The sequence below is a fragment of the Salmo trutta genome, chromosome 21, assembly GCF_901001165.1.
Source record: "Salmo trutta chromosome 21, fSalTru1.1, whole genome shotgun sequence".
NCBI classification, from domain to species: Eukaryota; Metazoa; Chordata; class Actinopteri; order Salmoniformes; family Salmonidae; genus Salmo; species Salmo trutta.
This window is the reverse complement of record NC_042977.1, coordinates 23,681,212-23,969,569: the sequence shown is the minus strand read 5'-3', so window position 1 is coordinate 23,969,569 and position 288,358 is coordinate 23,681,212. Positions and strand designations below refer to the sequence as shown.

The following is a 288,358-nucleotide window of genomic DNA, read 5'->3' as shown; positions in this document are numbered from 1 at the left end:
CTAAATTATGAGGGGGAAAGGGACCAAATTATTAGGGTGAGGCACATAGGCTACTAACAGCTTACTATTTTTTATTTTTTTATTTAACCTTTATTTAACTAGGCAAGTCAGTTAAGAACAAATTCTTATTTACAATGACGGCCTACTAAAAGGCAAAAGGCCTCCTGTGGGGACGGGGGACTGGGATTAAAAATGTAAAATAAATACAATATAAATATAGGACAAAACACACATCATAACAAGAGAGACAACACAACACTACGTAAAGAGAGACCTAAGACAACAACATAGCAAGGCAGAAACGCATGACAACATAGCATGGTAGCAACACACTCATAACAACAACATGGTAGCAACACACTATGGTAGCAGCATAAAACATGGTACAAACATTATTGGGTACAGACAACAGCACAAAGGGCAAGAAGGTAGAGACAACAAGACATCACGCAAAGCAGCCACAACTGTCAGTAAGAGTGTCCATGATTGAGTCTTTGAATTAAGAGATTGATATAAAACTGTCCAGTTTGAGCATTTGTTGCAGCTCATTCCAGTTGCTAGCTAGAGCGAACTGAAAGAGGAGCGACCCAGGGATGTGGGTGCTTTGGGGACCTTTAACAGAATGTGACTGGCAGAACGGGTGTTATATGTGGAGGATGAGGGCTGCAGTAGATATCTCAGATAGGGGGGAGTGAGGCCTAAGAGGGTTTTATTAATAAACATCAACCAGTGGGTCTTGCGACGGGTATACATAGATGACCAGTTTACAGAGGAGTATAGAGTGCAGTGATTGTCATGGAAATATTGAATCAAATATTTCTCAGATACCGGAGCTTGTGAATTCAAATAGACCTTATTACAAAAAGTAACAAAGCCGTGAAATTCCATGGAACAACTACATTCTCTTGCCACAGACCTCAGGCTATCGGTTTCCACCTTCAGATAACACACATGGTCACTCCCCTCTATGTAGATGATTAACACCCCTTGGCCTCTCGCCACCATTATCTTTCTGCCTCAATTCTTACTTGTTTACAGATTCTATTGGTGGCATATCCATCGCAATGATACAAAAAATAACACACACACATAATTCAGGTGTCTGTCCAATGATACTCATAGGACTACACAATGGCTCTCCCCAAGCCTGTAATGGCACAGACATACACATACAATACAACTACATGCACTAAAGCCAGTCACAGGACCAGGTAATGACTTCCCTCAGGCCTTCAGCAGCACAAGCATACATACATAATGCAATTGCATTTCTCAATGCTAGTCACAGGACCAGGTAATGACTTCCCTCAGGCCTATAACAGCACAGGCATACATTTTCTGCTTACGTTCTGTTTTTACATGTCTAGTGATTAACTCCATGTTGACCCAGCTCTGTTCATTCTCAGCCTTTATTCTGCTTGCACCTGTCTATTATTAACCTTATATTGATTCTGCTTACTACGTCTGGGAGAACAGTCTAGATACTGGATGTTATGAATGTTCTCCTACATGATATGTCCTATAAGGAGCATAGTGGGAAATCTGATGGCCGAATGATAAAGAACATCTAGCCACCCGAGAGCACCCTTACCTGCCAATCTATAAACTATGTCTCCGTAATCTAGCATGGATAGGATGGTCATCTGAATCAGGGTTAGTTTGGCAGCTGGGGTGAAAGAGGAGCGATTACGATAGAGGAAACCAAGTCTAGATTTAACTTTAGCCTGCAGCTTTGATATGTGCTGAGAGAAGGACAGTGTACCATCTAGCCATACTCCCAAGTACTTGTATGAGGTGACTACCTCAAGCTCTAAACCCTCAGAGGTAGTAATCACAACTTTGGGAGGAGGGGCATTCTTCTTACCAAACCACATGACCTTTGTTTTGGAGGTGTTCAGAACAAGGTTAAGGGTAGAGAAAGCTTGTTGAACACCAAGAAAGCTTTGTTGTCGAGCATTTAACACAAAATCCGGGGAGGGGCCAGCTGATTATAAAACTGAATCATCTGCATATAAATGGATGAGAGAGCTTCCTACTGCCTGAGCTATGTTGTTGATGTAAATTGAGAAGAGCATGGGGTCTATAAAGTCAATCAAAATAGCAGCATAATATTGCTTAGAATCAAGGGCAATGGTGACATCATTGAGGACCTTTAAGCTTGCAGTGACACAATCATAACCTGAGCGGAAACCAGATTGCATACCCAAGAGAATATTCTAGACATCAAGAAAGCCAGTCAGTTGATTATGTTTTTCCAACACTTTTGATAAACAGAGCAAAATAGAAATAGGCATATAACAGTTAGGATCAGCTTTATCTCCCCCTTTAAATAAAGGATGAACCGTGGCTGCCTTTCAAACAATGGGAACTTTCCCAGAAAGGAGAGACAGGTTGAAAAGGTTGGAGATAGGCTTGGCGATGATAGGGGCAGCAACCTTAAAGAAAAAGGGTCTAAACCATCTGACCCAGATGTTTTTTTGGGGTCAAGTTTAAGGAGCTCCTTTAGCAACTCGGACTCAGTGACTGCCTGCAGGGAGAAACTTTGTAGCGGGGCAGGGGAAAAAGAAGGAGAAGCATCGGGGATAGTCGCATTAGAAGGGGTGGGAGATTATGGAATGTTGGACGGGCAAGGAGGTATGGATCAAATAGTCAAATAGGAATCCTGACTTAATGAAGTGGTGATTAAAGAGCTCAGCCATGTGCTTCTTGCCAGTAACAACCATATCATCAACTTTAAGGGACATGGGCAGCTGTGAGGAGGAGGGTTTATTCTCCAGGTCTTAGCCCATTTTCCAGAACTTCTTGGGGTTAGACCCACAGAGAGAGAGCTGCTCCTTAAAGTAACTAACTTTGGCCTTCCGGATAGCATGACTGTACTTATTTGTCATTTGCCTGAACGAGAGACAGTTAGCCTGAGTATGCGTGTGCCGGGCCTTTCGCCAAATGCAGTTCTTCAGGTGCAGCATTACTACACAACATACACTTAGTATTACTTTCTTAGCTACAGTATACATATCTCCCTGGCATATTACATCATTTATGTAATACAAGACATTTTTGGACTCACCTTGTTGTGCTGTGCTCACTGGAACAGGAAGGTGGCGCGGCGGTTGTTCTTGTGGACAAATTTTGTCATCAGACTCTGTCATCATTCTCTGGATTTATGGTGCTTTCAAGACAACTGGGAACTCTGACAAAAACAAGGTTGAATCACGACGTCAGTGATTTTCACGTCGAAGCTCTAGAAAGAGGTCAGAGTTCCCGACTTGGAATTCCGAGTTGGACGAGCATTCAAAAAGTATTTTCCCAGTCATAACTCTTTTTTTTTAGAGTTACAAGTTGTCTTGAACTCACTGAAGTCTGAGATTTATCAGTTTCCAGTTGTTTTGAATGCGGCAGAAGTCATGCTGTATTGACAGCATGGCCAATGTATTCAACCTTTTCTGGTGTTGATGTATCCTTTTTAAGCTTGGAAAAGAGACCCTTAAACCCAGACTTGGACCACACACCCACTCCACTGAATAGCAGGCTAGTGATTGCTTTGCAACTATTGCAGTTAGTCCCTGATTCCTTCCAAACCACTCATTGTTGAATTTGCGATTTCCAACTTGTAGTGTAATGTTTATGTCCAATGGTCGATGAGCACAGATATGTTTTATCTATAATTTCTCTTCATATGACAAGGATTGAAAAGGATTTGCCAGTAGATTGTCGAGTTGATTCATGATCATGTCTGCTTGTCTAGCTTGCTAGCTAAGATTTTGAAAGTATGATGTTGACATGATCAGTCCAATCAAAGCTACTGTAGATATATCCTGATTTGACATAATTTTATCTGTGGCCAATGACCTGGAGCCTTCTTGGATGGGCACTTCTAAAGTACAGTGCATTCGGGAAGTTTTCAGATCCCTTGACTTTTTCCACATTTTGTTACGTTTAGCCTTATTCTAAAATGGATTTAAAAAAATCTCATCAATCTACACACAATACACAATACTGACAAAGCAAAAACAGGTTTTTAGAATTTTTTGGACAAATTCATACAAAAATAAAAATGGAAACTGAAAGCCTTGAGTCTTCTTGGGTATGACGCTACAAGCTTGGCACACCTGTATTTGGGGAGTTCCTCCCATTCTTCTCTGCAGATACTCTCAAGCTCTGTCAGGTTGGATGGGGAGCGTCGCTGCACAGCTTTTTTCAGGTCTCTTCAGAGTTGTTTGATCTGGCTCTGGCTGGGCCACTCAAGGACATTTAGACTTGTCCTGAAGGCACTCCTGCGTTGTCTTGGCTGTGTGCTTAGGGCCGTTGTCCCCTTGGAAGATGAACCTTCGCCCCCGTCTGAGGTCCTGAGCTCTCAGGAGCAGGTTTTCATCAAGGATCTCTCTGTACTTTGCTCCGTTCATCTTTCCCTCGATCCTGACTCGTCTCCCAGTCCCTGCCACTGAAAAACATCCCCACAGCATGATGCTGCCACCACCATGCTTCACCGTAGGAATGGTGCCTGGTTTCCTCAAGATGTGACGCTTGGCATTAAGGCCAAAGAGTTCAATCTTGGTTTCATCAGACCAGAGAATCTTGTTTCTTATGGTTTGAGAGTCCTTTAGGTGCCTTTTGGCAAACTCCAAGTGGGCTGTCATGTGCCTTTTACTGAGGAGTGGCTTCCGTCTGGCCACTCTAACATAAAGGCCTGATTGGAGGAGTGCTGTAGAGATGGTTGTCCCTCTGAAAGGTTCTCCCATCTCCACAGAGGAACTCTGGAGCTCTGTCAGAGTGACCATCGGGTTCTTGGTCACCTCCCTGACCAAGGCCCTTCTCCCCCGATTGCTCAGTTTGGCTAGTCAGATAGCTCTAGGAAGACAGCTCTAGGTGACTGGAGTCTTTGACAATTTTTAGAGCCTTCCTCTGACATCGCCTGGTATAAAGGTCCTGGATGGCAGGAAGCTTGGCCCCAGTGATGTACTGGGCTGTTCGCACTACCCTGTGTAGTGCCTTGCGGTTGGAGGCTGAGCAGTTGCCATTGCAGGCAGTGATGCAACCAGCCAGGATGCTCTCGATGGTGCAGCTGTAGATTTGTGCATGAACAGTTGTGACCAGTCATTCATGTTATTTTGTCATTAATATGTGTCACATATCAGCTTGCAAACAATGTAAAAAATAAAAATCATTGAGTTAATAAAGCCGCATGCAAACATTGTCTCTTTTTGAGTAAGGCAGCTCCAAATCAATCAATCAATAAATCAATCAAATGTATTTATAAAGCCCTTTTTACATCAGCCGATGTCACAAAGTGCTATACAGAAACCCAGCCTAAAACCCCAAACAGCAAGCAATGCAGATGTAGAAGCACAGTGGCTTGGAAAAACTACCTAGAAAAGCAGGAACCTAGGAAGAAACCTAGAGAGGAATCAGACTCTGAGGGGTGGCCAGTCCTCTTCTGGCTGTGCCAGGTTGAGATTATAACAGTACATAGCCAAGATGTTAAAACGCTCATAGATGACCAGCAGGGTCAAATAATAACAAACACAGTGGTTGTAGAGGGAGCAGGTGTTTCAGCCTAGCTCAGTGCTTTCTGTGGTGGTGGGGAAGCCAGCGGAAAATACAGAGCGTAGGGTTTGGTAATGTTCTCTAATTGCGCCGTGATTGGCTTAGTGTTCTGTCACTCATGGGGAGACTACGTCAACGCAAAATCTACGGGGAGAGCTCGAAAATTCAAGCCCCTTGGGTGCTGCCATAGAGTTACAGTGCATTCGGGAAAGTATTCCAACCCCTTCCCTTTTCCAAAAAAGTTTTACGTTATAGCATTTTCTAAAATGTATTAAATAAAAAATGTTCCTCATCAATCTACAGACAGTACCCCATAATGACAAAGCAAAAACTGGTTTTTATAGAGATTTTTGCAAATGTACTACAAATAAAAACAGAAATACCTTATTTACATAAGTATTCAGACCCCTTGCTATGAGACTCGAAATTGAGCTCAGGTGCATCCTGTTTCCATTGATCATCCTTGAGATGTTTCTAAAACTTGATTGGAGTCCACCTGTAGTACATTCAATTGATTGGGCATGGTTTGGAAAGGCACACACCTGTCTATATAAGGTCCTGCAGTTGACAGTGCATGTCAGAGCAAAAACCAAGCCATGAGGTCGAAGGAATCGTCCGTAGAGCTCCGAGACATTCTGCAGCAGGTCCCCAAGAACACAGTGGCCTCCATTATTCTTAAATGGAAGAAGTTTGGGACCACCCTAGTCATAGACTATTCTCTCTGCTACCACATGGCAAGCGGTACCGGAGCACCAAGTCTAGGTCCAAGAGGCTTCTAAACAGCTTCTACCCCCAAGCCATAAGACTCCTGAACACCTAATCAAATGGCTACCCAGACTATTTACATTGCCCCCCTTTTACACCGCTGTTACTCTCTGCTGTTATCATCTAGACATAGTCACTTTAATAACACTAGGTACATATACATATTACTTCAACTAACTGGTGCCCCCGTACATTGACTCTATTCCGGTACCCCCCTGTATATAGTCTCGCTATTGTATTTTACTGCTGTTCTTTAAGTACTTGTTACTTTTATTTCTTATTCTTATCCATATTTTTTTTTTTTTTACTGCATTGTTGGTTAGGGACTTGTAAGTAAGCATTTCACTGTAAGGTCTACACATGTTGTATTTAGCACATATGACTAATACAATTTGATTTGATTTGATTAAAATTCTAACCTCGGAATTAATACCTAGAATAAGATTTCTGGTAATTGTGTTAATAAACCTGTAAAACATACATATATTGACAGCTGCCTTTCATATTGTTGCAGGAAACCACGTGGTGCAATTATGTGTTATATAACCACTGACTAGTCTTTTGGCCTGAGCCACATGTTCAGCCTAGTAGGTATAAAAAAAGATGACATGCTGTGAATGTTCAACACCACTAGATGGCAGTAAGGAGTTCATCAAAAAAATCTCGTTTTGATCCAAGGTGATGCATCACTTCTCATCCACCAGAGGTCAGTGTTTCCCTGTATATCAGCCCTAACAGTCCATAGTTGACAGTAGCATATTTGTTTTTAGGGAAAACAGCTACCTTCCTGCATTTCAACACATTATGTGTTGAAAAAAATTGCAGTTTTATAATGCAATTCTACACATTTTGTCATGAGGCTAAGAGAAATTGTTGAAGTTTTAAAGCTAATTTCCTGCAATTCTACACTTTCAAATCAAATCAAATAAAATGCTATTTGTCACATGCACCAAATAGAACAGGTGTAGTAGACCTTACAGTGAAATGCTTACTTACAAACCCTTAACCAACAATGCAGTTTTAAGAAAATACCTAAAAAAAAGTAAGAGATAAGAATAACAAATAATTAAAGAGCAGCAATAAATAACAATAGCGGGGTTATATACAGGGGGTACCAGTACAGAGTCAATCTGTCAATGTGCGGGGGCACCAGTGTCGAGGTAATAGAGGTAATTATGTACATGTAGGTAGAGTTATTAAAGTGGCTATGCATAGATAATAACAGAGAGTAGCAGCAGCGTGGGGGGGGGGGGGGGGCAATCCTATGAGTCAGAGAGAAACAATTGCTGGTTTATACCTCATCTCATTCTATCGTTCACATTTTGCCATGAGGCTGAGCGAAAAGTCTTAAAGCAAATTTCCTGCAATTCTACACATTTTGCTATGATATAAATACATCAATGAGAAAGTAAGGTTAATAAAGCCACATGATTCTGAAGGAGAAGTGGTAAGGGGGGAGTTGTGATGCTTTTTCTTGTTGTTGTTGGGATGATTTCTAATGAACAAGTCACCATGACTCGCCAAGGAATCCCCATCAGCTGACACATGGTTAAAAAAAACGTAGAAACAATGAAAAATCCCCTAGGATACAAGATGAGGTCTAAATATTCTGACTGCAATCATATCAGTGAAAATGTGTAGAGAGAAACAATTGCTGGTTTATACCTCATCTCATTCTATCGTTCACATTTTGCCATGAGGCTGAGCGAAAAGCCTTAAAGCAAATTTCCTGCAATTCTACACATTTTGCTATGATATAAATACATCAATGAGAAAGTAAGGTTAATAAAGCCACATGATTCTGAAGGAGAAGTGGTAAGGGGGGAGTTGTGATGCTTTTTCTTGTTGTTGTTGGGATGATTTCTAATGAACAAGTCACCATGACTCGCCAAGGAATCCCCATCAGCTGACACATGGTTAAAAAAAACGTAGAAACAATGAAAAATCCCCTAGGATACAAGATGAGGTCTAAATATTCTGACTGCAATCATATCAGTGAAAATAGGAATAAGAAGTCAGAGTCCAAGACAATACATATTATTCTTGGAAGTGAACCATAGTGTATTCAGCTTGAAACCAAATGTAACAGTTATCAATTAAATGCTAAAATGCGTCATGGCAATACCAGAGTGATCTATGTTTGCCAATTGCTTAGAAGTTTTCCTATTCTCCAGCAGAGGCCAGCATCATACAAACTTATAATGGAGTCCTGTTTTTGGGTCCAGCCTCAGACGGGTAGTTGTGGGAAAAAAAGAAAAAACCCAACCACAACACAGGTGGAGTTTTTTTGTTTTCTTCAAAGTGAGAGTAGATAATAGCTAACCACAATGTGTCTGCTGAGTTTTCCATTTCCTTCTGATCGCTGAGTACGTACAGCTCTCTACAAACGCAGTTTTATCAGACAGTCTGAACTACTGTTAGATCATATCTGGTTGGCTCATTCAATCCAAAATGAAAACGTAAAGGAACAAGCTCCCTAATCTTAATTACACAGGATCGTCTTCAGTACTGAACTAAAACAGTATACACAAAATGCAGTACATGGTCACTAATTCTTTAAAAGACTTGTTCTGGTAGAAGGTTGTTGGTGGCTCCGGAAGAGTTGGTCATCTGGACATGACCATTCACAAGGGGCCATTCAGCAGGCATCCAGTCTATGACAAATAAATTACAGAAGCTGTTGGCAAGTCACAAGTAAAGTAATCAGGAGTTAGGACTGTGAGAATTTGACACATTTCCAATGCTATGGCAAAGATGGCTGCCATACGGTGGTTCATTATCCATCTCTCCCTCCTTGTTTGTAAACATGCCGCTGAACTTTCCAACTGAGCTTCTAATGCATCTGTAATTGACTGCTATTTGTACCATCGGACAGAAAATATGAAAATAATTGCATTTCTGCCCCATTCATACACAGAGAAGATTCTAATGCACTGTACTATTACTAACATTGGAGAGAGATATAGGGACAGAGAGGATGGAGAGAGGGAGAGTGAGAGGGAGAGAGAGCGAGAGAGTGAGAGAGAGAGAGAGAGAGAGAGAGAGAGAGAGAGAGATAGAGAAGAGAGAAGAGGGCTTAACATCAGTTAAGACAGCTATTAACATGTTCTCCTGTTTCTACTCCCTGGTGGCCATACAGTACAGTACAGACACATCCATCACCATGGTGTGTAGTCACGTTAGTCCTCCGTCCTCCCCATCATCAACCTTTGTGGTAGTCGTTTGGCCACTACTGGCTTAAGTAGCAGCTGTGGTTATGTATTTCCCCCTCAGGGTACCCAACTCATTTAACCACTGAGTTCCAGGGTCTCTAAAGACTGTGTTCCCTCTTCTGCTCCGATGGTGCAGAACCAGGGAACAAAACAGCATCTGTGTCCTGCTCTGCTCTGGCCAGGTAAATAATGGCCCAGGAAATGTTGTTGACTACTGTAGGATTGATATGAGCAACAGTGAACAGACACAGATGAGCGGGTCACATTGTCACATTGTTCTACCACGTTATTCTCAGTGCCCCTCAGTGCACATTTGATGTGAGTTTATTAAAGTTCAGACAAAAACACAGTATATCTAGTACGATTCAGTATAAATAAAAATAAGAAAACTTCTCTGAAGATGTTTCTAAAGAAAAAAAGGATCTTAAATTCATTACATATTTTCTTGCTCCCCATCTCAAATCTACTTGGCGTTCATATCACTCTAACTTCTTGACTAATCCTGACTAATGGTTCATTAAGACAGCTCTTAGACAGCTCTTAGACAGCTCTTAGACAGCTCGGGATTAGGCCCTTTTCCGAAGAGGGAAAACCCCAATACCATATCACCCAGAATTTCTCCCATTGTTAATATGAGAGAAACCTTTTGGCCTGTTATAGCACCATAATCCCTTAATGATGTCAGAGGTTTTTTAACCAGGAGGTAGGTTCTACTGGATGGTGGCCTAGATACTCTCAATTTGGATCAAAGCTGAATCACTCAGAACTAAACATGTAACCATAGAAGGTTTGGAGGGACTCTGCCTGGTACACTGCTGGTACTTGGTGAACTATGGGACTGGTACAGCAGAGCCAACATAGAGGAATATTGCTCTGTAATGGAAACCAAAACAAAAATGTGTACAAATGTGTCCAAACTAAACAAAGAAAGCAATCAGACTAGTCATCATGACAATAAATAAAAGAGTTGCCTGAAATAAAACTTATCCCAACCAGCACATCAATGACACCGTACCATATAGTCATTATGCATCTAGCTAACGTACAGCAATAATGCACAGAGACACAATCATATGAGAAATATTCAATAAAATGGAGCCAGTCACCACTGTCTGTCCTCCTCTATTTTGGGCCCGGACATGACACAGACATGCGAGCTCAAATAGCAACACATTGGAGGAGATGATCCATGATGTCTGTTAACCTACAATACCAAAACACTGATGATTTAGTATTAGTGGGCCATATTTACTCCCGGTCACAGCACTGCCCCACAGAGTGTTGTGGGAATGTTGTCCTGGGAATGACAGTCACAGATACTCTGACAATGTTTGAAGGTCAAGGAGACATAGGGACTGTTCGAGAGCTGAGAGCAGATCATGGAGACCTTTGGCGGGGGATGTGTAATGGTTTAGCCTTGGTTGATGGAGTTTGTTTTAGATGTGCTTAAATGACAGCTGTGTACTGATGTAGCTCAGTCCCTTATGAGCCAGTGGAATAATTACATCTGAGATGACGAGTGGTCTGGCAACACAGAGATCAATCTGGCCTGTTATGTGATTAGGCAGATCCTGGGATGAGATGGGAGGTTGTGTGTGCCGTATGAAGGTGTACGTGTCACATACAACATACACACACTGTCGCATGAAACACACACACACACACACACACACACACACAGACGGGTGTATACTTATCACACACCACTCTCATACTGATGCGCCATAGTCAAATATGCAGAGAGAGTGGAGTTGCATTTGACCTCTCATAATGGCTCAAGGGCACATCCTTAGAACAGCTGAAATAATGCTACTGAACTTGATTCTGATTAACCCTACTGTTTTTTGTCATGTTTGTCTTATCGCTATTTGTTTCTTAGTCTATGACTTGTTGCATCAATGACCTACTTTTAGATATAGCGTTGTTCTATTTGTGTAGTTCAAGAGACGGGGACTTGCACAGTGTCAGTTGCAAATAGAAAGTGTCTGAGTGTAGCAGCCAGCAGCTACGCAAATGCGTCAGTACAATCTAAAAGGTACACTGTAAGACCTGTAGACCTGTACTATTTGTACTTCTTCTGACATAACCTACGTAGATGGAAATTAAAGTGGGTGGAAAAATACATTGGTCTTATCACAGATGGGCCTCTGTCTGCAGTGGGTAATGATGCCCTGGATGTGCATCAACAACCTGTATGTTATTGACTGACCACAGAGATCAACAGGATGCTGGAACATAGCTCGCAGAGACCTTTCATAATACTCATAAAGGACAAAACAACAGTGTGGGCGATAACGGTCGACAAACCGCGGGTAGTGTCCACATGACCTTCAAAGTAAACAATACTATATAACAAACAGTCAATGCCTTCAAGATGCAGTTTCTGACACAGTTTCTGAATTCTTACTGTAGGCTTTGTTTACAGATATTATAGTGACTGCACACAAAAAAAGTAATATATAATGTCAGATAATATTATTTGTCTTGTAACCATAGCAGATCCCTTTTTGGTGCTATAAAGAACCTTTTTTTGAAGGTTCTATAAGAACCATGCTCATAAGGTTCTAACTGGAATATGCATGGTGCTATAAAGAACCATTAATAAAAGGTTCTATGTAGTACCAAAAAAGGGTTCTGCTATATGGTTACAACCCTTTTTGGGACTATATACAGTAGAACCCTTTTTATGGTTCTTTATAGAACATTTATGGAAAAGTGTTCTATAAAGAACCTCCCTTAATATCAACAATGTTTTGTAGATCCTTTTGAAGAACCACACAGCGTTTTGTGATTAATCATATTATATTGTTACATTTCCATTGGTGTTATTATTGTGTTCATTGACCAGTTGAATCACGCGTTAGCTCTGGAAAAGCTGGGGAGAAAGTTGAGACAAAGCCTTATGTGAGTCTTTCACAAGACATCGTTGCGGGCCATAGTCATATTTATCATAACACGACATATTAGATCAACTGGAAGGACACGCTCACTCACGGATGCACTAAAGAGATGTGAGCAAACCACTCCACAAAATGTTCACACGAGCTGCCATCCCTTCATTTTAACTATCACTAAAAGAGAACATAACCCTTTTCTAAACTGCAAAGAACCATTGAAGGGCTCAAATAGTTATTTGAGTCATTATGGTTCCATATAGAACTATCACGCTTCCCAAAGAACCCTTGAGGAACCCTCTTTTGTTAGTGTGTGTTTAGATTGACATAAACATGCAATAGTGCATGCATTAAGGGCGAGCAACAGTGCACACAAATATCACACACCTGCTGTTGATTGGTAGCAGTCGAAACTGCTGAAGAATGGAAAAACATGTTTGTCTTCCTCTCACTGCAAATGTGGTCAAACAGCCCTGTGCGCCTCTGCATGGTTAGTGGAAGGTGGTTTCACAGTGGTTCTGTCTGATTGCAGTATTGTCCTGATGTCTCTCCCTAAAGTTGACACTGCCGCAATCCAGCTGCAGTCTGGGCAGATTGATCACTCTATTAGTTGGCTGTGTTCCAACACCCAACTGGTTTCTGCTCTCCTGTCCAATCAGCTTTTGCAGTTAAATGCGGGATGACTGGCCTGGTTGGGAAGGGTGTGTCCTCTGGATTCAATACTACTGCATAAGACATTAACCCTGAACATCAGTGTGAGGGCAGGTGGCTCATTACGGAAGATAACAGGTCCACATGACAGAGGTGAAAGTACAGGTGTACCAACCTAGCCCACATATCATGTAACAATATGCAGTAATACATTGTAGTAAGCAAGAGTAAAGGAATGTAGTTTGGTCGACTTTTATAGTTCTACGAACCTCAGTTGTTGTGAGCAGAGACTTTGGTTATGCTGCTTGTTGTAAAAGCATTAGGTAATCAAGGCAACTTGAACAGACTTACATGTAGGTATGTATGGGGCATTCCTGCCCTAATGCCCTGTCTTTGATACTTACAGCACTGGGTAGCAGAGCCAGTTACCGGCCAGTACAATGCACCGCACCCTATTCTATTTGTTTGGTTGTACTGCCAGCTCAGGCCAGAATGGCTGATGTTGTAGTTGCTTTATGTAAATTGCAACATCTAAAATCCAGGAGCTTGGACACATTAACACTCAATCCCTTGTGGGATTACTAAAAGACTGTAGGAAAGAAGAAATAGAGACCTTTGTGCTACCATGGCTACCATGGCTTCTCTCCCTACAGTGGGTTTCATAACTATTCAGGCCCTTGCACTTTTTCACATTTTGTTGAGTTACAACCTAGAAATGAAAATGGATTTAACTTGGATTGTCTTTGACACTGATACACACAAAGTACTCTAATGTCAAAAGACCCATTCTGATCTAAAGGGAGATTTTTTTGGTCTCTCTTCCTAAGTCTAGACTGATTCATTTTTCTTTTGGCTGCCAGAACCTTTCGTGCTTGTCTTCCCAGCCCTGTCATGCCCCCAGTCAGTACAGTCAACTCTTGGCTGTTAGCTCTGTCAGACTGTGTGCTGTCATCCTAATACAGCGATGCTGAATCATAAGGGATCTCTGTCAATCACAATGTTTCCTCAGTCGTCACTGTTTTGTGTACCAATCCAGACTGCAGTGAAATTGTCCATGATCAGTCAAAGAAAATCGATAAAATGAATACAGTATGCTAAATATGAAGGTCTGTTGAATATGATCGTCATGAGTGGATATTCCTGCACAATTGCACCCAGCTAGCACGAATAGATCCACTCCTGTACTGCAGGCATCTGTGAGGACACAGTGGAGTTGAGTGGAAGAGGACAGTGGAGGTGACGGATGATTGATCTGTTAGCCTGCAATAAAGATGTTTATAGATCAGCTTAGAGTGGCCAGGCGTTTTGTGCCATTTCTAATCTAGTTGTCTTTATTAAAAATAAAAAAAAAGTGAACCTTTATTTACATAGGCAAGTCAGTTAAGAATAAATTCTTATTTACAATGACGGCCTACCCCGGCCAAACCCGGACGACGCTGGGCGAATTGTGCGCCGCCTTATGGGACTCCCAATCACGGCCAGATGTGATACACGCCTCTTGCACTGAGATGCAGTGCCTTAGGCTGCTGCACCACTCGGGAGCCCTAACTTTGGCCAGTGATCTTGTTTTTCACATTCTGACCATCTACAAGCTTTCTAATTCGGTTTGAACCAACATCAACATAGTACCACACAGTTGTCGGTCTGTCTTTGAGGCCAGGAGTCGGGAGGAGAAAGACATTGACAAGACCTGCAAGCTGTGCTAGTGATTTATCTTGGGAAAAGCTGACCTGTTAGAGACTAAAAGTCACCTCAACGAGATACTGATACAGTTCACCACGGTGATATTGAAACACTTTGGAGAATGAAGTGAAATCTTACTGTAGATGCCAATTCTGTTCTATCACACATTATATGAAGGTTATTTTTGTTTTAGGACTCAACGCTAATCATTGTATTCATAAGCAAAACAATAATATGCATGACAAGCTGTGTGTGGTGAAATGACAGGATGTGTTGAAGGTCACAGCATGTGACACAGTGAGCCTCTGTTGCCGAGTGTTACTTTACAGACTCAACTCTAGACTAGAGCGATTAGAATGTGTGTGTTTGTGTGTGTACTGTATGTGTGTGTGTGTGCAGAGAGGGAGGACTATAGAGGGCTACGGAGAAATAGAGATAGAGGGTGACGCACAACACAGCTATGGAGAGAGAAAGGGCATATGGCAACTATAATCCTTGCCTGTTACTATGGAAATAGCTACCTCCACCAACCACCCACCCACATGTCTGTATGTCTGTCATGTCGACGTGGGTGGTACTGGGGTTTCCTATCTCCCTTTCCTTCTGCAATCCAATTATCAAACCGACTGATGACACCATTGCTGCGTCACCTCAACGCTGTCACTTGCCTTGCACTTCACAATCACCCACCAGTCCTTTCACTGTCCCCTCCCTCCCTCCCTCCCTCTGGGCAAGTTCCCTCGCATCTCCAAACACCTCCCACCCATTGTACAACACCAATCGATCACTTCCTGGTGCCTTTTGTGTGCTGCTGAGCTCAAAGACGTATTACTCAGACAGACAAGCATTGTTTCCTGTTTTGATGATTGCTAGACTGCAGCACATACACTGAGTATACATAACATTAAGGACACCTGCTCTTTCCATGACATAAACTAACCAGGTGAATCTAGGTGAAGGCTATGATCCCTCATTGATGTCACTTGTTAAAACTTCTTCAGGATTGGTGGGTCCCCTGCAGGACACTTGAGCTAACGTAGGCTAATGCGATTAGCAGAGGTGTGGACTCGAGTCACATGACTTGGACTCGAGTCAGACTCGAGTCACAAATATGATGACTTGCAACTCGACTTTGACTTTAACACCAATGACTCGTGACTTGACTTGGACTTCAGCCTTATGATTCGACCTGACTTGATACCCTCCCCATGCCCAAATATAAAAAATTATGCTATTAAAAAAGTGTGCAGCGCATCAACTCTTCATTTAACGGATTACAGTTTGAATCGGACAGCAGCCAATCAAATTGTGCCAGCTGAGAAAAAGTTGTGCGTGGCAGTGCATAGGAACGTCGGCGGGTGAATTCAGATGGAGCCCTTGGAAAGATGATACCCAAAATTATTATTTTTCGGATATAAAGCCAACTCTGTATCAACAAAAAAAGGATTGCAACTTGCAAAACATGCAGGAAGAAAATGACAGAAATTACAAAATGAATCATTGTAATGGATGCACCACCAATAATAGATTACTTGTGGCATTTACTTGCAATTATTTGTTGCTGAAACTCATTAGGCCTACATAACATCCTAATTGTCTCAAGTACCACCAAATACTGGATATTACATAACTGGATTGAAGCATCTGGTTTTCATTTCCAAAAAGCTCTTGGAAATTGAGATAATTCAAGAGGGCTTTAAGAGCTAATAATAAGGTGAATGACCCACACTAATCTATGTCTGAGAAACCCTTTGTTATCTGTTTGTGTAATGTTCATTTATTGGTTAGAGTTCGTCTTTGATTTTAAACCAGTTCCTGCATGTTAACGGTTTATTGGAAATACTTCCAAGTTCCATACCTTGGAAAGAGAACAAAGCATATTTATTAGATAAAATCTGAACCTGTAATTCATATCATCTTTAAAGAATGTTTAACGTATTTTATGTAGCGGAGAATGCATATGGGGGAATTTCCCAAATAAACAGAATGCCAGGGAGGAGATGATATTGGAGACAAGCACAGGAATTTATGACCTGAGAAGGCTTAGCCCATGAACTTCACGGGAGCTATGATCAAGATTCATGGAGAGACACTTTTGATGTCCCAGTAGTTCTACTTACAGAGTTAACAGATTTATACTAGTGTTGAATGAAACAATACCACAGGAGGCATGTAGGAGGCGTCCCAAATGAAACTCTATTCCCTTTATAGTGCATTCGTTTTGACCAGAGCCCTATGAGCACTGGTCAAAAGTAGAGCACTAAATAGGGAATAGGGTGCCATTTGGGACCCAAACATAGTAAGATATCGACGTCAGAATAATGAATATGCAGGTATCCCTTGTATTCTTAGCAGTTCTAAAGACAGCTGGCAAAACCATGGGGTGGGTCTAAACTAAAACAACCCATGGCTGGAGAAGTGTGCATGAGATACAGAAAGCTGCACCTCCGTCCTGCTTGAAGATTAATGAAGTGAAAAGCACTTCCGTGCCCCTGCTGGCTTTACCTGACCCCTCAGAGGCAGATGGCAGATGGGGCAAATTCTGGACAGGCCCTTGGCCTTGTGACAGCTGTCAGGGGCGGGGGATGGAAGAGGTCAAAGGTTAAAAAAACTCTGTCGGAAATAACCACCCCTCCCTCCCAACCCTTTCCCAACTACGACCACAACAAAGGCTGTTTCACCAAACTTCCTTTTCTGTCCCAAAAACAACAACCAGAACTCAGGTATATACATAACATAGTAAAGGTACATTTCTTTCCCTCCATTTAGTAAAATATGTATACATTTGTGGATGTCCATCATCCATTTCGTATGATATGTTACGAATTGCACTGGGAGGTAGGAGAACAGCCAAGTAGTGATGGACATATAAACATGTTTTGGGGTGAGCTGGATCATTTGCCTCTGTTCACCTAAAACAGCTGTTCACTTGGTTCCCAAATGTCTATTTGTTAAAAATTGTCTTAGAACCATGAAAAAAGCAATTTGTTAATGTAAAGCCTTCCCTGATTCTGTCCCAAAAAGAGGATGTGTCTGGACGTGTCCTGTCATGTACTAGGGGGAGGCAGCAGGATACCGCCAAGAGAGGAAGAAGGACTGTGCTCTCCTCAGCTGTTTTATTCATGAATCATGTCCCCCATGGGATGCTGAATCTTTTGAAGCTGACAGGTCAGGCCTGTAATTCAGGATCAGGATACGGTGTCTGGGCCAGGACTAGGGTTTTCCTTCCTTCAGTTTGGACGCTGTGTATAGAGTTATGTCACAGATCCTGTACCAACAGAGGTTATCCTCTTCTGTTTGGTCCATATGTAAAGCAAGCCATATGTTTCTACATATGTAAAGTAAAGAGAGAGGCTAAAATGAAGTAATATACATTTGATTTTTCTCACAAATGAATGCATACACAAAAGTCAGAGTTAAGCGCTGATATCTCAAGTTAGGATTCAGCCCATACACAATAGGTATATCTTAAAGTAGTTAAGGGCACCAGCTCTGGAAAGAAACGAAGTGCGCAGGTCACACTGCATTCTCTAAGCTCACTTGCATTCTTTTCATATTCATTTCAAACCCAATGCAGCTAATTTTCTGTTCCCTTGTTGTTGAAGCAAGCGTTAAGGAGGAACAGGCTGTACCTTTTTCTTCTCTGTCAGTGAGAAAGGTAATATATTCAGCCTAAGTGGGACGACAGGCTGCATTCCCTTGTCTGTCGCAAACGCTGACCATTATGACTGCCTTTCTCCTGTGTCAGCAGTGCTGCTAATAGTAAATAATATGGAGCAAAAGGGTCCCAAGACAATACCTTCCTGGAGGGATGGTTAAAAAAAGTTCAGTCTGCATCCTTGCAGAAGTTATAGATTTCCTAAAAAGTGCTTGGTATTTCACGAAAATGGTTCGCTCCTACAGACAGTGAGTCACATGGCCGTGGCTTGCTATATAAAGCAGGACGACCGGCATAGAACCATTCAGTAACTGTTCGATTGAACGTTACAATGGGCAAAACAAGTGACCTAAGCAACTTTGAGCGTGGCATGATCATCGGCGCCAGGCGCGCCAGCTTCCAGTATCTCAGAAACGGTCAGCCTCCTGGGCTTTTCATGTATGACAGTGTCTATGGTTTACCGGGAATGGTGCGACAAACAAAAAAGATCCAGTCAGTGGGAGTCCTGTGGGTGAAAACAGCTTGTTGATGAGAGGTCGAAGGAGAATGGCAAGAATTGTGCAAGCTAACAGGCGGGCCACAAACGGGCAAATAACAGCGGTGTGCAGAACGGCATTTCGGAATGCACAACTCATCAATCCTTGTCACGGATGGGTTCCATTCTTATCAGCTAAAAACAAGAAGAAGCGACTCCAGTGGGTACGAGATCACCACCAGACAATAGAGGAGTGGAAAAACATTTGGTCTTGATACCAATTGAGCAACAACCCCATGTCCCGAAGAATTCAGGCTGTTCTGGAGGCAAAGGAGCGTCCGACCCGGTATTAGATGGGTGTATCTAATAAACTGTTATATTACTGAGAAACTGTTCAACAACTGACAAAAAAACCTCACAAATTACAAGTCTTGGACCTTGAGGAATCGCAGACCGATGGATCAATAACAGTCACAATAAATCTATACAACTATACAAACATTGTTTTATGAACATATTTCATTGATTTGGGGTGTCCTTTGCACATTTCCTAATTGAAGTCAGTCTGCATTTATCTCAATAACAACATTGGGGCGGCAGGTAGCCTAGTGGTTAGAGCGTTGGGCCAGTAACTGAAAGGTTGCTGGATCGAATCCCTAATCTGAAGAGGTAAAAAAAATCTGTCGTTCTGCCCCTGAACAAGGCAGTTAACCCACTGTTCCCTGGTAGGCTGTCATTGTATATAAGAATTTGTTCTTAACTAACTTGCCTAGTTACATTTTAAAAAAGGACAGAAAATCTTTTGGTTCAAGAAAGATCACTGATAGAGATATCTACCGCCACACCTGTGTTTTCCCAACTTTGCTGAGCCATTGTTTCACTATCGCAGCCAATATTGTCATGAACAGCCTACTATAATAACATTCCTTTCCTCTAACCTTCATCGCCTTGGCCAGCCCTAGAGACAGGTGTACACATGCACATTCATAGCTGGGATAGGATTTGAATAATTGCATTCAGTGGAGTGAATAGGAGTCATTGGGGCCCAGGATCGCTTTCTATTCCCTGGCTGAAAGATGAGCAGATTGTCTTTGTGTTGGTGGGGAGCGGAGGGAGTGCAGTGGAGGGGAGTAGAGGGGCCCCTACTCACTCAGCCCATAGGTTGAGGTTTAGCAGTGGCGGCCATAGGGTCGTGTGCCCCGCTGTCACTGCAGCAGATGGAGTTTGGATACCTCTTGCCCTGCCGAGGGTCCAGGCTGGGGGGGAGGGGGGGGGCCACACAAAGCAGGCCCGTGTCATCACAATACGCCGCACTGCAGCCTGTCCAGACCCAGGAGGCTTTTCTTCACTGTGTCTTTGTCGACGAGGGCGTAAATACTGCTTAAGAGGATTTCCAAACAAATTCTAAAGGAGGTCATATGAATATTAACAATACACAGCTGCCGCTTGTTTGGCTCCGAGCTAGCTACCTCCACTCATGGTCTCTACTTCTACTGCAGCCAGCAGCAAAAGCAAGTGTTATAGTCATGAAAAATTAAGGCCTATGTTGTTTTGTCCTGTTCCATGCCAGAAGTGGTTTGGTAGAGGAGTAGTATACTCTGGGTAATCAGGAGAACATGGAAAAGTACTTGAACTGTTCAGTCAAGACTCCTCTAAACATAGAGATTCGCAAAAAGACATTTGAGGAGAAGCATCCAAAAACTTGCCAACAAAAATGTGTAGATACAGGAGGTCCGCTCCCACTCAGCCCAGTCAAAGCTCTTTTCTGTCCTGTCACCCCAATGTTAGAACAAGCATTCCCCTAAAGTGATGACAGCGGAGTCGCTGCCCGTCTTTCAAAAATGTCTGAAACCCTACCTCTTTGAAGAGTATCTTAAATAACTCTCACGGTGCACCAAAAATGTAAATACAATTTATACATTTGTCACGATTCCCACCGACGGTGGCGCCCCCTCCTGCTCGGGTGGCGCTCGGCGGTCGTCGTCACCGGCCTATTAGCTACCACTGATTCCCTTTTTTGGTTTTGTGCACCTGTGTTTAGTGGGGTTAATTAGCGGGGCTATTTATGTTAGCTGGTCCGCTTCCGTGTTGTGCGGGATTATTTCTATGTTGACGGTTCATGTTCGTGTCGGCGCTATTTTACGCCGTGTGTACTTTCTCCCCTGTGTTTGGGAATATTTTGTTTCAGTAGTGAGTGTACATTAAATACGCCACTACCCTGTGCTCGCTGCTTCCTGTGAATCATTCCTTCACCACGTCTGCCAATCCGTTACAACATTCCATGTGTTTAGGATAGGCGATGGCCTCATATGCTATTCTTCCACACATCCCTTATTAATTATGCAATTTTAGAAATCCCTACATTCAGGCAATGATATCTCGGTAACACTTTATTTAGATAGTCCATCTGTAAATAGTCTATGACGTGCAGGTCCAGATCCGGCAACGATCGCCTGTCAGGGAGATATTGATTGGATGGTTGATCTAAAGGCAAAGGATGCTCTAGAGACAGACTACAGACTATCAGGAACATTTCAACTAACTATCTACTAATCCTAACCCTACCTCTAACTCTTAATCCTTATCCTAACCCTTATTCTAAAACTAACCCAAACCCTAATCGTAACCTTAGCAAGCAGTTGCTTATCAATAGATAGTCTGTTGATAGTAAGATGACCATCTGTAGAGCATCAAAAAATGGAAAATCTGGACTATCCAAATAAAGTGTGACCGATATACCTACTCAAATGTTTGTTGGGGACAAATGATTTTGGTTGAAATAAAAACAGTACCAGTCAAAGTTTGGACACACCTACTCATTCAAGGGCTTTTTCTTTATTTTTACTATTTTATACATTGTAGAATAATAGTGAAGACATCAAAACTATGAAATAACACATATGGAATCATGTAGTAAACAAAAAAGTGTTAAACAAATCAAAATATATTTTATATTTGAGATTCTTCAATGTAGACACCATTTGCCTTGATAAAAGCTTTGCACACTCTTGGCATTCTTTAAACCAGCTTCATGAGGTACTCACCTGGAATGCATTTCAATTAACAGGTGTGCCTTGTTAAAAGCTAATTTGTGGAATTTCTTTCCTTCTTAAAGCGTTTGAACCAATCAGTTGTGTTGTGACAAGGTAGGGGTGATATACAGAAGATAGACCTATTTGGTAAAAGACCAAGTCCATATTATGTCAAGAACAGCTCAAATAAGCAAAGAGAAACAACAGTCCATCATTTCTTTAAGACCTGGACATAAGTCAATATGGAAAATGTCAAGAACTTTGAAAGTTTTTTCAAGTGCCGTCGCAAAAACCATCAAGCGCTATGATGAAACTGGTTCTCATGTGGACCGCCACAGGAAAGGAACAGACACATCTCAACATCAACTGTTCAGAAAAGACTGAGTGAATCAGGCCTTCATGGTTGAATTGCTGCAAGAAACCCCTACTAAAGGAGACCAATAATAAGAAGAGACTTGCTTGGGACAATGACCCAAAACACACCTCCGGGCTGCGTGAGGGCAATTTGATCAAGAAGGAAAGTGATTGAGTGCTGCATCAAATGACCTGGCCTCCAGAATCACCCAACCTCAACCCAATTGAGATGGTTTGGGATGAGTTGGACCGCAGAGTGAAGGAAAAGCAGCCAACAAGTGCTCAGCATATGTGGGAACTCCTTCAAGACTGTTGGAAAAGCATTCTTCATGAAGCTGGTTGAGAGAATGCCAAGAGTGTAAAAAGCTGTCATCAAGGCAAAGGTTGGCGACTTTGAAGAATCTAAAATATATTTTGATTTGTTTAACACTTTTTTGGTTACTACATGATTCCATATGTGTTATTTCATATTTTTTATGTCTTCATCTTTATTCTACAATGTATAAAATAGTAAAAATAAAGAAAAACCCTTGAATGAGTAGGTGTGTCAAAACTTTTGACTGGTACTGTATATCTGAATGTAAATTAATCATTACCTAGTGGATGAAAGGTAGTACTTTTTTGTACTTTTGCCTGTGATTAGGTATGCAGACCATGTCTGAAGGAGGTGACATCATTGTGCTTTGTCACATCACTCTGCTTGGTATGCTGCTGCTGCAGAGAGAGAGAGAGCTCCATAACTACCTCACTGTTAGGATGATAACCTGATATTTTTAAATATCAGAGAGAGAGAGAGAGAAAGAGAGAGAGAGAGAGAGAGAGAGAGAGAGAGAGAGAGAGGGAGAGATGGAGGGAGGGAGAGGGGGAGGGGAAGAAGAGAGAGAGAGTGGGGGGAGAGAGAGAGGAGAGGAGAGAGAGAGGAAAAGAGAGAGACTGTTCTGTTCCCTGCAGCTACATACACCATAGGAACTCTCCCTAGGGAAACTGCCTGGCTGGCTGACTGGAGGAAAAGAGAACCTGTCACATTGTTTCCTTAATTTTCTCTCTCTCTTCCCACTCTCCCTCCCTCTCTCTCTCTTTCTCTGTTTTTCTCCCTTTCTTTATCTGTCTCCCTCTCTCTCTGTGTCTCTCCCCCATCTCCTTTGCTACTCAGAGACAAAGGCTTCCACCACCAATCAAATGGATCTGTTATTCACAATCCCTCCTGCTGCGCTGCTTCCCTTCCCCTGACACAGTTCAAGTAGCTTTTATACAGCTCTCTGCTATTGAAAAGTCTAGTGGCTATCATGTGAAGCCTTATTGGGGACAACACAGCCTCAGTGAGACAGAGACCGTTAGTAGTATAGTCTATGGAGGTCTCCTCTGTGTGCTGTCATTTACACTTAACCCCATTGTAAACTAAGCTGTTTTTCAAATATACAAAATAAAAAGAAGGGAAAAATAATTAAAGGCCTCTGGGTAAAGGCCTCTGGGTAAATAAGCATTTGTTCTTAACTGACTTGCCTAGTTCAATAAAGGTTAAATAAAAAAAGTATAAATTAAGGCCTCTGTGTAAAGGCCTCTAATCCAATGACAATGTTCGTGATCAGTTAGAAAAGGTCTAGAGAACAAACGGTCATTGAATGATGTGCAGTGTAACTTAATTCTAGTCTAGGCTGGTAGATTCATAGTGTAAACAGGGATATGACGTGCATGTCCAGAGGAAGCATCGATCGCCTGTCAGGAGGATATTGATTGGATGGTTTGCTCTGAAGGACTATTTTCCCCTCTCATCCAGGCTTGGGGTTTTCATTTACAGTACAGTAAGGTACACAGTGGGTCTCCCGCTCTCTCTCTCTCTCTTTCTCTTTCTCTCTATGGCTAGCAGCCCGGCACATTCTTAACAAATAAGACAGAGGCTGTTTCATGGCTATCCAATTGTTGTGAACATTAGTAAGATTTCAGACACATGACAACAAGACTGTTATGGTCTTGGGTAAACATTCCTTAAATGCCACATCTATGACATTGAACACCCGTCAGGGGCTCAATATTGAGGCGATGCTTTCACACAATGCAATTGCGAGTTGTAGTATTCGGAATTTGCTTTGGATGATATTGCTTACTGCTTCCTGCTATTTTCCTGTGTAAAATGTCTGCCTCAACCTTTTAAACATGTCAACTGTTTTCATGAAAGACCCAGCTGAATTAATCCCCTTGATCATTCGCCGTAAGAGGCACAGACACTTTCAGTGGCTTCAATTATTATCTACTAAAATGTAGATGAGGTTATTTTAGAGTTCTGTAAGCATGCAAAACAAGCCGTCTATGAATGCAAAAAAAGCTGCTTTGTGACTTCATATGAAACTATTTCAGGAATTGAAGGTCAATTAACTAATCTGAGAGCATTCATACACATGAATTGAACACATGAAAAGGCAATTTATTCTGTGTGCTAAAAGCAGGGCTTTGAAGTAAGAGAAGATTAGGGAAACACACAGGAAAGTCTGCTTCTTTTCTTTGCTAGCGTTGGATACCATGTGTCCCACCTGATAGGGAAAATCTGTGTGCCACTTTGTTGCTATATGAGTATTCAAAACGTTAGTGGTATCTGGGTTATGGACAAGTCCATTAGTTCTACAGACTATGACAATGTGTCACCATACTGCGTCATACCGCAGTACTTTGCTTATACTTATTGGCAATTGCTTATGTACAGTATGGGCATGCGTCACTTGTGGACACTGGTGGTTATAGATCTATGTTGGTGTGGGATTGGAGGAACATACAGCTGGTGACCAAGCTACTGATGTCAAGGCGAACACATCAGCATTTCTTCCCTGCAAGTTTTCATGATGAAATGAAGAAATAAAGTTAAATTGGGCGTTAAGCTCACATCTGTTACCTTGTTGTCCCAAAAAGCCATTGACTTAACAATACTCACATCTCTCATTGATTACTTGCAAAACACCTGTCACGGCACATTTCGGATTTATCCAAAATCCACAAACAACGGTTTGAAAAAACTGAAAAGGAAAGAAGAGAAGTCAGACACCATAAAAAGTAAATAACAGTCATTAGTCTGTGATAGCCTACATGTGTTTGATTAAACTACTGTGTGGGTGTTTGCACTTCCAGGAGTGGAGAGGCAGTTGTGAGTCATCATACCTCGGTCATTACAAAACATTCCAACCACTGCACTTAAACTTTCTTTATCAGTACACTCTGATAATAAGAAAAAAGCATCAAGAGCTGCCGTCCACCAGCAAAGTTATTGGTAACACTTTATTTGGATAATCAGTAGATGCTCTACAAACTATCAACATACATTTGAACTAACTATCTACTAACCCTAACCCTACGGTAGCTTTAACCCTAACCTTAACCCGTATCCTAACCCTAAACTTAACCCTCACCCTAACCCTAGCTCTAACCCTGGCCCCAACCCTTATTCTAAACCTAACCCTAACCCTAGCCCTAACCCTGGCCCTAACCCTTATTCTAAACCTAACCCTAACCCTAACCGTAACCTTAGCAAGCAGTTGCTTATCAACAGATAGCTTGACCATGTGTAGAGCATCCGGACTATCCCAAAAAAGTGTGACCAAGCTATTTTCCCAACTACAGTATATCTTGTAAATCACAAAGGCAGCCTCTGTGCCGCTCAGAAGGCCAACCCCCACCTGCTCGTAACTGCCTGAGAATAGCTGTGAGATGTTCACACCACCACGAGAGAGGTCAGCAGCCATAGAGAGCCTCAGAGTGGGTTATTTCACTTGGGAAGTAACCCTGGATCTGAAGCGTGTCACACTTCCAGACTGTAAACTCAGTGGGGTGTGGTGGGGGCAGCTCCGGTGGGGCTCTGAGGAAAACATTCTCTCCCTCCCGTGGTAAACATGTCTCACCCAGGTGATTACATTCCCACACTTCTCCTTCTCTGGAACATCATGGGAAACAGGCTTGTTTGAATGTGTTTCTGTACATAACACGGACAAAAACTGTGTAGACAAATGTGTAGTGCTAGACAGACCTATCATAACATCACACAAGAGAGGAGGGGATTTTAGGTGACAAAATACATTTATGGTATGTAACACTGTACAACATAAACTGTGTTTGTGCAGAGCAAATACATGTTGTGGTGTATAGAGAAAAACAAGGGAACTATAATATCTCAATACAGTGGACTACAACATAAAGTACAAATGCCTACAGGAGCAACCAGGAGCAGAGGAAACAGTCATCCTTAGCCTAGCCTAACTCTACATGCGTCACAGCCCCCCTCCTCCCTTGATTGGCTATACAACAATGATTACAGATGTCGACATCATCCTTTTACCTCATGAAGGGGTGGGAACCTGATTGCTCATGTTGCTCATCACATACCTCACTGTAGACACATCACACAGAGCAAGCCCAGGCCATTGTCTGTGACAACTCAGAGACATGGTTGAATTGGATAGAAATATGGATTGATGCTTGGTGATGTCACTCACAAGGACAAGAACTGATTATAGGCCTGGATGTGTTTCCCATAGCAACGCATCCTGTTCAACGTACAGGCTCCTCCCATGTATGTGGGAGACTGAATAGATTGTCACACTAGGCCTTAATTGCACAGCGTGTGCAGCCAGCACAGCTACGCATATGAGTAGGTTGTAGTTTATTGTGGATTATTTGGGAAGCCTATAACAATGGTTGTAACTTCAATTAGGCTAAAGTTTGTAAAGTAAATATCTGGTGAGACTATAATTCTCTAAGAGTTCTCATAGGATTTCCCTTTGCTACATGGATATCCTTCCCAAAGACGTTCAAGTTACAGGCTCATCACTTCAGGCCACCAAGCATTTTTCTGTAAAATCTATTGATCTTATGGTGAAAGGCTTATCTGCAAGCCCAGGCATTAATCGTCATCGTCCACAACAGACATGTGACTGTCTCTCTGCTTTACATAGTAAAATAAAATCCATCATATCAAAATGTATTGGTCACATACACATATTTAGCAGATGTTTTTGCGGGTGTAGCTAAATGCTTGTGTTCCTAGCTCCAACAGTGCAGTAATATCTAACAATTCACAATACACACAAATCTAAAGTAAAATAATGGAATAATTAAATGTAGAAATATTAGGATGAGCAATGTTGGTGTACCATAGTATATATACATGTATATGTGATGGGATGTATAGACAATATGGACAGTATATGGATAGAATATGTAGTATATCTGAAGAATAGTATATGTACAGCAATAGTTAAATTGGATATGCCTTGACTAGAAAACTGTATATACATACTGTATAAATGGGTAAAACAATATGTAAACATTATTAAAGTGACAAGTGTTCCATGGTTATGTACATAGGGCAGCAGCCTCTAAACACGTCCACATGCTTCCCAGCCGAAACAGTTTGGAAGAGTTTGTGCATATATTATGAGGACATTTTGTGATTTTTTTCCCCTGTTTTGGACTTTGGTGAGAGTTTTTTCAGCTGTTCAGGCAAACAACATTTTTCCAACACGCAAGTTGAAGATTGGAAGCCGAAGTCTGTGCCCCTTCGTCAGTGATTGGTCAACTGTAGGGATTCTTCAATAAAGTCTTTGCTGTCATTCAACGATAGACTACTCGTTTTCATGCAAATGTTTTAATTGAGAAATACTGCACCAAACTTCTTAGTTAGAAGTAAAATTGCACGACTAAGATCTCTTCGGCAAAAACGTTAAAATTAATGACAGATTTCTTGAGTTATTTAAGATTAATTCAGACTATTTTGAGGAAGTATATAATGACTAAGGCATCTCAAAATGAACAAGTAGTACTATTGCCGCTTTTTTCTCATTTTTCAAGCGAAGGTCTTTTAAGTGAGTATGCAAGCACACTCTTTCGGTTCGACTAGCCAAGTTCGGCTAGCCAAGTTGCTGACTCGTTAAGATGCATGGTAGAGTAACCAGGTGATAGCCGGCTAGTGACAGTGAATAAAGTTTAGGGCATGGTACTGGGCGGAGGCCGGCTAGTGGTGACTATTTAACAGTCTGATGGCTAGAGATAAAAGCTGTTTTTCAGTCTCTCGGTTCCTGCTTTGATGCACCTGTACTGACCTCGCCTTCAGCATGGTAAGGACCCACACATTCTCACATAATATCTCAGCCCCGCTGCCCAAGTGATTGAACATGTAGTGGAATGATTCCAGCACACAGGTTAATGTTCAACAGCTTGGACTGAGTAGAGCTGGCTGAGGAGTGTGGGTGGCTCATGGCTGAAATGCCAGCTGTATGTGTAGTGAGAGTGTCTTTAGTCTGTGTCCCTAATGGCACCCTCCTTCCTATATAGTGCACTACATCTATGGGCCCTGGTCAAAAGGATTGTGCTACACAGGAAATCTTATTTGGGATACAGACATAGAGGGATCTATTTTCAGCTGGAGCTAAGGAGGCGCAGGTGTCAAACACACGTTAGATTGCAATTTCGTCATGTAAAAACATTTTCCAGCCCTAACGCCTGGTTCTGCCATTTATCCGTCTAGCATTAGCTCACTTGCGCTTTGATGTGAGGGAGGGGTGGCAATATTTGAGGTGTGTCCTTAAAAACAAGAGCAAAGTGACAATTTAATGAAGCGATAATGGGAAGTTTTAAGACCCACAAAAAAGCAGAAAGAGAAGCGATTTATGATATCATGCTTCTGACCCGATCCTATTTAGAAATATTGTTTTGTTTAACTTGATTATAAACCAAACTTATAAGAAAGATTCACCATCCACTGGTTTATGGTGATAATATACATGGCTCGAATGCAATCCAATTTTGTCTGCTATTTCTGGAGAAGTGCAAATATGATCTGTAAGAAGGTTCTATGATGTTTATGAAACATAACATTTGCGAGCACAACTCAGCTGAGTGGACGTTAGGTTAGGTTTATTAAAATAAAGCCCAGAGCGTGTGACCGGAAACTCAATGAGGATCTCTCTCCACAGGGATGACTTCCAATAACCTTGGGTGAGAGGGAGCTTTCTGACTAATCACTAGCTTGTGCTGGCACTGTGCAGTACTAAGAGGAATACAGAGAAAAGCACTCTGTGCTAAAAACAATATGCATAAGGATTAGAGGACGATCATCATACCATCACATTAGTATGTTGTAAGTATTCAGACCCCTTGACTTTTTCCACATTTTAAGTTTTTTCCCCTCATCAATCTACACACAATACCCCATAATGTTAAAGCTGGCCATGCAGCCAGCTCCACGAAGAGTCTTGGTGGTTCCAAACATCTTCCATTTAAGAACGATGGAGGCCACTGTGTCCTTGGGGACCTTCAATGCGGCAGAAATATTTTGGTACCCTTCCCCAGATCTGTGCCTCGACACAATCCTGTCTCGGAGCTCTACAGACAATTCCTTCAACCTCATGGCTTGGTTTTTGCTCTGACATGCACTGTCAATTGTGGGACCTTATATAGACAGGTGTGTGCCTTTCCAAATCATGTCCAATCAATTGAATTCACCACAGGTGGACTCCAATCAAGTTGTAGAAACATCTCAATGGAAACAGGATGCACCTGACCTACATTTTTTGTGTCTCATAGCTAAGGGTGTGAATACTTATGTAAATAAGGTATTTGTGTTTTTTACATTTGCGAAAAGTCTAAAAACCTGTTTTCACTTTGTTATTATGCGGTATTGTGTGCAGATTGCTGAAGATTTTTTTTATTTAATCCATTTTAGAACAAGGCTGTAACATAACAAAATGTGGAAAAAGTCAAGGGGTCTGAATACTTTCCGAATGCACTGTATATATCAAAATTGAGACACACTAGATTGGTACAGTACACATGCCAGAGGTGCAATAAAACCCACAGTGCAAAGTTACCAGACAATGAGACAGTAAATGCCAAACTTATCTCCACTCCCATAAAACATTGTAAACAACAGGTATCTATGTTTTATCTTACCATAGTAGTTGAAACAACCAACATGATTATGCAGGCTGATCTCTGTGGGGAACATAATGACTAGAGTTTCTATTGCCCTTCCAAAGTGCTCTCTCTATATCCTGGTTTGACGATAAGGTCTCCCTAATTGCCCATTGTCTTGTGTTTTCGGATAAGACATAATCATTTTATCCATAACAAATTACAGTAAGTGCATAAACCCACAGGTAGATTATGTCTGAACTGCCAAGAAAAGATGCTGGGGAGTTCTGGCTAGGGGAGGGGAGGTAGACCTGGGACAGCCCCAGTTAGGTGGATTGAAACACCCCTGACCGTCTCATCACTAGAGAGACTACAGAGGCCCAGTTTGTACATGAGGAGGAGGACATCGTGGGGAGAGCTACACTATGAGAAACTCTATGGGTTTTCTGCTGCGTCAATTATACCTTGTTGTCCCCTCCCACAAATCCACCTTCTCTCTGATGTGTCTGCTGTGTTTGTTATGTATGGGTTACTTGTCAATTTCCTTCTCAAATTTCCCCAGTTCATTAAGTGACTAAGAAAATGCCCGTCACTAGACCGAAACTCGCCCCCGTGGTGAATGTCCTGTTTTCTTACCTAACTACCCTGTCAAAATGTACCTTTGTTATCAACCAGGTGTTTTAAAATGTGTTGTTGTATCCTGCTCAGTGCCTGTGGGCCATCAAGTAGATCAATGCAATACGGTTGGCATATATTGCTACATTAGTTGGCACACAGGCTTGAAATAACAAGTCCAAATAGTACTGTTGGCATATGCACACAGCTTGTTATATGGCACAATAATTATAAACCTGCCCTACATACAGTATCTGATCAATAGTCTCCTTGATAAGATCGGTTTTGGAGATAATTTGACGCACCTTATCTAAGTGTCTTCGATGAATAGGTCTAGTATAAGTGATCTATTCGTATCCATTAAAGTGGTGAGCTCTCCCAGATCTCTGCATCATAACGCCATCCATCAAAATGGTGTCCTTGGACTTCTTCTTCTTCGTCTGGACCTCTATTCTTACTGGGATGCCACGCAGTAACACACTGTCACTCAAGTTTTATTTGTGTTTAGTCTATCCATCAGACATCAGTCGTTTATCATGATGATTTTTGGAAACTTCTTCTAGATCGAAAAGGCAAAAACCCCAAGACTCACAAGTCTTTGTCTGTTTCTATAAACCCTGATGTAAGGTTAAGGGGGAAATACACGGGAGGAACTTCCCGGCTGTACTTTAAATAAAATGACATTCCCTTTATCGCTTCCCAAAATATAAAAGTTAGAGACAAATAAATCTGCCTGCTTCTCCCGAGCACAAATTACAGCCAGACACATAGTTGTAACGTGAACTGTTCTGATCTGGGCTGAACTTTGTTCAGCTGGGAAAGAGGGAGGGAGGGAGTCTGTTGGAATGATCAGCAGTGCAGTGAGTGTGGGAATTCCCCCTTATCTAGCCTTCTGGAATCTCTCTCTGGCACACATCACATGGCTGTTTGGGTTTTAGAGGAAGAAAGACGGAGAAAGAAGAAAGAAAACAGCCTACTTTCACATTTAGCATCATGGTATTATTCTGAATTATACCACATTAGCCCATTTTGATGTAGAACCTGCAATTGTTCGAGTTGAGACGTCTTTTTCAGCTATTAGGTTCTTAGACAGACATGACTGAATTAGAGCCTAGTAAACGTTACAGCCTCTTGGGGATTTCCAATAAACGCAACAAGCTAAACAAAAAACAAAAGGTGGCTGTCAGATGAGAGACCCTCTACTTAACAGCCTTTCTCATAGTCAGTAACAGTCAGTCTAAGTGCTTCACCTGAAGTAGTGCTGGTGTGCATCCCAAATGGCACCCTTTGCACCCTATGGGCCCTGGTCAAAAGTAGTGCAATGTATAGGGAAAAGGGTGCCATTTGATACACAAACTAGGCCTCTGGAGACATAATATCTGATTGTACACGTATCACACTCACAGCGATACACTTACTATCCAGATGCCATAAGACTGTAGCTGCCAGAGATAAGTAAAGATTCCCATTAATAATGCAGGCTTTCTGAAAGAGACAAACCCACCTAGTGTCCCAGAATACCTATTTATAGTGCTGATTAAGTCATCAGACTATCGTGGGTGTGCAGTTGCTTGGAGATCATCAGGTTACATCCTGTTTACCAGGTACAGAGGAAGTCATGTACTGAGAGAATGCTTATGACCTGCACCCATGGAAAACAAAGCAACAGTCTGAGGGATGCATTTGGTGCTGTACTTTCTATCACATGTTGCAATACTTTCCATCAGCTCTGCAACGCCTCACTTTCACTGGCAGATGATGGTGGACGTAATAGAAATTCATAAATGCACAGACAAATAAAAGCCATTTTAGAGTTAACAATTCAACCTGATGCATTGTTTACTGTAGTTTTGAAATTGTCTAGTGTCAGACAGACAGATGACAAATATCATATAGCTAAGTCATCCTCCTATACAGTATGTATACCTTTAGTACTACAGTATATACCTTTATCAGCATATGTACAACACCATACAGTGTATCTGACAGTCTAGACCAAAATTTGTTTATCAGGAAAAACACTACTTTGAATACTTTTCTCTCGGATGACATAGACGATAAGACTTTCTGGAACAGCATGTCCACACCCTTAAATAATGTGGAGAAACCCAGTGTGAAATGCTAATCTAATCCCCTAATGTCTTTGGCAAATAGTTGCTGTTGCTGACACATCAAAATGCACAGACAAAAGAATGGAGGAGTAGAGTTTAAACCGTGCCTTGAATGCTCTACACACTATGAAGCAACTGATAGTGCAGATAGTCAGTCAATGAAGGGATTGTTAACATATGTTAATTTCCATGTAAAAGGAGCCATGAGCACCAACATGTGAAGTTCATAGGAGCATGTCAAATTGGGTGTCAAATGAAAGCTAAGTCTAGATTATTTTTTTAAAATTAAGACATACATTTTTCAACCATTTTCCATCATAGAAATTAGGAATAAGAAAAGGCTTTGATTTCTTGTCAAACATATGGAAAGCCTCTAACAGAAAAATTCTTAAAAGGTATAAAAAATACATCAAAACACGATAATGCTGAGGTAACGCCTTCTGTAAGTTTAAGAAACATTGCCTTGTGCCATGAAATTCCGTTACCATACTGGATGATCACAGAAGTAACAAGTAGAGATAGATTGTGAGGACAAATGCTGGGAGACGAGAAGCAAGTACAGGGAGTGAATATTTCATAAATAACCGACATGAAACAAAACAAGGACAGCGTCTGGACAGGGGAAACCTAACGACATTAATGCTGACACGGGGAAGAAACTGAGGAAGTGACAGATATAGCAGAGGCGATCAATAAAGTAATAGAGTCCAGGTGAGTCCCATGAAGCGCTGATGCGCCCTCGAGCACCAGACAGGGGGAGCGGGAGCAGGGGTAACATAAATTGTAGATATATCATTTAGTTGTAGTGTTCTTATGTCTGTAGTGACACCTCTAGCACTGAGATGCAGTGCCTTTGATCTTGCGCCACTCGGGAGAATCCTCACCTACTGAGCACTGGTCGACACCGGATATCCATGATTTTGATTTTATTTTATTTGGATCTCTTTTAGTCCCCATTTGGACTAATCTTCCAAGAGTCCTTAAATATTAAAATACAATTTATATACGAACACATTTTCACATATAACACACTATTACAAACATACATAATATACTAACGTAATAAACCAATAAATAATCAATCTAAAAAATATGAATTCTTCATCTACTGTAATCCCACAACATTTCTGTGTATTATATTTAAATTGTTTTAAAATAATGTTTAAATGTATATATTGAAAGGTTTCTGGTTTGCTCAGTTAATTTATTCCATTTCTTTATTGCTCTAAATCGAAATGTTCTTTTGCCTATTTCTCTTTTCTGTCTGGATAACGCATAGATGGTGGACAATCTATTCCTAGTATTTACGGAATGTCTGTCTCTTACCAACTGATTACCGTTGTGAATAGAACTTGGCCGTTTTAAATTACGTATATTATGAAATAAAATAAGCATGTTTTTTTCAATTATCTTGTCGATTGATGACCAACCAAGAACATTGCGTATGACTGCAACAGAAAAACCATATCTCCACCGTAAAACAATCCTTGCTGCTTTGTTCTGTGCAATGAAGTAGGTGAAATTTGGTCAGTCCGCCCTGGCCTTGATTGAAAGTACACAGATGTCGTTTTTCAGTCTGGTCCAGACCAGTCTTGATTTCAACATACACAGATGTCTGGACTGGCCTTCATTTGGCCCAAACATAGACGTCCATGATTGGTTCAGGTTCATATTTATGTAGAATAATACCCAAATATACAGGAGGATATTGCACATTTGTATCTTTGTGTACATATTTAGGATACATCACCATGAAGAGAATGACATTCATATCCATAATTATGCATTTCTGTGTAGTACAAATCGGGGACCCATGACAAAATTCCATTACCGCAACTCTTTTACCAGGTGTAAATCCACATCACTTACCGTAGTTCAATAACCAAAAGATTTTTTCAAAGTCAAGGTATCATGTCATGGTTTGTTAAACTTTGAAATCAATGGTTTTTGTTTGGCATACATTATAAGTAAAAAGTCTCAGCGCAATTCCGTTACTGTGGAATTGCCCATATGTAACAATAGCGTGAATGTGGTCAATTTCACCTCAACCATCTTAAATTAGGTCTTTTGGAGTGGACAGCTCACTAGACAGAGTCTACATCCCAATTGGCACCCTATTCCCTACATAGTGAAATACATTTGGGACGCACACCTACTAGAGCTGCTCTACTTCTCTGCTGACTCTTCTATGACAAATGAATGAAGTCATTCATTCCCATTTCCCTCCCTCACATGATGAGCACCATGCCTCCGGAAGATATCCACCATGTCTAAAACAAACATGGCCTCCATTAGTCTTGTACGAGGGGGAAAAAAAGCATTCCATATCTTCCACTCTGACCCTCCTCTCCGCACAATGGCTGCTTATCTGCCTGGCCCGTCCCTGCCCAGCAGCAGCACCTTTGATCAGAGGAAGCTAGTGACAGTCAGTCCTCCATCACCCACCCACCCAGTCCAGACCAATTCCCAGCCACCCACATAGACCCTGCTTTTGTAAGGAAAGCACCGAACACCATAATAGAAGGCCTGATCTGGCTGCCTTTCCCAGAGCTGCCATGTGGCTGGGAAAACACAAGTTAATAATTAGGAACATTCTCCAACCCCCAGACCCAAATGTCTGAATGCCTTTTTCCAAATGTTTTACTTCCTGGCGGGGTAGTTTTCATAGCCTCTGTGGATGCTGTCATACTAGGAAGCCATGCTAATCAGTAGACAGGGATAAATGAGGACAGGAACGGAAGTAGAATGAATAGTCAAAACAGAGGACTGATAGAATATTCTAGAACAAGTCCAGGATCAATTTGGGGAAAACTATAATTAGAGAGAAGTGAAGTTGTTGGTAAATCACTCCACTCATGTCACTTCTTGTAAGTCGCTCGGAATAAGGCGTCTGCTAAATGAATACAAAGTAGAAACATTTTAATAAGGAGGGGGAAGGGGAGCTAGGTTTTCCTCTGTTGTTCTGATGAGTAACAGAGGGAAGGATCTGAGAAAGAAAAGGCAGAGCACATCCTGCTGTGGTCTTCCAGAGTGACGTTACTCTCCCTGTGTGATTCAGTCCTCGTGGGCCGCTGGAGTAGTTAAGGGCACATCTATGACATCAGCCAGTGAATCTCAGGCCGACTCAGAATAAATTGATTGCATTCACTTGAGCTAAGCAGGGGTCACATAAGGGGTAATATGGGAGTAACTAGGATGTGATAATATGGGAGTAACTAGGATGTGGTAATATGGGAGTAACTAGGATGTGGAAGAGTGATGGGAGTAATATGGGAGTAACTAGGATGTGGAAGAGTGATGGGAGTAATATGGGAGTAACTAGGATGTGGAAGAGTGATGGGAGTAATATGGGAGTAACTAGGATGTGGAAGAGTGATGGAGTAATATGGGAGTAACTAGGATGTGGAAGAGTGATGGGAGTAATATGGGAGTAACTAGGATGTGGAAGAGTGATGGGAGTAATATGGGAGTAACTAGGATGTGGAAGAGTGATGGGAGTAATATGGGAGTAACTAGGATGTGGAAGAGTGATGGGAGTAATATGGGAGTAACTAGGATGTGGAAGAGTGATGGGAGTAATATGGGAGTAACTAGGATGTGGAAGAGTGATGGGAGTAATATGGGAGTAACTAGGATGTGGAAGAGTGATGGGAGTAATATGGGAGTAACTAGGATGTGGAAGAGTGATGGGAGTAATATGGGAGTAACTAGGATGTGGAAGAGTGATGGGAGTAATATGGGAGTAACTAGGATGTGGAAGAGTGATGGGAGTAATATGGGGTAACTAGGATGTGGAAGAGTGATGGGAGTAATATGGGAGTAACTAGGATGTGGAAGAGTGATGGGAGTAATATGGGAGTAACTAGGATGTGGAAGAGTGATGGGAGTAATATGGGAGTAACTAGGATGTGGAAGAGTGATGGGAGTAATATGGGAGTAACTAGGATGTGGAAGAGTGATGGGAGTAATATGGGAGTAACTAGGATGTGGAAGAGTGATGGGAGTAATATGGGAGTAACTAGGATGTGGAAGAGTGATGGGAGTAATATGGGAGTAACTAGGATGTGGAAGAGTGATGGGAGTAATATGGGAGTAACTAGGATGTGGAAGAGTGATGGGAGTAATATGGGAGTAACTAGGATGTGGAAGAGTGATGGGAGTAATATGGGAGTAACTAGGATGTGGAAGAGTGATGGGAGTAATATGGGAGTAACTAGGATGTGGAAGAGTGATGGGAGTAATATGGGAGTAACTAGGATGTGGAAGAGTGATGGGAGTAATATGGGAGTAACTAGGATGTGGAAGAGTGAATAAAGTTCCACCAACAAAAAACACAATTGAATCCCTGTTTAAGAGCATTTAATAAAAACAACGTTCAGTTAGCACTCAACCCAACGCAACATATAGAAATACAAGGGAGGGCACAAATTTTATGTAAAGAACAATGCATGTTCACAAATAAATCAGTTGGCATATAGACCAAAATTCTAAACAAAATCCCCACATATCAAGAAACCATGAAACCATGTGGGTTACAAATATGTCCCACAAACAGCTATGAGGTTATTTTGTTAATTCTTCCTGTCTCTAATAAACATTTACAGTCTATATTTTCTTCCCTTTTTAACCTTTATCTGACCAGGTCGGTCAGGTCTGAACTAGTTGTCAGTTGATTACATCTCTTCTGCAAAGTTATAAATACAGGGTCATATGCAAATACAATCCATTGAACTTACTTCTGCAATATTGCATTTGACATTCAAATGATCCTCCCTGAATGTACAGCAGAGCATGCCATGATTATACAAAAGCACATACTAGGACTACTGTATTGGAATGAAACAAATACATAACATCAAGCTTTGAAAGAGCTTTGAAACAGATGCTTTGTTCTCCTTAGGGGACTCAGCAAATACTTACCAGAAATAGAATCTCTCCAATAGAGGCTCTCCAAATGGGCTCCCAGGTACCTCACCAAGCAGATTGTAATGATAGGGTACTCCCATATGTACACATGTGAGAGGATGGCAACCTGGCCAAAAATAGCACAGATGAATAGCTGCTGAAATCCTTCAGCTTACTGCAGTAGGTCAAAATACAGGATGCAAACATCCAATCACTGTGGGTTGTCAACACACTTTAATGATGCCTATTGTATACTTCAGAGGTCATGTAGAAGCCATAATTAAAAGAGATAAAATATGCATCATCTTAACTCAAGATGAGTAATTCAAGGCAACATCATTCTTCAGTTTCATAATGGATAAAAACTGTTAGTAGGTTTGGCTGCTATAACAGTTGTGCTTCATAGGCCCAGTTAGTGATTTCCTTCACATTTACTTTATATCAAAAGGGTAAGTTGTGCAACATGGAGATCCGTTTATTTGTGTCAAGCTGCAACAAGGTATGTCAGTATATAGAAACCTCGTGTTCATCTGCCACAGTATTTAAAGGTACAATTCTGTGAAAAGGACCTTGTTATTAAAATGCAGAATTCATATCAATTCAAGTTACCTAAGTCTCTGGCAACAGCAATGTGCAGCTATGTTGAGTAACAGACAAAAGGTTATTGATTTGGATTCCAAAATGACCAATGTATCAATGAAAAGGTGGAAAGAACACTAATATACATCTAGTCCATTAGGACTAGATGAAGGTTTCAACCTCATTTCTGAACAATCTATGGGTCTATTGTTAGTGACACAGGGCTGGCTGGTGATTCTATGTCATTACAGGCTGCTTGTTTACGGTCCTTTGTCGAATGGGCCATTGAAACGTATCAATATGACTGAAGTGGTCGGAGCCAATACCTCTTATCTTCTAGCCTGGTTAAACCAGACCAGTACTACAAATATCAGTTTGGATTACAGGCTACTTACATCCCACTCCATCAAACAGATTGCTCTTAAACTGTAACAAAAAAATTTAAAATTTTTTAATGTCCCTCTTTTCAATCTAGGCAAAAGCAAACAAAACCCCACCTTAGAAAGTCTTCAACATCTAAAAGAAAAGTTCCCGTAACTATAAACACATTTTCCCTTCAAAGGAGAAGTCATCAACCTCTCCCATCTGTTTGTTCAACTCCAGAGTTATTGATCTCTATGAGCTTCCACCAACAGGCATGCCCAGGCTTGCCAAGGTTACAGTTATAGCTCCATAACCACCTCACTGTTAGGATGATAACCCAATATTTTTAAATATGAGAGAGAGAGAGAGAGAGAGAGAGAGAGAGAGAGAGAGAGAGAGAGAGAGAGAGAGAGAAGAAACCCTCCGTTTCCATCTGAAGATGATACTGTAAGACATCAAATCCCTGAATCATCCCTTCATCCCTTCAGGAGTCCTCAGAACTATTCTGTAGTCCTGAAAATAGGAAGGAGGTATATGCCTGCTACAGCACAGTATAGTACCTGCGACTGTGAGAAGATAGCATTGTTAATTAGGAAAATGAATTAGACGGTGCTCTGCTCATTAGTGCTTCTGCCCTTCTACTCTTTCTCTGACGTCAGAATGTTAAACACCCTAGGCACAAACAGATGGATGGCACAATCACTCTCATGCTTTGGGGATATTTTTGGTTAGAGGAAAACATTTTCTCATTTGCACTGTCGCATAATTCTGAATGCCCTGAAATTAAAAGCTAAAGCCACAATGCAATTAAGCATTTGGAATGGCACATTCAGCTTTCTCTCTCTTCATTAGTGCCAGATGCCTATTGATGACCACCCGCTAGTGCCCCAGTTTAGATGCTTGGATGTCTTTTAGGACTTGCAATCAAGAGAGAGATACTCCGGGGTTAGCTGGATTCCCAGTCCACATCATACAAACTATCTTCCATTTGTCTCTGTTAATCTGCGTGTATTGCATCGCCATTGTGCCCAACCCAAATGATCTTATATGCATACATGCTTACATCTACATTCTTACATGCACATTTTGTGTTGTGTTTTATGAGTCCAAAGCCATGGTACTATAGGGAAGGACACCTGTCAATCATGCATGGAACTCAGAATCAAATAGTCCAATGCAAATGGTGTCTCCAACACCAATGCCATTAATAATATAGCAATGAAATACCCACATGAAATGACTGATCCTTTTCACTATTGAATTTGTTGACACTGTCATATTCATCCATTCGTATTTCGATTGCTTAATCGAATGACTCCAAAGACAGCAAACACAGACAAGCCCATTGATTCAGAAGGTCACTGTTCAGGTTGAAGAAAACAATTTGCCATGACAACAGCAGAGGACGTGGCAGTAAGCCAGAGACTGCACATCTCTCCCAGGGAATGATTGCTTAGCTCTCAGCCTGTTGTAGTTGCTGACCTGCACTGGCCTTCTAGCCAATAATTTACCCACAGTGGCTTGCTGAGAACCCAAACTAGTAAAACTCCTGTTGGTGGGTTGGCCAGAGTTCGCCTGATAACTTTCCTTAGCATGCAGAGGAGTGAGTGTCTGAGTCACCAAGCTTTTACGGGAGGGTTTATCATCATACAGTAGTCTCTCCAGTGATTTTAAAAGGTAAGGTTATACTTATATTACTGTTGTTATTGGTTGTGGTCTCAGTATTTTGTTATTTTTAAAGCTACTGTTTGCAACTGGCTGCATGATTGACTAATTTGAAAAAGGGGAAGGTTGTAGGCAACATAATGGTTGTAGGCATAATGGTTGTAGGCAACATATCTAGTGTGACACATGCAACATAACTCGTTTTTTAAGTAAACATAACTTCCCCATGACATCATACTGCATGTCAAAATTATTTCCCTTTGGTTTGTTTAAAGAGCACATTTTCTAACCTACTATTGTATGCTTCAACGCTTGTCCTTTGAATAGTTGACATTAATCTCACATAGTTTTAAAGATGTTATTTAACGCTACTGATAAGCACAAGTGGAAATGGTAAATTACGGTATTTTAGCCATCAAGCTGATAGGAACTATCATGAGGGTATTATGGGTGGATGGAATTAGCAAAGGGGTTAAATTTAGGACATACAGTGACGTGAACCAAAATGCTGTGGATTATGTTCATTCAGAAAGAACTGACATGGTGTTCTTTGTGTCTTATTTACATTTAATGTAAAGGCTATTTTTATTCTCCACATGCAGAAAGGGAGATGTTTACTAATATGATAGACAAGACTTAGGGCAGCACTCTGAAAATACATAGTTCAGGACAGATTGATTCCTCTGGAAAATAACAGTGATGCAAATGAATGTGATTAAATGAATGCACGGGCAAGCAACTGCATCCTTGTACAGTACAGTGCCCTCGACTTTCAGGTTTGGCTTGAAATGACGACCCAGCAGCCCCCTCTCTCCCAGGAGATTCTGGCTCAGTGTAACCAGCAGGCCATGGAACCATGGGGCTCCCGGAAGCTTCGCCAGAGCCGCCAAGGCTCCATCTCCACCCTCCGCAGCTCCCTGTCTAGGGACCAACAGCAGCAGCAGCAGCAGCAGCATCCCCGGTATCCTCTTCTACTCCCGAGGGGCTTCCTCCCTATCGAGTCCTCATCCAGGTGTCCCAATATCAGCAACCCAAACTCCCCTTTCATACGCCGGGACTTGGTCGCCCTGACCAAGCGTTTTTCTTTTGGCGGTTGGCTTCAGGGCAGTCGGGCCAGTTTCTCTGGGTTGCCCCTCCATCAGCCTGTCCAGCTAGAGAACACCTATAAGACAGAACCAGAGAAGGGATGTCTTTTTAAAGCCAGTAAGGTCCAGAAGCTTGTGCAAGCCATGCTGGATAGTTATCTGGATGGGGCCAGCTATAACGCAGCCTCAGGCAGCCATCTTAGCCAGATTCTGTCAGACATGGTGAAGAGCAAAGTGAAAGAGATCAGTCCTCCGCGGTACAAGCTGGTGTGTCAGGTAGTGGTGGGGCAGAACAGGAACCAGGGTCTACGAGTGGCCAGTCGCTGTCTTTGGGACTCGCAACATGATGACTTTGCAGTTGCCATGTTCCAAAACCATTCTCTTTTCACGTTGGTCATAGTCCATGGAGTTTATTGTGAGTGAGTCATACGCACTGGCAGCAACCATACTGAACAAAAATATAAATGCAACATGTAAAGTGATGGTCCCATGTTTCATGAGCTGAAACAAAAGCTCCCAGAAATGTTCCATAGGCATAGAAAGTTTATTTCTCTCAATTTTTGTGCATAAATTTGTTGACATCCTTGTGAATATTTGCCAAGTTAATCCATCCACCTGATAGGTGTGGCATATCAAGAAGCAGATTAAAAAGCATGATTGTTACATAGTTTCGGGAGAGCGCAATTGGCATGCTGACTACAGGTATGTCCACTAGAACTGTTGCCAGAGAATTGTATGTTTATTTCATAAGCCTCCAGAAACATTTTAAAGAAACTTGTCTCAGGAAAGCTCATCTACGTGTTCGGCGTAGTAACCGACTTCAGTGGGCAAATGCTCACCTTTGATGGCCACTGGCACGCTGGGGAAGGGTGCTCTTCACCGATGATTACTGGTTCCAACTGTACCGGGCAGATGGCAGTGCGTATGGCTTCGTGTGAGCGAGCAGTTTGCAGATGTCAACATTGTGAACAGAGTGTACCATGGTGGCGGTGGGGTTATGTTATAGGCAGGCATAAGCTACGAACAAAATTACATTTTATCAATGGCAATTTGAATGCACAGAGATACCATGATAAGATCAAGGCCCATTGTCGTGCCATTCATCTGCCATCACTTCATGATTCAGCATGATAATGCACTGTTCCATGTCGCAAGGATCTATTCACAATTCCTGGAAGCTGAAAATGTCTATTCTTCCACAGCCTGCATAATCACCAAACATGTCACCCACTGAGCATGTTTGTGATGCTCTAGATTGACGTGTACGACGTGTTCCAGGTCCCGCCAATATCCAGCAACTTTGCACAGCCATTAAAAAGGAGCAGGACACCATTCCACAGGCCACAAACAGCCTGATTCACTCTATGCGAAGGAGATGTCGCGCTGCATGAGGCAAATGGTCACACCAGAAACTGACTGGTTTTCTGATCTGCACCCCTACTTTTATATTTTAAAGTTACAGTTGAAGTCGGAAGTTTACATACACCTTAGCCAAATACATTTAAACTCAGTTTTTCACAATTCCTGACATTTAATCAGAGTAAAAATTCCGTGTCTTAGGTCAGTTAGGATCACCGCTTTATTTTAAGAATGTGAAATGTCAGAATAATAATAGAGAGAATGATTTATTTCAGCTTTTATTTATTTCATCACATTCCCAGTGGGTCAGAAGTTTACATACACTCAATTAGTATTTGGTAGCATTGCCTTTAAATTGTTTAACTTGGGTCAAACGTTTCGGGTAGCCTTCCACAAGCTTCCCACAATAACAACTCCTGACAGAGTTGGTGCAACTGAGTCAGGTTTGTAGGCCTCCTTGCTCGCACACGCTTTTTCAGTTCTGCCCACAAATTTTCTATAGGATTGAGGTCAGGGCTTTGTGATGGCCACTCTAATACCTTGACTTTGTTGTCCTTAAACCATTTTGCCACAACTTTGGAAGTATGCTTAGGGTCATTGTTCATTTGGAAGACCCATTTGTGACCAAGCTTTTAACTTCCTGACTGATGTCTTGAGATGTTGCTTCAATATATCCACATAATTTTCCTGCCTCATGTCATCTATTTTGTGAAGTGCACCAGTCCCTCCTGCAGCAAAGCACTCCCACAACATGATGCTGCCACCCCCGTGCTTCACAGTTGGGATGGTGTTCTTTGGCTTGCAAGCCTCCCCCTTTTTCCTCCAAACATAAATGGTCATTATGGCCAAACAGTTCTATTTTTGTTTCATCAGACCAGAGGACATTTCTCCAAAAAGTACAATCTTTGTTCCGATGTGCAATTGCAAACCGTAGTCTGGCTTTTTTATGGCGGTTTTGGAGCAGTGACTTCTTCCTTGCTGAGTGGCCTTTCAGCTTATGTCGATATAGGACTCGTTTTAATGTGGATAAACTGTTGTACCTGTTTCCTCCAGCATCTTCACAAGGTCCTTTGCTGTTGTTCTGGAAATGATTTGCACTTTTCGCACCAAAGTACATTCTCTTAGGAGACAGAACGCATCTCCTTCCTGAGCGGTATGATTGCTACATGGTCCCATGGTGTTTATACTTGCGTACTATTGTTTGTACAGATGAACGTGGTACCTTCAGGCGTTTGGAAATTTCTCCCAACCAGACTTGTGGAAGTCCACAATTTTTTTTCCTGAGGTCTTGGCTGATTTCTTTTGATTTTCCCATTATGTCAAGCAGAGGCACTGAGTTTGAAGGTAGGCCTTGAAATACATTCACAGGTACACCTCCAATTGACTCAAATGTGAATTAGCCTATCAGAAGCTTCTAAAGCCATGACATCATGGCTTTAGAAGTTCTGGAATTTTCCAAACTGTTTAAAAGCACAGTGAACTTAGCGTATGTAAACTTCTGACCCACTGGAATTGTGATAGTGAATAAGTGAAATGATCTGTCTGTAAACAATTGTTGGAAAAATTCCTTGTGTCATGCAAAGTAAATGTCCTGACTTGCCAAAACTATAGTTTGTTAACAAGAAATTTGTGGAGGGGTTGAAAAACCAGTTTTAATGACTGCGATCTAGGTGTATGTGAAACTTGACTTGAACTGCATGACCAGATGCGTATCTGTATTTCCAGTCTTGTGCAAGCCGTAGATTAGGGCCTAACAAAACTCACAAGACAGATTCTTGTAACTCAGTAAAATCTTTGAAATTGTTACATTTATATTTTTGTTCAGCATAGATCCAAATTGTTGCATATAAGTAGCTAGTCCACCTAGATGAACACTGATAGTCCTAGTTCCTAGGACCAGAATATGTCAATTCTGGTGTATGGCAAAGACAGGTTTGAGAACTCATCTGTATTTCACCACCATTGCCAAATGTGCTTATTGTACAAATATTAAGCTCATGGGACAAAAGTTTAAACTTGTGTTTGATGGAAATCAGGCAATTGTCAACGACTTCAAAATGGTTAATGTGATTACCATAAACTTTATTTTCCTCCATTCGCCCAAATACAGTACATAGTGATCATATCACATGTCAAGACCATAGAATTACACATTAATAAATAAAATAAATAGACATTGGTCAAAAATAAAGGTTCGTCTGAAAAAGCAGATGCTTTCACAATGTTGTATTTTTGAAAAGACAATACCCGGAAGTTGTATAATACTTGCACTCAGGGGTCACAGTTTAAGGATACAACTCTTGGCAGAGATGGCCGGCAAGGTAAACCAAAGAGGGATGAGTACAGTATGACGAAACACAATTTTACATATTGATACAGGGTTATCATACCATTTACCAAAAGCTTATACCAGGTAGTGAGACTAGTGCTTCATTTTAAGTTACCCAATTCCATGTAAAAAAGTATTTGCCTCCATAGCCCATTTCCCATGACACCACAACCTGACATTCAAAAGGGCTGTTATTGCACAATACAGAATTCTCAAAAAGGCACTTTATCCCCTTTGCCAAACAGCAATGCAATTTAGCAAAGCCAATGTCAACTGGAGTGCACGTATTCACTCCTGAACACACAACTATATATTAGGGCGATTCCATGGCAACATAAGACAAAAAATATTTTTGATCTCAGATTCTGGCACTTCTCAGAGACCTCATTGGGCGAAAGGATGTTTCACATTTACAACTTCAGAAAATCCTGATGAAAGTGGCCATTTGTAGACCTATACACATGCCTCCTGTAAGACCTAATGATCCGTACATGATAGACATCTTGGTGTCGTTATACTCCTTAGTGTGCTCTAACATGTCTAGATTTTGAAACACATTTTTATATTCAAAATATTAGTATGAATCTCTCAAAGCACCCTTTTTGATTTTGCTAATTTTAAATACCATGTTTGGAACAAAACACCACATACAAGTACATCAAATTTCCAGAGTGTGGTCTAGTAATTCTGAAGTTATCAATTTTATGAGCACCACCAAAACAGTGAATGGTGATTTGCTGAATGTGCAATCCTAAAAGGAGGGCTGTGATTGGTATAATGACGTATGCAATTTCCAAAAGTGCAACAGCCCACTGGAAATGCGATTTGTTTGAAGAGTATTTGTTTCCAAACAATGTCTAAAAATAAGCCAAATCAAAACAGGTACTTTGAGATAATGCTAAATGTCACATATATTAAGTGATATTTTTCCAGAAACTATAGAGATATGTATTTTAGAGCACACTATAAGGAGAATAATAAAACGAAGACATTGTCTGTATCATGTACAGTTCACAGATCATAGAGTCTTACGAGAGGCATGTATAGGTCTAAAAAGACCACTTTTTGTGAAACTTTTCATACAAATGTAAAAACATGTCAAACATACTTCTGCCCAATAAAGTTGATGTGAGAATTACCAGAACATGCCAAAAATATTTTTGGGCAATGCTGACATAAGTTGCACATTAACCAGTTAAGGTTAAAATAATTACCTTTTGGTATCTATAGCTAAAAACAGAACAAAAATTCAGTAACTTGTGGTAAAGTGACTGCCAATCCAAAGAAATATAATAAGAGATTGTGCAAATACTGTCACACTCATTGCCCTCCTTATGCCATTGTGTACCAATTAGTGAAGTTCAATTATCATAAAGGCAAGTGAAGTCAAAGCATGAAAAGCAGGAGCCCCTTTTCACAGCTTTTCAACCATAATGGGGGTGGTCACTAGGCAGCTTGTGATCCCAGACTGCCATTTTCAGAATCAGGTCTGAGCATCTACTCAGAGAACAGGGTCAGGTTGTTTGTGCGCATGAAGTGAGTCAAGCCAGTAGTGTGTTACTGTTGTCAGGCTTCATTCTAAAAGAATAACTGAAAAAGATAGATGTACACCATAGTCCAAAGAGGCCAGACACTAGCCAAAGATGGGGGACTCCCTGAATTAACAGAGCCTCCTGGTTATTTACTCCCAGTGGAAGCAGAAAGCAGCGGGTTGATTGGCTGAGGCTTGTGGACAGAGCCAGGCGTTATGGCACTGGGGTGAAGTTCTCCCTCGGTACAGATCCAGGATCAGCTTCACCTCCCCCAATTCTAACCTTCACCATCATGAGGGAATTCAAAACTGACCCTAGATCAGCATTTAGGGGAAACTTCACCTTACTCTGGAGCTGTGAGGCAGGGGTCCATTATGAATCCGCGTGGTGTTCGAGCAGCTGGACCACGTAACGCATGCGGTGCTGCAGCTCAGCAGAACAGCCCATCTCTGACAGCATGCTCAGGAGGTAGGTGTTGGAGACGCGCTCTCGGCTGATGTAGGTCAGTAGGTAGGAGCCAGAGGACTTGCACAGGATGATCTTGGTGTGGTCAGTGTAGAAATTCACCTGGGAGAAAAGGATGGTAAATGCACAATAAGACAAATGAATTTTGTACAAAATAATTACAGTGAGTGGTGTATAACAGAAGTGTAGCAATAAGTCTTACCTGCAGGGTACTGTTGCTGAAGAGCATCACCAGAGCATGGTCGGTCTTCACCCACTGCAGAAGGAGTGGTGGCTGGGAGGGAGGCTGGTCTTCACAGTGGAGGTCGCCACCCTGGAAAAGAGAACACATTAAAATCCCAGTTAGATCAAAAAACTGCAAGCAGATTACTGATACTCTGATAAGATACAATGACTGTCTGAGTTTCAAATGGCAACCAACTCACCATGAAATGCACTACTTTTGACCAGGGGCTCATAGGTCTCTGATCAAAAGTAGAGTACTAATGAAACAGGGTACCATTTGGGAGGCAACCTATAACTAACTTCCTTACCTCCATCAGGTTCTGTTCCATGTAGTTGGCCATAAGCTCCACAATCTGCTTCTGGCTGCAAAGCTGCTCTGGTAAAGCACTGGCCTGGAAGGTGAAGTGTTTGTTGTTGGTCATGCAGTAGTGCACAGTCCTATGGAGAAGACAATGGAGATACATTAGACAAGGGTTTGAAACAATCAAAAGGCTACAAAATGAGCACAATTCGGTTTGTTCAAAGCATTAAAATAAGGCTAATAACCGCTTGAATATTATTCAATTAGTTGAAAAGGGCTCTTACTTGCGCTGATCACACAGACTCAAGTGTGTCCCTTCGTTGAAGAGCACACCAATGTCTTGATTTGAGAGCTGGTAGCCAAAGCCATACTTATTTGAATAATCAACCCATTTTGTGACCCAGATAAAGGATTTGGGTCTGGACGGACAAGGTGGATTTCTTGTAGCTGGAGAGGAAGAGAGACTTATTTAGAAAAGGCTAGTTAAGAGAATTTCAGTATAATCAAGCCATTTAAATTCCATTTAAGCGTACACTGAATACTAGCTTGCAGAGAGGCTGAAAGCTCACCTGCAGGCATGGCAGACAAACAGCTGTTGAGGACCTTCATGGCTGACTCAGCGATAGCAGCAGGGGTAACACCGTCTTCACACGCTGGAGAGAGATGGAGAGGGTGAGGTTAAATTTCCCTTATCACCACCAACAGTCTGACTGAACCACTTATCAGGTCCATGAGCTCAGATATGAAACAATCAGTGCATTCAAGCCAATTCAAACGTGATCAATTTGGATATACCAAAAAGACAAGTGAAAGGCTGTTTCACAGTAACTGAACTGTATAGGTATGGAAAAGGCCTTGATCTTAAAATAATCTATATTTAAAGCATTGATCATATTCAGTAAAACTGCTGATTGATGTTAAATCAAACAGCCAGAGTAGCGACTTACGTTCTGTGCTGCTGGCCACCGTGCCTTTAAAGGAGCCTGATGCTGCGGACTTCCTGGACTCTTCCTCAGCTGGAGTATCCAGCGGACCAGAGCTGACTTGCTGGCCTACTGTGGGAATGGGAGGCTGAAACAGGAAACAGCTTTCATGAGCGTCAGGAAACAAAGAAAGACTTGTAAGGAAGGAAAACCAGAGTTTTAAATCTGACCCGAAAAGCAAAGAATGACGCATGAATCAAATGCAGTTGTATTGAATCAGAGCACCACTAGGGAAACAGATGTCATTGGGCTGTGAGAACAAGGATTAGCAGTATGCATATACTGCTGCACATTCATTCTATTCCACAGGCCTGGTCATTTTTTTTTAAGACTGGGTGATGGCTTGACCATGTCACCCCATACATCTTCTGGCTAAAATGGAATTCTGCTAAGTACAATAGAAAACTATTGTGAGAGATTTACTACTATAGCAACCCCATAACAGTCCCTTGCTGAGCTCGGTCCTTAGCTAATGCATCTCAGCTAACAAGAGGAAATGCAAAATGCCTGCATACATAAAGTAATTAAACATGTCTAGCCTATGCTATCAACTATCTAGCCTATGCTATAGAAAAAAGTTGCCTGTACCATGTGTTGTCATGTGCAAAATACATACCTCATTGGCGCCAACTGTTTTATAGCTTATCTGGCGACTAATGGAGCATTTGACGATGCCAGACACAAGCTTGGAGATGCTCTCCCGCTCTTCACAATGGCTGTTATCCACTATAAAACCAAACACATGTTCAATTAAACCCTGAATGTAGGGTTAATCCTGGGTTTAGGCTGCAGCATTTTGAAGGTCAGTCATGACTTGCCACAATGCTTACCTTTGGATTTTCTCTTGCCAAAAAGACTCTTGGCCATCTTGGTGAAAAACTTCTTGGCAGGGCTGGGCAGGTTGAGCTCTGGCACTGTCACACAGCTACTGGGAGGCAGCTTGTCTGGGGTGAAAGCCTATAAGAGGGAGAGAAGAGGTTTAGGACAGGGAAAATGCAAGGTCGGCACTTCAAAAATCAAACACTTAGCACAATGAATACTGACATCCTGTCGAGATCTCTTCAGTCAGTGGCCATGTGCTATTATTCAGTGTTGCTCTTTAGAAAGTACACTTTATAGCCAAGGCTGAGGCCTCCAATTTTACCCAAATGGCATCTCAAGATCAAGAAGCGTCAACCAATTGGAAAGCCATTCAAAATACAAATCAAGGCAGATTAGACTAAAAATGTAATCCATTGAGTAAAAAAGCTTTAGGAATTGGTGCAGTAAATTCTAGCCTAATTCCAGGGCATGGGTGACATACTTTTGTGAAGAATTGGTGGTTGAGGATTTGGTCCAGTGTGAGGCGGTCGCTGGGGTTCTTCTGCAGAATGCTAGAGATGAGCTTCTGAGCAGCAGGAGACAGGGTCGAGGGCAGGTTGTATTTCACTTCCTTGATACACTTGTATGTCTCCTTCAGATCAAGGGTTTCAAAGGGAGGGTTCCCGCACATCAGCGTGTACCTGGTTAAAGACAAGACTAATCCGTGAGTCTCCCCAATGCCAACTGAGTTCAACTGTTGACATACTAGCTTAATTTGAATAACGTTATACAAGCCTAAACTAGCTTAGCAATGGCCTACCTCATTAGCCTAAAACAACTTTCTGCATATGTGAAATTCCATACATCCTTTAAATGTTCAAGCGCTAAGTATGAGCTGTAGCTCCACTGTAGATCAAAGTCAACAGCAAGTATGCACCAAGTCAAATACAACGTAGCTCAGACACCACAAAACCACTGTTTTAAGTATACTTACATTACACAACCTAGTGACCAGATGTCAGACTCTGTTCCATGGCCCTGCCTGTTCAACACCTCGGGGGCAAGGTAGTTAGGTGTTCCACATATAGTTCTGAGGAGAAACAGGTTTGCGTTAGAGGCATTCACCTCAGATTGGCTGGCTGGGAAGGAATCAAGAATATTCCGGCATAGGACATATTCCATCAGTTGACTTACTTCTTCCTCTGCTCAACTGTTTCCAACTTTGCTGCCAGCCCGAAGTCCCCTAACCGCAACTCCATGTTCTCATTCACAAAGAAATTCCCTGCAAGAGCAACATTTGTCAAGTTCCTTTTTCTTGAGGCCTCCCATGAGGAATAGGCACACACCTGAAGTGGTTTGTCATGAAACCACAACCAAAGGAAATTCTAAATATACCTTTGACATTTTCTAAATGGCTGAACTGAATGAGCTAGAGGGTGTGGTAAAATAATGATATTTGACAAATCACTCTACATACCTAATTTGAGATCCCTGTGAAGGATGCCCCTATTGTGAAGGTACTTCAGCCCAGATATGATTTGCCGGAGGTAGTACCGCACTTCTGGGTCTGTCAGCGTGTGTCTTGCTTTCCAAATGTGTGCCAGGGACTGCAAAGATAAGGTGAGAATTCTGTCAGAACCCAGTGAGCACCCTTCAGAATGCCTGCACAAGCTGTACCATAACAAAAAGCAGCAGCACAGCTCACCTTTCTACTGCAGAGTTCAAGGAAAATGTAGATGTTGTCTTGGTCTTCAAAATGATGGGAGAACTTGACCACATGCTTGTGATGAAGGGTTTTGTGAAGCTCGATTTCATTTGTTATCTGTCAGAAAAATGATGAAACTTAACCAGAATATAAGTAGTAATAGAGACCACTCTTTGGAAGGCGGTTAATCTGTAGAGCTACATTCAAATGTTTCCTTACCTTATCTCTCTGATGAGGTTTTGACACCCTGCTCTGTGGTATCACCTTTACAGCATACATTTTCTTGTTAGAAAGGTCTGTCATTTCATAGCATCGTGCAAAGCCACCCTTAGAAGAAAAACCGTAGACAAATCAGCATCAGCCTTTATTTTCTAGCCATAAAATAACATTAACGGGTTTTCACAATAATGTTGGTTTTGCTGCATTTCAACACTAGGCTGCCTGTTTGTATTGCCTATCCAATGACGTATGTTCCAACCATATACCTCGTACAGAATTGTGACGCTTTCAAATACATTCGTTTTTTTGTATTAGTACCTGTGTTAAATACATCATTTAATTTATAATTAAATGAAAATATTATATTTTGGGTAATGCCACATATCACACAAGCATTAATAACAATGATTTGTTTCTCACATGCAGCAGCACAGACTGAGGCAACGATGTTTAGACAGTGACACCGCGCTTGTGTTGATACATTTAGAATATATACATGATCAAATTACTGACCAGTGACAAGTAGCGCGTTAGAATGCATTATTGCACTGGCAAAATAATGTAGTCTATCCTCATGACGGGTGGTATTTCAACGGTGGCAGGTTTTACGATTAGCCAATGTGCCAATTTCCACCACATCAGTCACAAGAGATTATACATAAACATCGATATTTGGGCTAGAAGCCCAGATGAATGCACATGAGGGGCACATCTCGCTAGACTCGTGAGAGAGAAAGACTAAGAGGCTAGGATAAAGTTTGTCATACCCAACACCGCACGAGGTAATTCTCCCGCAACATTCACATGTGACTGTAACCCGTAGCCTTGTAGAACATGCGACCTAACCGTGAACAAATCACGTCAATGAATGAAAACTGACAAATGTAACACTGACGCGGCAATCTCCAATTTCTTTAGACTACCACCATCGGACCACATCGTCACCACAATTGGGTACAAATAATTGAATTCGGTGAGATACATAATCCATAAAGCAACTTGATATACCTTTCCCAGAAGCTTCCCTTTGCTGTAAGATTTTCCTGTCTTGGAATCTGTCACCACCTGGGCGAGTTCTGGTTTGATTTGTTCTGATTTAGTCCTGTTCGGTTTAGTAGGAGGAATAACTTCACGTTCTGGACAAGGCTTGAATATATTCGGATTCATCGTGAGACATGAACTACCCTGAGAGGTGGCGAAACATGGGGTATCCAGTCATCCAAAATAAATATTTTCCAACAATCCTCTGATTCAACAATTGAGCCTTTCAGCGGAGTCGTATCCTCAAATCCAATTCGTATCCATCTGACATGACCGCGCAGAAAAATTCCTCAACTATATAAACTATCCCTGACGTCATGGAGGGCGGGTGAATAGGTGGTGCATTACTGAAATGAACCAATCCTATTTGCTCGAAATACTTCTCAATCAAAAATGATTTAAATGATTCATGTGCTTAAATGTGCTTTTCATATGTGCGTGAAATACTGAATGAACGAATGAACAATGCATCCCGTCACGTGACTGCATTGATTTAACTGCTGTTGAATGAGGGGATTTTGTTTTAGGCATGGAGGTTTTGAACCACTCTTCAAAAATGTTTTATATATTTTTTAAATTGTATTATCAGAGAAACACATAACTCTATCAAAGCACATTACACTTATGCTATATCAACATGATATTCTATATACCAAGATGAAATATGTATTCATTTATTCTGTTATTAGTAGGATTTTGTCTTCGAAATTGTAATATGTAACCTGTATTTTGAAAATTAAATTACTGTAATAAATGTTACTTTTAAAAAATGGAAGACAACAATCAATAAACAGCATTTTATCATATTGACTTTAGTGTTATTATCACGAGGCTGAACATGAGGCTGCCAACTCATTTCACGTCTGACAGTGAAAGGAAGTGGTTCGAGATGCCACCTGGTGGAGTAAACATTGAATGGTTTCAGCATGAACTACAAGTGAAAATGGTATCCATCTGACATGCGCAGCTGCGGTTTCCTTCATATAAAGCCATTTTCTTTCAGTAGGGATAGGGATTAGGGAATCATCTCACCAGTGCCTGTTCAACAAATAGCCATTGGGTATTGGCAAATAATCAGTGGCTGGGTGACTACAGTATTTGGAAACACCTAGGATTAGATTGTCCTTTCTCAGTTTGACATGTTGAGAAGTTGTGTTCAAAACAGAATGTTTGGCAACTGGAAAGCTGATCCCTTGTTTTAGGGATAAAATACATTTTAATTCATAAAATGTTGCTCTTTTTAATAAAGATCCAGCTAGTAATTGCCCCCTCAGTAAACTCCTCTGTAAGTTGAACAACAGCAGTCCCCTTTTCATGTAAATGTCTCTGGGGTTTGCATCTTGATCACTTTGCTTGAATTTCAGAACCAGACCATGGAAGGCTACTAGAAACAATTCTTAAATTATATATTTTTAAATTTAACCATTATTTAACTAGGCAAGTGAGTTAAGAACAAATGAGTCTTTACAATGATGGCCTACTGGGGAACAGTGGGTTAACTGCCTTGTTCAGAGGCAAGATGACAGATTTTTACCTTGTCAGCTCAGGGATTTGATGCTGCAACCTTTTCGGTTACTAGTCCAATGCTCTAACCACTAGGCTACCTGCCACCCCAACCAGGGACCTTTCGTGTCTAAGGCGAACGTGATAACCACTACACTACGGAAACACATTAGAGTGGATAACTTTTACATTTTATTCTGAAATGTATATGTACATGAGTGCAACAATTTAACATTTTCACAAATATACTTTGTGATCTACCTAATAAAGTTGGACTTTTAACAGTTATTACTTTTTGGAATGATTTGAACAGGAAGAACATCTCTGCAAACTTTAATTTTCAGTCAGTTCAAGGACTTTTAAGAGGGCAATGGAATGCAAAGTCATCAATGTACGAAAATAAAAAACTAAGGAAGGACTGGAAGGCTGGTAGGTTTTTAGGGTGTGGATCAGGTTCAAAACATGTCCATGTTGCCCATGTCTCCATCTCCTTTGTCTTTCTTGTCTTGGGACTCAGACCAGGCCTTGTTGATGCTGTGCTTCATCTCCTCGTGCCCCTCAGAGTACATATTTTTCAGTATGCTCATTAGTCCATCGCTAGGATCAGCATTCTCGTCTGGCTTTACAGTGGGTTTTTAGTATTCCATGTATTACTCCATGTATTACTCTAAAAGGTGCTGTCAGTAAACATCTTGAACAGGGCTGAAGGCACGTTAAAGCTCAATATCCATTACAATTCTAATCAGTTAACATTTTGATCCAATCCTGTTCATCTTCTTCTGACACATTACCTGGACCATATCAGTTTTAACCTATAAAAAAAGCAGGATATCACGAGAGGTGTCATTTACAGACTTTGCCCAGATAAGACAATGCAGCAAAGGTATTGTGGTCCACAATCATGATGAAAATCTAAAACAATAAAACACACCTTTTTAGAGCTGTCCTGAACATCAATAGGATAAAGAAAATTGTTGATAGTCATTTGACGGTTCTTCCCATACAAATATTTTACAAGTAAAACGAAATACCTGTAATAGGAAACAATGAAGACACATTATACAAATGTAAACTTAGGCAGTGTTGATGAAGAGATGAAAGGGGATTGAAACATTTATCATTGTAACACAACAAAAGCATAGCCCTATCTCTCTGTAAAGTGACCTTGACATTTTCTGGTGCAATGTTGTGTACTCCATTGAGGGTGATGTACATTTTGATTTTTGATTGGTCCCACCCTACATCAAAGAAGAACGTACACTCCCATTGAAAAGTTTGGGGTCACTTAGAAATGGCCTTGTTTTTGAAAGAAAATCACATTTTTTGGCCATTAAAATAACATCAAATTGATCAGAAATATAGTGTAGACATTGTTAATGTTGTAAATGACTATTGTAGCTGGAAACGGCAGATTTTTTTAATGGAATATCTACATAGGCGTACAGAGGCCTATTATCAGCAACCATCACTCCTGTGTTCCAATGGCACGTTGTGTTAGCTAATCCAAGTTTATCATTTTAAAAGGCTAATTGATCATTAGAAAACCCTTTTGCAATTATGTTGGCACAGCTGTTCTGATTAAAGAAGCAATAAAACTGGCCTTTAGACTAGTTGAGTATCTGAGCATCAGCATTTGTGGGTTCAATTACAGGCTCAAAATGGCCAGAAACAAAGACCTTTCAATTCTTGTTCTGAGAAATGAAGGCTATTCCATGTGAGAAATTGCCAAGAAACTGAAGATCTCGTACAACGCTGTGTACTACTCCCTTCACAGAACAGCGCAAACTGGCTCTAAGCAGAATAGAAAGAGGAGTGGGAGGCCCCGGTGCACAACTGAGCAAGAAGACAAGTACATTAGAGTGTCTAGTTTGAGAAACAGACGCCTCACAAGTCCTCAACTGGCAGCTTCATTAAATAGTACCCACAAAACACCAGTCTCAACGTCAACAGTGAAGAGGCGACTCTGGGATTCTCTGTCCAGTGTCTGTGTTCTTTTGCCCATCTTAATCTTTTATTTTCATTGGCCAGTCTGAGATATGGCTTTTTCTTTACAACTCTGTCTAGAAGGCATGCATCCTACATTTTTTACATTAGTGTTTGCTAGCTGAGCTGCTAGCAAAGTAATTTATCGTTTTAGATATTACAAAAGCAGTACCATATTTTTTTTTTTTTACTGTGCATGCTTTTGAGGCAGAGGTTGGGTCTGCCTCCCTTTTTACCTGCTGCTCTTTATGATGTTGCTTCATTGAAATCTTCTTCTGTTCCAGTTTGAGGACATCCGAAACACACTCTTTATCAGACTTCTCCAGAAAACTGGTGACTTCCTGCAGGCCAGCTAATGCTATCTTGCTAATGAACGATAACATCACAGACAACACATTTCATTGGTAGAATTCTGAATACCTGCCCACAAGGCCTGAAATCTGGCCCCCCCAAAATTTGCGCAGTAAGAGAGGAGTTGCCACATTTATCCAATAAATCCTTTTTCCATAACGTTATCGAGCGAATTAAGAATTAATATCGACGTCATTTTTAATGACGTAGCCTAAGAAACAAAATTCAGTTTTCCATTAAAATAATAATTATTCCGAGTTTTAGAATACGTTGCAAGAGAAAAAATAAATCGCCCTTACTAAACTCTCCAGATCATTTTCCATCAATGGATGTCGATTTAACATGTTTTGACTGCTATGGTTAAGCAATAAGGCCTTAGGAGTTGTGGTATATGGCCAATATACCACGGATAAGGGCTGTTCTTAGGACATAGCCCTTAGCTGTGGTATATTGACCATATACCACAAAGAACAGACCTTAGCTGTGGTATATTGGCCATATACCACAAACCCCTGAGGTGCATTATTGCCATTATAAACTGGTTACCAACGTAATTAGAATAGTAAAAAGTATGTTTTTGTCATTCCCCTGGCACATGTCTGATATACCATGGCTTTCAACCAATCAGATAAATCTGTCAGGAGAGTTTGAGTGATGAAAGTTGGACTGAGGATCTCTCAATCTCTGTGCAAGAAACACTTGGACAAACTTCCAAATACGAATGTTAGGCTATTTTCTGGAAATTGTGCTGTTATTATGTGCCAGATGTTGACTACAAACTTTTATAAATTGCCTATTTGCGAGATTGACTTGTTATTTCGATGGGCATAGGCTAAAATAGGCATAGACTAAAATCTGGGTTTATAATTGCAATTCAACTTTTCCATGGTTTGCTGAGCTAGATGCAGGAAGCCTATAGCTATGTGAAAGGCCAACATGCCAACATCTCATTTCAGGGAAAAGTCCACAATGAAACTGATATTAAATGTAGAGAATGATACATTTGCAATAGAGCTGTGACCATGATCACAATTGATAACTTCAAATTTAATTAACTAACATGGCCATTAATAAAATGTAATTAACTAAACATGGCCATTAATAAAATGTAATTAACTAAACATGGCCATTAATAATTGCATAATAACACAAGGCAACAACAAACTTTTTTATAGAATAGTTTGATATTTATTACAACGCTCAAAATTTTGCCAAAGCATATTCTGTAGGAGGGGTTAATGTGAATTCAGATAATTTAACATGATTTATACGAATCGGGTAATGAACATATGGACTTTAAAATGAACAAGGGAGAGGTTAAACATAGGCTTAGTCTGGCAGGAACTTATTCCTACACTTTACAATAATTCTGTTGCAGTGGTGTTAGGTAGTCTCTGTATAGGCTATTCCCTCCATCGTGACACTGCTGCCCAGTTGAAGAGCTTGTGATCTCCATGCAGCACCACAGCACCATACGCCTTCGGAAAGGCGCCACTCAGCCTCAGAAGATGCCCTTTTGGAGGCATGCAGCCATAGAGTCATTATACCCTAATGTAGGTCTTGTCACGCCCTGATCTGTTTCACCTGTCCCTGTGATTGTCTCCACCCCCTCCAGGTGTCACTTATTTTCCTCAGTGTATTTTACCCCTGCGTTTCCTGTCTCTCTGTGCCAGTTCATCTTGTATGTTCCAAGTCAACCAGGTTGTTTTTCCCGTGCTCCTGCCTTTTCTATTCTCTTTTGCGCGTCCCCCCGGTTTTGACCCTTGCCTGTTTTCTGGAATCTATACCCGCCTGCCTGACCATTCTGCATGCCCTGACCTCGAGTCTGCCTGCCACACTGTACCTCCTGGACTCTGAACTGGTTTTGCCTGTCCACGACCATTCTCTTGCCTACCCCTTTTGGATTATTAATAAATATCAAAGACTCAAACCATCTGCCTCCCGTGTCTGCATCTGGGTCTCGCCTTGTGCCCTTATAGGTCTATTTGCCTACTAGCCAAGTAAAGTGCAGAGCATGCATGATGCGTGCAACTCGTCATTCAAACATATTTGAACATTTAATTCATCCTTCATTCAGTTTAGTCAGTATGTCATCCATTCAGTCTGAGTTGCAATAGAAACTAAATCAAAGAGAATAGAACAGTCATCCATTTGTTTATTGAAATCCAAATGAATTCAAAATTATCTAAATTCTCAAAAGTTCTGTAGCTTATCACTTTGATAATTAAATGTTTCATTTAGGCCTATCCAAATAAAAAATAGGCCTTCAACTTGTAGGCATTGCAATTTAGGATATCATTTTGTGTACTGGTGTTTTGCGGAATAATTTTAGAACTTAATTTGTGTTTTATAACTGTTTTTATTATAGTGCTCCCCTTAAAAAGAGATCCCAGCTCACAGGCCTCTAAATATAGCCTCTAAATAAATGTTAAACAAAATAGTTAAAGAAGCGGGGCGGCAGGGTAACCTAGTGGTTAGAGCGTTGGACTAGTAACCGAAAGGTTGCAAATTCAAATCCCCGAGCTGACAAGGTACAAATCTGTTGTTCTGCCCCTGAACTGGCAGTTAATCACTGTTCCTAGGCCATCATTGAAAATAAGATTTTTTTCTTAACTGACTTGCCTAGTTAAATAAAGGTAAAATTTAAAAAAAGCACGTGCAGTTGCTGGTAGGGTAAACATATCTGGCAATAAGAATAGGCTATATATAGTCTTGACCATTTGGAACCCCTTGGCTATTTTACTCAGGACAGGTTAGAGCCCAGACTTAATCAATATTTTGTTTTGTCTCATTTGTTGATATGGATCTAGCCTCTGTGTGATGGGGTTGGGCAATGCAAATGGCTATAGCAAGCCTACATTCCACAGAATGGAATTCCCAAATACAATAGTCAAAATGCCTAATATAAGGCCTACAGTCCGTGCTCCCAAATACTGGAAAAATACTGTGATACATTAGGTTACATGATCACCATAATAGTCCCATGCGGCTATAACAATGTATTATGCAAAAATATGGTGATTAAATAACACACAACATCATGGCCTATTTAAATATCGGAATAGGCCTAACCTTAATCATATTTACTTTCTATTTTGCAGCTCAGGTGGTTATTCTAGACAAGGCTCTTCTGTGTCTTTATTATTCTCACACAAGTCATTTGCTGAAGGCCCAAGCCTATAACTACATCATCTACTGGTATAACGTAGATGATGCCTCAGGACTACCTGGCCTGATGACTCCTGGCTGCCCCCATACAAATCAAATTCTATTTGTCATATGCGCCGAAAACAACAGGTGTAGAACTTACAGTGAAATGCTTACTAAAAGCCCTTAACCAACAATGCAGTTTTAAGAAAAATACCTAAAGAAAATAAGAAATAAAAGTAAGAAATAATTAAAGAGCAGCAGCAAAATAACAATATCAAGGCTATATACATGTCATGTCCTGACCAGTAATAGGGGTTATTTGTTATTGTAGTTTGGTCAGGACGTGGCAGAGGGTATTTGTTTTATGTGGTTCGGGGTGGTGGTTTGTTTAGTAGGGTATTTGATTTATGTATTCCGGGGGTTTTTGGGCACTGTTCTTTGTTAGTGTATTTCTATGTTCTGTCTAGTCTTTTGTATTTCTATGTTTTGTTAATTGGGGTTGAACTCTCAATTGGAGGCAGGTGTTTTCTAGTTGCCTCTGATTGAAAGTCCTATATATAGGTATGTGTTTGAGTACTTTGTGGGAGATTGTTCTGTGTATAGCCTTGTGCCTTACCAGCCTGTGATTAGTTGTTGTGTTTTCTTTGTGTACCTGTTTGTTTTGGTTCTCCTTCTTGTCCGTTTATAATAAAGAAGATGAGTGCACATTTCCCCGCTGCATTTTGGTCTAAATCCGACAATAACTATTACAATACAGGGGTACCGGTACAGAGTCAATGTGCGGGTGCACCGGTTAGTCGAGGTAATTGAGATAATGCATAGATAACCTACATGTACATATTATCTATGCATAGATAATAATAGAGAGTAGCAGCAGCATAAAAGGGGCGGGTGGGGGGGGGGGGGGGCTATGCAAATAGTTTGGGTAGCCATTTGATTAGATGTTCAGGAGTCTTATGGCTTGGGGGTAGAAGCTGTTTAGAAGCCTCTTGGACCTAGACTTGGCACTCTGGTACCGCTTGCCGTGCGGTAGCAGAGAGAACAGTCTATGACTAGGGTGGCTGGAGTCTTTTTTTGGGGGGGGGCCTTCCTCTGACACCGCCTGGTATAGAAGTCCTGGGTGGCAGGAAGCTTGGCCCCAGTGATGTACTGGGCCGTACGCACTACCCTCTGTAGTGCCTTGCGGTCAGAGGCCGAGCAGTTGTCATACCAGGCAGTGATGCAACCCATCTGGATGCTCTAGATGGTGCAGCTGTAGAACCTTTTGAGGATCTGAGGACCCATGCCAAATCTTTTCAGTCTCCTGAGGGGTAATAGATTTTGTCGTGCCCTCTTCACAACTGTTTTGGTGTGTTTGAACCATGTTAGTTTGTTGGTGATGTGGACGCCAAGGAACTTGAAGCTCTCAACCTTCTCCACTACAGCCCCGTCAATGAGAATGGGGGGCGTGCTCGGTCCTCATTTTCCTGTAGTCCACAATCATCTCCTTTGTCTTGCTCACGTTGAGGGAGAGGTTGTTGTCCTTGCACCATACGGTCAGGTCTCTGACCTCCTCCCTATAGGCTGCCTCGTCGTTGTCCGGGATCAGGCCTACCACTGTTGTGTCATCGGCAAACTTAATGATGGTGTTGGAATCATGCCTGGCCGTGCAGTCATGAGTGAACAGGGAGTACAGGAGCGGACTGAGCACGCACCCCTGAGGGGCCCCCCTGTTAGGATCAGCGTGGCGGATGTGTTGTTACCTACCCTTACCACCTGGGGGCGGCCCGTCAAGAAGTCCAGGATCCAGTTGCAGAGGGAGGTGCTTAGTGATGAGCTTTGAGGGCACTATGGTGTTGAACGCTGAGCTGTAGTCAATGAATAGCATTCTCACATAGGTGTTCCTTTTGTCCAGGTGGGAAAGGGCAGTGTGGAGTGCAATAGAAATTGCAGCATCTGTTGATCTGTTGGAAGAAACCTAGAAAGGAACCCGGCTCTGAGGGGTGGCCAGTCCACTGTGATTATTATTTGACCCTGACCATACTGGTCATCCCTAGAAAGGCAGGAATCTAGGAAGAAACCTAGAGAGGAACCAGGCTCTGAGGGGTGGTTATAAGAGTACACAGCCATTAAGGCCAGATTGTTCAAATGTTCAATGACCAAAAAAGGTTGAGAACCACTGGACTAGGCAAGTATTAGATAGTACATTATAACAATTCCAACAATAATCATCCATTAGCCAAGCAGCCCAATATATTCCTGTCCCATGCTTGTTGAAGCCCAAAGATGTGTTATCATCTGTCTCTGGAGCCATTTCAGACTACGTATGTCCAATGCGAAGCACAACTTCCTACCCATAACTGCCTTTAGATTCTCTATAACAAAATAATTGAATGAATGCAATGTAACTCCACTAGTCATGCATTATGATATAGAATTATGTGTCCTATGTATCAGATCATTTAAACATAATTCAAATTATATCTTAATTTAGAATTAACCAAACTTAGTTGTCATTGTCTTGTTTTTCTTGTAATCTTTTAGAAGAAATAGAAACACGCTGGTTTACAGAGACCTGCCCACTGACAGCACCACCTACAGCTGCAATGATATATTCTAAAATCAAACAATAGGGCCATCTTTACATAATCTGCAAACACATTTACGTAGAAAAAAACAATAACAAGTGATGGATGGCCATAATATGTATAGCAAAGCCCACAATGGGTATCTGTTCAAAGGGAATATACTGATTGTCTAAAGTAATGGGTCAAGTCACTGCCTGTACTGTACATGTCAATGTTGTTCATCTCAATGACCAAGACATTACAAATCTGCATTGAAACATTGTAGAGAGCATTGCATCTTACTTATTGTGAATTTAATGCCAAGACCTGCCTCCAAAATTAAACTAGTTGGTCTACGCCATAATTGGAGGGCTTTTCTAACTCTTACCAACCTGGCATGCCTTCTACTTCAAATTACCACTTTCTTGGCAGCCACAGCCATATACGGAATAACACATATGGAATCATGTAGTAACCAAAAAAGTGTTAAACAAATAAAAATATATATTTGAGATTCTTCAAAGTAGCCACCATTGGTGATAGTTTTGCACACTATTGGCATTCTCTCAACAGCTTCATGAGATAATCACCTGGAACGCATTTCAATTAACAGGTGTATCTTGTTAAAAGTACATTTGTGGAATTTCTGTGTTGTGACAAGGTAGGGTTGGTATAAAGAAGATAGCCCTATTTGGTAAAAGACCAAGTCCATATATTGGCAAGAACAGCTCAAATAAGCAAAGAGAAACGACAGTCCATCGTTACTTTAAGATATGAAGGTCAGTCATTCCGGAACATTTCAAGAACTGTGAAAGTTTCTTCAAGTGCAGTTGCAAAAACCATCAAGCGATATGATGAAACTGTCTCTCATGAGGACCACCACAGGAAAGGAAGACCCAGAGTTACCTCTACTGCAGAGGATAAGTTCATTAGAGTTACCAGTCTCAGAAATTGCAGCCCAAATAAATGCTTCACAGAGTTTCAAGTAACAGACATCTCAACATCAACTGTTCAGAGGAGACTGCGTGAATCAGGCCTTCAAGGTCAAATTGTTGTAAAGAAACCACTACTAAAGGACACCAATAATAAGAAGAAACTTGCTTGGGCCAAGAAACATGAGCAATGGACATTTGACTGGTGGAAATCTGTCCTTTGGTCTGATGAGTCCTGTTATATTGTGGACACTATATAAATAATTACATGGTTATTATTGGCATTGACCGTGACCTTTCCCCTTTGATGATGGCATCACTAAGAGTGAGTTCTGTGCAATGTGATTCTACCACCGGTTGAGTGGGCTATATAGTTCTGCTATATTTGTACTGTTTGTACCTGGCTGTACACCTTTTAGTTATTGGGTTGAAAATAAAGGAAAGTAATACAGAAATGCGTGTGGGCATTCCTTGTCAAGTTACTACACCTTTTTGGCGACGAGGATAAAACTTTATCAACTTGTACAGGGCGAGGTGCTAGCTAGCGGCATTAATGAGGACAGCATACAGCGCCGGTTGCTGGGGGAAGCCACACTGACTTTCAAGAGAGCATTGGAACTATCTCAAGGGATGGAGATGGCCGCTAGTAATGTGAAAAATATTCAAAAGGCCAACAGTGAAAGTTGTGCAGTGCATCAGGTGACAAAAGAGGTGGCAGGAAAAAGGGGAAAAGCAGTGGAATGTTTCAGATGTGGAGGGACACATTATGGTAACAACTGTAAGTTCATGGAGACGGTCTGTCACAATTGCAACAAAAAGGGACATTTAGCAAAAAAATTCAGGGGTCCTAGGAGCAAGCCAGAGGGTGGGCGGACTGGCTGGGCAAGTTCACAGCACCAAAGCCTCAGTCAGCAGCGCACCACCTAGAGAGCACAGAGGAGGAGGAAGAGCATTGTTCCTACAACATGTTTAATGTGAGGGAGCCGCGCGCAGAGCCTATCTATGCTACAGTGGAGGTAGATGGAAAGCTGATGAGGATGGAGGTTGACACGGGGGCCTCTGCCTCTGTCATAAGTGAGGAGACCTACAAACAAAAATGGGGCTCAAAACAGGTTTCTGCCCTCACACCGGCAGGGATCAGACTGCGTACGTACACCGGGGAGACCATACCATTGCTGGGGGCTCTAGAGGTCGACATTTCATACAACAGCCAGGAAGCGAGAGCACGGCTCCTGGTGGTGAAAGGGAATGGGCCTAGTTTACTAGGGCGTGACTGGCTAAACAAAATACAACTGAACTGGGGTGAGATAAAACACCGCCGAGTGACAGTCACGTCTACCAACAGCTCCTCCTGGATGAGGACTCAAAAGAGTATGTCACAGTGAACACGCACAAAGGCTTGTTCAGGTACAACCGCTTGGTTTTCGGAGTGGCGTCCAGCCCATTTTCCAGAGGACAATGGACAATCTGCTGCAGGGGATCCCTCATGTAGCAGTGTACCTGGATGACATCCTGGTTACAGGAGAGACGGAGGAGGAGCACCTCCACCATCTGGACCAGGTGTTAAAAGAGATTCTCTGAGGCAGGGCTGCGCCTGAAGCGTAGCAAGTGCACATTCCAAGCACAGAGTGTGACATACCTAGGTCACAAGATCACAGCGCAGGGTCTGTGTCCTGTGGAGGACAAAGTCAGGGTAATCAAGGATGCTCCAAACCCCAAGAATGGGTCAGAGCTCAGGTCGTTCCTGGGCATGGTGAACTACTATGGTAAGTTCCTCCCTGAGCTGTCAACAGTGTTGGCTCCACTTTATCAGTTGCTCCACAAAGACTGTAAATGGAAGTGGGGGCCAGCACAAGAGAAAGCTTTCAAGTTAGTGAAAGCACTACTACAATCAGCACAACTTCTGGTTCATTTTGACCAAGACAAAGAGATCATCCTGTCATGTGACGCCTCACCCTATGGCGTCGGGGCAGTACTCTCTCATCAGGTGGAGGACGGGTCAGAGAGACCCATTGGATTCACATCACGTACGCTGACGAGTGCTGAGAAGGGTTATTCACAGTTAGACAAGGAAGGTCTGGCCATAGTCTTTGCTGTGAAACGCTTCTATCAGTACCTCTACGGTCGTCATTTCACCATATGCACTGACCACAAACCACTGATGAGCCTTTTTAGTGAATCAAGATGCATTCCGCCCATGGCATCAGCAAGGTTACAGCGCTGGGCCCTAACACTGTCAGCTTACCAGTACACTATAGTGTATAGAGCGGGGAAGGACAATGCAAACGCAGACGCGCTCAGCCGCCTCCCGCTACCAGAGATGCCTGCCACAACTGTGGTGCCTCCCGAGACAATTTTCCTAATGGAGAGATTGTCAAACTCACCTGTGAATGCCAAACAGATCAAACAGTGGACAGACCGGGATCCTATCCTGTCCCAAGTGAAAAGATCCCTGATGCAGGGTTGGCCTCCTGTCATAGAGGATGATGGACTAAGACCTTATGCAAAGTGCAAAACTGAGCTGAGTGTGCAGGATGGCTGCATACTCTGGGGGTCCAGAGTGGTTGTTCCACCCCCTGGCCGTGCACAAGTCATGGATGAGGTCCATGAGGCTCACCCGGGTGCCTCCCGGATGAAAAGTTTAGCCAGATCTTACATCTGGTGGCCTAACATCGATCAGGAGGTAGAAGACAAAGTTAAATCATGTTCTGAGTGCCAGATCAACCAGAAGATGGCGACACCCGCGCCACTACATCTGTGGGAGTGGCCTGACCGCCCATGGTACAGGCTGCACATAGACTTTGCAGGCCCTTTCATGGGTCACATGTTCCTTGTCATGGTGGACGCACACTCCAAGTGGCTGGAGGCGCACATCATGAGCAACATCACAGGACCACAACCATCGAAAAGCTTCGGCAGGTGTTTGCAACCCATGGTCTGCCGGACTCTCTGGTGTCCGACAACGCAACAACGTTTACCTGTGACTTGTTCCAAGAATTCATGCGGAGAAACGGGATCCGCCATGACCGCAGCGCCCCGTTTCACCCGGCCTCAAACGGCTTAGCGGAGCGGGCTGTGCAGACACTGAAAGAGGGGCTCAAAAGGATGACTGGGGGAACCATCACAACTAAGCTCTCTCGGTTCTTGTTCCAGTACCGCATCACGCCACAAACAACAACAGGATAGGCTCCAGCGGTGATGTTAATGGGGAGAAAGCCAAAAGCTCACCTGGATCTACTGCGTCCAAACATCAGAGCACGAGTGGAATGGAAGCAGGAGAAACAAAAAGAGAGGCATGACCACCACACGAGGGAGAGACAGTTAAAACCCAATGACACTGTCTACATCCGCAACTTCACAAGCAGCCAACACTGGTTGCCAGGTATCATTCTGAGTCATAGTGGTCCCGTCTCCTTTGTGGTCAAACTGACTGATGGGCGAGTCATGCTCAGACACCAGGACCATCTCCGCCTGCGCTATGAGAAAGACAAGACCATGTTTTCAGACGGAACAGATGTGGGTGGTAGTATACAAGTTGAAACCCCACAGGAAACAGCATCTGAGGAACAGGGGCATTCAGTGGTTCCAGCAAAGGGTGATGGACATTCTCTCACAAACACCCAACCCGCTCCTGTGCCCTCAGACCCAGCTCCACTGGTACACACCTTACCTGTGTCTCGTAGCACACCAGGAGTACTGCGCAGATCACAGCGTAGTCACAAGGCTCCTGAAAGACTAACTCTGTAGTTGAGACTGAGAGACTCGTGGTGTTAGTGTTTGTTTGGAGCAGCAGACCAAGTTGAAAAGAAATAAGGACTGTCATTTTGTTGTTGTTGTTTTGTTTACATTTACGGTAACACCAGCAGAAGTTCTACAGTGTGGTGTAGTAAAGAAAAGAAAACACTGATGTGTTTTACTTGTTAACCTTATGTTTTCCTTACAGGGGGGATTTTAATTGAGGGGGAGAAGTGTTATAGTGTGGACACTATATAAATAATGACATTGTTATTATTGGCATTGACCATGACCTTTCCCCTTTGATGATGTCATCACTAAGAGTGAGTTCTGTGCAATGTGATTCTACCACCGGTTGAGTGGGCTATATAGTTCTGCTATATACCGTTTGTACCTGGCTGTACACCTTTTAGTTATTGGGTTGAAAGTAAAGGAAAGTAATATAGAAATGCGTGTGGGCATTCCTTGTCAAGTTACTACAAGTCCACATTTTTGGTTCCAACCGCTGTGTCTTTGTGAGACGGAGACTAGGTGAACGGATAATCTCTGCATGTGTGGTTCCCACCGTGAATCATGGAGGTGTGATGGTGCTTTGCTGGTGAAATGGTCTGTAATTTACTTAGAATTCTAGGCGTACTTAACCAGCATGGCTACCACAGCAGTCCACAGCGATACGCCATCCCATCTGGTTTGCACTTAGACAATAATTAGTTTTTCAACCGGACAATGACCTAACACACCTCCAGGCTGTGTAAGGGCTTTTTGACCAAGAAGGAGAGCAATGGGGTGCTGCATCAGATGACCTGGCCTCCACAATCATCCGACCTCAACCCAATTGAGACGGTTTGGGATGAGTTGGACCGCAGAGTGAAGGAAAAGCAGCCAACAAGTGCTCAGCATATGTGGGAACTCCTTCAAGACTGTTGGAAAAGCATTCTAGGTGAAGCTGGTTGAGAGAATGCCAAGAGAAAGGGTGGCTACTTTGAAGAATATAAAATCTATTTTGTTAACACTTTTTTGGTTACTACATGATTCCATATGTGTTATTTCATAGTGTTGATGTCATCACTATTATTCTACCATGTAGAAAAAAAAAAGAAAAAGCCTTTAATGAGTAGGTGTGTCCAAACTTTTGACTGGAACTGTGTTTTTATAAATCTGTCAGCCCTTGCATCCAGAACTCTGCCTGTGAATTTTAGTGGTGAAATTGTTTAAGTTTGCTTAATTTAATTGTTGAATCAGATTTTAATAGTTATGTCAAATAAAATGATATATACACTCTACCCCTGGTTGAATAAGACCCCTTGAACTGTGACTGTGAAGATTCAGTTGGCCTAGATGTCACAATAAATTAGAAGCAGTGCTGTATGTGTGTTTGAAGGCGTTATAGATTAGGCTTGGGCAGTATACCGTATACTGGGGTATTTGGAAATGGCCAATGGATGGTATTTCTAATACATTTTAATATTTGTATCTAAAGTAAATAACTGCAGTCAACTTGTGCAATACGTTACGAGATAAAGCAGGTCGCATTCTTCATTTTACCTGTCACATTATGAAGCTTACCGTAGTAGAACAGCTGAGCCAGTCACCTGTTTGTTTGTAAATGGCACAACGTGAGAAAGCTGGAGCAGGTGAAATCCAGCTGTGTAATTAAAGTCTGTGTTTTTTTGTTGCTTCAATGGTGATCAGGGACATGCAACTATAGTTTTCCTTTACAGAAAATACACTAGAGCTTCATTGTCAAGTAAATGAGCTTACGATGAAAAAATAAGTTATTTTTTTTGCAAATCTGATGTTTATCATAGTGTAACCAGCTACATTTCCTAATGTTTTGTTTGAAGATAATCTTGCATTTCCCCTGAGAAAAGTAGTCTGGCTACAGAGAAAAGTACCTGAGAAAAGTAGCTACACATCAGTCAGAGCACTGTCGTTTGATAGAATGCCCTTTATTGAATTCTCATGAGATGTGCAACTGAAGCATAAAATAAGTTTGATGCTGAGCAGATATTACAAAAAGAAGCATTTGAGATCTGCATTTATAAAATGCACAAGATATTTCTAATGCGCTTTATATTTTTTTCTTGCATGGAAAAACTAAGAAATCTGCATTAAGGCGACCCCTAAGTTCAAGTAGCTAAATTAATACATTCATATTGTGTTTGCTTTTTGCTGTGTTTGAGAAGTCAAAGCCCTTTGGATGAGTTATCTGGACAGATGCCACTGCAGCCTGATTTCCTTCCGTTTCTTTCTCCTCTCCATTCTGGTCCATCTGCTCCTCCCCTATCTTCTCTGAGCAGGCAGGCCCAGTAGCCCTAGCAACTCCAGACAGACACATGTAACAGTTTAGTGTGAATCCCTTTTAACTGCACCCAACAAAGGATTTAATGTTCTCCAGCACACAACCCCAAAACAGAAGACCAGGACAGGTAAGTATGCTCAAGGTAAGTTTTAGTTTCAATTCATGGGTTAAAATGGATTGGACCCCGTTTCCCCACCTCCCACAGCAGACTACGATTTCCCAGACTGTGTCCACAAAATAGACCATCCCCCTTACTCCCTTAGGTAAATATCAAACATGCAAAAGTGACACTGCAAATTACTCTGATATGGCACTACAAACAATATGGTGAAATGCACTACAATCTCACTCTGGTACTGCACACAATATGGGACCCACCCTTGGCCCTGCCAACCCCTCTAAAATGACTTTCTACTGCTATGGGACGAAATAGGGAGGGGGAAAGACAACAGAGGGTGGCAGAACCAGATCCCAACAAAAATTGAATAATAAACGTCTCTGTCTGGTGATACCCAGATCCGCACAACTCCCTGTCCTGCAGCGCGCATGGTCTGAGTCTCTGGCTTGGCTATATCACCGATGGCCCCATCTCCGATGCTGAACGAGAGGGAGACAGACGGCAGGGTGACAATAGTGGCTTCCAGTAGTGTGGCAAAATGGCCCAGAGAGAAAGTAGTGTAAGGTAAACACAGGAAGAATCACATCCCTTAGTTGGCTGAGCTAAAGCTCCTAGATGTGCTTTGTACCAATGCATCTCTCGGTCCTCTGATCCCCACAACCCCAGTTCGTCGTCAGCGCAGCCGCCCACTTCCTCACTTGAATTCGCCACTAAGACTTTCCATCCTGCAGACACTGGTCCAGTGTGATCACAGCAAACACCTAAGACATGGACACTTGCATAAGGGCCTGATCCCCATAGAGACATTCTCCACTCAACTCCAAGCACCACAAAACACAGGGCTTTAAAAGGGAATGACAGCCAATCAACAGCTACCTGTCTGATTAGCTAACTCCCTGCAGGTGCATCTGATCACACCAGCCCAGCCCACCCCAACACACACACTTTCTCTGTAGTCATCCCGATTATACTGAGCTAGCCAACGGAGCCCAGTACCTAAGTAGGGGCCGTCGGTTCTCTATGTTGGACCTGTACCCTTGGGGGTGCAGCGGGCTCTTCTCTGGCCTGGAGTCTGACTGGGTACCATGTGTAGTTCTGCCAGTCTGGCCTAGGTGCCTGGCTCAGCTGAACATTGTCTGGTCCCCTCCGGAGTTACATCAATCAATCAATCTTTTTTTACATCAGCCGATGTCGCAAAGTGCTATATATCTGGGCGAAGTCTGAAGGTTGGTTGGGGCAAGGCCGCACATGGATCCAATGAATTGTCTGTATTGTTCCCCCTCCCTCTGCTCGGACACGAAGGACTGGCAGTCCAGGCCGAAGGTGTCCTAGAATGACAAAAGGCTGCGGTTGCCATCGGGGGACTAATTTTCCCTGATCACGTCATCGGAGGTTTTGCAGGAGCACCCGTTCACCAGCCATCAATGGGAGGTCCTTCGCCCGCTTGTCGTACTGCGGTTTCTCTCGCTTCTGCTGATGTCGGGTCCTTGTCTCAACCTGACTGTAGGCCCATCGTAGCTGGTCATAATGGCGCCTCACTCATCCATCTAGGTCCATCCGCAGCATCAGGGCTTCTACACCTAAAATCACCTCAACAGGAAGACGGGCATGCCTGCCACACGTTACAAAGAATGGGGTAAGCACGGTGATGCTATGTTCAGTGTTGGTGTATGCCTGGAGAAGCATGGGTAACTACTGTCGTGGAAAATACCACCAAGGACTCCAAGTCAAAGATAAATTAACATATCTTTATCATCACGGCCGGAGAGGTTACAACAAACTCAACAGTCAAAGTACAAGTCTGTCGGAAGCTCTGAAGGGATGCTCTCCCTTCAGCACTCTTTATACTCATGCACAAACTAGACGTCGCTGCTCTCAGCGTGCAATAAGCTGATCATGACCTTGCACACATTGTTACTTTGGCCCAACGCCTAGAAACTGTGTTCCCTTCTTTGTGTTCTTCTATCAGTCCCCTCCCTGAGAGCAGTCACAGAACATCCTAACCCAACAACCAGAAACAACACGCATGTAGTCACAGATTTGCGGAGACAGAACACATTAAACATTTCTACTACACTCCCTCCTTGTACCACCATATGGGATAACAAAAATACATTTTACTTTTTAACATTCAGTCTATCATCAGGAGTGCATTTAGTAAATACTGATTCTTACATACAATAGGCATTACAATAGACAAAAATCCATCTTCATATTTGATCCTTTATCCATTACCCTTTACATTCTACAGTTGCTGTCATTTAACAACATAACTTAAAACCTTCAAGTACTTAATCAAACATGGATACCAATTCATTCTTGCATATTATCATCCATTATAGGGGTAAAGGGGAGTTCCTGGAGAGACAGCAAGTTATCAGTATCACCTTCTTTAGAAGCAATGAACATTCTCAGACTTGAGTTGCCAGGGAAGAACAAAATGGCCTTACAACAAGGAAGAAAAATTATCAAACACATTTAGAGGGTGAAGGGGTAAGACAAAATATTTAAGTGCCTTTGAATGGGGTATCGTAGTAGGTGTCAGGCACACCGGTTTGTGTCAAGAACTGCAATGCTGTTGGGTTTTTCATGCTCAGCAGTTTCCTGTGTCCTGTGTGTATCAAGAATGGTACACCAACCAAATGACATCCAGCCAACTTCACACAACTGTGTGGTGTGGGGGGGGGGGGGGGGGGGGTTGCAATTCAATATTAGGTATTCTAAATGTTTTGAATACTCAGTGTATAGTTTGCCCCTATATAACTTACACACACATCTCAACCACTTTCATTTTTTGAATCACTGTCCTCCTCTACATATGTGCTGACCGAGCCAACATTGTGTAGATCTGCCTGTATAAGATGCCTGTCCTTAGCTCCCTAAGGCACATTTATTATTTTTTTCTCACCGTTATTTAACCAGGTAGGCCAGTTGAGAACAAGTTCTCATTTACAACTGCAATCTGGCCAAGATAAAGCAAAGCAGTGCAACAAAAACAGAGTTACACATGGGATAAACAAACATACAGTCAATAACACAATAGAAAAATGTATACAGTGTGTGCAAATGAAGGGGTTAAGGCAATAAATAAGCCAATAGTGGTAAAGTAATTACCATTTAGCAATTTACACTGGAGTGATATATGTGCAGATGAGGATGTGCAAGTAGAAATACTGGTGTGCAAAAGAGCAGAAAAACAAAAACAAATATGGGGATGAGGTAGGTAGTTGGATGAGCTATTTACAGATGGGCTGTGTAGATATGAGGGAGATATAAGTCTCCAACGTCAGTGATTTTTGCAATTCGTTCCAGTCACTGGCAGCAGAGAACTGGAAGGAAAGGCGGCCAAAGAAGGTGTTGGCTTTGGGGATGACCAGTGAAATATACCTGCTGGAGCACGTGCTACGGGTGGGCGTTGCTATGGTGACCAGTGAGCTGAGATAAGGCGGAGCTTTACCTAGCAAAGACTTATAGATGACCTGGAGCCAGTGGGTTTGGCAACGAATATGTAGCAAGGACTAGCCAACGAGAGCATACAAGTCGCAGTGGTGGGTGGTATATGGGGCTTTGGTGACAAAACAGATGGCACTGTGATAGACTGCATCCAATTTGCTGAGTCGAGTGTTGGAGGCTATTTTGTAAATGACATCACCGAAGTCAAGGATCGGTAGGATAGTCAGTTTGGCCGCATGAGTGAAGGAGGCTTTGTTGCAAAATAGGAAGCCGATTCTAGATTTAATTTTGGATTGAGATGCTTAATTTGAGTCTGGAAGGAGAATTTACAGTCTAGCCAGACACCTAGGTATTTATAATTGTCCACATATTCTAAGTCAGAACCGTCCAGAGTAGTGATGCTAGTCAGGCGGACGGGTATGGGCATGCGATCGGTTGAAGAGCATGCATTTACTTTTACTAGCATTTAAGAGCAGTTGGAGGCCACGGAAGGAGTGTTGTATGGCATTGAAGCTTGCTTGGAGGTTTGTACCAAAGAAGGGCCAGAAGTATACAGAATGGTCTTGTTTGCGTAGGGGTGGATCAAATAATCACCCGCAGAAAGAGCAACATTGTTGATATATACAGAGAAAAGAGTCGGCCCGAGAATTTAACCCTGTGGTACCCCCATAGAGACTGCCAGAGGTCCGGACAACAGGCCCTCCGATTTGACACACTGAACTCTATCTGATAAGTAGTTAGTGAACCAGGCGAGGCAGTCATTAGAGAAACCAAGGCTGTTGAGTCCGCCAATAAGAATACGGTGATTGACAGAGTCAAAAGCCTTGGCTAGATCGATGAAGTTGGCTGCACAGTACAGTCTTTTAGCGATGGCTGTTAGGATATCGTTTAGGACCTTGTGCAGCATCACTGCATGCTGCTTGGCCCAGAGCAGTCTGTCCCCCAAATGTTTGGACACCTGGGACCAGACTGGATGGTCTTGCTGGAGAACATCCATGTATTCCAGTCTTAGGGGGAATTGAGGTGACTTGTTCCTTCCATTGTAGGAGTTGATCTGCTTTTTTATTCTCTCCGATGTCCGCCTGACTTTTCTGGAGCTGCACAGCAATAGTTTGTGCATCTGAAAAACAATTGAAAGAAATGGTCATGAAGATCTTGAAGTTTGATAAAAATCTTTCATATAGTTCAAAACACCTGTGTGAATGACAATTAGATAACAACAGCAGTGATATGCCAGGGAGTGATGCAGTGTTCAACAAGACTGAATTGGCTGCAGTACATGCATACTTTCAGACCAGGCCACAATAGAAAGAGCACTTCAGGACTAGCCTATGGATTGTGGCCAGCAGACAGTGAGTCTTCTTAGTCTGCAGACTTTCCAAAATTGCTGCTGTGTTGAGACCAGCATTCAATCCGGTCAGAAGACTTAATGTTGAATGGATTAAGCAGGAGAGGGGGGCATTCAGTCTTTGGGATATGTAGTGGAAAGGGGCAGGTGGCAGCAGGTGGTGGTGATAAGAGTATAAAGTAACAGGGAGTAGCTATGCAGATCTAGTAGATTGTGGGACCAGGATACACAGTAGGGTATACGAACGTGTCAGTCATGACTGGTAGGGCTAAACCAGACAGAAAGGGGTGTTTAGAGATGGGATAAAACCTTAGGTCAGAGATGAACAACTACTTACGCGACTCGATGTTGCTCTGCCAGAGTTTCCACGTCTCTCTCCTGCCAGGTAAGGGACAACGTCCTCTTGTCTGTGAGGGTTTCCTTTATCTTACGGGTCCAAACTTCCATGTTCGACAGTGTGCTGCCTACGACATAATCACAGGCCTAATTAAATCTATTACCGAACAAAATAAAACCACACTGCCAGTTTTGTGCTGACTTCTACATGTGCAATGCCCACAAACTAGACAAACATGTCTTATGGAAAATGTTGGGAATTTGACTAAAATATTGAATTGTCAGTGAAACCACAGCAAGGATTTAATCACCAAATTAATCAAATGTATTTTATAACGCCCTTTTTACATCAGCAGTTGTGATACAGCATCAAAGTGCTATACAGAAACCCAGCCTAAAACCCCAAAGAGCAAGCAATGCAGAGGTAGAAGCACAATACAAGCGGTTCATGGTGTGCATGCGTGTCAGACTGATGAATAATCAGAACAGGAAACATTCATAGATGACCAGCAGGGTCAGGTAAAGACCATAATGGCTATAAAGGGTGCAAACACTTCAAGACTCTAGGATCAGATGACTTTCATGTTTTAGGAAGACAAGGTTTATGGGTGGGGTGGGTTGTGAGGGCTAGTACCTTGCTGTTCACCTTCCCACAAATGGGCCAGACTACACTCAATCATAGGACTGACAGAAGTCTTCAGTCTATATTTGAAGGTTGAGACATTCTGATTCTCTCATATCGGCAAACCATTCCATAAAGAGGAGCTCTGTAGGAGAAAGCCTTGCCTCCAGCTACTGAAGCCCTGCTTCCAATTCATCTGATTCAATTAGCAGAAAAGGATCATTACATAAACAAAAATGATGAGCAAAACACATGAAATCTAACCTGGAATGCTGTCTAGCAGCCCCAACAACTCCTCCTTTGCCTCAGTTTCCTCCTTCAGGACCTTCTGCTGACAGAGTTGTATTGCCGTTGCTATAACACATGAAGGTGAACATACATTTCATGGATTGTTTCAAATAGATCAGCATGTTCTTCGCAAAATTATATTAAAAGAATCCTGAACAATGCGTCATCTCAATAATTAACTGATATCCTGTTATACATTGATACCTTGATTCTCCCGGACCCCGTAATAGAGGTCATCGGTGAGGGTGTCAACACGATGAGATGGTGTCATCTCTTCTGTGATCTTTCACATTTTCCAAGGTAGAACAACAACCTCTCCATCTGTTCTCTGTCAGCAAGCCCACTACCAGTCACATACCTGGTACCATCAGTGACCTGAAATGTAAAGTAAAATCAGAAGTCCTAATTAAAATGGGAGAAGATGATTAATTAAGGGAGTAGGACAAATGACAACTAGCTGTTTCTTAACACTGTTTGGGCAACTGTCTGCAACTACAAAGAAGTGGTGTTTAACAGAATAAATGATAAAGAAAATGTTTTATTCATTACCTGACAGTCAGCATTACGAGCATAGGCATGAAAGGCTGGCACTGCAAATGTGGTGTCCACCATCAGATCGGGACTGCTTTTCTAAATGGCAAAATATTTTAGAGTAGGAGCAGGTCTTTTGTGAATTTTTGTGTAAAACATTACTTATGATTACAAAGCAGGTATGAAGCAATCTGTTTCAAGCTATTCATAAAACCGTATCATGCAATTCATGAATCTCTTACAACCGGCTGGTGGTTAAATATTCATTACATTATCTAATGTATTGTTATAGCTGACATAGATTGACCTATCAATTTTACCTGTAAATGAGGCTTCAGCTGGAAAGCCATGTCATAGTGAAGAAACGTTGTGATGTATGGTCCCTGCATTGCTTTCAGGTTCCCAGTAGGAACACAGCATTTGCAAGCCTTAAATGACATTCAAGTTCAACACCAGTTATCGTAGCCAATGTCATACATAAATAAAATGCATCTGAAGCATCCATCCGTCCACAAACTTCTCTCCTCTCTTCAGGTTCAGGAACTTCAGCAGATGCTTGTGCCTGCACGCCATTCCAAACACACCAGTTACGTTCAGTTTCTGGATTTTGGATTGCAGCACATCCCCGGCTTGAAATCCTGGACACCCCTGTAAAATGAAGTGAACAAGCATGAGTGAACAACGTCCTCCATATTCACTAAGTAGTTCATTTGTATTTATTAGGGATCCCCTTTAGCTGCTGCTAATGCAGCAGCTACTCCGCCTGGGGTCCAGCAAAATTAAGGTTTTTATCTTCTTATGGATGGTGGCAGTATTGAGTCGCTTGGATGACTGACGTGCCCAGAGTAAACTGCCTCCTACTCACTCCCAGAAACTAAGATATGCATATTATTAGTAGATTTGGATAGAAAACACTATGAAGTTTCTAAAACTGTTTGAATGATGTCTGTGAGTATAACAGAACTCATATGGCAGGCAAAAACCTGAGAAAGAAATCCAACTAGGAAGTGATGTAGTTTTTCTATCTAATCCCTGTTCAAACTACAGTATCTGTGGGGTCATTTTGCACTTCCTAAAGCTTCCATTGGCTGTCAACAGCCTTTAGAAACTTGTTTCATCCGTCTACTGTTACTGGGCAGAGAATAGGAGTTCAGTCTATCAGTGGACTGCCTGGGACCAGTGAGTTGTTTACTGCGCGGGCACGTTTGGCGTGCCGCTCCTTTTTCTTCTGTAATGACTACGCTATTGTTTTATGTTAAAAAAGACCCTAAGGATGTGCAAGTAGAAATATCGTTTTATGTTAAAAAATACCCTAAGGATGTGCAAGTAGAAATATCGTTTTATGTTAAAAAGACCCTAAGGATTGATTGTAAACATCGTTTGACATGTTTCTACGAACGGTAATGGAACTATTTGACTTTTTGTCTCGTTTTACGCTCACGCGTCATACCTTTGGATAGTGATCTGTACGCACGAACAAAACGGAGGTATTTGGACATAAATATGGAGTATTTCGAACAAAAATAACATTTCTTGTGGAAGTAGGAGTCCTGGTAGTGCATTCCGACCAAGATCAGCAAAGGTAAGGGAAGATTTATAATACTAATTCTGAGTTTAGTTGACTCCAGAACTTTGCTGGTATCTGTATAGCTTGCTTTGATGGTTGAGCTCTGTACTCAGAATATTGAAAAATGTGTTTCGCCGAAAAGCTATTTTAAAATCTGACACAGCAGTTGCATTAACTTCTTATGGCTTGAATCCCGTTAGCGGGATCGATATGACGACAGCCAGTGAAAGTGCACGGCGGCAAATTCAAAACAACAAAAATCTCATAATTAAAATTTCTCAAACAAACAAGTATTATACACCATTTTAAAGATAAGATTCTCCTTAATCTAACCACAGTGTCCGATTTCAAAAAGGCTTTACGGCGAAAGCAAAACATTAGATTATGTTAGGACAGCACCTAAACAACAAAAACCACACAGCCATTTTCCAAGCAAGGAGAGGCGTCACAAAAACCAGAAAGTCAGCTAAAATTAATTACTAACCCTTGATGATCTTCATCAGATGACACTCCCAGGACTCAATGTTACAAAATACATGTATGTTTTGTTCGATAAAGTTCATATTTATATCCATAAACCCCATTTTACATTGGCGCGTGATGTTCAGAAAATGTATTCCCACCAAAACGCCCGGTGAATGAGCACATCAATTTACAAAAATACTCATCATAAACGTTGATAAAATTTACAACAGTTATTGAAAGAATTATAGATATACTACTCCTTATACAATTTTAAAAACATTACAATACATTCACAGATTTGACAACACTCTGCGTGCCCTCAGGCCCCTAATCCACCACGACCACATATCTACAGTAGAAAATCTGTGTGTACGTTATAGTGTATGCATGTGTCTGGGCCTATGTTTGTGTTGCTTCACAGTCCCTGCTGTTCCATAAGGTTCCATGTAGTCATGGCTTTATGTGGCACTGTGCACCTCCCATAGTCTGTTCTGGACTTGGGGACTGTGAATAGACTTCTTGTGGCATGGCTTGTGGGGTATGCATGGGTGTCCGAGCTGTGAGGCAGTAGTTCAAACAGACAGCTGGGTGCATTCAACATGTCAATACCTCTCATAAGTACAAGTAGTGATGAAGTCACTCTCCTCCACTTTGAGCCAGGAGAGATCGACATGCATATGATTAATATTAGCTTTCTGTGTACATTGAAGGGCAAGCCGTGCTGCCCTGTTCTGAGCCAATTGCAATTTTCCTAAACCCCTTTTTGTGGAACACTCGACGAGGTGCGACAAAACTAGGGCCTGTAGGATCTGCTTGGTTGATAAGTGCTGCTCTACCTTAACAACACTTTATTATGGACAGACTTCTCCCCATCTTAGCTACTGTTGTACGGGCAGTTATACAGGACAGTTCGTGGCTGTTTCGCAGGAGCCTGGTGGTGCAGTTCTCTTTTTGGAGGGAGCAAGTCATTCAGTGGATGGTCAAGAGTGTGCATGTCCTTCACCAGATACACTGCATCCTGCTCTCGCCTACTCTTGCCTACTCTGCAGTGAGAGGAGCTGTGGATGGACTGCTCAACCTCTGGAGATGATCCTCAAGACCCTCAACTGCACCCTGTCTAGTTGGGCCTGCTGCTTTTTACTGAATCCAACTACCAGCACTCCACCGTATTCCAGACAAGGCCTCACCAATGTAGTATAGACCAGATCTTCAGTGGGTAGGCCATTTCTGTCAAGAACAGTCAAAAAGTGCAGGTGTTTTGAGGGCTTCCTCACTGACTACTCCCCATGTGTCACCACTGAGGTTAGAGTCTAGATGAAAACCACGATACTTAGCTGTTACCACTGGTACTTCCTGTCCTCCTATGATCAGTGGTGCAGGTTGTGGATGGGCTCTAGAAAAACATCTGAATTTTCACAGACTTTTTCCCATTCAGGAGCATGTTGTTGGATGTGGTCCACTCTTCCAGCTGATTTGCCTCCAAGCCCATGGAAATGTCCTCTTTGATGCTGATTAATGGTATGGCTCGGGACAGCCCTACATCGTCTGAATATCCCGTGTCCAGAGTAGAGGTTGACCGATTAAATCGGCATGGCTGATTAATTAGGGCAGATTTCAAGTTTTCATAACAATCTGTATTTTTGGACGCCGATTACATTGTACTCCATGAGGAGACTGTGTGGCAGGCTGACCACCTGTTACGCAAGTGCAGCAAGGAGCCAAGGTAAGTTGCTAGCTAGCATTAAACTTATAACAAACATAATCACTAGTTAACTACACATGGTTGATGATATTACTCGTTTATCTAGCTTGTCCTGCGTTGCAAATAATCAATGCGGTGCCTGTTAATTTATCAACGAATCACAGCCTACTTCGCCAAACGGGTGATGATTTAACAAGCGCATTCGCGAAAAAAGCACTGTTGTTGCACCAATGTACCTTACCATAAACATCAATGCCTTTCTTAAAATCAATACACAAGTATATATTTTTTTAAACCTGCATATTTAGTTATGAAATTCATGTTAGCAGGCAATATTAACTAGGGAAATTGTGTCACTTCTCTTGCATTCTGTGCAAGCAGAGCCAGGGTATATGCAGCAGTTTGCCAGATTTGTACATAATTATGACATAACATTGAAGGTTGTGCAATGTAAAAGTGATATTTAGACTTATGGATGCCTCCCGTTCGATAAAATACAGAACGGTTCCGTATTTCACTGAAAGAATAAACGTTTTGTTTTCTAAATGAGTTTCCGGATTTGACCATATTAATGAACAAAGGCTCGTATTTGTGTGTTTATTATATTATAATTAAGTCTGATTTGATAGAGCAGTCTGAGCGGTGGTAGGCAGCAGCAGGCTCGTAAGCATTCATTCAAATAGCACTTTTGTGCGTTTGCCAGCAGCTCTTAGCAATGCTTGGAGCATAGCACTGTTTATGACTTCAAGCCTATCAACTCCCGAGATTAGGCAGGCAATACTATAATGCCTATAAGAACATCCAATAGTCAAAGGTATATGAAATACAAATGGTAGAGAGAGAAATAGTCCTATAATTCCCATAATAACTACAACCTAAAACTTCTTATCTGGGAATATTGAAGACTCATGTTAAAAGGAACCACCAGCTTTCATATGTTCTCATGTTCTGAGCAAGGAACTTAAACGTTAGCTTATCTTACATGGCACATATTGCACTTTTACTTTCTTCTCCAACACTGCATTATTTAAACCAAATTGAACATGTTTATTTATTTGAGACTAAATTAATTTTTATTTATGTATTATATTAAGTTAAAATAAAAGTGTTCATTCAGTATTGTTGTAAATGTCATTATTACAACAAACAAAATCGGCATCGGCTTTTTTTGGTCGTCCAATAATTAATATTGGCGTTGAAAAATCAGAAATCGGTCGACCTCTAGTCCAGAGTGTCACTGAAGACAACTTTTCGGGTGGAGAAACAAATATGGTGAAACCTCGCCCCCTTGTGGCACACCAGAGGTGACCTCAGACCAAGGGCTAAAAGTGCCATTAGCCATCACCCTCTGCCTTCTTACTGTGGTGTAGCTGTGGAGCCAGGCGAGTAACCTTGGACACAGTTCATTGTCAGACAGATGTTGCAGGAGCTTTGCGTGATCAAAGGATTTGGCCATATCAGCAAGTAACACTCACCATTGTTGTTTTTTTTAAGTCTGTAGCTGTCAGCCAGGAGTGTGTGGCTTTCACAAGGGCGGTAGTAGTGTTGGACTTTGGTAGGTAGGTATACTGATTTGTGCACTCAGTTAAAACTGTTGGCATGAGTTTATTTTGATGAAGCTCTCCTGGAGTTTTCCAAGGCATGAAGTTATAGATGGGCCTCCAGTCACTTGACACTTTAGGTATGGGACACATATTGACAATCTTCGAGGCAGCAGGAACAGTCACTGCTGTAGATGTTAACCATGTACAAAAATATTTTGAAGATAAATACACAACGCATAGGATGAGAGTTTGAGAGGATGAGAGGACTTTAAACTAAAGGATTAACGATCCAATAGGAGTTGGTTTTCAGTTCAACATCTGTGGGATGTCAGTCATGAACTCAGAGCGTCGTGGGCCACGTTTTCATTAGTCTGTACAATGAGTCTGGAGTGGGATACTTGTTATTTGGCCATTGGCCAAGTTTTGCTGCAAGGACTTCTGATTGGTCAACCCCAGGCTAGGGTGGGGGGTTATAAGTGGCATTCTGTCCTTTGTTCTGGGGGAAAAGCTGAGGACAGGGAGACTGAACATCTGACTCCCAGCATAACATCTTGATTTGTCCTCTCTGAATAAACCAATTTTTCTCCCCCTGATTTGCTTTAACAATTTATGTTCTTCTTCAATAATACAAACTCTAACAAAATGTGTGCGATGACAGAGGCTAGATCTTCTGCATGCTCTTTCAGTAGCCAGGCCCACACTCTTTACATGGGGCGAGTCTGGTCAGAGCTTGCTTTATCTGGCCAATGCTGCACAGCTCAACCTGCCTTGTAGGCATGGGCAGGGGGGAGATGGCAAGAGGTGTGGTGCTTGTCCATGCCTCAGCAAAGAAGACATTAAAAACAACTTGTATTCTCCCTACTGATGTTCTATTTCTTCCCAGTCCTTTGTTAAAGTTCCACCATTCCTTAGGGCTTTTCTTCTTTAGGTCCTGGATTTCAGTTTTGTAGTAGTTCGTCTTTGCTTCTTTGATAAGCGTTTGCACTGTGTTTCTGTATTTTTCTCCATTTCATTGTTTTACCCCATCTGTTGAAAATCTTCTGTCTTTTCCTGATGGCGGCCTTTATTCGTTCAGTCATCCAGGGCTTGTCCAGTGTTGTTTTCTTATTTCTTATTGGCATGCACACATCAAGTGCAGTTTGAATGCAGGAGTTGATCACCTTTGCATCAATGCTCTCCACCTCATATATGGCAGACCAGTCAGTCCTTTCTGTTCTGGGTTACCAGACGTCCTTTCTTCCCGCTGCACCTCGCTTCTCCCTCCTGATGTTGTCTTTGGGGAGAACAGCAGACATTTGTGATCACTGGATCTGAGAGGAGCAAGTACAGTGGGGGTGTTATAGTGATTCTTCATATTTGTAATGATCAGATCTAGGATGGAGTCCCCTCTGGTCTTGTCTTTGACCACTTGTTCCATGTCTGGATGGGAGTTTGTCAGCATCTTCTATGTTCTACTGCACTAAAGTGTGCCGTATCGTAATGTTCAAACCTGTGAAACATAGCCTAGACATCTATGAATTGTTCAGATTTGGATCTGGTCCACACCGACCAAAAGTGCTTGGGGGCAGAGCCAAACATTTTTGGTCATTCAGCAGACGCTCTTACCCAGAGTGATTTACAGTCAGTGCATTCAACTAAGTTAGATAAACAACATATCACAGTCATAGCAAGAAAAATCAAATCTATAACTGTTACTCAGTTGTGAGAAGAAAAAAAAGTAAAATATATATTTTTAAATCGATAGTTACATATCGGGATATTATTTGACAACATATACCATTTTGACAATATCGTTATATTATTTTTGTGCTTGTTGGCTGTACCTGCACCAAAACTTCAGTATTTTTCCTTCACAGCTTGTTCTGAATCTTCTTTTTAAACGTGGAGCCAATGTCTTTAGGACTTTTATTTCCATTACTGATCAAAACGTGTTTTCTTCATGGCTCTCCCTCACTTATGGTGAGCAATATGTTTGAAACATCGAATCGCAATACGCCTAAATATAGAATCGCAATACATATCGTGCCGGCACTTAAGTATCGTGATAATATAGTATCGCAAGGTCCCTGGCAATTCCCAGCCCTATTACTCAGAATGCTATTGTAGTTCAAGTTGATTCTGTATATTGAACTACTTTGAACATAATCGCTGCCAGTTTTAAAGCGTTTGAAAAATGTAACACAAGTGCATGTGATAGATATTTTGTTGCAATCTTAAGCTGGCTCATCATTCCTATTAAGAGGAATGAACAATTATGATTGTGATATATACTACCGTTCAAACGTTTGGGGTCGCTTAGAAATCCTTGTCCTTGTTTTTGAAAGAAAAGCAAATTTTGTCCATTAAAATAACATCAAATTGATCAGAAATAGTGTAGACGTTCATTTTGTAAATGACTATTGTAGATTGATTTTTAAATGGAAAATCTACATAGGCGTACAGAGACCCATTATCAGCAACCATCACTCCTGTGTTACAATGTGCCATTGTGTTAGCTGATCTAAATGTTTCATTTTAAAAAGGCTAGCATCCCAGAGTCGCCTCTTCACTGTTGACGTTGAGACTGGTGTTTTTAGGGGTACTATTTAATGAAGCTGCCAGTTGAGGACTTGTGAGGCATCTGTTTATCAAACTAGACACTAATGTACTTGTCCTCTTGCTCAGTTGTGCATCAGGGCCTCCCAATCCTCTTTCTATTCTGGTTAGAGCCAGTTTGCGCTGTTCTGTGAAGGGAGTAGTATACAGCGTTGAATGAGATCTTCAGTTCTTAGCAATTTCTCGCATGGAATAGTCTTCATTTCTCAGAATAGACTGACGAGTTTCAGAAGAAAGTTTTGTTTCTGGCCATTTTGAGCCTGTAATCGAAACCACAAATGCTGATGCTCCAGATACTCAACTACCGTAATTTCCGGACTATAAGCCGCAACTTTTTTCCCACGTTTTGAACCTTGCGGCTTAAACAATGACGCGGCTAATATATGGATTTCTCCCGCTTTCAAATGTTTTTTCCCCCCAAAAAACACATTCTGTGACGTGCTCAGTTTTTTGGGCGGCATGAAGCTTTCATTAGACCAATGAAATTGCCGAACGGGTTAAGGTCAAACAACTTTTTTGTTTACGGTTTAGATTAAATCGAGCGCTCTCAAACTTCCCATCCTTCTGATTACGGTAGTCATTTTGTCACCCTCATCATGGCAAAGACACGAAGAAATGCATATGATGCAGCTTTCAAGTTGAAGGCGATTGATCTGGCTGTTGGAAAAGGAAATAGAGCTGCTGCACGGGAGCTTGGTCTTAATGAGTCGATGATAAGACATTAGAAACAGCAGCGTGAGGAAAAGACAACTAAAGCTTACTGCTAATTTTAAATTTTTTGTTACAAGCCGTGTTTCGTTAAAGCCTATTTATTTTTGTTACAAGCCGTGTTTCGTTAAAGCCTGTGTAAAGTTCATTTGTTTCAATGTACCGGTAGGCACCTGCGGCTTATAGACATGTGCGGCTTATTTATGTTAAAAAAAAATAAAACATTTAATTCAGTGGGTGCGGCGTATATTCAGGTGCGCTCAATAGTCCGGAAATTACGGTAGTCTAAAGTAGGCCCGTTTTCAATTGATCAATTAGCCTTTTAAAATGATACTTGAATTAGCTAACACAACGTGCCATTGAAATACAGGAGTGATGGTTGCTGACAATGGGTCTCTGTATGCCTAAACCTACCATTAAAATTATAGACTGATCATTTCTTTGTCAGTGGGCAAACGTACAAAATCAGCAGGGGATCAAATACTTTTCCCCCCCTCACTGTATTCCATTAAAACAATCTGCCGTTTCCAGCTACAATAGTTATTTACAACATTAACAATGTCTACACTGTATTTTTGATGTTCTTTAAAAAAAAAGACATATCTAAGTGACCCCAAACTTTTGAACGGTAGTGTAATTGAGAATGTTCACTGAACACCTTCCTAATATTGAGTTGCACCCTTTTGCCAACAGAACAGCCTCAATTTGTAGGGGCATGAAAGCGTTCCACAAGGATGCTGGCCCATATTTACTCCAATGCTTCCCACAGTTGTGTGGTGGACCATTCTTGATACACATGGGAAACTGTTGAGTGTGTAAAACCCAGAAGAGTTGCAGTTCTTGACAGACAAACCGGTGCGCCAGGCACCTACTACCATACCCTGTTCTGCCTGCGGCTATGGAACCCTGACCTGTTCACCGGACATGCTACCGGCGACCTGCTGTTTTCGACTCTCTACCGCACGCGTCGTCTCTGACTATGAATGATTGGCTATGAAAAGCCAACTTACATTTACTCCTGAGGTGCTGACCTGTTGCACCCTCTACCACCACTGTGATTATTATTTGACCCTGCTGGTCATCTATGAACATCTTGGCCATGTTCTGTTATAATCTCCACCCGGCACAGCCAGAAGAGGACTGGCCACCCCTCAGAGCCTGATTCCTCTCTAGGTTTCTTCCTAGGTTCCTGCTTTTCTAGGGAGTTTTTCCAAGCCACCGTGCTTCTACATCTGCATTGCTTGCTGTTTGGGGTTTTAGGCTGGGTTTCTGTATAGCACTTTGTGACATCGGCGATGTAAAAAGGGCTTTATAAATACATTTGATTGATTGACACCCCATTAAAAAGGCACTTAAATATGTTGTTTTTCCAATGGCACACATACACAATCCATGTCTATTTTCTCAGGGCTTAAAAGTCCCACTTTAACCTGTTTCCTCCCCTTCATCTACACTGATTGAAGTGGATTTAACAAGTGACATCATTAAGGGATCACCTGGGTTTATCGGGTTAGTATGTCATGGAAAAAGCAAGTGTTCCTAATGTTTAGTACACTCAGTGTATAGCAGTTTACATTTGGCCATACAATCATGACCAAAAAATACATATTTTCAATGTCTGTAAATTAGGTAGTTACATATTTTAAATATCTAGAAGAGACATTTTTACCTTACATTCGTTCATTAAAATAAAACTTTTTTAAACTTCTGGAAAATACTTATGACATCTGTATAGACGTATTTTCGTCAATACATCTTCTAACCTTTCATTCAGCACCTGAAATGTACGGGATGTCAACGTCTGGAAAATACGTATTTTCATTTAGCTTACTGGGATCTTTACTTTGGTGAGTTACTAAAGTAGATTGAAGCCAGTCAGTCACTTAACACATTTGGGGGAACAAACACATTTTCTAGGAAAGGATAAATCGAAATCCGCAGAGGCAACTCGCTAACGTTAGTTGTTGTCGTGCGATGGAAGAGAGCTAGCCTTTCGTTAACATGCTAGCTAGCAACTCCCGTCCCTTGCTTCTCTTTCAGGCTATAGAGTCCATAATTGAAAGTCACAATAACACAGACATCTCACCATGGACGGAAACATTAACAATAATTCAACGACATACCTGTTTAGGTGCACAAAACAAGGAGTGAAAAACATTTACCCCCGCAAATTGCAGTCCTACAGGCCGTCGCCATCTTGAAAATGACGTATTCTTCTGTAGTGCTCGAAATTTTGATTTGCACAATTACTACCACCTTGTGACTAGGCGGGAGTTGTCTTGACAGTAATTTTCACTTGATCAGGTCAGGTTCAGTGCAAATGCAATAAATTACACATATCTTTAATAATAATACATTAAAATGTGACTTTCATGACTCAAGTATGTTTACAAGTATCTCAGTGTCTAGAGAGAGAGGGAGACTATGCAGAACCCCATTTTCACCTAAGGATGGCAGTATTTGTTCATGGTGATGAAGTCATTTTGATGTCTCAGTCTGAATAATGTTAGGATGTAATCAGAAAGCATCTTTGATGTATTTGAGCGGTTGAGAAAACACACACTCAAAGACTAGTCAAATCACTAAAGCTGAAAAACAGCTGCTTCTACACACACAAACACACACACACACCCATCCTCTGAATACAGGGGATGTTTTTGCCCCATCTTGTTAAATGATATGTTTATAGAGCATCACAAGCCAAATTATTGTTTGTAAAAACCCCAGGAAACATCTCCCTAGACCACAACCCAATGAAAACCTTTCAGGCTAATTCTTAGGAGTTTCAAACCACAGTGCTCTGTAGTGCTTTGTTTCACATCACATTGGTTAAGAGGACAGCGATCATAAAACAATAGAAGTGAATTCTTTCATAATTTCCCACAATACCATTCATCGTAAGTAACCGCTTGAAGATGCGTTCCTGGATAAATACTAACGGATGCTAAATTGCAAACGTGTTCACAATAAAGGGACACAATATGGAGCTAAGTCTCTTTTAAGGAGATACCCTCACCCACACATATTCAATATTTATTTCCTTTGTTTCATTTTGTCTTAGTCTTTTAAAAGGCCAGAAGTACAATTCACTACCATCTACTATCATTCGACATTGACCAAATGAGTGTTAGAGCTTGCTCTCTAGTTCAACACGAATACCTTCCTCACTGATATCGAACAAAGCAGAATGATTTAGGTGTAAACAAGATGCAAACATTAAACCTCCGGTCTACCTTTAGGAGCATCTCAGGATAGAAGGGTAAAATGTGGTGTTTATACCACATTGTTTAGATTTCTATGTTTTAACAATAGGGCAGTTTGACAGCTGGTGTTCAAAATCTACCCTCATGATGGTATTGCTGGATATTATCTGCAAGTATAACTTCGTACCTTTGCCTTAATAAGGATTGAGTAGAATATCATTATGATATTTAAAGTAGTCTATCAAACCAATAATCAAATAGGACCTACTCCTGTGACTGAGAATGTATCTTTAAGACACAACAATGAAATGCCCATCTACCTGGGTGGGCATTGTAAGATCTGACATCCCTGTACACAGTGGGAGACAGCACATAAACTATAATCAGCTGCAGAATACAGACCACACAGAGTCGCCCTGCAGGTAGAATGTTGCTACCACATAGTTTTTACATACTTCATTATTTATCATCATTGTCAACTTCTTGTAATAGCCACTTAGAGAATCTGTAACAGGCATACTTGAATAGAATTTCTTTTTAGAAATGACACTTTTCTTTATACCCCACAGTTAAACAAGTGACTCTTACTTTCTACAGGATGTCGTAAAGCTCGTACCAGGGATGAATGAAAAGTTCAGACCTAGCTACTATACACATTAAAGAGGACCATTAATACTATCCAAATGTCCCTGAAAGACTGCAAAATGAAATAAACAGTGCAGACCTATTTTGGGGTTTTGGTAAATCATTGACAAAGCAACCATTCATAAACAGTGAAACAAATCTAACAATTTGTCCACCTACTTTAACATCCGTGGACGGACAAACATGACACAAAATCAAACCAACCATTTAATGGCAGAACCAGTGCCTTCAGAAAGTATTCACACCCCTTGACTTATTCCACATTTTGCTGATTTACAGCCTGAATTTAAAATGGATTAAATTGAGATGTTTTGTCACTGGCCTACACAAAATACCACATAATGTCAAAGTGGAATTATGTTTTTTAAAATGTTTACAAATTCATAAAAAATGTCAGTAAGTATTCAACCTCTTTGTTTTGGCAAGCCTAAATAAGTTCAGGAGTAAAGCTGTGCTTAACAAGTCACATAATAAGTTGCATGGACTCACTCTGTGTGCAATAATAGTGTTTAACATGATTTTGAATGACTACCTTATCGCTGTACTTTACATATATAATTATCTGTAAGGTCCTTCAGTCGAGCAGTGAATTTCAAACACAGATTCAACCACAAAGACCAGGGAGGTTTTCCAATGTGTTGCGAAGAAGGGCACCTATTGGTAAATAGGTTAAAAAAAAGCAGACATTGAATATTGCTTTGAGCATGGTGAAGTTATTCATTACACTTTGGATGGTGTATCAATATACCCAGTCACTACAAAGATACAGGCGTCCTTCCTAACACCATTGCCAGGGTGGAAGGTAACAGCTCAGGGATTTCACCATGAGGCCAATGGTGACTTTAAAACAGTTACAGAGTTAATGGCTGTGATAGGAGAAAACTGAGGATGGACCATCAATATTGTACTCTACAATACTACAATACAATACTAACCTAATTGACAGAGTGAAAAGAAGGAACCAAGTACAGAATAAAAATATTCAAAAAAATGCATCCTGTTTGCAACAAGGCACTCAAGTAGTACTGCATAAAATGTGGGAAAGCAATTCACTTTTTGTCCTGAATACAAAGTACCACTCTCCATATTTACAAGCATAGTCTTGGCTGCATCATGTTATGGGTATGCTTGTAATCGTTAAGGACTGGGGAGTTTTTCAGGATAAAAAATAAACGTAATGGCACTAAGCACAGGCAAAATCCTTGAGGAAAACCTGGTTCAGTCTGCTTTCCACCAGACACTGGGAGATTAATTCACCTTTCAGCAGGACAATAACCTAAAAACAAGGCCAAATCTACACTGGAGTTGGTTACCAAGAAGAGAGTATATGTTCCTGAGTGCCCGAGTTACAATTTTAACTTAAATCTATTTAAAAATCAATGGCAAGACCTGAACATGGTTGTCTAGAAATGATCAAAAACCAATTGGACAGAGCATGAAGAATTATTTAAAGAATAATGGCCAAATGTTGCACAATCTAGGTGTGGAAAGCTCTTAGAGACTTACCCAGAAAGACTCACAGCTGTAATGTCTAAAAACATATTTTCTTTTTGTCATTTTGGTGTATTGTGTGTAGATGGGTGAGATTGTTATTAGATTTGATCCATTTTGAATTCAGGCTGTAACATAACAAAATGTGGACTAAGTCAACGGGTATGAATACTTTCTGAAGGCACTGTAAGTGTTTTTAAATTTGGGTGTTCAATAGCCATTTATACTGCATGTGTATTAAGCTTAAGGTCTGCCTTGGGGGCCGTTACCTTCTGAACATTTGGAATGTGCAGCATTGCCCTTGAGAGTCAGTGTCAATCAGGAGTCCTGAGACTTCAGATATCTCCCCCCAGTCATTACTCAGGGTTTCCAAAGAGGAGTCTCTCCCCTCTCCATTCCCTCAGTTCAATAGTCCTTATGGGCCATATGGTGTATGGTGCTCTCTTATAGATAACTATCTTATCAAACATAATCTAGTGAAATTGTTGTCAATCGTGATTGATAGGAGACATCATGACATGGGATCTGGAACTTTCTTTGGGCGAAGTAAAATGGTTTAGTTCTGTTCAGATTAAGCTGGATTTCTAAGAGGTGTTAGGTTATAGTCATGCTTTATGGAGGCTACTGGTAATACACTTTTTTGTTTCATTGACAGATTTTCAATTGAATGTTTGTCCACATTGAATTGTTTGTTTAGCACTTCACCTCTACATCTACAGCCATCAGTCAAATAATGTTTTGTCCTTCTCATACCACAACTGTTTTTGACCAATAAAGAGGATATAAAGACATTTTAGTGAGCTGCAAGCTAACAGCCAAGCATCACATTAAAACACAGGCTACTCCGTATTCCCACTGACTGTAACTGTTAATAAAAAAAGAGAACAAAGCTACTTTTATTTGGTTTGATCCTAAATGCCAAACAAAATGATAAGGGGATCATAACGTTTCTGAATAGTTTCAGAGCAGCGTCTGTTAAGTCACTTAGGGTGGGACCACCAGGAATAAAAGGAAGTGAGATCCCTAAAGCTCAAGCAAGAAACTCTAAATCCAAATATCAGGTGTATTAGGGTACTATTTTGAGGTGACTTGTATTTCTTAAAAGCTCTGTCTGTTATAACATCATAACGAAAGTCTTGAAACTAGGTTAGAGGCCACTATGCACACACTGCTTTGTGACTGCCACTAAGACCCTAGGCAATGTCACTGATCTAAAACTTTCAAATGCGACCCAAGTTAACTACCAAGACAGCTAGGGTCAGGTCCTCACAGACACGCCCATGACAAGCTTGGGCAAACCAGACGAGTGCGTTCCTCATTAACTTCTTCATCAATAGTCCATAAATTCCTCTCATTAGCTAAACATTTGCTTTGTCTATTTTAACAAATTCTGGCAGCACATTACATTTGCTCTGTAAATCTAAATGAGATTTCACCTGTCAAGGGTTGAGAGTAAAAGAAGAGTGACATTTCTCAACATAGGCCTACAGACCAAAACCACCGTTACTGATGAATTTCTATCAACATTTATAAAAGAACTTGTGATCTTGCCAAGTAAAAATATCAACTTTTAATCATGTTGTATTCCCGTGAGGAATGGAGAGGATGTGGACAATGGGAGAGGCAGATGGGAGCATGAAGACATTATCTTTGGTGTCCTCCATAGGATACAGGTAAGGAGATTCTGCATAGTTCTTATTACAGTTTCTTGATTGTTTACACACATTTTCTGAAAGCATGCATCATATTCTCAGAACTCTACACACAAATCAAAAAACACACACAATGGGCAAAACCCCTCAATTCTCCAGCAAAATGAAACTTTACATTCAAAACAATGTTATTTGTTATCAAAATGGTATTTTGTTTTCAAATGACACACACAAACCATCATATGAATAGACATTTATAAGAACCAGTTGAACACTGATGTGCTCAATGTAAAACACTATGATGAATGGAAAACACTTCTCCATTCATCATAATGACTTAGGCCTTTTTTTGGTTCAGTGTTGCCATTACTACACACAGTACATACATAAGTGTGTTGTAAAATATTTGAGAATATTGTTTTTATACTCAGAACACACAAATACACGGTAACAAATATATTTTATTTTTCCCACAAAAACAATGTACAGAGTGTACATCCCATTCCCAACCAACACAAAGTTGCACATACAGTGGTCTACATACAAAACAGAAGAATTTAATGTATACAGTTACAGTAAAATAAAAATAAATAAATACATTTAAAAAAAATTATGCTGCATCCTCTCTTCTGTTGCGGTCTGGCCACAGCACCTCATCCACATCACAAGCAATGTTTTCCCTGGCCAAGCAGCGGGGGAAATATCGCCTAGCATGGCGATTCCAGCCATGAAAAGCATCAGCTGCTATATCTCCACATGCGTCTTCCATAGCTTGGAGAAGAGGTATACGCGTTTGTGGATTTCGGTCATACACTTTCCATCTCCAGGCAGAAAAAGATTCCTCAATAGGATTGAGTAATGGAGAATATGGAGGGAGATAAACAACTAAAAAGCGTGGGTGTGCAGTGAACCAGTTACGAACCAGAGCAGACCTGTGGAAACTTACCTTGTCCCAAATGACAACGTACCTGAGCTGCTCTGGGCCATCTACCTGATCTGGTGGAATGAGTGTGTTGTGTAGGGTGTCCAGGAATGTGATCAGATGGGCGGTGTTGTAGGGGCCAAGGGTAGCATGGTGATGGATGACGCCGTGATGGGTAATCGCTGCACACATTGTGATGTTCCCTCCGCGCTGGCCAGGGACTTGAACAATGGCATGCTGGCCGATGATATTCCTTCCCCTCTTTGGTCTTTTTGTGAGGTTGAATCCAACCTCATCAATGAAGATGAACTGGTGCTCCACTGCAGCCACCTCTAGCTCAAGGACTCTCTGAAACACATGACAATATCAGAAATAGACATGGAGTGGTCACTATTGTGAATTACAATCATTATGATTACAATACTGAAATATGTATAATTTATACAGTGTTGAGAGTATGCATCAATTGTGGGATTGTATAGGACTCACTTGCACATAGTTATATCGCAATTCTTTGACTCTTTCTGAATTGCGTTCAAATGGCACCCTGTAGACCTGCTTCATCCTGAGATTATTTCTGCGCAAGACACGGTCCAGTGTTGATAAGCTTACCCTATCAATATTTTGAAATATCTCATTGTTTTCTATTATTTTTCTTTGTATTTGCCGTAATGTTATGGCGTTATTTTCTAGGACCATGTTCATGATTTCAGTTTCCTGTTCAGGAGACAGAACACATTCCCGACCACCTTGTGTTGGTAATCTTTCAGTTCTGCCAAACAAATAGTAAAATACTGTAAATACAAAGTAGGAATACATTTCCCAAATACTTGAAACATACTTTATTTGTACAGTCCTACAGAACAGTCCACAGGCAATACTGTACTACTGTACTCATTGAGTACTGTATTGATATGCAGTACTGCAATTTTCTAGTGAGAGTAGATTTCTTACCTATTCTCATTTCGGAATGTCCGGATGATGGATGCTACAGTGTACCTGCTCAAATTTGGCTGTACTCTTTGCCCAGCCTCCCTCATTGTTAGACCATGGTTGACCACATGATCAACCAAAGTGGCTCAGATCTCATCAGAGATTACGGTCCTTGGCCTTCCTCGTCCTTGTCCTTGTCCTCCCCGTCCTCCTCCTCTTACTCTCACGCCTCTGTTTCCAATGTTGGCATCCATTGCTCCAAAACAGAAGAGCTCACCTGTTGCCCTTTTATGCTAAAGCTCTGATTGCTAATTGTAGAACTGTGTGACGGGTGTTTGCCCATGTGATGAGTCAGTGTGCATATTTGAATGGCAGTGTGTTCATTGTGAAAACAAGAGATTTTCTGCATGAAAATTGTGCCAAATGCAAAGAATTGTGTGTAGTGTTTTGAAAAAAGTGTGTTTTAGAACTGCAATTTGAGTGTAAAGCAGGAATTGTGCTTGTAGTTTAGCAGAATTGGTTCAGGGGGTTGGTGCATGAGTTACATGTTGTGGTCATTGTGTCTCAAGTACCAGTATTTGTGTGTAAACAATTGAGAAAAACTGTAACTGAAGGGGCTTATGTACACTGAGTGCACAAAACATTAGGAACGCCTTCCTAATATTGAGTTCTACCCCCTTTTTCCTCTCAGAACAGCCTCAATTCGTCAGGGCATGGACTCCACAAGGTGTCGAAAGTGTTCCAGGGATGCTGGCCCATGTTGACTTCAATGCTTCCCGTAGTTGTGTCAAGTTGGATAGATGTCCTTTGGGGCCATTCTTGATGCACACGGGAAACTGTTGAGTGTGAAAAACCCAGCAGCGTTGCAGCTCTTGACACACTCAAACCGGTGCGCCTGGCACCTACTACCATACCCTGTTCAAAGGCACCTAAATATTTTGTCTTGCCCATTCACCCTCTGAATGGGATACATGCATGATCCATGTCTCAAGGCTTAAACATCCTTCTTTAACCTGTCTCCTCCCCTTCATCTACACTGATTGAAGTGAATTTAACAAGTGACATCAATAAGGGATCATAGCTTTCACCTGGAATCACCTAGTCAGTCTATGTCATGGAAAGAGCAGGTGTTCTTAATATTTTGTACAGTCATTGTATATCCTCATGGTAAATCCATGTGCCCTATGGATTCAGCCAAGCTGAATGTCCAACAAAAGGCTCTCTCAGTAAAGTAACCCAACCCCCCCCCCCCTGCCCAGTATTTACACAGCAGCCAACTCTATCTGCTGATTCCAACCACCTGAATAGCAGCTAGGGAAGACAGCAACAACAACAACGATAAAATCAATTTCACATGGGTTAAATCAAATACAGTACATGTACAGTAAGAGGAGAATGTGTAAATTGAGGGGGGGGGGTATAGAGGAAATGAAGTGAGATTCTGCCACTGAAATGAACATTCCTTTGACAAAGGCTGTGAATAACAAAAAGGGAACATGGGAATATTCTCATGAAATTCAAACCGCGACTGACTGGGACTCATCAATGTAGAAAACTGGCAGTAGAACAACCAACTAAATGGAACACAGCAGCCTTTTGTAGTGTACTCTTCTACCCCCACAAGTACATTGAAACCATACTTACATATTGACAGTTAATGAAAGTCCCTCTCCGTGGAATACATGCCTTTCCGTCATGTTACTCTTCAGGGTTATGGAGGTTATGCTTAGTGGGCCTGTTATCGGCTCTGTTCACCCACTAAAGGAGTTTAATAATGTCAGACCAGGGCTACTGCCAGTAGGAGAATGCATGGGGGGAATCATGCCATCGCAACTCATTCACACTGGTCCAATGAGCTACTATAAGGTAGTACCTAAATCCAATGGATTACTTCAACATCAGAAGTATGTAGTTGATTTTATAGGAGAGTGAAAACAGTCAAACTCAAAACAACAAACCGAACTGCAGCCCTGGCTATAATGTTACCTGAAAGAATACATCTCCCTATGCTATCAGCTCATGATTAGGGGCCAAGAGTTTGTAAACTTGTAACCCTTATCATGAATGCAATAAGATTTTTCAAAACATTCCTAAGATAGTATAGAAAAATCTAAAAGACAAATGGAGCCTGTGTGAGTGTTTTTGGATGAATGGAATGCAAGTGGAGGCTGCTGAAGGAAGAACGGCTCATAATAAATCAAATCAAATTGTATTAGTCACGTGTGCCAAATACAACAGGTGTAGACCTTACAGTGAAATGCTTACTTACGAGCCCCTAACCAACAATGCAGTTTCAAAAAATATATGAGTAAGAGTAATAAATAAACGTAACGAGTAATTAAAGAGCAGCAATAAAATAACAATAGCGAGACTATACACAGGGGGGTACCGGTACAGAGTCAATATGAGGGGGCACTGGTTAGTTGAGGTAATATGTACATGTAGGTAGAGTTATTAAAGTGACTATGCATAGATGATAACAACAGAGAGTAGCAGCGGTGTTAAAGAGAAGGAGGGGGTGTAGCAATTTAATTAGATGTTCCGGAGTCTTATGGCTTGGGAGTAGAAGCTGTTTTGAAGCCTCTTGGACCTAGACTTGGAGCTCCGGTACCGCTTGCCGTGCGGTAGTAGAGAGAACAGTCTAATACTAGGGTGGCTGGCGACTTTGACAATTTTTACTGCCTTCCTCTGACACCGCCTGGTGTAGAGGTCCTGGATGGCAGGAAGCTTGGCCCCAGTGACGTACTGGGCCGTACGCACTACCCTCTGTAGTGCCTTGCAGTTGGAGGCCGAGCAGTTGCCATACCAGGCAGTGATGCAACCAGTCAGGATGCTCTCGATGGTGCAGCTATAGAACCTTTTAAGGATCTGAGGACCCATGCCAAATCTTTTCAGTCTCCTGATGGGGAATAGGTTTTGTCGTAACCTCTTCACGACTGTCTTGGTGTGCTTGGACCATGTTAGTTTGTTGGTGATGTGGACACCAAGGAACTTGAAGCTCTCAACCTGCTCCACTACAGCCCCATCGATGATAATGGGGGCATGCTCGGTCCTCTTTTTCCTGTAGTCCACAATCCGATCTCCTTTGTCTTGATCAAGTTGAGGGAGAGGTTGTTGTCCTGGCACCACACAACCAGGTCTCTGACCTCCTCCCTATAGGCTGTCTCATCATTGTCGGTGATCAGGCCTACCACTGTTGTGTCATCAGCAAACTTAATGATGGTGTTGGAGCCATCCCTGGCCGTGCAGTCATGCGTGAACAGGGAGTACAGGAGGGGCCTGAGCACACACGCCTGAGGGGCCCCTGTGTTGAGGATCAGCATGGCGGATATGTTGTTACCTACCCATACCACCTGGGGGCGGCCCGTCAGAAAGTCCAGGATCCAGTTGCAAAGGGAGGTGGTTAGTCCCAGGGACCTTAGCTTAGCGATGAGGGCACTATAGTGTTGAACGCTGAGCTGTAGTCAATTAATAGCATTCTCACATAGGTGTTCCTTTTATCCAGGTGGGAAAGGGCAGTGTGGAGTGCATCATCTGTGGATCTGTTAGGGCGGTATGAAAATTGGAGTGGGTCTAGGGTTTATGGGCTAATGGTGTTGATGTGAGCCATGACCAGCCTTTCAAAGCACTTCATGGCTACACACGTGAGTGCTACGGGTTGGTAGTCATTTAGGCAGATTACCTTAGTATTCTTGGGCACAGGGACTATGGTGGTCTGCTTAAAACATGATGGTATTACAGACTCGGACAGGGAGAGGTTGAAAATGTCAGTGAAGACCCTTGCCAGTTGGTCAGCGCATGCTCGCAGTACACGTCCTGGTAATCCGTCTGGCCCTGCGGCCTTGTGAATGTTGACCTGTTTAAAGGTCTTACTCACATCGGCTGCGGAGACCGTGATCACACAGTATTCCGGAACAGCTGGTGCTCTCATGCATGTTTCAGTGTTATTTGCCTCAAAGCGAGCATAGAAGTAGTTTAGCTCATCTGGTAGGCTCGTGTCACTGGGCAGCTCTCGGCTGTGCTTCCCTTTGTAGTCTGTAATAGTTTGCAAGCCCTGCCACATCTGACGAGCATCAGATTCGGTGTGGTACGATTTGATCTTACTCCTGTATTTATGTTTTGCCTGTTTGATGGTTCGTCTGAGGGCATAGCGGGATTTCTTATAAGCTTCCGGGTTAGAGTCCCGCTCCTTGAAAGCGGCAGCTCTAGTTTTAGCTCAGTGCGGATGTTGCCTGTAATCCATGGCTTCTGGTTGGGGTATATACGTGGTCACTGTGGGGACGACGTCATCGATGCACTTATTAATGAAGCCAATGACTGATGTGGTGTACTCCTCAAAGCCATCAGAGGAATCCCGGAACATATTCCAGTCTGTGCTAGCAAAACAGTCCTGTAGCTTAGCATCTGCTTCATCTGACCCCTTTTTGTTCGAGTCACTGGTGCTTCCTGCTTTAATTTTTGTTTGTAAGCAGGAATCAGGAGGATAGAATTGTGGTCAGATTTTTCAAATGGAGGGCGAGAGAGAGCTTTGTATGCATCTCTGTGGTGTGGAGTAAAGGTGGTCCAGAGTTTTTTCCCCTCTGATTGCACATTTAACATTCTGACAGAAAATTGGTAAGATGGATTTAAGTTTCACAGCATTAAAGTACCCGGCTACTCGGTGTGCCTCCTCTGGATGAGAGTTTTCCTGTTTGCTTATGGTGGAATTCAGCTCATTCACTGCGGTCTTAGTGCCAGCAGCAGTCTGTAGTGGTATGTAGATAGCTCCAAAAAATACAGATGAAAACGCTCTAGGTAGATAGTGTGGTCTACAGCTTATCATGAGATACTCTTCCTCAGGTGAGCAAAACCTCGAGACTTCCTTAGATAGTGTGCACCAGCTGTTATTTACAAAATACATAGTCCGCCGCCCCTTGTCTTACCAGGCGCCGCTGTTCTGTCCTGCCGATACAGCGTATAATCAGCCAGCTGTATGTTGATTATGTCGTCGTTCAGCCACGAAGCATATGATATTACAGTTTTGAATGTCCCATTGGTATTTTAATCTTCCGCGTAGGTCATCGATTTTATTTTCCAATGATTGCACGTTTGCAATGGAAGGAAGTGGGGGTTTATTTGATTGTCTATGAATTCTCAGAAGGCAGCCCGTCCTCTGACCCTTGTTTCCCCGCCTTCTCTTCATGCCAAATGACAGGGATTTGGGCCTGTTCATGGGAAAGCAGTATGTCATTCACGTCGGACTTGTCTGACTTGTTAAAGGAGAAAAAGGACTCTGCCAGTCTGTGGTGAGTAATCACAGTACTGATGTTCAGAAGTTATTTTCGGTCATAAGAGAGGGTAGCAGCAACATTATGTACAAAATAATAATACAAAAAAAGTTACAAACAACGCAAAGAAAGAAACAAAAAAACACAATTGGTAAGGAATACGTAAAACGTCAGCCTTGTTCTCCGGTGCCATCTTCCAGCGTATCTATTGCAGATAGTGGGGGCTGCTGAGGGGAGGACGGCTCATAATAATGGTTGGAATGGAGTACATGGAATAGTATCAACCGCATGGAAACCACGTTTGATACCATTCCATTGACTCCATTCCAGCCATTACTTTGAGCCGTCCTCTCCTCAGCAGCCTCCACTATCTGCAATGGAGACGCTGGGAGTCGAGAAGCAGGTGCAGGTGGTGAGTTTAATAATATAATGAACCGATACAAAACAAGAGTAGCGTCTGGACATAAAACACAATCAATACTGCTTGGGGAATGAACCAAAGAGAGTGACAGATATAAGGGGAGGTAATCAGTGAAGTGATGAAGTCCAGGTGTCTCATTATGAGGCGCAGGTGCGCGTAACTGTCACGGTTGTCGTAGGGTAGAGTGGATAAAAATGCAGCAGGAATATGTGCACTCATCTTCTTTTATTACATGGACAAAGAAGGTAAACACGTACACCAAAAAAAACACAACGACTAATAACAGGCCGGTAAGGCACAAAGCTATACACAGCACAATTTCCCACAAAAAACCCATGAAAACAAACTCCTAATTATAGGACCTTCAATCAGAAGCAACGATAACCAGCTGCTTCCAATTGAAGGTCCAACCCCAATAAACTAAACATAGAAATAGACTATACTAGACAGAACATAGAAATACACTAACATAGAACAGTGCCCAAAAACCCCGGAATACATAAATCAAACACCCCTCTACATAGACACACACCCCGAACCACATAAACCAACCACGTTCTGACCAAACTACAATAACAAATAACCCCTATACTGGTCAGGACGTGACAGTAACGATGATGTTAGGTGTGTGTAATGATGTTTGTCAGAGCCAGTGATTAGTAAACCGGCGACGTCGAGCGCCAGAGAGGGGGAGCGGAAGTTGATGTGACACTATTATTGTCAAAACATTCTAATTTCACTGGGCATGCTGAGTCCCTCGCTGAAATTAAGACTCATTAACAAGAGTGAAGCTCTTAATTTCAGTTTATGTCATGTTAACAGTTTTGGTGCATTACTGAACAAAATAAACCCTTCCACACAACCTCCATCAGCTGATTTAAGGTTTTGTCCCAAATGACACCCTAATCCCTATGTAGTGCTGGTCAAAAGTAGAACTGGCCAAAAGTTTTGTGGTCAAAGTAGTGCGCTATAAAGGGAATAGGGTACCATTTTGGATGAATCATAAGAGTAGCAACTGCTATTTGTAGTAGTTGGTCAGTAATTAAGAGCTGAATGCACCAACACACAAAGCTGTCAGCGTTGTTTTACAGAGGAGGTGATCCAATATTAGACTATGCTATATAATGCAACGGGGTATGAAAACTTGATGAGACATTCAATGGAATGTCCCAATATTATTTCCTACCTCAGAGGAAGAGTTAATTGCCTCTAATGGCTCTCATCGTGTGCCATCCGGTTGTTCTTTGCAAAGCATGGTTCCAAAAGGGTAATTTTTATTTATTATCTGATCAAAGTCATTTCTGCATGCCAGGCTCCCGGTTGAAGTTTCCCCGGTACAGATCTAGGATCAGCTCCTCCTCCCTCAATCCTAAACTTAACCATTAGTGGGGGAAATGGCAACGAGCACTCTGCAGGCAGGCTGCCCTCCAAAGGGATGGTGCGACACAGACAGAACATGCTTTCCATCCTGCTACCTCCGTTACAAATAGACTGTGATTCTTCTTGCTCTGGACTCCAGAGAAGTGACATGACATATACCTAGTTGATATTAGCTGCTAACATGAAACACCGTTTTTTGGTAGTTGGATATAGTAATGGTAGGATACAGTATTTCTTTCAATCTGCTATTTTTACTGTTATTGTTTTGGTGACTGTACAGCATTTATTCCAGTTCAAAATAGTTTTGCAAAATACTTTATGCATTAGCTTGTGCTGCTTTCCCCTCTTCTTGTAATAACCGTTCAACTAGTCTGTGACTGCGTTTGCAGGATATTTTTTGTGGAGGTGCCCTTTTTTTTGATTGAGCACATGCCCGCCAAAAGGTCTGCACAGCCCGGCCTATGTCATAGCAATGTGATACCATATACAGTTGAAGTTGGAAGTTTACATACATCTTATCCAAATACATTTAAACTCAGTTTTTCAAATCCAAGTAAAAATTCCCAGTCTTAGGTCAGTTAGGATCACCACTTAATTTTAAGAATGTGAAATGTCAGAATAATAGTAGAGAGAATGATTTATTTCAGCTTTTATTTCTTTCATCACATTCCCAGTGGGTCAGAAGTTTACATACACTCAATTAGTACTTGGTAGCATTGCCTTTAAATTGTTTAACATGGGTCAAACGTTTCGGGTAGCCTTCCACAAGCTTCCCATAATAAGTGGGAAGCTTCATTCCTCCTGACAGAGCTGGTATAACTGAATCAGCTTTGTAGGCCTCCTTGCTCGCACATGCTTTTTCAGTTCTGCCCACAAATTTTCTATAAGATTGAGGTCTGGGCTTTTTGATGGCCACTCCAATACCTTGACTTTGTTGTCCCTAAGTCATTTTGCCACAACGTTGGAAGTATGCTTGGGGTCATTGTCCATTTGGAAGACCCATTTGCGACCAAGCTTTAACTTCCTGACTGATGTCTTGAGATGTTGGTTCAATATATCCACATAATTTTCCTGCTTCATGATGCCATCTATTTTGTGAAGTGCACCAGTCCCTCCGGCAGCAAAGCACCCCCACAACATGATGCTGCCACCCCCGCGCTTCACGGTTGGGATGGTGTTCTTCGGCTTGCAAGCCTCCCCTTTTTTCCTCCAAACATAACGATGGTCATTATGGCCAAACAGTTCTATTTTTGTTTCATCAGACCAGAGGACATTTCTCCAAAAAGTACGATCTTTGTCCCCATGTGCAGTTTCAAACCGTAGTCTGGCTTTTTTATGACCGTTTTGGAGTGGTGGCCTCTTCCTTGCTGAGCGGAATTTCAGGTTATGTCGATATAGGACTCGTTTTACTGTGGATATAGATACTTTTGTGCCTGTTTCCTTCAGCATCTTCACAAGGTCCTTTGCTGTTGTTCTGGGATTGATTTGCACTTTTTGCACCAAAGTAGGTTAATTTCTAGGAGACAGAACACATCTCCTTCCTGAGTGGTATGACGGCTGTGTGGTCCTATGGTGTTTATGCTTGCGTGCTATTGTTTGTACAGATCCACGTGGTACCTTCAGGCATTTGGAAATTGCTCCCAAGGATGAACCAGACTTGTGGAGGTCTACAATTTGTTTTCTGAGGTCTTGGCTGATTTCTTTTGATTTTCCCATGATGTCAAGCAAAGAGGCAATGAGTTTGAAGGTAGGCCTTGAAATACATCCACAGGTACACCTCCAATTGACTCAAATTATGTCAATTAGCCTATCAGAAGCTTCTAAAGCCATGACATAATTTTCTGGAATTTTACAAGCTGTTTAAAGGCACAGTCAACTTAGTGTATGTTAACTTCTGACCCACTGTAATTGTGATACAGGGAGTGCTTAGTGAAATAATCTGTCTGTAAACAATTGTTGGAAAAATGACTTGTGTTATGCACAAAGTAGATGTCCTAACCGACTTGCCAAAACTATAGTTTGTTAACAAGAAATTTGTTGAGGGGTTGAAAAATGAGTTTTAATGACTCCAACCTAAGTGTATATAAACTTCCGACTTCAACTGTATATTTAGAGACAAACAGATGCCGGTGAAAAATATGACCAACCTCGACACCTAGTCCTTGGTGATGCTGCCTGTCCATTAGGCAAGTGTGGGGGGGCTGTGGTGTTGGTGTGAATTCATGCTGTTGCATGGGTTTCTATTGTATTTGCGTCATTGTTCTTATGTAATAAACCAAAATGCTTAGCGATTCAATTCATAATAAACACAACACTTTGGTACTGTTTGATGATTTTGCTCTATCCCTACTTTAACATTGTACATGTGTTGCACAATGATGGTGGGATTTATGCTTTCATGCTGGCTTAGCAGATGAGTTTGCAAATTGTTTTCTAGAAACAAAATATCTGCGTTTGCTTCTTTTTTCGAGCAGTTAATGTGGACATTTCTCAATGGTAAGCACAGTGTTTGTGCCAAATTGAAGTGGTTTATAAAATCTGTGTTTATTTTATTTCAGACCACATAAGGATGTCCATGTGTTGTGTTGTAGTACTTTATGTAATGAGAAAATCCTACAGTACAAATCCTACTGTAACTAAAGTCTGTAATCTAGAATTAAATTCACACTTCAGATAGACTGATACATGTTGGCTAATGTGATTGGAAACTTAATTCACTGATATGACTAGACCTGTGTTTTCTTCATGAATGTCCAGATTTTTCTTGGCTTGAGCTCACCATTAAATCCAAGCTTTCTCTGATTGCCTTAGTATTACTACTGTCCTGGACTGGTAAAATGATTAATTGCATCCATCGCTGCTACTGTGACAGGAAACATATAAAAAACGTTTCTAAAACTCAAAATCAAAGGTTGGTAGTGACGGGGTGGGGGCAACATGTGTGGGGGTCATGTTGAAATATTATGATTAGTTCCAGCCTATTTTTTTTTCAAAGGAGGAATGTCTCTCATTATCTATCTCTATTCTCATTCCATTATTGAGGAGCAAGAGAAGAGACACTCCCAAACTACTGCCCATTGGCCAAAGGCATTTCGGAAGGGGATTCAACTACTTGAGGAAAAGGCTGTTGCTGCAGGAGCTACAGAGGCATTGGTTATAAGGGCCCCTTCAAACTCATGCCCTGAGCTTGTCAACAGGTGTCAGAGAGAGAAGCAATAGAGTGACAGATTCTCAGGCTTTCAGAGGAGGGAGTCACAGGGAACTGCAACGGTGAGTTAAACACTGCTTTCTGTTATTGTTTTATTCTTGAATGTTCAATTTGAGAGGCTTTGTAATATGTGCATAAACATTTTATATGGCTGCAAGTTGTTTTTTTATTAGAGATTGCATCTGATTTGATACATTTTTATTCATATTATGACCTGTTTAATATTTCACATACTGTTTCATTTTCTTTTAACAAATGCAATTACAGACAAGATTCATACTTACTATTGAAATAAGTAATTACCTTGAAAAAGCTATACTTACTACGAAATAAGTAATTTGCAACATTATTCCTGTTTGAGTCATTATATGATATATGATCAGGAAGCATATAGTTTTCATCAGAGCAAATGAGATGTTAACATATAGTAGTAGTCCTTTAAACAAAGTTTCAAAATTATTATAACAACTTCATTCCAAAGCTAAGATCTTTCAGTACAAGTTATACAGTAAAATTGAAAGAAACAAAGAAACAAAAAGCAATATGTTCGATTTCTTTTGATATTTTGCATCAACACCAAAAAAACTGCACAAGTTGTAACTTAGGCATCAAACCCAATATGTTTAGAGGTCCATTTCCTTGTTAATAAACCTGCCTTCTCTCACTCCTCACATTTTCATCACAGACTAAACTCCAGCATCTCTGGTACCAGACGGAAATGCTGGGCAGTCAAGCATCAGACTAAGCATTAACAAATTATACTTCAGTCAGTCAGACATAGAGCCAGTGGGGAAATAGCTGAAGTGTCAGCTATGTCCTTACCATGGAGTAAATAGGTTGTTAATACAATATACAGCTTCAGTATAATAATTATATTTCCTTTTCTTTTCTTGTAAACCATTTTATTGAAGGTGGATTTTTTTCTTCTTCTGAAAATAAATAGTTTCAACAAGCTTCATAGACATTATGTACGGTGCTTGCCTGTGGCTCAACTTGATGAAATGCTACTGTACTGGCTCAAAGTTATCTTGGAAGCGGTGATAAAACAGATGTAGAGCGTTGCCTGCAGCTAGCCATGAATGGGGTGGTTTCTAATATGTGATCATAAGGCCTACATAAAGCCAATGGGGTGACTATTGGGCTTTTGTAACCTTATCAAGGTTTTTTTGTGGTTTGGATGGCCGGACCAGCAGACAGAGCAGGGGGATATGAGTTTGAGCTCAGACTTACTCTAATTGCTTTCAGCTTTTTCTGCCTGCTAGTAAAGGAAAATTCGACAAACGTTGCAACCACATAAAGACCATGAGCTCTGAGCTCTTCCCCAGTGTGCAGACTGCAGAGCGCTAAACTTTTCATCCCAGGCTTGTTGGTCCAGTGCAATTCCCCTTGAAACGGAAAAGAACAGACTGCCTTTTATCTGTCTGTTGGTTAATGTGTCTCATGAGAGGATGGGGCATTGCACACAGTCTGTCCTTGCTTGCTTCCCTTCCTTTCTCTCTTCCCAGTGCAATGATTTTGCAGGGAAAATTGGGTCCCTGTGAGGATCTGATATTGATTGCATTCACAGTCTGCGTCTGAGCGTTTCTTGTTAGTGATTAAGGGGAAACGTTCTACCTCCTCTTATTCCGTAAATAGATGATGCACAACAGTGTTCCACTTGTTGGTAAAATGCAGCTTCCTCTACCCTTTGTTGAACCTTAACAATTAGAGGAGTGAGTCTAACATTTTTAGTAGCTGTTTGAAGTTTACTCCCAGCACTACTTGCCAGTCTGCAATGCATGCTGGAATTGCTTAGGTACTTTCCTGCCAATCCCGGTTGGAAGTCTGTCAAACTTCACAGCTAGTTGACAAGCCTGCAAAGAATGGAGGCTGAAAAGATGAGACAGACATCCTTGTGTCTGACTATTTGAATCCCTTGTTATGTGAAGGTAATTCCCCTGTGTGTCCATGCCAACTTTGAGTGCGGAACTGCGGATACTGTTTTCTTGAAGCCTTTGAGACGGCTTCGGCTCTTCCATGACTGCACGTCTGACACGCTTCACATAGATTGCGTCCCAAATGGAACCCTATTCCCTATAGCAGTGGTATTCAACTCTTACCCTACAAGGTCCCTAGCCTACTGGTTTTCTGTTCTACCTGATAATTCATTGCACACACCTGGTGTCCCAGGTCTAATCAGCTCCTTATTATAGGGGAACAATTAAAAAAAACAGTGGAACTGGCTTTGAGGTCCAGAGTTGAGTTTGAGGGCCCTATAAGGTGGAATAGAGCAAGGTTTCCCAAACTCAGTCCTCGGGACCTCAAAGGGTGCACGTTTTTGTTGTTGTTGCCCTAGCACTACATCGTGGATTCAAATAATCAACTAATTATCAAGGTTTGATCATTTGAATCAGCTATGTAGTGTTAGAGCAAAAAACTAAATGTGCACGCATTGGGGTCCCGAGGACCAAGTTTGGGAAATGCTGGAATAGGTTGTCATTTGGGACACAACCATGGATTGACTGACTAAGGAGAATCTTTGGTCTTACTGCTGTATCGTTCTTGACATTCCTTCCCTGCAGAGATTTAGGAGTTCGTGGTAGCTGGAAGAAGGTCACATTGGAATCTTCTCTAAGACAAATAAAAGCCTTAATATGGCAAGCATCAAATAAAACCTTGACAGTAAACTATAAATGAGCTTGTTAAGGATCTGTGTGCCCCAGCGCCTGGTGCCATTCCACAGGGCTGTATAATGTTCCTGTGATGTGGGTTATTGTAAGGCTGTCATTGACTTGCTGGTCTTTCCCCCTGGTCTGATCTATGTCCTGGTTGCTGATAAAGTGCCATCTACTGTAATTATTGCCAGAGAGTCAATGGGGATGAATGGCCATAGCTGTGATGTCATAGTCTCTACGGTCTGGCTACTCTAACCTCAAGGTTTTCACCCACTGAGTTGAATAACAGACACAGGACTCGTAGCAAACATGGTGGAAATTTTGTGTTGCACTAATACAGTTACTGTAAGTCATTAGCAACATAGCCAACACAATTTCTCCCAACACGTCGTTTACTGATACTACATTTTCACAAGTGTTGAGCCATTTTCTCTCTGTGAAGTCTACTGTTGGATGGAAGCTTAATGCCAACGGTTATTTGACTAAGAGGTCATTATTAGACTAATGCTAACCACTTTCATTCAGGTTAATCCTAGCCATTTTCTTATTTAGGCTAATGTTCGCCACTTTCATGTTAGCCATTTTCATTTATGCTAATAACAGAAGAAAGAGAAAACCCAGATGTGTCTATTGATCTACTGTACACCATTTATTGTTCCCATAGTTGCAATATACCGTATGTGAGTTAAGGTAAAAAGCCTAGTATTTGTGCAGGGTTGAGTCATTTCACTTCTCTGATAGTTCCACATTGTGTGCTCCCAATTATCTATCCCGTTAATGTTTTTGCACTACATGCATATTTCATTGACCAATCAACATTCTTTTAAAAGTACCTGCGCAATTTATTAAAGCATGTATGCTATTACAGTTGTCAAGAACCATGGCCTCTATTTTAGAGGAGAGCGGAGCAGACAGTCACTTAAGTTTGGTTTTCAGTTTCCACAGACCACACAAGTTCAGACATCGGCCATAAGTTGCTCCACTACCAAATTTCTAATGGCTGCATGCCAAGGACGCAACAGTTCAATTGAACATGCTTGAGAAACAGGTAACTTCTTATTCGCCATAGAGGTTTGAACCAAATTATTTCTGAAGAAGTCTTTTCAGATAAATATTTGGCCTATTATTTTGGTAGCATATCATTTCTCTTCCTGGGGATGTCAAAAGCTGGATGACATCACTGTCATTAGACATGACATCTTTTGAAAGACAGGGTTCCATGCTCCTTGAAGCCCTTATGGTTGGCTGAGCACTATAAATAGTTAGGAACTTGGGATAAAAATGTTTAGTTTCGAGTGATGACTGCTGACTTTCTGCTGGAGGTTACGAGATTGCTTCATGTCCCTTTTGTAAAACATAGTCTACCTTAACTAGAACGAATGTGACTTCTTTAACAATCTTGTAAAATAAAGCCATGTTCTCTCTGGAAAATCCCCCATAATAGACCAAAAAGGTGTCAAGACCAGTGCTCTTTGTGCATGTCAAAGTTGCATATCAATTTCACCAATTATTGCACTTATTTTCCCCTCTAGCCATGACCACTAGACTTCACTGGCTCACAAGAGCCCTATGCCTGATAAGCATACTGTGCACTGTCACTTCCACATATGTGACAGAAGATAATTCATCCCCCGCTGAGAAAGAAGTCACCTTCAGCCACGTCTATAAGATTGACCTGGCCAAGAGCCCTGAGTGTAAACTCGCCTTGCAGACCCTCCCTTCCCAACAGGACCAGTTTTCAGGCCTGCAAGAGCTGGAAGGGGGCGCTACTCTGGAGGGGGAAAACAACATAGTTTTCAGGCACCAAATCAACCTCAAGACCCCAAAGTGTGACTGTGATGAGTCGGAGAGCTTTACGTCTCTGCTGTACAGAGTCAACGGGCTGGAGGAGGAGGTGGAACACCTGAAGAGTCAGTGCTCCCAGGGCTGCTGTGGTGGAAAAGGTGGTGGAGCAGGAGGTAAGCCTACAGTGCAGTCCATCACCATAAGATCTGACAGAACATCTATATTCAATAGCTAAAATACATTGAGTGTACAGTTTTTGACACACTCAAACTGGTACAGCTGATAACTATACCTACCATACCCTGTTCAAAGGCACTTAAATATTTTGTCTTTCCCATTCACCCTCTGAATGGCAAACATACACAATCCATGTCTCAATTGTCTCAAGGCTTAAAAATCCTTCTTTAACCTGTCTCCTCCCCTTCAGCTACAATGATTGAAGTGGATTTAACAGGTGACATCAATAAGGGATCATAGCTTTCAGCTGGATTCCCCTGGTCAGTCTATGTCATGTAAAGAGCAGGAGTTCCTAATGTTTAGTACACTCAGTGTATATCTGAAAAAATGTGGAACTTAATCCCAGATGTTATTTAAAACTGTGAAACTGGTCTTCCGAGTGGTGCAGCAGTCTAAGGCACTGCATCGCAGTGCTAGAGGCATCACTACAGATCCGGGTTCGATCCCGGGTTGTGTTGCAGCCGGCCGCGACCGGGAGACCCATGAGGCGGCGCAAAGTTGGTCCAGCATCGCCCGGGTTAGGGGAGGGTTTGGCCGGCATGTCCTTGTCCCGTCGCGCTCTAGCGACTCCTGTGGCGTGCCGGGCGCATGCACGCTGACACGGTCGCTAGTTAGAAGGTGTTTCCTCCGACACATTGGTGCGGCTGGCTTCCGGGTTATGCGAGTAGTGTGTCAAGAAGCAGTGTGGCTAGGCAGGGTTGTGTTTTGGGGGGATGCATGGCTCTCAACCTTCGCCTCTCCCAAGTCTGTACGGGAGTTGCAGCGATGGAACAGGACTGTAATTACCAATTGGATATCACAAAATTGGGGAGAAAAAGGAGTAATAAGTACAAAAAAATATATATAACTGTGACAATGTTTGAAAAAAATTATTGATGCACGGTCACTTACATTACACTTACAGTACAGACACTTCAGATGTCACATAACGTGATTTCCTAAACTTCCACAGGTGTGGACACTAGCTGTAGTGGCCACGGGACCTACCAGCACAACACCTGCAGTTGTCAATGCAACCCTAGCTGGGAGGGTCCAGACTGCTCCATTTCCACCTGTCCTGATGAGTGCAACGACAATGGCCGCTGTGTGGATGGAAAGTGTGTCTGCCACGCTGGCTACACGGGGAGTGACTGCAGCCAGCTGATGTGCCCAGGCGACTGCAACGATAAGGGATACTGCGTGGACGGCAAGTGTGTTTGCTTCAGCCACTTCACTGGCGAGGACTGCAGCGAACAGAAATGCGATCCTGACTGCATCCACGGCACCTGCGTGAACGGAATGTGTATCTGTGACGAAGGCTTCTTTGGGGAAGACTGCTCTACAGGTAGAAGTGCTGATATAGGCTAAGGTTATAATCAGGTCATAATATCTTATTCATTATTATATAAAAGGGAAAACGGATCCAAGATCAGCACTCCTAGTTTGAAAGGGCCTAGATCTACATAGCGAACTCTACCTTTTGTTGATTCGCAGAACTGAAATGCAGAACATCTACAGCTGTAGGATCCTTAGGGTTCTGAGGTTTCATAAACACTTTAAACTTGACATTAGGTACTGAAGTTATTTGACTATTAGTTAAATAGCAGTTAAGCAGAAAATATGCGGTCAAAACATTCTGACAGATAAATTCACTGCATCCACACTTGTGAAAGTGACAGCAATTGCTGCACCCTCAAACCATGTCTGCCAATCAACTGTCTAAAGATTTCACTTTGTTAAAACCAAGTTTGTGCACAGACCCATGGTAGCTGGTCGGCTATTGCACTCAGCGATAGTAAGATTTTCAAGCTGTGCTGCAAGAGAGATTTGGAAAGATTTATAGTAATGTGCATGTAGGAACTGTTGAACTGTTGCTTACAACAACAACAGGGACGTGTCAAGGGGGAAGAAGGAGGCTATATGAGTTTATGAGTTGGATTTGGAGGATAAATATTATGAGTATAGGACAAAAGCTACAATATACTGAGACATTTTCTGTTTTGTGTGGCAAGAGTGAATTTGAGGCTACGGTATATGGTGAATAGGTATCTTTTTCACAAACATTGTCTTTTTAGAGTACAGAAAATGATCAGACCTTGAGGTGCATCATCATCACCAATGCTGTTTTCTTTTTAGTGACCATCAAAAGCAATGCTAACCATATTTCACAACTATGATCGAGACTGGGATCTGAATTTAGGCCTTTGGAGATTTGTACATTGATAAAGAACTCAGACACACATTTCAAATAAATCATCAAGAGAAAACCTAAAGGGTTTTATTCTACCCACAAAAAGCCTTGGTGGATTTCTGTGGATTTTTAAAAGCCAGATCAATGTCCTACAGATGCTGCATGTGGATTTGGTCTGCTTTCCATGTACGCCTCCTGAGTTGTCCCTTAATGCTCTTTTCACCATGGTACAGTAGACTCAGTAAAAACAGGACTTTATGTGAGTCACTGAAAAGTGGGATGTCTCACACCGACAAATAACAGTTCCATGCAGGAATGTACATTCACATTTCTGCTTCACATTTGAGAATCACGTCCATTCTCAATGGACGTGATGGTCTTGAATATTATTGGTGGTCTTGAATATTATTTGAATAACATACTGTACCCTTTAGCAATGTCCATATGCATTGACATTATGTATGGTCACTTTTTACTACATGGAAACAGTACATGTGCTTCCCCACTTGTTTTCGTATTAATTACGACAGAGAACACTGAGCAGCACAAGTTTGGCCCACTTGATAGAAATCCTACTTACAGTTGTCTCAAAAAATGTTTAACACCATAATGATGTGTCTTTGGCTGAGAACCTGCCACTGTATGGCAGCATTCGCGCAAAACTGAAAGCGCGAACCACTGATTTTAATCATGGCAAGGCGACCAGAAACATGACCGAATAAAAACAGTGTAGCTATTCCCTCCGCAAGGTAATCAAACAAGCTAAGCGTCAGTATAGAGACAAAGTAGAGTCGCAATTCAACGGCTCAGACACGAGAGGTATGTGGTAGGGTCTATAGTCAATCACGGACTACAAAAAGAAAACCAGCCCCGTCGCAGACCCCGATGTCTTGCTCCCAGACAAACTAAACAACTTCAATGCTCGCTTTGAGGACAATACAGTGCCACTGACACGGCCCGCTACCAAAACCTGTGGGCTCTCCTTCACCGCAGCCAACGTGAGTAAAACATTTAAATGTGTTAACCCTCGCAAGGCTGCCGGTCCAGACGGCATCCCTAGCCGTGTCCTCAGAGCATTTGCAGACCAGCTGGCTGGTGTGTTTACGGATATATTCAATCAATCCCTATCCCAGTCTGCTGTTCCCACATGCTTCAAGGGCCACCATTGTTCCTGTTCCCAAGAAAGCCAAGGTAACTGAGCTAAACGACTATCACCCCGTAGCACTCACTTCTGTCATCATGAAGTGCTTTGAGAGACTAGTCAAGGATTATATCACCTCCACCCTCCCTGACACCCTAGACCCACTCAAATTCGCTTACCGCCCCAATAGGTTCACAGACGACGCAATCGCAATCACACTGCACACTGCCCTAACCCATCTGGACAAGAGGAATACCTATGTAAGAATGCTGTTCATCGACTACAGCTCAGCATTTAACACCATAGTACCCTCCAAACAAGGGTGCGTTCTCAGCCCTCTTCTGTACTCCCTGTTCACCCATGACTGCGTGGCCATGCACGCCTCCAACTCAATCATCAAGTTTGCAGACGACACTACAGTGGTAGGCTTGATTACCAAAAACGACGAGACGGCCTACAGGGAGGAGGTGAGGGCCCTCGGAGTGTGGTGTCAGGAAAATAACCTCACACTCAACGTCAATAAAACAAAGGAGATGATCGTGGACTTCAGGAAACAGCAGAGGGAGCACCCCCCTATCCACATCGAGAGGACAGTAGTGGAGAAGGTGGAAGGTTTTAAGTTCCTCGGCGTACATATCACGTACAAACTGAAATGGCCCACCCACACAGACAGCGTGGTGAAGAAGGCGCAACAGCGCCTCTTCAACCTCAGGAGGCTGAAGAAATTTGGCTTGTCACCAAAAACACTCACCAACTTTTACAGATGCACAATCGAGAGCATCCTGTCGGGCTGTATCACCGCCTGGTACTGCAACTGCTCCGCCCACAACCATAAGGCTCTCCAGAGGGTAGTGAGGTCTGCACAACGCATCACCGGGGGCAAACTACCTGCCCTCCAGGACACCTACACCACCTGATGTCACAGGAAGGCCAAAAAGATCATCAAGGACAACAACCACCCGAGCCACTGCCTGTACACCCCGCTATCATCCAGAAGGCGAGGTCAGTACAGGTGCATCAAAGCTGGGACCGAGAGACTGAAAAACAGCTTCTATCTCAAGGCCATCAGACTGTTTAACAGCCATCACTAACATTGAGTGGCTGCTGCCAACATACTGACTCAAATCTCTAGCCACTTAATAATTAAAAATTGGATGTAATAAATGTATCACTAGTCACTTTAAACAATGCCACTTTATATAATGTTTACATACCCTACATTACTCATCTCATATGTATATAATGTACTCTATACCATCTACTGCATCTTGCCTATGCCGTTCGGCCATTGCTCATCCATATATTTATGTACATATTCTTATTAATTCCTTTGTTGTTGTGAAATTGTTAGATTACTTGTTAGATTTTACTGCATGGACGGAACTAGAAGCACAAGCATTTCGCTACACTCACATTAACATCTGCTAACCATGTGTATGTGACCAATAAAATGTGATTTGATTTGGTGATTTAATTTGTAGATTTATGATTCTCTTCTTTATGAAGTCCAAACATAATTTCTTAATTTTCTTCTTCAAAATATGCTTCCCTCATTATCAATCAGTGAGGACACAAATTTCCGTTCCTTTTGCTTTTTCCGAATCGTTAGCTGTTAATTTATTTGTACTTTTGGCTGTTCTGAAATACTATTTAAGGGCATAACTGTTACTGGCAGTGGCTGTAGAAAACGTTGTATTAACTGCCACTGGATGGAAAGGCTCCTGTTGAAGAGAAAGAAAACATTGAGCTTCCTGCCTTCAACATATGGAACAAGGTCCAAGCCTGCTGTGAATTCTTTCCTGGTAAATGTGGTCTCCTTAGCACCTATTTCATATTTCCCCCAATGTACACTTACACTTTTTCTGCACTTTAATTCCTCGAATTCACCACATACGGTCGGTCGTCCGTGTCCGTATTTCCCTGTATCCGCAGGAATATCTTGGCTTGGAAAGTTTACTTCGTACACTGCTGACTGGCCGTCTCCTGGGCTCACATTCATGTTATTGAAAAGTCCCACCATACTGTCTGATTCGCCCGACCCTATTTCCACCATCTTGATTGAAGGATCGTGTCTAGATACAGTATCACGCTGTAACCGCAGAAAATTTATATATTTTCCCCAATTTTCTAAATTGTGTTTTCCTTTAATCAAATACGTTATTTCTGTCAGAGTTACATTGAGTGAAGTGTGAAAAGAGTAAAAAAGAGAGAGCAATAACATAGTGAACTTAGTACACCTATTGACCTCGCCAAGAGGTCCGGAATTCTTGGCGTAACAACTGAAGTGTTGGACTGACAGGCCCCTATGTTTATCCTGGTTGGGGCTAGCCCTCGAATTCATCACAATAACATAGTGAGTAACATAAAGTTTTGAACCTTAACTAATCATACCTCTGTGTCCCCCTCAGTGTTGGGCCCTAACGGCCTGCGTCTGGTAAGGGTGACTGATAGTTCTCTGCTGGTGGAATGGGAGGCTGTGAAAGCAGCAGAGTACTACATCCTTACCTGGCACCCTGAGGGCAATGAGGCAGAGCTGGAGCGGGTCACCGTGCCCAACACAGAGACCTCCTACCTGATCGCAGGGCTCAGCCCAGGTGTCACCTACATAGTGCAGGTGTACGCTGTCATCAAGGAGATCCAGAGCGAGGGGGACAGGATAGAGGCGACCACAGGTAAGGGAGTGAAGTGAACCACAGAGGAAAGTACAGTATGTTTCTCATAACATTGATGTGCATGTTTTACTCAAAAGTCCAGGTGCTTTTGTTTGTGGTAAGTGGTTCTGAATGCCAATTTAAATGTTCTGTCGTCACATAAAACTCTCTACGTACAGATCACCCCAATAACCCTGAATACTGTTTGTACTAAATGATTCACTTAGTGATAGTTTGCTTACCATTAGGTTTAAGGTAATTACACCAGTCAGCCTAATTAAAAGGAAATGAAGCTGTAGACACATTTTATGGAAAGAGAGACACAGAGCACAGAGCCTTGGGCCCTGGGCTCTGCTGTGCGGTTAGCCATGGAAAACATCTCAGTGCATGACATTCCTGTCTGGGTATGAGAAAAGGCCTGATAATCCGGCTATGACGAAGACTTAGCGTGAGACAAACATTTCTCGGTCACACAATATGCTTAACTTCAAACGTTATCCTTTTCAAATGGTTTTAAATAATTTTTTCCGATTAGAAAGAACTGTTAAAGAACATTAGCCAGACAATTTTTCCTGGCCTGGAATGGGCTTATATGCAAAATCACATATAGGAAGAGTCTCATAGAAACCAGTAGGAAACATGCCCTGGTCCTTGGTTCTGTATGATAGCTATGACACTCTTTGGTACCCTATTAGACCTCTCTCATAACTTGTACCTAACTATAACATCCTTAGTGACAATTTATATGTCATCGCAGGTGACATTTAAATGGCTAAATGTCACTATTCTGGCATATTCTAATGAGACTGTGTTGACCCTACACAGAGGTGTCTGGTATTGATGGTATCCGGGTATTGGGCCAGACTGAGGACTCTATCCAGGTGGACTGGCAGAACCCTGCAGCACCTCTGGACCACTTCAGACTGACCTATGCTAACCCTGATGGGCAGGAAGAGGAGCAGAACGTACCAATGACTGCAGAGGCCAGGACCACCCACACCATCGTAGGTATGTCATTTAAATTGGAGAAAACCGTCTGAAATAGATTTGAATTGAATAGTGTGAGGCCCAATGCAGGAGTTGAGAAGCAGGTACAGGGAGTGAACCATTTAATATAGACGGACATGCAACGGCACAGCGTCTGGACATAAACCCGACATGACAAAATGCTACTACAGGGAACAACACAGAGGAGCAGACATATATGCAGTGGCAATCAACAAAGTGAGGGAGTCCAGGTGAGTCCAATGAGCGCAGCTGTGCGTAATGATGGTAACAGGTGTTTATGATGACGGGTAGCCTGGCGCCCTTGAGCGCCAGGGAGGGGGAGCGGGAGCTGGCATGACAAATAGTCCATAATATTTTACAACCTTTGAATAGAATAGGACTTTAAGGTTTACAACCGTTACCTGTGTAACTGTCTGTTCCCTAATGGTCTCCACCTCTCCCCACTTGAGCAGAACACTCATAACCCTTTGAGCATTCATAGATCTATGTACCCGTAACGGCTAATCATTCAATAGTGTTCAAATGTATTGTGGTACATTAAGAACCTTGAACTACTTTGAGGTTTTGCAAACCTGTATGCTTACTTCCCCTGTGTGTGTGTTATACAGGACTGCAACCTGGCACTGAGTACCTCATCACAGTGCAAGGCATCAAAGGGACCATCGAAGGGAAAGCCTCCTTTGCCACCGGGGTCACAGGTGAATGCTGCTGATACTTAACAGAGGCTTTCAGGGGGTTTCAATAAGTGAGGAGACACTATGTCTGCGTCCCAAATGACCCCCTATTCCCTATAGAGTGTACTACTTTTGACCAGTGGGCCCTGGTCAGAAGAAGTTCATAGGGAATAGGGTGCCACTTGGGACATGGATACTATATCCAACATCAGCGAGCGGTAACCACCCTCTGTGGACCACTGGACCATAGTCCAACTCAAAACTCCATGTGGGTGGGGGGGGGATCTCAATGGACATTGAAAGGACTATAACCAAATCAAAATTATGTAGAAATTATAATAGACCTTCATTTATAGTCTCTTTTCACTCTGTCCAGCTTGCTAATAGTAATCGTAATGGAAGCTAGACTGTCAGGGAGCATCGAAAATTCCAAAAGCGATAGATAAAATACTATTTTTACACATTTTGACGGCAAGGCAATATAATCCATTTTAAGTGCGGCCCCCTGGACCTCGTTGAAGACCGAATGTGGCCCGCGGAGAAAATGAGTTTGACACTTCTGCTCTAAACCATTCCCTTCCCAACTCTACTGTGGAAACAGCGGAGTAAAATAGGCACAGAATGTGTTAGAGTGCATAGCTTGATAAAGTACAGTACTGTACCCTGGTATTAGGTCTCACTATAACAGCCAATGATAGTAGAATATGAATGTGGTCAGGAAGACTAATAATTATGGGTAGTGATTATGGGTCATAAATCACAGTTTAATAATCTGGACAGGTTCTAATGATCGTGGTAAGAGTGTCTGGACCAGAGAAATAGAACACATTGTGTAACCACTCGAGATCCTTAATAATGATCCGAGCCCTAAGGCCAGTGTGGTCCATGATTTACATAAGCCACCTGGTCCTTTAAAAATATGAACATGGGAATCACTTATTTGGATCTCACAAGCATTCTCTTGAGTATTTTGCGTGAGGATGAATTTATAAAGGATGTTAACTTCTACATCTGGTCCTGCCAACCCGATACTTGCCTCTTATTTGACCGACTGACATGACTGTCTACAATTGCAGCTTGGCCTGCTCCTTTTGTTGGGTGTCTATTTCAGGAGATGTATTACAGTAGTTCAAAAGCAGAGCTGTCCCTGTGTCATTACGGCTTTTCTCAACCCTCAGGTGACATTTAATGGGTTTCATTTGGGAGTTAACCATTGTGGCGTTTCCCGTTTGATGGTTGTCAGGTGTCTTTCCATTACCTCACACATCCTTCTTCACAGAGCTAATCTTCACACAAGACAAGGTGGCCTGTCTCAACTTCCACCACGGAAACCTTCACTTGAGGAGTTGCATGAAAGGCTTATAGTGATTTTGGAAGTTGGAACTCCAGAGTTCCCTTAGATAGGCATAGAATTGGTTCCAGATGTGTGTGGGCTGGGAGTTTTTAAAAGGTCACCTATTATTGCTACTGCCCAGTTTGTTCTCCTCAGAGCGATATAGTCACACACGCGAAAGAAAAATAGGAAAATACGAACATAATAGCAATCACATAGAGGCAGTTTATTGTGACTGTCTGTGAGTATATGAGCCTCCTACTAACCGTACAGAGTATGAAACTGTATCCTGTGGGGCCACCCCTGACAGCTCACATTATGTAAGCCTCAATTAGAGGAGCTTTGTTCCTTCCTCTCAGCAAGTTATACATTACAGAACATTTTCTCACAAGTGGCCGGTCCACTTACAACAAGAGAGGGAAATAAATGGCTTTTCAATTCCTCTCTCTTTCAGGAAAGATCTGCTATTTATTTACTGTGAAAATCAGCTAGAGTGCATTGTCTTCTTTTATTGAATGGCATGATAGTATTTTGTGAAACAAATGTCTCTCTTCTCCTGTCATAAATTATACTTCCTTCTTTCATAGACAATGAAACGGTGGACTACAATGCTAGACCTTGTAACGTGTGCACGGTTCCTGCGTCAGTGTTGTTGCCAGGGCTCAGTAAGGAGAGATAAATTGTAGCAACCTGAAAGCATTAGGGACAAGCCAAAATCAACAGAATTGCTACCTGTCACAGTAACCTGCCAGAGAATTGTAAGGCTCATAAACACAACAGAGTAGTCTGCTGGTGCTACCGAATCAGATTCAATAAAATTTACGCAGGAGCGGCCATATAACTAGAAGCAGATGCATGGCTAGTTGAAAGCCAAGGAAAGTGTTTAGTCTTCATTATGGTCCCTGGACTCTAAGGCCATGTGGAGCTGTAGAGTACAGCTGGGCTGCAGTCAGTATGTGGGCGGAGGAGCACTCTGGCATCCTTCAGAGTTAGTCTGAGGCACTGAAGTTACTAATCTCTCCTGCCACCTAATTGCAGCGTGGATGGACTCACATACACACTGACACACACTGGACGAATTGCACCCTTCTGGCTCCTCGAGCACTCGACTTTCTGCTGTCATTGTCCGTTTAAATAAGGGTAGCGTGTAAATGGGAACAAACTGCTAGCAGCTTGCTCCCCAGCCTGTAAGGACGGTAAGGATGCCTACTGATGGATAAGCTGTTTTCCACATGGTAAACCACAACCGGTGTTTTGTAGTCTCCCCACTCAGCTACCGTGGCGGCAGAACCTTGAGCTATCCCAAGCCGTCATACACCACGACATGACCTCGCCAAATGTGGCCTCTTCCCATGGAAACATAACACCTACCAACGTGCTGATCTGTTTAAGCATGAGTAACCAAACATTGGAAAGGATCAGACAGCTGTGGCACGTGTGGCTGTCTGCATTTTTAACTCCTACACGGTACACATGGCTTACTCCGAGGCTACTGATGCTATGTGTAACTTATTAGCATTTTCTTGCAACTAACCTCTGTAAGCTTGTCAAGCAATGTACCCACATACAGTGGCAAAAAGACAGCAGCTCAACCTTATACGTGCCTCCCGATGCCGGCACTCTCTCTTTGGACGCATCATTAATCCGTTTTCATGATGCGGATAGCGTGGTGACATAGAGCTGACCTTGGAGGAGTCGCGGAGGAATAGCCTAAATGATGATTGCTTTTACATGTCTTCTCACTTCCTCTCTCTGTCTGGCTGCTGATGCCACTGATGCTTGCCTTCCCTGACTTTAGCGACCCCCGTAGAGCTGCAAGCCCCATTCCCCTCACTCACCCTGCTCTGCTTGGTGCTCCGCTCTGGATCCTCCCTGTCAGTCCACTCACATCCGCCATATATCTTCTCTGTCCTCTGATACCTAAAGCCCCTTGACTTCCTCGTCATAGAGAGAGCGTGCCCCAGCAAATATTGGCCCCATCTGGGTATTCGGTTGACAAGGTGGGCACAGGCTAGCCCACACCAAGCCCACTCCAGCCCAGCACGGGCTAGCCCACGGTAATCCCATATCAGCCCAACAGAGGCTATCCCAGCGTGGGCTAGCCCACACCAAGCCCACACCAGCCGAAACAGGTTAGCCCACACCAAGCCCAACACAGTCTATCCCAAACTAATCCTAGCTAGAGGTGGGGGCTCATTTGAATTTTTGGTTCCAGTTAAAGTGTTCTGTTGTGTAATGCCCACATTTTTTTGTATCTTGTGCACAGCCAATGATGAAGTCTCAAAAAATACTTAAATAACATACAGTATGAGTTAATAGTTTCTCTTGTAAAAATCTATGTATTAGAAATGGGCATTCCGAGTCTTTTCGGTGAGCTGGCTCATTTGGCTCCCAAAAGGCTCTTCGTTCATGATGCTTAAAAATCGACCTAAAACCATGAAAAAATAGCAAATCTCCAATGTAAAGCCCAAAAGGTAGGCTGCCATTATGTCAGATCATGAAATGTAAGTTCGAAATATTTTTTTATTTGGCCAAATTATTAGATGGCCTGTAATTATTATTGTTCATATTTTTTTAATGCACTGAAAAAATATGCATAGACCAGCATGACGTGCTGTTTATTGTTTCTGCAGTGAGGATTCACCTTTAGAGAATTATGTTGTAAATTAGGGGAGGATGGCTCATAATAATGTCCGGAACAGAGAGAATGGAATGGCATAAAACACCTGGAAACCATGTGTTTGATGTATTTGATACCATTCCATAAATTCCACTCCAGCCATTACCATGAGCCCGTCCTCCCCAATACAGGTGCCACCAACCTCCTGTGTTAGTAGCAGTATGCAAATCAGGGAGCCAAATGAAGACCTGTGCTGGGAAAAGATTGGCTTTTTTCAGGCAAAGTAAGGATTGCCTTCACCAGATATGAACTGCCCAGACAAATGCCTTAGGGACCAACGTGGAGCTGATGAGCAAAGGCGCATTGGCCCAATGTTGGCAACCTATATATGGTCAATATTTTTGCTCGCATTGGGCCAACATTGTGCCAATGTAGACGTATGTGCTGGGTCTGCATTCCTCTTCCAGCCTGCTCCTAGGGCCTCTGTCTGCTCCTCACAGGAGTGAAGAGTCCAACAGAAAATTATTTGACCGACTTGGATAAAATTAATGCTTGAATGGTGTTTTATAAACCACCTACCTGAGTGTCCTTATAGAAAATAGTGATTCTTCACACAACGTCTTCTTTGCCTACATCCTCATATATATCAACAGATCTTGACGATCCTACTAACCTCTTGACCAAAGAAGTGACAGAGGATACCGCTACTGTGGAATGGCAGAAGGTACAAGCAGAGATCGACGGCTACGTGGTCAGCTACAGCTCTGCTGAGGGCTCCAGTGGGGAGATCCCTGTTGGGGCAGACAGCACCTCCTACAGGCTGACTGGGTTGAGGCCTGGAGTCATCTATACAGTCTACATCTGGGCTGTCAAGGGCTCCCGGGTCAGCAGGAAGAGCTCCACAGTAGCTGAGACAGGTAAACTGTCAACCAAATGTCTGACTTGTTTTTGTTTCAGTCTGTCTTTATACTTTGATCCTGGTGGCTTGTGGATGAATGGGAGAGAACTTCTCATCCTATGCTTTATGTAGGTCCTTTGTGCAAGAGGACATTTTTTTAATGTTGGGGTCTTGTGGATAGTTCTTAGGGCTGTATTTTCACTTTTAAAGGGATGCACTTTACAAAATGACAACATGGTACAAAAAAAACAGCCAGGCAGACTTTCTCCCTCAGCACTTTTGTGAATATTTATCTTCTTTACATCTTTGCCAAGAGGGAAACTCTTGCTCAGACCTGTGCTGGGCAAGCTATTTAAAGTAATTAGGTAGACACTTCTTTTGAAATGAGTTTATCATAGCCTATAGCTGTGGAGCATGTTTGTGGAAATGTTTTAGAGACATTTAAGGAGAGCTTAAGGGAGCTAGAAATTGTTCCTTCCTCATTTAATTCTGCTCATTTGAAAGAAACACCAAACATATGCTTCTCTTGTGTGTCAATGTGATGTCATAAAAGGAGGAAGCAGTAACGGCTTGGTGGGGTTATTTCAATAACCCCTCAGTTCACCTAAATATTTGTTTAACTTCCACTTACTGGCAATCCAGTCAGCAAAATACTATCAAATATTTGAGATCAACTGTATACATAAAGGAGAGAGAGAGAGAGAGAGAGAGAGAGAGAGAGAGAGAGAGAGAGAGAGAGAGAGAGAGAAGTGCATTTTAACTGCTGTTTATGGCATTAAAACAGAAGGCTCAAGTACTATACCAGCTGACGCCCGCCGTCAGGAAATACAGGCTATAGATAAGCACTGTGTAGGAAATCTCCTCTTGGCTCTCATAGCGCAGAAATATCACACCCAGTGGTACTATACTTTTCGTATCAGTGTATACATTTCCTCCCCCACAATCCCATTGATACCAAAAGTAAACAATATGCTACATTAGGTTGTAGGTGAGGTTTGGTCGTCTGGCCTTCAGGGACTGTTGGTGTGGGACATTGGAAGCCTACTGGAAGCCGACAGCTGCATTGTCATGGACGCCTGCTTCAGTGAGAAATTGAAACAGACATAGTACACTAACCTGTCCCATAAGTCAAACAAAGGGATTTCACGTGGATACAAACATCCGAGAGGGGTGAAATCCAAGCAGGGCTCCCCATGTTTCCCATGTTTTGTCTGCTGACTGGATGGGGGTAGGTTGGGGAAGGCCAGGATTACTGGATCAGTAAACGTAAATGAACTGTGACACAGGACTAATGGAAGGTGGTACATAGAGCTTTATGCTCTTAAACAAGAGTTAACAAGAGGTAACAAACAGGGTGGTGGTAGGTTCACTCTTAGCTTGGGTAGTCATTGAGGTTAAAGTGGACACTGATAATTAATTGAAAAATGCCTTGAAAAATGTATTTTGTAAAATACATTGTTAAAGATCTTCATGTGATAACACTGCACTAGTAGAATGACATAACATATGCTTTAACATAGTTCCTAACACATCTAGCTTTTAGTGCCTGCTACTTACATAGTATGTGCTGAAACTACTGAAATTAACTCACACTCATACCTCTCCAGAACTAGATGTTCCTACTAACCTGTTGACCAGAGAAGTGACAGAAGACACAGCGACAGTAACATGGGATAAAGTCCAGGCTGAAATCGATGGCTACATGATCAGCTACAGCTCTGCTGAGGGCTCCAGTGGGGAGATCCCTGTTGGGGCAGACAGCACCTCCTACAGGCTGACTGGGCTGAGGCCTGGAGTCATCTACACAGTCTACATCTGGGCTGTCAAGGGCTCCCGGGTCAGCAGGAAGAGCTTTGTTGACGCTGAGACAGGTCACTAACTTGTCTCGTGATTCAAAGTGTTGAAAAACCGTGTAGATATGGATGTTACTTAGAATAGGAAGTGTTTGTGTTAGATAATTCATCTGGGACTACAAAGTAGTGTTACCAGTAAAAGTGGCAAAGAGATAATCAATCAAACTTGTCTCACATGTCCTTAGTCATACCACAACTGACCATCACAGAAAATAATATATTCTAATAATATGTATACTTAAAAATACATTATACTTCAAAATTGAAGTTTGTCGGATGTTTTTATAGCTTAATGTCAAGATTAGTCCACTTTCTGTACACCATTGACTGTGAACATCCAGCTATATTCCTCAACCCCCTAACAAAAAGGAAAAAAATAGCATTGCAAAGCTTGAAATGATATAGTGATAATCTTTCCCAGGTCATTTAGAATTTTGACGTATGGCTGCAGCTACAAAATGGATGGCCTGTAACGTGAACTTTTCTCAGCAGAAGACCACTTTTGAGGCCTAAATACATCCAACAAACATTGCTATTGGGTTGTAATTCCCCAATAATTCAATATTAGTTTGTTAATTATTCTATGCAAAATACTTGTGCTACTTTTTAACAAATCCTGACTTGAAAATGATCTCGCTCTTGGGAAACACAACTTTTATTCTCCCAGATGAAAAAAAATATAATGCATGGTAGACTGTAATATAGTAATAACCCATTTACTAATGGTTCTCCAGATCTGGATGCTCCTACTAACCTCTTGACCAGAGAAGTGACAGAAGACACAGCTGATGTGTCGTGGGACAGACCTTTAGCGGACATTGACGGCTACATGATCAGCTACAGCTCTGCTGAGGGCTCCAGTGGGGAGATCCCTGTGGGGGCAGACAGCACCTCCTACAGGCTGACTGGGCTGAGGCCTGGAGTCATCTACACAGTCTACATCTGGGCTGTCAAGGGCTCCCGGGTCAGCAGGAAGAGCTCCATACCAGCTGAGACAGGTTTTCTATCTGTATTTTCATGATAATCCCACGCATTCATTGTCCAATGAGGCAGATAGTCATTACTGAACAAGAGGTTATTGTGTTTTTTTGTTGTTGTTTTTTTCACCTTTATTTAACCAGGTAGGCTAGTTGAGAACACGTTCTCATTTACAACTGCGACCTGGCCAAGATAAAGCAAAGCAGTGTGACACAAACAACAACACAGAGTTACACATGGAATAAACAAACATACAGTCAATAACACAATAGAAAAAGTATATATACAGTGTATGCAAATGAGGTAAGATAAGGGAGGTAAGGCAAAAAATATGCCATAGTGGCGAAATAATAACAATTTAGCAATTAAACACTGGGGTGATAGATGTGCAGAAGATGAATGTGCAAGTAGAGATGCTGGGGTGCAAAGGAGCAACAAAATAAAAACATTAAAATAACAGTATGGGGAAGAGGTAGTCTGATGGGCTATTTACAGATGGGCTATGTACAGGTGCAGTGATCTGTGAGCTGCTCTGACAGCTGGTGCTTAAAGTCAGTGAGGGAGATATGAGTCTCCAGCTTCAGTGATTTTTGCAATTCATTCCAGTCATTGGCAGCAGAGAACTGGAAGGAAAGGCGGCCGAAGGAGGAATTGGCTTTGGGGATGACCAGTGAAATATACCTGCTGGAGCGCGTGCTGCTATGGTGACCAGTGAGCTGAAATAAGGCGGAGCTTTACCTAGCAAATACTTATAGATGACCTGGAGCCAGTGGGTTTGGCGACAAATATGAAGCGAAGGCCAGCCAACGAGAGCATACAGGTCGCAGTGGTGGGTAGTATATGGGGCTTTGGTGACAAAATGGATGGCACTGTGATAGACTGCATCCAATTTGCTGAGTAGAGTGTTGGAGGCTATTTTGTAAATGACATCGCTGAAGTCAAGGATCGGCAGGATAGTCAGTTTTACAAGGGTATGTTTGGCAGCAAGAGTGAATGATGCTTTGGTGTGAAATAGGAAGCCTATTCTAGATTTAATTTTGGATTGGAGATGCTTAATGTGAGTCTGGAAGGAGAGTTTATAGTCTAACCAGACACCTAGGTATTTGTAGTTGTCCACATATTCTAAGTCAGAACCGTCCAGAGTAGTGATGCTGGACGTGCAGGCAGGTGTGGGCAGCGATCGGTTGAAGAGCATGCATTTAGTTTTACTTGCATTTAAGAACAGTTGGAGGCCACGGAAGGAGAGTTGTATGGCATTGAAGCTCGTCTGGAGGTTAGTTAACACAGTGTCCCAAGAAGGGCCAGAATTATACAGAATGGTGTCGTCTGCGTAGAGGTGGATCAGAGAATCACCAGCAGCAAGAGCGACATCATTGATGTATACAGAGAAAAGAGTCGGCCCGGGAATTGAACCCTGTGGCACCCCCATAGAGACTGCCAGAGGTCCGGACAACAGGCCCTCCGATTTGACACAATGAACTCTGTCTGAGATGTAGTTGGTGAACCATGCAAGGCAGTCATTTAAGAAACCAAGGCTGTTGAGTCTGCCGATAAGAATGTGGTAATTGACAGAGTCGAAAGCCTTGACCAGGTCGATGAATACAGCTGCACAGTATTGTCTCTTATCGATGGCGGTTATGATATCGTTTAGGACCTTGAGCGTGGCTGAGGTGCACCCATGACCAGCTCGGAAACCAGATTGCATAGCGGAGAAGGTACGGTGGGATTCGAAATGGTCAGTGATCTGTTTGTTAACTTGGCTTTCGAAGACCTTAGAAAGGCAGGGTAGGATAGATATAGGTCTGTAGCAGTTTGGGTCTAGTGTGTCTCCCCCTTTGAAGAGGGGGATGTCCGCGGCAATCTTTAGGGATCTCAGATGATACAAAAGAGAGGTTGAACAGGCTAGTAATAGGGGTTGCAACAATTTCGATGGATCATTTTAGAAAGAGAGGGTCCAGATTGTCTAGCCCGGCTGATTTGTAGGGGTCCAGATTTTGCAGCTCTTTCAGAACATCAGCTATCTGGATTTGGGTGAAGGAGAAATGGGGAGGCTTGGGCGAGTTGCTGTGGGGGGTGCAGGGCTGTTGACCGAGGTAGGGGTAGCCAGTTGGAAAGCATGGCCAGCCGTTGAAAAATGCTTATTGAAATTCTCAATTATCGTGGATTTATTGGTGGTGACAGTGTTTCCTAGCCTCAGTGCAGTGGGCAGCTGGGAGGAGGTGCTCTTATTCTCCATGGACTTTACAGTGTCCCAGAACTTTTTGGAGTTTGTGCTACAGAATGCAAATTTCTGTTTGAAAAAGCTAGCCTTTGCTTTCCTAACTACCTGTGTATATTCGTTCCTAACTTCCCTGAAAAGTTGTATATCGCGGGGGCTATTCGATGCTAAGGGCAGTCAGGTCTGGAGTGAACCAAGGGCTATATCTGTTCCTGGTTCTAAAGTTTTATGTGGCATGCTTATTTAAGATGGTGAGGAAAGCACTTTTAAAGAATAACCAGGCATCCTCTACTGACAGAATGAGGTCAATATCCTTCCAGGATACCCGGGCCAGGTCGATTAGAAAGGCCTGCTCATTGAAGTGTTTTAGGGAGTGTTTGACAGTGATGAGGGGTGGTCGTTTGACCGCAGACCCATTACGGACACATGCAATGAGGCAGTGATCGCTGAGATCCTAGTTGAAGACAGCAGAGGTGTATTTGGAGGGCAGGTTGGTTAGGATAATATCTATTAGGGTGCCTGTGTTTACAGATTTGGGGTTGTACCTGGTAGGTTCATTGATCATTTGTATGAGATTGAGGGCATCAAGCTTAGATTATAGGATGGCCAGGGTGTTAAGCACAAGCTCTAAAGATAGATGGGGGCAATCAGTTCACATATGGTGTCCAGGGCACAGCTGGGGGCAGAAGGTGGTCTATAGCAAGCAGCAACGGTGAGAGACTTGTTTCTGGAAAGGTGGATTTTTAAAAGTAGAAGCTCAAATTGTTTGGGCACAGACCTGGATAGTAAGACAGAACTCTGCAGGCTATCTCTGCAGTAGATTATAACTCCGCCCCCTTTGGCTGTTCTATCTTGTCGGAAAATGTTATAGTTAGGGATGGAAATTTCTGTGTTTTTGGTGGCCTTCCTAAGCCAGGATTCAGACACGGCTAGGACATCCGGGTGTGGAGGCATAATCATCTTTGGGGAGCTGTCAGGTTCCTTCGCTCTTAGTGGAATTCTGGTCAAACCAAACTAACAGTTCAAGGATCTGCTCAATATGAGATACACACAGTGACATTTATTGGAGAATAGAGATGGAGGAATGTAAGATAAATAGTACTTCATCAGCTGTCATATTCTTATTCAGCCATCCAATTACTGAATCTGGACATCTTCATTCATGCATTCTATTTGACTAAATGGCTTCTGTTTTGGGATGTTCTCTCCATAGAAATTGACGCACCAAAAAACCTGAAAGCATCGGATGTTAAGCTGGATGTAGCTACCTTGACCTGGACTGCTCCCTTAGCCAGAATCGATGGCTACATTCTCAAATTGAGAGCTGAGGATGGCAGTTTGAAGGTACTAATTCTCAGTAACACACACTCTAGTTGTGGGCATGGAAATATGCAAAGATATGATATATGTATGTAGCTATAGAAACCTATTATATTAGCCAGTTGTGTTTTTTTCGTAGCTTTCGGTATTGGAGATCACAATTTCATTTCATCCTATATGAAAGGAAAGGGAAAGGGGGATACCTAGTCAGTTGTATAACTGAATGCCTTCAACTGAAATGTGTCTTCCGCATTTAACCCAACCCATCTGACTCAGAGAGGTGCGGGGAGCTGCCTTAATCGACAAAGTTACTGTTGGTGTGCATCGTGTACAAAATACAAGTATTCTCAGTGTTATACCCCTGACCTCTAGTGGCGAAACGTTTGTAAAAACCAACATCAGTGGTCTTTAGTTCTGTTTCAGTGACTCTTTCTTGTCTCAGCGAATGATTGTGTTCTGAATAGGCTGTGGAGAAGAAGCTGAGGGCAGGAGAGAGCAGCTTTGCCATGTCGGGCCTGGAGAAAGGAAAGAACTACATTGTTACCCTCCTTGCTTACAGAGGACCAAAGAGGAGCAGAGTGATAGAGATCACATTCAAAACAGGTACACTGTGCCCTCTATGAACATCATCCAGACACCAAACTAGTCTGACTCATTCATACATCAGTGTGGTGAGACGTTAGCATTTCACTACACTCTTGTGCTATAATTTCAATTTGATTAGTAATGTTTAATATCTTTCTCACCTTGCAATTAATTGGTCACTTGTGAAATATTTAGTGAAATATAACTGAAAGCCAACTTTCATGTCAATTAGCTTGTTGCTATATCAGAGTAAATTACTTGACACATCGTTACATATTTTTTTGTCCCCTGAACCCCATAATGGTTATAGTTTACTAGTATCATTGTACTTGTATCCTTCACAGTGGGTTTGTTGTACCCATTCCCCATGGACTGTACTCAGATTAAGAAGAATGGTAATGTGGCAAGTGGAATCCACACCATTTACGTCAACAGTGATCGCACCAAGCCCATGGAGGTGTACTGTGACATGGACACTGATGGAGGTGGATGGGTGGTACGCTCAAGCTAGAGTATATTATGATTGATGGTATTGATGACTGAAAGAAAAAACGGTCTGGATAGATGGACCATCGATATAAGCTGTCAATCAAACTGTCAATCAACTTTGAGTGTGAGCAGAGACTGAGATCTACAGTACATCACTCCCCAGGTGTTCCAGAGACGCAACAATGGACAGATGGACTTCATGAAGCGCTGGAGACCGTACATGGCTGGATTTGGGAACATGACTGATGAATTTTGGCTAGGTTAGTACTGTATAGACATCCTTTTCATCTCCTGTATCTCAATAGGACTGTTATGTCCCTAGGAGTTCTTCTCATGGAATTGATATTGATAATGATGATAATGATAATGATGATGCAAATGTAATAAGTCCTCAAAGTTCTCTTACTCTAACCCACAGGTCTGGACAATATCTATGAGCTGACCAATACTCCCACGCAGTACGAGCTGCGAGTGGACCTTGGTGTGGGTTCAGAGAAGGCCTATGCTGTCTATGACAACTTCAAGATAGCCCCGGCTAAGCAGAAGTTCAAGCTGACCATCGGCGAATACAGTGGAACAGCAGGTGGACCATCTCTTTGTATCTTTCTAACAATTTGTTGACGAATACAAGCATAAATATTCCACACATTTAACAAACCCAGGGCTCCAACCCACACACATAACCAATTACCACACAGCTGTGACTGTAATGAATAGAATTTTCACAATGGATGCTGTGAATCTGGTATATGATTGTTTTCCAGGCGATGCCATGAACTACCATCAAGGTCGCCCCTTCTCCACGGTTGACAATGACAATGACATTGCTCTTGGTAACTGTGCCCTGACACATCGTGGTGCATGGTGGTACAAAAACTGTCACCTTGCCAACCTCAACGGCAAATTCGGAGACAACAGACACAGCATGGTAAGACGTGTGCAGTGTAGTTTTTGGGGGGTGTAGTGCAAGATTGTACAAGCAGATGGCGCTGATAGCATAATAAAGAATCCATGGTAGCTGCACATGAGCGTCTGGTAGGGGTTTTCTATTCTTAGTGTGAAATGGCTGTCCTAGATTTATCAGCTTCCATAAAGATACACTTTTCTCAAAAAGCCTGATAAATAGCAGGTGTTTATAGCTAACTTTCATTCTCAGGGAGCCTAACAAGAACTGTTGTTGTGTCTGCATGAAGAACGTTGAGAGGAAATGGGAGGGAATTGTTTTGTCATATCAAGTTATACCATGCCTATCTTAATGAGATGCATAATACGTTTGTGTCAGTATTGATGAAGGCATCACCGGCACAGATAGATCTTGAAAGAAGTTTCCTTCTGGATCATTCTATATTTTACCTTATTTTGATAGACATGAGACAGCATGAAATCTTCTTCGGTGTGAAGCAGTTACTAGTATCATGAAACATCTGGCTGACTGTGGCTAATGTGTTGTCCTTTCTCTTTCTAACCTCTACCAGGGTGTGAACTGGGAGCCATGGAAGGGTCACCTGATGTCTCTTGATTTCACTGAGATGAAGATTCGGCCTGTGGGCACTGCCAGGAAGAGGAGGTCGCTTAGCAGCAGAACAGCTCCCAGAAAATAGTCCCTCTGATGAACTAAAGCAGTCAATGGGAACCTCATTACAAACCAGGCAAAGTAGCTAGAACCTCAAACCAGGAACATCAATCTATCTCAATATTATTGTATAACTTACTTTATGTTAACATATCATATGGCTGCAGCCATAAACGTCTTTATTTTTAATAGGATAGTTGTATTATATCGGTTATGAATATACATATTATATATATTATGAACAAGTGAACTGCAACTTTCACTGTATAGTATTTTCACATGGGTAAAGTAAAAGGATTTCGTATCTTGGCTCTGTCCTAAAGCGGCATTCCTCGCAGACGTAGATTCTTAACAAATTACCTCTGTCCTATTGTACTGTATATGATTACATTTTATAGGCTGGCTCCATGGCATAAAACTGTCACTATATTCATAACACTGTCTGCTCCTATTATGCATAATCAGTTAGATTACCCAATGATACCATGTTTTTAGAATAGTTATACTGCTCTTGTTCACATTCATAACATAGCATAGACCCTGACCCTCTGTTCTAAGCTCTGGTCTCCGGCCTACCCAGCCTACAGAGTTAGCTACATATCACATTTCAGATGTTATGCAGAAGAAGTAGAATGTATGACATGCTCCTTTGTAAGATTGTATTTTCAAGTGCGTATTGTAATTGTGTCGTTCCACGAAAAGAGTGCCTTTTGCGTGCGTCCCTTTGATATTTTAAGTGGAAATTAAAAGCCTGCTATATTAAATGAAGTGCCCTTTAATATAGACCACATGGAGAATTCAATCAATCGGATTTCTAAAATGAATAAATTCTTGCTAAAATGCCAAAATTCAGCATTTTGACATGTCCCTCCATCAACCCTGTATCACTTCTAGAAAGATTTTAACCGACTTAGTCCCAAAATGTCTCCAAGTTTCACCATAATTATAAAGCCCTACTTATTGTGTTGCTATGACAGTCATTTCTGAAGACTATTATGTATTTCATGTGATTAGTGATTCATTTACATCTGTCCCTCATTTTAAGGTCAACACTGTTATGTGAACTGAACTCCCGTTTTAATATGGTGAAACTATTCCTTTTTAAATATTTTTTGCAAAAGAAACATTGAATATCTAATAGTCAAATCATAGAGTAAAAGCAGATGAGCTGGTTCTACTATTTTTGGCCATTTTCTGGTGTTTTGTGGTGTCAAGCATAACATGTCAACCTTTTTACCCATAGATCGACAGGCTATACATGTTTCAACAAGTTCATTTTTTTGGTGAAGCTTGCATTCAATAGCCACTGCCTGTTGCACACTACATACTTCCATTCCTCCTGTCACAAGGGGATTCATGGCTGATTTCAGAAGAAATCTTCAGCCCTGTTATGGTCATCCCTGTTACTTTATTTCACATTTAATAGGCACTTACTATAGTCATTTGAGATGGGAAAACATGATTTTCATGAAGTTGAATGTTAAATAACGAAATGTTAAAGTTAGGTGAAATCCAACTTTTTTTTCTTACAAGTTACACTTCTCAAAAGGCAGCGAATTGGTGGAATGACCCAGTTGTTGTACTATATTGAAGTCCTTTTTAGCACTAGCATCTATGCCTGCAGTGACAGAGAGTGCTATTTGAATGGGACATGACTTCACACAGTGTTTATCAAAAAGATTCAGTTGATGTTAATTAACAAATTCAATTCATAGTTGAAGAGGAACGAAGTAGAACATGGTTGATTTTCACCATCTCTTTCCCAGAAACAGGGTTAGATTTGCAGAAAAGGTTAGATATACCAGAAAAACAGAATAGCAGATTTGCAGTTTCCTTTTGCTTTTTACCATTCATATCACTTTGTGACGTAACCTCACAGGTAACCTGATCTTGACAGGACATTTGAAAATGGTCCCTATTTATGTCCTTTTTGAGTTGAATGACTATGGTTTTCTCTTTGACAGACACAGTCTAAGATAACCTATACTTGAGTTGTGTATCATACCACAAGTTGAGGTTTCTCAACTTCCCCTGGTTTCTCAGCTGTCGTTTCAATTCACTGCTGAGAAATGATTTCACACATCGGACTGTGTGAATAACAATGCAAGAAAGATATTCACAAAGTTAAGCAAGAATGATAAAGAAGGAAGAAGAGGATGGGGCCTACTGTGGAATGTTCTAGCTGAACTTTTGAAATGTCTCACAGGAGCCAATTGACGCAATAGCTATTTTGAACCACATTGATTGCAAATTATTGTAAAGAAGATTGGTTCCTATAACAGCACTCTGGGGCAAATGAGCTCTTAAAGAGATTCTCTGATACTTTTTAGCCACTAGTCTGAGAGTAGCACTCACGAGCCAAAAGTGGTCCCCGACAATTGCGTACTAGTGTACGCCACATATGTGCAGATATGTGAACCACATCATTGCTCTCTCTCTCTCTCTCTCTCTCTGCTGTGTCCACTGAGCTGTTGGGCCCACCCTGCAACCTCATTAGATAATGAAGGGCAGGCCTCTTGCTAGAAATATTTAAATGCGAGTGGCTGAAACTCATTGGCTAGAACTCTAATTGCTAGAGGACTGCCCACGTGGGGGGAAATATAGGGGAAATGGTGTGGCATAGGTTCAAGAAAACAGTCGCTTTGAAACTAGGGATTGTGAATAATTGAGGTAAGACAGTATTCTGCTCTTAGATTATACATGTATGAACTACACATTGACACATCCTGCCCAAAGCGGGAGGTTTAAAAAATACTTTCTTCGTCGGCAAAGTAGCGTAGCATGTCTTTAATGCTGAGATGAATGTAATAGGGATGGAAAGGGAAGGAAATGCCTCACACACAATTCTTCACACATTTTTATCCAGTTAGACACATGTAATCTCCCATAGAAAAAATAATTAAAACAGTTTTACCCTTTATGTGCTTATTCCTGCTTCAAAGGTTACTTCAATTGTCAATTAACAAATATGCTTATTTTGTCATCCCTACACTTTTGAGTATACATGCAGCAGTGTTTTGAGTCTGTGGCTATTTACCTCACTCACAGAGAACAAGTTCAACATGAGCTCAAGTTTGGAGCTCAGATTCCAAAGTGGCATCTGACAAACAGGCTTTCATACAACAAAGTACCTACCCATGAGCATAGGCTGAATCACCATTGAAGTGTGTGTGTGGCTATGGGTAGGGTTGATGTCATTTTTCCATGAGTGGTAGTGTAGTATTCAAACAAGACTTGTTTGTTTAGAAGTGGTGTACTGCTGGGGTTGGTGGGTTGTGTCATGGCAGACAAGCTGCCATCAGCCCACATAGACTTTCCACTGCATGTCTGTGCTCTGCCTCTGAATGCCTGGGCCTGTCAGAGCTGTAGGACTCAGCTACACGGCATGTCTGACAGAGAGTAGGAAACCCCCAAATCATTATCTCGACACATAGAATTTGCTAGTCACTACTCCAGAACCAGACTATCATTACATATCAGTTTGAAATAACAACAAGCATCCAGAGTGTGTGGATGCTAATGCTTTATGTTGGTTACCAAATATCAGATTCAATTATGATACATTTGCCCAGGTTCTCTAGGGATGAAGTTAATTTATGCAACAAACAATATAACAGAAATCTTCTAAACACATGTATTGTGAACCACACATGAACCAACCGACAAAGAATCAACAAAGCTACAAAAATACTTTATTTTGTCCCTCTTTACTCCAGCTGTTTTGTAAAATCAAATGACAGGATAAATGATTCATGCAGTCGCCCGTGTGGCCTGAGCTCATAACTTGAAAATGTATCACCTCAGCGATTTCTTGTGTGATAACAAACAGACAGAATATATAGGTAACTGAAAAAATAAAGGAAACACTTGAGTAAGGCCTAGATTCAATCAGATCAAGCATTAACTGGCGATAGCCGCCACCCTCATAACTGATGTCCTGGCAGTGTCGAAGGTGTAACCGCGTTGGAGCTGTCAAATTGGAGAGCAGCTGCTCTTGATCATTGTAACCCATCACCCTTGCATTAAAAGTTCAAAACGAGAGTGTAGGCTATACAAAAATAATGATGTTCAAATCAAAAATCATTCAAATAATGAGGATTTCTATCAGCCTAATCGAGGTGTAGATTACATCTCACATTCCAGTGTTCAAACTTGTAAACAGGGCTGCATGAGATTTATCCTAATGCGACTCCGTGCAGTCAATGGCAATGTCCACTTCAGGTAGGCTATAATGCCAGGAGCCGCTTGTGGATTTGACAGCTGGAACACAGTTCCACCTCTGACATGTCAAAACAACCGCTATCTGGATGTCGGCTAAAGTGGATCTGATTGAATAAAGCCCTACATGAGTGATACCAATTATATTGAAAGCAGGTACTTTTACGCAGGTGTGGTTCCTGAGTTAATTAAGCAGTTAACATCCCATCATGCTTAGGGTCATATGTAAAATGCCCAGTTTCCCATTGTTTTGGCATGACTAGAAGAAGAGATCTCATTGACTTTGAAAGAGGGGTCTCAAAGGAGCATAGGGGGGTTTAAAGTGTGTGTGTGTGTGTGTGTATGTGTGTGTGTGTGTGTGTGTGCGTGCGTGTGTGTGTGCAAGCATGCATGTCTCAGTCACCAGATCATGCCTGAGACAGAGTTTTCCACCACCATGAACAAAACACCAAATTATGGAATTTATTGTGGGAAAACGGTATTGTGTCCTTCCAATGGAGTTCCAGACTGTAGAATCTATGCCACAGCACCTTGAAACTGTTCTTGCTGCTTGTGGTGGCCCAACATCCTATTTATGTTGGTGTTTCCTTTATTTTGGCAGTTACCTGTATGTTCTAATGCATCATTTGGCTCGATCAAAGTTTAGTGAATAACTAATACAGAAGCCCATTAGGCTCAAAATAAGGATCTTAAAACAGGGATAATAAAAAAATATAACAAATTAAACTGATTTGTCACCGGAATTGTAAATCAATTATAAACTTCTATTTGCATACATATTTTTTATTTTATTTAACTAGGCAAGTCAGCTAAGAACAAATTCTTATTTACAATGACAGCCTAACAGGGAACAGTGGGTTAACTGCCTTGTTCAGGGGCAGAACAACAGATTTTTACCTTGTCAGCTCAGGGATTCTATCTAGCAACCTTTTGGCTACTGGCCCAACGCTCTAACCTCTAGGCTACCTGCCGCCCCAAAATGTGTGCATTTTGCATACACCGCCCCATATGCACACAACTTATGTTTTATCAACACAATGGTGTAGAAAATACTGAATGATGGCGTAGTACCTCAACTATGATATGCCAGTAAATATCACTACATGTGAAATGATGGCTATTGGCACTGAGGGATAAAGATGTAAGAAGGATCCACTTAGCACCCCAAAGTCTGAGAGCCTGGAGATAATAATAATAACGCATAATTATTTTATGAACCAATAGGGACAGTGCTAGACAGTACACATGGCAATCTGAGCATAAGGTAGCGTAACACATGGAACTGTTGGGTAGAAACATTCATTTATCAACAATACTGAGCTTTAGCATACTCTACGGGAATGTAAATGAAAGATCTCAGTGCTTCACTTCGTTCTATTAAATTCAGCGATTGATAGTCAACTCATGAATGGAATTGAGATCTCCATTTAGTGGATATAGCAAATACAGCAAAAGATTTCAAAGTAGTTACATAAGTTCACATTGTTCACATTGTAAGTGCAATAACTGCAAGTGCTTTGAACTTGAAATGGTCTAACCTATAAAAAATATGATCTTTCTAACCGAATCACAATACTAGATTGCTGGCCTCCAGCATTGGAAATAGAAAGCAGTCCTCAACCTTCTGGTTGAGTGCACACTCTAACACAGGGGTATTCAACTCTTACCCTTTGAGGTCTGGAGCCTGCTGGTTTTCTGTTCTACCTGATAGGTAATTGCACACACCTTGTGTCTCAGGTCTAAATCAGTCTGTGATTAGAAGGAAACAATAAAAAAAAATGCAGTGGAACTAGCTTCAAGGTACAGAGTTGAGTTTGAGAGTAACACGTATGTGCATATGCACAGGCACACATATGCATGCAAGCACACACACAATCAATCACATATCATTGGCTCTTTTAGTCTCTTTCAAGAGTTTCTATGGAGCATATTGAACACCAGTGCCGGCTCCAGGCATAAGCGACATGTGTTCACTTAGGACCCCAGGCTGCTAGGGGGCCCCCGCCAAAAAAAAGTAAACTCCACTTACTGTTGAAAGTTAGAATAGTATAATACACAAGGTGAAAGTTTGAAATTTGGCTGTGCATCAGCAATTTTACTCTTGAGATATCAGTCACTGACAATCACTCAATTAGACATGTCAGCTAACAATGTTTAGATTGGTAGTTAGTCTACCCAGCTATCTAAACCTGTAGTAATCATGGCTGAATACCGACTGGGCACGTAGTTCACGTGCCTAGGGGCCCTGACCTCCATGGGGCCCTCATTGATTTTGTTAGTCACTCTCACTCAGATATCATTAAATAATGCCAAAATGTGTAGAATTGTAGGAAAGTTGCTTTCAAACGGTCAAAAAATGTATCTCTGCCCCATGGCAAAATGTGTAGAATGGCATGAAATGTGTTATAAAATTGCAAAAAGTTATTTCTGCACCATGGCAAAATGTGGAGAACTGCAAAAAGGTGATTTAAAACTGCAATATTTTCTGTACACCCCATGGCAAAATTTGTAGAATTGCAGGAAATTAACTTTAAAACTTAAAAACAAATATCGCTTAGGGCCTTTAAAAGGCTAAGGCCTTTTACCTTGCAGTAAAAAAGAGCTTCATATAAATACAAAAGAATGAAACCTTATCTGAACATCAGTCACGACTACTACACCATCGTCAGGGCAACCCTGTCTGGTGTCATAGGTCCTGTTTTGACCGAGATCCACAAATCTTCATTTTTGGGACACTTCTTCTTCTTCTTGTCTGATTTTGCTGTGTCTGAGCTTGGGCTGTCTCCACAGCAACCAGTGGAGTTGGCCCGGCTACAGCAGCAGCAGTGGCAGCACACCACCAGAGAAGTGAAGAGCACCACCATAGGCAGGGCTAGCAGCACCACCAGGCAAACTGTATTGTAGATCCCCTGGTCATGCTTGGTGGTGGCCACCTTCCACAAGTCACTGAAAAAAACCAAGATGTCTTCCTTCATGGTTCACTGACAGTGTCTTAGCAACTCCTTTTGAGGGTCATCTATTGAAGAAGCCAACCACAATAGCCAACAAGGATAGATGATTGAATTAGTCAGCCAAGGGTGTTGCTGTTACCAGGAAGGGGATTGTTTCTATGGTGATTTGACCCTGATCTAGTGCTGGTGAACTCTTGATAGTGAAGATGTTGCTGATATAGTAGCACATGCCAAGGGAGGATAGCAAGAGACTGGAAAAATCATTGATGCAGGGAGAATCTCTTTATCCTTCCCTCCTTCCTTAAGTGCTTTGTCTGGGGGTTTAAAGACCAAAGCATTATTTATGAAAGTTTGAAGACCAAAGATCAATTGTTTTATGAGAGATGGACGTTTTCCTTTGAAATCCTTCAGTTGCTGTAATGATTCCAATCTTTCCTTGCTGCAACGGGAAGGTCTATGGAGTCTGCCTCTCAGAGTAGTTTGTTTGTGTCCCTCTTTTGGGATTTGGGGATTCTACCTCAGGTCCTCTGAAGTCTCCTGTCTATTTTAATCCATTCTCCTCTGGCTCTGAGAGATTGTCTGCGGAGAGAAATAGAGAGAAGAAGGTGAGCAGAATGAACTCCAGTCCCCCTGGTGCCTCTACGCTCTCTCCCCCCTCTTCCCTCTTCTGCTCAAGTATCTTATTCAGCTTTACTCTCATTAAAGTTGGAGGAGAAAGTCATGGCTCTGGCTGCCTGATTGCACCATAGAGGGAAATGCACTCGTTCTGGACTAATTTAAATGTACCGACTAATGGAGCTCTGAGGGGATTGGCAATGATGGACAGAACCTAACTTTGATGGTTTTGACTTTAACATTAACTGATTGTAGCATTCCACTGCACCTTGGATGAACGGTAACCTTTATGGCTAGCCAGGAGGTTAAATGGTAGCTGTCTCTAGTTTATAGGTTTACGGTGACTAGAATTATGGATATTAAAATGTTGGCCAGGTTTTTCCTCTGTCCTCTATTGCCTGCTCCACATTCTAACCCAAATGTATCTGGCTGCAACTGAACTGCAAATAGGCTGTGCATTATGTTTTTGTCTCACAGCCCATATGTGGAATTGGTTAACCCATCATCAGTTTCACTTCCGTTCTGGCATAACTCAACAGGAAGCAGTGCGCTGCTGCTATTTTGTAGCGTTGAAGTAAGAAAGCTGTACCTACTTGCAGTTTGTCAACATTAAGGTCCGATTTCCGCTAAACTAATTTGTTCACCAAATCCATTAAATGTAAGCCTATCCATTATTTATGGATGAAGGCCTTTGCATTTGGTTTTTGATGAAGTTGAGCCTGATGTTGAGACATACAGCCCACTAAATGATCACACATAGGAAGACGTGATGACTGGAATAAATGAGTATCACTATGACTCATTAGCATTGCCTAGCAAGGTGTGAGAACGTTTTCCTCGCCAAAGTTCAAAATGGTGACAGGTCTTTTGTAGTGCACTCCACATGAATTTACAGAGGCTGTGAAGACCTTGGAGACTAGTTTTCAAACATATATTGACAATTAAAATAATTAATTCAAACTCAATGCTTTTAATGGGGAGAAAAGACGTCAACATCTTATTCTTTACCACAACATCCCAATTTCATCGAGCACGACATCTTACTATCTACGTTGTACTCTGGCCAGGCTGTAAAATTCATGTAAAATAACAACAATGTAACGTAATTACCTAACATTGTCTTGGCCTAGGATCAGCGGTAAACAGAAAGACACTTTCAGTGGCAACACAAAGCCAGGATGGGGCAGAAACTGTTATGACTGCATGCGTAAGCTTCAGCTATTTAGGAAGCTTGAGACCCTGCTCTGCCCAACCTAAAAGCCTGAATGACAGAAGGCAATACAAGGCCACACAGGAATCTTTCATGATTGGCCCAGGGCAATCATTTGTTGCAAAACCCTCCTGACTCGTCAACACAAACTTAAAATGTGTGATTTGACATTTTTATCCTCTTATTAATGTGAGACAATCAACATTCTTTTGCAGGGACAGTCAATAGTTTAGAGACACGGAAAGTCATGCGTAAGAGTGTATCCAATTCACATCTTTACTCAAAATCGCAGTGTCATGGTAAGAAACACAAGATGGAATATTTTTTATGGGAACAGTTACGACTGTGAAGAGACAAACACAGGCACAGACACATGCATGCACACACACGATAACATACGCACTATACATACACGTACACATGGATTCTGTGTTGTAGATATGTGGTACTAGAGTCGTGGCCTGAGGGCACACACTTATTGTGTTGTGAAATCTGTTGCGAATGTATTGTAATGTTTGTCAAATTGTATAACTGCCTTAATATTGCTGTACCCCAGGAAGAGTAGCTGGTGCCTAAGCAGCAGCTAATGGGGATCCATAAGAAATACAAAATACAAATGCGAACATTATCATATCGCCTCACAGTATAAGACAGTATAAGACATTGTCTTAATGCGTTACAGCTCATGCCGAAAGGTAACCTCTGAGTCAGTGTGAGTGAAATAGTGTAAGCAGTGGAGGGAGAGAGCATGACAAGATCTTATGGTGAACCTTAGGTTTGAACCATCACCAAAACTGTACAAGGCTCAACGCCCAAGACTATACTTAAGATTAGGTTTACATTACCTAAAAGAGTCATGCTGTAGAATGGCACTGAGTAGTGACTGAACAGCAACATATCATCTGGTGCGTCACAGTACCTGTTGAACTGATCAAATCTAATCCAATTTTATTTGTCACATGCTTCGTAAACAACAGGCGTAGACTAACAGTGAAATGCTTACTGATGGGCCCTTCCCAACAATGCAGAGAGAAAAAAATAGATATAGAAAAGCAATAACACGTAATAATAAATACACAATGATTAACAATAACTTGGCTATATACATGAGGTACCAGTACTGAGTCAATGTGCAGGGGTATGAAGTAATTGAGGTAGATATGTACATAATATATGTATCTATGAATAAAGACCATGGAGGGGTGATGGAAGGGACTTCCCAAAACAACAGACTTCCAGTTCACACATAGTATTATAGGTATATTCATTGACTCCTGAACCATAGGTACTCAACCAAATAAGATCAAGAGCTTTTAAGGTCTTTTGAAATGTAAACCTTACCGGCAAACACTTTAGAAGTCCTGGCCAGTAAAGCTCCTCTTCCTCCTTTCCTCTTCCTTGTATATCCTCTTCAATATCTGCTGCTGCTTTTTGTTGATATACTCTAAGCTCTCAATTTTGCCCCATACTTGGTCTGTATTGAATCGCGCTCTTTCTGCCTCTCTCTCTCTTTCTCTCTGTCTCTCTCTCTTCCCCTCTCTCTCTTCCTCTCTCTCTGTGTGTGTCACTCTCTCAGGGCAGAGTCACTTCTCCCTGCCCTGCCCACCCTGTCTGTATAAGAAAGGGCCCTCTGTCTGTGCTCACACTCCCTTGCCTGACGCGCTGTATTCTTGTGTTTACTTTATACACACAAGTTCCCAGTGATGTCAGAGAGAGAGAGAGAGAGAGAGAGAGAGAGAGAGAGAGAGAGACTCGCTGGTCATAATTCATTTAATTTGTCTGCAGTTTTTCAAAAGAGCTGCTGACTTCAGAGTGTTTGAACACTGTACCAGAACATAATTATGAAAGGCTGTCTAAAAATAACCAAAACACCTCACCCTTTTCAGCCCCACCTCACTGACTTTAATTGGAAAGAGGAAATGAAAGTGTGTATGTGCGTGTGTGTGTCCTGTATGCTCAGGGTGTGGACAGAGCAGGGAATCAGGTGAAGCAGAGAGAGAGATGCACAGATGTGTGACTGTTCTGTAGAAAGCTGTGAGAGGTCATGTGACCCTGGTTGCGAGGAGAATGGACCTCATCCATTTCCTTTCGGGATCCTGAGTGGCGCAGCGGTCTTAGGCACTGCATCCCAGTGCTAGAGGTGTCACTACAGACCTGGGTTTGATCCTGGGCTGTATCACAAACCGACTGTGATTGGGAGTCCCATAGGGCGGCACATAATTGGCCCAGCATCGTCCTGGTTTGGAGAGGGTTTGGCAGGTATAGGCCATCATTGTAAATAAGAATTTGTTCTTAACTGATTGCCTAGTTAGATAAAGGTTAAAATGTTTTATTATCCATGGCTACAGCAAACAGGAGGGACTGGTAAGAGACTGTCATATCAGAAAACATATCCACTTTGACTCTTTCTCCTGCACAGTAATTCACAGAAAGCGATGAGGAACAGGAGGGAAATAACCCACTGAAAGGTGCTCTTTGGAACCAAATAGGTGCTCTGACTGACACCAAAAAGGGTATCTCACTGGGGAAATGTATTATTTTTTCAGCCTCGTACTGATCCTTGAATATGCTGGCCATACAAGTATCTGTGTTTCATGACCATAGTAATCCAAGGGTTCTATAAGAAGGTGAGCTTTATTCTGTTTTCTCCAAGCCATGATTTTAAGTGGCATTTAATGTGATAATCTACGCCCAGTTCCCTGTCTGTCGGCTATACTGTCATACAACACATTGAGGGTGTGTTGACTGGATCGTAGGGTGTGGAGAGTAAAGAGGTGAAATAACTGTAAGCAGGCTAGACATCAGGATTTAGAGATAGTTGGATAAGCACCACCACATTCAACTCTTAAAACTATGATCCCCTTCACAGTTGAAGTCGAAAGTTTACATACACTTAGGTTGGAGTCATTAAAACTCGTTTTTCAACCCCTCCACAAATTTCTTGTTAAGTCGGTTAGGACATCTACTTTGTACATGACACAAGGAATTTTTCCAACAATTGTTTACAGACAGATTATTTCACTTATAATTCACTGTATCACAATTCCAGTGGGTCAGAAGTTTACATACACTAAGTTGACAGTGCCTTTAAACAGCTTGGAGGATTCCAGAAAATGATGTCATGGCTTTAGAAGGTTCTGATAGGCTAATAGACATCATTTGAGTCAATTGGAGGTGTACCTGTGGATGTATTTCAAGGCCCACCTTCAAACTCAGTGTCTCTTTGCTTGACATCATGTGAAAATCAAAAGAAATCAGCAAAGACCTCAGAAAGAAAATTGTAGACCTCCACAAGTCTGGTTCATCCTTGGGAGCAATTCCCAAATGCCTGAAGGTACCACGTTCATCTGTCTCAATATATTAGTCAGGAAGTTAAACATTGGTTGCAAATTCGTTTTCCAAATGGACAATGACCCCAAGCATACTTCCAAAGTTGTGGCAAAATGGCTTAAGGACAACAAAGTCAAGGTGTTGGAGTGGTCATCACAAAGCCTTGACCTCAATCCCATAGAAAATGTGTGGGCAGAACTGAAAAAGAGTGTGCGATCAAGGAGGCCTACAAACCTGACTCAGTTACACCAGCTATGTCAGGAGGAATGGGACAAATTTCCCCCAACTTATTGTGTGAAGCTTGCGGAAGGCTACCCGACACGTTTGACCCAAGTTAAACAATTTAAAGGCAGTGTTACCAAATACTCATTGAGTTTATGTAAACTTCTGACCCACTGGGAATGTGATGTAAGAAATAAAAGCTGAAATAAATCATTCTCTCTGCTATTATTCTGACATTTCACATTCTTAAAATAAAGTGGTCATCCTAACTGTCCTAAAAAAGGGCATTTTACTAGGATTAAATGTCATGAATTTTAAAAACTGAGTTTAAATGTATTTGGCTAAGGTGTATGTAAACTTCCGACCTCAACTGTATGTGCTAGTATGTCAACCTAGTATGTCTCCTAATCTTATTGGATATTTAGGGAGAGGCTAGATGTTGCACTGCATAGCGGCATTAGGGGGCCTTAGAAACGTTACGCCGCACAGTTTATGAGCTTGTGTGCTAATGAAAAGTAAGCCAGGAGGACTGTATTGGAATCTGACAGGATGCCAAAAATAGGCTAGGCCGCTCCGTTGCTAACCAGTCCCAAAAGCAAAACAGGCCATGAGTCACTCCTGTAAAATGTTTCGGCCCAGTGCTATGAAAACAGTAGGAAGGATCTGAGGAGCACACAAAGTGGAGTTGATGGGGATTATTCTATATATGGAAGTACCTCTCCCCCCTTTTCAACAATGGCATAGTAAAAAAAGTAGTTATTAGCTCTGATGTAAACAAAGGCCTTGTTTAGGTACTTTCCAATCCACTTTCTGACTGACTGGTCCAATATACAGCTGTGTTAATGCCACTGGACAAAACTTATTTGACTATGTCTGTAATATCAGATTGATGTTGAAGAGATTATTGATTTTGAAATACATCAATAAGTAGCCAATTAATTCCAGGCCAAAGGTCGAGGTACATTTGACCACATGATATATTGGATACACTGTATGAACCGGTCGGTTATTCCCAAATGACTCATGTCTTCGATCTCCTTAGTCAAGTCTTTTAAAAGGCAGAATTAAGAAGGTACCTTGTGAACCTGTCCAAACGCGGATTAAGAGACTCTACCAATGTTTTGAATTGTTATTCCCATTTGTTCACTACTAGGGTATACTGCCTGGTACATACAGTGAAGAAAATCAGACAACATCTACAGTATAAATAGAAGTGTCTGATTGGCAGTTTCAGGAGGAAAGCAACAAGACAGAGTCATGAACTTGTGTAGTCATGAGATTACTTAGAACATTGTGAATAGACTTCCTGTTTGTCTGTCTGTTGCATTTCTCAATAATTTACCCAGTATCACTATGTGGTCTGTACACAGTGAGGAAGAAATGCCACAGAAACTGATAAAGAAGTGCGTAAAATTGTTATTTTTCAACTAATAGTTAACTACATTATTGTATTCACAATGAGCTGCAATTTCAATGTATACTGAAAAAAGTATAAACGCAACATACAACAATTTCTAAGATTTTGATGAGTTACAGTTCATATAAGGAAATCAGTCAATTGAAATAAATTCAGAATAAGTTTTTCCCCACATAAGTGCTTTATTACAGACATAAATACGGTTGCGGTTGTGAGGCCGGTTGGACGTACTGCCAAATTTTCTAAAACAACGTTGGATGCAGCTTATCGTAGAGAAATTAACATTCAATTCTCCGGCAACAGCTCTGGTGGACATTCCTGCAGTCAGCATGCCAATTGCACTCTTCCTAAAAACTGGAGACATCTGTGGTATTGTGTTGTGAGACAAAACTGCACATTTTAAAGTGGCCTTTTACTGTCCCCAGCACAAGTTGCACCTGTGTAATCATGCTGTTTTATCAGCTTCTTGATATGCCACACCTGTTTGGTGGATGGATTATCTTGTCAAAGGAGAAATGTTCACTAACAGGGATATAAACACATTTGTGCACAACATTTGAGAGAAATAAGCTTTTTGTGCGTATGGAACATTTCTGGGATTTTTTATTTAATCTCATGAAACATGGGCCCAACACTTTACATGTTGTGTTTATATTTTGTTTCAGTGTAATTTCCCACACTGTCATGAAGAAGAAAACACCTTTCATGTTCATTTTCTGTCCAATAAACACAATCCAGTCTCCAGTATTTCTTCTTCATTTGAGAGGCTTGGTTAATGTCGTATCTCTTTTGTATTATGAATGCCACTGACATCCATTATCCAAGTAACTGTCATTAGTCAATCATTATATGCAACTCAAATAAGCAATCATTTAATTGCTGGTAATAATCTATACAGTTCCCATAAGGAAACCTGCCACAATATTTCTAACTAGATGTTTTCTAAATGTGTAATTCAGGCGCCTTATGACTGCAAGCACATTTCCCCCCTTGTCTAAAAGAACAGACACATTGTAGAGAGTTTCCCACCAGGCAGTGGGTTGACCTCATGTTCTTTCCTGGACTAAAATACTTCATGAGCAATGAGCTCTCTTGAAATAAGACAAACATAACAAATATGAGCTATAGCTCCGAGCTAGTCTGGAGTCTGGAGGCACATGCTACACAGCATGATTTCGATTATGATTCGATCATCAATGTAAAAATGAAGTAAAGGAGGAACCTTAAGTGGCAGGTAGCCTAGTGGTTGAAGCGTTGGGCCAGTAACTGAAAGGTTGCTGGATCAAATCCCCGAGCTGACTTAGAAAGACACTTTTGTTCTGCCCCTGAGCAAGGCAGTTCCCTGGGTGCTGAAGACATGGATGTTGATTTAAGGCAGCCCCCTGCTCCCCTCTGAGTCAGAGGGGTTGGGTTGAATGCGGAAGACACATTTCAGTTGAAGGCATTCAGTTGTACAACTGACTAGGTATCCTCCTTTCCCTAATAGAGGTGAAACATAATCAGTGCTTGACTTGGGATGTAAAAAGTGCAGGAGCAGACGTTTTCCAAGTCCGTCTATTAGACTACGTTCACCGAAATTCACAAATGACATTATGCTATAGAGACCTCTGATTATTTGCTGTTAAAACGGTTTATACACAGTTACATTTTTAATGACTTCTCCATGACTTTTAACCAAATTTCCATGACTATTATTATAGCCTTCATGACAAAGTAAGCACTATTTACACTGGAAAGCTGCTGTGTCTGATCCCATATAGACCTACCACCTCCTGCCGTTGTGCCCTTGATCAAGGCACTTAGCCCCCCCACATAGAACTGCACTGTTAGTCACATGTTGTTAACATGTGGTCAACCCTACATCTGGAGAGCTCCTGGGTGTGCAGGCTTGGCTTTTTCGACATTACATCCAAATACTTTTGCCTTTATAAAATGATTGCCTCATTCAATAAATCACAGATGTTGGGCGATTAGGCCTGGCCCGCAGTTGACGTTCCAATTCATACCAAAGGTGTTCAATGGGGTTGAGGTCAGGGCTCTGTGCAGGCCAGTCACGATCTTCCACACCAATCTCGACAAACCATTTCTGTATGGACCTCTCTTTGTGCACAGGGGCATTGTCATGCTGAAACAGGAAAGGGCCTTCCCCAAACTGTTGACACAAAGTTGGAAGCACAGAATCGTCTAGAATGTCATTGTATGCTGTAACGTTAAGATTTCGCTTCACTGGAACTAAGGGTCCTAGCTCGAACCATGAAAAACAGCCCCAGACCATTATTTCTCCTCCATCAAACTTTACAGTTGGCACAATGCATTGGGGCAGGTAGCGTTCTCCTGGCATCCGCCAAACACAGATTTGTCCGTCGGACTGCCAGATGGTGAAGTGTGATTCATCACTTCAGAGAACGCGTTTCCACTGCTCCAGAGTCCAATGGCGGCGAGCTTTAAAACCATGATGCTTGGCATTGCACATGGTGATCTTAGGCTTGTGTGCGGCTGCTCGGCTATGAAAACCTATTACATGAAGCTCCCGACAAACAGTTATTGTGCTGACGTTGCTCCCAGAGGCAGTTTAGAACTAGGTATTGAGTGTTGCAACCACGGACAGATGATTTTAACGCGTTACAGGCTTCAGCACCCGTTCTGTGAGCTTGTGTGGCCTACCACTTCACGGCTGAGCCATGGTTTCTTCTAGATGATTCCACTTCACAATAACAGCACTTACAGTTGACGGGGGCAGCTTTAGCAGGGTAGAAATGTGATGAACTGACTAGTTGGAAAGGTAGCATCCCATGACGGTGCCACGCTGAAAGTCAGTGAGCTCTTAAGTAAGGCCATTCTACTGCCAATGTTTGTCTATGCAGATTGCATGGCTGTGTGTTCGATTTTATACACCTGTCAGCAACGTGTGTGGCTGAAATAGCCGAATCCACTATTTTGAATGTTTCTCTCTGTCCACAGGTATTTCAATGATACCAATTAAGGAACAACTATAAAGTCTCAATAAGCTAAGATTCTTATTTGTCCTCATATATTATGAATTTCCACATACAGTGAGGGAAAAAAGTATTTGATCCCCTGCTGATTTTGTACGTTTGCCCACTGACAAAGAAATGATCAGTCTATAATTTTAATGGTAGGTTTATTTGAACAGTGAGAGACAGAATAACAACTAAAAATTCCAGAAAATCGCATGTCAAAAATGTTATCAATTGATTACCCCAAAGCCAATTCCTCCTTTGGCCGCCTTTCCTTCCAGTTCTCCACTGCCAAAGACTGAAACTAACTGCAAAAATCGCTGAAGCTGGAGACTCTTATCTCCCTCACTAACTTCAAGCACCAGCTGTCAGAGCAGCTCAAAGATCATTGCACCTGTACATAGCCCATCTGCAAATAGCCCATCCAACTACCCCATCCCCATACTGTGTTTATTTATTTATTTTGCTCCTTTGCACTCCAGTATCTCTACTTGCACATTCATCTTCTGCACATCTATCACTTCAGTGTTTAATTGCTATATCGTAATTACCTCACCACTCTGGCCTATTTTATTGCCTTACCTCCCTTATCTTACTGCATTTGCATACACTGTATATATACTTTTTTTCTACTATATTATTGACTGTATGTTTGTTAATTCCATGTGTTGCTATATGTGTCAAACTGCTTTGCTTTATCTTGGCCAGGTTACAGTTGTAAATGAGAACTTGTTCTCAACTAGCCTACCTGGTTAAATAAAGGTGAAATAAAATTTTAAAAATAGAAATCAATTAGGCTATTCTTAGAATATCTTTACATGGCTATGTTTAATAGAATGCCCACTCTCCATTGCTATTCAATGATGCCTCCGCCTTCATTTCGCTTTTTTGATTATCTTTTCACTTAACGTTTCCTTAACTTTGAGTCAGTTGCACAAACATTTTAAGGTAAATTTCCCCCTTAAATTAAGTGAAAAAGTTATGGGTGCCCATGAGGTCCCTTAAGTGCTTCATTCAGTATGGATATCAATGTAAAACACATTTGTGGAGATGAATGTTGCTTTCCTCTGCCCTGGTTGCAAAAGGAAAACATCAACCTTTAGTTTTACTACTTTACAACTAGTCTATGAGACCAGGCTGATCAACTAGCTAGCTAGGTGTATAGATAGCTAGCTACTTAGCTAAACATTGGAAGGTGCACAATCCATGGCTACAAAGCTAGCTGGCTAGCTAGTTACCTTGGCATGCTAGAAAGTAATAGAAACAAGTTGAGAAAAAGTTACTAAAATAACAATTTTCATTATGTTCTGAATCAATTTGTTTCTCCTGTCTTGAGTGTAAAAGTTATATTTTACGATCTTCCAAAATAAATGCGATCTCTTTGAGGAGATGTTCAGTCAGTTAATCAGGTCGTGTCCATGGTAACCTAAGATTATTTCTGCTGTACATGCCTTCAAACTACCGTAAAATCAAATCAAATACATTTGTATTCGTCACATGCTTTGTAAACAACAGGTGTAAATAACAGTAAAATACATACTTAAGGGCCCTTCCCAATAATGCAGAAAGAAAGCTCCTTAAGTATTCCCTTACCTAATGTTTGAGGGTCTCTAACGCCATTAAACAATTCCCTTAGGTAAGGGGAAATTATTCATTCAAGTAAATCCTTAAGGGAAACACTTAAAGTGTTGTATGCAACCGGGCCCAGAGCTCTGAGGCAGAACGATGAAGACTTGCTTGGACTCCCTACAGAGGGATAGAGGGAGATCATCCAATCATAAATCAGAATTAAGGTCTCCAGGACAAAACACATCTTACTTCGGAGCTGAAGAAGCAAAGCATTAACAATGCTTGCCCAGTCCACAGCCTTAAGAGGCAGTCTTGTGATTGTATACAGTGTATGCTGTGACATGTTAATAAATGGGACAGAAGGGAAGGGTTCAAATAGACCCATGGATGGAAGGAGGAAGGGATTTCTACACAGATGGTACATGTGAGCATCAATTTCTACATGGCTGGGAAGTTCACAAAAGATTGTACTTTGCAGAGTAGGTCTTTACCTTCTGGCCATGTTGTCTTATGCACAGATGCTCTCTGTCCTGTGTTATCTCTTCACTCTGCATGTAATGGGACTTAACTCAGACAAGAAAATGTACATTCCACATGCAATTATTAAGTCTTTCATGGTCCTCTTCATGGACTGTTTATCAACATATGAAGACCACATGAAGACCGTCTTATAATTAAATGCTGACATAGTTTGCCTTTGTAATCATGGCTATGGATGAGCCTACAGTCATTTGCTGGTAGAGTTGCAAAATTCTGGTAACTTTGGCAAAAATCCTCCAACTGACATTTCTGGAAAATCTGGCTATTTTGAGAAACTTGATGGAATTTTGCAACCGTGGTCAAAACACCTGTTCAGTTCATGACCAACTAGTCTACATGCTCACGGTAAGGTCACACTCCTCACTGACTACACCTTCTCCTTAAGAGGGGAATAGAAAAAACAATGTGGGCTCACTGTGGTTGCTGACCCAAGCTGCCCCACTGTATCAAGTATGTGGGTCAGCAGCCCTGACATGAACTGCCTGTTCTAAACCACCGCTAAAGCTCTAGATCTTTCCTCTCCTCTCTCCACCGTGCAGACAGCATGCAACATCCAAAAAGCACAGCTGTCAGAGTAGATGATCATCGGGACTGAGCCTTATTGGTTGAGCAACGACGCCGTCTCTAATCAAGTACTAGAGTACATTGAGATACAGAAAAGAAAAGCTATAGACTCTGACTTACATTAACTCTAATACTAGATATAGTTCCTTTTTAATGCAAAAACCCATACATATTGGCTAAGTGTAATACAGTATGTGTCCACAGCACAAGATGTTTCCTACTATATACAGTCCAATCAAAGGTTTAGGACTACAACTCCATGTGATCAGTTCAATTAATGATATCATCACCTTGCACACAAACTTACTAGATCACTAAGTAAATCACGCCCTACAAGAAGAGAAAAAGCAAGAGAGAGACAGCAATCCATGCAGCCAAATATTCTTACCTCTTATTTGTCTGCCTCCAATGGAGTTGTCACTAGTCTTCTTCATGCCCTGCAAACATTCATGTTGAGTAGCCCCACTGGCTTATTAAATGTTAGCTAAGTCAGAAGTATCAGTGCTGTGCATCAATTCATTTCCGTCCCTCAATTCTCAATTAAGCCAACGTGTTTACGGAACTATTACCCAGTCCAACTGGGAGCAGCACCTCCTCCTATTCACCTGTCAGCCCCAATTTGCTTCCAGGGCTCAGTCAGTTGTGAAGCCAATGCAAGCCGCTCAGCCAGTCTTGGGGCTGGTTTTACAGCGCCGCCTTTCATCACATTCAAACCAGTGATCTGTGAAATGACTGGAGGGCTAGAAGAGGGGTGAAGGGACCTCAGGACCCATTAATGGTTGGCATCTTTATACAGTACGTGTGAGACAATTGAACAATTAAGCAGGAGTTCACGTGTTATTAACAGCACATAAGAATACCTATTCTTGTGTTAGGTTCAAGCTCGCAACAGACAGCAGACATCTAGGCGTTAATTACATTTACCCAATGTTACTGTTTGTTATAGGGCAAAAGTTCAAGTTCATCATTTTTTATCACAGTATATTGCAATATCTTGTGACAATCTGGTTGTCACATGGCAGTCACATGTTGGTTTTGATTAAGGCAGAAATAATTCTGTTTTACAAAAGCAGCACTATCCATGGTATATAAGGACAGAATATAGCTAGCCATGGCTTGGGCCTAATATTTGATAATTCCCACAGTATTATGCTGTCCTGTTTAAATCATAACCGCTTCATTGTTCTTGTAATTGTGTTGTTCATTATTTTGTGGACCATTTCTGCATGCTAGACATTTTTATTTCATTAATGACTAATTAGGACATGCCATTATTATATGCCTACAAACGATTTATCTGTAAATATGAGCATGCTCTCAAATACAGTACTGTATAGTGTTCAACATTATACAATTCTGCAGTGGATGCTGTTTTGTGTGTTTAAGCATGATCCTATGCAAATTGTGTGGTCTTGACCTGATCATGACCTTATTCACTATGTAGAGCACTACTTTCGATCAGAGCTCTATGGGCCCTGGTCAAAAGTAGTGCACTATATGGGGAATAGGGTGCCATTTTTGAATACAGCTCGTGTCTGTGTTAGGCTCTGACTCCGTGGTTCAGTTAGCGTCTAGTTTGATGGCAGACCCTTTGCTGCAGCCACCACAGAGAACCCCATCATCATCAAAACAAACTATCCGTGTGAGTTACTGAGAAGACATTCTTTGTAAAAATAGGCCAAGAGATAAGAAGAGTTTTGAATTATTTAAAAAACTATTGGTGTGATTGAAATTATTGTTAGATTGTTGTGTTTATTTATAAAGCATGTGAAATGAAGTTGAGACAAAAAAGGACATCTGAAACAAGAACTGCACTTTTTAACAGCAAAATTGACAATTGGAATATTTTATTAATATGTAGAAAATGTATTAAAAAAAGGAACTATACAGTACATGTTTTAAGTTAAACTAGAACTAATCTCATCGGTAATATCCAGGATTATCCAACACAATCCAGATACTCATCAAAAGAACTTTTCCACAGTCCCAACCTTCCTTCACATTCTTCATGGCAAATAATACAGATAGCATAGAACTGGGATCTTAATCCAAACAGGTAAAGTACACATTTCAACAATCCTTGTGGCTATTTCTCAGCTAAATAGTAATGTTGCATCAACTGACAAATTAATTACATAGCTGTGTCTAGTAGTCATAAATACAATGAAATAAATAAAGGACAGGAAATGATTCCACTCATTAACTATGCCTGATTAAATCCCACAACAAAGGAACAGATTGTGGGTTTGAGTTGTGATCCAGTGTGAGTTGTTTCTCCAGTGCATTGTGAACCGGTGATTGGTAAAGTAATGGAGGGAAGACTGACAATTCTGAAACACTAGATTATCTTTTTCCATCTGCTATGCAAATGATTAATAGAGTGAAGTCTGTTCTCAACATTGTTGGATAAATGCAGTCTTTTGATTACACTCCCTTCCTCCCACAGAAAATTCTTCAAACCTTCTCTCAGATGTAAATACAAAGATCTGCATGCTGTGCACCAGATAAAACAGAGAGATACTTTATAGTATCTCATCTGCTCAAATAGAAGAGCAGACCACATGTTAAGTTGGCCCTCTGGTTATGGCGTTCGAAAACAGGCTGTGTCCCAAATGGCACCCTATTTCCTATTTAGTAAAATACTTTTGACCAGGACCATAGGGCTCTGCCCAACTGAGCTACTTTTGACCAGGGCCATAGGGCTCTGGACAAAAGTAGTGCACAAAATAGGGAATAGGGTGCCATATGGGATGCACCCCAAATTCACCTATTGATCTGATCCTCCTACCACAGCTCCTGGTGGAGCAACAGCAACAACATTCCCTTGGAAAGCATACTAAGAGGGTAACAGCAATATTAGTCCTACAGCATATCAATAGGTTAAATGTGTAATTCGGATTTTTTTTTAATTATGTAGGCTATTTCATGTTGGATCATTTACTTATCTATTATGAGTGGCATGTGACATATCCATGTCGAAGCACTTATTATCCTAGGCCAATGTAATCATCTTAAAGTGATGGGATAATTCACCCACAATCTGCATGATTTTTGTACAGCCATGCAATTGTCCCTTAGTTAATTTACACATGGACTGTGATGAACTGTGATTAAAGCATTAGAGTATATTCTGCAAGGTTGATTATGTGTTGAACTGCAGTCCTATTATGTCAAAATCTGTTTCTACTCATGAGGCATCAGAACCATAGAAATAGAATCACAGTGGTCTGTGTTACTCCCATTCTAGTTATTCCATTCTATAATAATCAGAACTATACATTCACCCTCCTTCAAGTGATGGCATGGAAGCAATAGTAGCAACGATAGTGGCAGGTATAAGGGGCCAGACTGTTTCCCCCAAAACGTAAGTGGTAATCACATTATTCAACATATTATTCTGCTTCAGCAATGTCTGGTGGAGGTCTGACGACGCCTGGGAGAGGTATACTTGATCTACATGACTCGGTTTTCACAGCTTATGGAGTTAGTAACAGCATCGCATATACTATTCCTGTCACATATGTGCAATGTGTTGTCTACAGTAGTCCTGAAGTGCAAAGGCACGAAAAATTACTTTATATTCAGCATATTGAGATTCTATTATCTTTCTTACTGACAATACATTTTCTTCTGTGAAGAGTTTATCTCGCTTTTATTACCCTCCTCAGTATTCCTCGATCTGTTTATATTCTTTTAGCACTCAGCATTTTCGCAGCCATCATTGATTACATGCATTTGTATTTGAGGTTCCCTCAATAGCTAGATGTCCTATTACATCACAAGCCAATGGATAACAGTGGCTTAATGCTCTAATACCTTTCATTCAAAATTCAAGCAGAATTTTTTAGATATTCTCTCTTTTGCTCCACTGAAACAACATCAAAACAGGTAAGGGGATTTAGTCACTCCAATTGAAACATAACTTTACCAGCTCAGACTTGAATTCTTGGCAGAGATTCTGGGGGTTGAAATACTGACAAGCGTAACAGGGGTGTGAAGGAAAAGGCTATGACTTACAGAAAGGAATCATAACATAAATAAGAACTACAGTATACATGTCCTGAAGTTTGGAATAGGCCTTCTGGATAATCTTGTCAGAACACCTCACCTAACCAAATGTTTTGTGGACAATAACGCTGTATAATTCTGATTGATTGACAATTATAAATTCTGAAAGACAGCGTGACTTTTTTTGGGAGGAGTCAATAAGCATTCGGGTTAGAATTTGGGCACACCAGGATTTGCCAAAAGAGACACCTCTTTTGTTACATACAGTACATTCCATCTGTTATCTACAGAGCTTCATCACTCTCATTCCTTGTACAAAATGCACTGAGACAAACAGTAGTTAGTCTACGTAGTTAATAAATAAGTACACACCCTATTCTAGTAAAAACGAAACAATGTCTTGCTCAGGGAGTTCGGATGCATTGCATTAACAGCTCTGAAACAGTTACTGGACGAGTGGAATTCTGAGGAGAAATTCAACACTTAAATACAATAATATTCTCATTACACATTTGTTATTACCATGGAGGTGTTGCTCATACTGTTAGTATGCAGTAGGCTCCTCCCTTCTCAAAACAAGTCTGTCTTAACAACTATGATTAGAACAATAGGGGAAGTAGTATCAGCGTTTCATAAAGCTCCTGATTCCTATACCGATATATTAGTACCAGCAGTCTACAGGATGGACAATTACCAATGTTTTAAGTCATCAAGTCTAAAGGACAGTGAATAACCAAAAACATATACAGTTATTATGTTACAAACACACTGTGTGGTTGGTAGAGTTTGTAGAGATTGGGTGAGAGAAAATAAAGTTAATTGGTCAATAAAAACCACAAAAAACGGAGAACAATACTAAATGAAATGGTTTGATGAAAATGATAAGTAGAAATGCAGTGTATTCATCCATCAAATGTACAGTGAGGACAAGAGGGGTTCGCTATAGCAGGCCAAATGTTACTTGCTCTGGTGGCGTAACACAGTTAGACAGTAAATACGGGTGAGACAGGAAGAATGAACTGTATATAGGACGACTATTGAACACCATAACATAATAAATGTGTATAAATGAGCTTACCAGTTTCAAATAATACTGACAAAGAACAAGTGCTCAGAATGTAACCATGACAATTGTTTCTGAGATTAAAACCAAGTATCCCCCCCAAACAATCTGCTGAAGTGAGGATGAGGTGACAAAGAAAGGGAGCTCTGTTGACAGTTTCTCTTCAGCAAATCTTTGGTTTCATGTCTGAACAATTATTAGCACCATCACTGCAAGTAACATAATGGGGAAACATTTGAGAGTGCTAATTCATATACAGTATCTTTATATCACTTTATATTTGTTTGTGGAGTTGGAATTTCCTCAAGGAGAATACCGTATGTGAATATTGGTCAATAATGTTATATATTTCAGTTATACAGGGCAGTATAAAGACCAGTATTGAATGACAGTGGTCATACTATGTATAACCTCAGTGCAAATAACTTGCTCACTGTTATTTTGTTAATAAATGGGCACTGGAGAATAAGCTTGTACATTTCAAGTTGAGCACAATCATTGTTTGGTGCTCAACGTTTCTTCCATTCCAATCAGGGTGTGGATTTTGGATTTTATTTTACATTCAAAAGTAAATTAGCCACATGGACATAAATATATAAATAACTGATGTTGAATCCACTATTACAGGCTGGTACAGTATGTCACTTGGTGATGGCTAATACTGATTAGCTCATTATGAGTGACAATGGTTCGTCTATGTCCAATGAATTGCTCCATGCAGGCATTTGTCTATAAAACCCATAGAGGGTTGCTATTTCAATAAAAATCTCAATAACAAGGTATCAAATCATATCATGTAATAAATTGACTTTTACCATATCAGTTATAAAAATAGAGATATCTTACATGTTTAAGGGCATATAGAATTTGGTTAAAATTACTATTTTTAAACGGGAGAAATAATCCTAGCTCTCATGTACTCGTATTTTATAGATAGAGAGAAGTTCATGAACTCTACTCTGAGCTCACCAGGACAGGGCAACTGGCTAAACACAAAAACCCAGTGGTTTACATCTCTTCCTATATTAGCAAATAGATACAGTAGCCTCAAAATTCAGATTGACTCACACTATGTTTCACTCATTTCACTAGTGGAGTGAAACAAACACGAAACAGAACTGAATTCAGTCTGGTTTTCCGGGCTAGCAAACGTAACCATTGTCATTCAATTGTTCTAATAAATGACATAGCTCATCCTATTGTCTTTCAGCCTTACGTAAAAGTGGGAACAGCTAGCTGGATTGGGGGTAAGAGTGTACAGGGGTAAAGGGTTTATTCTGGAGGAGTGGACCTCCTTCGCTTGCCACTGATGCTGCGGTAGTTAAATGGCCTCATCTTCATCTCCACGAATGGGATAGAGAACTCATGACCCTTCCAGTTATGCCAGTTGATACCCTGTAAGATCAAGAGAGGACATTGGTTAGAAACCTACACTGACATATTAGTTATGTAACTTTCGATTACATATTGCTTATGTGCCAAGTGAGATAGGTTTAGATATTGTTCTCAAATGGTCAGTTCACTTCTAATTTGAATGTAACATCCTCAGCTTTCTCCTTATTATCAGACCAACCTTTTTCCTTACAATGGTATTTCCTAGAGTATTGAAATGTTCAGCAACATTTTGGACATTGGAACAAAGTTTCATTATATTTGGTGGTTTGAACTCACTGTGGTCATTGTAACTCAGCATTCAATTAGTGGATAAAAGTATGCAGACAGTCTTATCTTACCTACAGTACAATGTAGCTAGTTCCTCTTGTTATGTCTTTCTGGTTTCATTTCATGTCATCATAAGGTTGAGGAGATTGGGAAACTGCTGAATTTGTGTGATGTTGCAAGCCTTTTGTAGTAGCCTCACCAAAAGCTCTTTACAAGATTTGTACTTTTTAACAAAATCACACTGGTGGAAAAGCAGCAGGAGCTTTAAAGTATAATACAAAGGAGCTGGCCTTACTGCCTTCACTTTCTTTATGTCTTTAATTGAAATGACAGGGACTGTGGTCTTTAATGTCAGTCGTCACCGCTCAGTCACAGTATGGAGAACAGGGACACTCACCTGACTGTGTCTCGACTCGCCATATTTTCCATTCAGGTTGGCCCGATGGCAGTTTTTGTACCACCAGGCTCCTTTGTAGGACAGAGCACAGTTGGTCACAGCAATGTCATTGTCTCTGTCCTTGGTGGAGAAGGGACGGCCTTGGTGATAGATCAGTGCGTCCCCTGTGACAGGGAATGGAAATAAATTAAATAGAAGGAAGCAGCACAAGACATGTGCACACTGACAGTCTGAACTGAATAATACTGCAGGGCTAGAGCCAAGTGGTGGGTGGATGGGATTAAATAAGTACTTTTCCTTCAAGACACCATAAGAGAGATGGAAGAGAATGGCTTTTATGGTTTTCTAAAGAAATGTATTTTGATCGTCAATTGCACACAAGGTCCAACCAATACTTGACTTCCTCTTTTAACTCAACCCCTCTAAATTGGAGAGGTTTGGGGGGCTGCCACATTGGGCGCCAAGGGAGCTGCTGTTGTGGGGGGGGACGGGGATGGGTTAACTGCCTCGATCAAGAGCAGAATGACAGATTCTTCACCTTGTCAGTTCGGGATTTGAGCTAACAACCTTTAACTGCTAGGCTATCGGGTTCAGTATTACGCCTCTCTTCAATGTTAAAAGTAATATACTGTACATTTAATAGGGATACCTAGTACTGAATGCATTCAACTGAAATGTGTCTTCCCCATTTAACCCAACCCCTCTGAATCAGAGAGGTGCGGGGGACATCCACATCTTCAGTGCCCAGGGAACAGTGGGTTAACTGCCTTTCTCAGGGGGAGAACAACAGATGTGTACCTTGTCAGCTCAGGGATTCGATCCAGCAACCTTTCAGTTACTGGCCCAACGCTCTAATCACTAGGCTACCTGCCGATCAGTTGCTTGATCTTAAATCAGTGGCACGTAGAGAAGAGTGTAAATAAATGCTCACCAGCTGTGCCATTATACTCTCCTATCCTGAGTTTGTATAAATTCCTGGCATCTCCGATGGCGAACTTGTCATAGTTGGCATAGACAGACTCCTGGCCATCCTTCATGTCGATCCGGAGCTCGTAGCGACCTTGAGCTGCAAGCTTCTGTATGTTGTCCAAACCTGAAGAAGAAAAAGAGATAACCAATGGCAGTTCAAATAATAAACTGCGTGGTTCGAGCCCTGAATGCCGATATGCTGACAGCCGTGGTATATCAGACCGTATACCACGGGTATGACAAAACATTTCTTTTTACTGCTCTAATTACGTTGGTAACCAGTTTATAATAGCAATAAGTCACCTCAGGGGTTTGTGATATATGGCCAATATACCACAGCTAAGCGCTGTGTCCAGGCACTTCACATTGCGTCGTGCTTAAGAACAGCCCTTAGCCGTGGTATATTGGCCATATACCACACCTCCTTGGGCCTTATTGCTTAATTAACTCACTCAAGTCTGATATTAACTTCTACCTGAACCTTGACATGGTAAGAACCGATGCACACAGGAAATGACATAGAGATAAGAGGAGGCGGACAGTGAAGTGAAATTTGTCCATATCTTCCAGTCAACGGTCTTTGGTCCATTTGGCCTTGCTGCCGCTGCTGCTGCCAGCCCAGAGCCCAGCCAGGCTGTGATAAGGACCAGGGAGATTAGACCTTGCTTTCCCAGGATAACAAATCTCCTCACTTGGCAGGGATGTTTCAAATTTAACCTCAAGCTAGAAATCATATGATGTTGTAGATGCCTCATGATAGCAGATAGCATTTTTTTTTACCCCATGAAAAAGTTGAAGCCTCTGATGATAAGCATTGGGCTGAACGAGGGAGAAACTGGGCTCGGGCTCCGACATATCAGCAAAAGATACAATCGGCATTACAAACAAAAGAAATCCCTGGTGACAGGGGAAAGGCAATTGGTGTCATAAGATTTGTTAAGCATTGAGTGAAGTCCAATTTGCCAGTGCATAATGCAGGATCATCTGCTATTAACCTGATAGCAAAGCTTTTGCGTCAGCTTGATTAGAAATAGCCAGCAGGATTAAAAATGCATTTGGAGGCTGTATTCTGTTCTCACTATATCTCATAAATTAACATCTCTTATCATTTTAGTACCCAGCTTACTCCTACACTTCCACAGAAATGAAGGGGCAAATGAAAAAGAGCGATAATGATCGCATATTGCACAACTGCGTCAGTTTCTTTATAATACGTCTTCAAATTGACAATATATTTGGCCAGGGTCGGGTTAGTGAGTCAGACTAATGGATATCACCGCAGCTGAAATGAAAATGTTCTGTTTTCAACTACTGATAGTAGCATCTGTTAATTCCTGTTTCTTCACTGTGAGGCAACCTTAATGTGAAGTGTTTCCCTGCAGAAAGAGCTGTTCTGTCCGTGCGGCACGATGTCGGATAAAAAAAAGATCAGGTGTGCTTACATCATCTGAAGCCCACTATCATGTCCTTTGAGAGCACCACTATTCTCCTCTTGAGGTCATATCTATACCATATCAGTGTCAGTCACAGGAATGGTACAGTACATGGCTACAGTGCTCCTGTCATGGCAGGAGGTGTTTTTGCAGTGTGGACAGACAGTTATCTATTAGTATGAGACTGGGCAAGGAGGAGCATTGGGTGTGCTTGTCAGAGCCAGAGGTGACCTCCTACTGTGTAGTTAATGACAGACAGGGGATATGGGATGGGCCTGGCAGTGTAGACTGGAGCTGCATCCTAAATGGCACAGTATTTCCTATACTGTATACTGCAACACTTTGGTCAAAAATAGTGCACTATATAGGGAATAGGGAGCCATTTGGAATGCAGCCTGGCTCAGCCAGAGCTGACGCCTACCGTCCCCAGCAGGAGTGAGCACAGCACTGAGTCAGCAGGAATGAAACAGGTCTTAAGGAATATCTACTGGGTGAGAAGTGCTTTTAGCTTTTACCAATCAGGAATGAGTCAGGATTCATACTGGTTTCCCAGCACATTGGATCTGTGTCATTAGTAGATGATATACTGAAGTACAGCTTGGTTAGGAACGTAGTGGCAATTGGTGACATAGAAAGAGGCATGACAAAGACTGGGGACTAATGTTCTGCAGGGTCATCGATTTTCTGCAATGTTCTAAAGCAGGGGTGTCAAACGCATTCCATGGAGGGCCTAGTGTTTGAAGGTTTTTGGTGTTTCCTTTCAATTAAGACCTAGACAACCAGGTTAAGACCTAGACAACCAGGTTAAGACCTAGACAACCAGGTTAAGACCTAGACAACCAGGTTAAGACCTAGACAACCAGGTTAAGACCAAGACAACCAGGTTAAGACCTAGACAACCAGGTTAAGACCTAGACAACCAGGTTAAGACCTAGACAACCAGGTGAGGGGAGTTCTTTACTAATTAGTCATCTTAATTCATCAGTCCAGTACAAGGGAGGAGCGAAAACCCACAGACACTCGGCCCTCCGTGGAATGAGTTTGACACGTGTTCTAATGGTTAAATCCATTAACAATCATTTTTTTGGTTATGAAAGTGTACTCTACTGTGATTCTATTTTTCTAATAAAAGTACAAAAACTAGTTCTCAAGGTTGGGATCTCTGCTATGAAATATTGATGTTCACGTCATCTTTTATCCATTTACAAAAACAACAACATGAAAACTAGCCCATGAAGAAACATTGTTCATTTCTAGCTTTTCTAATGAATATAATTATGGATGTTATAATGAATTTAATTATGGATGTTATAATGAATATCATTATGGAGGTTATAATGAATATAATTATGGATGTTATAATGAATATCATTATGGATGTTATAATGAATATAATTATGACTGTTATAATCAATATAATTATGAATGTTATAATCAATATAATTATGAATGTTATAATGAATATAATTATGGATGTTATAATGAATATCATTATGGATGTTATAATGAATATCATTATGGATGTTATAATGAATATCATTATGGATGTTATAATGAATATCATTATGGATGTTATAATGAATATAATTATGGATGTTATAATGAATTTTGCAGAAATATTCCAGAGTGCATCAAAGGAGAGCGCCCTTTTGTTTTGTATCAAAATCAAAGCATTTATGAAAAACAATTACCATGTAATCTCAGCGAGAAATGAGAGCTGAATACATCCATTAATAAATCACAGAGCTAGTATTTGTGAAGTGAAGTAATGAAAGAAAGAGAGGAGAGAGAGAGACTAGAAACAACAGACTAGGAACAACAGACTAAAAACAAATGTGTAAATTAAGTCAACTGTTAATCCTGCTGTGGGAGAGATAAGCAGAAGCAGAGACTCCAACACAAACACAAAGGCCCCCTATTCCTATATTAAATAGTGTACAAAACTACACACTCTACCCCAAGAGTGGGGGGTATCTCTCTAGAGCGCTAAGTAGCCCCGAGAGATACTTCCTAATAAGTGTTATGGGGCTGAAATGAGCTGTTGAGAAAATTTACCGAGCCAGAATTCATCCTCTAGGTTCCCAAAGCCAACCCTGTAGTCACTCCACTTCCTGGAGAAGTCGGTAAGGCCATTCTGACGACGTTGGAACACCTGGAACACAGACCAGATACAGAGTGAAGACCAGGTGGCAACACTTTGATTCCACCTACAGTTGTGGCAAAAAGTTTTGAGAATGACACAAATATTAATTTCCACAAAGTTTGCTGCTTCAGTGTCTTTAGATATTTTTGTCAGATGTTACTATGGAATACTGAAGTACACTGCTCAAAAAATAAAGGGAACACTTAAACAACACAATGTAACTCCAAGTCAATCACACTTCTGTGAAATCATACTGTCCACTTAGGAAGCAACACTGATTGACAATAAATGTCACATGCTGTTGTGCAAATGGAATAGACAACAGGTGGAAATTATAGGCAATTAGCAAGACACCCCCAATAAAGGAGTGGTTTAGCAGGTGGTGACCACAGACCACTTCTCAGTTCCAATGCTTCCTGGCTGATGTTTAGGTCACTTTTGAATGCTGGCGGTGCTTTCACTCTAGTGGTAGCATGAGACGGAGTCTACAACCCACACAAGCGGCTCAGGTAGTGCAGCTCATCCAGGATGGCACATCAATGCGAGCTGTGGCAAGAAGGTTTGCTGTGTCTGTCAGCGTAGTGTCCAGAGCATGGAGGCGCTACCAGGAGACAGGCCAGTACATCAGGAGATGTGGAGGAGGCCGTAGGAGGGCAACAATCCAGCAGCAGGACCGCTACCTCCGCCTTTGTGCAAGGAGGAGCAGGAGGAGCACTGCCAGAGCCCTGCAAAATGACCTCCGGCAGGCCACAAATGTGCATGTGTCTGCTCAAACGGTCAGCTTACAGCCCAACACCGTGCAGGACGTTTGGCATTTGCCAGAGAACACCAAGATTGGCAAATTCGCCACTGACGCCCTGTGCTCTTCACAGATGAAAGCAGGTTCACACTGAGCACATGTGACAGACGTGACAGAGTCTGGAGATGCCGTGGAGAACGTTCTGCTGCCTGCAACATCCTCCAGCATGACCGGTTTGGCGGTGGGTCAGTCATGGTGTGGGGTGGCATTTCTTTGGGGGGCCGCACAGCCCTCCATGTGCTCGCCAGAGGTAGCCTGACTGCCATTAGGTACCGAGATGAGATCCTCAGACCCCTTGTGAGACCATATACTGGTGCGGTTGGCCCTGGGTTCCTCCTAATGCAAGACAATGCTAGACCTCATGTGGCTGGAGTGTGTCAGCAGTTCCTGCAAGAGGAAGGCATTGATGCTAAGGACTGGCCCGCCTGTTCCCCAGACCTGAATCCAATTGAGCACATCTGGGACATCATGTCTCGCTCCATCCACCAACGCCACGTTGCACCACAGACTGTCCAGGAGTTGGCGGATGCTTTAGTCCAGGTCTGGGAGGAGATCCCTCAGGAGACCATCCGCCACCTCATCAGGAGCATGCTCAGGCGTTGTAGGGAGGTCATACAGGCACGTGGAAGCCACACACACCACTGAGCCTCATTTTGACTTGTTTTAAGGACATTACATCAAAGTTGGATGTGCCTGTAGTGTGGTTTCCCACTTTAATTTTGAGTGTGACTGCAAATCCAGACCTCCATGGGTTGATAAATTCGATTTCCATTGATTATTTCTGTGTGATTTTGTTGTCAGCACATTCAAATATGTAAAGAAAAAAGTAGTTAATAAGATTATTTCATTCATTCAGATCTAGGATGTGTTATTTTAGTGTTCCCTTAATTTTTTTGAGCAGTGTATATGTTCGTCACCAAACTGTTCCTGGATGTTTGGGAGAAGTTGCTCTCGGAGGATGTGTTGGTACCATTCTTTATTCATGGCTGTGTTCTTAGGCAAAAGCAACCCCACACATGAATGGTCTCAGGATGCTTTACTGTTGGCATTACACAGGACTGATGGTAGCGCTCACCTTGTCTTCTCCGGACAAGCTTTTTTTCAGATGCCCCGAACAATCGGAAAGGGGATTCATCAGAGAAAATGACTTCACCCCAGTCCTCAGCAGTCCAATCCCTGTACCTTTTGTAGAATATCAGTCTGTCCCTGATGTTTTTCCTGGAGAGAAGTGGCTTTTTTGCTGCCCTTCTTGACACCAGGCCATCCTCCAAAAGTCTTCGCCTCACTGTGCGTGCAGATGCACTCACACCTGCCTGCTGCCATTCCTGAGCAAGCTCTGTACTGGTGGTGCCCCGATCCCGCAGCTGAATCAACTTTAGGAGACGGTCCTGGCGCTTGCTGGACTTTGGCGCTTGAACCACTCTCCTTGAAGTTCTTGATGATCCGATAAATGGTTGATTTAGGTGCAATCTTACTGGCAGCAATATCCTTGCCTGTGAAGCCCTTTTTGTGCAAAGCAATGATGACGGCACGTGTTTCCTTGCAGGTAACCATGATTGACAGGGGAAGAACAATGATTCCAAGCACCACCCTCCTTTTGAAGCTTCCAGTCTGTTATTCGAACTCAATCAGCATGACAGAGTGATCTTCAGCCTTGTCCTCGTCAACACTCACACCTGTGTTAATGAGAGAATCACTGACATGATGTCAGCTGGTCCTTTTGTGGCAGGGCTGAAATGCAGTGGAAATGTTTTTTGGGGATTCAGTTCATTTGCATGGCAATGACGGACTTTGCAATTAATTGCAATTCATCTGATCACTCTTCATAACATTCTGGAATATATGCAAATTGCCATCATACAAACTGAGGCAGCAGACTTTGTGAAAATTAATATTTGTGTCATTCCCAAACCTTTTGGCCACAACTGTACATATTGACAAAGTACATGTCCCAAATGGCACCCTATGCACTATAATGTTTGGTGTTGTTGGGGTTTTGACTGCAAGGTATATCTCTTGCTATGAGACACTTACGATCCAGCCTCCTTCGTCTGTGGTCATATCACAGTAGACCTGCACTCCCTGATTGGCATCTCTGTTGATGTAGATGGTGTAGACGCCGCTCAGGGACTCCCCGTTCAGCAGATGCTGGGCACAGTTCTGAGGGGTGGCAAACAGACGGTTTCCTGGAGCGGAGAAGAACAGAACACATGACATCCACTCAACATAATGGAGAATGACGAGGACTGGGCCCTCAACTGATATAGGGTCCGTTTTTTAGATCATAATGAATAAGATTATATGGCCAGGGGGGATCTGATTCTAGATCAGCTATCATACTCTGAGATGCTTATTGAATATGGGCCTGAAATCTGGATAGAGTGTGGAGTGGGGATGAATGGTACGTGTGTGTGTGTGTGTGCGCTTGAGAGCATGTGTGTGCGCTTGTGTGTGTGCGTGCATGTGTGTTTACCTGTTGTGAAGGCCGTAGAGATGATATCGCTGGTCTCTAATCCCCTGGCAGCCTGCAACCTCACAGTGTATTCTGTGGTCTCTGCCAGGCCCTCCAGACGGATCCACGTGTCTTCTGCATCCAGGATCAGCTCCTGTAGCACCACACACACACACACCACAGAGGGGAGAACACACAGATAAGGGAGCGGTAACTGATCCTAGATCAGCACTCCTATTCTGAGGCGCTTTGTGAATGCAGGCCCTGATCTGATAATCCCTGTTGTTATGAATAGGAGTGTAAGCACAGCATATACCTAGGGTTTTTAACATCATTTATGGGCCTGTGAGTGCATACGGTACAGCAAATAGCTTTAGCTAGATCCAATCCAAACAAGTGTACAGCAGATAGTAACCCATAGGGGTGATTCTATCTGACTCCTACCAACAAACAACAAAAGCACCCAGGCACATTTACAGACATAAAACATTTATGTCAGGCCCATATAAATGTGGAATTCATTTTTCAGTGTTGTTGGCCCTTGTACAACTCTGCCCTGTGTTTTTCTAAATGATAAGAGGGAGAACTAAAAAGGAGAGGAAAAGGACCTTATCAGACACTGGTGCTATAAGGAGCTGCCAGGAAGAAGAAGAATGGCTATTTCAGTCTAAAACTCAAGACGGCTCAGTTCCCTTTCATTGTTTTTGACAAATCCACTTTTATCAAGCTTATCTTCTGTCGCAGAGTGGATGGCATACCATTTTTCTCAGAGATCTCTTTTTCTGGCAGATGAAATAAAAAATAGATTTCGGTGATGAGCTCTCTAGGAGCTGGCCGTGACAGGAGCGTTGAACTGCTGCATCTGATGAGGCTTTGAGCCATATGAAATATCTATGAAGAACTGAATGAAATATTGGAAAAAGTGACACATTTTAAGACAACATGTTGTGTGAATTATGCAGCTAAATCAGGATTGCAATGGAACTGACAATGTTTCGCTGTAGTTTTTTTGTTAAGAGTAATATTTTATCTAATCTGGAAGGTCAACATATGATTCATAATCAAACTAACACAGATTACTGTGGTGAATATGAGGATTATATTAGCAGAGAGAACAGGTTGGGAAGAATTTATGGGGACTGAAATTAACCTAAGCAGAGTAAAACAACAGAGCTTGTTAATAAAACCAAATCCTCTGTGCATGACTGACACCCACTGGACAAACACAAGCACCAAAAACACACAAGGTCAATATAGTGTTGGTGTGTGTTCGTGAGTGTGCATGCATGTGTGTTGAAAGATATATAGAGTTGAAGTCGGAAGTTTACATTCACTTAGGTTGGAGTCTTTAAAACTTGTTTTTCAACCACTCCACAAAATTCTTGTTAACAAACTATAGTTTTGGCAAGTCGGTTAGGATATCTACTTTGTGCATGACACAAGTAATTTTTCCGACAATTGTTTACAGACAGATTATTTCACTTATAATTCACTGTGTCACAATTCCAGTGGGTTAGAAGTTCACATACACTAAGTTGACTGTGCCTTCAAACAGCTTGGAAAATTCCAGAAAATTATGTCATGGCTTTAGAAGCTTCTGATAGGCTAATTGACATCATGACATCATCACCTCCACAAGTCTGGTTCATCTTTGGGAGCAATTTCCAAACGCCTGAAGGTACCACGTTCATCTGTACAAACAATAGTATGCAAGTATAAACACCATGGGACCACGCAGCCGTCATACTGCTCAGGAAGGAGACACGTTCTGTCTCCTAGAGATGAACCTACTTTGGTGCAAAAAGTGCAAATCAATCCCAGAACAACAGCAAAGGACCTTGTGAAGATGCTGGAGGAAGCAGGTACAAAAGTATCTATATCCACAGTAAAACGAGTCCTATATCGACATAACCCAGCAAGGAAGAAGCCACTACTCCAAAACCACCATAAAAAAAGCCAGACTATGGTTTGCAACTGCATATGGGGACAAAGATAGTACTTTTTGGAGAAATGTCCTCTGGTCTGATGAAACAAAAATAGAACTGTTTGGCCATAATGACCATCGTTATGTTTGGAGGAAAAAGGGGGAGGCTTGCAAGCCGTTGTACACCATCCCAACTGTGAAGCACGGGGGTGGCAGCATCATGTTGTGGGGATGCTTTGCTGCAAGAGGGACTGGTGCACTTCACAAAATAGATGACATCATGAGGCAGGAAAAGTATGTGAATATATTGAAGCAATATCTCAAGACATCAGTCAGGAAGGTAAAGCTTGGTTGCAAATGGGTCTTCCAAATGGACAATGACCCCAAGCATACTTCCAAAGTTGTGGCAAAATGGCTTAAGGACAACAAAGTCAAGGTATTGGAGTGGCCATCACAAGCCCTGACCTCAATCCCATAGAACATTTGTGGGCAGAACTGAAAAAGTGTGTGCGAGCAAGGAGGCCTACAAACCTGACTCAGTTACACCAGCTCTGTCAGGAGGAATGGGCCATAATTCACCCAACCTATTGTGGGAAGCTTGTGGAAGGCTACCCGAAACGTTTGACCCAAGTTAAACAATTTAAATGCAATGCTACCGAATACTAATTGAGTGTATGTAAACTTCTGACCCACTGGGAATGTGATGAAAGAAATAAAAGCTGAAAAAAATCATTCTCTCTACTATTATTCTGACATTTCACATTCTTAAAATAAAGTGGTGATCCTAACTGACCTAAAACAGGGAATGGTTACTAGCATTAAATGTCAGGAAATGTGAAAAACGTATTTGGCTAAGGTGTATGTAAACTTCCGACTATATATATATATATATATATATATATAGTCGGAAGTTTACATACACCTTAGCCAAATACATATATATAGCCAAATATATATATATATAGCCTTAGCCAAAAACATATATATATATATACATATATATATAGATTTTTTTTTTTAAAGATTAAAAGCTAGTTAAGATAAAGACCATGAGAACAGTCCAGTGTTGGGCACTTCGTCCCAAATAGCATCCTATTCCTGATATAGTGCACTGTTTGACCAGGGCACATAGGGCTCTGGTCATATGTAGTGCACTATATAGGGAATAGGTTGCTATTTGGGACGCATTCTTGGGCTCTGCCTGAATGATGTAATTAGTTGAGAGAGATATCTGCTGTAGAATATCAGGGGAAATTGTTCCTGGTGAGTCATTAATAGGCATATTGCAACGGAATAACCTTCCTAATCTATTTTATTAATATTACTCAGCTACATCAAAGAATGTAATTAAAATGAAAACGTTTCCAGGAGTCAAATTAAAAGATCTAAACGGCTCTATTGCCGAGTAGAGCTGTGCAATGGGTCTGTACTAAGCGGTCATTTGTCTGGGAGATATTTACACTGTTTTGGTAGCTTCAAAACACTACCGGTAACGGTCATATTACGGCTCATGTATTATCAATCATATCTCTTAGGAGGACCTTTGGCTTAATGATACAGCATCGTGTGGGAATTTGATTGGAAACTCATAGAAAAAGATAACCCTTACAAAAAAAGGTTGCCGTTTTAAAACTGCAGTAAAAGTGCAGTAACTGCATGTGACTGTGATATTTTGGACGCAGTAAATGCAGAATAACTGCGGTGTACTGCAGTTGAACTGCAGTTACACTGCACTCTGACTGCAATCTTTTTTCGTAAGGGAAGGCAGTGTTTTGGTGGCCTGATTGCTAGTCCGTGCTATGATGCCAATTCCTTGTCACTCATTGTCATGCCAATGTTTGACTTGAAAATGACAACAATGGAGAAAACAAGAGCACAGACAGATATGGGAAAGGCTAGTCTTTTGGCAGCTTGAAAACACTACACGTAACACGTATGGCTCATATTAATTTCCCATTTGGCTTGATACTACAGTATGTACAGTTCAGTGTGTGTCTGTGAATGGGAACTCCTGTTGATAAAGTTAGATACGCCCTACTGTATTCTGCCTACCTTTCTGCTGCCATCGGCTGATTTGTATGTAAGCATGTAGTTGTCGATGTCTGCGATGGGCGGTTGCCAGGAGATGAGGGCACTGCGGTGGTTCACCTCGCTGGCCGTTAGGTTCAAAGGAGCGTCCATGGCTAGAGGGGAGCAATCAGATAGCAGATAACTATATCCCTGTTCCAAGGAGTGTCCATGGCTAGAGGGGAGAAATCAGATAGCAGATAACTATATCCCTGTTCCATTGAGTCAAATCATTAGTGGCTACAGTATGTCCATTTCTAGTATCCAAATACTGTACTTAAATTGAGAAAGTTGCCCAATTATGATCTATCTCCTAATTTGATGAACACCCCTCTTGCGGACCTTAGTTGGAGTCACCCTGCTGCGAATGCATTCTAATTGTCCTTAACCCAGCATCCTTTACTGCTCAAAAATAATCAGCCTACCTGTGCTCAAGGGCTCATCGACAGATTTTTCATCTAGTTGGCGCGGAGATTTGTACCAGCGACCTTTCGGTTACTGGCCCAAAGCTCTTGACCACTAAGCTACCTGCTGCCTGCTCTTGTTCCGGTTTCACTCCTTTTCCTATCTCGCTCTCCTCCTGTTGTCCTCAGGTGTTTTCAGGGGAGATCTATGACAGTTCAGTAATTAACAGTGTTTTACCACTGATAGCCTCAGGCCTCAGGACTGAAGGACTTTCTACATGAGATGCAATGACATCTCCACACAGCAGTAGTACCCACTAGAGAAATTACAATGTGGGTGTCCACACTGCCATATCTGCCTCTTCGAGGTCTTATCTGACAGACTGCCATTCTCGTCCTCTCTCCTCAACATGACTGTAATGCCTGAGAGGGCGTTAATCTTAATTTTCCTTTCATCCCCTTTAATTTTGATAGCATCTTTTCAAGCCATCACAATGCCTACACTTCTCTCTTTTGTTCTCTCTCTCTCTCTCTCTCTCTCTCTCTCTCTCTCTCTCATTCTCTCTCTCTCATTCTCTTTAGTTATACCCCATGCGAACACTATTCTGAGAGATGGAGTTTTTGGACATATAATGTAGAGGTGTCTCAACATGCAAACAGATGGCAAGTGAAGAAAATCAGTAAATCTCCCTCCTGTTTCCATCAAGAAACAATTAATAAGTGAATCCCCACTGGTTCAGGTGGATACTAAACCAAAGTACTTATTTTGAAGACACATTATCATTTCTAAAACTTCCCTAAATAAAATCTCTCTCGCTGGTCAAGTATTTTAGAAATTGAGTCAGCAAATAACTTTATGTTCATAAGAGGCCATCAACACAGGCACATTTTTATCAGAGCATAACAGTCAGCTAAAACAAAGCGTAAGGGGAGAATAACCGCATCGAAAATTAAGTAACACCCAAATTAAAAATGAAAAGTCTCTGAAGTCTGGTGAACTTGGCTACCCCGTCCAGTGATTACGTGTCAACATCAGAGAACAAGGCTGGCCCTTGAGTAGCAAAACCAATGGCCTGTGACACTTTTAGACAAATTAATTTGTCGAAAAACAGTGTCTATAAATTAAGTTTTGCAAAGCGAACTGGTTGATTAAATAAATATACTGGAATTGCCCCTCCTCAAAAGCCCCCAAAATCTACTAGTTGGTCTTTTTTTCTGGACATTTGTTTGTGAACACTATACGGGCAGCAGCCCACTTGGTCTGAAAATGTTCATGTGGTTCCACTATAGTGCAGCCTGGGCCACGCTGCTCCCTTGGGGATATTAATGCCCTGCTGCTGACAGAATTGTTTTGTTCATGAAACACTGAAAATAAAGTTCAGGGCCCGGTTGCACAAAACATCTTAAGTACATTTTCCCCTTATCTTTTCCCTTAAAGTTTCGTAACTTTAAGTCAGTTGCACAAAACATTTTAAGGCAAATCTCCCCCTTAACCCTTAAATGAAGTGAAAAAGTTAAGGGTGCCCATGAAGTCCCTTAAGTGCTTCATTCAGTATGGATATCAATGTAAAACGCATTTGTGGAGGTGAATGTTGCTTTCCTCTACCCTGGTTTCGAAAAGAAAACATCCATCAGCAAGCTAGATAGCTAAACAATGAAAGGTGCATAATCCATGGCTACATAGCAATGTGTCTAGGTAGCTACCTACTCTGCTAACTTGACGTGCTAGAAAGTAATAGAAACAAGTTCATATTAGGACAGCCTCAGTCTTGGCAACTGAGATTTTTGTTTTTTTATGTATGAGACTGAGGTTGTCCTAATATGACACTGTATACCAGCATTAGAGACGTGGTCAGTCAGTGATCACACTGCAAGGGCCTCAATGAGAGGGGAAATTATTCATGTTGCTAATTAGACACACTTTAACTAAGAGATGTGAGAGGGCACACGTTAATTGAATCGAAGTACGTTTCAAGGAGTTTTAAGTAGCTTGCCTTGCTCTCAGTAGTCTTTGTGGGCTAGTTCTGAATGGGTAGGTGGAACAGTAAGTAGCTAAGCAAGTAAAGTACGTAACATACGTGTTGCAAAGTTGGCGATGACCGTTCCACTGGTCAGGGGTCCCTTGGTAGCATAGAGGGCTACAGAGTAGGTGGTGCTAGGCAAGAGCTTAGTGAGCTGGTGCTCCTGTTTCCCACCCTCCACCAGGAAGGTGTCGGCTGTCACTTAAGGAGAAGGAGGAACACAAAGACTTACATTAGAATAGGGGAATACATGAGATTGTAAACAAACCTGGCGTTTATGATTACATTAAACAATTTGAATATATAACAGTTGCCTAGGATATGCACAGTCACGGTCAGCGTTGGTAGATTGGGGTCCCTATGGCTGTTATTATTGGTCAGGTTTAATTGCATGTTGCTGAAATCAATTTCACTTAAATTCACAATTTCTTATTTGCTTGCGCGACTAAACTTTGTATAACCAATCTAGATAAATTGCCTGTTTAATGAATGGCTTACTATATCCTTAGAAATAGGTTCCGTGTTGATGATGAAAAATAACAGGTTAACAAACCATTTCTGCCAAGATGTTATTGCCTAGATGAGTCTGGATTAGTAAATGAGAAATTACACTTAATGAACACACTAAAGAGTCAATAGAGCACATTGGCAAGAGGTTGCTGAAGAACCATCATTTGTGGCCATATTGATGAAAGTGGCATCGACTAACAGGTTGATGTCTGAGCTGATTTCCAAGTAGCTGTCCTAGGCCACAGCCCAAATGGCAGGCTATTCCAAATATAGTGCACTACTTTTGACCAGAGCTCTATGTGTAATAGGGTGCCATTTGGGACACAGAGCTAGACTTTCTCTCAGAGTCGACCTGGCAGGAGTCCACACGCTCCACCCCTGTGGCGGAGATACATAGTTTGTGAGAAGAGAATAAGTCTGCCTACCCTGGTTGCAGGTGAGGGTGAGCACGTAGTTGTCAACGCTGGACAGAGGAGGGTTCCACTGCAATAAAGCTCCTTGTGGGGTAATGTTGAGGGCTGTCAGTTCCATTGGCATGTCCATCGCTGTATCAAAGAGAGAAAGACAGAGATGAATATAAAAAAGTGGGTCAGAGTGGTTCACAGATCCCACCCCATCACTTTACTAAATTCCATTTACTGTATGTTCCAATTACAGACCACCATGTGGACAATACTGTATACTTCTGCAGAGAAGTATATAGTCCACATGGTACCGCAAGAACCATTCTTGAGAACACAGAAGAAAACAGCTTGCATCCAAACATTAATAGTTCTAGACCACACCCTCATTACTGGGAAACAGCTAAGATCATATCTAGGAATCATAATCACACTGCCTCACATCTCGCACCGTGGATAGAATGGGTTTAATTACACTCATTACTTTAAATATTTAATTGAATCCAATGAAAGCTGACAATTTTAAATGAAATAAAATGTAATTAGATTAGATTGAATAAGCCGAAACTACTTAATCAGTCAAAGCATGTAATAATGTAATCATCAATCTCTGTGTAGTTATGATATGGCTGACTATGTGCCCCAACCAGACCAAAACCTTACTTGAAGGGTATCCAAGGACTTCAGCACACATTCAATACCCCATTTATACCACATCCATAAGCAGAAGCCTACATAAGCATTGTATAAATTAAAGTATGTACTGTAGCTTATGGGGTAAAAATGTTTTATGAAGTTCTTGGTACCCTTCAAGTAAAGTGTTACACATTGCCCTGCCTGTTTGAATGCTGGTCAGCTACAGTATCAATACAATGCAGAAACATACACCCAGAGTCTGCTGAGCCACAGTACGTCTCTGTCCCGGCCACAGCCATCAGCTGGACAGTTGACAGTGAATCGTGGACACTCATTACCTTTGGAATTGCAGCTAGCGCCTCGGTGCCTGACAACGGTCGCTACCCGGCAGGCAGGACTCTCCAGCGACTGCAGAAAACTTTCCCTTAGTGCGAAGGAGGATCTTAACAAGTTGACTGTGTTCGTGCTTCTGGCCTGAAGTGGGGCGCCAGCCCAGTTCGGGGCAGAGCTTCTCATCTGACAATCTGGATTTCGAGGCACTTTTATCAAATTCTCATCTCTCTCTCATATAGAAGGTAACCCTCTGCGCCCCATTTGTCAGAGCGAGCGCCTCTCTCCATAATATGTTTTATCTCGCTCTTGCTGAATCACACCACAGTGGAATGATATTCTTCAGGCTATGACCCTGTTTTAATGAGCCCTGCCATTTGTCCTAAAATGCTCCTTCACATCACTTTGTGAAACACGGCCTGAGATTCATCATAGCGTCTCCTCTGACAATAAGTTATTAGAAAAGTAAACTCTATAACTACGAAATAGTATTGTGTGCTTTTTTCTCGTTTTTAATTACACTGTGATACTGTACACTCATAGATTTTTTTTTGCAAAAGGATCCTGCGGCTGTCCCCACAGGACAACCCTTTTTGCTTCCCGGTAGAACTCTTTTGGCTTCAACAGAGTGTTCTACATGGAACCAAAAAGTCTTCTACCTGGAACTCAAAGAGGTTCTTCAAAGGGTTCTCGTATGGGAACAGTCAAAGAACCCTTTTGGTTCCATATAGCACCTTTTTGTAGTGAAAATTGAGTTTTTTTTGTGTATTTGGGGTGTTATGTAGCAGCAAATATGTATTTTCTAAGCATTTGTATTCTATTCAAGTGTAAAAAAAATACAATACAAATAAATTAACCTCTACAGGATCGGTGTGTCCCCCGCGGTACGGTTGAGCTAACGTAGGCTAATGTGATTAGCATGAGGTTGTAAGTAACAAGAACATTTCCCAGGACATAGACATAACTCATATGGGCAGAAAGCTTTAATGTTTGTTAATCTAACTGCACTGTGCAATTTACAGTAGCTATTACAGTGAAATAATACCATGCTATTGTTTGAAGAGGGTGCACAGTTATGAACTTGAACATGTATTAACAAACCGATTAGGAACATTTGAGCAGTCTTGATACAACATTTTGAACAGAAATACAATGGTTCATTGGATCAGTCTAAAACTTTGCACTTACACTGCTTCCATCTAGTGGCCAAAATCTAAATTGCGCCTAGATTCCTAAGTCATATATTGGCCTTTCATTTCAAAGATGATGAATAAAAAAAAATTAAAAATTCTTTGTATTATCTTTTACTAGATCTAATGTGTTATATTCGCCTACATTAATTTCACATTTACACAAACTTCAAATTGTTTCCTTTCAAATGGTATCAAGAATATGCATATCCTTGCTTCAGGTCCTGAGCTACAGGCAGTTAGATTTGGGCAGGTCATTTTAGGCTAAAATTGAAAAAAAGGGTCCGATCCTTAAATGAATTTAATGATGCCACTCTGGCATTTTATTTCTCCAGGCTATCCCCTGGAGCTATTACAGTAGCAGCACCATGGGCCCTGCTTCATTAGAAGAAGAGTTGGCAAATGCAGAGCACTTTCTTCCGCTTTAAAGGTGGAGAGCAGCACAAGCAGAGACACTTGAATTTGTGCTCTTTCTACCTCTCACTCTATCCGTCTCTCTCTCTGTCTCTCTCTCTGTCTCTCTCTCTCTCTGTCTCTCTCTCTCTCTGTCTGTCTATCTCTTCTGTCTCTCTCTTCTGTCTCTCTCTTCTGTCTCTCTCTTCTGTCTCTCTTCTCTAGTTATGAGCCTGCTGATTTTGGAGCAGAAATCTCTAACTGGCTCATCAGTATGTGGCGGTGCACTTCAGGATCAGCTGAATGATTATGCATGCAGTGGAGAGCTGGTTAAGCCCAGGTTAGTGGAGTTCACTTCACACACAGAGGAGCTGCTGCAGCCTACACACCTCTCTCTGGTGGTTCACTAGCAGTGAAATATATCTCACATCTCACATAGATCAATGCTGAGAGGTCTATCTGACTGACTGACTGATATACTGACAGAGGAAATGCTGAGACAGATAGGAGGAGAGGCTACCAATTATAAGGTCAAGGGGGTAACAGTAACTACATTCACTGCGGCAGCAATGAGAGGCAGGTAGCCAGACATTATTCTACTGTCTGTATGTCTGTGTTGGAACACAATTTCTCAGTGTGCAGCTGGCGATGTAAGCGTTCCACAGAGTTGGCACTAGGAATAAAATTCACTGAAAAGACAGAACATTCCATTTATCTTTGAAATAGGCAATGTCTGACTCCAGAACATTTTGTCCCCCCATCTCAGACCCCTAGGAGCAGACATATAATAACAACGCTAGCTATCATTTTTGTATACAAGATAAATTATTGAACAAAACAAAATTGCATTAGTTGTTCTGTAGAATTGTGCAGGATGTGGAGACAAAGATTCCATAAATACAATATGTACACAATGTGTGCATTGACTTGGAGCAAAAACATTTGACAAATTGTGCGGTCTCTTTACATAGTCACTTTCTATAGTGGCATTGTGGCTGAGATAGTAAGGGGTGAGGGGTACCAAAACATTTAGTGTAGTATATGGAATAATATGTGGAGTGGAATGTGGATACAAAAATTATATTAATAATTATACAATGTACCATGATAATACAATGTACATTTGGACCAGTAAAAATGTACAGGGGCATAGTGGCATTGTGGCTGAGATTGAAGTTTGCTCCTTATGGTGACCATACTGACCTGTGAAGACACTGGTGGTGATGGACTTGCTTTCCTGGCTTCCCCTCACGGCGTTCAGGTTGATCTCATACTCTGTTGCCGGGTGGAGGCTGGACAGGGTGTAGTTGGTCACGTCTTTGTCAATCACGATGCTGTCCACTCGCCCTGAGGAAAATGAAATAAAAAGTATTTAAATCTCATTTCGCACTGTTACTGCTGTCATGCTATCTTTCCTCCACGAGACCATGGAATAACAGTTTGGTATTTTATTTAAAGGCCCAGTGCAGTCAAATGTAACATTTTCATTTGAGGAGACTAACACTGTAAAGGGGTGGAAAAAGTGATCAGTTTTATTTCCCAATAGTTGCCGGTTGAAAATATAATCTACACAGGACCTTCTAATCAGCAGGTTTTGCACGGATGGAGTTTTGGCTTGCCTGGTGGGCGTTAGACCAATAACAAAGCAAGTTCCAAACCTTTCTGCCAATAATAGCTCGTTTTCAGGTTACATATATCTCCCATTAAGCCCGTCCGCTCTGGTGGATTGATCCATGCTGTGTTTAAAGAAACAGTCAGAGGTCACCAAGCGCAATATAGCTTCAGCGTGTAAATCAGCTAGAAAGATGTGTCGGCATCGAGTAATTGTCTCTGGCCCCCTCCCAGTTAGGGGGAGTGATGAGCTCTACAGCAGAGTCTCACAACTCAATCGCTGGATGAAAACTGTTTTCTGCCCCTCCCAAAAGATAGAATTTGTAGATAACTGGCCCTCTTTCTGGGATTCACCCACAAACAGGACCAAGCCTGGCCTGCTGAGGAGTGACGGACTCCATCCTAGCTGGAGGGGTGCTCTCATCTTATCTACGAACATAGACAGGGCTCTAACTCCTCTAGCTCCACAATGAAATAGGGTGCAGGCCAGGCAACAGGCTGTTAGCCAGCCTGCCAGCTTAGTGGAGTCTGCCACGAGCACAGTTAGCGTAGTCAGCTCAGCTTTCCCCATTGAGACCGTGTCTGTGCCTCGATCTTGGTTGGGCAAAATTAAAAATGGCGGTGTTCGCTTCAGTAATCTTACTAGTATAAAGACCTCCTCCATTCCTGCCATTATTGAAAGAGATTGTGATCCTTCACATCTCAAAATTGGGTTACTTAATGTTAGATCCCTCACTTCCAAGGCAGTTATAGTCAATGAACTAATCACTGATCATAATCTTGATGTGATTGGCCTGACTGAAACATGGCTTAAGCCTGATGAATTTACTGTGTTAAATGAGGCCTCACCCCCTGGTTACACTAGTGACCAAACCCCCCGTGCATCCGGCAAAGGCGGAGGTGTTGCTAACATTTACGATAGCAAATTTCAATTTACAAAAAAAAAAACAATGACGTTTTCGTCTTTTGAGCTTCTAGTCATGAAATCTATGCAGCCTACTCAATCACTTTTTATAGCTACTGTTTACAGGCCTCCTGGGCCATATGCAGTGTTCCTTACTGAGTTCCCTGAATTCCTATCGGATCTTGTAGTCATAGCAGATAATATTCTAATTTTTGGTGACTTTAACATTCACATGGAAAAGTCCACAGACCCACTCCAAAAGGCTTTCGGAGCCATCATCGACTCAGTGGGTTTTGTCCAACATGTCTCTGGACCTACTCACTGCCACAGTCATACTCTGGACCTAGTTTTGTCCCATGGAATAAATGTTGTGGATCTTAATGTTTTTCCTCATAATCCTGGATTATCGGACCACCATTTTATTGCGTTTACAATTGCGACAAATAATCTGCTCAGACCCCAACCAAGGAAGATTAAAAGTCGTGCTATAAATTCTCAGACAACCCAAAGATTCCTTGATGCCCTTCCAGACTCCCTCTGCCTACCCAAGGACGTCAGAGGACAAGAATCAGTTAACCACCTAACCGAGGAACTCAATTCAACCTTGCGCAATACCCTAGATGCAGTTGCACCCCTAAAAATTAAAAACATCTGTCATAAGAAACTAGCTCCCTGGTATACAGAAAATACACGAGCTCTGAAGCAAGCTTCCAGAAAATTGGAACGGAAATGGCGCCACACTAAACTGGAAGTCTTCCGACTAGCTTGGAAAGACAGTACCGTGCAGTATCGAAGAGCCCTCACTGCTGCACGATCATCCTATTTTTCCAACTTAATTGAGGAAAATAAGAACAATCCGAAATTTCTTTTTGACACTGTCGCAAAGCTAACTAAAAAGCAGCATTCGCAAATGGAGGATGGCTTTCACTTCAGCAGTAATAAATTTATGAACTTTTTTGAGGAAAAGATCATGATCATTAGAAAGCAAATTACGGACTCCTCTTTAAATCTGGGTATTCCTCCAGGGCTTCATTGTCCAGAGTCTGCACAACTCTGCCAGGACCTTGGCTCAAGGGAGATACTAAAGTGTTTTAGTACTATATCTCTTGACACAATGATGAAAATAATCATGGCCTCCAAACCCTCAAGCTGCATACTGGACCCTATTCCAACTAAACTACTGAAAGAGCTGCTTCCTGTGCTTGGCCCTCCTATGTTGAACATAATAAACGGCTCTCTATCCACCGGATGTGTACCAAGCTCACTAAAAGTGGCAGTAATAAAGCCTCTCTTGAAAAAGCCGAATCTTGACCCAGAAATTATAAAAAACTATCGGCCTATATCGAATCTTCCATTCCTCTCAAAAATTTTTGAAAAAGTTGTTGCGCAGCAACTCACTGCCTTCCTGAAGACAAACAATGTATACGAAACGCTTCAGTCTGGTTTTAGACCCCATCATAGCACTGAGACTGCACTTGTGAAGGTGGTAAATGACCTTTTAATGACGTCAGACCGAGGCTCTGCATCTGTCCTCATGCTCCTAGATCTTAGTGCCGCTTTTGATACCATCGATCACCACATTCTTTTGGAGAGATTGGAAACCCAAATTGGTCTACATGGACAAGTTCTGGCCTGGTTTAGATCTTATCTGTCGGAAAGATATCAGTTTGTCTCTGTGAATGGTTCGTCCTCTGACAAATCAATTGTAAATTTCGGTGTTCCTCAAGGTTCCGTTCTAGGACCACTATTGTTTTCACTATATATTTTACCTCTTGGGGATGTCATTCGAAAACATAATGTTAAATTTCACTGCTATGCGGACGACACACAGCTGTACATTTCAATGAAACATGGTGAAGCCCCAAAATTGCTCTCGCTAGAAGCCTGTGTTTCAGACATAAGGAAGTGGATGGCTGCAAATTTTCTACTTTTAAACTCGGACAAAACAGAGATGCTTGTCCTAGGTCCCAAGAAACAAAGAGATCTTCTGTTGAATCTGACAATTAATCTGGATGGTTGTACAGTCGTCTCAAATAAAACTGTGAAGGACCTCGGCGTTACTCTGGACCCTGATCTCTCTTTTGAAGAACATATCAAGACTGCTTCAAGGACAGCTTTTTTCCATCTACGTAACATTGCAAAAATCAGAAACTTTCTGTCCAAAAATGACGCAGAAAAATTAATCCATGCTTTTGTTACTTCTAGGCTCGACTACTGCAATGCTCTACTTTCCGGCTACCCGGATAAAGCACTAAACAAACTTCAGTTAGTGCTAAATACGGCTGCTAGAATCCTGACTAGAACCAAAAAAATTGATCATATTACTCCAGTGCTAGCTTCCCTACACTGGCTTCCTGTTAAGGCAAGGGCTGATTTCAAGGTTTTACTGCTAACCTACAAAGCATTACATGGGCTTGCTCCTACCTATCTTTCCGATTTGGTCCTGCCGTACATACCTACACGTACGCTACGGTCACAAGACGCAGGCCTCCTAATTGTCCCTAGAATTTCTAAGCAAACGGCTGGAGGTAGGGCTTTCTCCTATAGAGCTCCATTTTTATGGAATGGTCTGCCTACCCATGTGAGAGACGCAGACTCAGTCTCAACCTTTAAGTCTTTACTGAAGACTTATCTCTTCAGTAGGTCCTATGATTAAGTATAGTCTGGCCCAGGAGTGTGAAGGTGAACGGAAAGGCTGGAGCAACGAACCGCCCTTGCTGTCTCTGCCTTGTCGGTTCCCCTCTTCCCACTGGGATTCTCTGCCTCTAACCCTTTTACAGGGGCTGAGTCACTGACTTACTGGTGTTCTTCCATGCCGTCCATGGGAGGGGTGCGTCACTTGAGTAGGTTGAGCCACTGACGTGGTCTTCCTGTCTGGGTTGGCGCCCCCCCCTTGGGTTGTGCCGTGGCGGACATCTTTGTGGGCTATACTCGGCCTTGTCTTCGGACGGTAAGTTGGTGGTTGTAGATATCCCTCTAGTGGTGTGGGGGCTGTGCTTTGGCAAAGTGGGTGGGGTTATATCCTGCCTGTTTGGCCCTGTCCGGGGGTATCATCGGATGGGGCCACAGTGTCTTCTGATCCCTCCTGTCTCAGCCTCCAGTATTTATGCTGCAGTAGTTTATGTGTCGGGGGGCTAGGGTCAGTCTGTTACATCTGGAGTATTCTCTTGTCTTATCCGGTGTCCTGTGTGAATGTAAATATGCTCTCTCTAATTCTCTCTTTCTTTCTTTCTTTCTCTCGGAGGACCTGAGCCCTAGGACTACCTGGCATGATGACTCCTTGCTGTCCCCAGTCCACCTGGCCATGCTGCTGCTCCAGTTTCAACTGTTCTGCCTGCGGCTACGGAACCCTGACCTGTTCACCGGACGTGCTTGTTGCACCCTCGACAATTACTATGATTATTATTATTTGACCATGCTGGTCATTTACGAACATTTTAACATCTTGACCATGTTCTGTTATAATATCCACCCGGCACAGCCAGAAGAGGACTGGCCACCCCTCATAGCCTGGTTCCTCTCTAGGTTTCTTCCTAGGTTTTTGGCCTTTCTCAGGAGTTTTTCCTAGGGAGTTTTTCCCAGCCACCGTGCTTCTTTCACATGCATTGCTTGCTGTTTGGGGTTTTAGGCTGGGTTTCTGTACAGCACTTTGAGATTTCAGCTGATGTACGAAGGGCTATATAAATAAATTTGATTTGATTTTGATTTGATTTAAAGCACCTCTTTGGCGCCCTTCCCCTCCCCACACAGACCACTCCCAGACAGTCTTGACAAACATTTTGCTTGAGAAATGTTTTTTTTGTTGCTAAAAAAGCTATTTTTGTTTATTTTTGACCATTGAATGGAAAACTATTCCAGTAAGTTATTTAATTGTTACCCAGAATTATTTGTTATTAGGATTAAAATGGCTGCACTGGGCCTTTAAGTAACTTTTCCATTAAAACATGTCTTAGCCTACCTCTTGCTGATTGGTAGGACATCTTGTAATCGTCAAAGGGGGCAAAAGGTCTCAACCATGATATGATGACAGAGTCTTCAGTGACATATGACACAGTCATCTCTTTAGGCGGGTCCATTCCTACGACAGAGAATAATAGTACATGTTAACCCCTTACACTTGTCGAAATTGGGCCAAATTGAATAACTCTAAAAACCATAGCAATTGAGAGAACACTTTGGAGATTATGGTGAAACTATTAGACCAAAGGTGAAGACACAACAGTTCACCTGACACAAGACTGAATCCAAACATTAATGTTGATTTTACTGTATGTGCATTTTACATTTCCTGTACTTTTCACAGCATTTCTTAGTAACGAAATCTGAAAATACTCTGGATACATTCAGTAACATAATATGAAGATAATTTACATTTTGGAGAAGGTGCAAGATACAAAAAAACTATTACAAGGGTTTGAGTGAGAGGTCTAACTGGTGCCTTCAAGTAGCCACACACCTCTCCAAACTACACAGTTCCTAAGTAATTTCAATACTCTTTTATGACTAAAGTAAAGAGCTTTCAGCTATATGTTTTTTGTTTTTTTTACTTTCATAGCTTTGCCATTGAGGAACTGAAGCAAGCACACTTGAATTTTTGTTTGTTTGGAACACAGCCCTGCATCCCTACCATTACACAATTACTGTCGTTGTTTACTCAATCCAAAAACGTTCCATTAAATTGCAATCTGAGTCACGTGGACATCATTTCAAAGCTTATTCTTTTGGCACGTGGCTAGCTACATTTTAAAATACAATATTATAGTGTTAGGTTTCCGAAAGGCACTTCAAACAAAGAAATTGTAATTTTGGTGGGCGTAGAATGGAGTCATGAGTGCATTCAAGTGCGTTTTCCACGGCAAATTTTCATCACAATATGACAAACATAGGCTCATTCTGTTCAGGACAACACAGGGTATAACGCATGTTATCCTTGTAACTGTGGATCAAACATAGTTTTCATATGGAAATGTTAAGTGCATATTTGGAGTCGTGTGTGTGGTATGTATGACATCAAAGCGGTATTTATTATGATGCTCAACATCTCATCTTTCAGAACACATCGACTCCTCTCAATTTACAGCATTTCCCTCCTCAGACAACAACAAATGTGCAAAAGTAGCCCAATTAGTGGGATGGGGGCATCTTCTTGTCGCATGCTGGGCTCAAGTTTCTAACAGCTGTCAGTCAAAACCGATAAAGCGATGTGAAGCGAAGAACCTGAGCTCTGACATCGTGTATAGCATGTTACAGTAAAGCCACTGCTTTCCAATTTAGGTGCTTTTCAACCTGAATACGGGAAGACGGACTGTGAGTGGAAAGGGCTATTAAGACACACACTATACACTCATACAAGACGCTCTCGACATTTAACTTAACCTTCTTACGAAGCTGCTACCTCCGTGTGTTCAATATATTTCAGCACTTTGAAGTCTATGCTTTCCGGATATGAAAGGAAAGGGTTTCAAGGGAACACTGCCACTACCTCTCTCTCCAACCAAGGTGGCTGAATTGAGGAGAAAACTGAAGTGAAGAGGAAATTCAGCAACTTTTGGAGGGCAGTGGAAGTTAAATGAAGCGTATATACAGACACTTCTTTATTGATAAAACCAACGCGTTCCTAGACATGAACACATTTTCCTCTCATAGTGTAAGAAGCACTGTGTTTATCCTGCACATTAGGTACATTATAAAATATGTAGGTAAATAGCATGCTGTGCTGGCCAGAGCCAGGAGAACAGCGATGGATATTTGCATTGTGATCAAGTACTGTTACCCATAAGGGATTAGTTCACGATTTGTTTCTGTCCCCAGAGCCATTACTGCTGCGGCAGCGAAGGTTACCAGAGACAATGTGAGCAAACAGTTAACCTCTAAAAGTCTAAGTCGTTGGGGAATGGGGGGTACTAACCAGTTAATTGTAACTAAATGTAATTGAAAATGTAATCTACGTAATCACCAAAAGTAATTATTTATCATGAGAGGGCCATAAACAACAACTAGTCATGTTGCACACTCAAAGAAATATTAAAATATCACCTTTCTGGAAAACATTGTTATAAATTGTTGAGGTGTTGTCACTTTTGAAAACAGAAGCTCAAGTACGAAGTACAAATATGATACAAATATGAAAATATGATACATGTTACATGATGTATTTTCTATTCAATTAAACTGTATGAATAAGGCTTGAAATTACCTTTATGCTTTCTAAATAGTATAATCAAATTATAAAATGACTATAAGATTTCACCTTCCTTATCACTGTAAAATACATAGTTGTATGTTTAGTGAGAGAACATTTGCATATTTTCTAAAGGTCTCTCTTGATAAAAACGTCTGCCCCATCTCTGTGAACGTCCCACAGAGCTATAGCTTGGCTTCCCGAACTCATTAGGACCTCGCCTTGAAACTTCTATTAATCACATCCATCTATGACAAACAGAAAGTTTTTTTAAATTTTATTTAATTTTAGTTATTTTGGATTAATGGCTATAAATCGATCTCTGAATGTGCTACAGTGAATTTATTTGATAAAATATTGAATTTGGCTTTTACTACTATGGCCCATAGAAACACATTGAATAACACATTCATAAATGAAAAAAAAGACTAATAAGGAATACGTTTTTGAAGTGTATGTCCTATATCTAGGAGATATAAGAAAGCTCAGGAAATGTTTAGTTTTTTTGGACACATTTAACCCCTTATTTTTGCTGGCACAATACTACCTCCATTTGTTTGTACGGGTTACCTTCAGACGAGTCCCATGACACTTGTGGGGGTCTTAGAGCACAACAGAGAACACCATCATGTTCCTGAGAGTCTCCACCTTTCCATTTGGACGCTACAGACGTTTTAGTGAGAAGACCGATATTCGCGATTGCTCATGGTCTGACAAACACCGCTGTAGCTCGGCCAACATATGCGGATGTGGTGGATTGAGACGCAGCCCAGGCAAAAACCTGATATCTCGGATTTTGATGGGAATTTTTTTATTATGTTACTTAGATTGACGCTCCGGTGTGAACGGGTGCGTCAATAGACTCTTAATTAAAGCGACTTATAAGGTTGGCATCCATTATGGAAGGGAGGGCTAGAGGGATTGGTTCTCTCTACTGAACACAGATTGTTTTTTGTAAAACCAACACCCCCACCCTCTCATTTCCATTACAATAACGAATATTATTCACCAACATTGAGGACAATTCATAAGTTAGGCTTCAGCTTCATTTAAATTTGGCTAGTATGAAACAGCGGGGTATGCCTATTTTTGTTATTTATTTCCCAATCAGCAATTGAGGCTGCTGTAATAGCTCTGAATTTAAACAAAATATTCATGTGACATAATGTGGGCAAACTGAAGACAGAATGCAGCAATGTGATTTGCTTCTATAGTATAAGTCTAACCTGCATTCACCTATGCCTGTGTCCCAAATGGCACCCTATATAGCTCACTACTTTTGAACAGAGTTCTATGGGCCTTGGTCAAAAGTAGTGCCCTCAATAGGGAATAGGGTACCATTTTGGATGCATCCTATGTGTTGCACTACAACATATGGTACAGTAAACATGTTGTCATCCCTTGATTCAGACTTAGCATAAGAAGTGCCACTTGAAAACATAAAGAAATATGTCAACCTTCAAAGACAGCCAGGCACCACAGCATGCCCACCAACCCTGTGGTTCATTTGCATATAATAACGTGGTTTGATAACAACAAGCTGAAAATAGCAACGCAATAACAAGAGCAGTAATCAGACGGCAGTATGCAGGTGGCTCCATAGTGTTTATAGAGTTGTCCTATCCTCCTCAGACAATACATATTTCCTTTTACTTGGCAGCTGCGACTGTGAGTAACAGCCTGCTGATGCGACAGCTGAATATTCCCGACACCTCCACGTTCAAGCAGGGGTAATTAAGAGAGGATTACACACAGAAGCATTAATAAAGAAATGAAAGGTGGTTCTGTGTTTCATCAGTAGTGCAGCTGGGAGTGTAATAATCTTAATGAGCAAGAGACATAAAAGTGTCCGGATGGTGTTCTCTTCTGGAGCTAGACTACTTGCTGACAAACAGAACAAACCACAACAAACTCCAAGCACGTACATCATATACAACGGGACGTGCATCGGCTGATGTAAAAAGGGCTTTATAAATACATTTGATTGATTGATTGAGATCCTAAGTACGAGAAGTTTGTACAGGAAAGTCTAAGCATGGGAAAATGTTGTCCTTCGTTAGCAACTGTCTTGTGTCAGCAAACCGTCAGCCCAAATCAGACATCAATGCACCCTGTGGTGAGTGTGGTCAATCAATGTATACGACGTTGCAGAAGTTTTGCATTAGTCAGTAGTTTAGTGTTGTTGTTGTCCCTGAATGACCCATATTGAACCATGTGAACCTTCAGCATAGTTCTGGGTTGTATGCAATAGGGCACACCGTATCAAAACTTTTTTGTCATTGGACAAGTTTAGGTAGTCTCTCCCTGTCTCAGTCTGTTTTCGTCCATTTGGTGACTAATGAATACAACCCTGTTTCCCTTTTTTATTTTATTTTATTTCACCTTTATTTAACCAGGTAGGCTAGTTGAGAACAAGTTCTCATTTACAACTGCGACCTGGCCAAAATAAAGCAAAGCAGTTCGACACATACAACAACACAGAGTTACACATGGAATAAACAAACATACAGTCAATAATACAGTAGAAAAAAAGTATATATACAGTGTGTGCAAATGAGGTAAGATAAGGGAGGTAAGGCAATAAACAGGCCATAGTGGCGAGGTAATTACGATATAGCAATTAAACACTGGAGTGTTAGATGTGCAGAAGATGAATGTGCAAGTAGAGATACTGGGGTGCAAAGGAGCAAAATAAATAAATAAATACAGTATGGGGATGAGGTAGTTGGATGGGCTATTTACAGATGGGCTATGTACAGGTGCAATGATCTGTCAGCTGCTCTGACAGCTGGTGCTTGAAGTTAGTGAGAGAGATAAGAGTCTCCCTTGCAGAGATACAATAAGTAGCCTACCTGTAGTGAGCGTAGCTGTGACAGCTTCAGACGTCACCTCTCCCTGTATGGTGATAAGGCTGACTGTGTACTGTGTGGAGGGTAGGAGACCCTCCACAGAGGATCGGGTCTTGGATCCGTCCAGGGTGACCTTGGAGGTGTCAGTGCCGTCCTCAGAGCTGTAGCTGAGGATGTAGAGGTCTGCGGGTGGGGCCGGGGCGCTCCATGCCACCGTCACCGAGTCCCACGTGATGTCAGACAAGTAGAGCGCAATGACAGGGCTGAAGCCTGAAAGTCAAAGGTCAAAGACACCAGCTGCATGGTCATAAAGGGCTGTATTTCATTTGAATTTATTTGATTTGATCATCTACTGTCAATATGGCTGGTGGTGCTGGGGTTCTGAAGCAGGCAGGCAAAGGACAGTCAGTCAGTCAGTGGATGGCTGGTTCAGAGGCAGGCATAGCAGGGGAGAGTCAGTCAGTCAGTGGATGGATGGTTCAGAGACAGGCATAGCAGGAGAGAGTCAGTCAGTCAGTAGATGGCTGGTTCAGAGGCAGGCATGGCAAGGGAGAGTCAGTCAGTCAGTGGATGGCTGGTTCAGAGGCAGACATGGCAGGGGAGAGTCAGTCAGTTTATGGTTGGTTCAGAAGCAGGCATGGCAGGTGACAGTCAGTCAGTGGATTCTGGTTCATTGGCAGGCTTGGCAGGGAGAGAGTCAGTCAGTCAGTTGATGGTTGGTTAAGAGGCAGACATGGCAGGGGAGAGTCAGTCAGTCAGTTGACGGTTGGTTAAGAGGCAGACATGGCAGGGGAGAGTCAGTCAGTCAGTTGACGGTTGGTTAAGAGGCAGACATGGCAGGGGAGAGTCAGTCAGTCAGTTGACGGTTGGTTAAGAGGCAGACATGGCAGGGGAGCGTCAGTCAGTCAGTTGACGGTTGGTTAAGAGGCAGACATGGCAGGTGAGAGTCAGTGAGTCAGTTGACGGTTGGTTAAGAGGCAGACATGGCAGGGGAGAGTCAGTCAGTCAGTTGACGGTTGGTTAAGAGGCAGACATGGCAGGGGAGAATCAGTCAGTCAGTTGACGGTTGGTTAAGAGGCAAACATGGCAGGGGAGAGTCAGTCAGTCAGTTGACGGTTGGTTAAGAGGCAGACATGGCAGGGGAGAATCAGTCAGTCAGTTGACAGTTGGTTAAGAGGCAGACATGGCAGGGGAGAGTCAGTCAGTCAGTTGACGGTTGGTTAAGAGGCAGACATGGCAGGGGAGAGTCAGTCAGTCAGTTGACGGTTGGTTAAGAGGCAGACATGGCAGGGGAGAATCAGTCAGTCAGTTGACGGTTGGTTAAAAGGCAGACATGGCAGGGGAGAGTCAGTCAGTCAGTTGACGGTTGGTTAAGAGGCAGACATGGCAGGGGAGAGTCAGTCAGTCAGTTGACGGTTAGTTAAGAGGCAGACATGGCAGGGGAGAGTCAGTCAGTCAGTTGACGGTTGGTTAAGAGGCAGACATGGCAGGGGAGAGTCAGTCAGTCAGTTGACGGTTGGTTAAGAGACAGACATGGCAGGGGAGAATCAGTCAGTCAGTTGACAGTTGGTTAAGAGGCAGACATGGCAGGGGAGAATCAGTCAGTCAGTTGACAGTTGGTTTAGAGGCAGACATGGCAGGGGAGCGTCAGTCAGTCAGTTGACAGTTGGTTAAGAGGCAGACATGGAAGGGGAGAATCAGTCAGTCAGTTGACGGTTGGTTAAGAGGCAGACATGGCAGGGAAGAATCAGTCAGTCAGTTGACAGTTGGTTAAGAGGCAGACATGGCGGGGGAGAGTCAGTCAGTCAGTTGATGGTTGGTTAAGAGGCAGACATGGCAGGGGAGAATCAGTCAGTCAGTTGACAGTTGGTTAAGAGGCAGACATGGCAGGGGAGAGTCAGTCAGTCAGTTGATGGTTGGTTAAGAGGCAGACATGGCAGGGGAGAGTCAGTCAGTCAGTTGACGGTTGGTTAAAAGGCAGACATGGCAGGGGAGAGTCAGTGAGTCAGTTGACGGTTGGTTAAGAGGCAGACATGACAGGGGAGAGTCAGTCAGTCAGTTGACGGTTGGTTAAGAGGCAGACATGGTAGGGGAGAATCAGTCAGTCAGTTGACGGTTGGTTAAAAGGCAGACATGACAGGGGAGAGTCAGTCAGTCAGTTGATGGTTGGTTAAGAGGCAGACATGGCAGGGGAGAATCAGTCAGTCAGTTGACAGTTGGTTTAGAGGCAGACATGGCAGGGGAGCGTCAGTCAGTCAGTTGACAGTTGGTTAAGAGGCAGACATGGAAGGGGAGAATCAGTCAGTCAGTTGACGGTTGGTTAAGAGGCAGACATGGCAGGGGAGAATCAGTCAGTCAGTTGACAGTTGGTTAAGAGGCAGACATGGCAGGGGAGAGTCAGTCAGTCAGTTGATGGTTGGTTAAGAGGCAGACATGGCAGGGGAGAGTCAGTCAGTCAGTTGACAGTTGGTTTAGAGGCAGACATGGCAGGTGACAGTCAGTCAGTGGATGAAATGTCTGGTCAATAATGGACAGATCTCTCTGGAGGCTCTCTCCCTCTCTCCCTCTCAGTGAGATGTGATGTGGATGTGAAGAGCTGAAGATGACAGACACACAGAGTAGGAGACCAGTGACAATGGAATGATGATGAACACAAAGGGAAAGAAGGATGTCAATGTTTACAGTAGAGATGGGATGAAAACACGTCCGTCAACGAGGCTTGGCTGTTTTTGAAAGATTCACCAATAAAAGACGCTGAAAGGCATGTGTTGTCAAAACAAGAAGCAATGGAACGACGAAGACGACCAAGACAGATTGCTGCCTGATGTAGACAGATGTACAGGAGTGTGAAGAAAAGAGGGACAGGAAAGGTAAATGGAGTGAAGAAAAAAAAGCAATAAATAATATATTTTCTCTGCTGGATAGATGAATGGATGAAGGATGGTGATGCGATTAGCAAGCACATGTAATGAGCACGTTAGCTAACTGTGAATTATTTACATTAATTGTTGCATCAAAAGATTGACACTACTTAATAGCTTGATTTGTATTCACCTTTCCAACAGTAGTTCAACATTGCATGCAAAGCAAGCCTATTCTCTAGTGCCGCAGTCATTTCTACACTTCAGCTCATAATTGCCTGTTCGGGTATAGTGATGTGGGAGCTTCACTGAATAAGCTGACCTTTAACCAGTGTATTTGAATAGAAATAGCTATTCATAGACTACATATTTTATTAATCTAATAATACAATATATTGTCAGGTTCCTGGAACTGGTACATGTGCAGATACAGTACAGGTTGTGTCCTAAATGGAATAGCTAAATGGAATAGTGCACTACTTTTGACCAGAGACCAAAAGAATCCCTAGAAGGGAAAACTAACCTCTGACCTGTTAACTCCTGGTGTAAACACTGTTTATATGGTTAGACTACTTCTAGCTCTGCTATTAATAATAGTACAATGTGATGTCAGTTATGTCACTTACTTGGCCCTGGTACAATACAGTTACAGTACCTGTGAAGGCATCGATGGTGGCTGCAGTGCTCTGCTGCCTGCCTCTCTGGGAAGCTACAGTGATGGTGTATTCTGTGCCTGGCTCCAGGTCATTGAGAGTGGTGGTGGTCACGTCCTTGGGGACAGTAACCTCCATGGTCAGCCCAGATGAGGAGGTGTAGGTGACCATGTAGTGGTCGATAGGCCCCTGGACCACCCCCCACAGCAGGGTGATGGTGTTGTCTGTGGATGCTGTCACAGTCAGGTCCATGGGGACATCTAGACCTGAAACACACAGTAAAGAGTAGTTCAAGTATAATCAACATACCAATAAACATATTTTTATTTAAGATTAAATACAGTAAATGGTATTTTGACACTGTTTTTCATGCTTCAATGAAATTCAAACAAACAAAACACGTAGGGTACAAAAGAGAACATGGTGGTGAAATTTTGTTTACTGATACTGGTAGTTGTGATTTTCTGTGTCAGATCACTGATTTGCACAGATGAGCCAGGCGATTAACTCACTTACCAGTTCTGGCGTTCATTGTGGCAGGAGAACTCTGGTTGGTGCCAAGCATGGCTGAAATACCAATGCCATACTCTGTACCTGGCAACAAGTCTGTGGGTAGAGAGGGAGGAAGAGAGAAGGAGAGAGAGCGAGGGAGAAAGAGAGTGTGTATGAGAGTATGACAGATGGACGATGAGAGACACAAGACACTGGGCCAACTATTGATTTTAATTAGTATGTGAATAGAAAACGATTAAACATTAGCTGGTGATGTGAATGAATCTCTCCATGCAATACCCTGGCAGACTATACAGTATGATGATATTAAAGAGAAAGAATTAGCAAGCAGATGGAGCCTTACAGACCTGCCTATTAAAAACTGCATTAATAATGAAGGGCTTGCCAAATACCCTGTTCATCATTATGTTTTCTTAAGATTTGTGTTAACCTTTTTTCAACCGCATAATTAATCAGTAAAGTAAAAATCGCTATTACATCAGTGAGCTTATAAGGTTACAGAAATGGAGAGAGGAAAGCATTGATACAATGAGGGAAAAAAGTATTTGAGCCCCTGCTGATTTTGTACGTTTGCCCACTGACAAAGAAATGATCAGTCTATAATTTTAAAGGTAGGTTTATTTGAACAGTGAGAGACAGAATAACAACAAAAAAATCCAGAAAAACACATGTCAAAAATGTTATAAAATGATGTGCATTTTAATGAGGGAAATAAGTATTTGACCCCTCTGCAAAACATGACTTAGTACTTGGTGGCAAAACCCTTGTTGGCAATGACAGAGGTCAGACGTTTCTTGTAGTTAGCCAACAGGTTGCACACATCTCAGGAGGGATTTTGTACCACTCCTCTTTGCAGATCTTCTCCAAGTCATTAAGGTTTCGAGGCTGATGTTTGGCAACTCGAACCTTTAGCTCACTCCACAGATTTTCTAGCCACGACCCATTGGGTCCATCCACGACCCATTTTCAATGCCCTGGCTGAGGGAAGGAGGTTCTCACCCAAGATTTGACGGTACATGTCCCCGTACATCGTCCCTTTGATGCGGTGAAGTTGTCCTGTCCCCTTAGCAGAAAAACACCCCCAAAGCATAATGTTTCCACCTCCATGTTTGACGGTGGAGATGGTGTTCTTGGGTTCATAGGCAGCATTCCTCCTCCTCCAAACACGGCAAGTTGAGTTGATGCCAAAGAGCTCCATTTTGGTCTCATCTGACCTTAACACTTTCACCCCTTTGTCCTCTGAATCATTCAGATGTTCATTGGCAAACTTCAGACGGGCATGTATATGTGCTTTCTTGAGCAGGGGGACCTTGCGGGCGCTGCAGGATTTCAGTCCTTCACGGCGTAGTGTGTTACGAATTGTTTTCTTGGTGACTATGGTCCCAGCTGCCTTGAGATCATTGACAAGATCCTCCCGTGTAGTTCTGGGCTGATTTCTCACCGTTCTCATGATCATTGCAACTCCACAAGGTGAGATCTTGCATGGAGCCCCAGGCTGAGGGAGATTGACAGTTCTTTTGTGTTTCTTCCATTTGCGAATAGTCATACCAACTGTTGTCACCTTCTCACCAAGCTGCTTGGCGATGGTCTTGTAGCCCATTCCAGCCTTGTGCAGGTCTACAATCTTGTCCCTGACATCCTTGGAGAGCTCTTTGGTCTTGGCCATGGGGGAGAGTTTGGAATCTGATTGATTGATTGCTTCTGTGGACAGGTGTCTTTTATACAGGTAACAAACTGAGATTAGGAGCACTCCCTTTAAGAGTGTGCTCCTAATCTCAGCTCGTTACCTGTATAAAAGACACCTGGGAGCCAGAAATCTTTCTGATTGAGAGGGGGTAAAATACTTATTTCCCTCATTAAAATACAAATCAATTCATAACATTTTTGACATGCATTTTTCTGGATTTTTTTGTTGTTATTCTGTCTCTCACTATGCAAATAAACCTACCATTAAAATTATAGACTGATCATTTCTTTGTCAGTGGGCAAACGTACAAAATCAGCAGGGGATCAAATACCTTTTTCCCTCACTGTAGCTGTCATCCCACAGACAATGCGTTCCCTTATTCTGATATTCCCTTTACATAAGACATACACCTGAAGACAGACATCTGAAAACTCATGTCTGGAAACCTATCAGTACTTTGATAAAATTTCAATAAAATCCACGACATTAGAATCTCGCTCAGTTATTCAACAGACGTCCTTACACTATAGTAAGCATGAACGTTATCTTATATATATTTTTTACCCCTTTTTCGTAATATCCAATTGGTAGTTATGATCTTGTCTTATCGCTGCAACTCCCCAAAGGACTTGGGAGATGCAAAGGTTGAGAGTCATGCATCCTCCGAAACATGACCTGCCAAGCCGCGTTGCTTCTTAACACACTGCTCGCTTAATCTGGAAGCCAGCTGCACCAATGTGTCAAAGGAAACACCATCCAACTCTCAGGCGTTGTCAGCTTGCAGGCACCCAGCCTGCCACAAGGAGTCGCTAGAGCACAATGAGCCAAGGAAATAGCCCCCGGACAAACCCTCCCCTAACCCAGACAACGCTGGGCCAATTATGTGCCGCCCCATGGGGCCCCCGGTCATGACCGGCTGTGACACAGCCTGGGATCGAACCCAAGGCTGTAGTGGTGCCTCAGCATTGTGACGCAGTGCCTTAGACCACTGTGCAACTTCGGAGGCCCCACATTATATTATTTTGTCCTAAAAACAGAGGTGTAACATTAACTAAAGTTATCCCCACCTGTGAGTGTGGTTCTGCTGGTGGGACCATCGTTGCGTGGAACGATGACCTTCTCGTACCGGTCCCCTGCCAGGGTGCTGTAGACCACCTGGTACCCCTCTACTTCCGCCTCGCTGTTGTCCCACTCCAGCTCCAGGGTGGTGGAGGCCTTGGACAGCACCTGCAGGTTCTTGGGTGCGTCGATCTCTGAGAGGAACAACAGAACTGACAATGTTGGGGCCACTGAGACCAATCATCAGAAGTGGGACATGGTTTCCACATGCAGTTTCATCAGTCAGTCAGATAGTAAAACAGGATGATATGACCATAGAAATATAAAATAATTAGAGATAATAATAGAATTTAAAATAATACATTCAAAGCTACACTTATTTAGATGGCTATGATTGGTGTCGTTTCTGCCCTGAATACATCTTTAAAAAGCATTCCAGTAGGCCTACATGTTTGGCATTCTTTAATGTATTTGTAACGAAAGACATTGTGAAAATGTAAAGAGCTTAACAAATAGTACAGTATATTTGAAGGATGTAGAGTTATGTATACAGTGCTGTATGTGTTCACATGAAATACACTAAATCCATCAAACATGGCATACACAATGATCTAGAAGCAGCTGGTTGTATGGTCCAGCTGGTTTTGACGGTCCTCACCGGTACTGAATTCTGTGGAGATGGTTCCACTCTCATTGCCCTTGCGAACACCACTGATGGACACCTCGTAACGCGAGCCTGGTCTCAGCACCTGCAGGGAGTACTGGCTGAGGGTGGGCTGCAGACGGAAGGTGGTCTTAGGCCCGTCCCCCCCCACCAGGCCATAACGCAGTACTATCTGGTCGATCTTAGCCTTGGGATTGGTCCACTCCACGAAGGCCACCGTGTCCGAGACGTCGCGCACTATCAGCTGAGTCGGCCCATCAATCACTGTAAGGGATAGCATAGATAAATATGGAGACAGGGTTCATGATCTAGAGATCCATATGGGTAGTTAGCATACAGTACCCGTCAGAAGTTTGGACACCTATTCATTTCAGGGTTTTTCTTTATTGTTACTATTTTCTACATTGTATAATAATAGTGAAGACATCAACACTTTGGAATAACACATGGAATAATGTAGAAAACAAAAAAGTATTTTATATTTGAGATTCTTCAAAGTAGCCACCCTTTGCCTTGATGACAGCATTGCACACTCTTGGCATTCTCTCAACCAGCTTCATGAGGTAGTCACCTGGAAAGCATTTCAATTAACAGGTGTGCCTTGTTAAAAGTTAATTTGTGAATTCTCTTTCCTTCTTATTGTGTTTGAGCCAATCAGTTCTGTTGTGACAAGGAAGGGGTGGTATACAGAAGATAGCACTATTTGGTAAAAGACCAGGTCCATATTATGGCAACAACAGCTCCAATAAGCAAAGAGAAACGACAGTCCATCATTACTTTAAGACATGAAGGTCAGTCAATCCGGAAAATGTCAAGAACTTTGAAAGTTTCTTCAAGTGCAGTCTCAAAGACCATCAAGTGCTATGATGAAACTGTCTCTCATGAGGACCGCCACAGGAAAGGAAGACCCAGAGTTACCTCTGCTGCAGAGGATAAGTTCATTAGAGTTACCAGCATCAGAAATTGAAGCCCAAATAAATGCTTCACAGAGTTCAAGTAACAGACACATCTCAAAATCAACTGTTCAAAGAGACTGCGTGAATCAGGCCTTCATGGTCGAATTGCTGCAAAGAAATCACTACTAAAGGACACCAATAATTAGAAGGCTTGCTTGAGCCAAGAAATACGAGCAATGGACATTAGACTGGTGGAAATTTGTCCTTGGTCTAATGAGTCCAAATGTGAGATTTTTGGTTCCAACCGCCGTGTCTTTGTGAGACGCAGAGTAGGTGAACGGATGATTTCTGCATGTGTGGTTCCCACCGTGAAGCATGGAGGAGGTGTGATGGTGTGGGGGTGCTTTGCTGGTGATACTGTCTATGATTTGTTTAGAATTCAAGGCACACTTAACCAGCGTGTCTACCACAGCATCCTGCAATGATACGCCTTCCCATCTCGTTTGCACTTAGTGGGACTATCACTTGTTTTTCGACATGACAATAACCCAAAACACCTCCAGGCTGTGTAAGGGCTATTTGACAAAGAAGGAGAGTAATGGAGTGCTCCATCAGATGACCTGGCCTCCACAATCACCCAACCTCAACCCGATTGAGATGGTTTGGGATGAGTTGGACTGCAGAGCCAACAAGTGCTCAGCATATGTGGGAACTCCTTCAAGACTGTTGGAAAAGCATTCCAGGTGAAGCTGGTTGAGATGCCAAGAGTGAGCAAAGCTGTCATCATGGCAAAGGGTGGCTACTTTGAAGAATCTCAAATATGAAATATATTTTGATTTGTATAACACTTTTTGGTTTACTACATGATTCCATAAGTGTTATTTCATAGTTTTGATGTTTTCACTATTTTTCTACAAGGTAGAAAATAGTAAAAATAAAGAAAAACCCTTGAATGAGTAGGTGTGTCCAAACTTCTGATTGGTACTGTATGTTCAATTCACACTAATATGACATGAGGTAGTTATGTCTAGTTTTGTACCAAAGAGAACCAGAATTGATAAAAAACACTGATTTGCACATGTAGAAACGTAAGCTTAAAAGAAAGTGATACTAGGAAGAGCAGTGTGCAGGTTTCACTTTTCTTTGAAATGATCGCTTTGTTCCTACGCACCTGCAAGAAGTTATACCAGAAATACCATGTGAGTGCCTTTCTGAAATTTGAATCACATTTAGAAAGGTAAAATGAAGGTGTTGGCAGTGAATGCAGTTAATTAATTGCTGACCATATAAAACAAAACAATAGACTTGGGGCGTTATAGAAATAGCAACTGAAAATACACCCAATAATCAAATTGCCTCCATGTCAATTGTGTGGATCCAACAATAATTAGATTACGTCTGGGAAAAAACACATTATGCTGTTGGCTATATGAGCATTCAAAAAACCATTATTGGGGGTGGAGGAACATTTGCTGCAGTGTAAATCTACTGAACAGTAGACTTATTTTATGGCATTGTCATTCTGGGAGGGAACAATGTCAGAGTGGTAATTAGTCACATGTCTGATTAGTCACATGTCTCTCAGAGTGTGCTAATTGGCTTTCCTTATAATGAACTTGTTTTTCACTGAGGCTGCAGCAGGGAACATCTGCTGCTTCAACAGACCTTGTAACGAAGCTAAACCTCTCCCATGCTTCTGACCCAAACATTAACACCTGGAACACCTACTGTACCTGACTGCGAAACTCTTCTTACAGCAAACCTGACAGAAAAGAGCGTACAATGTTTCCTTGAAGATCGCACAAGGGGTTTCAAGATTCTTGGCCAAGAAATAATTCCCTCATTCCCTCACCAGAAGTTTGATATTGTTTTCTTTTTTTTCTTTCCTCGAAGAAGGGTGGCTAAATCTTTACGCCCAGAAATAATTGAGTAACTTCAAATGTGTCTTTATTTATCCAATAAGGTATCTGCGGGTGGATATGTTGAAGAATTTATGAATGCTCATGAATTATGAATGCCTACTTAATTACAACTGACAGTGGGCCAGGGTTGGAAAATGAATGGTGTTTTCACTGCGGACACGTAATTTGAATTGTTATGGAAACGTTCAATTGAATCTAATCCTACTGTCTGGAACTGTCACTCTGAGGAATTCCTGGGTGAGGTTTACATTAAGTGCATAATTGCTGGCAGACCAAGCCATTCGTCAAGGTGACATTTTCAATTAGTCTCAGCTGTGTGATGCATGTGGTGTGTGTGAGATTTGTATGTGTGAGTTCCCCCATCTTGAGTGCTCTTTTTCTGAGCTACACTGACTAGACTAAAGACTGTCACACGGTGAGAACAGTGTATGGGGTGGGGATACCGGAACATATCAGAGACAACATATGAGAGACAAAGAGACTCATTTTCAGTGACAGGGAGTTTAGCCTGAAAACTATGGGACTTCCTAATATTGATGCCATACAATGAGACTTCCACAGGTCTGCGACCTCAAACACCCACAAGTAAGGATATTTCTACAACCGAATGTATATGTATAGTAGTAGATGGATAGAAGTTTGCTAATGATGGCTTTGTGAGGTTTATGGGATCACCGACGAAACCATACATACATGTGGTGACGATGGCGGATACGGGCTGACTGCGGCCCTGGTCCCTGAGAGCTACCAGGTTGACGGTGTACTCCTCCCCTGGTCTCAGGCCTGTCTGGTGGAATGAAGTGATGGTGCTGGGCAGCTGGGCTGTCATCCCTCCATCATTGTCCTGTCAGAGAACACAGACAGGCAGAACCCTCTGGCTTCACTTGGGCTCCTCTTGTCATATACAGTATGGTTTCCAAATGGATCCCTATTCCCTATATAGTCCACTACTTTTGACCAGGGTCAATAAGGCTCTGGTAAAAATATGTGCACTATAAAGGGAACAGGGTGCAATTTGGGACACACTTCTGGCGTCACTTGGGCTCCTCTCCTGGGACAGACTACTGCATTTGGGGCACCAAACGTTTTAAATCAAATTTACTGCAATTCTACACATTTTGCTATCTTATGCTCTGAGAGCCCCCATTCTCCAGGGGGAGCCCCAACCTCCCCCCAAAAAGGTGCCCTGCATGCCTGTTCGGTAATCTGGCCTTGGTCCTCTCATACATACACAGGTAAACAATCCCACCTGCTGTTGATGGAGGAGTGATGCATGGTTCCATGTGAGCTACTCCCCCAGACAGATGTTTATGCAGAGGAAGGATCTGAATAAAACTCAACCCTCACTGCTCTGACGGGCACCAAGTTATGGCATCTATAAATATGATATTGTGATTGGCTTTATGATAAATTCTGCTTGCGTTGGTTGTTCTTTTGGTGATTACGCTCCAGGTCTTGTTAAGAGTTCTGTGCTAAATGACTTAGTAAAAAGGGTGATGTACATAATGTTTGATTGACAGGTTGATGATTGATAGGTGTAGTGCAATGTGTTGATTTTTCGATTACTGGCCTAACGGTCAAACAGCTAGGCTACCTTCTGACTGGCTGACTGAAGTGAACCATCCTGATAAGTACATTGGTATGAAAATATTGGGTAAAAAAACTGTGAATATATCAATTCCAGGGTCACTTTGTCTCAGATAATGGCTGTTGGTGTGGGGTGACTCAGTGGGCAAGCTCTCATCTCTTTGTGCTTTTGGCACTGTGAACTCTTGTTTGTCCCCAGCTGCCACTTTTATGCTCACATCCATTACCTTATTGTTAATCTTTTCTTTTTGATTAAATCCAGAGGGGTCGAGGCTCTGACTTCTAATACGATTTCTAAGTGACAACGTTGAGTTTGAACTCGGACCCCTTATGGAGAAGGAGCTAGCTAGCAGAGTCCACTGTAGTAGGCAGCCTCACACCCAATGATGTAGATTAAAGTGCACTGTGACCCAAATACTCCCATGTCGCTTTGTATTCATAGTCTGTCACCTCCAAAAGAGCTTTCCCGAGTTTGTTTCCATGGCATTTATGCTTTTCATCTAAAAACTCCAGCTTTAAGTCCTTGAGCCCAGCCAAACTTCTATCCTCCTAGCTAGGAACACCTAAAGGAGAAAGCCAATTATAGAGAGAGGGACTGAGGATAAGAGTACCTGGTGTTTATAGAGGGAATTAAAGGGAAAGCTCTCCTAACTTTGAACCTGTGGCTAATATGGCTATGGGTTTGAAAATGGCTCCTGCTTGCTGATCCACCTAATCGTCAATAAGCCTTGGGCAATCCATCATCTAATTTGGTAGACTTTAAGTTGAAGGGTAAAAAATCAATCCCCTCCCCAAATGTTCCACTATTTCTACCATCCAAGAGTAAAAATCTAACCATGGATGGCCATATCAAAAATAGAATATAATGTTGCAATATAATGTTGTAGTAATAAATATAGTAATATAATGTTGGTATTTCAAAAGGAACTCTCCTGAGATGTAAGCAGACTGAGTTGAAAATGACAGGTTTTATTGTACAGTGTGTTTGTTGTTGTTGTTGTTCAGCATACTGCTGTGTACAGTGCCACACTGCTCTTCCCAGAACATCGCCAAACCTGAATTCTTTCATCTCTTTGGGGAAGCTGTTCTTGAATCCTTTTTTCTTTCAGAAATACTGTAGGTAAGGTAGATGTCACGATTTGTATGGTTTTGATAATGTTTAATACAAACTTCTGTTTTGTTCAAATTCAAACCAGTTTTCCACCAATCCCTAGGCAGAAAGATTATCTGCATGGTCGGGGATTCTAGAGATAGGGTGGCAGGTAGCCAATTGCTCCTGTAAGTCACTCTGGATAAGGGCATCTGTTAAAAGTAACAAATATATGTAACAATATGTCTACACTGTAACAACATTTATTCATTCAAATGTTTAGTGATGTAGCCAGTATTGAATAAATATCTGTCCTCTCTGTTGGTGAAACCTTACCTTTGGAATGAAGCTTATTTCCCAGCCATCAAACGAGTAGTAGAATGGTTGCCACTGCACCTCCACGGACGTCTCTGTGATGGATTTGAAGACTAAACCATCTGGATTTGAGAGATCTTTGAGGCAAGGAGAGCTGTATTATAGGCCTCCATCTTCTGTATGCTCAATAAATCTCCCTTTTTACAGAGCTTTCCATGCATAGGGGCAGGGGGAAGAGGACCTCACCCTGCGGCTAAAGTTTCTTTCTTAGTGGACTACAACAGGCCAGGCAGCAGGTGCACATCCATTACTTTTGAACAAACTGTTTAATACAATAATTGTTTACATGGTCCCTATATAAAACGTTTCTTCATTAGGTCATCTTTGAGCTATAAACACATACCGGTAATGAAAACACAACATGTCCAGATACAGTACATCAGTCATATGAAACATAAAATAACTATGCAAAAAATGAACTATGCAAAGCTTAATAATTGTATTATAGGGAGAGAGAAAAAAACTTGAGCGTAATTGCATGAACATACTCCTGTCCTTATTTACTTGATCATTTCAAAATTAGTGATAATATCAGAACCAGGAGTGTTGCCTGCTGATGAGAGCTGTAATTATTTAGCAAAGGCCCAATCAGTCCGTGAGATAATTGAATGTTTACTGTATAAACATGTTCTATTCTGGGCCTGAAGGAGAGTTTTGCATATGTCTGAGAAATATTGACTGGAAACTGAGAGCCTGCAGCAATTTGCCAATCTGGCATTTATACCCAGGAGGTGGCAAGAGTCTAATCACATCCTGTTGTCAAAGATGGGCCTCCTTCCAACAGGATTTTTCTCAAAACTTGTCTGTGAAAGTATGTGTGAGTTTTTGCGTTGTTGTTGTGGAAAACCTAAGTGCCCAGATTTCAATGGTGTGGACAAGGTGCCTAGTGTATACAGTATAACAATGGTTGTTTTGTTTGTGGGTAAAATTTACGTGACATGTTTCAGTTCTGGTAAGTAGCATTTTTTTTTCCATAGCATCCTTAGTAAAATGACTTTTGTGTGTGAAAAGTTTCAAGTGTTCTGACCTTGGCGTTGGCCAATGGGGATCCTAATAAATCAACTCAAATCAAAAATCCCTCCCCGGTCTGTGACGGTACAATAAACCTTCTAAGACCACTTTCCTGTAAAAGAAGAAGTGTGATAAGTAGAAAGTGGATGTCTGTATGTTGTAGTACCAAGGTTGACACCTGAAAGGAAACCTAAGCAGAAAAAAAATTGACTTTGTGGAGGACTTAAGCAGGGTCCCAAATAAAATAGTAATAGAAAATGGCTGCTTGTTGTACTCACAGGTTGACACCTGAGCATTGGCAGGAACACTGATGACGTTGTTGAGCACAGCGTAGACGTTGATGTTGTACTCGATGCCAGGCTCCAGGTCTGGAATACTGCAGGTGGTGGTGTTCCCAGGGACCCTGATCTCCAGCTGGACCCCACCTGGGCTGGTGGCCACGTAGGTGACTAGGTAGTCTGTCATCAACACCGACCCCTCCCACTCCAGGTCAATGGTACGCTCTGTCACTCCCCGCACATGCAGGTTCAGATCCGGAGCCACTGTAGATTAAATGTTGTTTGCATAGTATGAAATCAAAACCTTGCAAACTTGAACTTCCATGCATTATATTGCACCTACTGTAGCAGGTGAAGACTGACTTACTTATATTCGCTTAGGTCACACTTAACCCACATGTACTGTATAAACAACACATTCTGATGTGCACTTGACTTCCAAATGTGTGTTGAAATCACCCAAAGTGACCCAAAATGCAGAGGAAACAAACAGTCCAAGACCTGTTCCTTTTAACTTACAATACCCCAGTGGTGCCACTACCACAACTAAGCTTGTATATGAGAGTGGATTCGGGGAAGGGATTGATATTCTTGGGGGCAACTGGGACAGAGCCATGCCATAAGCCTGAGAGGATTTGAGTGTAGAATGCAAATGAAGCCCTGCATAAACAGGAGTGTATAAGTTTACAGCTCAATCAGAGAGAGTGAGTAACAGATCTTATCCTGAAGGCAGCTAGTGGTGTGGGACTTTCCTCTGTAGATTGGGCTCAGTGGTGGTGGTGGTGGTGGAGCATTAAGCCCTCCTAGGGGAGCTGTTGAGGGACTCGAGGAAGAGTTTGAGTTACTGCCACACACACACGACAGATGGAGCCGAGCCTGCCTCCTCCTCGAGACTGACCCTGGAGTGAGGAGAAGTCCTGCGGCATCACTTAGGAAGATTTATCGCATGGACCAGATTCAGTCTTAAGTAAGACACAAAAAAGGGAACCAGTAGTAAGGTGATTGATATGGGGTATAGGGGGTGAGTACTTTAACTAAGCCATCTAAGCCATATGCTTAGATGCTTAGAGCAACGTTCCTTCTGAAGGGCTTTGAGTACATCCCAAATGTCACCCTATTGTCAATTATAACGCACTTCTTTTGACCAAGTCCCATAGAGCTCTGGTCAAAAGTAGTGCACTATAAAGGGAATAGGATGCCATTTGAGATGCAGGCTTACTATTGTATTTAACTTTTTTTTAGGGAGTAGATCAGCTTTAATATTGCCGACAGATTGTGGGTTCTATGAATGTAATTTCCAATCCTCCATATACATATATATATCTGTATATATATTTTTTCCTAACCCTACTACCCCTCCCTTAATTGGAGTAAACTAATGGACAATACTTCGGCTTCTACTTCCAGCGTATACATACTATACATATATACTACTCTTTTTTTTCTTTCTTTTTTTGTCACACCCTTCAGCTACACTCAGGCCCTTCCATCTAGTTCTGAAAACCATCCAGTGATTACTAAATGCCATATATTTTTCAACTGTGCTGTAATGTTTCACAAAAGTTCTGAACCTTTTCATTCTCATAGTTTCTACAGATTTAAATCAAATCAAATTGTATTTGTCACACCGAATACAACAGGTGTATTTGTCACACCTTACCGAGAAATGCTTACTTACAAGCCCTTAACCAACAATGCAGTTCAAGAAATAGAGTTAAGAAAATATATATAAATAAAGTTTTTTTTTAAAGTAACACAATAAATAACAATAACAAGGCTTTATACAGGAGGTAGCTGTACCGAGTCAATGTGCGGGGGTACAGGTTAGTCGAGGTAATTTGTACATGTAGGCATGGGTAAAGTGACTATGCATAGATAATAAACAGCGAGTAGCAGCAGTGTAAAAACACAGTGTCAATGTAAATAGTCTGGGGGGCCATTTGATTAATTGTTCAGAAGTCTTATGGCTTGGGGGTAGAAGCTGTTAAGGAGCCTTTTGGACCTAGACTTTGGTACCGCTTGCCGTGCGGTAGCAGAGAGAACAATCTATGACTTGACACCGCCTAGTATATAGGTCCTGGATGGCAGGAAGCTTGGCCCCAGTGATGTACTGGGCCGTACGCACTGCCGTCTGTAGTGCCTTATGGTCGGATGCCGAGCAGTTCCCATACCAGGTGGTGATACAACTGGTCAGGATGCTCTCCCAGTGCTGCCAAAGGTGCTTCAACAAACTACTGAGTAAAGGGTCTGAATACTTATGTAAATGTGATTTTTCCGTTTTTACATTTGCAAAAATGTCTAAATACCTGTTTTTGCTTTGTAATTATGAGGAATTGTGTGTAGATTTAATACATTTCATAATAAGGCTGTAACATAACAAAATGTGAAAAAAGTCAAGGGGTCTGAATACTTTCCAAATGCGCTGTATATTCTGAAGATTATTTCATATTTTTTGCTCATATAATTTAAGGCAGGGCCATAAGTAAATAGGTAAAATGGGATATGACTAAATTAATATGGGTGATTTTTCCACAAATAGACAGGTATTTACCTTTCCATGGCAACAAGTTCTAACTTTCTATTAAAATGTATTGTAGTGAGATCGTTTCTGTCTTTCGGGATATTAGTACTGAGTATGTCCACTTCACCATCAGACTATTTTATTGGTAAACTACACAATATCGATCAAATACTTAATATGGTACACTTATCATAGTTAAGTTGTTATCCAGAGAGGTTAGATCAATTATCTCTATCCTCTATGAGGCTGTGCAGGGACCCAAATTACGAATGAAAAAGAAAACATGTAGTCAGTGTACAATGACAACCTTTGTTTTTAAGCCCCGTATTTCTAACCCCTTGATATTATTGTTTGATCAAATTGGAATAGATAACATCTCGATGGCCATAATAAATAGATATGCTAACAGTGGACAACCTTGCCTCACTCCCCTTGACAGTACTGCCTGAGAAGTAGGGGGTTACTATTCTCCAAAATGAAAATGGTCCAGGCATTTTATATAAATTCTAGTCATACTTTATCAAAGGCCTTTTCAAAATCAGCTATGAATACTATGACACAGTCTTTGACACAGGCCACACCCTCCCTCCAGTACTAGGCCTACAATATATCTGCCTCTCATTAATCACAGAGAACAGCTTCTACCCCCGAAGCCATAAGACTGCTAAACAGTTAAACAAATGGCTACCCGGACAATTTGCATTGCCCCCCTTGCACTGGCTCTATGCACACTCACTGGACTCTACCCACCCACTTACACATACTACACTGATACTCCAATACACACATACACACACTACATATGCTCACACACACCAAACACACACACACACACACACCAAACACACACACACACACACACACACACACACACACACACACACACACACACACACACACATAGTAACGTCCCACATACACACTCAGGCACACACACACACAGTTTCACACTCTTTCACACTCTTCACCTACGCTGCGGCTACTCTGTTTTTTATCTATCCTGATTGCCTAGTCACTTTTACCCCTACCTACATGGATATTCTGTCACGCCCTGACCTTAGAGATCTTATTTATTCTCTATGTTTGGTTAGGTCAGGGTGTGACTCGGGTGGGAATATCTATGTTTTCTATTTCTTTGTTTTTGAGCCGAGTGTGGTTCCCAATCAGAGGCAGCTGTCTATCGTTGTCTCTGATTGGGAATCATACTTAGGCAGCCTGTTTTCCACCTGAGTTTTGTGGGAGGTTATTTTCTGTTTAGCGTATGTGCCTGACGGAACTGTACGTTTTCGTTTTTCCCTTTTGTTATTTTGGTTGAGTGTTTCTTGAAAATAAATAATCACGAGCACTTACCACACTGCGCTTTGGTCCACTTCTTCACCTTCAGACGACTGTTACATATATTGCCTCAATTACCTTAACTACCTCATACACCTGCATATTGACTAGGTATTAGAACTCCTTGTATATAGCCTCATTATTGTTATTTTATTGTGTTACTATTTCCTTTTTTATTTAGCAAAATTATCTTACTTTTTAACTCTACATTGTTGGGAAAGGGCTCGCAAGTAAGCATTTCACAGTAAAGTCTACACCTGTTGTATTCACTGCATGTGACAAATACAATTTGATTTGATTTGGATGGATCAGCAGAGGGAGGAGGGGAGTGAACCATTGTACCGCTGCACTGATCTACACTGAGGGTCAGGAGGGTCAGGACTCTGGCATGATGAGGCCAATGCCCCACAGCACAGCTGAGTACTACATCACATCACTGTTTTCTGTTTCCATCCATTTCACTTATTATTGCTCACAGCAAACAGACTCGCTGCTTGACTGATCTTCTTTTTACGGGGCAGCGAATGACTTATGAAAGCGTAATTAGAGTTTAGTGTTTTGGGACTGTTTATCAGAAATTCTAAATAGGCCAGAGGTCATTGTATTACACAACATTATGGAAGATTGTTGCATTGTTTAAACTGCTGTAATGAGGTCATCCTAAAAATGACACACAACATTGAAGTTAGCTATGCTTTTTGGAGTGAATACATTAATGACGACGCAGTGAAGACGTGTGGCTCCGGAGGAGGCTAAGCAAAGCTACTTCTACCTCTGGTGGATTGAGCTATCGATTCCAAATTCATATTCTCTTCTATCACTCAGTTCAGTTGAGCAATAATGGAAAAGGGTGATACAAAATGCAGGTGTCATGAAGACTGAGTAGAAAATCAATTGTCTATTTAATGCAGCTGAGCTACTGTATGAAAGTTGAAAGTGTAGGTTTTGTCAAAGAATGTTTGAAGTCAAAATTGTTGGTTCTATTTCTGTGGGGCATTCTGGAAAGGCAAGGTCATTTATGTGTTCTCTCTGACTGAAAATATCTGTCAGTCAGTGAACAACTCTGTTAACAAGAGGAAGTGACAGGATTGACAGGCTCACATGCAACCATCTGACTACTAGCTCCTGTACAGTATTTCTCTGGCACAAACTTCGAAACCATTTGCATTAGGTACAGCTGAAGTCGGAATTTACATACACCTTAGCCAAATACATTTAAACTCATGTTCTATAGGATTGAGGTCAGGGCTTTGTGATGGCCACTCCAATACCTTGATTTTGTTCTCCTTAAGCCATTTTGCCACAACTTTGGAAGTATGCTTGGGTTCATTGTCCAGTTGGAAGACCCATTTGCAACCAAGCTTTAACTTCCTGACTGATGTCTTGAGATGTTGCTTCAATATATCCACATAATTTTCCTGCTTCATGATGCCATCTATTTTGTGAAGTGCACCAGTCCCTCCTGCAGCAAAGCACCCCCACAACATGATGCTGCCACCCCGTGCTTCACGGTTGAGATGGTGTTCTTCGGCTTGCAAGCCTCCCCCTTTTTCCTCCAAACATAACGATGGTCATTATGGCCAAACAGTTCTATTTTTGTTTAATTAGACCAGAGGAAATTTCTCCAAAAAGTATGATCTTTGTCCCCATGTGCAGTTGCAAACCACAGTCTGGCTTTTATTTGGCGGTTTTGGAGCAGTGGCTTCTTCCTTGCTGAGCGGCCTTTCAGGTTATGTCGATACAGGACTTGTTTTACTGTGGATATAGATATGTTTGTACCTGTTCCCTCCAGCATCTTCACAAGGCCCTTTGCTGTTGTTCTCAGATTGATTTGCACTTTTTGCACCAAAGTAGGTTCATCTCTAGGAGACAGAACTGAGCAGTATGACGGCTTGCGTGGTCCCATGGAGTTTATACTTACGTACTATTGTCTGTACAGATGAACGTGGTACCTTGAAGCATTTGGAAATTGCTTCCAAGGATGAACCAGACTTGTGGAGGTCTACAATTGTGTTTCTGAGGTCTTGGCTGATTTATTTTGATTTTCCTATGATGTCAAGCAAAGAGGCACTAAGTTTGAATGTAGGCCTTGAAATACATCCACAGGTACACCCCCAATTGACTCAAATGATGTCAATTAGCCTATCAAAAGCTTCTAAAGCCATTACATAATTTTCTGGAATTTTCCAAGCTGTTTTAAGGCACAGTCAACTTAGTGTATGTTAACATCTGACCCACTGGATTTGTGTTATACAGTGAATTATTAGTTAAATAATCTGTCTGTAAACAATTGTTGGAAAAATTACTTGTCACGCACAAAGTAGATGTCCTAACCGACTTGCCAAAACTATAGTTTGTTAACAAGAAATTTGTTGAGTGGTTGAAAAACGAGTTTTAATGACTCCAACCTAAGTGTATGTAAACTTCCGACTTCAAAAGCATATTTGTTTTCGGGGGTTAAAAACAATTGTGAAAACCTTTAAGTCATGCATAATCATTTTCCAATGTGAGACATTTTAGCAAAGTGGTGGAGTCATAATGACTAGAATTTTGAATGATAGTGATGTTAAGGCAACTCATCATGTGAATGCAGCTGCTTTGTTTTTACATTTTCACATCGTCAAATACCTAATTTAAATTCCATAGTCTCATTATTTTCATAGTAGGAGAAAATGGGGCCACAAAAGCATATCCTGATTTTTCTACTTTGATAATATGAAACACTTACAATGCAGGCCACCCTATGAGTCCTGAATAAGTGCTGGTAATTGAATGGCCTCTTTTTGCATTCCGCAACCTCTCCCACACGCGCCTCTGTTATTTTACCTCTAATTGCAAAGAAATAAGCAATTTTAGCTCCAGCAGGTTTTGCTGAAAATGAGGTGGAGTATAGGTAGTAGAGGCTCTTTTTCGTTTCACTTGTGAGATGACAGATGTCTATAGCAATAGGAGGAATCAGTACTGGCGCACCGGGATATGGGGAGGGGTGGGAGGGGGAGAAACTGTGTTACGCCAGTGGGAAGCAGCAGCCTTTTTCAGAGAACTAGCTGTGAATCCAGGCTAGTGTGATTCAGATATTGCTTCAGCTTCAGTTAATGTGACTTTTGACAAATGAATGCTGTTACACAGCAAGCCATCACCAACTTTATAGCTACTATTTGAAGCACAGAGGGGCTGCAAGAGGTGTTTGACTACTGTTTTGTAGGGCAAGATCTGTGGATTCAGCTGCTATTGCATGGAGAATATTGCTATTATCTGTAAAAACATCATTCTTGGAAATATTTGGCAGATACGCAGGCTTAGATATCCCCAAAGAACCAAATGCAGACTGAGACAACTTCTTACCATAACCTCTGTGAATATTCGACCTGTCACCAAATGAATATAGTTGATTCAGAGCTCGTTTTGATATTTCAACCTGCGTGTCCTGATCGTGTCTGGTGTGGATAGACAAAATCAACATGCAAGCGGACTCGCGCCTGCCCGTTCTAGTCAGCATATTAGGCTAATGCTTGTCTCATATAACCAAATATCCACCCATATATCCAATCTTCGAAACAACAATGGCAAAAAGTATAAAGGTAAATAATTCTCTCAGAGGAGCTACTGTATGTTTTCCTGTTGTTCCCTTTCTCTCACCTAAAGAGCAGTCGTCTCCAGCAAAGCCCTCTTGGCAGGCACAGAAGCCCTCCTTACAGATGCCCTTCTGACTGCAGTTGTTGGCGCAGTAGGCCAGAGAGCAGTCTTCTCCCACGTATCCCGGGCGACACTGGCAGGTCCCATTGGTGCACAGGCCCTGGTCAGAGCAGTCGTTGATGCAGCGACCAAGCGTACAGTCCTCTCCAGTGAAATTCTCCTCACATATACACTCCCCGTCTATGCACAGCCCTCGACCGGAGCAGTCCGCCGGGCAGCGGGGCTCCGAGCAGTTGTCCCCTCCGAAGTCGCGGTCACAGACACACTCGCCCTCCATACACTCTCCCTGTCCGGAGCAGTCGTCTGGGCAGCGAGGCTCAGAGCAGTTCTTGCCCGTCCAACCGTACTCACACACACAGCCACACAGGTCCATGTTGAAGCTGCCATGGCCACTGCACTGGGGGATGAAGTCCAGGCGACCTAGAGGAAGAAAGAAAGACTCAATATCACATCATTAAATATACTGTATGGTTTACTAATGCTAACATCGTCTGTTGCAACAATGTATATTTTTTAAAAATGCAACAGTGTAACATTGTAAAATAAACCTATGAACCTTAGAAACGCTGTATAACTTTGTTCTCAAGCTGTGTCCACACCCATTGTATGCAGTGATCATAATATAGTGGCTATATCTAGAAAAGCCAATGTTCCAAAGGATGTGCCTAAAATAGTGTATAAGATTTTCAGACAAAGGGTTTTGTAGTGATTCCTATGTTGAAGATGCAAAAAAGATTTGTTGGTTTGATTTGTTTTTTTTGTTGATGTGCACTTGATTTCTTCCAGTTATCAATAAGCATGCATCTATTAAAAAACTGCCCAGCAAACAGGAGATGTCCTGTGGACTTTCGGTGATGTTCCTATAAGGTCCCTTTAGGGTTTTGGCGCGACGTTATCCCACTGACGTTCTTAAACATTCTAAGAACGTTGCTTGATGGTCCCAAGGGAATGTTCCCTCGGGGACCTTTGTCTAGTTCCCTGTAAGTTACCAGGACTTCGCTGAAGACCCTGTCATGACCATGTCAGGACCTTAATAATTAGGACATTTTCAATACATTAATTTGACTAGTCTTTTGGATGTCACGTAATGGTCCCACATGATGGTCCGAAGGGAACATTCTCTGGGGGACCTTTTTATAGTTCCCTTTTTGTCCCGGGGACCTTTTTAAGACATTTATTTGGACGATGTGTGATGGTCCCCTGAACATTCTTGTGATTTTGTCAGATCCCGGTTGTCCCAGGGACATCCCCAAAGATGTTTTTACGATGTTCTTTGGACTTTGTGTCATGGTCCCCCGAAGGTCCCCTGAGCGTTCTTGGGATATTGTGTCATGGTCCCCTGGAGGTTTTTGTCACCTGATGGTCCCATGTGTTCCAAACTATTATAAGTAAAGTAATGGTATGGGGGTTTTAAGGTAAGTGGTACACTCTTTCATCAATAACAACATTTTACATAATCACTTAATACTGCCTTTTAAATATGACCCCACCTGGGATTCATAAAATATCTTTGCGACCATCAGGTGACGTCCCTGGGACAAACCGGAAAATAGACAAAAACATCCAGGGGACCATGACACAACGTCCTAAGGAATGTTCAGGGAACCATGACACAACATCACAAGAAAGTCCTAAAAATGTAATTGAGGTCATCCCCAGGACAAATTAATTAGACAAAACCTCCAGTGGACCATGACACAACGTTCCAAGAACCTTCAGGGGACCATGACACAGCATCCTATGAAAATCCCGGGGCCAATAATTTCCCGGGGCCAATAAGGAACAAGACAAAAACTTCAGGGGACCATGACAAAGGTCTGACAACTTTAGGTGACCCTTTTGTGATGTCCCAGGAACATCCTAATGACTCATTATTGTTTGCAGGGTGACTGTTAACTGTTAAGGCCCCCTGGATAGATGAGGAATTAAAAAACGGTTTTGTTGAGAGAAATGAGGCAAAGGGAGTGGAAAATACGCCAGGCTGCACATCTGATTAGCAGACATATAGTACATTTAGAAATGATGTGACTAAACTGAACAAAAAGAACAAGAAATTGTATTATGAAACTGAGATGATATAAAGTATGATGGAAAAAAGCTTTGGAGTACTTTAAAGGACATTATGGGGACAAAGACTAATTGAACTCCACCTTTAATTGAATGAGATGGAAATATTATTGTGTTAAAAATACAAAATTGTCGGTATAATAAACCTACATAGCTCTGACAGACATACTTACCCCACAAGACATGCCACCAGGGGTGTTTTCACAGTCATCAAGTCCAAAACAAATTTAAGGCAACACACAGTATGTCATAGTCGTGGTTACATGGACCTCCCATTTCAAATTACATAAGCAAACAGCTGAATTTGCAAACTTTTTTTTTAAACTACACCTCACGGCATGACATGAGGTGTCTCCGCTATCTGACCTAAATAACTTGTATATATAGCCTATGTCAACTGATATGTATGTAAAGTACCAGTTAAAAGTTTGGACACACCAACTCATTCAAGAGTTTTTCTTTATTTTAGCTATTTTCTACATTGTATAATAATTGTGATGACATTAAAACTATGAAATAACACATATGGAATCATATAGTAACCAAAAAAGTGTTAAACAATGTTATATGTGATATTCTTCCAAGTAGCCACCATTTGCCATGATGACAGCTTTGCACTCTCTTGGAATTCTCTCAACCAGCTTCACCTGGAATGCTTTTCCAACAGTCTTGAAGGAGTTCCCACATATGCTGAGCACTTGTTGGCTGCTTTTCCTTCACTCTACGGTCCAACTCATCCCAAACCATGTCAATTGGGTTGAGGTTGGGTGATTGTGGAGGCCAGGTCATCTGATGCAGCACTCCATCACTCTCCTTGCTAAAATAGCCTTTACACAGCCTGTAAAAAGCAAATGAAAGTCCCACTAAGAGCAAACCAGATAGGAAGGTGTATTGCTGCAAAATGCTGTGGTTGCCATGCTGGTTAAGTGTGCCTTGAATTCTAAATAAATCACAGACAGTGTCAGCAGCAAAGCACCCCCACACCATCACATGTCCTCCTCCATCTTTCACGGTGGGAACCACACATGCGGAGATCATCAGTTCAAATCAGTTCACATTTGGACTCTTCAGACCAAGGAGAGATTTCCACTGGTCTAATGTCCATTGCTCGTGTTTCTTGGCCCAAGCAATTCTCTTCTTATTATTGGTGTCCTTTAGTAGTGATTTCTTTGCAGCAATTTGACCAAGAAGGCCTGATTCACACAGTCTTCTCTGAACAGTTGACTATTCTGTTACTTGATGTGTCTGTTATTTGAACTCTGTGAAGCATTTATTTGAGCTGCAATCTGAGGTGCAGTTAACTCTAATGAACTTATCCTCTGCAGCAGAGGTAACGCTGGGTCTTCCTTTCCTGTGAGAGACAGTTTCATCATAGCACTTGATGGGTTTTACGATTGCACTTGAAGAAACTTAAAAAGCTCTTGACATTTTACGAATTGCCTGACCTTCATGTCTTAAAGTAATGATGGACTGTTGTTTCTCTTTGCATATTTGAGCTATTCTTGCCATAATATGGACTTGGTCTTTTACCAAATAGGACTGTCTTCTGTATACCACCCCTACCTTGTCGCAACACAACTGACAGGCTCAAATGCATTAAGAAGGAAATAAATTCCCCAAATGAACTTTTAACAAGGCACACCTGTTAATTGAAATGCATTCCAGGTGACTACCTCATGCAGCTGGTTGAGAGAATGCTAAGAGTGTGCAAAGCTGTTATCAAGGCGAAGGGTGGCTACTTTGAAGAATCTCAAATATAAAATATATTTTGACTTTTTGGTTACTACATGATTTCATATGTGTTATTTCATAATGTTGATGTCTTCACTGTTATTCTACAATTAAGAAAAACCCTGAAATTAGTAGGTGTCCAAACTTTTGACTGGTACTGTATGCAAGCATTAAATTGATATACTGTATGTGACTGAATGTAGGCATATAGTATAGGTCTCTCTGTCTTAGTATTTTGTGATTACAGGACCTTTTAATTTCTATATTCTTATTTTAAATTAATGTATCTCTGTCCTTCAGCTGTTCTTGTCTATTGTTGTTGTCTATTGTGTCATGTTTTATGTGTTGTGTGGACCTCAGGAAAAGTAGCCGCTGCTTTTGGAACAAATAAAAAAAAAAACAGGCTTTATATCCTTGTGCTATCTACTTGAACCAAGATGCTCAGTAACTGAATAAATGAAAACCTAACATTCCACATTGGCCTCAAAGTAGCCTATGACCAGGGTACAGTAACTCTAATAATAGTGTCAAGCTGTACTACTATTCCCTACTTACCCATGGCTGAACTCTCCTCACAGCCACAGTTGCCAGAGCTGCACTGGACTCTGAGCAGCGACACCTCTCTCTCCAGCATCTCGATGCGGGTGGCCAGCTGCTGCATGGCGTTGGCTGCGGGACAGGCGCAGGCCTGTTTGGGGATGTTGATGCGGTGGGTGAAGGTGACCTGGCTGTCTGTGTCCACTGTCTGCTCTGTGAACTCTGTGGGGTCCTCCCCACCCCCACTGGACATTGCTCCCCTGGAGGCCTGACTGGGTGGAGGCGCTGCTGATTCAAGATCCACAGAGCACAGAGACTCCAGGGGAACATTGATGTTGTACACATGGTTGAAGACCATGGGCTGCTCCTTGATTGTCTGGTTGTTAAGTGGGCTGGTGGGGCCACCTGGAGGGGCCTGTCGTCTGACCCTGGTGGTCCGGACCAGCTTCTGCTCCTCACCGGATAAGGATGGAGCAGCCTGGGACCCCAGAAGGAGTAAAGCCAGAGCCAGGCCCAGCAGCCAACCACGTGCAGGCGCCATGGTAAAACACCACGGCGTTAGACCCATGGGTAGGGCTCTCCTGACACCACCGTAACTTCCAGCAGACTTCTGATAGGATCTATAGAGGAGAGAGAGAAACAGTGGTGGTAGTTGAGCAGTGGGTTGGCGAAATGGAAAATAGAATTTGATCTATTGTGAAAGAATAATTGCCTTGGAAAAATAACTGGATGCTTATGGGACGTTTCGAATCCTTAAATATACGTATTTCTGCACACAACACCAAATATTTGATCTTTCTCACAGGGGAGGGATGTTGAAATATTGAGCACATAGAACATGTTGATATGGATTCAATAGAGCCTGGCTGTAGTGATTTTTCCTTCCACTGTAATCCTCTCTCTCCAGCAACTGGGCTTGAGGACAGAAACAAACTACAGAATGAATCACATTGAGGGACTGGTTCCTGTCTAGAAAAGCCTGTGGTCAGAAAGTGATTATCTGCGATTACATTTTTCCATCTCTGTCAGACTAGACGGAGGGATTTTCTCAAAGCTCAATCAGCAGAATAAAAATGTGAGACGTACACTATACGACACACGCTTAGTATCAGTTCATGGAGAAAAAATGACTTTGTATGAGGACACAAATCAGGACAGTATGTAAGGTTATGTCTCAAAGATTTATCTGTAGGAGGTCAAACACAGCATGCCAAGAAGCCTACAGAGGCTGAATACATGCTGCCTTTTCAAAAGTTTGTATCTGATACTGAAAATTGTCTTGTTATTTTTTTGTTGTTGTCGAAAGCCCCTTTGTGAAGTGAAAGGGAAGTCGACCTTTCATGTTATTTCCTTGTTTTGTATCACAAATCAGGGCAATTCCCCTAGACTACATCTTTGAAACCAACCACAGGTATGACCTTTGGTTCTTTGTCTTTACTACTAATCTTTTAAGGTTACTTATGACCACGCTACAACCTCAAGGTGAGAGCACACAACAGATGTGGTGCATGTGTGCTGATGCTGAACTGAAATGGTCATTATACAACTAAAGAGGTGTGTAAGTCACTCCAGGGATTTGAGAGGCGGGAGATCCTGCATGTTCAAATACACTGTGTGACGTACTGTAACATATCAGGCTCGCCTGCTATACCTTTATATATGGCTTTGGTCTTGGGAAGGGGTACGTTATTAAACCTTCCCCCCCCCACCCGCAGAGAAGGGGGAAATGTTCCCACCTCTCCTCATGCGGAAAGATCCCGTTTGACACGATGCAAGCCATTTAACCAGCAAATCCACCAAATAAATGAGAACCAGAAAGATGAGAAAGAAATCAAATGGACAAACCCAACTGGAACATTATTTTCACACCCATTAAGTAGTGCAGGGTCCCTTTGATTAAAGTGAAAACGTGGTACATGCAGTCCTAAAGTCAAAATGACATATTCAATTAATGGCCCGGAATGGCTCTCTGACTCACTCTTAGCCACACACACAGGGACTTGTATAATGGTCTTGCTCCTCTATGCCACAGCAACTGAGATACACCAACATGCCCCCATTGCCCTGCGCTCCACCTCAGGAATCAGGGGCATTGAGACTATGGGCTGCATTTGTTGAAGTTGGATAGAGATTCGATATTCATAGGACGTTTTCCTCAGGCCTTTAGGTTTCTGCAATTGCAGTGGGGCCACAGTGTTTGGAGACAGATGTGTTTTATCAAGGCCTGTTGTCAGGCCTCAATTAGGACGCCTCTCAATTAGAAGCGACAAAGAGGAGGATGAGGATTAAAGGCTCGGGGGCAACAGCAACGACTATTTCAATTTACTGTTCAAGGGCAGGGTGTTTTAACACACATTTCCGCCCTGGATGTACTTACTGGTCATCCTCCTGACTTGACCGTATTGAGAACTGACGGCGTAGAGGCTCACAATCCGTCCATTGGGCCGCCTACCGCTGGACGGGTGGAAGTGAGGAGGCATTATGGGAGTTGGGAGCACGTTGACAAGTCATGAAATTAGTTTGGGGCTACTATGGCACATTGCCATTTTAAGCTATACCCTGTAATGACTAGTAGTAAAAAAGTGAGTAGTGTACCTGCTAAGGTAGATGACCAGAGAACAATAGTGTCCGTTTTATTGAAACTAGTCATTTTCTTGGGAAATTGAATGTGAATTGGTTCTCCCGGGCTGACCCCTTGCTAGCTGGCATGATCAAAAACTCACTGAGGCATAAAGCAATTCTGTTCAAAGTTGATGATCATGAACCGTAGAAAACTGGCTGCCAGAAACAATATAAAACATTTACGAATTGTACTTTACATAATACACATTTGGGTATACCCCTCTGACAAAACCCTCTGACAGGACAATCAGTAAGCATCGGCAGCTTTGGGATGCCATTGACAAGCATTGGACAGAAATCAATAAGGGTCTATTTCTGAACATGATGTGAGCAGGCAGATAATTCAGAAAGAAAGCCATTTCAATTTCATTGTACACCCAAAAGCATGCCTAAAAGCCTGTTCTAAAAAGAGTTGTAAAACCTTGGGTTTTGATCTTAGCCATATACATTCCCCCTTAACTTCTGTTCTTTCAGAGACTATAGTCATAAAGCTGAATATCCCTTCCATCCAAAGCTTTCTTTTTATGGCTCAGGCTGGAGATGATTCAAGAGAAGATATGAAATATGCTCCAATTATGCACAGAATCAGGTTTTGTCTTAATGATGTAGAGGGAGAGAGGTTTAAAAAGATGACTTTTCTCATAAAGTTGCAGTGAAGACAGTGAAGAGGGATGACTAGAGAGAGTCTATACAGTAGAGGACTTCACTTCCACTGGAGATAAATTCTCCACTCCTCACCACATATCATAGAGGAACAAAAGCTGAGTATCATCACAGGCAATAATGAAAACACAAATGTTGTCACACCATTCCAATAACAAATATACTGAGCCTCCCTTTATATCAACAGCATTTGTTTTCACCTTGGTATTAACATAACATTACCATCAAGCCGAACCATGCAATAACTCCTGTCTGTTGATGGCCAACTGCACCTTTCACCTTAATTCTCACAGAGAACAGATAGTAGACTGGCTGGCTTGATTGAAATGTCACAACGAGGAGCATGTATGACAAAAGCTCATGTGGAATAACATGTCTGGACATTTGAAAATGGAGAATTCCGTTAGTTGTTGTTATACCTGTGTAACAGTGTATTAACAGTGACATTTCACATGTAGCGCCATTGTTCTCATAAGTGTTTATATAGGATGAATATTTATGATGCAAATGGAAACTTACATCAGTGTCTGTTCGATAGTAAATATAATCAAAACCCTGAGCTGTGTTTGTGTTTTATGTGAAATTGGCCTATTACTCTGACTCTTGAGTGTATTTACTGTCTAATGAGCTCATCAATGAGGGTCGTACAGTAGGATAAAAAGACAGTGTAGGTTTAAGATGCTGAAAGCTACACGGTGTTACTGCTTAGAGTAGGTCAAAAAATACATGAACCTTTCCCTAACATAACACACAATCCTATTTTTCTGCTAAGCATTCAATCTGTAGATGGCCTACTCATGCGGTATTAAGGAGATAGCGGATGTGTTGCAGTAGCATACTTTCAGTGTTTAATGATGAGTGACATTCTGAATGACCTGCAGTAAGTTTTTATATTAGACAAAAAGGCACAACGATGGATTGCTCTCAAATTCAGGCACAGCACACTTCAAGCATTCAGGTTTTAAGGAATGCGAAGGCTGGGATACATCACAACGCCAGGACCAGATCATTGTTAGAAATAAATAATGTTACTAGGCTACCTCTAATCAACCTCAAAGAAAGGTAAATCATTCCTTGAGGAGTTAATATTTCATCTGACAGCTGTTGGGAAGAGAGGTTTTTCAAAAAATGTTCTATTCAACACTTTGCTCTCATTTCGATCTACTTTCATTTCTGATTCAGCTGACATTACCCTGAGTGGTTCTTAAAGAGGGGTTACACAAGCTATTACACCACATGCTGCATTATATATGAGAGCACCATTGATGTTCCTAACCTCCCATATGCCATGCTAGATCACAGTGTCTCCCAGTGCCCTCAGGGAAAAGCATCCTTGTTGTAACTCTGAGGCGACGCTCTGCATATCTTTATAAACTCAACTTATCTGAGTGGAACAGAGGCCTAAAGCCTTTTATCTTCTCCATTCTCCTCCCTACTCCTCACTTCTCCTCCCTACTCCTCCCTACTCCTCACTTCTCCCTTCTCCTCTCTATTCCTCCCAGTACTGAACATTGTGTTTATATACTGTATGTCCCCTTGAGGACTTTCTCTCTACAAAGACAAGTGAGCCTTGGGGGACTAGTGACTACCTGGATCCGTCAGTAGGTCAAACTTCCTGTTAAACATACTGTACTAGGGCGTTCCAGAATAATCTACAGTACATTAACTGTCAGTGTCACTTCATACCCAATGTCCTGTGTCATAATGAAAAAGGTGTGGGGCAAAGCACCAGAGGGATGCTGGGATTCTGCTGCTCCCTATTCTCCTAGATTCTGTTTAACTCCGTCTTTCTCTTGAAATCTCTCTAGCTGTCCTCCTTTATTTCACACAGTATATCGGTCCAGACCAGAACAGCTGAATAAAGAGGTGTGTGTCTGTGTGTACGGTGCTGAATCGCTGATGGAGCTGGGTGAGCTGGGTTGCTACAGAGCTCGGGCAGGCTCTAGCTAGCCGCACCACAGAGAGGCACAGACAGGCCCAGCCAGGCCCTGGGAAGTGAATTGGTAACCCCTATTTGTACAGGTTAATGTGCAAACATCCCGACATGCACACTGTACCAATAGCCAGCCTCCACAGGCGCTCTGCCCCTCTCTACCTTGTAAATCTCTGTATTGCAACATTCCGATTCAATTATCATTACTCCAGTAGCACTTGGCAAATTGCCTTGTCTTTCAGGATCATTGGCCACTACTCATTTTCAGAACCTGCGACCTAAAAGGTTTGAAGATCTCCATTTCTCCTCAGTCCTTTTTCACATAAGGACGCGTACCATGACTACCTGATCACATTGTTTAAGAAATAAATAGAGTTTAACAAAGTCATATTTGGAGATGTTTCTTCTCTGCAAATTACAAGGGAAATGCAATATTTCTGAATAAAATAAGTACCCTGTCAGTCCTCAATAGCCTCAATAGTGCAGAGTGAGCAAGAAGTCACATTCTGGCTTATATTGCAATGAAAGAAACATGCAATCTGCTAAAATATGCTATCTGCAAGAATGTTACCTAGTGCTTTGATAAAAGGTAGACAAGATAAAGATCAAGAACATAATTCTGAGCTGCTATCATTGTTCCTATCTGTCTGAGGAGAGGCTGTGGGACCAGCTGCTGCAGCAGATACAGAGGGCTCAGGGGGTACAACATGAATAATGACCAACCAAATGGTTCCCTGTTTAATGGAGGGACAGTAAAGCATAACACAGCCTGGATCCCAAATGGCACCCTATTTAGTGCAGGGCCCATAGTATATAGGGAATAGGGTGCCATTTGGGACGCAGGCACAGTCCATTTAAATGCTGCTGAAGACTCACTTTGTTCATGCCGCTATGATTCAGGAGAATTTCATTTCATATTTCTCCCACCAGTCAGAGGCTGCAGGCATGCTGGGCACCATGGTGACGGTCTGCTTTTAAAGGAACTACTTCTCTTGTGATCTATTGTTTCAGACCATATATTTAAAATATGTCAAAATATATGTCTCAGTATTGTTTTCCATTCATGCAAATGTTGTTGTGAGGAACATTTGTTTTGTCCAAGTTTAAAATAACACATTTCTGTGGAAATATTGATGCAAAGATATTCAATGTGTGACCCACAAGGTGTCTTTCGAGAGGATGCATGTTCTTTAACTCAAGGACTGAGTTCTGTCCCTTGGGTCCTGCAGCAGTATTGCTGTCATTAAAGCATTTGGGAATCCCTATAAGCCAATGACTGCTAATGATTCAGACACGATTTCATTCCAATGAACCCATGTTTTCGTAACTGCTTTTTCTTTGCTAACCTGACAGTGAATCCCACTTATGCAAAGCATCAAATAATCTGTCAGCGCTGTGGCTTTCTTCCCTCTTAGGATACAGCACTGTTCTGTTCCAAACAACCAGCCTTTTGAAACAGTCTTGTCTCCGTCACCCTCTCTCGCAACTCATTTTCTCCTTTCATCTCCCTCTTTCAGAAGAGACTGTTTTTTGTGGGCCAGAACTGACAGTTATTGTTCTGCCTTTCATGAAAATATAAGAAATGTCTTCTCTCTGCCTTTGTGCAACGAGAAAGAGTCAGAGATGAAGGCAGGATGAAATGACGGAGCAACAGAACACAAGAACATAATACCACAAGGTGTCAGAGAAATGATGAAATAACTACCGGAATCATGACGGGATAGATGTTTTCTTGTTGGTGCCTGTTTGAGTTAGATGCCAAACCAGAGGAAGACATCAATCCTTTTACCTGGTTAGGATTTCATTCAACCATAAAAAAAAGAAAGGTTTCTACACACATCACAGTGATACAGTGATTTTGTTTGGACGGTGCAACATGGTATTTTGAGGGTCTAAGGACGATATCAAAGTACAAGCCTCCAGTATGCATCCTCCACTACTGTTTATGCCTCTTATCTTCCACTCTGGTAAATGGAAATCTGTCCGTGAGAGGTTTTCAGAATCACCTTGTAAAGATCAACTGAAGATAAGTTACCTGTCAACTCAGATATATGGAAAAATAACACACTGCAAGGAGAAGAGAAAATAGGATGTGTAAATATGCTCAGAGACACGTTGAACATTGAGCTGACTGTCATAAATATCAAACACCTCAACACAAGATTGTTAACAACTAAATAATGGACATTGCTAGCATTTGCTGACTCATAAAGCTTTGTTTCATCTTGACTTTCACCTAGTAAGATTTGACTGGTTATGATTAATACGATATTTTGATATTCCTATACAAGTTTGGAAACAGGCCTTTTGATGCAGTGTAGAAAGTGGAAAGTGTAGAAAGTGAAACTAATCCATTCCCAATCATCCATTATTGATCAAGCCAGGGTTACTTTGGGGTATATTGGGTTAGATTGATAATGAATCACCACTTTCTGTACCAGGGGCATTAAATCCTTCCCAAAATATCTCCAGGTCTAACTCATTAACAGGCAGCCACCTGTTAGACCACTAGGTCTCGTCTACCTTATCCTGGGAGGACAACTCATCAGCCTAAGGGGCTGTGTGTGTGTGTGTGTGTGTGTGTGTGTGTGTGTGTGTGTGTGTGTGTGTGTGTGTGTGTGTGTGTGTGTGTGTGTGTGTGTGTGTGTTACTGTCACCACCGTACGTAGTCATGCCTGAAGCCTTCATTATGATGGGGCCACTAATCCCCATTGGTTAGAAATCAGAGATCAAAGGCTTCCAGTGGCTGGTACTTCACCTCCATCTCATGTCTGCTGCTCCACCACAATAACAACAGTTCCTCTAAGTATTTCAGTAAGACATTAAAGATGCAATATCCCAGAGGGATCTAGACTAGAGTCTCTGATCCCACCATCGCCCGCCAGACATAAAAATCCTCATCTACTATTGTGTGGAAAGAATACATGAATCTCTACAGAATGATATTACGGACTCACTGCTAAGCCCTGGCTGTATCTTTGTGATCACGAGTAAAAATATGAAGTGTTGCCGAGTCAGTCAGACAATTACTCTTGGTCTCTTGAGCCCCACAATGCTCTGCAGCATGCAACAAGGGAAAACTCACTTTTTCAACCAGTTGAGGAAATTGGAGGTTTAATTGAAGATGATAGAAAACTGGTCACTAAATGCTTTATCAAAAGATGTATACTAGTACAGTATCTTTATAACAAACCAGTACTCTTTTGCTTTAATCCCATTTCAGTATACCTGAGGGATGCACTTCAAAAGCAATACATGTCAACACAATATGCATGCTGAAGTACAAACCATGAATAATGAATAATAAAGCATATCTTTATGGTTGATGTTGTCTTACCTTGAGCGTAAGCAGTGGTCCTCTTGTGTCTAATCCTGCACCTATCAACACACAGAGAGAGGTGTTATAGGCGAACACACACACCCTGGCCATGAGCTCTCTGTCAGTCGTGGTATAGAACATACACACCACACCAACACTCTGCTGCAGGGATACACAAAGTAGCGAGCAGGATGCTTGTCTCAACATGAGAAGAGAAACCATCCTCATTTGCTTTCCTCGCCTTGTCTCTTCCTCAGGGCCTTTGCTCACCTACTGGGAGATAAAGTGACAGCCTTTGCAAGTTGTGTTGTCAGCTGTAAGGAATTGCAAATGCACTTTTTTCCCCTTTTTTTCTCCCTCTTCGACAGCTGTGCCGTTTTATTAAATACACTGAGGATGGCTGCAGGGTTAGATCTTAACATGCCATGGTCCTGATGATACCTATCTGAGTGTTCCTAAGAGAAAAGAGATTACAAGTCCCATGTCTACATTGGGAATCCCTCCACGTTGTACTATTGTACCACAAACACACACAGACACACGTAGACGCACAGAGTTGAATATTTCTCTGCTGTCCCAGTCCCATAGGAGAACGATATCACAATGCACCCTGGCACATGAGCTCACACACACACACACACAGGCATGCACACTTACGCACCCACACACACACACACAGGCATGCACACTTACGCTCCCACACACGCACACACTCACACACACGCACACACACAGAAGCACACACAGACACTGTTTAGTATTTCTCTGCTGTCTCAGTCCTGGAGGAGGAGAACGATACAGATAATCCTGTTTCAGGTAATTCAGTTTTATGTGGTTGTTAGAAAAAGGGATTTTAAATCATTCAAAATGCTTCCTGCCTTATTGAGCATGTCAGAGCTGTCCTGGCTGTCCTGCAGTGTATCAACCCATAAGACAGCCAGTATGCAATAGACCAGACCGGTTGTTGTAAGACAAATTCTCTCAATGGCCTACATGGTAAAATAAAGGTAGCTAGATAAATAAATAATAGGCTTTCCGTGGTATATTATCTGTGTAATGCATTATGGCTTTGCTATGGCAATATTACTTGTACATGCTTGCTTGTACTCTATGGTGATCATATGATAGAAATTGCTAGGCACTACACAATTTTTATAGAACTCTTTTTAAGTATAACAATAATTTCCTCAGCTTGAGTAAGGGTTGCAGGATCTATATTCAACACAACCTGCTCAATGTTATGTTCGGTCCTCAGAATATTAGGACCTACAGTATTGGTTGCCAATCATTTCGAAAGCTCTGCTACAGTATAATCGTAATTTTGAGCAAACAGAATTGCATATTATTTTGAATGTGAAATGAATTACACTCCAAACTACTTATAAATGAAACAATAACACTGAACACACAAACACTTTAGGTTATTGATTGGAAAGATAGAAAATATTAGACATGATATGTTGCTGACATTTTGGGGGGAAATTGTCACATTGCCAGCGGTACTACCACTGTAAGGAGAAGGAGGGAGCCTCTATAGTACTACTTGTGGCTGGTCTCTCTCTGTGTGAATCATTGCTGGTATCTTGTAATTTGTAATCTTTCGGAGATCCTATTTCCAATTTGTTGATGCAGCAGATGGATTCCCTCACAGTAACCATTTATCACCTGCCACGGGAAACCTATTTTGTCCCTTTTCTTTGAAAAATGTGCTTTAAACCATTTCTTTCTGTATTTCTAAGCAGTTTCCTCAAACAATATACAGTAAAACTTTCCTCAAACAATATAAGGAAACCTTTGCTTCCAACATGGTACCCATTAATATTCTCTCTCTGAATTCTAGTCCATAACTGGAGTTTCAAAACATTGACTATGAAACATCAAGTTCAACTTCAATGCATAACAAAACGAAAAGGAAAAGTCAAACAATGTGAAAACTTCTCACGCTAGTGAAAAAATATATTTTTAGATAATGATAATGCCTCGTGCCTCAATACACAAATGACTATGCATAATACAGTACACTGAATGTACAACTTACCTGGTGAAAGCTATGATCCCTTATTGATGTCACTTGTTAAATCCACTTTATTCAGTGTAGATGAAGGGGAGGAGATAGGTTAAAGAAGGATGTTTAAGTGTTGAGAAAATTGAGCCGTGGATTGTGTATGTGTGCCATTCAGAGGGTGGCAAACCAGGCAGGATATAACCTCACCCACTTTGTCAAAGCACAGCCCCCACACCACTAGAGGGATATCTTCAAACCACCAACTTGCTACCCTGAGACAAGGCAGAGTATAGCCCACGAAGATCTCCCCCACGGCACGAACCCGAGGGGAGCGCCAACCCGGACAGGAAGATCACGTCAGTTACTCAACCCACTCAAGTGATGTACCCCTCCTAGGGACGGCATAGAAGAGCATCAGTAAGCCAGTGACTCAGCCCCCGATATAGGGTTTGAGGCAGAGAATCCCAGTGGAGAGAGGGGAACCGGCCAGGCAGAGAAAGCAAGGGCTGACTTGCTTCTCTTGTCATAACTTTCAATTGTCTATGGAGTTAACTTTTCTGGGTTTAAACATTTGTGCAACCAGTCTATAAGCTAGCTATCACTGCATACAAAAATGCCACATGTGTTTTAATGTTAGGCAAGGCCAAGTATGTCTTGTTAGATACTTTTTAGTTATCAGTTATAATATTCGTACACTACCATTCAAAAGTTTAAGGTCACTTAGAAATGTCCTTGTTTTTGAAAGAAAAGCACATTCCTTGTCTATTAAAATAAAATAAAATTGATCAGAAATACAGTGTAGACATTGTTAATGTTGTAAATGACTATTGTAGCTGGAAACGTCAACAGTGAAGAGGCGACTCCGGGATGCTGGCCTTCTTGGCAGAGTTCCTGTGTCCAGTGTCTGTGTTCTTTTGCCCATCTTAATCTTTTATTTTTATTGGCCAGTCTGAGATATGGCTTTTTCTTTGCAACTCTGCCTAGAAGGCCAGCATCCCGGAGTCGCCTCTTCATTGTTGACGTTGAAACTGATGTTTTGTGGGTACTATTTAATGAATCTGCCAGTTGAGGACTTGTGAGGCGTCTGTTTCTCAAACTAGACACTCTAATGTACTTGTCCTCTTGCTCAGTTGTACACCGGGGCATCCCACTCCTCGTTCTATTCTGGTTAGAGCCAGTATGCTCTGTTCTGTGAAGGGAGTAGTACACAGCGTTGTACGAGATCTTCAGTTTCTTGGCAATTTCTCGCATGTAATAGCCTTAATTTCTCAGAACAAGAATAGACATGAGTTTCAGAAGAAAGTTATTTGTTTCTGGCCATTCTGAGCCTGTAATCGAACCCACAAATGCTGATGCTCCAGATACTCAACTATTCTAAAGAAGGACAGTTTTATTGCTTCTTTAATCAGAACGACAGTTTTTAGCTGTGCTAACATAATTGCAAAAGGGTTTGATCAATTAGCCTTTTAAAATGATAAACTTGGATTAGCTAACACAACGGGCCTCTGTACGCCTATGTAGATATTCCATACAACATCTGCCATTTCCAGCTACAATAGTCATTTACAACATTAACAATGTCTACACTGTATTACTGATCAATTTGATAGTATATTAATGGACAAAAAATGTGCTTTTCTTTCAAAAACAAGGACATTTCTAAATGATCCCAAACTTTTGAAGTCTATTCCACGAGAGATGAAACAGGATTTTGGAAGGAAACACAATAGTTGCCGAAGGGTGTTCACAGAGCTAAGCTAGCCGTTAAGTGAATCCTCAGTTAATCAGGATGCCAACTCTCACTCAGCAGTCTCAGGTAGGATTAACCTGAACCCAGCGGACTACAGGCCCTTTCCACAGTTATTAATCTGGGTTTGCCAGTTCCCAGCAGGGCAAGGGTTGGAAAAAATTGGCAGTGAATATCTATGACTATCTGACATTTCTGCATGCCAAATAAGACAATTGATTAAAATCTAAAAATCCGTCTCTTAGCACTGGCCGCTATAAATTAGAGCCCTGGATTTAGAGGCAATAACATAAGACAGTCTCCCTAGTGGAGTGATGGGGACCAAAAAAATTACCTCATTCAAATGTATCTGCACAATGACATGCCACTTGCTCTTTCTATAGAGGTGGACAAAAAGCAGACATGTTTAAGCTTGAAAGGAGACTTTTCTTTCTGCCTGCCTGCCAGACTCAAGGATCTTTAAAGTGCTTTTATTTCTTGAATTTCATTGAGAGGCAGGGTTCAATGAAGAACAGTTCTATAGATTAGTCAGAAAGCAGCAGGTAGTGAACTAGCGATGGGCAACATTTAAAATCAAATGGCTTTTACCCTAAAACGCATCCAAAAAAGTTTGATCTGCACAGTCCATTCAGTCAGTTATTTATTTTCAAAAAATGTACAACATTAGCAACGCCTTAAAATAAGCCCATCATGCACTCCTGGCTGGGAGCTGAGAGCAGTGTTGTGTTTTTCCCATGCTTTCAAAGAGTAAATGTATCCATCAAAGGCAGCATAAAAGAACTGACAGTTCAAGTAATGTGCTGTAGGCAGGCCATGTCTTATTAAGAGGTTTTTAATGGCTTTATGGCTCGTGGCAAACACAACAACAGCCTTCTGGAGACACTCATAACCTGCTACTGCACTTCCACTTCTCATAGCAGCGAAGGTAAAGAGGCATACAAGCCGCCACTGATTTGCTACAAGACCCATTCCCTCAATGGAAACATTCCTCATGCTATACACATCATAAGCACCTTAAATATGTATCCCTGCCTATCAGAGATTATTGCAAGGAGGTACAGATTCTCAAGACCAAATCAATCTACAATACTTGAGAAAACGCTTTATAGTATTGTTGGATAAAAAGCAAAAGACAGTTAAATTAATTCATTTTATAAACCTTTTTTGAGCATTACAGTACAGAACCTTGCAGCAAACCGCCACATTAGATGTGAGAAACAATATACATGATTTTAGATCGGTTGGCTAACACTTTATACATAGGGCCTTTATACACCTAGGGCCTTTATATAGGGTTTATAAAGCTTATAAAGGGTACCTTAATAGAAAGTATTACCAATCTATCTGTATCAGTATAGTGAGGCATTTCAATAAAGATAGCATCTATTACATCTTGTGACTGCCTACAGTACCCCCACTCTCTCCTTGGACTGCAGCCCACTCATAAGCAGATAGGTGTGGGGAGCAGAGAGGAGTGGGGAGCAGAGAGGTGTGGGGAGCAGAGTGTGTTTGTGGTGGGAGGTAAGGACAGGAGGCCAGTCATGGATTTCCTCCAGGTTGAAACACAGAGGCAGAGAGCGTGAGAGAGGGAAAGTGCCCTCCTCAATCAATTGTTATTGACCCGTATTACAGTAGGGATGGGCTTAGGAATGTGCCTACCTCTGAGATAAAAACAAATATTAGTTTTTTGCTTGTTTGGTACCCCTGCCTGTTATACAGTACCATATGCTGCCCTCAGTAACAAGTAAGATGTCGTGTCAATTAACATTGTGAAAAATGTTTGGGTCGGCAATTGGAAGGTTCATTACTTGAGTAGCCTTAGGAATGAGTGCTTAGGTGAGATCATTGGAAACTGTAACACAATCAATATAGCCATCTATTTGCACAGCTTTCTTAACCTACAAAGGAACCTAAATGCTTCCTTAGATATTTGTCAGTTGATTTCATATCGGATGCCGTCATACAATCTTCATGGATTTGGTTCCCAGTTCTACTGAATTCTGCCTTGTTCATATAGTTAAGGCTCAAATGACCAAACAGAGGCATACATTACGTTCCTTAACAAACTCATTTTTAGATTAGTGAGTCACAGAGATCACTTACAGTAACAACTGACCTAAGTATGGAGGACCCACATTCGGGGAGATCATTTAGGGGAAACAAGGTGGATTAATGGGGAGTGGTCAAGGTCCACAAGCAATATGTTGAAAGTTATTCCCTCCTGTGCCTCAGAATATTTACTGCATGACTCACTCAATGAATTTGGCAAATTAACTCTGGCATTACAAGCTCTCTGCATTCTATATATAACGTATGCATCTGGGATGGAAATGCAACTAAGACCGACAATTTCCGTGTTGTAGCTATAGTAGGAAGTATTGGTTATTTATTTGACAGACTCTTAAAGTGTGTTGAAAAGTTTGCACACATAAAAAAACACATTTTCTAATTAGCTGATTAGCTGAGACAATATCTCACAATGAGTTCTGCTGTGCACCACAGTTCTCACGGAGACCTACATCAGGCCTTTGTTCTGCCAGTCAGCTTGATAGTGTCTTGACAACGGCACAGGCAGACTTCTGAAGGCTTCTGTCACAACTGTCACAAAACATCTGAGACACTCCTATCACTTCAGAGACGACATTGCCTCTCTGGACGGAGGACGGGACACAACCAAAAGTATTTTGGTATGCGCATAGAGTTCTGACTGACAATGTGTTAGCCGGCAAATATCTGACCTTTCGATTACGGTTTATAAACCAAGGCAGCTCATGGAGGTTGATTTCTCTGCTTGGATGAGGCAGCAATAGATGGTTATATAGACGTGTAGATGCCACACCACAGGCAGTATTCCACTTCATCATCGTCCGGGACAAGGTTATTGGCTGTGAAGCCAACCAACCCTCTGGTGGTGTCTAGACTAAAAGTGGACTGTGCTGGCCTGGCTGTCAGATGTGGATTGGCATATTGGACTGGCCTGTAGAAGAGGCCAGGATCTGATCAATGCATTGGGATGCATTGGGCCGTTGGGCTGTTGGGGCTGTGTGGAGGGGGAGCATGGGGCGCATTGAGGGTTGTGCCTGCCCTTGAACACGTGCTGTCTCTAAACAGAGATCAATTGGCCCAGTTTTGTCTGTGGAAGTAGTGCACAGAACGGATGTGTATCAGGGGAACTGTTGGTGAATCAGTCCTAAAATCAGCCTCATGTTCTTTCTCTCCTCAGAGGGGAACACTTGAACACCAGGGATTTTACTTGATGTACTCTGGCATTCTACCATAACACATTCTCTGTCAATGAATGTACTACTTCAAAGATACGTATTTCACAGAAAAACCCTCATGACCTATACTGTCTATTCTTTATTGATTCTTTTTTGCTTTGTTATCAGATGAGAGTTCCGCTTCATGGATCATCAATGTGCAACTCAGAAAGCATCAACTGATATAGCTGAAATTGCTACAGTACATGAACCGAGAAGTCTTTTTATCTGGAATCTTAAATAGTCTTTTTTCACCATTGTTAAATTATATTTGTTGGCTTCAAACTAAAGAAATTACGGACACCTGCACCTCTTTGGATATTTTCCTTTTATACATAGTGAGACCCAACAGCATTCATATACTGTAATGGGAGGATGCTGTCCTCAATACTGATGGCAAGGTCACAATAATGAAATCCTCTTTTTAAATCAGTATTCATTAAGCCTCTAATTCAAGACAACTAGGAGAAATTATTTGCATTTTAATATATGTTTCGCCTTCCTGCACTGGCTTCATACAATGAGTGCTCAAATAGGATAGCAGAGAACACAAACATAAGAATAAGAAGCTACCTTTGTACTGTATGTAAAAGGTCCCACAGATGGACCCTGTGAGCATATGGCTCTGCCGGAGACGAGAGCATCCATCAACTGCAACGTTGAGAGTGAAAATGAGGAATACATTATTCTATTTTTAGGATTTTACATGGGGAGGATACTACTTTGTTATCGCCCAACCAAATTTGTTGGCAGAGTTGATTTTTAAAGGCAATGGATTACTCCATCTGGGAGTCATTTACTGCTAAGGTCAAAAGTAATCGAAAGTCATTTTTACTGGAGGCTGTTTTCCATACAGTGTGAAATACTGTCTACTCAACTATGGTGCATGGTGGCCACTCACTCGAATCACCACGGAAACTCTCTGCTGAACCCTAAACTTTGGCTGAACGTTTAGAAAGTAGTTTAAAATGATTATCATAGCAATACTTACAAATGGTCATCAATTCTTTAACAAATATCTACTTACTCAATAGCTACTTGAACATGCTGCATTGTAAATCGTTACTTTAATTGCCACTTTCCATATTGCGTCATGCAGTTATTTTTATATCTCCTGGGCTAGAAACTATGAACTCACAAGAACTCAGGGCAACTATATAGTGTCACCAGCAGAGGGAGTAGCCTACAACCATGAAACAATTCACAAAGCCAGAGGTTTCATCCCAATCAACTGCACTACTTCCCTAAGTATTACAGTAGATAAGGAATAGGGTACTATTTGGGATACAGACAGGGAAATGGCAACTAAAGGGTAAAAATCCCTCACCATCAACCCCAATTACACTTTTAACATGTTGAAGTCTGGACATAAGTTCACCAGAGAAAACAAGCTTTTTTAGATACATACAACTGTGGCCTATCTGATACTACTAGTGTTTAACGCATTGTCACTTTGCCTGAAGTCAAAACTACTGATAACATTTTTATTTGTTTTTTGTTTCCTGTTTTGTTGGATTGCATTAATTTTAAATGACATGGGGATCATCATAATGGCACGTTACAATGAAGGCATACAAAAACTGGCAAGACCTAAACCATACCATCATACCCAGCAAGTCAAGTCAATTGGCAGGAGACCTTGCAAGGAATGTGAAAGGTTTTTGATATGCATATAAATTAACATAATATACACTATGTTGGTTAAAACCTCTTCAGTTTGTGTCTTCAGTTTGCATATAAATAGTGTTTTGTCTCTAAGCAACTGTGTACTCTCAGTCAGCTATGCTCCAATGCTCATATGCCCATATGCATACCTGCCAACACAATCGTAATTGAAAGTCAATATACCTATATGAAAGTTTATAAATAAGTGTTTTAGATTAGTCTTTATCACCTACAGTGTCAATCTAAATTATACTGAGAGCATAGAGGGAAAAAGAAAGAATATAATATGACAGATGAAATAACTGGTTTAACCGACTTGTATAACACTAACAGGAAAAGTATTTCAGATAATTCCCTGGATAATGTATGCATGCATTGAGGATATGGCAGCAGCTGATGGACAGAACAGAAACACATTGGTTTAATGTGAAACTTAACCAAGAGAAGCAAACAAATTCTGATAAATGCTCTGCCCAGTGTGACAATTAATAAGTCAATGAAAGTGGTCCATCGTGTGAAAAACTTTAATTAATGTTCTTAACTAGATAATGATAGCTTCCTCGTTGTCATGCAACAAGGCAGGTAATTTGATTTCATGGACTGAGACTTTGAATTTACTTTATCACGAGGAGGAGACCAACAAAATGCAATGACGTGGAGAATTATTAGTCTCACGGCTGAATTTTGACATGGTTGAAATCCAATCACTCAAGTCAATGTGATCTATTCAGAATTTAACTTCTACGGATTATTAAATATGTATAAAAATGTTACTTTCCATCAGACCTGCGTTCAAATACTATTTCAAATATTTCAGTCACATACACTCAGTGTACAAAACATTAGGAACGTCTTCCTCATATTGAGTTGCACCCCCTTTTGCCCTCAGAACAGCCTCAATTTGTCGGGCATGGACTCTACAAGGTGACAAAAGTGTTCCACAGGGATAATGGCCCATGCTGACTCCACAGGTGTGTCAAGTTGGCTGGATGTCCTTTGGGTGGTGGATCATTCTTGATACACACGGAAATCTGTTGAGCGTGAAAAACCTTGCAGCGTTGCAATTCTTGACACACTTAAACTGGTGCACCTGGCACATACTACCATACCCAGTTCAAAGGTACTTAAATATTTTGCTTTGCCCATTCACCCTCTGAATGGCACACATACACAATCCATGTCTCAATCAATCCTTCCCTTTATCTAGACTGATTGAAGTAGATTTAACAAGTGACATCAATAAGGGATCATACACTGCCTTGCAAAAGTATTCACCCCCTTGGCATTTTTCCTATCTTGTTGCATTACAACCTGTAATTTAAATAGATTTTTATTTGGATTTCATACAATGGACATATATATACACTGCTCAAAAAAATAAAGGGAACACTTAAACAACACAATGTAACTCCAAGTCAATCACACTTCTGTGAAATCAAACTGTCCACTTAGGAAGCAACACTGATTGACAATAAATTTCACATGCTGTTGTGCAAATGGAATAGACAACAGGTGGAAATTATAGGCAATAAGCAAGACACCCTCAATAAAGGAGTGGTTCAGCAGGTGGTGACCACAGACCACTTCTCAGTTCCTATGCTTCCTGGCTGATGTTTTGGTCACTTTTGAATGCTGGCGGTGCTTTCACTCTAGTGGTAGCATGAGACGGAGTCTACAACCCACACAAGTGGCTCAGGTAGTGCAGCTCATCCAGGATGGCACATCAATGCGAGCTGTGGCAAGAAGGTTTGCTGTGTCTGTCAGCGTAGTGTCCAGAGCATGGAGGCACTACCAGGAGACAGGCCAGTACATCAGGAGACGTGGAGGAGGCCGTGGGAGGGCAACAACCCAGCAGCAGGACCGCTACCTCCGCCTTTGTGCAAGGAGGAGCAGGAGGAGCACTGCCAGAGCCCTGCAAAATGACCTCCAGCAGGCCACAAATGTGCATGTGTCTGCTCAAACGGTCAGAAACAGACTCCATGAGGGTGGTATGAGGGCCCGACGTCCACAGGTGGGGGTTGTGCTTACAGCCCAACACCGTGCAGGACGTTTGGCATTTGCCAGAGAACACCAAGATTGGCAATTTCGCCACTGGCGCCCTGTGCTCTTCACAGATGAAAGCAGGTTCACACTGAGCACCTGACAGACGTGACAGAGTCTGGAGACGCCGTGGAGAACGTTCTGCTGCCTGCAACTTCCTCCAGCATGACCGGTTTGGCGGTGGGTCAGTCATGGTGTGGGGTGGCATTTCTTTGGGGGGCCGCACAGCCCTCCATGTGCTCGCCAGAGGTAGCCTGACTGCCATTAGGTACCGAGATGAGATCCTCAGACCCCTTGTGAGACCATATGCTGGTGCGGTTGGCCCTGGGTTCCTCCTAATGCAAGACAATGGTAGACCTCATGTGGCTGGAGTGTGTCAGCAGTTCCTGCAAGAGGAAGGCATTGATGCTATGGACTGGCCCGCCATTCCCCAGACCTGAATCCTATTGAGCACATCTGGGACATCATGTCTCGCTCCATCCACCAACGCCACGTTGCACCACAGACTGTCCAGGAGTTGGTGGATGCTTTAGTCCAGATCTGGGAGGAGATCCCTCAGGAGACCATCCGCCACCTCATCAGGAGCATGCCCAGGCATTGTAGGGAGGTCATACAGGCACGTGGAGGCCACACACACTACTGAGCCTCATTTTGACTTGTTTTAAGTACATTACATCAAAGTTGGATCAGCCTGTAGTGTGGTTTTCCACTTTAATTTTCAGTGTGACTCCAAATCCAGACCTCCATGGGTTGATAAATTGTATTTCCATTGATTATTTTTGTGTGAATTTGTTGTCAGCACATTCAACTATGTAAAGAAAAAAGTATTTAATAAGATTATTTCTTTCATTCAGATCTAGGATGTGTTGTTTAAGTGTTCCCTTTATTTTTTTGAGCAGTGTATAATAGTCCAAATTGGCAAAGTGAAATGAAAAAATTACTTGTTTTAAAAACACAAAAATTAAAAAAAAAAGAAAATGCAAAAGTGGTGTGTGCATATGTATTCACCCCCTTTCCTATGAAGCCCCTAAATAAGATCTGTAAGCAACCAATTACCTTCAGAAGTCACATAATTAGTGAAATAAAGTCCACCTGTGTGTAATCTAAGTGTCACATGATCTGTCACATGATTTCAGTATATATGCACATGTTCTGAAAGTCCCAGAGTCTGCAACACTAAGCAAGGGGCACCACCAAGCAAGCGGCACCATGAAGAACAGGTCAGGGACAAAGTTGTGGAGAAGTACAGATCAGGGTTGGTTCATAAAAAAATATCAGAAACTTTGAACATCCCACAGAGCACCATTAAATCCATTATTAAAACATTTAAAGAATATGGCACCACAACAAACCTACCAAGAGAGGGCCACCCACCAAAACTCATGGACCAGGCAAGGAGGGCATTAATCAGAGAGGCAACAAAGATACCAAAGCTAACCCTGAAGGAGCTGCAAAGCTCCACAGCGGAGATTGGAGTATCTGTCCGTAGGACCACTTTAAGCTGTACACACCACAGAGCTGGGCTTTACGGAAGAGTGGCCAGAAAAAGCCATTGCTTAAAGACAAAAACAAGCAAACATGTTTGGTGTTCGCCAAAAGACATAAAAGATAGACGCTACTCTGGTCAGATGGGACTAAAATGTAGCTTTTTGGCCATCAAGGAAAATGCTATGTCTGGCACAAACCCAACACCTCACATCACCCCGAGAACACCATCCCCAAAGTGAAGCATGGTGGTGGCAGCATCATGCTGTGGGATGTTTTTCATCGACAGGGACTGGGAAACTGCTTAGAATTGAAGGAATGATGGATGGTGCTAAATACAGGGAAATTCTTGAGGCAAACCTGTTTCTGTCTTTCAGAGATTTGAGACTGGGACGGAGGTTCACCTTCCAGCAGGACAATGACCCTAAGCATACTGCTAAAGCAACACTCGAGTGGTTTAAGGGGAAACATTTAAATGTCTTGGAAAGCCCAGACCTTTAAAAGCCCAGACCTCAATCCAATTGAGAATCTGTGGTATGACTTAAAGATTTCTGTACACCAGTGGAACCCATCCAACTTGAAGGAGCTGGAGCAGTTTTGCCTTGAAGAATGGGCAAAAATCCCAGTGGCTAGATGTGCCAAGCTTATAGAGACATTCCCCAAGAGACTAGCAGCTGTAATTGCTGCAAAAGTGGCTCTACAAAGAATTGACTTTGGGGGGGGGGGGGTGAATACAATAGTTATGCACGCTCAAGTTTTCAGTTTTTTTGTCTTATTTCTTGTTTGCGTCACAATAAAAATTATTTTGCGTCTTCTAAGTGATAGGCATGTTGTGTAAATCAAATGATACAAACCCCCCAAAAATCCAGGTTGTAAGGCAACAAAATAGGAAAAATGCCAAGGAGGTGAATACTTTCGCCAGACACTGTAGCTTTCACCTGGATTCACCTTTTCAGTCTATGTCATGGAAAGAGAAGGTGTTCCTAATGGTTTGTACACTCAGATGTCTCACTTTTTAATACATTTTAAAATGTAAAATACACTGACGCAAATACACTCCCATGCATTTAACCCAGGTATTTGAAAATGTATTTGAAAAAGTTATAGATTTTTTTTTACAAATAACAACTCAAATAGTCAAATAAAAGTACTTGTTTTGGGTTGTGTATTTCAAAATACTCAAATACACAGAAAAGTATTTTTAATACCAGATACTCAAAAACATATATTTGAACCCAGGTCTGCTTTCCACAACAAATATCATGACTATGCATTTCAGTTAGGCATGTACATTATAATTAGATATTTACCTTTTCTATGGTAGGAACTTTGTTTCACATAAATCCTATTTGATACTATCACACATTCACAACATCCTTTTATAATCTATGGTGTCATCCCAATGAGAAATTAAATATATTTTCAGTAACCAGATATGCAGAAAACATAAATATTTCTATAATTCTACAGTGGGGGTAGTCTAGTCTACAGTATTCCTCTATCTGCAGATAGTAAGATTCCATTTGAATTGAGAACGCTCAGCAGTTTGCCCAGTTCTCTTTCACAAGTTCACATTTTTGCTGGCAACAATAGACATTCCATGGTAACTGTTCATGTTTGCTGTCTATTCAATGGCAGAGGACTTATTATTCAGGCTATTGACCTCTGCAAGCCATTTAATAACTATGGAAGAAAACAACAACACCTGAATTGAAGTGCAAATATGGTCTGTACTGTGTTGTGCGTTGTACTAAATGGTTTGGGAAATGTCATATTCACTCAAATAAAATGAAAGGAAAATAAGAAAATGTGCTTTAATTCAACTAAAATGGACAGCATATACTGTGTAGACTTCTTTAATTCAACTAAAATTGACAGCATATACTGTGTAGACTTCTTTAATTCAACTAAAATGGACAGCATATACTGTGTAGACTTCTTTAATTCAACTAAAATGGACAGCATATACTATGTAGACATCTTTCCCCTAATGGTACGGCATGCACGTTGTGACAAGCCATTGCATTGATAGGACTGAATTGTGAGACTGATCACAGAAAGGGCTAACAAGTTCTGTACTTTGAACCAAGCATGAGTGCTTTCCAATTGGGACTCCTTTGGGTTTGTGTGAACCATAGTTTCTTATTACTCCACTACATGGACTTCCTCAACCCAGTGCTACTGGCTATACACCCTCGACAACACCACCAACCCAGACATCCATTAACAGCATCTATCATGTAGACAGAAGTGCTGAGTGGCTATTACTCCTCAGCAGCCCACATAAAACCAGGCAATTAAATGCTATTGGCCAATTGGCTCTACACTTTTTTTGATAACAAAAATATATTTATTTTATTTTATTTAACCTTTATATAACTAGGCAAGTCAGTTAAGAACAAATTCTTATTTACAATGACGGCCTACCAAAAGGCAAAAGGCCTCCTGCGGGAACGGGGGCCTGGGATTAAAAATAAAAATGGATAGCATATATACATATATACTGTAGTGTGCTGTGTTTTGTTGTTTTACTGCATTGATTGATAGGAACTAGGAACATAAATATTTCGCTGCACCCGCCATAACAACTGCTAAACTGTGCAACATTTGATTTGATTTTCTACTTTGCTTCAGTCTCAAATGGCACCTTAGTTAGTGCAATACTTTTGAGGTGGTCTATAGGGGTGTCTATAGGGGGGTCTATAGGGGAGTCCATAGGGGGGTCTATAGGGGTGTCTATAGGGGTGTCTGTAGGGGTGTCTATAGGGGGGTCAATAGGGGGGTATATAGGGGGGTCTATACGGGTGTCTATGGGGGGTCTATAGGGGGTCCGTAGAGGGTGTCTATAGGGGTGTCTATAGGGGGGTCCATAGGAGGGGGGGTCTATAGGGGAGGTTGATAGGGGTGTCTATGGGGGGGCATAGGGGGTTCATAGGGGGGCCATGGGAGGGTCCATAGGGGGGCACATAGGGGGTCCATAGGGGGGCCCATAGGGGGTCTACAGGGGGTCTATAAGGGGGTCTATAGGAGGGGGGAGTCTATAGGGGGGTGATAGGGGGGTCTATAGGGGGGGCATAGGGGGGGCCATAGGGGGTTTATAGGGGGGCCCATAGGGAGTCTATAGGGGGGCCCATAGGGGGTCTACAGGGGGGTCTATAGGGGGGTCCATAAGGGGGTCCATAGGGCTCTGGTCAAAAGTAGTTGGGGTCATTTGGAGCAGAGGCCCCTGGTCACTGCTTTGAAATGGAGATGGAGAATTGAAGACTGTGACAGTTCCTGTGAATTTGGAGCTGATGAAGTACCTCTCATCAGGGCCATGGACTGCATCAATGGGGATCCTACAAGGAAATAACAGGTACTCAATGTGTCCACTCTGAGTATTTTCACAGGGAATATTTATGATCACTTTTCAAGTTCAGCGGGCACCTACATGGTCATTGACACTCTAGATGGATGCCTCTTTAATATTGTCTATTACGATAGACTATGTCTGTGCTGTACAGTATGTAGGGTGGTTATCTGATGTATCCTGGCTGAACCTGGATTCAGTGGGCATGGTCATGGCCACTCTTTGTGGAGGCCTCTGTAAGGTACAATACTTGTAAGGAAAGATACAGTATGTCTAATGTCTGTCCTGTATGTAGAGTAGTTACTGAATCTAACACAAAGGTCTATCCCTCTTTGGCTGGGTCCTACCATTGAACATTGCCATCTTGGCAACTGTGGGTTTCTCCTACGTTACAGTTGGAAAAAGGTCTCATTCATTAAAGGCCGCCCCGACTTTCCCAGACAACTAAAAATAAACCACCAATCAAGCAGGAGATGTAGGTACACAATGCAGCAAACCATGACGAGCAGCGAGCTCCAGTTGAAATTACAAATGCCTCTGTGTCTCATTAGGCAGGTAAATTACATTAAAACTCATCTAAAACCATATTCAGTTGGTGTACAGTCCTTTTCCAAGTTTCTGTGGAGCTGACAGATTCTCAGCCATTGAAGGTGTTCCATTATTCAAAGCTACCCAGAGAGAGAGGGGTGGGAACAAAGAATACCACAGCATTATTCACATCTACACATTTGTATGTATGCAGTGTCTGCCTACTGTAGGTACATAGTACAGGGAAAGGTAATAATTTCAGCTGAGGCAATTGACTAGTGTTCTTTAAGCTATACACAACCTTCAATGTCAGTTGAGAACAAATTCTTATTGACAATGACGGCCTACCCCAGCCAAACCCTCCCCTAATTGCACACCACCCTATGTGACTCCTGATCACGGCTGGTTGTGAAACAGACCAGGATCGAACCAGGGTCTGTAGTGACACCTCTAGCACTGAGATGCAGTGCCTTAGACCGCTGCACCACTCAGGAGCCCATACAAATATAGGATCTTAATTTGATCACCTTGTTGCGGAATAACGTTTTTGAGGTTTCTGAAGTTTGTCATTTCCACTTTCAAATTTCAGACTTGATTTGAAAATCAAACAATCCGTACAAAAAATGTCCATTAATTATAATCCAAATAATAATGAATGTTTCCTGTTGCTGCAGGATTATTTTCCTGTTGTAGCAAACTGCCTCAAATTAAGATCCTAGGTCCTGAAATATAACAATACATGAAGAAAAAGACAAGTCATCAAGTTAGACACTACACAGGATCCACGACCAAAAGAAAGACGTGTAGAACAACTTAAAATAAATCTAATTTAGATCACTTCTCTACCAGAATTGAACAATCTTACAAAAGGAAAAACAACACATTCCAACATAATGCATTCATTCAATAATAAATCCTCTTTTAAAATAACAATTGCAGGTCTCAGACTTGATTCACAATCGTATATCAATGATTGCAGGGAGCCAATTCCTTTTTTGTCCAATGACTAACCTTCCTGTTGCTGACCATGCTTGGATTGATCCGAGAACACTTGCACCCTCTGCACCTTTAACATCTGATCTATACCTCTCACACACAGCACATCTGATCTATCCCTCTCACACACATCACATCTGATCTATCCCTCTCACACACATCACATCTGATCTATCCCTCTCATACACAGCACATCTGATCTATCCCTCTCACACACAGCACATTTGATCTATCCTTCTCACACACAGCACATCACTTCTGATCTAGCCATCTCACACACAGCACATCTGATCTATCCTTCTCACACACAGCACATCTGATCTATCCCTCTCATACACAGCACATCTGATCTATCCCTCTCACACACAGCACATCAAATCTGATCTATCCCTCTCACACACAGCACATCTGAACTATCCCTCTCATAAACAGCACATCTGATCTAGCCATCTCACACACAGCACATCACATCTGATCTAGCCCTCTCACACACAGCACATCTGATCTATCCTTCTCACACACAGCACATCTGATCTATCCCTCCCATACACAGCACATCTGATCTATCCCTCTCACACACAGCACATTTGATCTATCCCTCTCACACACAACACGTCTGATCTATCCCTCTCATACACAGCACATCTGATCTATCCCTCTCACACACAGCACATCACATCTGATCTATCCTTCTCACACACAGCACATCTGATCTATCCTTCTCACACACAGCACATCACATCTGATCTATCCCTCTCATACACAGCACATCTGATCTATCCCTCTCACACACAGCACAGCACATCTGATCTATCCCTCTCACACACAGCACATCTGATCTATCCCTCTCACACACAGCACATCTGATCTATCCCTCTCACACACAGCACATCTAATCTATCCCTCTCACACACACAACACATCTGATCTATCTCTTTCACACACAGCACATCACATCTGATCTATCCCTCTCACACACAGCACATCTGATCTATCCCTTTCACACACAGCCAGAGTGGCACTCGACTTATTCAAGCCCTGTTAGCACAAGATACCAATTTAATATTATCAATCAAACTAGTCATAACTCAAGTATGTATGATGCATTGCTGCAATCACTTTGCATGTTTGATACTAAAGTGTCTCATTGGTCATTGGTAATTGACCAGATGCACTGAAATCACCTCCCTAACCTTTCCTACTGATTTGTTTGGACTAGTGATGTTGAGTGATGATAACAAACACTTAGTTGGCCTGAGCCATCTGGATGTGCAAGGTACGCACATACTGTACATTGTTGCATGGCAAATCAATGCCTCAAGTGTGTCCCAAATGGTACCCTATTCCCTACATAGTGCACTACTTTTGACCTGGTCAAACGTAGTGTACTATATAAATAATATTGTACCATTTAGGATGTACTCTCGCAGTCTGGCTGCAGACAGGGCCCAGGTAGAAAGCACAGGGTTCCTTCCTATCGCAGCAGGCTCTGTGGCATTCACGACATACGATACGCCTTTAGAATCCCCTCAAATCAATGCACATTTGCAACAATCACTGTCCGGTTCCTATCTGGAGTAATTAGAAAGGCAAACATGGATGGAGGAAGACCAGGGATGCTTCCCAAATTATATTAAAAAAATATATATTTTGCATACATGGCAGCTGAATTGCATATACAAGTCCAAAAACATCTACAATCAACAATAAATGGTGAGAGTAATGGAACTGGAAGGTATGATGGATGATCGGGGAAGCATATCTGATGGCAGTGCGATCGGAAGAAGCATTGATGGTCTGATTATCAGATGAGCAGAGGAGAGAGCCGGTCAGAGTAGAGAGACAGTCAGGTCCATTGCCTCAGCAGCGCACCTTGCTGTCCCATCACGTCCCCCTTGCTTCGGGCTGGTGACGGTTAGCTTAGGTGGCTAGCCACTACTCTCCACTAACACCCCTGGTCAAAAGTAGTGCACTATATAGGGAATAGAGTGCCATTTGAGACGCATGCCTGTTCTCCCTCCATTTTCTGTGCTGTGTCTCGGCTCCAACAGAAGCTTCTGTGTTCAATGGTGAATGGCCTGTCTGTCTGTCTGTCTGTCTGAAGGTCTGTCTGTGGATGTAAACATTGTTGATAAAAACAAAGGTGTAGAGAAATGTCAATATTGAATGGTGTTTATGCTGCACCGTAAATGGTTTGATCCTCTAGTTTTCCATCTTGTAATTCTGAAAGATTAACTGTATGTAATCTGCATGCTTTCTCAAAGTTGTTGATTAAAGTGTAATAACAGTATCAAATAACAGTATCAAACATACCATTGGTAATAGCAATAGCAGGAATTGCTGGCAGGTCAAACCTATGTGGGCACTGTGCCCTGTGTGATGTATGTGTTGGACTTTCCATTATATGATTATGTCAGAAACATTGTCTGCCTCGAACGAACGCTTTTATTAGGAGAGGGTTTAAAATAATGTCACAAAGGAGAACAGAATATAAATAGAGATCATATTAAATTAGTATTTAAAGTAGAATTCCTAATTCTATGATAATGTACTACTACACTAACTCCTTTGAAATGAGTTCTGTGTGCCATAGTCATAGCGTATTACATTGAATTGCTCAACATTCTGCGCACAGATTGGATAAAAGAACAAACCAATCATTCTTGGAGTCACTGAACCATAAATATGTGTTACAAGAGGACCAATATCCTTTCAAAGTTAATACCACCAAATGTGCCACTGCTGAGAGTGAGGTATCCATGATAGTGGGAGTTAAACATCTCGTATGCTAATAATACAAAATGGTTGGCCAGCCACAACTGAGACAAAATATCTCGTTATGGGCCATAAGTCATGTAGTCAGAAGTGAATCCATGCATTCACTGACAGTTAATCATATTTACCTCCTCTCAAATGTAGCCGAAGACAACAGAGCCAATAATCCCATAATGCCAGTTTCAAGCAAGTTGACTCGGTGATGTCATTCATCATGGTAAATGACACTATCGCCACCTGAAATTAACCTGATACCATCACATATCCTTGAAGCATGGGCTCAGTTTGATACAGCTACTTAGAGCAAACTAAAACGCAAACTAGAAATTATCAGCTCTTAGTGACAACATGAAAGACAGGGAAGCCTTAGAAAGAAATGCAAACAACCCAAACACAAGGGTTTTGCAGCATATAGAGAGGCGGCCTTGCCTCAGTCTGCACTGAGCCGTCTCTGTGCTGACAATCCTCCTGAGTCTTTTAACCTGCTCTTGAGGTCATAAAGCTCTGTGATCATATTTTCTTCCCTTTAAACACAGTGCTCTCATGCACAAAGCACATGACAGAATTCATTACATTCACTCTGGTCATATTCAGCAGCAAAGGCCACATAGAGTTCTGGTCAAAAGTAGTGCACTATATAGGGAATAGGGTGCCAATTAGGATGCAACCTAAGTGTGATAATATATTTCCCTCCCTGCTCTTTTACAAGGTCAGTTCTCAGCTTGAAGTAAATATTTATTCACCACGAAAACAGATTGCACAATACACAGCAACACATTCAAACAAGCACTTTTAGAGTGAAGACAGATGAGGTGAACAGGATGTCAAAGCATGCATAAATATCAGCAAATTCCCCCACAGCAATACTATAAATGGTTATCCTAACCTGGGAACAAATAGATGTTTAAATCAATAAACCCCATTTCAATCCACTCCGACTGCTTTTCTGGAGTTCAAAGGCACAACTACAAAAATAAAGAACAGAGCTCAAATGAGAGAGCAATAGAGCACACAACAGCTGAAGTGATGGTTCAAAACACAGATTAAGAAAAATCGTCATTCTACCGCAGGCATTTTCTTGGGCTTCCCGTCAAATTTGAGTGGTGGTTCTTGGTTTTCATAGGTAGCGCTAGCTACTCAGAATGAAAAAGTACTCTACCATCTTTCAGTGCCGTCATTGTTTGAAGCACTCTGGATGGCATGGTGCTTAGGAAGTCAGTTTGCTTCTAGTTCCTGTACTTTGTTTATTCCCAAAAGAAGCATGTCTTCTCACACAAAAACAAAACCTTTTAAAAGCAGAACCTTTATACAGGTGGTAAATGATCACACCTCACAGCAGCTTGTCTCTCAGCTGGAGAAAAGATAATACGATTGATTATACATTTTTTCATCCAGGAATAAATGTATCAGTCTTTCATAGGGACACCAATATAAAAGCATTGCCTTGATTTCACCTCAAAGCTTGACAATAATGAAGCAAAGAACAGGCCCGTTTTTGAGGGTCCTTGTCAGATTATTTCCATGGAATCTGGCAGCGAGGCAATCAACAGCGGCTGCATGGGTTGCACTTCACACGAGTACACTTGTGTGTTTGAGGACTGCCAATGGCACATTAAACCTGTGCTTCTTCAAACCCCCTGCCTGTTTGTCGGCATGCCACGTGCCTCTCTCAGTATCACATGGCGTTTGCTCCACGCTTGCGAAGAACAGCATATTAATGAAGCCCAGTTTATTGGAGTGGGTGGGCTGAAGGAGACATGACGTTAATCGTGAAGCTTGCATTTGAAGAAGCCATGCTGCTGCTGAGTACCAGGGAAAGGCAGAGAACAGCAACAGACAGGGCCTCTGAGAAACCACCCACATGTATTTAAGAAATCTAGGGCACAGTTACTGGAATCTTTAGTAATTTTGGTAATTAACAGGTACTCTATGGCAATCTATTGTAACTTTGGTAATATATGCTTGAATTAATTTTAGAACATTTATTCATATAGTATTCATTTCTTATATCTGTGTCCATATTGTCCATGAGTTTCTAGTAGATAGACCATGTGGTTGAAGAGAAAATAGACTACTTAATGAAAAACACTTCTAATTAAAAAATGCATTATTTTCAATCAACTCTGCAACTCTTCCAACTATTGACTGTGTTTACAACGGCAAACAGTATGACAACAAATACATATTGGCATAGTAAAAAAAAGTCAAGTATATATACACTGCTCAAAAAAATAAAGGGAACACTTAAACAACACAATGTAACTCCAAGTCAATCACACTTCTGTGAAATCAAACTGTCCGCTTAGGAAGCAACACTGATTGACAATAAATTTCACATGCTGTTGTGCATATGGAATAGACAACAGGTGGAAATTATAGGCAATTAGCAAGACACCCCCAATAAGGGAGTGGTTCTGCAGGTGGGGACCACAGACCAATTCTCAGTTCCTATGCTTCCTGGCTGATGTTTTGGTCACTTTTGAATGCTGGCGGTGCTTTCACTCATGTGGTAGCATGAGACGGAGTCTACAACCCACACAAGTGGCTCAGGTAGTGCAGCTCATCCAGGATGGCACATCAATGCGAGCTGTGGCAAGAAGGTTTGCTGTGTCTGTCAGCGTAGTGTCCAGAGCATGGAGGCGCTACCAGGAGACAGGCCACATCAGGAGACGTGGAGGAGGCCGTAGGAGGGCAACAACCCAGCAGCATCACCGCTACCTCCGCCTTTGTGCAAGGAGGAGCAGGAGAAGCACTGCCAGAGCCCTGCAAAATGACCTCCAGCAGGCCACAAATGTGCATGTGTCTGCTCAAATGGTCAGAAACAGACTCCATGAGGGTGGTATGAGGGCCCGACGTCCACATGTGGGGGTTGTGCTTACAGCCCAACACTGTGCAGGACGTTTGGCATTTGCCAGAGAACACCAAGATTGGCAAATTCGCCACTGGCGCCCTGTGCTCTTCACAGATGAAAGCAGGTTCACACTGAGCACGTGACAGACGTGACAGAGTCTGGAGACGCCGTGGAGAACGTTCTGCTGCCTGCAACATCCTCCAGCATGACCGGTTTGGCGGTGGGTCAGTCATGGTGTGGGGTGGCATTTCTTTGGGTGTCCGCACAGCCCTCCATGTGCTCGCCAGAGGTAGCCTGATTTCCATTAGGTACCGAGATGAGACCCTCAGACCCCTTGTGAGACCATATGCTGGTGCGGTTGGCCCTGGGTTCCTCCTAATGCAAGACAATTCTAGACCTCATGTGGCTGGAGTGTGTCAGCAGTTCCTGCAAGAGGAAAGCATTGATGCTATGGACTGGCCTGCCCGTTCCCCAGACCTGAATCCAATTGAGCACATCTGGGACATCATGTCTCGCTCCATCCACCAATGCCACATTGCACCACAGACTGTCCAGGAGTTGGCGGATGCTTTAGTCCAGGTTTAGGAGGAGATCCCTCAGGAGACCATCCGCCACCTCATCAGGAGCATGCCCAGGCGTTGTAGGGAGGTCATACAGGCACGTGGAGGCCACACACACTACTGAGCCTCATTTTGACTTGTTTTAAGGACATTACATCAAAGTTGGATCAGCCTGTAGTGTGGTTTTCCACTTTAATTTTGAGTGTGACTCCAAATCCAGACCTCCATGGGTTGATAAATTGGATTTCCATTGATTATTTTTGTGTGATTTTGTTGTCAGCACATTCAACTATGTAAAGAAAAAAGTATTTAATAAGATTATTTCTTCCATTCAGATCTAGGATGTGTTGTTTAAGTGTTCCCTTTATTTTTTTGAGCAGTATATATATATATATATATATATATATATATATATATATATATATATATATAAAATATATAAATATAAAATATATATATATAAATATAAATATATATATATATATATATATATATATATATAGATATATATATATATATATATATAGATATATATATATATTTATTAACTGTATTTCTTACTGAAACCCTCACATTAAACATCAATGATATTCATTATTTTGATGTTTATATTTAGGATAATGTTTTCCAGCTTTGTCATCCTGTTTTTTATTTCAAATTGCCTTATTGGATTTAAAATATATATATTTTACATGTGATAAGACCTCACAGGGCCAGAGATAATTACAGACACCTGTGATAATCTGAAGTACCGAAAAAGGCCACTAGATGTCACCTGATAAAATTCCATATATTCCTTTAAAGTTACCAAAATTCTGGTAGTTTACTGGTAAACTTAGTAATATACCCTCCCGTTGCGCCTTCATTTATTGGAACAGATGTCTGAAATGATAACACTAGGTAATAATACTTCCTCAAATATAAGATGAATATGTTTGATATCGATTTGATATCCAACAGGGTATTGACTGTCAGAATAATAAGAGAAAGAATCAATAACATTATTGCACTATTTTATCTAACAGTAAAATCACATGTGAAAAGCCATGACAGCGAAGGGTCTTATTGTATGAGTCTAGGGCTGGAATTCAATCGGACATGCACTAAGGGAAATCCACATTGCAGTGAAGGTTTTGTTTTAATTCAGCCCTAAGTTTGCCCTGGGTGTCAATGTTCCTACAACTATGGGTGGGACCTTTATTCACTTCTTAAACATGTTCGAACAATGGATCGCTATAACAAAAACACAGTCGCGATAGCAGTGCAAGTGGCCCCCCCATCACAGATAATGAAAGCTGAAGGCCTTGCGGTGACATAGCCGCTAAGCGGAACACTCATGTTGCCCTCTGCTCTATTTCGATGTGCCACCCACAATCCTATCAGCTCACTGGGTGAAGTTGGGTGAAGTTAAGTGAAAAAAAGAACCCGGCGTCTGCTTGCCTGGCAACTCTGCTATTTGTCAGGAGATGAACTGAGTGCTATTTTTCCTCATTACAGAACAGCCTCCAAATGCCTCCACTAATTTTACCACCAATCCCTCAGGGGGATCCTTTACTGGAGTAGCTGGCATAAGTCCTTTTTATGGCCGGCACTCTGGCCTCGATCAGCCCGGACGGGTGATGTTTTAAACCCACCTCGACAAGTAAATCTGCCAGCTTTAATTAAAATAGCTTCTTTCTCTTTTTGTCCTCCATGACGTGACGGTCCCAAAACTTCCAGTGAGCTCACTCAAAGGGCTGACCCTCAGAGATATGGAGGCAGGTTTTATGACGAGTTTGCAAAATGTTCCTTTCCTTGACCTGGTTTGTAAAGTTAAGAACGAGGAAAAGAGGTTTAAACTAATTTTATTGTACTTTTGGATTCAATTATACCAATACTGACTATATGTATTTTTTTGTGTGTAGAAACTAAAATAACTTGAGATTTTGTTTTACACAAAATGCATCTGCACACACTATAAAATCTCTAGGCGTTTTCTTGCAAAATGAATGAAAATGAAAACAAAAAAGAAACAGACATCCAGAGTCTTGTCTGCAGGCCAAAGTCTCTTGTCCATTATATAGCTAAAAGCAGCACTATTCATATCATTTTTCTTTGCAATTTGTCTGAAGGCTCACATTGACCTATATTGAGTAACCAATTTATATCATACATCTGCATGGTATTGTGAGTTTAGAGTCACATTGCATGATAAAATATAAGGTACGTCTTAAGAAGATAACATCATAAAATTGTTTAATCTCTTATTATCTCTAACGTTGTGGTTCTAAACCCAAACTATAAACTTTACAATGTGGTATTCATGTCATACAACAACATACTTGTCAGCCAGCTAGACTTGTGTTTGGAAAAATAATTACCCTGGGAGATGTGTGTCCTTTGAAATGATTTGTGAAAAACAAGCGAACCCCCAATTGAGAACACTGGGCGTGTTGTCGAAAAGAACGGAAGCCCCCCCGAGACAGGCACTAACTACCTCCCCTCTCCTCTTACTGAGTGTGTCTTAACCAGCTGAGATATAACGTCCATTGGTGGCACCAGACCTATTATCAGAAGATGACAGAGGGCCCCAGTGTAGCATGGCCAGACTAATAAACATCCTTTATGTGGCCAAGTCTACTTTGTAGAGCCACAGCAGGCAGAACAGACAGAGCCGCCAGTGGCCCATTGATTTCATGGATAGTTCACAGTATTTACACTTCCACCATCTATTGCATCCCAGACAGGGCACTATTGTTTTGCCATGCACAGCCCGCTTATGACACTTATTCTTTAAGACATGTTCCATTAGGCGTGACTGACATACCGTATAGTAGGGAGTGGCTACAGGGCCATAGGCCAGCAGCAGAATACATTTCATATCAGTTTTTCTTTATACCCTGATCTTTCTCTTGTTGACACCGCACTTCAGCTACTCTGTGTTATAGGCTAAATGTCCTTACAGCTAGCGTGGTAGAGGTGGCAAAGAGCACACATCACATTCAAAGCATCTGTGCAGCATACTGCTTCAGCACCCTGGATAGCTACCCCCGCGTACTATTGTTCTACAGAGGACACACACTGGGAGGTGAAAGAAATACAGCTTTGGTTAGTGAAAGGCATAGTAATACCATTACGTTCTATTCAATGACATGCTAGAAAAGGCTATATTTAAGCTGGTGTAACTTTGATTATGTTTGCTGCCTTTGGAACTGCCCTTTAGTCCTAGTGCAATTTAATTAGTGATTACTGAGCTGTGGCCAGGCAAGCCCTGTGTTAAATAGACTAACAGGCCTTCACTTAACCTCCGTATTGATGTCCAAATCACATAAGATATATGAATAATACAATCTGTGATTTCTTAGAAGATATTTCTTAAATAAATCAAAAGAAAGGAAATCAATATTATATTCCACAAAACAACAGGACTCTTGGAAGATACGTCTGAATGAGGACTAAAAGAGATCTTCATCTATAGAAATCAAACAGAGGGAGCCAGTGAACCTATTTAAACTATCAAATATTATTTGGCTTTAAAGTTGACCATTGTACATCTGGAAAATGTTGTCTTAAGCCTCTGGACCAAATAAATCCAATAAACCCACTTTTAGAACAGGATAGTCAATGTACCAACACAGACCTTTATGTCCTGTAATAGTACAATTACCTTCACTGTGTTACTTTGCTTTTAGTTGGTATTTTTTGTATTCTAAAACAAGATTTTAAGAACACTCTCAGGAGTCAACAAAAGGATGGGAGATAATGCACTGCTCCATATCAGGTCCTTTCATGAGAGGATAAAGAACTCCGCTGTCTGTGGTACACATATTAGCCTTACTTCTGTAATGCTATATTTCAGCATCCAACACAAATGGACTGCCATTAATAAAAACATCTCAAAGCCTATTGAGATATCCAGGATGACTGCTATTCAATCATTTGAGTATACTATAGCATTAGCTGTGATGGAGACTGATACAATATATTTTCAAAAACAGTGTACAACCAGATGGATGCCGGATATAAATTAGAGATTTTCTACACATCACCGACTCCTAAGGTACAAATTATATTTATTTTTGACAGGCTGTTACCATATTCATTTTAGCATGACGAGCGCGTCATCTTGCCAAAATATTCAAGTTGTCTCTTGAGTATCATTCATGTTCATCATGCATAATAGATGCGTCTAACATAAGTTTCCTTCACAGGCGAGGATAGTTTGGCACATCAACTTTACTACACAAAAAAACTGATTGCAATATGTTTGATAATGGATGACTTTTTGTTCACTTTGTTTGTAGGTTACAGTATTGGGATATACAACTACTGTAAAAGATCAAAGGTAAACACGTCTAAACCCATAAACAGGGACTACTACACTAAATCACGTGAAGGTAAACTACAATAAAGTTTTAAGGTTTACTAAGCATATTCCCAAAGAGTAAATAGGCCCTCTGACCAACAAACATCTAACCACATTCAGTGGTCAGCTGAGAGAAGCGATCAGGAAGCATCTACCTGCTATTTATACATCATTTTGTATAGCCCCAAGTCTATTTCCAAGAGAAATCAGTCTGAGGTCTTGATGAATTGCTCTGCTGGCAATGTTTGATGAGAGTTTTATTGATCTACAGATTGACTGACAGGATGATTGATTAATGTGGTTGTTTATTTTGGTGTAACCTACCCTCCTGATTGAAGGTTTGGGAGAAATTAGCAGCAACGTTTCACAGAGTAGTAAATATCTCCCAACGACAATAGCAGAAGTAGATATAGCTATATCTCAACTGAGGAACAGATGTGGACCAAGATTTCTGCTAAAACTTGAAGTGCAGTTTGGGTGATATACTTATACTGTACACTTAATGATAAACATACTCCACTATACGTTATTTCTCATGATGATATTACATGAACATTTGATGAATTATGGGCAAAATTCCTATTGTGGCATGTTCAAATCTATTACATACACTTACATAGAGAAAATGAAAACAAAAACACGTTCTATGATCTGGACGAAATACGTGACCTACATGAACCACTGAAATCAATGCAGTATTTTTAAAGAGCAGGAGTGCCCTGCAGCATAAGGATGACATGATCTATGTATATCTCATTAGCCCCCCATGATGACAGACGTATGACGCAGTGATTAATGGCCAGAGGTAGAAAGTGAAATTGTCTCCCAAATCGTACCCAATTCCCTTTATAGTGCACTACTTCTGACCAGGGCCCATAGGAATGTTCAAAAGTAGTGCACTATACAGGGAATAGGGTGCCATTTGGAGTGCAAGCTGAGAGTTATTGACATGACCTTTGCTGCTCTGTTTGGAAGCAAATGGACGAACATCTTTGTTTCTGAAATGATCCTCTTTGACATTCCCATCTGCTGTCACCATTTCTCAGAAAAACATGTAAAACTATTGCAAAGACAGGTACTGTAGCTGCCTGTCCATATCAGAATCCATCTGTAACAACATAGGCTATAGCAAGGTTTTAGATATTCTTTAACTGCCAAATTATAATTTTATATTCTTACTAATTTATGTGCTAAATATGTCTCGTTATAAATTGCTAATTCCTCATTGGTGAATAGTGGCTCTGGTGCAATTCCACTTCCCAGGCAAATTCAGAAAGCGCTAGAATCACACTGGTTCATGCCACTTGGGTGAATGGTCATTTAGTCCTTGAATTTTTGAAATACATAAAGTGACATTTACAACATCCTTAGACAATGTCATCTTGAATGATGGGATTTTAATGACAAAGAAGTTTTCAGTCCCATTAGAGAGCCACAAGAGTACCATGAGCATGGACAATGGTTTGGACATTTAACACATTAATTCAACATTATCTAGAATGGAATGATTGAGGAAAGGGGGAGGAGGTGGCGAGATGCTTAATGTCCGCCATTACAGAGTGTCAGCCATTACAACAAGCCTTTGGATTAATTTCTTCCAACAAACACAGATGTATGCATTTGCCTTACCCCCGTTTACCTTCTAACTTTCTCTCTTCGTTCAGTTGTTCAGATAATTATTGATCGGGAGCTTGTGTCCCATTCATCTCACTCCAGCTGTCCTGCTGCCAACTTGATGGGAGGGCCCCAGGAGCTCTCTGCTCATTGATCCAACTTCCTCACTGTGGGAGGGGCCATACTTTAACAGGGAAGTGTCCCAAATGTCACTCTATTCCCTATGGGCCCTGGTCAAAAGTAGTGCACTATGTTGGGAATTGGGTGTAATTTGGAATGTACCCATATTCTTAACAGGTCAATACTCCCCCCTATACCCACCAGGGGAATGGCTTATGAGCTGTTCAAGTGTTATGATAATGAAAATAGAAAACTTGTCCTAAGGTGGTATTTGAAGGTTGCTAGGCACTGCTTTGTCTTATCATGTTCTAAGCTTTTCCTTCATTTGCATGTCACCCATGCTTTAGTGGCGTCAGAGGTTGTCACTGAATATCTCTACGGAAAGATCATAAAATGTCAAGGTTATGTAAAAGGTCTTGTGGAAATTCTTTATGGGATGGGAGGTTTAGAGCGTGAGTTATGAATGTCGTCCTTATTAATGTCGAGTTGTGATAGCACCGTAGACAAGAGATTTTCTGTAACGCCATGGACAATATTAAATAATATTTTCTGGTCTCAAGATCCTTGGAATGCTTGTTGTTGCTACAGCTTCTCAAAAAAGGAAAAGTAGTTTCAGTTGCTTATAGATACGAGACTCCATAACCAATGTTTCATTTGATATTTAGGAAAATCTGATTAAAACCAGTCTTCCACAAAAAAATGAACGATGAGATATATCATTCATTAATCACAGCCTATAAAACTTCCTACCCGCCTGGTAGCAGATCCGTTTTTGCTTTAGCCATTAATAGCCAGCTCCTGTCGTGTTTGTTGTTTTACCAAAAATGTACTATTTGACATGCTTTGTGAGATTTGTTCTCAGCCAGTCTTCGAGAATAAAATGCAAAGTTCACAAACCTCAGCATACACCATATTGTGTTGTTGCCAGGGAGATAGGCTTGGTGATTTACTGTGTTGCTATAAAGTGGATTTTATCAAACCATTCACATGTACAGTCACCCAGAGTCCTGTCTCTATTGAAGCAGAGTGATATACTGCTTGCATATTAGAAGTGGCGGTAGGGTGGAGTGGAAAGGCTATGATAAATGAATGGCCTCCATATCCCAATGACACCAACAACAGGGTGTTATTACAAAGGCTCAGCCCCTGGATGAAGTTAAATGTACTTTTTGTTGATGTAATCCCAATGGTACTCCATCATAGGTATAGCATGCATTGACACTTTTTTGAAAATCTATGTAACGTCTTGACAACTCTCCATACAGCTCATGTCTTGAGAGGTTTAAAGAACATGAGAAGGTTCCAGTGTTTTGCCAGACAGTTATTTGACAAGACTTAGCTGAAAGAACACTGTGTGTGGGTGGGTGGGGGGGGGGGTCACCCTCTACAATACTACACCACAGGAAAGCAAGCAATGTAAACCGTTACAACTGTGAGAGGAAAATTGCAAGATTGTTATAATACTGTAATTGCATCAAATGGTTGTTTTATGCAACAGAATAGGGGGTTCTTAGAGCACTATTGTGTCTGTGTGAACTGAGAGTGGGCCTCTGGGAGCTTAATGCTGACAGTAGATTTACAATGCCTTAGGTGATAAACCTAACAAGTCACATTCCATTCATGTGAGGGAGATTGCTGCGGTACCAGGGTGAAGATGGCTCCAGTACGGATAATTATGAGAGGAACTTTGTTTTGGGGGCAAGACCCTGGTTTCTACACAATGAGAACAGTCTTTACAGCAGATATTGTCTGCTGTGAATTATTAGTATCTTTCATACGAATCCTAACCTCGTGACCCATTCCATACATCTGTTGTTTGTCCTGAACATTAAGGAGGGTGTATCTTTGCTATAAAAAGGTGTTGTATTCTTTATGTCGGGGGCCTCAACGAATCACCTACGGGTGGGTCGTCGAGCAGCCATCATTATCACAGAGCACGCAATCGATTCACTTTGTATGTGTGTGTTGTATTGACCTGCTCCCTTATTAATAAATTAATAAAAATGTAGTTTAAGTGTAACTCTGACTTGTGTGATAAGTTTGTCTCTCCTCATTTGATAATACAGAAATTAACCACTATACAACCAATTGCAAACACAACCATGCTGTTAACAGTCAGATGTTTAATTCAAGGTAATTAGTTATTTAGTATCACGCTGAGCTTCAAACTCTGTATTCTGTATTCGCTCCTGTTAGTTACCTTAAGCCAGACTGTATTGAAACAAATCTACAAATTAAGGACATCAAAACATTCGTCTGAGACTCCCTGTAATAAAGGACAGATGTGGTAATGGACATCTAATCCATACAAGCAGATAAATGGTCCATCTTGTTGAAACAGAACGCAGAGTTTGTTAGAGCTCCTTATTAGGGACCCTTGGTCTTTGTCATAGTTGTATAGGGTTGACCTTGGGTATAGTAATCTACCTGTGAGTGTGCACTTAATTTCCATTCCAGAGAGACAGGCTGCACTCTTTGGTTCAAACGAACATGTGTCCTAGTACAACATGTCTCCTTCATAATCCTCTAAGTAAGGAGTCTGAGTCCAAATGGACTGCACTGTAGGGAAAACCATGAACCAGAAGATAGAACACAAAATGAATATGTATCTCCTTATAACTTCAGAGGTTGGATAATGTCATTCACAAGCGCACAAATATAATTTTGATTATTCTCATTCCCTACGTATGCATAAACTTGCATCTACACTACTGTCTGGTGATGTTTATTTCTCCCTGCCTGTTCCTGATATGATTACAGGTTTGGCCTAATAATACAGGGGGAGGTAGTAATTTGAGCCGAGGCAATTGACTAGTGTTCTTTAAGCTATACACAACCTTCAATGTTTTTTTTTACTAGTCAAGTCAGTTATGAACAAATTCTTATTTTACAATGATGGCCTACCCCGGCCAAAACCTTCCCTAACCTGGACGACACTGGGCCAATTGTGCGCCGCCCTATGGTACTCCCTATCACAGTCATTTGTGATACAGGGTCTGTAGTAACACATCTAGCACTGAGATGCAGTGCCTTGGAACGCTACGCCACTCGGGAGCCCTATGTCAATAGCTCAGCATTGTTTGACTCAGTGTGAAACATGTCCTGATGAGATATGCTTGGTGAATTGACCCTCAGATTTCGTGGTTGCTTCCGGCAAAGGCTGAGAAATGGCAAATCAGCATATAAATGACTGCATATTTTCTCCAGCATTAAAATCAGAGTCCATTATATTAATTAGAGAGGCTTACGTATGTGGCAGGCACCGGGCCGGTGATGAATGAAGGGCTACTGTAGGAATAAAGCTGGCCAATAATATAACGAGCATTACAACAACTGTTCCTTTATGTTTATGGTGACCTTGTAATTAATCACAATGGCTCAGAGGGGAGGGGAAATGTCACTGTAACATGCAGGAGAGGGAGGAAAGAGATTGAACTCTCCTAAGATCTAACAAGGGAAATCTTACTGAATAAATATGAACCTTGCCAGCAGCAACCTGAGCCTTCAAAATTATGTTGATACAAATATATGAAATATTGCAGTGTTTTGTTGTAGTGGGGAATGTGGAGGGGGTTGGTACTTACTTCTCGACTTCTCTAATTCATTTGTGTTACATCATCAATAAGCAGACGCTGTATACCAGTGGGATGCATATGAAAAGTTAACATTTTTCCCAAAAATGTAAAATATAACTCTAGCAAACAGAGAGCCTGATGTTGTTTTGCTTAATTTCACCCACTCAACTCTCATTATATTGCCTCTCTATTTACAGCTCCAATAACAAATGCTAAACATTGTTAAAGTAATTCTGACTTATCTGCAGAGGAATAGTTTTAAGCTTTTGTTCAAGTCCGCCATTTTGGATTAAATGAATCACGGCAAAATAATGTTTTAGGATATTTATTTATTTAACTAGGCAAGTCAGTTAAGAACAAATTCTTATTTTCAATGATGGTGTAACGGCTGTCGTCTGAAGAAGTGGACCAAGGTGCAGCGGAGTTAGTGTTCATTATTAGAATTTAATATCAACAACATGAACACTATACAAAACAAGAAAAGAGTAAACCGACAGCAAACAGTCCTGTCTGGAACAAAATACTGACAGAAACAATTACCCACAAACCCAAAGGAAAAACATGCTCCTTATGTGTGACTCCCAATCAGCAGCAACGAGCTTCAGCTGTGCCTGATTGGGAGCCACACACACGGCCCAAAACAAAGAAATACAAAAACATAGAAAAAGGAACATAGAACGCCCACCCAATGTAACACCCTGGCCTAACCAAAATAAAGAACAAAAACCCCTCTCTATGGCCAGGGCGTTACAGTACCCCCCCCCCAAAGGTGCGGACTCCGGCCGCAAAACCTGACTCTGAAGGGGAGGGTCCGGGTGGGCCTTCTTACGGCGGCGGCTCAGGTGCGGGACGTGGCCTCTGCTCCACCCTTGACGTCGCCCTCTTCGGTGGCGCACCTGGCCACGCCGAAGGTCTGGTGGGCGACACTGACTGCGCCGAAGGTCTGGTGGGCGACACTGACTGCGCCCGGCTGGCGGCCGGCGATGGTTGCGCCCGGCTGGCGGGCGGCGATGGTTGCGCCCGGCTGGCGGGCGGCGATGGTTGCGCCCGGCTGGCGGGCGGCGATGGTTGCGCCCGGCTGGCGGGCGGCGATGGTTGCGCCCGGCTGGCGGGCGGCGATGGCTGCGCCCGGCTGGCGGGCGGCGATGGTTGCGCCTGGCTGGCGGGCGACCCTGGCTGCTCTGACGGCACTGACCCAGGATTCACCAGGCTGGGGAGACATGACAGAGGCCTAGCCCTAGGCGTAGGCACAGGACTCACCGGGCTGGCGGGCGTCCCTGGCCACTCCGGCAGGTCGGGGCAGCCTGGCCACTCCGGCAGGTCGGGGCAGCCTGGCCACTCCGGCAGGTCGGGGCAGCCTGGCCACTCCGGCAGGTCGGGGCAGCCTGGCCACTCCGGCAGGTCGGGGCAGCCTGGCCACTCCGGCAGGTCGGGGCAGCCTGGCCACTCCGGCAGGTCGGGGCAGCCTGGCCACTCCGGCAGTTCCGCGCAGTCTGGCCACTCCGGCAGTTCCGCGCAGTCTGGCCACTTCGGCAGTTCCGCGCAGTCTGGCCACTCCGGCAGTTCCGCGCAGTCTGGCCACTCCGGCAGTTCCGCGCAGTCTGGCCACTCCGGCAGTTCAGCGCAGTCTGGCCACTCCGGCAGTTCAGCGCAGTCTGGCCACTCCGGCAGTTCAGCGCAGTCTGGCCACTCCGGCAGTTCAGCGCAGTCTGGCCACTCCGGCAGTTCAGCGCAGTCTGGCCACTCCGGCAGTTCAGCGCAGTCTGGCCACTCCGGCAGTTCAGCGCAGTCTGGCCACTCCGGCAGTTCAGCGCAGTCTGGCCACTTCGGCAGTTCAGCGCAGTCTGACCTCTCTGGCGACTGTTGACTGGCGGGCAGCTCTGACGACTGTTGACTGGCGGGCAGCTCTGACGACTGTTGACTGGCGGGCAGCTCTGACGACTGTTGACTGGCGGGCAGCTCTGACGACTGTTGACTGGCGGGCAGCTCTGGCGACTGTTGACTGGCGGGCAGCTCTGGCGATGGTTGACTGGCGGGCAGCTCTGACGATGGTTGACTGGCGGGCAGCTCTGACGATGGTTGACTGGCGGGCAGCTCTGACGACTGTTGACTGGCGGGCAGCTCCGACGACTGTTGACTGGCGGGCAGCTCTGACGACTGCTGACTGGCAGGGCTGGGGACACGCACCTTGGGCTTGGTGCGGGGCGCAGGGACGGGCCGGACAGGACTGTGGACACGCACCTTGGGCTTGGTGCGGGGAGCAGGGACGGGCCAGACAGGACTGTGAACACGCACTGGTGAACTGAAGCGTGGAGCCGGTTTTGCCACTCGTCCTGGCTGGATGCCCTTCCTAGCACGGCATGTGCTGGGCATGTCCACCGGACGCACCGGGCTGTGCGGACGCACTGGCGACACAGCGCGCAACTCCGCCTCCCATGGCTCCTCCTCCAGATCTTCCTTCAGCAGGTCCTCAATAAACCACCTCATCTGCGTCTCCTCCTCTGCCGTCATCCCCCACGAGAGCAGTGGTCTGGGCTCCTCCTCTGCCCTTCCGGACCACCCCATTAGCCCCCCCAAAAAATTTTCTTGGGGGTGTCTTCCGGGCTTCCTCGACCGACGCCAGCGACCCCGTCTGCTGGCCGGCGTCTCCTCCATTGACCGGACCTCCCTCTTCCGCTGCTTGGTCCCTTGGTGGTGGGTAATTCTGTAACGGCTGTCGTCTGAAGAAGTGGACCAAGGTGCAGCGGAGTTAGTGTTCATTATTAGAATTTAATATCAACAACATGAACACTATACAAAACAAGAAAAGAGTAAACCGACAGCAAACAGTCCTGTCTGGAACAAAATACTGACAGAAACAATTACCCACAAACCCAAAGGAAAAACATGCTCCTTATGTGTGACTCCCAATCAGCAGCAACGAGCTTCAGCTGTGCCTGATTGGGAGCCACACACACGGCCCAAAACAAAGAAATACAAAAACATAGAAAAAGGAACATAGAACGCCCACCCAATGTAACACCCTGGCCTAACCAAAATAAAGAACAAAAACCCCTCTCTATGGCCAGGGCGTTACAGATGGTCTAAGAACAGTAGGTTAACTGCCTTGTTCAGGGGCAGAACGACAGATTTGTACCTTGTCAGCTCAGGGATTCGATCTTGCAACCTTTGCGGTTACTAGTCCAACGCTCTGCCCACTAGGTTACGCTGCTGCCCCACGTAACCAAGTTTATGGCAACAAAACAGTAACAATTTATTACTATGCCATTAAAACAATTGAAGGAGAAGCATAATTATAGCGCCCATCTGCCATAATTCCACTAAGGGAAAATGTATTCAAGCACTGATGCAGAATTGTATGACCATTGGGCTGCAACATGGCTATTGATAAATAGTGTACTTTGTGTGGACACACACAGACACACAACACACACACGTACAGGCTTGATAAATGAGTTCCATGATATTCCTAAACCTGAGGGGTTTGATTAATTTCAGTGCCAGTTAGGGGTATTAATAGCTATCCCTAATTGATTTAATAAGTGCATTGTAAACAGTATTCAGTTCAGTTATAACCCAGGGCAGTAAAGCTCCCTTGCTGAGACAAGCTTTCATTCATGGCTTACAACCAAAATGACCCTGTCCTCCTCTAGCTGTTATTCCCTCCCTCACAACTGACAGAGCAGATTTCACAGCCCTGTGTGTAATGTGTCATTCAGCACATACAGCCTCTCACCAACCACATCAACATCTCTACTCCCATAGTGGTAGGCTTATGTATTGAAATGCTGCCATTCTTTCTGACTCTTTAACACCTGCCAGTGTAAAAACACATTGTCTTTATTCAAGTTAATTGGCTCCCCTAATAATATGAAGAATAGAACCCCATGAAACCCTCCCACAGCGCAAAGTGAATTACCTTTTTGTCAGAGCATTGACGTACTGTATCTTGGGGGAGAGAGAGAGAGAGACACGATGACACTGTTATGGGATACTAAAAGGAATATGGGAGCTGTGGGAGAGAATCAAAGCTGTGACCAGCAACCAGCAACTGCCAGGGACAGACCCAGAGCCAGAGCCAGTCTGCATCCCAAACGGCAACCTATTTCCTACATAGTTCACTACTTTTGGCCACAGCCTGATGGGCCCTGGTCAAAAATAGTGCACTATACAGGAAACAGGGTGCTATTTGGGGAACAGCCCCAGATCCAGAAAGCTGAGGAGATGACTGTAGTCAGACTGGTGCTGGACTCTCTCTCTTGGGAGCCTCTTACATATCTGTCTGCCAGGAGGTGCAGGCAGAGTAATAGAGCGGACCCAACTGCACCTAACACATACTCCTGAGTGTTCGTCCAGCCAAAAGAGACGAAAACCAGCACCTGTCCTGCAGCCAAGACCCTCTCTCTCTCTCCAAGGTTCTCTCTCTCTCTGTCTCTCCCTCACTCTCTCTCCACAGACTCCACAGTCCATGGCAAGGGGGAGAGAGAGGCTAGAAACAGCTAACTTCTGTATTCAGGAAGGTAGATGGCTTTGGACACAGTTGAAAGAGGCTTCTAATGTTGGCTTCTGCAACGCTTCCATGACTGTGCAAAAGATTCAGCTGCTTGGCAAAGAGGGCTGGCTAGAGCCAGAAAGAAAGGATTGCTGTTGTAGCCATACATAATTCAAACTGAGCGTTTACAGCAATGAATAGGCTGTATTTTTGTTTGTTTGGACTTCTCTTAAGTGACACTGTATTGCATGAAGTGTACTTTACCTGCAAGGAAGTCTCCTACGGAAGCCCTGAAGACCAAGCCCCCCCCCCAAAAACATAAACTCTTGAAATGATCTCATCCAAACAACTTCATAAAAAAATATATATATTCTTAGTATCTCGTTTGAATTACTTAGTAAAAAATAATTACTGAGTAGTTCAAATTTGATACTAAGTCGGTTGATCAAGATTTATTATATTGTTCTAACAACTTAATTGTTATTTTGTCTAATTAGGCCTCATTTGCTATGCAGCGCCTGTTGTGCTTGTCAGACCTCTGCTGCAGCGATTCATTCACTGATTCCATCAATTGATATGATTATTAATTGACAGTTCTTTGATAGCCTAAATCAGGTTTGCTATTGAATGCCAGAGCATGTAAAGGGTTGCATACATCGCATCAAATGTGGATCTCCTGTTTGTCTACCCATCGTTCAACGTTCAGCGTTCAGCGTTCAGCGCGCTATTGACATCTGACTGCTGACATTTTCATATGACTCCATGAGTGTGTGGAGCGAGGAGTGGAGCGCAATTTGTTGGGAGCAGCCAGAGAAGATAAAGGTAATAAATAATCTCAAACTGCAGCCGTCAAATTATTTGCACACAGAAGCAAGCACCAACACATGTGAAAGCTTAATTACATAAAGTGGGAATATAGCCATAAGAGAAAGGAGAATGGAATATATTTCAAAAGCCCCCCCCCTCCCAAAAGAAAATACATTGAGATGAAGACACCACCATGTGTAGATCACACATTTTTTTTGTATTTTGCCCCTTTTTTTCTCCCCAATTTCATGATATCCAATTACGATCTTGTCTCATCGCTGCAACTCCCCAACAGGTTTGGGAGAGGCGAATGTCAAGTCATGGGTCTCCCGAAACCTGACCCGCCAAACCACGCTTCTTAACACCCACCCGCTTAACCTGGAAGCCAGCTGTACCAATGTGTCAGAGGAAACAATGTTCAACTGACAACCGAAGTCAGCCTGCCACAATCATGTGAGTCACTAGAGCACAATGAGCCAAGTAAAACCCCCCCCGGCCAAACCCTCCCCTAACCCGGATGACGCTGTGCCTTAGACCGCTGTGCGGTCTAATATAATTGTATATTATTATAATATAATTGTATATTATTATTATTATAAAATGCTATAATCTTCCAATTGTGAATTAAGAATTGGGTGGAAGTAGCCTAAATGCAATGGCAAAGACTAGGCCTATCTACACAGGCAAGAAAGGTAACGACTTTCTTGGGACTTTCTTGGGACATTGTGTCATGGTCCCCTGGAGGTCTTTTTTCTAGTTCCCTGTTTGACCCTGGGACGTCACCTGATGGTTGCAAAGAAATGTTCTCCCCTCCCCGATAATATTTTTTACCCAGGGTACAAGCACCCTTGTTTCATTACACATCACCCCTTGTTACTGTTTAAAGGCCCATCAAGGTCCAGATTGGTGAACCACTGATCCAGTCACAGCTCCTTGTTTTTTGGAAATGCTAGGGACACCCACAAACAATGCTTTTAATAAATCTTCTTAAGGCTTGGAGTCCCGCTAGCGGGACAACTTTCGGTGAAACTAGGGGGTGCGCAATTCAAATAAATAATCATAACAATTATGGATATTAAACATTTAGGTACATACAAGTGTCTTATATTGGTTGAAAGCTTACATTCTTGTTAATCTAACTGCACTGTCCTATTTACAGTTAGCTTTACAGCGAAAGCATGCCATGTGATTGTTTGAGGACGATGCCCCACATCTGTAACGGCTGTCGTCTGAAGAAGTGGACCAAGGTGCAGCGGAGTTAGTGTTCATTATTAGAATTTAATGTAAACAACGTGAACACTATACAAAACAAGAAAATGAGCAAACCGACAGCAAACAGTCCTGTCTGGAACAAAACACTGACAGAAACAATTACCCACAAACCCAAAGGAAAAAACATGCTCCTTATGTGTGACTCCCAATCAGCAGCAACGAGCTTCAGCTGTGCCTGATTGGGAGCCACACTCACGGCCCAAAACAAAGAAATACAAAAACATAGAAAAAGGAACATAGAACGCCCACCCAATGTAACACCCTGGCCTAACCAAAATAAAGAACAAAAACCCCTCTCTATGGCCAGGGCGTTACAGTACCCCCCCCAAAGGTGCGGACTCCGGCCGCAAAACCTGACTCTGAAGGGGAGGGTCCGGGTGGGCCCTCTTACGGCGGCGGCTCAGGTGCGGGACGTGGCCTCTGCTCCACCCTTGACGTCGCCCTCTTCGGTGGCGCACCTGGCCGCGCCGAAGGTCTGGTGGGCGACACTGACTGCGCCCGGCTGGCGGCCGGCGATGGTTGCGCCCGGCTGGCGGGCGGCGATGGTTGCGCCCGGCTGGCGGGCGGCGATGGTTGCGCCCGGCTGGCGGGCGGCGATGGTTGCGCCCGGCTGGCGGGCGGCGATGGTTGCGCCTGGCTGGCGGGCGACCCTGGCTGCTCTGACGGCACTGACCCAGGATTCACCAGGCTGGGGAAACATGACAGAGGCCTGTCCCTAGGCGTAGGCACCGGACTCACCGGGCTGGCGGGCGTCCCTGGCCACTCCGGCAGTTCAGGGCAGTCTGGCCACTCGGGCAGGTCAGGGCAGTCTGGCCACTCGGGCAGGTCAGGGCAGTCTGGCCACTCGGGCAGGTCAGGGCAGTCTGGCCACTCGGGCAGGTCAGGGCAGTCTGGCCACTCGGGCAGGTCAGGGCAGTCTGGCCACTCCGGCAGGTCAGGGCAGTCTGGCCACTCCGGCAGGTCAGGGCAGTCTGGCCACTCCGGCAGGTCAGGGCAGTCTGGCCACTCCGGCAGGTCAGGGCAGTCTGGCCACTCCGGCAGGTCAGCGCAGTCTGGCCACTCCGGCAGGTCAGCGCAGTCTGGCCACTCCGGCAGGTCAGCGCAGTCTGGCCACTCCGGCAGGTCAGCGCAGTCTGGCCACTCCGGCAGGTCAGCGCAGTCTGGCCACTCCGGCAGGTCAGCGCAGTCTGGCCACTCCGGCAGGTCAGCGCAGTCTGGCCACTCCGGCAGGTCAGCGCAGTCTGGCCACTCCGGCAGTTCAGCGCAGTCTGGCCACTCCGGCAGTTCAGCGCAGTCTGGCCACTCCGGCAGTTCAGCGCAGTCTGACCTCTCTGGCGACTGTTGACTGGCGGGCAGCTCTGACGACTGTTGACTGGCGGGCAGCTCTGACGACTGTTGACTGGCGGGCAGCTCTGACGACTGTTGACTGGCGGGCAGCTCTGACGACTGTTGACTGGCGGGCAGCTCTGACGACTGTTGACTGGCGGGCAGCTCTGACGACTGTTGACTGGCGGGCAGCTCTGGTGATGGTTGACTGGCGGGCAGCTCTGGTGATGGTTGACTGGCTGGCAGCTCTGACGACTGTTGACTGGCGGGCAGCTCCGACGACTGTTGACTGGCGGGCAGCTCCGACGACTGTTGACTGGCGGGCAGCTCCGACGACTGTTGACTGGCGGGCAGCTCTGACGACTGCTGACTGGCAGGGCTGGGGACATGCACCTTGGGCTTGGTGCGGGGAGCAGGGACGGGCCGGACAGGACTGGGGACATGCACTGTGGACTTGGTGCGGGGAGCAGGGACGGGCCAGACAGGACTGTGAACACGCACTGGTGAACTGAAGCGTGGAGCCGGTTTTGCCACTCGTCCTGGCTGGATGCCCTTCCTAGCACGGCATGTGCTGGGCATGTCCACCGGACGCACCGGGCTGTGCGGACGCACTGGCGACACAGCGCGCAACTCCGCCTCCCATGGCTCCTCCTCCAGATCTTCCTTCAGCAGGTCCTCAATAAACCACCTCATCTGCGTCTCCTCCTCTGCCGTCATCCCCCACGAGAGCAGTGGTCTGGGCTCCTCCTCTGCCCTTCCGGACCACCCCATTAGCCCCCCCAAAAAAATTTCTTGGGGGTGTCTTCCGGGCTTCCTCGACCGACGCCAGCGACCCCGTCTGCTGGCCGGCGTCTCCTCCATTGACCGGACCTCCCTCTTCCGCTGCTTGGTCCCTTGGTGGTGGGTAATTCTGTAACGGCTGTCGTCTGAAGAAGTGGACCAAGGTGCAGCGGAGTTAGTGTTCATTATTAGAATTTAATGTAAACAACGTGAACACTATACAAAACAAGAAAATGAGCAAACCGACAGCAAACAGTCCTGTCTGGAACAAAACACTGACAGAAACAATTACCCACAAACCCAAAGGAAAAAACATGCTCCTTATGTGTGACTCCCAATCAGCAGCAACGAGCTTCAGCTGTGCCTGATTGGGAGCCACACTCACGGCCCAAAACAAAGAAATACAAAAACATAGAAAAAGGAACATAGAACGCCCACCCAATGTAACACCCTGGCCTAACCAAAATAAAGAACAAAAACCCCTCTCTATGGCCAGGGCGTTACAACATCAAAATATTTTTACCCCGGCAGAGGTTTCATAAATTCACAAATAGAGATTAAATAATCACTTACTTTTTGAAAATCTTCCTCTGATTTGTCATCCAAAGGGTCCCAGTTATAACATGTAGTGTCGTTTTGTTAGATAAAATCCTTCTTTATATCCCAAAAAGTCTGTTAAGTTGGTGCCATCAATTTGATTAATCCACTCGTTTAACATGCAAAGATAGGAATGTGAAAATCTACCCCTAAACTTTGTTTCAACAAGTCAAAATACGTTTCTATTTACATCCGGCAGGTCCAGCCGAATTAAGCATTGACCTAGTATCTCGTTTGAACCAGTTAGTAAAAAATGTACATACAGTTTGGTCCGAAATTATTTACACGCTTGATAAAGATGAGCAATAATGACTGTATAGAATAAATAATTCTAATACTGAGCTATATTCTATGCAAAAAAAATGGGTACTGGGCCGTCCACACCACCCTCTCTAGAGCTTTGCGGTCGGATGCCAAGCAGTTGCCACACCTATTGTGCAGCTGTAAAACCTTTTGAAGATCTAAGGGCCCATGTCAAACCTTTTCAGCCTCCTGAGAGGGAAGAGGCATTGTCGTGCCCCCTTCACAACTGTGTTGGTGTGTTTGGATCATGATAGATCCTTAGTGATGTGGACCAGTAGAGGCTCCTCAGTGAATTTCATAAAAATACAAATTGAAAAACATTTTAAAAGATATCCTTTTAAGATAAAACATTACCAAATATAATCACGTCGCCAAATAATTGATTAAAACACACACTTTTGCAAAGAAGGTCTACAGTAGACACAAACAGCACTCTGTAGGGTAGCACCATGGTGTAGCCGGAGGACAGCTAGCTTCCGTCCTCCTCTGGGTACATTGACTTCAATACAAAACCTAGGAGGCTCATGGTTCTCACCCCCTTCCATGGACTTACACAAACAACTTCCAGAGGACGTCCTCCAACCTATCAGAGCTCTTGCAGCATGAACTGACATGTTGTCCACCCAATCAAAGGATCAGAGAATACATATAGTACTGAAAGCATAAGCTACAGCTAGCTAGCACTGCAGTGCATAAAATGTGGTGAGTAGTTGACTCAAAGAGAGAGAAAGACAGTAGTTGAACAGTTTTGAACAAATTCATTTCTTCCAAAATGAAGGAGAAGCAAGAGAGAAATAGAGAGAGAGATTGTAATTTTTTTCACTTTCAGTTTCACTTACCTCGCTAGCAAATGCAGCTAGCTAGTTTAGCCTACTGAAATACCCTGCACAAACAGAGGGATGCTATGTTAGCTAGCTGGCTATGACTTTCCAACACAAGACTGGAACTCTGCCAAATCAAGGTAAGCTTTTGGTTTTATTGCCACCAGGGCCTGACCGGTGTAACTGCTTATTGACTGTAACTCTGTAACATTACTCGATGATTGTATTGGGTTTACTAACGTGTTAGTTCTATTAGCTGTGCTGACTTTGACGTTACTTTAGCTTATATGGTGACAACGATGTAGGCTGTGTGTAGCAGTTTGTCTTGGAAAGGTTTTTTCGCCTGGTCACATACAGCTGATGTGTTGTGCATTGAAGTCCACAAGCGAAGGGGCAAAGTGAAAGGAGGTGAGTGCATAGATGCGAAAAGGAATACAATGTGGCTGCTATGAAAGTGAACTGTGTTAATGCGTGATCAGCGGTGTATTCATTCCGCCGATTCTGTTGAGAAACATTTCTTAAACCGAAGCAAGTGGAATAAAACAGGGATAAACATACCTGAATTTGTACAATAGAAACTCTCGTTTACTAATCATAGGGAAAATGTGAGTATCATATAGTAGCCTAAACCTATTGCTGTTACATTGAACTGGGTGAATGAAATATGAATGACAGTCATCCAATATGCTGTAATAGAAATAAGGCCTTGCTCATGAAAACAAATCGTCCTCCCTCATGTTAAACGGCACTGACCGCCACTGATGTGGACACATAGGAACTTGAAGCTCTCGACACGCTCGACCCTGTCTATGTGAATGGGGGTGTGCTCGGCCCGCCGTTTCCTGTAGTCCACAATCAGCTTCTTTGTCTTGCTGACGTTGAGCGAGAGGTTGTATTTTTTAGCCCCTTTTTTTCTCCCCAATTTCGTGGTATCCAATTGGTAGTAGTTACAGTCTTGTCCCATCGCTGCAACTCCCGTATGGACTCGGGAGAGGCGAAGGTCGAGAGCCATGCGTCCTTCGAAACACAACCCAACCAAGCCGCACTGCTTCTTGACACAATGCCCATCCAACCCGGAAGCCAGCCGCACCAATGTGTCAGAGGAAACACCGTACACCTGGCGACCGTGTCAGCGTGCACTGCGCCCGGCCCGCCACAAGAGTTGCTAGTGCGCGATGAGACAAGGATATCCCTGCTGGCCAAACCCTCCCTAACCCGGACGACGCTGGGCCAATTGTGCGCCGCCCCATGGGCCTCCCGGTCACAGCCGGCTGCGACAGAGCCTGGACTCAAACCCAGAATCTCTGGTGGCACAGCTAGCACTGCGATGCAGTGCCTTAAACCACTGCGCCACCCGGGAGGTGAGCGAGAGGTTGTTGTCCTGGCACCACAGTGCCAGGTCTCTGACCTCCTCCTTATAGGTTGTCTCGTCGTCGGTAATCAGGCCTACCACCGTCATGTCATTGGCAAACTTAATGATGGTGTTCGAGTCTAACGACTTCGTAATGATGGTGTTGGAGTTGAACGATTCACTATTACCATTAGCAGGGGAGGTTAGGATGTCTTGGGGGTATAATATTTGACCCTCTGTAACATTCTCACTCTGGCAGCAGTAACGTGTGGTAGGTAGCTTATCGGTTAGAGCGTTGGATGGGTAAACAAAAGGTTGCTAGTTTGAATCCCCGAGCCAACAAGGTGGAAAGTCTGCTGATGTGCCCTTGAGTAAGACACTTAACCATAGTTTGCTCCAGGGGTGCTGTACTACTATGGCTGACCTTGTAAAACAACACATTTTACTGCACCTATCCGGTGTATGTGAAAATACAAATGTCCTTTTTTTGTCATCCACATTAATGTAGAAGTGTCTAGAAACATATTCTATTCTTATTTACAATATAAGTGACTCCAAAAGCACACAATATATTATTTACCATTAATTTCTATTGGGAACAAAATAGTCTAAAACACAACCAAAACGAACTGCAAATGCAAATCCAACAGGTTTGTAGAGTCACAAGCTTGATGTAGTCCTTGCGTGCTAGGAATATGGGAATATCTTAAGGGGTGTCAATAATGTTGATCCCTACCTTTTTGAGAAAAAAATATTTTTATTTGTTAAACGAAATCTCTTTCGCTGAGCAATTGTATTAAAATAAAATCATATCATTTCCCAATTTCTAGGAGCATACAGAATTTGAACTATTTATTTTATTATTGCTCATCGTTATCAAGGGTGTAAATAATTTTGGACCCCACTGTATATACAGTACCAGTCAAAAGTTTAAACACAACTACTCATTCAAGGGTTTTTCTTTATTTTCACTGTTTTACATTGTAGAGTAATAGTGAAGACAACAATACTATTAAATAACACATATGGAAACATGTAGTAACCAAACAAGTGTTAAACATATCAACATATATTTTATATTTATCAAAGTAGCCACCCTTAGCCTTGATGATAGCTTTACACACTCTTGGCATTCTCTCAACCAGCTTCATGAGGTAGTCACCTATTAACAGGAGTGCCTTGTTAAAAGTTAATTGCTTTCCTTCTTAATGCATTTGCGCCAATGAGTTGTGTTGTGACAAGGTATATTTTAGTCATTTAGCAGACACTCTTATCCAGAGCGACTTACAGTAGTGAATGCATACATTTCACACATTTCTTTCTCTGTACTGGTCCCCTGTGAGAATTGAACCCACAACCCTGGCATTGCAAGCACCATGTTCTACCAACTGAGCCACACGGGATGTGGTATACAGAAGATAGCCCTATTTGGTAAAAGACCAAGTCCATATTATGGCAAGAACAGCTCAAATAAGCAAAGAGAAAAGGCAGGCCATCATGACTTTAAGACATGAACGTCAGTCAATCAGGAACATTTCAAGAATTTTTTACGTTTCTTCAATTGCAGTCGCAAAGACCATCAAGCGCTATGATGAAACTGGCTCTCAAGAGGACCGCCACAGGAAAGGAAGACCCAGGGTTACCTCTGCTGCAGAGGATAAGTTCATTAGAGTTAACTGCACTTCCGATTGCAGCCCAAATAAATGCTTCACAGAGTTCAAGTAACAGACACATCTCAACATCAACTGTTCAGAGGAGACTGCGTGAATCAGGCCTTTATGGTCGAATTGCTACAAAGAAACCACTACTAAAGGACACCAATAATAAGAAGAGACTTCCTTTGCCAAGAAACATGAGCAATGGACATTAGACCGGTGAAAATCTGTCCTTTGGTCTGATGAGTCCAAATCAGATTTTTTTTGTTCCAACTGTCGTGTCTTTGTGAGATGCAGAGTAGGTGAACAGATGATCTCCACATGTGTGGTTCCCTCCGTGAAGCATGGAGGAGGTGGTGTGATAGTGTGGGGGTGCTTTGCTGGTGACACTGTCAGTGATTTATTTAGAATTCAAGGCACACTTAACCAGCATGGCAACCACAGCATTCTGCAGTGATACGCCATCCCATCTGGTTTGCGCTTAGTGGGACTATCATTTGTTTTTCAACAGGACAATGACCCAACACACCTCCAGGCTGTGTAAGGGCTATTTGCCAAGAAGGAGAGTGATGGAGTGCTGCATCAGATGACTTTGGTCCTCATTTATAAACGTTGCGCAGGCACAAAAGAAGGCGTACGTCACATTCTAAGCAAACTTTGGGATTTATAAAACAAACTTGATGGGAGAATGTGCGGTCCTCCACGGACACATTGACTCATACTGTTCATGCGCACATAAACTCGAGAAACGAGAAGCTGTGACTCAGATGGCAGAAGGATGGAACTCGAGAAACACTTTGAAATGGATACCATTGTGTAAAATAAATCCAAATATTACCTCTCACGTATTATATATGAAAAGTTCCCTGGAGTGAACACAAAAAAACACACACAAAAAACACGATTTAGGATAATAAATACAAATGGAGATATCTATTTTTGCAAAAGAACCCCTCAAATATGTTGTACAGTTTAATTGGGATTCATATTTAATTGGATCTGTAATTATTAAACAATACTTGCATGTTATGAGATGTATTCTCATAAATAATAAGGTCAACAGTAGGAAAAATTACGTTTAAACTGATGCCGTTTTCCATGCCTCAGTCAGGCAGATACGAGTGTACAGTTTCATATATTGTTATCACATGTTCGGTGCGCAGAACTGTCAATGTGATAACGGCACTGTCATTGTCAGTTACAATCAGGGTAACTACCACACCTGAAGGTGTTACGCAATTGGGTGGGTTTGACAATCAAATGGGTGGGTATAAAAAGGCATGCAATTACAATGCGTAATGACTCACAATGGCTGCTTTGGCACTGTTGGAAGATTTGGCTAATGGAAGAATTCGGAGAAAGCTAATTTTCAGAGACCAGCCAGATTTACTGGCAATAATGATGAGTTGCTTATGAGCCGGTTCCGATTACCAAGAGCTGTTCTCTTAGATCTCGGTGATGTAGTGGGCCCAGCTTTACAGAGAAGCACCCGCAGAAACCAAGCCGTGCCTGTCCCACTTCAACTCCTTGGCAACCTCGTAAAATAGTGTCGATGGTGTCTCTTTGCATTTTCAGGACTGCATCTGAGGGAGGCCAAGGCCGCTGGAGGGTTGTGACGCACAAGGTGCAGTGGAGACACTGGGGCTGGGCGCAGTCAGCTCCCGCTCAGCTGCAGAACCACCGACCCCGCAGCGACTAAAAACAATAGAACATGTCACAATTGTGTAAATAAATGTTTAAACACAACTTGAATGCATTTGGTTTACTCTTTTCAAACGAGGGAATACCAATTACATACCTGGATCATCCAGTGTGTCTTGCATGTACGTGTCCCCCTCCACCTCCGTCACTACTCCACTCAGGAGGGATTCCCCTATAATACCGGCAAGTCGCTCATCTTGGGGGTTGAGCTCCGGTGTCCCCTTTCTGAGAGGGTCCGACCTTCTGAACCAGCAGCATTCACAGCGTCTGCCACATGCTGCCACTCCAACGCCTTTTTGGCATTTGTAATGCCCACACTGTGTCCACCAAACAATATATTTTTTCTTGCTTCAACCTCCCCTACAAGAACTTTCATTTCACACTGGGTGAAATTTCTTTTTTTTATCCTTTCTGTCGGTATTTGCCATCATTGTCGTCATGCAGTCAGTATGGATGAATATTAATTAGGGGCGTTTCACTGACTATATGTAGGCAACTATGGGCGTTAATAGGGTGGGACAAGACGCTCGCTCACATGCGCCACATTTTGAGTTGATTGTGATTTATAAAGGGAAACCGGCATGGGACGAGCGTGCACTCTGTGTTATAAATCACAATACTTTTGTGCATAAACACTTTCTGTGTTTTGTCCGTACGCCACCTTTAAACGTGAATCCTCCTCAGAGTTTTATAAATGAGGCCCCTGGCCTCCACCATCACCCGACCTCAACCCAATTGTCACGACATCGACGGATGGTGGCGCCCCTCCTCGACCGGGCGGCGCTCGGCGGTCGTCGTCGCCGGCCTACTAGCTGCCATCGATCCTCTGTTTCACTTTCTGTTGGTTAGGTCTAGGTAGGCACGCACCTGTTTTGGTTTAGTTATTAGTAGGGGGGGTTATTTAGTCTAGCGAGGTATGTCTGTGTTTGTGCGTGATTGTTCCTTGTCAGGTTTGGGGAAACTTGAGGAAAAGTGTGTATTTTTTTCCTCTGCCTGTGATTGTTTGTGTTTTATCATTGCAGAGGTATTTATGGGATGCGTCCCTATTTTTGGATGTCTAATAAGGGTTTGGAGCTTGGTATCTGTTTGGCATCCTGCCCTGCCGTGTTGGGACTTTCCTTGTTTTGTGCATACGGATTAAAAGTGTGTTCAAGAATTTACTGTTTTCTGCGCTTGACTCTATTTCTCCTGCTTCCTTGAACTACATACTGACACCAATTGAGATGGTTTGGGATGAGTTGGACCGCAGAGTGAAGGAAAAGCATCCCACAAGTGCTCAGCCTATGTGGGAACTCCTTCAAAACTGTTGGAAAATAATTTCAGGTCAAGCTGGTTGAGAGAATGCCAAGAGTGTGCAAAGCTGTCATCAAGGCAAATGGTGGCTAATTTGAAGAATCTAAAATCTAAAACATATGTTGATTTGTTTAACACTTTGACATGACGTGCCCTGGGGGAAGGATTATAGTGCCTCTCTCTCTCTCTCTCTCTCTCTCTCTCTCTCTCTCACGCTCTCTCTCTCTCTCTCTCTCCAGTTTTATGACTTCAGAACAGGTAAATAAATACCTGGTAGAAACTGCCATGCAGTATTGAGAGAGTCTACCAAAACAGAGATAATTGGCCAAACACCTAAATCTCCAAAATGGGAGAAATAAACAATATTTCCACTTTTGAGAATGAGGGAATGGTCCGTGGACACTTAACTTCTAGGGCTAGGGGGCAGTATTGAGAATTTTGAAAAAAATATGTGCCCATTTTTAACTGCCTCCTACACCAACTCAGAAGCTAGAATATGCATATTATTGTTCAGGTTTGGATAGAAAACACTCTGAATTTTCTAAAACTGTTTGAATGGTGTCTGTAAGTATAACAGAACTCATATGGCAGTCAAAACCCTGAGACAAATTCTGACAGGAAGTGGATACCTGATGTGTTGAATAACCTTTAAGCCTATGCCATTGAAACACACAGGGGCTTATTAATCTTTGAGCACTTCCTATGGCTTCCACTAGATGTCACCAGTCTTTACAAAGGGTTTTGAGTCTTATACTGTGAGATCTGACCGAACAAGAGCCATGGAACGGTGATGGCCGATTAGACTCTGGCGCGCGAGTTCATGTTGGGTACTCTCGTTCCAATACGTTTTAAAAGAGAACGCAATCGTCCGCCTTGAATATTATTCATGTTCTGGTTAAAAAAGGCACTAATGATTTATGCTATACAAAGTTTGACATGTTTGAACGAACGTAAATATTTTTTTCCCCCTCGTTCATGAAGTGAAGTCCGGCGGGCATAGATCATGTGCTAACAACACGGAGCTTTTTGGACATAAATGATGAGCTTTTTCGAACAAAACTACATTCGTTATGGACCTGGGATTCCTGGAAGTGACATCTGATGAAGAGAATCCAAAGGTAATGGATTATTTACATAGTATTTTCGATTTTAGATCTCTCCAACATGGCGGTTAGTCTGTATCGCAAAGCGTATTTTTCTGGGCGCAGTGCTCAGATTATTGCAAAGTGTGATTTCCCAGTAAGGTTATTTTTAAATCTGGCAAGCCGGTTGCGTTCAAGAGATGTAAATCTATAATTCTTTGAATGACAATATAATATTTTACCAATGTTTTCGAATAGTAATTATTTAATTTGTTGTGCTGACTTGACTGGCGGTTATTGGAGGGAAACGATTTCCTGAACATCAACGCCATAGTAAAACGCTGTTTTTGGATATAAATATGAACTTGATAGAACTAAAAATGCATGTATTGTCTAACATAATGTCCTAGGAGTGTCATCTGATGGAGATTGTCAAAGGTTAGTGCATAATTTTAGCTGATTTTCTGGTTTTGGTGACGCCCGTCTTTGAATTGACAAAACATTACACACAGCTATTGTCAATGTACTCTCCTAACATAATCTAACTTTATGCTTTCGCCGTAAAGCCTTTTTGAAATCGGACAACGTGGTTAGATTAAGGAGATGTTTATCTTTCAAAGGGTGTAAGATAGTTGTGTGTTTGAAAAATTTGAATTATGACATTTAATTGGTTTCAAATTTGGCGCTCTTGATATTTCACCTGTTGTTGATAGGGTGCACCAGGGGTGGCACGCTTGCGTCCCACATAGCCCCAAGATTAAGGAACAGTTATGACGAGTGTGTTTCTTTTGGTGTTCTCATGAAGGACAGGAAACACACATAACAGTATCTCTTAAAGTGTACATTTCCCAGCTGTCAGGTTTACATCTAAATATTGGAAAATGTATGTGATTAAACAAACTATTTGTGAAAAGATTTAATGTGATAATAACCTTCTAAATGAGAGTGTGGATTTTCGAACAGTAGATATTGGTTACTGACAATGATAGAAAAGTCCCTAGTGGGCTAAGCCGATATGACGGCTTGGTAGGCAAAGGAAAAGGGTGGGGACTGAGAAAGAGTGGGAGAGACAAAATGGATTCACTACACACAGTCTATAATTATATTAGTTGAAATGCATGAACGGCCGCTCATTCTGAAAGAAATTGCAATGTACATATTTACGCCTGGATCTCATTGTTGTCTCTCCGTAGAAAACCCTCAATCGTCCTGTAGAGTTTATCAGAGTCTCTGGTTAACTTTCCCAGAAGTCACAATGTCTTTCGTGGTTGTAGGTGGTTAGAATAGATACTTCAGAGCACCATTCGGAAATATTCTCGTAGAATAGCTGCTTCAGCGGTTGTCGGTATTCTCGTTCTAGACTTACGTAATTTCTAGCTGCAGACTAGTAATTTGTGTAGTCTAGAATTTGCTCTTATTCTGCAGTGATCGATAGTCTCAGAGTTTAACCATTTCCAGCTGTGTAGCCAAAACTACGCTGTATGGTCTAATGGTCTATAGAATTGTAGCCATTCCAACGTGGGGACTCTGTCCTGGCGTTCTCTGACTTCTTAACCATTAGAGACGTCCGGGTTAACCGTGGATCTCTTTGGCATAGTTGTAGTTTAACTTCTTATGGATGGTGGCAGTATTGAGTAGCTTGGATGACTGACGTGTCCAGAGTAAACTGCCTGCTACTCACTCCCAGAAACTAAGATATGCATATTATTAATAGATTTGGATAGAAAACACTCGGAAGTTTCTAAAACTGTTTGAATGATGTCTGTGAGTATAACAGAACTCATATGGCAGGCAAAAACCTGAGAAAAACCCAAACAGGAAGTGGTTTGTAGTTTTTCAATCGATTGCCTATCCAAACTACAGTGTCTGTGGGGTCACACTTCCTAAGGCTTCCACTAGATGTCAACAGTTTTTAGAACCTTGTTTCTTGTTTGAGGCTTCTACTGTAAAGTGGGGATGAATAAGAGCTCCTGGAGTCAGAACACTGCCAGCAGGGCATGAGGCTCAGCCATGCGCACTCACGTGAGAGGTAGCTCAGTTCCATTGCATTTCTGAAGACAAAGGATTTCTCCTGCTGAAACTTTATTGCAGATTTACGATAAAAACATCCTAAAGATTGATTCTATACATCGTTTGACATGTTTCTACGAACTGTAATGGGATTTTTTTAGTTTTCGTCTGACCTCCGCGTCGTGAATTTGGATTTGTGAACTGAAGGCGCGAACAAAAAGGAGGTATTTGGACATAAAGGATGGACTTTATTGAACAAAACAAACATTTATTGTTGAACTGGGATCCCTGGGAGTGCATTCTTATGAAGATCATCAAAGTTAAGTGAATATTTATAATGCTATTTCTGACTATTTTTGACTCCAACATGGCGGATATATTGTATGGCATGTTTTTGTGTCTGAGCGCCGTACTCAGATTATTGCTTTTTCGGTAAAGCTTTTTTGAAATCTGACACAGCGGTTGCATTAAGGAGACATTTATCTAAAGGTCCATGTGTAACGACTGTATTTTCATCAACATTTATGATGAGTATTTCTGTAAATTGAAATATTACTGAACATAACGTGTCAATGTAAACTGACATTTTTGGATATAAATATGGACTTTATCGAACAAAACATACATGTATTGTGTAACATGAAGTCATATAAGTGTCATCTGATGAAGATCATCAAAGGTTAGTGATTTATTTTATCTCAATTTCTGCTTTTTGTGACTCCTCTCTTTGGCTGGAAAATGGCTGTGTTTTTTTGTGTGTAGGCACTGACCTAACATAATCATATGGTTTGCTTTCACCGTAAAGCCGATTTGAAATCGGACACTGTGGCTGGATTAACAAGAAGTAAAGCTTTAAAATGGTGTATAATACTTGTATGTTTGAGGAATTTTAATTATGAGATTTTTGTTGTTTTGAATTTGGCGCCCTGCACTTTCACTGGCTGTCATATCGATCCCGCTAACGGGATTCAAGCCATAAGAATTAAACCATTTCACATGAAGCGTCAGCTGCATGTTTTCTAGTCTGGTGTGGATTTCTTCAGGAGTGGGTTTTATTCTCTGTCAAAGAAGGGGCGGTTCTATGATGCCTAATGTGATGCCTGGGCTCACGGGTGTGTGGCCACTGACTAGTTAATCTTTATTAATAATTCGAACGAGATAGTTCCAAGGGTACTTTTATTTTTTTGTTTTAGGCTTCAGGGCTTCCGTAAGTCTCAAACTTATGTTGGTAATCTCATTTTAAAAAGACATACCTCATAAAACAGTAATAGTGAGAGACCCACACAGCAACATGGACATCCAGAAGTAAAGAGAATTCAGTATGGTAGAGTTAAAGCCTTTAAAAGATGCTTCATTTTAATGTTGGCTAAACGATAGCATTTCCTAAAATCAGATCAATCCTTAGCCTGTCAAATCACAGCACCACACCACCAGATTGAATCCCCAGGCAGCCCAGAAAATAGAGTAACTCAGGTGGAATGATTTACCTGTTGAGCAGAAATATACTTTGAGTGCCACCATTTATCTTTAAGAGCCCTGACACCATCTACCGAAAAGTCATAAACCGACACAGCGGCATCCAAATGGAGGACATTCATTATTTCTATTGGTGTCAACCTCCGTTATGGCAGGGCGCTGCTGCAAAGTGGCGATGTAGCCAGCCCACCACTTCACACATGTACGTGGGTGGTTACAATTTCTCAGTGGCTGACCAAGGAAACAGCTGAACCACAAGGTAAGATTTATCTATATAACATGATAACTTGGTGCTTTTTGCCCATACTGAATTATGGTGGTTGGCCCTAACAGAGGCTAAAAAGCCCTGTGCTCTCTGGCTCTAGCGCTACTCTTGTAGCCAGCCCAGGTAAAGCTCCATTGACCCCAGACCTGGTACCAGAGCAGATGGTAATGTCTATTGATTTTGGGGCTGTAACTCCCAACAGCACAAACAGGATAAGCAGGGTAGTATGTGTGTGTTAGCCCTCTTCTAAAAGTCTGGGCCCAGCCTACATAATGGCCAAGTAACACTCCACTGACCCCAGACCTGGTGCTAGAGCAGGTTACATGGTCTGAGCCCAGTCTATACAATTCCCAGTCAACACTCCACTGACCGCAGACCTGGTACTAGAGCAGGTGATATGATCTGGGCCCAGGCTCCATAAGGCCACTGTACTGTTCCATAGCCAGCAAAAGGCTCGCCACTCAATTAGTGCAGCTGCCCCAGGCCCTACGAACCAGCCAATTGGACAGATCACTTGGCAGTGTATGATTTGCTACATGATTTGGCTGCACCATACCGCAGACTCATTCAAATGCAGGTTGAGGTTATATTACTGGATGAAGTATTCTTTCTGAGGGACCACCACAGGTTCATAGGTTCATTGCCTTGCTCAAGGGTACAACAGCAGGAGTCCTGGCCGCCCCCCACATTCGAATTCAAAGCCATGGCTGTGTGGCAATTACCCGAGTGTGTTGTGTGTCCACCACACACCAGTGTGAACAATGTTGACCACATTTAATTTACAGAGCTGGAGTCACAGCCGGTGAGTCCAGCAGCCTCGAGAGGCCCTCTCCACCCCATGTGCCCTTCATCTCGGCCTGACCGGTTCCCATGGCAACCACATTGACATGGGGTGGGGGTGGGGGGAGTCACAAAGTCAAAACATCCGAGGCAGAAATGGAAACTACTTAAACAAGTCTCAATATTTATAGCTTTGTTTCTGACTGTCGCTTTTCAGCCCAATAATCTCCTGATGTCCCAGCCAATGAAAAAAAAGAGTTTGATATTTTTGTTCTGTTTTGATTACCCAGTGACAGCAACTACCAATGAAATCCCATACAAATGTAGGCTATGCTTAACGATATGCACAGGGTCTAAAACGGTATTATTCAACACATTCATAATCTTGCAATTCTGTACAAATGTCATTATAGTATTAATTCATGCCAGAAATGTTTAAATGACAACTAGCTACAGCGTAAGAAATGCACTTAGAGGCATTGTAGGGATTTAGGATGTGGAATTGGACTTTATTTAAATGACATGGTGGATTAAATGAGATGGACGTCATTAATAAATGAATACAATGGTTTAATGGATTTTAAAGAAACAATGCATATTTCTTCAATTAATTCATGTTCCATTCTAATTTATCCTATCATTATTTGTGGTTTTCTCAATTCTTCATTTTTATGCAAAACCTAGTGAATATAGTTGCCATTCGTAATCACACCCCAAAAACATTTTATGAGGGCTTTTCTCCATTGGTCGGTCACTTTCTGTGTGCTTGTAACTGCAAAGTTTTTAAACCTTTTATGTAAAATTCACCTCATTACCATAAATGTCTTGGCCTCAGAGTGCTGTTTATGTAGCCCTTAATAAAAACAATCGAAAATTGATAAGTCATCCTTTTCCCCAAAAGGGGAGGCAAGCTACAGGCTACATGCTGACGAGCCTTATAACGTACTCCACGGGAGTACAGGAGCACATTTCTATTCCCAAAAGGCAGAGCATGTTGTGTTGCACTGAATACTAATCCACTCCGCCACCTGCTTTCTGCCAGGGGAGGGGCTGAGTGGTCAAGACACTCAGGTTGTTTTAGTACTTAATCATACCTCTCTCCCCTTCCAGTGACAGATGCACTGAAGGTTTTATAACCATAGGGATGCAATGTATACCATATGCATTAACCTTTCTCGCAATACGGTTGAATTTGAACTGTTAATGGCACTTGTCAAGTGCTTGAACATGACAATGCATTTTACTATTGTGAATGCGGCACGGAAAATGCTGAATGAAACAGGGAAGCTTTTATGGTAGAGACAGTTGCGACCGCATGCAGGCACTCATTCACGACCTCAGCTCAGCATCTGGTGTCACTCTAAACAGGGCATTCTTGGACAATCACTTATCTTGTCACAGTGAGACCAGAGAGTAACTGATAAAACCTTAACGACCCCTCACAGCGGCTGCAAGTAACACCACTACCTATTGGCCCATCAACAGTCTACTGTCTGTGTTCCATCGCAGTGACCTAAAACATAGACATATTTTCCAGTCTTAATTAGCCTCTGGGAATTGACTGACCACTATGGGAATATACAGATCCTATCTCTTTATATGCCTAATATTTAGACCTGGTTTATCATAGGCTAAACAGTCACATTCTGTGTTGCACACTGGTGTTGTCTTTTATCCCAGCTGGAAACACCTCTGAGAGGAGAAGTAGAACACTGGTATTAGCATGGGGATGCTAACACCCCCATCCACCATACTGGCACATACATACAGTACTTGACAGATATGGCACAGTGAACAAGGACTTCTTTTTGTTGTTTTTGCAATATGCCTGGCATGGGCCAACTTTGTGCTGGAGCAGTCAGTGGCCCCAAAATTAATTAAGTAACTAGAAACTAGAGCAGTGTAAGTGTTCAAAAAACATCCTGCTTAGTTGGTAGAGTATTAACAACACAAAGGGATAAATGGGAGCACCTAGTCTCGGCCAAGGTGGACAAAAACATGGATTGGCTTTTGAGCGGCTGTGTTGTCAGCCCAGGGCCCCGGGATGTTAAGGCACGCCTCAGTCTGGGAGAGCGACTGACTCTTGGCACTTGTAGGTCCAGCCGGTCAACGAGAGGAGCGGTGGCGTCAAACAGGCTGTGACTAACAGCAGCCTCACACAAAAGAACAAGGGAATTAGTATTCAAATGTGGACACGGATTTCTGTTAAACTTGTGATGTTAAACGTTTTGGATGTGTGAGAGCTGCGACAAACGCAGGGATTTGAAGATAGACGTTTATCTACGCCTATCAAGAGTTGAAAAATGCAAATAGAAATTGCATTAAGTCATGGTTGTGATGAAGTGTAGGAATCATGTGTTATTAGGGCAGCAGGTAGCCTAGTGATTAAGAGGTTGGGCCAGTAACCGAAAGGTCGCTGGTTTGGATCCCGAGCTGACTAGGTGAAAATCTGTTGATGTGCCCTTGAGCAAGGCACTGGCTCTGGATAAGAGCGTCTGTAAAAATGTTAATTATGGTACTGTGAAGAGTGCTGCTTCACTTCGTTGTTGTGCGTTCTGAGCTTTTACTTGATCACTGTCTGAGACAATAGTGTTATCTGGAACACAATAACACATCAATATTATTGATTCATATTTCACCTGTTTTCATGCAGGTATTGTGTTTATAATATTTTACATGAAGTTGCTTAGTTACCTGTGTAATAACAATGTAGTAACAACATTTCATTAACGTGCTGGGTTAAGTCTAACCCGGGAATCTAACCCGGGAATTACTGGCAAATTTCAGGTTAAGTCATCGATTGTTACAATTCCTCTGGCTAAATTGCGCCATGGGTATGCTGCGCTACTCTCATTTGAGTTGACACTGTTAAATTGTCACATTGAATGATTTCAAAGCGCGAAAGTTGACACTACATGTCACCATCCAGATTAAAAAGGCAATCTCGTGAGGACAGAACAATAAAGGGAGTTATATGGCCTGTAGACAATTCTAAATTAACAAAATGTATGAAGATAAAATATTAAGGTGTGATATATATCTTTATGACATATTTACAAGAGAAACCCAACAGACAGGTACATGAGACGTACACTCCCTCTAAAGCTCTCCTACACCACATAGCCATCCTGCTGTGAGGGGAGGGAGTAGATAGAAACACTAAAGCTATTTTCCTCCCATCCCATTATATTCTTATACTATTGTCTCCTCACTCCAATAGGATTCTATATTATATTATTCTCTGACATACAGGTATATTGAAAATTCTAGACAGGATGGGAAAATCACTGACCTTTGAAGAGCTTTAGAATGCAGCGGGGGTGGGGGTTGGGAGGTGGTGGGGGGGGGGGGGGGGGTTTGTCATCCCAGGTTATGTTCCAAAGGGCATCCTATTCCCTATATAGTAACCTACTTTGTCCAGAGCTCCATGGGCCCTGGTCAACAGTAGTGCATTACATACTGTAGGGAATGTGGTGGCATTTGGGATGCAGACCAAAGACTCTTCCTCATACATGTCTTACAAGAGAGGACAAAGGTAAATGTTCCAGCGTTAACAATAGGAGCGAATGGGATCTTACATGTACCTCCCAATATGTGATTTTACCCAATTTCAAGCATGAATGCCTCAATAAGGTTCATGCATTCCTTTTTAAATATTCGCAGAAAACATTTATCTAATTCGTTTCATGGCTCCTTGCTTCCACATCCTCTCTGGAACATTCACCAATTAATGGACAAGCAGTTGGACATGGTTAGTATTGCTGGCTAGAGCGACTATGGTCGGTAAACATAGGGAGTAAACAATTCAGCACCATGCAATATGCAATGTTAAACAAATAGTATAGACCAGCTATTGTTTTGATGTATTTTTTACATTACTCATGCTGATAATTGGAAAAGAAAATAGCCAATTAACCTTTCTTGTCTTATTGTCTAATATATCATTTTCTCCCCATACAACAGTTTTGTTTTAGATGTCTTAGCATGCCTTTATTTTTCATTTGCTATGCCAATTCCAATTAGAATTATCACACTTCAAAGGGATCCTCATTTTAGGACATCCCAAGCTAGCGAGAAGAGAATTGCAGCCTACTCTGAAATGGTTGCAGTCTTATCGTCATAGACAGACTTCTCTCTTTCAGCATGCTGATTTCAATGTCTGGTTACCAACACTTTCAATAATTCCAGAAGCCTATTCCACAAATAATAAGTATGCCTACACATCATATGAACAATCACCCATAAGTTAAAACATTATAATTTGTACCTCATTGATTAATATGTCTAAATTTGAGGGAACTGCTTGGTCAATTATTCAACAACAGAACTACTTCATCAGTCCAGTATCATGTTCTTTGACCTGTGCTACCTCAACGCATGAAGAGACACTATTTGAGAACAACCCAGTGCTTTCCGTGGGGAGGAATTTGAGAAGTTGTGGCGTTTAAATGCCTGGTGTGTGTCATGATGTCTAAGGAAATATTGTAAAGGTCGTAGTATTTTTTTCTGGGCCCTAACTGTCTCACTTCAGTCTACAAAGTCAATACACATTGAGGTCAAACGGATATTGAGTGAAATCAGTGGAAATGCTATTTTATTTCACTAGCTCCCAAGGACTTCACAAAATAAATTCTTAACTTAATCCATATATTCAACATCTATGTCTAAGTATTTTACCAGTGGACTGCTATATCTTCTATTCACTGAAGCTGGTCTTACTGGATCTGTGAACGATGTTCTCTTTCTCTGAGGCTGGTCTGACATTTGTCCAAATAGCTTGATTGGAACAAAGCTCCATGCCAGTCCCAATGTCCTCCTCTCCTCTATGAAAACCCTTTGCAGTGCACCACTGACTGAATGCTGGGCTGGGGCGAAGAATAGCTCATTGTGTGATCTCTCTGGGTGAACTGGCTCATGTAATGAGAAATATGAATGCAGACTGACTAGAGGAGGTGTGACTGGTTTTAAATGCTGATGATCAGACTGGAAGTGGGAGGTGTGACATCATCCAGCCTTTGAATCTGCTTTAAAGAGAAGTACAACAGCATGTTCTCTGTTATGGAGTAGGAGAGGGTGTCCTTGCTCACATTCACAGTAGCAAACTACTGTGAGGTTTATTTGTTAGATTTCATAGATCATAAGAACCACTTCAGTATGATATGCTTTTTAAGTTCATTTAGCCAGTTTGAAAGTTGGGGAAGCAACAGAATACACAAGACATGGATGTTGTTCAGTAGACAGTTATTCTAGACAAACTAGTCAAAGGTCAGTTATCTACAATGCCTCAGTGATTACTGCTGCAGGTTTTCTACAAAAACCTGCTGCTTTCAGCAAGAAGTATTGAATATCATGCAACACAGAATGTGTTTTCAGACAATAAAGCCAACTATATTTTCACCTGTGGTCACCAAGAGAACAAAAATATGGATTTTCCCTCTCCAGCTCTGAATACCCACGGTAACACTTTTCAAGTTTTTAAGCAAGCATTGTCATCCCTCCACAACTACCATCTATTCAAATATTATGCCAACCAACATTTGTTTGTATCTCAATGTTAAAGCTTCAGCTTCAGAAGCTCTCTTTTGCGATGAGTGCACATCAATTTTCACCATCCTCAGCAGAACAATCACCACACCACTGACCGAGCAAGTGAAACAAGCAGGGTTGATAGATAATGACCAGGCTCTCAAAACACAGATACTGGTGAAGCTGTGATGCTGAGAAGTAGTCTTCCTTTCCTTTTAACTATAGAGCAGGATGGAGAGGAGTTGGCAGCAGACATAGCTATGTGAGAGCTGTCCTCCATCTGCCCGCACAGATGGGGAGAACTAGCGACTGAAAGACCACCAACACAAGCAAACCTCATTTATCCTCTTAGATGAGGTTTGCTTTTTTGATCCGTGTCTCAACTAGCAAGAGGAAGGTAAAGGTTGTCAACAAAGCACGGAATATCAATGTGTCCGACCACTGTCTAACTGGAATTAAAATTATCTAACTTGCCAATAGCTACAGGGGGATGGAAAGCCAGAAAGTCAGGCAGGCATAAAGGCAGGATGATGGGAGTGAGGCAGCCTAGAGAAAAGTGTAATTGTTGGGCTCTCAATGATGTTTGTTTAATTATTGGTTGAATTTAATCAGCGCCACAGCTGTAATTATTACCACTGCCCAAGAGCCATCAGGAAGTCCTTTGTATCAAGCCATTCTGACGCTGCTGAAGCCCAAAATTATTAATACAGTAGCTTTTAATTGTTCCAATAGTCTACTGTAGACACAGTAGAAACCGTAGAAACAACACTGTAGACACAGTAGAAACAACAGTGTAGACACAGTAGAAACAACAGTGTTGACACAGAAGAAACAACAGTGTAGACACAGAAGAAACAACACTGTAGACAGTAGAAACATGAAGACTGGACAGGGGATAGTGATAACTCTATTCCACATTGGCTTGTCATTGTCCATTCTGATGCAGGCACAGTAAACCACACAGACATTTGTTGTACACAGTGTCCTTTGGCAATAAGGATTTGACATCGACAATGAAAGCCCCCTGACAGGATTCACTAGTGTAAGCAAACTAAGCATATAGCACACAGAGGCGGTTTCAAAGGGTAAATGGCAGCCACTACCTGAAATAAAACACATTTCCAAAATAAGTATGTAACAAAATACTGCAGACAACAAAGACAGTGTACCCTGGTGTATTCTGCTAATTGCTTATTCCTCTACATATGATTCATTAGGATACGTCTATTTTAGCTTTTTGGGGCTAAAAATAGAAACAACTCAAATTATGCTAGCAAATTAAATGCCCTGCATACTTTTGTACCATGGCTAGTGTGATAAATGGAACAATTGCTGTTTGTTTGTGTGTGCGTGCGTGTGTGCGTACATGCGTGCATGCGTGACTTTGTGCGTGCATGTGCTTAGAATGGGAAATGTGTGACCTATAAGAACATATTAGGTTAATGATACCCTTCTCTCTAATTGCTGGAACAAATAGTTACTTTAGTCCTTAATCACATATCAATTAACTTGGGAGGGTCAGTGGCAGTGCCATCCTGATTGGTTTGCACATTATATAGGCCTAAAGCACATATAGATTTAGATAAGCAATGAAGTGATACAGCTGTGCTTCCATGCTGGGTATTTGTCTACACGCTATTAGGAAGTAGCATCTGATACTGCAATACAGATAAGAAGAGAAAGAGAATCTAAACACCCCAAACATATTTACCCTTCAGCTACGGTATCTCTTGGGTAGATATCTTTACATCTAAGAACATCATGCATTGCATGCTGGGGAGTGCCGAGACTGAACTTTAAGCTTGCCTCCTCCTTGGAGATGCTGCATGGACCAGAGGTCTACAGCAAACATCCTGTTTCTGTTGCTCTTCACACTTGGTATTTAAAAACAGGTTTGATTCAGAGAAGAAGTATAGCTAAGAGTTGGAAACCTTTGCAGGTGATCTCCCAGAACAGACCAGGGATCAAGAAGGAAGAAAGTATAACACCAGCATAATGGACGCAGTGGAAAATGGAAGAAATCCAGTTTCAGTTTCAATCTCCCATCCCACTAATGAGAAGTCATTAGCATGGCCCTCCTCGTTCCCTTACGTTTGGAGGAGGAAAGGTGGATAAAAATTAAATTGCTTAGACAAATGCTTGTAAAAGAGATACTGTATCTTCTCCACAAAATGATTTATTTGAAGCATCCTATTGTAGGCTACACAGAAATGATGCCAAACTTGGGCTGATGACCTAATCCGTGTGAAGATCAAAATAAAAAAATACTTCAACAAATATAAAGAGTATATGTCTACATACTATACTTTCTACCGTCTGATCTTAGAAGTTTCTTAACAAAATAGCAAAAAGAAGAAAAACGAATGTGGGCCTATCTTTCAAATAGTTTTTAGCTGAAAATGGATGGTCTTCATCATCATCATCCCTCCTAACTTTTGATTGCTGTTTCGTTCTAGTGTTCTCTGGGCTTTCTATCTACACAAGCAGTAATACACTGTGAATCTGAGGAGCATTAAAGCTAATCAAAAGCTCCTGTCCAGCTACTGTAAATCATATTTGATTTATGATGTTTTTTTCTCCCCATTTCCTCCGGGTTTATGGCATAATCAATTGCCGGTTAGCTCAGGCATGATCAAACAGAGCTGATAAGACAAATGTTCTTTGTCAGTGAGTAGTATATAAGTGGACTTTCTTAGCCCTCCATCGATTGCAGATTTTCTCTGCTCAGCACTGCTATTCAAAGGAAACTGTGGGCAGTCAGAATCTATCTTGCCGGATCAGACTTCCGACCACCAAACTGCTGACTTGTTGCTCGCCCACTGTCACTTAACGTTTATCTGAGTCTGGTATTGTTTCTGTGCTCAATAAGCATGCAGACTTTTCGAATAGATGACACACACACACACACCCAGAACGTTCCTACTGTATGCAGCCAGCCAAACAGAAACAGCGTTGATAAGATCTGCATAATTCATATATTCATCATAAACGCATTAATGAAGACGGTCATGGTCTAAATTCAACACTAGTGCGTTGTTGCGCCGGAGGACAGTCTCCAGAGCTTTTCTCCACATGCCAGAAGCCTGGCTACCGCTACAAGCCAATGCACTTTAACTCCCCCCACTGGCGAGGAGAGAAAGCCATGCTACCACAGCTGCATAATAATAAGTGACATTGTACATTTCAAAAGGGCTCTAACTCTATCTCTCACCACGGAAACAGAGGGTTGTGTAGGTAGGAAGATTTGCATCAGCCTGAGTCTGTGTGTTTCTGTTTCTGTGTTTTCTGTTTTCTATACTCGGATATTGTGAAATGGAAATGCTTGTGTGGCTTTCTCAGCGAGGGGTGGAGACAAATCAGTGCAGGGTCAATAGAACATTTATCAAACAGATTGAGAATATGACAGAATGGACCATGATGACCACAAAGGAATGACCAAGACTGTGTGTGGAAGATGTAGAATATCCCAGGGCATCCACATAGCAATGAATCATCATCATTGTGCATTGCATGCATCCACTGTCATTAGCTAATGACCTTTGATTTTAAGTTTTAGAATATATATATATATTTTTTAAGCCTTATTAATATGGGATTTCATGATAGATGGAACCAGAGACAATCAGTCCTCAGTTGCTCTGTTGTTCAAAAAGCTGTTAATCACAATGTCAGTATATTTATTACAGGAGCCTAATACAAACACAATGATACAGATGTTGGTGGATCTGGCTATTGGTATGTTTTGGCAGCTCTGTTTGTTTGAATATATTATCTGATTGATGATGCAAATTATTGAAATATCTCCATTTGAATGCTGAATAATGAGGAGTAATGGGGGAAAGTTCCCTAACACAATCACTGCTGGGCGCAACAGGGAACTAAATCCCCAGGATTGAAATATTATGTACATTTTTAATTACCACATAGACTAACATAATCGTGTTGTTTGGCTACCCATTGGCACTCCGGTAAATATTAATTATTCACATAGAGTGCAAAAAAAAAAAACGGTCCTGAGCTCTAGAGTAGTATAATAAACTGAAGGGAAAAAGAGAAAGAGCAAGATGTGAATATTTGTTACCTAACCTAATGAATGAGTCTATTTCTAAGTATGATTCATGGAAAAAAACTCCATAAGGAATTGGTTACTATGTTTTTCTATCAATTCTCTTAACATATGGCACAGACATATTATGCCTTGTGATTTTCCAGCCATTTTACACATATTCACATTCATTGAACACTGTATGGTTAGCAAGCTAGATGTAACCGTGGGTGAAATAGAGAGAATGGTATGTACATTTTGAGACTTTGGAAAACCTTTGAAAGCATGGCTCAGGCTAATGACGCAGGGCCACGGGGGAGAAGGGAGTTGAGAGGCTGTAAGGTATGATGAATCCTAAGACTGATTACTTTCTACCTCCAGACTAACATCCAGTCTATATCCAATTCGCACACAGCACGAGGTAGTGCCTAAAATAACCAAATGATATCTCTCAACAGAGAAAGATTACTCTATACCTCCAGACTTTCTCGGCACCACAATTTATCAAATTATATCTCACAGTCACAACAGTGACAGCACCAACAGAGGTATTTTGCATTGGTGTGAGATTTCTGTACACTGTAAATCATCTGATAAGGTAGGTCCTAGGACACCCCCTCACCAGATTATAATATCAGTACAATATCTAACATCAAACCCCCAACTCTCTGCCCCTTGGAGAATATGCTCAGCTGACTTCGACAAATTAGACACCTGAAATCTATGACAATAACCTTCGCTGGGTGATGCTGTCGAGTGGAACAGCAGATATATAGCCGTGTATATTTTAAAAAAGAACAGCATGAGATAAACATATTATTTCTGGAGATCGAGATACACCACACCATGACATCCTTATCTGATTATCACAGCATTACAAAATAATTGGATGTATACACAGTATTTTTTTTAAATTAAACAGCAATAATACTTGTCTAAGATTTGAATTGGAGAAATAAACAAAAATACAATGATAGCAGTGATTTAGGTTCAGACAACAATGTGATCCAGACTCAGTGACTAGGTGGTTAACAGATCTGCTGTTAAGCAGAACTTAAAAGACAGGAGTTTTTGACATGAGGCACTAATATTTTTCACACATGTAAACAGCAGATGAAACATTGAGTTCCTTTGATATTTTCTGAAGAAAAATTATGTAAATATTTGACATATAGCATCTTATTTTGAGCCAGTTTGCTAGAGCAGGAAAATAATCCTGCAGCAACAGGATATGTGAATTATTATGTGGATTATAAATTAATGGATATTTTTTGTAGAAGTTGATACATTTTTTGTAAGGGAAAATCAAGTCTGAAACGAAAAGTGGAAATTACAAACTTGAGAAGCCTTTTTAAACCTCAAATACACTACACGTTTTTCTGCAACAGGCGGATCAAATTAAGATCCTACATCTGTAAATGACAATCCCTGCTTTTCTTGCTAAGTGATCCATTCAGAAGCCTCAGAATCCAGCGTAATTTGGAATAAGTGTGAAATGTGTGACACTTTAATAAAGGGAATACTAAAAAGGAAATACTTGTAATAATTAGAGACACATAGTGATATTATGCTCATGGTGTTCCCCCAAAACAGGTTAAAAACACAAATGAGACATAAAACTTTGGTTGCCATTAACTTAGTTATGAGTATGTCTCATATTGTATCCACGGCACACAGATAAAAGCTATACATCTACAGTATTCAATACATGTTACACATAAGTGATCAATTGAACATTGTTAGATAAGGTTTTGTAATAATAGAGAATAGATTTATTGTTTTTATAACATTTTTTCCATATAATATGATATAGGTTAACTAGGAGCAGCATACTAGGTGTAAAAAAAAGGTTTAATGAACAATACAGATTTTTTTTATGATATGCAGGTTCTTTTGAATTTCAGAAAAACAAATGTTTCATTGTTTGAATAATAGCCTGTTAAATTGAATCTGTATCATTGAATTTAAGATGTGAAATTGCTCTAGTGCTTCATCAAAGTCTAAAAACATTAGAGGGTTTTAGTTTCCTGATATTGTCTACTGTTTAGTCCCTGCTTGGGGGTCATTAGCCTTATATTGTTGTGGCCCATCTGCTCTCATCGTTATGTTTTGATTGATATAAAGCCCCCCTATTATTTTGTTACCTTGCCCCCCTCAACCAAACCCCCGCCAGGAAAGGAGCTACACCTGCCATACATTTCACCATAATTTAAACATGCAGTGTAACTTACCCAGTTGGAGAAATCAGCCAGATGAACAATTTAAATTTGCCTCAGTTTATCTCTATCTTCCCTCTGGTGCCGGTCCCTTTCCCTCACTCTACACTGATCTCCAAGAGGTTTCTCTCTCACTCTCCCAGCGTCTTTTGGCGACTATATCGATCTCTCAGCCAAGTATCGATCTGTCAGCCCCGTTGTTACTACGGCTGCTCAGTTGTGAGCTCTCCTTTCTCTCTGCCTCTCACGGCTGCAGTGGGGAAGCTGAGCAATGTATACTTCTCGCTCTTGCTCTCTTTCTCTGCCTCTGTCTCTCTCTCGCCTTGCTTTCTCTCATTGTGCTGTATTGATCTCTCTGTGCTGTTCCTCTACTAGTGCAGCCCCTAGTGGGCGTTCCAGACACTGCTTGTAGCCGTCTCACCATGATTCTCCCAGCTCAGCACACGTTGACAAGGGGAGGGGAGGCAGGAGGGTGCCTGGGCAAACGCATGATACATCTGAAGAACTAAGTGCAACCAGGGCTGTCAGCAGGCAGCAGGACCCCTGCCTCCAAGAAAATATTCTGTAACAGAAATGTGAATTCATGTTTCAGCAGGCAATCATAACCAAATAACTATACACAGAGGTGAACAAACACTCATTGATGCTTCTACCCGACTGACAAGAAAATTGATTAAAACCCCATGAGGGATATATCAGTGGAATGATGATGGTTGTGAACTTTTTAAAGGTTGTGGTTGAAGTGTCGTGAAGTTGAAGCTTACCCTTTCACCACTAAGGTCTTACCACTTAGTTGGACAATTCTGATACGTTCTGAATATCATAACAAGGTCTAACAGGAAAATTCTATTTACCATCTACAATAATCCATAATCCAGTTGGTGGCATCAGACATAGCCACACTTTCTTGAAGAGGTTTGGATTCATCTCACAGTAGAGCCTTGGTCTAATGCTGCATTCGTAACATCTCGTAAAACAGATTTTGTTTTATTTAACCTTTATTTAATTAGGCAAGTCTGTTAAGAACAAATTCTTGTTTACAATGATGGCCTACCCCGGCCAAACCCTAAGCCAGACAACGCTGGGCCAATTGTGCACCGCCCTATGGTACTTCCAAGCACAGCCGGTTGTGATA

At 42.1% G+C, this 288,358-nt stretch overlaps 5 protein-coding genes and 1 long non-coding RNA gene across 15 annotated transcripts; 2 read left to right on the top strand and 4 right to left on the bottom strand.

Annotated features, from left to right (window-relative positions):
• Positions 1 to 40,259: 40,259 nt before the first annotated feature.
• dynlt4 (dynein light chain Tctex-type 4) lies at positions 40,260 to 42,502 on the top strand. 2 transcript variants are annotated; one of them, XM_029704832.1, is made up of 2 exons: positions 40,260 to 40,408; positions 41,200 to 42,502. In XM_029704832.1, exon 2 carries the CDS (start codon positions 41,245 to 41,247, stop codon positions 41,902 to 41,904), a length of 660 nt encoding a protein of 219 aa, XP_029560692.1. In that variant the 5' UTR covers positions 40,260 to 40,408; positions 41,200 to 41,244; the 3' UTR covers positions 41,905 to 42,502. The 2 variants fall into 2 exon arrangements, with proteins under 2 accessions (XP_029560692.1, XP_029560691.1); XM_029704831.1 differs by having other exon boundaries at positions 40,262 to 40,408; positions 41,173 to 42,502.
• Positions 42,503 to 44,901: 2,399 nt separating this feature from the next.
• LOC115156998 (serine/threonine-protein kinase PLK3-like) lies at positions 44,902 to 52,733 on the bottom strand. The gene is made up of 15 exons (XM_029704830.1): positions 52,409 to 52,733; positions 51,401 to 51,508; positions 51,182 to 51,298; positions 50,954 to 51,083; positions 50,671 to 50,758; positions 50,471 to 50,566; positions 49,979 to 50,177; positions 49,506 to 49,632; positions 49,292 to 49,401; positions 48,640 to 48,763; positions 48,262 to 48,345; positions 47,977 to 48,139; positions 47,700 to 47,829; positions 47,369 to 47,479; positions 44,902 to 47,268 (listed from the first exon to the last, which is right to left on the bottom strand). Exons 1-15 carry the CDS (start codon positions 52,565 to 52,567, stop codon positions 47,074 to 47,076), a joined length of 1,941 nt encoding a protein of 646 aa, XP_029560690.1. The 5' UTR covers positions 52,568 to 52,733; the 3' UTR covers positions 44,902 to 47,073.
• A 20,849-nt stretch (positions 52,734 to 73,582) lies between these two features.
• LOC115156997 (uncharacterized) lies at positions 73,583 to 86,428 on the bottom strand. Of its 3 annotated transcripts, none has more exons than XR_003868369.1 (7): positions 86,344 to 86,428; positions 75,960 to 76,287; positions 75,658 to 75,738; positions 75,313 to 75,483; positions 75,085 to 75,174; positions 74,200 to 74,326; positions 73,583 to 73,634 (listed from the first exon to the last, which is right to left on the bottom strand). It is a non-coding gene; the product is annotated as an uncharacterized LOC115156997 (long non-coding RNA). The 3 variants fall into 3 exon arrangements; XR_003868370.1 differs by having other exon boundaries at positions 76,117 to 76,287; XR_003868371.1 differs by having other exon boundaries at positions 86,383 to 86,425.
• Positions 86,429 to 103,188: 16,760 nt separating this feature from the next.
• On the top strand, positions 103,189 to 130,293 carry LOC115156996 (tenascin-N). Of its 3 annotated transcripts, none has more exons than XM_029704828.1 (16): positions 103,189 to 103,404; positions 107,529 to 107,954; positions 108,971 to 109,342; positions 113,738 to 114,001; positions 114,806 to 114,988; positions 115,597 to 115,686; positions 120,269 to 120,532; positions 122,121 to 122,350; positions 123,331 to 123,364; positions 126,776 to 126,906; positions 127,347 to 127,485; positions 127,812 to 127,963; positions 128,120 to 128,216; positions 128,375 to 128,539; positions 128,721 to 128,884; positions 129,432 to 130,293. In XM_029704828.1, exons 2-16 carry the CDS (start codon positions 107,531 to 107,533, stop codon positions 129,555 to 129,557), a joined length of 2,835 nt encoding a protein of 944 aa, XP_029560688.1. In that variant the 5' UTR covers positions 103,189 to 103,404; positions 107,529 to 107,530; the 3' UTR covers positions 129,558 to 130,293. The 3 variants fall into 3 exon arrangements, with proteins under 3 accessions (XP_029560688.1, XP_029560687.1, XP_029560689.1); XM_029704827.1 differs by having other exon boundaries at positions 103,190 to 103,404; positions 122,121 to 122,384; positions 123,101 to 123,364; XM_029704829.1 differs by lacking the exons at positions 122,121 to 122,350; positions 123,331 to 123,364 and having other exon boundaries at positions 103,190 to 103,404.
• Positions 130,294 to 133,102: 2,809 nt separating this feature from the next.
• Positions 133,103 to 140,219, bottom strand: LOC115156995 (uncharacterized protein KIAA0040). 3 transcript variants are annotated; one of them, XM_029704826.1, is made up of 3 exons: positions 139,865 to 140,219; positions 139,369 to 139,460; positions 133,103 to 137,277 (listed from the first exon to the last, which is right to left on the bottom strand). In XM_029704826.1, the coding sequence occupies exon 3, from the start codon at positions 136,720 to 136,722 to the stop codon at positions 136,402 to 136,404; it is 321 nt and encodes a 106-aa protein (XP_029560686.1). In that variant the 5' UTR covers positions 136,723 to 137,277; positions 139,369 to 139,460; positions 139,865 to 140,219; the 3' UTR covers positions 133,103 to 136,401. The 3 variants fall into 3 exon arrangements, with proteins under 3 accessions (XP_029560686.1, XP_029560685.1, XP_029560684.1); XM_029704825.1 differs by having other exon boundaries at positions 139,369 to 139,450; XM_029704824.1 differs by lacking the exon at positions 139,369 to 139,460 and having other exon boundaries at positions 139,865 to 140,218.
• Positions 140,220 to 150,973: 10,754 nt separating this feature from the next.
• Positions 150,974 to 287,537, bottom strand: LOC115156994 (tenascin-R). Of its 3 annotated transcripts, none has more exons than XM_029704820.1 (23): positions 287,239 to 287,537; positions 220,529 to 220,569; positions 211,992 to 212,593; positions 207,582 to 208,058; positions 200,087 to 200,350; positions 198,759 to 198,874; positions 196,439 to 196,589; positions 192,922 to 193,191; positions 192,272 to 192,475; positions 189,521 to 189,610; positions 189,007 to 189,270; positions 185,494 to 185,760; positions 180,419 to 180,538; positions 175,149 to 175,292; positions 171,421 to 171,540; positions 170,543 to 170,686; positions 168,046 to 168,176; positions 164,091 to 164,223; positions 163,652 to 163,803; positions 160,731 to 160,827; positions 157,205 to 157,366; positions 156,274 to 156,437; positions 150,974 to 155,609 (listed from the first exon to the last, which is right to left on the bottom strand). In XM_029704820.1, the coding sequence occupies exons 3-23, from the start codon at positions 212,539 to 212,541 to the stop codon at positions 155,487 to 155,489; spliced, it is 4,143 nt and encodes a 1,380-aa protein (XP_029560680.1). In that variant the 5' UTR covers positions 212,542 to 212,593; positions 220,529 to 220,569; positions 287,239 to 287,537; the 3' UTR covers positions 150,974 to 155,486. The 3 variants fall into 3 exon arrangements, with proteins under 3 accessions (XP_029560680.1, XP_029560682.1, XP_029560681.1); XM_029704822.1 differs by having other exon boundaries at positions 192,272 to 192,457; XM_029704821.1 differs by lacking the exon at positions 220,529 to 220,569.
• Positions 287,538 to 288,358: the final 821 nt, after the last annotated feature.

Coding starts and splice junctions, on each gene's coding strand:
- dynlt4 (XM_029704831.1), top strand. CDS start 41,185: ATGACGACCCAGCAGCCCCCTCTCTCCCAGGAGATTCTGGCTCAGTGT.
- LOC115156998 (XM_029704830.1), bottom strand. CDS start 52,567: ATGAATCCGAATATATTCAAGCCTTGTCCAGAACGTGAAGTTATTCCT. Junction 50,759..50,953: donor TCACAGGGATCTCAAATTAG/GTATGTAGAGTG, acceptor TTGCTCTTGCAG/GGAATTTCTTTGTGAATGAG. Junction 47,830..47,976: donor AGTCTGTGTGATCAGCGCAA/GTAAGAGCCCTT, acceptor TCTTCTCCATAG/GACTGTGCACTACTGCATGA.
- LOC115156996 (XM_029704827.1), top strand. CDS start 107,531: ATGACCACTAGACTTCACTGGCTCACAAGAGCCCTATGCCTGATAAGC. Junction 120,533..122,120: donor CTCCACAGTAGCTGAGACAG/GTAAACTGTCAA, acceptor ATACCTCTCCAG/AACTAGATGTTCCTACTAAC. Junction 128,885..129,431: donor GAGACAACAGACACAGCATG/GTAAGACGTGTG, acceptor AACCTCTACCAG/GGTGTGAACTGGGAGCCATG.
- LOC115156995 (XM_029704826.1), bottom strand. CDS start 136,722: ATGAAGGAAGACATCTTGGTTTTTTTCAGTGACTTGTGGAAGGTGGCC.
- LOC115156994 (XM_029704820.1), bottom strand. CDS start 212,541: ATGGGTCTAACGCCGTGGTGTTTTACCATGGCGCCTGCACGTGGTTGG. Junction 168,177..170,542: donor CATCGCCAACTTTGCAACAC/GTATGTTACGTA, acceptor GCTCCCCTCTAG/CCATGGACGCTCCTTTGAAC. Junction 155,610..156,273: donor GCGAGTCGAGACACAGTCAG/GTGAGTGTCCCT, acceptor TTGATCTTACAG/GGTATCAACTGGCATAACTG.